We start from the raw sequence: 288,358 nt of genomic DNA on the forward strand, positions 1-288,358 counted from the left end.
CCAACTTTTACAGAGACTTTATTGCAAATTTCGCGCAAATCACGCTCCCCCTAACAGAACTATTAAAAACCAAAGATAAAGGGGACCAGGCAAAGAAACCCTCCTCCAGAATACAATGGACATCCGATTGCCAAACAGCCTTTGAATGCCTAAAAGGCCAGTTCGTTACAGAACCCGTCCTCTCCCACCCCAACGAAAACTGTCCTTTCGTAGTGCAGGTCGACGCCAGCGATACGGCCATTGGAGCAGTATTGTTGCAGAAGGGGGAGGATGAAAGGCTGCGGCCTTGTGCATTCCTTTCAAGGAAGTTCTCTGAGGCTGAGAGAAATTGGAATGTATGGGAGAAGGAAGCCTTCGCTGTCAAAGCAGCCCTCACTAACTGGCGACATTGGCTAGAAGGGGCGAGGCACCCTTTCGAGGTTTGGACTGATCATAAAAATCTGGAGGCCCTTCGAAGCCCTCGCAGACTAAATGCCAAACAATTACGATGGGCAGAATTCTTTTCCAAATTCAATTTCACTTTGAATTACCTCCCGGGCAAAACTAACTTTCTTGCAGACGCCCTATCGCGCATGCCCCAACACAAAGGCAAAAGGGAGGAGACTATAGACACAGTCTTCTCACCTACGCAATTGGGAGGCGTGGTGACTACCCGCAGCCGAGCAAGCCAGCCCCTCCCGCACAGCCAAGAGTGGAAAACGAAACTTAAAGCTGAGGTGGAAAAGGAGGGGGGTAAAGCACCCAAAACTAAACTGCTTCAATCCCCACAAGGGGATTGGCTAGCCGGAACCAAATTCTATGTCCCGGACAGCCTCCGACGGGAGGTCTTGCAGCGATGTCACGATGCCCCCACGGCCGGTCATTATGGATACCTAAAAACGTTACATTTAATACAACGGCAATTCTGGTGGCCGGGCATGCGCAAGGACATTTCTCAATATGTTGGTTCCTGCCCCATTTGCCTCAGCGCCAAAACTCGTAAAGGGAAACCTCCGGGTCTCCTACAACCGTTAGAAACACCTAACAGACCTTGGGAAATAATATCCATGGACTTTATCACTGATTTGCCCAATTCAAAAGGACATAATTGCATTTTAGTAGTGGTAGATCTGTTCTCCAAACAAGCACATTTTATTCCATGTACTGCTGTACCCACCGCTCGAAAATTGGCGGATTTATTCTTGAAACACATCGTAAAATTACATTCTTTTCCGTCCAAGGTGATTTCGGATCGCGGCGGACAGTTCGTTGCCAACTTCTGGCGGGAGCTTTTACAAATGTTGAATATAGAACAAGGAATCAGCTCAAGCCACCACCCACAAACCGACGGACAATCCGAAAAAACTAATCAGATCTTAGAGCAGTTCCTTCGTTGCTACATTAATTTCCAGCAAGATAATTGGGTGGACCTTCTCCCTCTAGCTGAGTTCTCATACAACAACAGTGTACATGCTTCCACTGGGGAGGCTCCTTTCAAGGTTGTATATGGAGCTCACTTCAACCCTTTCCCGTTGGACGCTCCCCCTCTTCATTCCCCTAATTCGCCGGATGTATCCTCCTGGTGGGGGGAGGCCGCTCACCAATGGACTCTTATAAAACGACACCTCGAGAAAGCCAAGCAGGATTACAAAAAATACGCAGATCGCCATCGTGCGGCCGATTGGGATTTACATCCTGGAGATCATGTCTACATTTCTACCAAGAATTTGAAACTGGCCCAAACCAGCCGCAAACTGGCATTGAAGTTCCTCGGACCTTTTCCTGTGCGCAAAGTAATCAACAAAGTGACTGTTGCCGTAAATTTACCCAAAAATTTGCGCCATGTTCATGATACATTCCATGTCAGTCTCTTAAAAAGAGCTCCAACCGACGACCAATGGCACGTCAAAGCTCCACCCATCCCAACTCTAATAGACGACCAAGTACACTATGAAGTACAACAAATTCTGGACTCTAAATTCAAACGTAACCAGCTTTTTTACCTCATTAGGTGGAAGGACTTTGATTCTGGTTATGATGAGTGGGTGAACTCTGTACATGTTCATGCTCCTAGATTAACCAAAGCTTTTCATACTCGCTACCCATACAAACCAGGGGGGGATTTGTTTTAAGGGGGGCAGAATGTCAGGTCCAGTGTATATGCAAACTGTACTGACTCCATTTTCTAATGCTTCTAGTGCTTAAGTGCTTTCCCCACAGGTGCACCGGTTCCCAGGCCGACTTCTCACCATGCGAGATTGTTTTGTCTAACACCGTTCCACCAAGGATTGGCCTTGAGAGAGAGAGCAACTTTCCCGAGACTGAAAGATGTTGTTTTGAGAACTATGGGGGGAGGCTGGTGCAGCTGGGAACTGTTACTTTGTACCTCGTGCTTTGCTCTTCATTGGTAACAATGATCTTGTACCATCCTGAGTCTCCTATTCAGGACAGTGGACTATAATGAACCAATTCTACAGTAAAGTTTCCTTATTCAAACAATGGACTCTTGTTTGCTTGTAAAGGGGAACCTGTGAGAAGGACATTATTTAGCCACAGTCTGACAATCAACACATTGCTTCCACACCTGGCAGTCACTCCAGACTGGCTTTTATAGCCAGGCGTGGTTTTCAGCCAGCTGCTGGGGCTCCATCCTGATGCTACTCATTGTCGCTCTCCAGCAGCTGGCGTCGGCTCAGGAGGTGAGCACTGAGCCGTCTCTCCTGCAGGTCCAGTCTTCGGCGTTGTCTGCGGCATTATTTGGGCATGGGCAAACCTGGGGGGGTGGAGGCCCCTGGCTGTGCTGCACCTGTAGCCTGGGATGTCCCTGGCTGAGCTTCCCCTATGGTATTGGGGCCAGAGGATGCTGGTGTCTCAGCTGCTGGCTGTAAACTCTGATCGACCAGCAGCTGTTGCTCCTGATTGCTGGCTTCTGCTGAGTCAGGGCTAGGGCTGGTTACACAGAACTCCTCTTCTCCTGAGGAGTCCTGGCTGGCTACATGAGGTTCCTCTCCTCCTGAGGAGACCTCGCCCTCAGACTGGGCCATGACAACTAAGTCCCCTGCAAATTTGGTGGAATTTGCTTGTAAAATGCCATCCCAGCCCCCCTAGATTGCTCCTCTAGATAGCTCCCCCATTTTTCTCCATAGGGAATAATGGAGATTGGAGGTGGCTGGGGGGCACCTTCTTTGGTATGTGCCCTGTAAATTTTGTAGATTTCTTTTGCAAAATTCCACCCCCTGGATACCCCCCATAGATTTGCATATAGGGAATAATGGAGATTGTCAGTGACTGGGGGCACCTTCCTTGGGGGGTGATAAAATGGCCCCCTGAAGCCCAGTTTTCATAAAACTTTGGGGATCATTAGAGGATCATTAGGAGTAGGTCTTCAGAAAATTTGGTACAATTCCGTCCCAAAATGCCCCCCCGACCCCTGGAAAGCCCCAAATCATGTTTCCCATTGGAAACAATGGCTGAATGCAGAAGGAGAATGTGCACCATGGGATACCATCCCTCATCTCCACCCAAGCTGACCAAAATCAACGCTCTGCACTGGTGACTCACTGATTATGCCCATAGACACTCGCAAATGCAGCTACACGATGTCACAGGACACGTGCTCAGCTTGAGGAAAAGTCGACACGGACACATTGGAGCACATGTACTTCTAAAAACTCGCATAAACTCACGTAAGTCATCTTGTGTAGTTTGGCCCTGGTTCTCAATTACTGAACACTAGTACAACCCTACAGCTTAGATGGCGGGGGAAAGGCTTTTTAACAGATAGCATTCCTGTGGTAAAAGGACTACAGCAGGACGGCCTCTTGGCTCAAATACTGTTTGCAGTCTACTTAAATGATCTGAGTCCTTTCTTGTCAAAAGTGAATGTAATGGCTCCATCGTTGGGCGGCGGGCATCATCAAATTAATATAATGCTTTATGCTGATGATATCTTATTGAATCACAAAAGATGGTGGAGACTACAAACCCGAGATCACTCACAAAATACAACAATACCACAAGAGCAAAGTAACTAACTGGTTGTTCCTATAGCAACTGGGCCAAAACCAACCACAATTATAGAGGGATCTGCCTTAATAATACATAAGCAATCAAGCGAGGGGAAATTATCGTTAATTGATTCTCACTTATCTTTGGAAGAGGATGTTACTTTGTCTAAACCTGCTGTTTATGGATCTAATGTTGTTTATTGATCCAGATGCAAATAAGATTACTTGTGACAATGACATATCCTCCTACGAAATATGATTGTCTTCAAAACAGTGCCACCTTCATAATGGTGTCTTTTTTTAATTGCTGAAATTACTCCTGCTTTGTTGCTCTTTTGGTTTTAATGCTGATATTGATCTTTGCATGTTGGTTATCTTAAATTCTTCTATGATAGTTTTTAATTGCACTAGAAGCCATTTTGCATATTAGGAAATGTGGGGTAAAATACTTTAAATAGTAATTTACATTCAGTTAGGACTAAGTCCCCATTACTCAGTGGTAATTATTTCTGAATCGACACTTTCAGAAAAACATTGACCATGAAGGTGGACATGTTCTCCTGGAGAAAATGGGTGCTTTGGAGGGTAGTAGACTCTACAGCATTAGACCATGCTGAGGTATCTCCCCCACCCCAAACCCCTGCCTTCACAGGAATCTCCAGGAATTTTCTACCCCACAGCTATCAGATAGATAAGGCTGGGACAGAGCAGCCAGTTGAAGGACATACTACTAACTTCCATGGCAGAGAGGGAGTCAAGCCTGGGTCTTTCAGGTCCTAGTCCAACCATTATGCCTCACCAGGTCTCAAACTGGAGGAAGGGGGAAGCTAAGGATGAGAAAAAATGGGTTGGTGAAGGGGCTTCTTGGCTGAGGTTAGACACAAAGAAGGAACAGCTTGATTCATAACTCCCAGGGCAACCCTGTGCAGTTATTCCAATGTAAACCCATCCATTCCAGTGGGCTTAAACTGGAACAAGTCTACATAGGGTTGTATTGTCTGTTTCTTACTTATCCCATTACACACCACCTCTCAGAGGATATGGTTTCCAGTAAAACTTGCAGTGACATCCATAAAGGAGCACTGAGTGACTACAAAGAGATTTAATTGGCATATATTGAAGCACTGCTGGGTGAAAGGATATTCCCACCAGTAGTTCAGAAGTCATGTGTTTGGAGGGCAGATCTTCAGGCTAGTTTGCACATACCTGCACATAGTTTAGAACATAATTTGGTGCCAAGAGTCCAGTGGTATATTAAGGACTACCAACATTTATTCCAACATACACATCTGAAGAAATGAGCTTGGATGCAGGAAAGTATATGCTAAGAGTAAATACTGGTATTTTTAAAGGTGCCATTGGACTCTTGTTTAATTTTGCTAATATTGATGTATTGTCGAAGGCTTTCACGGCCGGAGAACGATGGTTGTTGTGGGTTTTCCGGGCTGTATTGCTGTGGTCTTGGCATTGTAGTTCCTGACGTTTCGCCAGCAGCTGTGGCTGGCATCTTCAGAGGTGCAGCACCAAAAGACTGAGATCTCTCTCTGTCTTTTGGTGCTACACCTCTGAAGATGCCAGCCACAGCTGCTGGCGAAACGTCAGGAACTACAATGCCAAGACCACGGCAATACAGCCCGGAAAACCCACAACAACCATTGCTAATATTTATTTACATTCTTGATATAGACTAGCATAGCTACCCAACTGGAAATGTGCAGCTGCAAGATCCTTTGCTGATAAAGTCTCTTTTGTGGTGTCTGCTTATGCAGCCCGGTTCCAGATGAAAGGGAGTGTCTCTAGCAACAGCATCATAAAACCACTTGACAGTCCTGGCTTTCCTGGCTGAAGTTAAATGGTTATGCAGGCTTAGAGACTGGTCTGCACAGCAGAACCACAGAAGTCGTCTCTGGCATTGCACACGTTTAAACCCTTTCAGCAAAGCAAGCTTAAGTACAGATAACTATATTGAACCTTGGCCATCCTACAGAAATGTGTCTGTTGCAATCTGTATAACTGGAATAGCAGTACATTTGATGTAAGTAGCATAATCCTATGCATACATACGGGAAACAAAAATTCAGTTTAACTCACTCTTTAGTAACTGTATATTAGATTGCATCCTTGTAAGACTAGAGCTGATTTTGTGCGCCCAGAATTGTGAGAAATTAAATTTTACCAACATTTTGAGATCTAGATATTGAATTTTAAACTCAAAACGTTGTGCGTAACTAAAATAAAATGAATTTATGGAATTTTGGTTCCTGCTGGGCATGTCAAATGACTCTGAACTGATCTCTCGCTGTAATCCCAGGAGATGTCCAGGCGCTATCTGGAGGCTGGCAACTAACCGCGGCACAAATCAAGCTCCTGGAATGCCGTTGCTGACTTACTGCCTTTCCTCTGAGGAAAGCGTGAGGCTGGCGCTCCTCCTTGCTACTTCTCGGCCAATAGGAAGCGGCGTGGGCGCCCCCCACCCCCGCAAGGCCAGAGAAATAATGGCGGCTGCCGCGACGACGATGACAGGAGTGGGACTGCGGCGTCTGCTGGCTGCGGGTTCGAGACTGAGGAGGCGGAGATTGTGAGTGACGCGCGGGCAAAAGGCTGAGCGCGCCCCCGCTTGCACGCGCCCAGCTTCGTCTCCCGCTGGAGCTGGAAAGGGGGAAGGAGGGGAGCCATGCCGAGCTTCCCTCACCCCCTTCCAGCCCCCAGCAGGCATTGCATTGCTGGTTGCCAGCCCCCCTCACGTTTCCAAATACCACGCGCGCGCACAAAGGTGTGGCCCGCACCAGTCCGTATGAAGGGCACACAAATCGAGGTCAAATTATAAACAAGAGCCTTGTTAGTCCGAGTAGACTTTTATAAACTTTTATGGACCAGAGACCACTTTGGCTGCCTCCATCATTGTCGGATATTGTCCTATCGTCGTAGTATAGCAGTTGTTGATAACTGGATTGTCTTGTCTGCAAAGGAAAATCCAGTTGTGAATAGGGTTCCTAACAGGTGTGGAGAAAAATACTCTGCCCCTTTAATAGAGGCTTAAAGTGTGAAACTGGGCAGTTCAGGCTTTTCCTGACATAACATCCTATCAGGTCTCGATTAAAGAGACCAACGTTTTTTGTTTTCCAAGCAGTTGGCGACCCTAGTTGCCATAATTTTAAATGACTATGCAGTTAAAGTTCTCTATTAAAGGGGCAAAATGTTCAAGCTGTTAAGGTAAATAACCTTACCTGGTAATGAGCATCCGATTAAGCCTCCATTAAAAGGAGAGAAGGTTTTTTTCTCCAAGCAGTTGGCAACCATAGTTGCAATAGCACAACTTCAGATGCTGTGTGGAGGCAGCATTTCTCAGATGCGTGTAATGGGTCTTCATTAAGAAGTTGTGTAGGACTGCTACTTGCATTTAATGATGCAGGCTGTAGTCCCCATATATTTATGCTAGAATGAATCTTTACATTTCCATAAGGCTTCTGTTTATTTTTGCAGCAACAAACTAACATGACTACTTCTGGAATTATTAACAGCTTATGAGTTAATGCTTATAACTACAACTGTCACGTATTTAAAGAAAGTTAAGGGCCTAATGCTATGCATGTTTATTCAGCAGCAAGTCCCTTGACTCCAGTAGTGTTGACTCCAATATGAAAGTGCAACCTGAAATAAAGATTCTTAGAAGCGGCTCTCATCTTGACAGTGAGGTTTACAGTGAAATCAGAATAGTGATTAAGGAGGAGTATGTCCTTAACTGTTAAAAGAAGAGGCTGTCCAAAATATTTTATATTCACCAGTTCAAAACGCAACTATGCCCATTTCTTCCATCAAATAAAATTTATGCTACTGATTAATTGATTGAAACTTTAGTTGCTCAAAGTTCTGTTTAAACCACCTAATCTATGCAGCCCTTTTATAGTCTTTTTCTTTTTCACAGTTGTGATGAAAATCCCCCACCCACACACACACACTTAATGCATAGATCCAGAGGAGTTAGCCGTGTTAGTCTGTAGTAGCAAAATCAAAAAGAGTCCAGTAGCACCTTTAAGACTAACCAATTTTATTGTTAGTCTTAAAGGTGCTACTGGACTCTTTTTGATTTTGACACTTAATGCATGTGTGTGTATTATGTGGGGATTCTAATTCACATTAGCAAACATGTTAAATGGGGTTCATACCTTCCTCTGGTTCTAAGTGTTCCATGAAAACCAGCGACTTCAAGTTGAATTCTTCAAGTACATTACCATACATAGCTGCTTAGAACAGAAATTGTGCTCTAGTTCTATGGTTCTCATAAGTTTATGGTAAACTTTGTTTTGTATGATGTAGTGACATTCTGTGGGCAAAGCTATACTCAAGGCTTGAAGTGTTTCTTTACTTCCGTCATCCCTACAAAGGGCTTATGACAATGAATCAATGGTGAAAAGGAAAAAGGTTTAAGTGCTCTTTCCTTTACCTCCCCAATGACCAAGAAGTTACAATTAGTGCCTGTCTAAGAAGTGGAAAGCAGTGCTGTTTTTTCATATATTGGACACTGGAGGGTGCTAATGTGATGAAAGCTGGAATAGATCGCAGCAGTGTTTGTTTTCTTTGTTAATCAGTAAAATGTTCCTCTGTGGCAATATTTTTGCTAGCACAAGCCTTGGACAAAAAACATTAACATCCAATGAAAACAGGGTTTTATTTGGAAAAAGCTGATAGTTGAAAATGTTTGAAACATCTCTATGAAGATCAAGTGATTTTCTTTTCCCATGTTTCAAATTATTATTAAGTTCCATATTATACATTTGCTAAAAAGTCACTCGTTACAATTAAATCAATCGTACTACTTCTTGCTTTTAGGACTTATAGAGGATTTTGCTCCAAAATGCCGTTCTTCATCATGTTCTTGTAAAACAGCTAAAACTGTCTAAAAGAATATATTGAATCCCTTGCTGTATTGGCTGATTGAAGGTCTTTTTATGTTAATTTTATTACCATGAAAAGTGATGGTTATTATAGACTACTAGCTTGATACCCATGCTTCACTACGGTATTTAACTACTTTAAATCCAGTTATAATACTTACGGGTATGTAACATTTTTTGGTTTGTGGGAGGGGGTTGAGTTGGCTTTGTAGTATAATAGCATAGTACCTGAGCTTCACAAAGGTGTTTGAATAAAGCGAAGCTCCTTGATGTTGAAAACCAATGAAGTGAATTTCAAAATGTAACATTTATTGAAGAAATTTTAGAAGGAAAAGATTGTAGTGCAATAAATAAAGTAAAAAATACGTACAAGCGGGATTTTTTCTATTGAAGGACCTCTTTGTAGACCACATTGGTGGTTTTCCCCTCAGGTGCTAGGATCACCAGGCTGCTGGGTGAGCTCACTCTGGAGCAGGCCACATAGAACTGCCCATGTGAGAAGCAGTCCTCCCTCAAGTCAATTCCTGTCACCTTCAGTGTCTGACCCTGGGACTTGATGATTGTCATAGCAAAGCAGACCTTGAGGGGGAACTACAGTCTCTTGAACTCAAAGAGGTTCTCTGATGGTATGGTATGTGTGGTATGAACACCGACTCCCTCTGAGCACTACTGGTGAACAATGTGGCCTTGATGACATTCCTGTGGAGGGCTTTTACTCGCAGTCTGGTGCCATTGCAGAATTTTGGGTGGGTTGAGGTTCCAGAGCAGCATCACTGGAGCCCCCACTTTGAGGAGAAGCTTGTGGGCTGGAAAGCTAGGAGGGCTGAGCGTGTTGAGGAACTCCGTGGGTTAGTGGACCGCGTCATCCATTTGTACCACTGAGTCCACAGATCTGTACTCCATTTCTGCCCCTTCGAGGGAGTTGTGTTTCATTAATGATGGCAGCCTTGTCATTCTTGGGGGTCAGAATGGTATGCTTGCACAGCCAGTCCATGGACTTCTCCATGATAGTGGTGATATCAGGGTATATTGTGGCTGTTAGGTCTGCTGGGGTTGTCACTACTGTGCCCAGGCCTGCAGGGATGATCACCTTTCCCTTGGACTCAGGATACTCTCAGTCACCTATTTTTAGTAGGAGTTCAGAGAATTCCCCAGCAGACATGTCGCCTTTCAAGTGGACCCTCATGTTCTTTCTTAGTGAAAGTTTCCTGATGAGGGGCCACGGATATGATGCCTTGACATACATGGTAACCTCGTCAGCTCAAGTTCCCCTTGGGACTACTGGAAGAGTCTGCCAGAAGTCACCAGCCAGCAACACAGTGACTCCCCGCATCACTCTCTTGTTGCTCCTGACATCTTTGAGGGTTATGCTCAGTGCCTCAAAACACCCCTTGTGCACCATGGTGCTCTCATCCCAAACAATGAGCTTACAGTTCTGCAGCACTTGGACCATGTTGCTTTGTTTTGAGATCCTGAACAGGAATGTTTCTGCATGGATGAGGTTAAAAGGCAGCTTCAAGGTAGCGAAGGATCATAGGCCATACCTGAGTGAGCCTTGATCTTCCATGGAAGTGAGCACCTCTCTAATCTGCCACTCTGTGCTCCTCAGGGTGATCTTGCTGGTACTTGGCCACTGCTGCTCAGTACACCACAAGAGTACGATGTGCATATTTCTTTGCTGCATCTCTAAGTTGCTTCCTCCTTTTAGTGTGGGTGTATCTTGCACAACATCTGCCAGGAGGCTTCTTGGGAGCAGTAAGAGGTGATAGCTGTGTGAGGTGGAGTTGGACTGAGGGAGGGGTGGTGTGGTGGGCACTTTGGCAGGTTCATGTGAGAGGTTTGCATTGAAATGGCCCCTAGAAAGGTTGTACACCATCTCCCCACGAACGTTTAAAAACTCAGTTGCCATACTGACTTTTATATAAAATCCCCATTCAGGAGTCTTGTACTGTCTTTCTTCAACTGTCTGTTGTTTCCTTGACCTGATTTTTACCTCAGAACACAGAATTCCACAGCTGACCCATCAGAGAGAGGGGGGTGCAAGCAGGCAGGCCTCACAGTAGGGTTGCCTGGTCCAGGTTGGGAAATTCCTAGAGATTTGGAGGGTGGAGCTTGGATAGAGTGGGGTTTGGGGAGGGGAGGGGTCCTCAGAATGGTATAATAGCATAGAGTCCACTCTCCAAAGCAGCCATTTTCTCCAGTGGAACTGATCTCTGTCACCTGGAGATCAGTTGTAATTCCAGAAAATCTCCAGCCACCACCTGAAGGCTGGCAAGCCTACACCACAGCGAGATTGGCAACCCTAGTGAACTTTTAGGGGAAGACTGTGAGGTGCATTTTACCTCAGGACACATTCCATGACTCTCTTAGCAACTGCATACTGTTTAGAATGTTGGGCTGAGCCCCAGTCAGGCCACATATGCAAATGACTTTGAAAGCTAGCCCAATCAGGGAAGAATGGCCAAGTTGTCAATGGGGTGGGGTGGGGAGCAGGCAACTGCTTGCCAGCCACACAGGGAAGCTGTATCCCTATGGGAAAACACATTTTACCCCTTTTTACCCCTTAGGGGGTGAATTTCTTAAAATCCCTTCTTAGTGAGCCTCCCCAAATTCTCCCCAAATTTCACATTTCTAGGTCCAGGGGTTTGGGCTGGTCATTGATTAGTCAGTCAGGACACTTGTCTTTATATATGTAGGTTGGTATTGTATGAATGTTAGCAAGTCCCAATATGTCCTATTCAAAGTTTCTTCAAAACTAGAAATGTTTGTTGATGTTTTCAAACTGTGGTTCTTTTCTTAGTGAAATTCTTTAGCAGAACTGAATTCTTATAAATGGGGGGGGGAGGGGAGAGGCTTTTTTTTGAATTTTTTTTATTTTTTGTTACTTACATTAACTAACAATACAAAAGGAAAGAAGGGGGGCAGGGGAAGGAAAGAAAAAAAAACAGCAACATATAACAACACTACACTACAAATAATGCTATCCCTTCATACTGCCATTATTAAAAAATTAAAACTTTGTAAAATATTGATGGAGTGGTTGACCTTGCAAAATACAGATTACAATCCAAATTAAGTCTTCCTCCCCCCCCCTGGGCCTCGGACGCAGTTCTCTCTGAGCAGCTGCAACCGCAGTGCTCGTTCCCTCCCCCCCCCTTCAGACTTCAAATCCTTTTCTTCTTGCTTGGTGTCTTGCTGAAATTCTTGGTTTTTGTCCTCAAAATCCCTTAGTTGATCTTCTGATGTTATCTTGTAAGCTTGATCTTTGTAACTAAACCAGATACCTTCTGGAAATAGCCATTTATACTTTATTCCACGTTCCCTCAGAAGAGCTGCAAACCTTTTATACTTAAATCTCCTTTTCCGAACTAGGAATGGAACGTCCTTCAGTATCTTAACCTTATTACCCAGAAAGTCCAGATCCGCATTGTATGAGTTATATAGGATAGTGTCTCGGATCCTCTTAGATGAAAAATCGATGATGATCTCGCGAGGCAGCTGACGCTTCGTTGCATATTTTGAAGAAGCCTGACGGACTTCCAAAATGGTGCTTTTTACCTCTTCTTTAGTTGCCCTCGCGGATGTCGCCAATAGTTCCGAGGCCAGATCCCTTAAATCCTCATTTTCCTCCTCTTTCACGTTCTGGAGGCGCAAAATTGTCTGTGTTCGTTCCACTTGTAGCCCGATCAGCTGGTTCTCCACCAGCTTTAACTCTTTGTTCGTTGCCCTCACGAGTGACGCATTTTCCCGAGCAGACTTCTCTGCCCCCCCCCCCGCTGCTTCCTTAATGGTTTTCACTTCGCTCTCAATTAAGCCCACCCTTTGATCTGTTTCATTCAGCTTGTCAACAAAGGGCTTTATGGCTTCGATAACCGACCTCTTCACCAAGTCCTCGAGCGACTCTCCTTTCCCCTGCAGGGCAGCCGAGATTGACTTGCCCAAAGCGGGACTCTGCTTTTTCGCCACCATTTTAGGGGGGGGGGGACCGCCAACCGAGTTCTGAAACTCAGCGAGGGGGGAGAAACCCGAGCCTTCTTAGCTTCAGATCCCACCATTCCTTCGCGTGCGCTTGTAGTAACAGAAGGGATTCGCTTACTTACAGGCTTCCGCCTAGTTCTGTTCTTTGCCGTTTTCCATGGCCCGGCAGCACTCGAGGTGCCACGCACGTCTGCCAGCCTCCATAGGAACAAACGGGCAATTTACCCCCTGCATCGATTTCAGGGGGCTCTTCCCGTCGCGTTCCGGACCCTGTCTCCCTCACTGGGAGTCCTGGGGGCTAATCTTCGCAGATCAGCCGCCCGGTCAGGCTGCTCGGGCGCTTCCTCCCGGACCTGTGGAGAGGAGCGTCCGACATGGCCGAGAAAACGAAACCGAATCCCAGTTAGCAAGTCCCAATATGTCCTATTCAAAGTTTCTTCAAAACTAGAAATGTTTGTTGATGTTTTCAAACTGTGGTTCTTTTCTTAGTGAAATTCTTTAGCAGAACTGAATTCTTATAAATGGGGGGGAGGGGAGAGGCTTGTCTGCAAGCCACTGTGGACAGTCTAGGAACTGGGAGACCAGGTTTGAATCCCCACTCCGCCACGGAAGTTTGCCATGAATATGAGCCAGTCATATACAACAGGGTTGTCTTGAGGATAAATGGAGTAAAGGAAAATGATGTTAGCTGCTTTGAGACCCTATTGGGGAGAAAAGTGGGGTATAAATGAAGTAAAGTTAAGTCAGTTGTTTCCTTGCTGTCTTTAGGGAGTGCTGAAAGGTTTGGACTGGTTTTTGTGCAGCTAAATTGGGAAGTGCTGGTTGGAGAGGATGAATCTGAAAGAAGAGTAATGAGGGAAAAGTTCTGGTGGAGCAAAGATGCTCTTTGGAACTGTGCTGGTGACTCCATTTCTCCTAATCTGCTGTCTGGACTGGCAGGTATTAGGCCAGGGGTGAGCACTGTTGCATGTAGATGATAGTATCAGGTGTGCTGGTTCATTCTCTATATTGCTTTATTTGTTTGCAGTCAATGACCATTAAGAGCCATTAACATATATTTACAACAGTCCCAAATAAAATGAAAACCACATAAAATTCCAGCATATAAAATGTGAGATATAATAAATACATAATACAATTTAAAATACATGTTAAGATAATTAAAATAGTTGAGATTATGCCAAAAGGAAGGAAGAAGTAGATCTCTATGTATGACCTTCTTGCTTGGTGTGGAATTTTATCACACGAACACAAAACTTGGCTATTAGCCTAGAGAAAGTTGAGTTTTCATCTATTAAAAGTTTCTCCAAGCAAGCCTTATCCGCAAAAATTGTTGGTCTATCAAGGAGGGGAAAAATAGTCTTATCTCGTGGTTCTTTATAGAAAGGGCAATGGAAAAAGACATGTTCTTTCCAACAATTCCACTTCCCCTAAAGTGCAGGGACAAAATCTTTCTGATGTGCTGATTCACACAACCTCACATTCAAATGGCAAATTTGTGTTTTATGGGTTGGCAGATCTGGCAAAATTTCCTAGTTTACACCACAGGTTTAAAACTACTTTAATTCACACACACTCTAGGGAATGATAGGAACTGCAATTCAGAGTCTGGGACCTACAGTTGTCTGATAGAGAACCCTGACTGAAGGACAATTCCCAGGAGGACTCTTTGGGAGAAGGCAAGACAGTTAAACTGGGACCAATGAAAACAAGAGGCTTGAACTTCTCTAACAAGCTGAGAGTCTTTGCTGAGATCCAAAATGCTGCTCCATTGAACCTCCCATGTTTTATCTTTCTCACAATGAATCTGATGTTCTGCTCCTGATTTATTTGATTTTCATCATTTTACACCCGAAGTTCTTTCTTTGGTGCCTCCTCATGTCTTAAAAATTGAGCAGCATCCTGTCTTAATTTTTACATCATTGCTTGCCATACTGTGTCAATATCTGTTTTCTTTTTTAAAATTTGTGTTATGAATAAGTCTTGATCAATTCTAGGATCATAGAATAAGATATATGTCAAAATTCATTGCAGAATGGAGTTCTATGTGCTATTCGTCTTCCAGACAAGGATAATAGAACCAAGGGAAGTCTTTTTGTGTATAAAGGCAAGAAAAACTGTCTTCTTGAACTGTGGTCTAAATCTGTATTACTTTGTTATCATGATATGGGAACGACTTTTGAACTCTTTCTTTCTTCTTGTTTCCGTTTCTAGACATTTGGTAGTGCTATCCTATGCAGAGTTTCTCTAGTCTAAGCCCACTGAAATCAACTGGCTTTGACTGGAAAAACCTTGCATAGGATTGCATTGCAGATATACTGTAATCAAAGAAGAGCTCAGCTGGTTATTATACAACTAAATTTTCTTTCTTTCATTCCATTTTTAAAAAGTGACATTACAAAATGACCAGCCATTTTGAAGTCTGTTCCTCAAATGAAAAGGAAGTCATGAAACTCTGAAGAATTTGGGACACGCCAAGTCGATTTTCTAAAATTTAATGTACTCATTGTACTTAACAGAGACATTTTATATCAAGCTTTCAGGTGACCTAATTTCCCCAGTACTGTACATTTAGCTTTATACATCTGCACCTAATTTGTAAAAAGGACTTAATGAGAAACTTCAAACAGTTTAAACGTCAATTACAAAGAGGGTAAGGTTTTAAAGTTCCAGTAATCTGTCCATATTGGTCATTGAAACATGAGCCTGGCTGGATGTAATTCAAGACAGATGTCATTCCAAAGCCTTGAAAATAAGGTCCTTATATATGGTCAGTGCTAACAAGCTGTCATGCTAGGTTGTAGCTACACTTAGATTGCTGTTGAAGAATACAATTATTGCTTTCTTCTGGTAAGGACTCAGTAGCAGGAAAAGTGTTTGATAAACTCTCTACTCCTCAGAATATCAGCTTGTTTTAAAAGAGTACCTAAGCGGAACAGTGTGTCCTAGGAACAGCTTTACTCTAAGTACTATTCCAATCCCTGATAGCTAATTTTAAGACCTATTGCAGCTGCAGAGAAGTTAGAACTGAGAGCATTGGCCACTATGTTGTTTTGAACAGATCCAACATGGCATACAAATGAAGATGTTATGGCTTGGATCCAGCAAAGCACAAGTGGAAATATAAAACAGACTTAGGGCCATTCCATTTTCACGAGTTCTTGTGCAACACCTAACACTTTCCTCCCTATATATTACAGCATCCAGAAATTGGTGGTACAAGATCTTGCACAAGCAGAAATGCAAGTGAGGATACAATAACTTTGACTTAGTGCAACGACTGCCACAGCCTTTTTCTTGAATTTCAGCTTGTGCAAGGGCTCTAATATTACACATTATTATTCCATTGGTGGGTGGCATTAGATAAAATAGGCAAATGGAAACCAAAAGTCTCTTAGACTGTTTTAAAGCAAAGCATTAACAAGTAATCTACAAGGCTGTGTGAAGAATAATCAAGATCTTTCTGTACAGGTATCTGTCTTCCGACTGAAGAGAATTCAGAATTTTATTACAGGAGAAAACCTTGTATCCTAGCCAAGGATCACTCAGTCTTGTAAGAACTTTATCAAGTTATTCTTGAAAAGATTAAATAAACAAGAATCACAACTTTACAAAAATATTAGCATATGTAAATAAGATAATTAAAAAAGAATACATGTCATCCCTTCTCCTACCTAGCCTGTATTTAAAGATAAAACGCAATGTCTAAAATTACCAAGCCTTTTTAGAAATGCTAACCCAATATTTGGGGTATTTGGGGTTTTTAAGGTGTGTCTGTCTTATATAGATACAATTACATGAGCCTCACGTGACTTTATTAAACCATCTATTTTCTCTAAAGGCATGATGTAAGATACCTCGGAATAACTGTTGCAAATTCTGTACTGTTTGTTCTGGGATTTATTCTGGACAGAAAGCCATTGATTTATGTTATCGTTCTGTAGCTGTAGGTTTGCTGGAACAGTGAAAAAATGGATGTTTGCAATTTTACTCAAGAACTAAACGCAAACTCTTCTTAACCCTATTGTGTTAAAGCATCGTAAATAGTGTGCTGAATTCCAACCCCATGTGTGTCAGCATTGCTATGACAGATACAATTAGTACCTCTAAATGTGATGTTGCATCACATAAAGTGCCATGCAAACAGGCAAGGGGAAAGATAGGGATGGAATTTTTCAGTTAACACAAGCTAGCGCGGCTAAGACCACTTCAGGCAGTACTGAGGGGCTGTGAGAAGAAAATAGTTGGATGTGTTATGGCTAACATCTGAAGTGGTCACTTATACATATTTCCAATAGGATACATGTGTGCCATATGTCTACCTAGCATAATGCACGTTTTTCTGAATCGCTTGTTGTGCATCCTTTATTTGGTGCTGCTGAGTAATGTCTGAAGCTGTCCTTAATGTTTGGTATCAGAATGGGGAATGCAGTTGAAGCATAGTATGAAGGCCTGTCTATTTGACTTCTACAGAATGCCTAGGGACGTGTCAAGGTGGATACTGCATGTGTGATAACAGCCGTGCATATCTTCAAGATGGGAACCCTTGTGATTTTGGTTCAGAAAAGCCACTGTGGTGGTCCCTTGATATTCATCACATTCTATGTAGTTTCTTAAGAGAACTCACATAGAATGTGATGAAATAAATGAATGAAACCTTCCTTCTTTCCTTCCTTCCTTCCTTTCACTGTGTCGAGGGAGAGCAATTCATTAGAGCCTAAGAAGAGCCCTGCTGGACTAGACTAATGGTCTATCAAATTCAGCATCATGTTTTACACGGTTGCCAACTGGTTGCCCTGGAGGGCTAATAACAGGGTATTGCGGCTTTGTCTCCCAACACTAGCACTCAGAGGCTTTACTGCCTATGAATACAGAAGTTCCCTTTAGTCATCATGACTGATAGCCATTTCTGTGCTCCAGGAATCTGTGTATTAAAGCCAGCCACGATCGCAGTCATCACTAAATCCACTGGCAGTGAATTCCGCAAATGAAGTGAATCTATTGCCCCTGAACTTCATTGGGTTTTCCCAAGTTCTCCATCCCCATGCATAATTTTATAAACCTTTGTCATCTCACGCTATTTGTCTTTTATCTATTTGGAAAGCTCCCAGATTCTTTAGTCTGTCCTCAGAAGAAAGATGCTTCAACCTCTTGTCATTGTTGCCCTCCTTAGTTATTCACGAAAGTGAAAAAGATAACTGTGTCATCTTAAGTTGTGCTATCTGTAGCACTGGAAAAAAATAATACAGCAGTTTAGAAAGTTCTGCACTGTTATTTTGTTGCTGTAGTTACTAACCCTGTAATAGGAAAATTGGTTGTGTGTTATGTGTCATCGTCAAGTCGCTTCAGACTTATGGTGACCCTATGAAAGAAAGACCTCCAGAACATCCTATCATTAACAGACTTGTTCAAATCTTGCAAACTGGAGGACGTGCATTCTTTTATTGAGTCAAGCCATCTCATTTTGAGTCTTCCTCTTTTCCTACTGCCTTCAACTTTTCCTTATATTATTGACTTTTCCAGAAAGTCTTGTCTTCCCTTGATGTGACCGAAGTACGATAGCCTCAGTTTTGTCATTTTGGCTTCTAGGGAGAATTCAGGCTTAATTTGATCTAGTACCCACTTATTTATCTTATTGCTGTCCATGGTATTTGTAAAACTCTCCTCCAGCGCCATATTCCAAATGAATCAATTTTCTTTCTGTCAGCTTTCTTCACTGTCCAACTTTCACATCCAGACACAATAATGGGAAATACCATAGTATGGATTATCTTGATCTTATATATATATTTATATACCGCCCAGAGCCCCTGGGATGGGCGGTATATAAATTGAATAAATAAATAAATAAATCTTGGTCACCAGAGAGACATCCTTATCCTTAAGGATTTTTTCTAGTTCCCTTATGGCTGCTCTTCCAAGTCTCAATCTTCTTCTGATTTCTTTATTGCCCTTTTGGTTGATGATTGAGCCAAGGAATAGAAAATCTTTAACAATTTCAATTTCTTCATTGTCAACCTTAAAATTCTTCAGTACTCATTACTTCTGTCTTCTTGACATTCAGCTGTAATCCTGCTTTGGCACTTTCTTCTTCTTTAACCTTCTTTAGGAGTCATTTCAAGTCTTCACTATTTTCTGCCAGTAACGTGGTGTTATTTGCATATCCCAAATTGTTTATGTTCCTTCCACCAGTTTTCACTTCACCTTCTTCTAGATCTAATCCAGCTTTCCTTATGATATGTTCTGCATATAGGTTGAACAGGTAGGGAGATAATATACATCTTGTCTGACACCTTTGTCAATTGGAAACCATTCTGTTTCCTCATATTCTGTCCTGACAGCAGCCTCTTGTCCAGAGTACAAGATGTGCAGCAAAACCATCAGATGTTGTGGCACACTCATTTTTTTAAGACTCTCCATAGGTTTTGATGATCCACACAGTCAAAAGCTGTAATCTATAAAACACAGGCTGATTTTCTTCTGAAATTCCCTGGTATTCTCCATTAGCCTTCGTAAAGTTGCAATGTGATCTCTAGTGCCTCTTCCTTTTCTCAATCCAGCTTGAACATCTGGCATTTCTCATTCCATGTATGGTAACAGTCTATGCTGTAAAATTTTGATCATCCCTTTGTTTGCGTGGGAAATTAACTTGATGATCCGATAGTTGCTGCGCTCTTTGGCATCCCGTTTTTCAGAACTGGAATGTAGACTGAACATTTCCAGTCTGTGGGCCATTGTTTTGTTTTCTATATTTGTTGACATATTCTTTCTAAGATTTCAGGTTCTTTGTCAAAACATTCTTTTTTGAGGGAATCTGTCATCCTTCCATCTCTTTTGCATAGTTCTTCAGTGTATTGGTTCCATCTTTCCTTTATTTTGTCTTGATCAGATAGTGTATTTCTGTGTTGATTGTTCAGCATCCCTAGCTGTGGTTTGAATTTCTCTTTGATTTCCTGGATCTTGTGGAACAGATCTCGTTCTTCCTTTTTTATTGTCATCTTCTATTTCTTTGCACTGGTTGTCATAATAGATTTCTTTGTCTCTGCATGCATGTCACTGAAAAGCTGCGTTTAGAGTTCTGATACTATTTTTGTCACCTTTTGCTTTTGCTTCTCATCTGTCTTTAGCAATTTTAAGAGATTCATCAGTCATTCATCTAGGCTTCTCCTTTCTTTTGGCTACAGGAATAGTCTTTGCATATTCTTCCTTGATAATATCTCTAGTTTCAGACCACAGTTCTTCTGGTTCACAATCAATTATACTTAGTAATGCAAATCTGTTCTTTGCATGGTCTTTAAATTCTTCAGGAATGTTATTGAGATTATATTTTGGCACTATGACACTATATTAGAATTTCTCTTCAGCTTTATTCTGATACTAACAATTCATAGGAAAATAGGAAAATAGAAAACTTAAAATATTGACATTTTCCCTCTCAATATACTTATGCAGTTTTGGGATGATTTTAGCAGTCGTTTTATAGCTGGTGATTACTAGCAATAACAACTTAAAAACATAGTCTGTTCAGCAACGTTTGAAGCCCTGACGGACTCAGCTTCAGATGCTGAGATTGCCAGACAGTAAGAGTATGATTGACATGTTTCTCCCCCCACCCATGTGGCTAGCCCGAAATGGCAGTTGGGGATGGAATGTTGAGGGGGCTGACAGTTGGAGAGAAAACTGCAGAGTGAAAGAGAGTTGGAGCCTGGCTTTTGACCAGAGAGGGTCAGCCAGAGAATCCTCTGTGAGAGGAAGTAATGTTTATGAAGCACTTTTAGTCTTTGGACTAAAGTGGGTAAAAACCAGCACTAACTCCTGCTTAGACTTGAGAGATATGGGGATTTTAGTGGGCCAAGGAAGTGGGTAGAAAGGAGTCTCCCCTTCAGCACCAGGAAAAGGGCTATAGCTCATAACTATAACGCCTGCCCAGAATCTAGTAAGGGTTTGACTCAATGGAGCACCCTAAGGTCTGGAGAGGAGGGAAAGTCATGCTGTGTTTGTGTGTAAAAAGTGAAACATTTGTGAAGCAGTGCCAACCCCTCAAAGAAACCAAGTGTTTTGTGCCTCACACCAGTGAAGTTGCTGTACAAAAACCTTTGTTACTTCAGTTCAAACACTTCATTCAGTTCAAACACCTGCCTACCTGCCTTTTAACTTCACCTACTGTAAATAAACCTTCTGTTACATTTTGAACCTCCCCAAGCCTTGTGTTCCAGTTTCTGTTTAAGGGAAGTGCTAACCCCTGGTCTGTCCCCTACTAAGACTTGGCTGGGTAACCATTCCATTTTTAATATTCCTTAAGGGTGGGATAAGAAAGAAAGTTGAAGCTACACATCAAGCACACTACCAGAGGCTTCTCAGCCCAGTATACAGCTTCATAGGCTTAAAGAGAAGAAGTTTTACCTCAGGGTAGGGGAAGGTCAGCCCAAGCCTGAGTTTGACGTGGGTTTGTGGCACCCTCCTCCAGCTTCAGAGCCAGTGGTGTATAGTGGTTAGAGTACCAGACTAGAATCAGGGGGGGGCATGATTGCTCTCTTTAAATATTTGAAAGGCTGTCATTTGGAGGAGGGCAAAGAGCTGTTCCAGTTGGCAGCAGAGGGTAGGATGCGAAGCAATGGGCTAAAACTACATGCACAAAGGTACCAGCTGGATATTAGGAAAAACTTTTGAACTACAGAGCAGTTCAAAAGTGGAATCAGCTGCCTAGGGAGGTGGTGAGCTCCCCCTCACTGGCAGTTTTCAAGAAGAGGCTGGATGAATACTTGTCAGAGATGCTTTAGGCTGATCCTGCACTGGGCAGGGGGTTGGACTAGATGGTCTGTATGGCCCCTTCCAACTCTATGATTCCATGATTCTATGAATCCTTATTCTGCCATGGAAACTTGCTGGGCAGACTTGGGACAGTCACATGCTCTTAGCCTAAGGTACCTCTCAAGGTGATTGTTGTAAGGATAAAATGGAGGAAGAGGGGTGAGCAATGTTATACATTGCTTTGGGTTAGGGTTGCCAGCTCCAAGTTGGGAAGTTCCTGGAGATCTGGGGGATGAAACCTGGAGAAAGTGGGGTTTGGGGAGGGAAACACCTTGGCATAGGATAATTCTATAGAGTCCACCCCCCAAAGTAGCCATTTTCTCCAGGGGAACTGATCTCTGTGGCCTGGAGACCAATTGTAATTCTGGGAGATCTCCAGCCACTACCTGGAGGCTGGCAACCCTACTTTGGGTCCCCATTGGGGAGAAAATGGGGTATAAATATCTAAATAGATAATAATATGAAATAAGTAGCTCTTGTTCCAGGAGAATCGCTGCTTGTGTGTGTGGGGGGGAGGGGCGCTCCTCAGGCTGAAGGAAGGCTTCCAGTGTTGCTGAGCAAAGGGGAAGGATTTGGGCCAGTATGCCTCTGTTTCCAGCATACCCTGCTTTGTGATCCATCCCCAAATGTTTGTGGCCAATGTCTGAACAAAACAAGCAGAGACAGATAGGGTTGCCAACCTTCGTGGGTCCTGGAAATCTCCTGCAATTATAATAAATATCCAGACTACAGAGGTCAGTTCTCTTGGAGAAAATGGCTGCTTTGGAGGGTGAAGTCTATGGCATTATAGCTGTCCGGAGCAGGCTCCTCCTGCCCCGGACTGGGCGCGCACGCCGGCCTCCCTGCCGCCCGCGGAGCTCCCCCCCCACCTGCGAAGCTCCCCTCCCCACCCACGGAACTCCCCTCCCCAATCCCGCGCACCCCCCACACCCCCCCCACACCCCTCGGGGGCCCCCTACCTGCGGGGAGCATGGACGGGGCGCACGGCGAGCCGGGCCGAAACAAGGAAGCGCTCACCCGCGCCGCCGCCCCTGTCAGCAGAGCCGCACGGGCCGGCATGGACGGCCGCCGCGCCGAGGGAAGCCGCTCCGACGAGGGGAAGGGCTGCGGCCCAGGAAACGCCGAGGCGGCCGCCCGCACCGTCCGGGTCGGAGGCGCAGGAGTGGGCCTGGCCGGCAGCGGGGCGAGGGGGCGGGACGGAGAGCCAGCCACGCCATCCCCTGACTGGCTGGACGGCTCCTGGGAGGGCTCGCCGGTGTGAGCCACGGGCAGGGATTGGCGCAGGGCCAGCACCGGCGAGCCATCAACGGGGAAGAGGAGACAGCTGGCGGGACAAGGAAGAAGTGAGGAGGGAGGATGATGGACGGGCACGGTGACCAAAGGGAAGGGGGGGGAAACCGAGGGAGAGCAGAGGGTGGAGGTGGCACGCACAGGGATTGGTGACGGGTCCAGAGGCGGGGAGGAGAGCCGCTATAAAGGGGGAGGTCCCGATGACGCGGAGGAGGAGTAGCTGACTGAGAGGTGGCACAGAGAGAGGGAAGGAGAAGTTCTCGGAGACAGCTAGCTGGAGACAGAGGCTGCTGGAGCAGCCACGGTCCCAGCCCAGTCTGAGGCAGAGGGAACTCACCCCTCCCCCTGGAGGCAAAGGAAGGGACGGCGGAGCACGAGGAGGGCGCGGTTGGGGGCGGGGCGGGGCCTCACAAACTGGTGGAGAAAGCAGGCACCGGCGGACCCGTGAGGCACCCGCTTCCGCACCTACCCACCCCCGCAGGCTGGAGCAGCTCCCGTACCCTTATACGCCCGGCAGTGCTGCAGAAGCCGAGCGGAGAGACACCCCCGGCCAGCCCTGCCATGGATCTCACCCAGTTCGGGCAGTGGCTCACGGAGCATCAGGGCCAGCTGCTGAAGGAGGTGGCCCAGCAGCAGCTGGATGCCCAGGCCGCTCTCGCCCGCCAGCAGCAAGACGCTCAGGCGGCCCTGATCCGGGGACTCCAACAGACCCTGGCCCAGGCAGGGGCCGGTGCCGGCGGGGGCGGGGGAGGCGCCAACCCCCGCCCGCCCTTTCACCTGGCCAAGTTAGGGCCAGAAGACGACGTAGATGCCTTTTTGGAGGCCTTTGAACGCACGGCGGAGGCGGCAGGCTGGCCGCAGGCCCAGTGGGCCTTCATCATTGGCCCTTACTTGACCGGAGAGGCCCAAGCCGCCCTGAAGGCCCTCCCCAAGGCCGAGAGTGCCGACTACGTCAAACTCAAAGAGGCGGTCCTCGACCGCTATGAGATAACGCCGGAAACCTACCGCCAGAGGTTTCGGGCCATCACCTTCCAAAAGTCAGACCGCCCCCGCACGCTGGTAACCGCCCTCCAAGATACGGCGTACCGATGGCTAAGGCCCACCACAGACGAGGGGCGGAGGATTGTGGACCAGGTGGTCCTCGAGCAGCTGCTGCAGGTGATTCCCGCCCGAGCCAGAAACTGGGTGGCCTACAATAAGCCCGGCACCCTGAAGGAGGCCACCACCCTCTGGGAAAACGTGATGGCCGTGGAGGCTCGAGACCCCCCGAAGGCAGAAGCTCGTCTGGGTGGCGAAGGGGGCCAAGGTCCCGGCGGGAGGGGTGGCCGGGCCCGGTCCGGGCCTCGCCCACCCACCCCGCTCAACGCCGGTCGGCCAGCCGCCGGGCCTCCCCAGGGACCTCGGTGGACCTTCCCTCCGCCCACCACCCCACCTACCAAGCCGGCCGGAGCGAGCCGGGACCCCAGCGACAAGGGGCCCTGCTTCACCTGTGGGCAGCGCGGACACTGGAAGAGGGAGTGCCCCCTTATGGAGTGCGACTTGGGTTGGGACACCGCCCTGCCAACCACCGCCCGGTCCTCTAGGCCGCCACCCATGCTGATCTTGGTGTCACTGGCCGGGAGGCGATTGACCGCCTTGCTTGATAGCGGGAGTTCGGTGTCTATGGTCAGGACCCATCTCCTGCCGCCCGACCTGCCCGTAGTCCGCCAAGCCACCATTGCCTGCGTGCATCACCACGTCGAGGAGTGCCCAGTGGTCCAGGTGCCCGTGACCTACCGTGGCCAAACCCTTGAGACGCACTTGGCTCGAGTGAACGCCCTGCCCTACCCCGTCCTCTTGGGGAGGGACGCCCCCCACTTCCGGCTAGCCATGCGGACCGCCCTTCCCCCGGAGCCGGTGGACGGCGATGAGACACTGGCCGGAGCGTCGGTGAGCGACCCATCGGAACCAGACGAGGGAGAGGGGGCAGAAGGGGCCTCGATGCAGCTACTCCAGGGATGGAATAGGGAGCCACGGTTTGCCACTGCCCAGACGGAAGACCCCTCGTTGGAGAGCTTGCGACGGGCGACCGCAGTAAGTAACGGGCGAGTCTTAGATCCCCGCCGAGCCAACCGGTGGCCACGGGTCATCCAGGAGGGGGGCCGTTGGTATCGCCTGGTGAAGGAGAGAGGCAGAGAGATCCGTCAACTCCTAGTCCCCACCGCCTTCCGACCGGAGGTCTTGAAGGCCGCCCACGACCACCCGTGGGCCGGGCACCAGGGAGCCCGGGGCACGACCGCCCGGATCGAGGCCCACTTCTTCTGGCCAGGCTTAGTTAAGGAGGCCAAGCGCTATTGCCAAGCCTGCCCCCTGTGCCAGCGGCTGGTCGGCCGCCGTCCCGCCAGGGCCCCCTTGGCTCCCCTGCCGGTCATCGAGGAACCCTTCTCCCGGGTGGCCATGGACTTCGTAGGACCTTTACCCCGCACCCCCCGCGGGGCACGCTACCTCCTGGTCCTGATGGACTATGCCACACGGTACCCGGAGGCCGTCCCTCTCCGCGACATGAAGGCCCCAGGGGTAGCCCGGGCGCTGGTAAGGTTCTTTGCACAGGTGGGGCTACCCAGGGAACTGCTGTCGGATTGTGGGAAACCCTTCACGGCCCAGATCACCCGACCGCCTCGGAGGCCCGCCCGGTCCCCACATACGTGCAGGAGCTCCGAGCGCGCCTCAAGGCCTGTCGGGCCGAGGCCCGGCAGAGGCTCCAGGCAGCCCAACAATCCCAGAAGGCTTATTACGACCGGGGAACAGCGGCCCGAAGGTTCCAGGTCGGAGAAAAGGTCTTGGTCCACCACCGAGTCATGGGGCCGGGCCCGGGGGACCCCTGGCGAGGTCCCTATCGCATTACCAAGGTTCGGGGGCCTTGGTCCTACGAGGTCCAGTGCGGCGCGACGCCCCGGCAGCGGAAACGCCTCCATGTTAATGACTTGAAAGCCTGGCACGAGGCAGAGCCCCTTCAGTGCAACCTGTCCCCCGAACCTCTCGAGCTCCCAGCCGGGGAGCTGCCTTGGACCCCAGCCGGACCCCCGGATGAGGAACCGGTCCTTGACCCCGCGCTCACGGGGGACCAGCGGGCCCAAGTGCGGCAGGTGCTCCAGGAGAACCCGGGCCTTTTCTCTCGGCAGCTGGGGCAGACCACGGTGATCACCCATTCCATCTCCACCCCGCCAGGGCAGGTGGCCCGTGCGCCCTGGAGGCCACTACCTCTGAAGCGCTGGGAAATCGTGGCCCGGGAGGTAGACGACATGCTCCGCCTCGGGGTGATAGAGCCGTCCCGCAGCGCCTGGCGGAGTCCTATTGTGCTAGTGGGCAAGCCAGATGGCTCTGTCCGCTTCTGCGTGGACTACCGCCAGGTCAATGCGATCGCAAGTTTTGACGCCTACCCTATGCCGCGGGCCGACGTGCTGGTAGATCACCTGGGAACCGCCCAGTACCTATCTGCCCTGGACCTCACAAAGGGGTACTGGCAGATCCCCATGGTTCCAGAAGACCGGGAGAAGACAGCCTTCGCCACCCCACAGGGGTTATTCCAGTTCCGAGTCATGCCATTCGGTCTCCATGGGGCCGCGGCGACCTTCCAGCGGCTCGTCGACCACGTGTTGGCCCATTGCCAGGGATTCGCCCGTGCCTATATTGACGACATCATCATATTCAGCCCCGATTGGTCGTCCCACCTCCGGCACCTGGACACGGTGTTGAAGGCGTTGGCGGCAGCAGGCTTGCGAGCCAACCCGAGCAAGAGCCGGATCGGGTTCCGGGAGCTCACCTACCTCGGGTACCAAGTGGGGCATGGGGTGCTCCGCCCAGTGCCCGACAAGGTGACCACGCTAGAACAAAGCCCGCGACCCCGGACCAAGCACCAGATGAGGCGCTTCCTGGGGCTGGTTGGCTACTACAGCAAATTCATCCCCCATTTTGCCAGCCAAGCCAGCCCCCTTTCCGACTGCCTGCGGAAGGACCAGCCCTCCACAATCCAATGGCGCCCCGAACGAGTACAAGCCTTCGAGGCTCTGCGCAAAGCCTTGTCCGCGGCCCCCGTCCTCAGGAACCCCGACTTCAACCGACCCTTCCTCGTCCAAACGGACGCATCGGACGTGGGGCTTGGAGCGGTCCTGTCCCAAGAAGTAGAGGGCCAAGAACATCCAGTGTTGTTCATCAGTAGGAAGCTGCAACCAGCCGAGGTCAAATACGCCACGGTGGAGAAGGAGGCCCTGGCGGTGAAGTGGGCCGTGGGGGCCCTCCAATTCTACCTCTCCAACAACCCCTTCACCCTGGTCACGGACCACGCCCCCCTGCTCTGGATGGCCCGCATGAAGGACCATAACCCACGGATCCTCAGATGGTATCTCTCTCTGCTCCCTTTCAGCTTCCAACTACGGCACCGGCCAGGGCGTCTCCATCTGAATGCGGATTACATGTCACGGGTCCACGAGGAGACAGCGGACCAGGAGGCGCCCAACCCCAGGGAGGGGGTGTGTCCGGAGCAGGCTCCTCCTGCCCCGGACTGGGCGCGCACGCCGGCCTCCCTGCCGCCCGCGGAGCTCCCCCCCCACCTGCGAAGCTCCCCTCCCCACCCACGGAACTCCCCTCCCCAATCCCGCGCACCCCCCACACCCCCCCCACACCCCTCGGGGACCCCCTACCTGCGGGGAGCATGGACGGGGCGCACGGCGAGCCGGGCCGAAACAAGGAAGCGCTCACCCGCGCCGCCGCCCCTGTCAGCAGAGCCGCACGGGCCGGCATGGACGGCCGCCGCGCCGAGGGAAGCCGCTCCGACGAGGGGAAGGGCTGCGGCCCAGGAAACGCCGAGGCGGCCGCCCGCACCGTCCGGGTCGGAGGCGCAGGAGTGGGCCTGGCCGGCAGCGGGGCGAGGGGGCGGGACGGAGAGCCAGCCACGCCATCCCCTGACTGGCTGGACGGCTCCTGGGAGGGCTCGCCGGTGTGAGCCACGGGCAGGGATTGGCGCAGGGCCAGCACCGGCGAGCCATCAACGGGGAAGAGGAGACAGCTGGCGGGACAAGGAAGAAGTGAGGAGGGAGGATGATGGACGGGCACGGTGACCAAAGGGAAGGGGGGGGAAACCGAGGGAGAGCAGAGGGTGGAGGTGGCACGCACAGGGATTGGTGACGGGTCCAGAGGCGGGGAGGAGAGCCGCTATAAAGGGGGAGGTCCCGATGACGCGGAGGAGGAGTAGCTGACTGAGAGGTGGCACAGAGAGAGGGAAGGAGAAGTTCTCGGAGACAGCTAGCTGGAGACAGAGGCTGCTGGAGCAGCCACGGTCCCAGCCCAGTCTGAGGCAGAGGGAACTCACCCCTCCCCCTGGAGGCAAAGGAAGGGACGGCGGAGCACGAGGAGGGCGCGGTTGGGGGCGGGGCGGGGCCTCACAATAGCCTTCCGAGCTCTCTCCTGTGCCAAAACCACACCCTCCCCAGGCTCCAACCCCAAAACTCCAGGAATTTTCAAACCTAGCATTGGCAACCCTAGAGGTATATGAGTCATGGCCAGGTGCTGAAGATGTGAATTCTGAAAAGTACAACCAATGTGTGGGCAAGGAGAATACTTGGTCTCTCTGAAGAACCAGTAAATCATAGGCTTTCATTGTAGGTCTCAAGACTAATTTAATTTGGAGATCAAAGAAAATGTAAATGAAAATAATAAACAAATGAAAAGTACAAATAGATTGAAGTAAGGCAGACTTGCAATTTGGAACTCTGTTAACTCTGGCACATGTGGAGCTCACGTAACCTAGACAAGATAAAGGCATCTATATAATATAATTGAAATGTTAAATGTATCACAAGCAGGACTTTTTTTCAGCTGGAACGCAGTGGAACAGAGTTCTGGCACCTCTTGAAAATGGTCACATGGCTGGTGGCCCCGCCCCCTGATCTCCAGACAGAGGGGAGGTTAGATTGCCCTCCGCACTGCTTCAGCCATGCGACCATTTTTGCCGAGGGTGATATAGACTTTAAAAAACTCCCCCCTTGTTCCAGCTGACCCATTATGGTCCTGGGAGCATGCGCGCTTTGCGTGTGTGCATGTGGTACCAGGGACACCACCTCCCACCAGGAGTTGCCCCCTGTGCTGGAAACCCACTGAGTTCTACCACCTCTTTTCCCAGAAAAAAAGCCCTGATCACAATACCGTTTTTATATAACACAATGCCCACCCCTCTTGGCCAATCACAGGGACTGTCCTATGCCTATAGAAAGGTGCTATGTTTTAGCACCTGCACATAATATCTTTCAAGATTTATGCAGCATTAGGCAAATTCATACCCTTCAGTTTGGTTGTACCAATACTTATGCCAGGACGATGGTTCAAAATGTTTTGTGGATTGCTGGTGGAAATGCCAGCGTAGTTCTTGAGAACAGGAATACCAGCATTTTGTGTTTTCTCTGAATGGGATGGCATACTGGCGCTTGACAGCATTTTACGCTTGGGTGCTTTTTGGATGTTGTTTTGTAAAGCGTTTAAAACATATGTGTGTGGCAGAACTAGCTAATGAGACAGACTGGAGAATGCACATTTCCTGTTAATTCCTATGTCTCGTACTTAAATATGTAGAGGATCAGGAAAAGGCCCCTAATTTACTTGAAGTTCCTGAATGTGTAGGATTGTTGTTGTTGGTCTATAATTAAAAAAAATCAAGCTCTGTTGTAAAATGTTTTTTAAAAAAACATTTAGCCCTGTTTCTTGATTTGGGGCTGAAGCAAGTGCTGCTTGGCACATCCACAGCCAAGACGAAACTATGCAAGAACCAAATTAGCAATTTTACTTAAAATTTACTGGTTTCCCCTTCATTGGCTAGCCTCTAGTAACTTTTTTTTTTTTTGGCAGAAAAAGTCCAAAGCTCATTAGCAGTGTTTTTGGCCTGTCGCGAGTCATTAAATTTGGAAGTAATTTGTAGCATACGAAGGTTGCAGTCCACAAATCCTTTACCCCAGAACAGTCTTACAGATTGCATGGGATTTCCTCCGACTACCCCATAAGATATTGTTTGAATGATGCAACCAAAATGGTGTGGGTTTTTTTTTTCATCCTTCAAAGTGATGAATATTACTTAGTGCAATTATGGTACAATCCTACGCAGAGTTACTCCAGTCTAAACTCATTGAAATCAATGGACATAGACTGGAGTAACTTTGCTTAGGATTGCTTTGTTAGTTTAGTTGACATCATCATGCAGTTCCTGTTGAATAGTGAAAAGTTGGCTGATTTTTGTTTGGGGCTAGTGCATGTGAAGTCAGAAAGAAAAAGGTGACTTGTTTGTTTATTTTTGTGCAGAAATGGCCTGTAGTTTTGTTTGCTCTGAGTTCTTGGTCTGATATTTTTTTTCATTCGGGAGGAATTCTCCATCTGATTTCCTTCCCTTGCGTTGGGGGCTAGAGACTTTATTTTGAGAGCTCTATTAATTGTTCAAGAAACGGGTGGGAAAATATCCTCGCACCTGGAAAACACAGAGGGGCAAAGCTTAAGACATCCTTTCCCTAGTGGTTCTTCACCTGCAAGCTTGTCCTGGGATGGCAATAAAAATTCTGTGGACCTTGTTTTATGTGAGACCATTAAGCAACATGAGAATTTCGAACTAGCTGCCCTTCGTTCTTTGGGACACCGAAAGGTGCCATTTACAAGCTCAAAGCGCCTGCAGGAAAGCAAAATAGGCTTGTAAACTAAATTCTACACCCTGGACGGTTCCCGGCCTATAATGGACGCCACAGACCTAGATTATCAACACTGCAAAGGTGGATTATGGGTTCTTAAAGGGAAACTGAAAAACATCTGCCTGCAGAGAGTGGACAAAAAGACCTATTATTACAAGTCTTTGGCATTGGTGTGGCTATCTCTTGTATAAAGATGAAACATATATAGTCTTGACAGTATAGTTACCAACAGGTTAAAAGGCTAAATTTAAGTTCCTTAGTTTGCATACCCAGTGTCTGAATGAGGAAGGTTTTACCATCATTTATTACTCCTGGAATCCTTCTCAGTGTAGCTAATGATTTATTCTTATTTTACTGATCATTGCAAGTTCCTTGTGAGCTAAGCTAGGGTGGGGAATAGTAACTTGTCTAAACTGACAGGTTTGTGATCCATTGGGGATATGAATGTAGGACTCAGCTCTCAGTCCATGGCCCGTCTGAAGGGCCCTGTTCTGGAACTCCTGAAGTACGCAAGCAGCGGTGGGATTATTTATGTGAGCAAAATTACTTGAGCCATAACCGTTGTCTAAATTCCAGCCTCAGACTGCCGTGCTTATTCCCAGTTGCCATATGAAGCCCTGTTGGTGACACCGGAGTTCCGTCTGGGAGTGACTGGCCTCCCAACTACTATCCCAGCAAAAGGACTGAATGAATTATTGTGGTGAAACTACCCGAGGAGGAATATTAAGGAACAGAAACTGGCAACACACAACCTGTGAGTTGCTGAGATTGTTTTGTAAGGCCCAGGGGATCCATTTATAACCTTAAGTCTCCCAGCTTTTGTGTTAAAGAAGTATATCATTTTAGCCTTTAGATTTCTTCTGGTTGCAAAAATCAGCTTGACCATACAATGGTCATGTACATTTTTGTAAAGATAATCTAAAATATTGGTCTCTAATCATAAAATGCACATACTGTTTTTTAATAATCTGACTCTAGGGGTTTTTCCCACATCTGGGTCTAGCAATCCTAGAAGAGAATGTAACAGAATAAGTATGTTTTGTGACATTCATAATTTTAATGCAATTGATATGCATATTTTAGAAACAGCATGGAAATGAAACATACAAATCAGCTACAGCTATCTGGTTTGTAACGTTGCAGAAACTGCACAAATATAACCTTGCACTGACCGAAAGCATGCAAACTTTCTTCAGCATAGATTGCAGGAAAAATGAGAACAGGTGCTTGTTGATCTTTCAGTCATGCAGTTCTAGGCTGGGATGCTTGGCACGCCCAAGTGGAATTATGCCTCACTAAATCCACTGGAATCAATGGATTTAGAAGTGTATAACTCCATGTAGAATGGCACCGTAAGATACTTAGTGGAGAGTAAACATAAACAATAAAATTGTTGTGATGGAGGGGGAAAGCGTTTACAGGATGGAGTTTACAGGATGGAGGGGGAAAGCATCTACACTAGGACTTCTGTTTGTGAGACTCATAATCTTCCAAGCACTGGTGAGGAGAATCTCCACAACGTCAAAGATCTAACAGACCTTCTGGAAGCATTTTTCAGTGTCCTTCATGTGATTAGGATTGGGGCTATTCAAGACAAATGTATAATTTTATTTTTTTATCCTTTCAAGAGTTATGGATAGACTATATTTGATCCTCACAACAGCTCTGTGATAAGTTCCTCGGGTTGAGAGAGAGAATAATTGCCCCCAACAGCATGGCTAAATGGGGATTTGAACTCGGAGATTTCCTAGTCAAAGTCTGATATTCTAACCGCTACATCTCTTGTTCTCTTCCATCCTTGATTTTGATTTTTATGTCACGTTCTTTCTGAATTCACAGAAAGATTATACATCATGACTATAACTTGTGTGGTTTGGTAAGTGTTCTGCTGGAGGTTGCTTTGCCTAAGACAAGGATTCTTTAAAGGATTTAGGAGGTCAAGGAAGCCCATGGAGACAATACACTTTTGCAACAAGAATTAATAAACAAACAATAATCCGTAGTATATGCAAAGACAATAGCTTCTTACAGCAATGGGCACATCCCTGTGCCTGGTTCCATGCAACTTCCTGGTCTCTAGTAACCTCCCCTCCTCCCTACTACTTCTTTCTCTTCCTTTTTGTATACTCTCTTCAGCCTGATAGAGGCTGTGTCCCAGGACTACTGACCCCTGGCAGTTTGGGGGTTAATGCCTACATCTGGATCTCTTAACCCTTTATTTGGAAGGCTGAGTGACGGGCAAAGGCAATCCTGCAATGGCTTGCAGTTATGGAGCCACCTGACAACACCATCCCCTAATCCCCTTCAGGGGTTTTTCTGTGATGGCACTACACTGAGGTCTGGTGTAATGCAGAAGCTAGGGAGTGGAAAGCCTACGGGTTGGATCTCAATGGAAATTTTGGTCAGTGTAGGAGGAGGGATTGTCAACAATTTGCACCTCATGTTATTCCACAGGAACAGCTAAAGCAAGCAGGTAGGGGGAGGCAGGAAAGTTACATTGATGGAAATCATTGTTGGGCTCCAATCCCATCTTTAGATTCCACTTCTGCCTTGGATGTCTTATGTTCTGTTTAGCAAACAGCCATATCCCAGCCTCCGTTCAACTAAACAAGTCTGTTCAAAGTGCTTTACCATCCTTCCCCGTATATTTAATTAATAATTAAAACAAGGCTGAAAAGACTAGCTATTCTTCCCAGTTTCTAGACAGGTTTAAAAATAGTTTGGGTCTGCCACTGTATTCATGGCTGAGTAAGGCTCTGAACAGTCTCAAATCTTTTTTAAAGCTTAATTAAATAGTTACTTTTAAAATTTGTCTTTCGGTGACTTTATTGTCTAAAAGTCACTTGCTGATAACAAACCTCGCCACTTGATGGCAGTATGGTTGTGTGTTCATATAATCAAGTTGCTGCAGAGTAACAGCTGTCTCCCTAACTCAGGATGCCTGGGGCACAGAGCGCTGTTTCTAAATAAAGACTGGAAATACTCTTCACTGTTACGCTCAAAATGATGCTTTGTGTATATTTTCATAATCAGCTTCTTGATGTCCAGGTATCCTCCTTGCATCTGCAGGATATCCGAATTAAAGTTGCTGCCTGCCTCTTTCCTCTCAAGAACTTAAGAGGCGCCTTGCTGGAACAGACCAGCGGTCCATCTAGACTAGTCCAGCATCCCTGCTTCACAGAGTCCGTTGATGGGCCAACAAACAGGGCACAGAGGCCGAGGCCTTTCTTTGATATTGCCTCCCAGCACGGGTATCTCTAGGTTTACTGCCTGTGAATGTGGAGTTTCCCTTTACTCATCTGGGCTAGTAGCCATTGATGGACCTATCCTCTATGGATCCTTTTAAAGCAGTGTATGATCGTGGCTGTCCCTACTTCCGTAGACATGAATTTCACAAATTAATTACTAATTGAGTAAAGAAAGATCCAGAGAAGTTAGCCGTGTTAGTCCGTAGTTGCAAAATAGTAGAATCCAGTAGCACCTTTAAGACTAACCGACTTTAATGTAGCATGAGCTTTCAAGAACCCTGTGGTTCTCGAAAGCTCATGCTACAGTAAAGTTGGTTAGTCTTAAAGGTGCTACTGGACTCTTTACTATGGAGTAAAGAAATACTTCCTTTTGTCCATCATCACCTATCAATCTAACTGGAGCCCCCAGAGTACTGGAGAGGGAGAAAAAGTTCTCTCCACTCACTTTCTCCACGCCATACACACTTATAAACCTCCCCAGTTCTTTTTTTTTTTTGCCTAGTCAGGGTTTGGGGATGGCATTGTGTTTTCGGGATAACGGTGCTTCTTGTTTCTGTCCATTCCACCACCACCACCCCCGCCCCGCTCCTGGTCCCTTCAACCAGAAATTAATTTCTGGGGTAGTTATCGGAATGATTAAAATAATTGCACCGTTTATTATGCCCATATGTAAAAACTCAATCCCCAATCATAAAACTGGTAAAAAAGTAAGAGCTTCTTCAAAGTGCTACAAACAGTGGATTTTATCCAGTGGACTGTGAGAAGCTCAAAGCTCATAGAATGGGGCTTTCCTCTCTCCTGCTATGGCCCCCTGAGCTCTCTGAAATTCTGCTCCTCAGGGTCAAGGGACCATCACAAGCAAGACAAAGTAGGGGCAAAGGGGTTTTCCCCCCCACAGGAGAGAGAAACTAGAGAAAGTTGCTCTGTTGATGGAATGACAGGAGAACACAAGCCAGGAATCCTATCTAGCCCTTAAACCAAACAGGGTGGCAAAATTAAAACAGAAATAAAACTAGGATCAAGATGCCAGTAAAACACTATTCCAGGGATTCAGTGTTGGGAGGAAAAGAAACTTGACATAAATCTTACAGAACCTTTTGAAACATTCTATATATTGGGCAAATCCACACGCCCTTGGCACGTCCCGGCATTGCGCTAAATGTTCGCTAAACACCCGGAAGTATAGCGTCTTTCTAGCGCGATCGATAGAAGGAATGGGGGACTGTTGCTGCATGAATCCTCTCCACTCGAACAGGCAGGGTTTCGAATGGTAAATGTATTGAACAGGGTGTCTTAATTTTTCCACCCATGCTTCAGTTCTCACAGCGTACAGCCTGGGGATTTCTGCTCATCAAGTCGACTCCTCTGAACCACTTGGATGAAAACAAAGGATTAACAATGCTGGAGTTTCTCCCCTCTGAGGCTATGGCATTGTAACTGCTTGATAAAACCAGACTAAGGTCCAGTTTAAACATGACTTTGTAAGCCTTTCACTAATGGAAATCGTCTTGGTACATGCGCTGCCTGTAGTGTTTACATGAATGAGATACGTCTGGAACAGGCAACTTGCTGGTCAAAGAGTCTTTATTTCAACATAAATACCTAAGCATGCTTCTGTGATGTGCAAGTTAGAGGCCATTTATTTTGCGGCATAGTTTATGCGTGGTGGATAATTTCAAAGAAACAACATGACTTTGATTTCCCACAGTTACATCTATGTACATTAATTACATAGTGAGAGCTGTATTTTTTTCCCTCTTAAATATTTATATTGTATTGCTGTTTTAACTGTTTTAAAGTGTGCATTTTAATGTAACATTTTTATTGAATGTAATCCGCCCTGAGCCTGCCTGTGTGGGGAGGGCGGAATAAAAATTGAATATAAGAATAACTGAAAATAAATAAATTATCCCTTCATCTGCAGCTTTTAAAATTCTTTTGCTTCAAAAATATCTAATTATCTAGTTGTACCGTAGCACCTACATAATGCATTTTTAATGCAAAAGTGCTGATCAATTTTTTACCTCCCATTGCATGGTTTGTTCTGTGCTGTGTTATTCTGACAATAATTTTTGGGGTCAGTGAAAAATGCAGGCTGCAGTTAAGGAGCTTGTTTTAGACTCTGGTGCTCCTTGGTAGTTGTGGGGGGAAAGCCAGCTTCCATCCCAGCCCCTCCCTTCTCTTCCTCTGTTAATGCAAGCAATGTAGGAAACCTTCCTACATGCTGTAATATGTCCAGAAACACCACTGAGCTACCGATGTCCCGTCATCTTTCACGAAAAATTGAGTGTGGGTTTGAAGTCGACAAGTGATGAAAGTAGCCCTGAGGTTGTCAATTAAGAAGGCAAGGCCTGGAATTGATAAGTTATGGGGCAGTTCCTCCCCCTTCTTCCCTTTTTAAGGTCTTGTAAGATCTTTATTGCTCAGGATATTAAAAAAAAAAGCCATGTTGATCTGTTTTCCAAAATGTATCCCACAAAGAAGCATTTGCTTAAATCACTATTGTTTGACTGGAGGTTTCTTAGTAGAATGGGCTTGGGGGAAGAAAAAAAAAACTACAACCCAAATCATAGGGAGGGAAAGCAAGTGAAAAAAGCAAGTGAATTGAAAACAGAGCAAAACCACTTCTGCATTTTCCTAAAATATTAGCGTTTTTGAAAGCTGATTTCTGATCCTTATGTGATAGATGTTTATGCAGTATTTGCATGCAAATGTGAATTTTAATTGCTAACACAGAATGATTTCTTTACCCAGATGGCAGCAATTTTATGTTTATCTAGAATTTTGTCTCAAAATTGACTCAGTTTGATTATTCAAGTCAGCATATAGATTAGATCTTCAGGAAGAAGTATGAAGACTGGAATATACTGGCTCTGTGCCCTCATATTCCAGTGTTCAGCACTTCAAAAACAACATAAGGTCACTTGGGAACACAAAATGCACACTTTAAACCATCTTTCAGAAACCTGGAACTGGATTCTATTGTACACTTATCCTCATGTCATACAGTATTATCCTACTCTACTCAACTGGTATGTACCACCACTATGATTGTACTGGTGTGTTGCCAGCAATTTTTTGAAAGATAAAACTGGAGTAACTCTGCAAAAGATTTCAGTGTTAGAGATCTTGTTTCAAAACCTTGTGCGTATTCCATGCCCCGCTTAAATCAATGCAAGATTCCTGCTGCGGACTAAACTAGAGGATACATCTGCCACGAGTTGGGTGTTCCCCAATCTGACTTGTGGACAGAAGTTATGTTGGGGAACTAATGTTCCCAAATGTGCTGGGGCCTGATTCTGCTTAGGAGTGAGGCATGTAGGGGGGTGGAAGGGCTTCAGTTTTCCCTTCCGTGCCATTTTCCAGAGCGGAAATAGCCACGGGAGGTCCTGTTTGCTCTGCTGTGAGGATCCAGCTGCACTGATGGCAGCATGTAGCTCTCCCCATTAGGGCAAGTAAAACCCCTATGGCCATCCTGGCTTCCGAACACAACAGGGAAGGGAAAGCTGAAGCTGTACTCCCCTCCCCCGACATTATGCTCCTGAGTATAGTGTGAGAAGACTCCCCTCAAGTGGACCCCCTCAAGGCTTAATAAGGACATTGGATTCTTCTTCTGTACTACAGATGCTGATTTTCTTCTTCTCACACTTCAACTCTATCAAGGTAGTATTATCTTATACCCCTACTTTACATACCCCTCCCACTTTTTAGCTGGATAAAACCCTACATACTTCCAATTCTAAATGTATCTGAAAAAAGGAACTTTGACTGCCAAAAGCTCATACCCTGGAAGTCTAGTTGGTCTTTAAGGTGCTACTGGACCTGAATCTTACTTTTCCCTTATGGAAAGCTTCCATACATCAGGGAAAGGCAGGGGGAGCTTTTGGAGGGAGGGAGGGAGGGAGGGAGAGTGTGAAGCATGCCCAACCTGAAGTAGTAAATTACTATTATTCATATTTATATCCCACCAGCCTCCTCTTCAAGGCAGTTTACCTGGGTTTCCTAAGTAGTTTCCCATCCAGAACTAACCAAACACATACCTGCTTACAATGCGGTGGCAACACTGTTTGCCTTCAGACAGTGGAATGGATTTTGCCAATCATTTCTGCTGCATAAAGGCACTTCTTTTAGAAGATCTTCCTTAGCTCCCCCTGCCTGCAGAAACCTAGTTGCCAAGTAAGATCCTCTTCTGAAGCCCTTCTTTCTATATCTCCCCTTGCAGGGATAAGCTAGAATGCTTGATGGTGGTGACTAGAGACAAAGCCTTTTCAGTGGTGGTGCCTTGCCTTTGGAATGTCCTCCTCTGTGAGACTTCACCTACTTTACTCTCTATTAGGCGCTATATTAAAACTTTCCTTTTTATCCATGATTTTAATGAAGGGGGCTTAAAAACTTTCTTTTGTTTTATGGTCTGCTTCTGGCTTGAGAATGATTTTTAGGTGTTTTAGACCATTTTAGGCTGCTCAATACTGTTATTCCCTTGCTGTTTTAATAACGTCGGCTTATTTTTAGAGATCTTTAGAATGGCTGTGTTTTTAATGGTTGTGCTTCACCAGTTTTGTGTTATTATCTTAGTTGTAAGCCACCTCGAGTAGGTTTCTGGATACATTTTCAAAATAACAAAGTATCTGCAAAATACTGCTCTAGGAGTAACCTCAGGAACAGCATGAGGGGAAACGGGGGTCTATAGTGGGAGGGGAAATTGGTAAAAAAAAAAAATCCCTCCTCCCTTCCGTTAGCAGAAATGAACAGTGGGATCCAATACCCATGGGCTGACAATGCAGGAGGAATTAAAATTAGCAAATTTGAGAACCTAAGTTATATTCTTAACCTACACATAGTTGGGGGGGGGAAACAAATGACTTGCTTCCCAGTAATGATATTTAGGACCAAAATCTTGCAATATTTTTTATCTGTTACTCATTTAGAGTTTATAAACAACAATAGCCCCTGATTTTTCTCCTGTACAGCAATTTAGGTTAACTTTTCTCCGTGCTAGTAATTTTTTTTAATGATCATATTGATTACTTTGCAGTAAACCTTTTATGAGCCTGCTGTCTTTGGCAAAGCTCATTGATTCCATTTTTTCTCATAGTAAACAGACCATTTTTATTACTAGCATCTATGGAATCTTCAGTACAGGGTATTTAAAGAGCTGGTTTTATTAAAAAAATTAATTTGGAAATATCCAGGGATGCCAACAGGCCCGGAGAAAAATATTCTGTCTCTTTAATAGTGTTTTATTGTGTGAAAATGGACAGCTGAACCTTTATTTATTTATTTATTTAAAATATTTATATGCCACCTTTCCACTCAAATCAAGTCCCCAAGGTGACACACATCAGGCATGAAACATTTCAAACATTAAAACACTATTTAAAATGTATATATGAATATTTAACCATTATTTTCATGCATGGAGGTAAATCTCTCACCTGATAAAATAAAGTCCCATTAAGCTTTTGCTAGAGGCACAGGACATTTGTTTCTCAAGGAAACAGACAAACCTAGAAATATCCTATTTGATAGTGTTGTTTAACTGTCTTTTAAATAGAGAAGGTTTGCAATCGATCTTTTTCCTTTCTAACGACCAGGGCTTTTTTTCAGGGGGAACATAGGGGAATGGAGTTCCGGAACCTCTTGAAATTGGTCACATGGCTGGTGGCCCCACCCCCTGATCTCCAGACAGAGGGGAGTTTAGATTGACCTACGTGCCGCTGAGCAGCACGTAGGTCAATCTAAACTCCCCTCTGTCTGGAGATCAGAGGGCGGGGCCACCGGCCATGTGACCATTTTCGCCGAGGGCAACCCACTGACTTCCACCACCTCTTTTCCCAGAAAAAAAGCCCTGCTAATGATCATACATCATCTTCCAGGAGTCTGATGAGATCGTATACTGTGGAGTGTTTACATTTTTGAATCCATAATGATGCTTTTCTTTCTAACAAATTAACACAGCAGTTAGAATCTTATTTTTAGACAACTGGAAAACAATTACACGTTTATATAGGCTGGAATCCTGCTGTCCTGAAATTCAGTGAATTTTGCTGCTAAATATAATGTTTATATTATGAAGTTTGCCTGTACAGTGGAAGTTGTATTTTATGTATAAATGAAACTCCAAATAGGGTTGACAGGTCCCTTTAGCCTCACAGCGGGAGAGTGGGAGACCTGGCACTTGGGGATCTTCTTGTGTGCATGTGAAGTGTGCACATGCTCCTACCGGCACAATGACATCCCTATCCAGAAGTGACGCCATTGCGCCTGGAGGCAGGTATGCTTCCACACTTCACAGGGGCCAAATCGACAAGCTAGAAGGTCTGTAGTCTGATATATAATATCCTTTCATAAGGATTCTAACATCAAGAGAACTATTTTTTCCTTATTTTGTGTAAGCTTTACTGTCACTGTTGTGTCATGGAACATATAGAGATCTTATTTTAAAACTAGGCAGTGACTGCGGGTAAAGCTCATTTACTTATCTTGAATGAAATCTCTTAAGGCATCACTTTAAAACCTTCAGAACTGTTGAGTGAGGAGTAGAAAGCCCAGTATCTGGGTAAAAGCTGGAAGACTAGTCTCTGTCTCTCTTTAAAATCTACACAACAAGAAGTCTTTAAGGAACCACAAGACGGTTTGTTTTGACTGGTCTGTGTTAAGTGATACCAACGGAAGAAAGTCTTACAAATGCACATACAGTTTAACATCCCAGGACCTATCTAAAGTTATTCATTTTTATAACATCTGAAGAAAGAAAAAAATGCACCAAACCAAAGAACGGGGTGAGGGGGAGAAGAGAGAAATCCTCAAGCAACTGATGATGACAAGCAGCAGGCAAACCTTTTGGCTGGTGGTAAAATGAAGACGTCAACCCTTCGAGGTCAAGATTGGAGTCCAGCAGCATATTAGAGACCAACTAGATTTCCAGGGTGTGAGCTTTCAAGATGGAGGGCTCCCTTTGAGTTCAGTGGGGCTTTTGCTTCCATGCAAGGAGCGGTAAGTGGTGATTTAGGATAATGCTCCAGGCTACTGAACTCAATAGGAGGTGCTCCAATTAGGCATGCCTGGGGATAGAGTGGCACGGCTTCCTCCAACCCACAGCAGGAATAGTTAGTCCTATTACAGACTGAATAGGACTTGCCTTGAAAATACCAGCACCTTTCTGCCAATGCCTGCTTGGAAGTACTGAATTTAGCTATGCTCCTCAATGAGTATGCATTCTTCAGACTACAAAGCCCCATGCTGAATGCTGCTGGCATCCCTGACCACAACTGTTGCTAGAAAGAAATCTCAAGAGAGCTGTTTGGTACCTGCTGTGTTCCTGGTTTGCTAGATTTGGAAGGGATCTGGGATGTGGCTGCCTGGGGGCTTCTGCAACCCTGAATCCTTCTCAAGGAGCACATTTATAAATCAACATAATGAGACTCCACCCGGTACTCCCTTCTCTCTGAGCTTCCCTGAGCTATTGCTTGGGACTCTGTCTGCCTGCTTGCATTTACACCCTGTTTTATCCTGGGGATCAGTCTCTCCCCCCCCACCTCCACTCCAATCTCAGCCCAGCAAAATCCTGACTGTGATCGGGGAGAAGAGGGCTGTAAATCAGGCAGGCGCTTTTAGTGAGGAGGGAAGCAGCTCCTCAGCCAAGCAGGAACAATTGGGGGGGCAATAAAATGCCGCTGCTGGGACAGCAATTATTGTAACTTGGAGAAAATTGCTTGTGGGGTGAAGAGTAGGGATAATGGGAGAGAACGTAGAGAGAATTAGAAGGAGGGAGATTAAGGCATACTAGGGTGGTTGATGGGCCCATGTTAGCCTCAACCTCATTGCAGCTATAGAGTGCTTTCTTTAAAAAAAAAACACTGTGAAAAAACAAAAGGCTAACAAAAAATATAATCGCCGTGAAAACTAACGAGGAAACAATCAAAGGGATCTTAATAAAACCACTTAATCAGCTTCGCTGACCCAAGGCTGTATATATAGCAAAAGTACAAACTCACATTTATTGCATAGATCAATTGCATAGATCAGTTAATGGTAACAGAATTTCACATATTCATCTATGCTCAGACAAGTTATTCCAAGACGTATACAGAATGCAAAAATCCAGTTTTTCAAACTCCAATTTACATTCAAAGAATCCCTGAACAATAAAGTGCTGGTGCTTATCAGTCTTTCACAAAAAGGTATATTGAATGAATAGATACAATCAATTATTCAGGCGAATACGCTGGGAATATGCTTTCACAAATGCATAACAGATGATTGTATCCTAAAGAGTCCAAGTAGGTCCACTATCCTTTTGAAATAAGTCTCTTCAATTGTGACCAGATGTGTAATCAGGAGCGTTTCAATCCCAGTTTCAAAATATCTTCTTCTCTGTAGACACAAACTCTATAATATATACAATAAAAGATGTCAACCCCTAGGACCCAAAATGAACAAATTCATGAACCACAGGATTCATCTACTTACAACAGAGAAGAAGATATTTTGAAACGGGGACTGAAATGCTCCGGTTTATTTAAGACCCCCTTTAATTGTTTCCTCGTTAATTTTCATGGCGATTGTATTTTTTGTTAGCTTTTTCCTATGATTCTCACTTGCTTTGCTGAAAAACAAAATGCGGCAAAGACAAATTCTGGAAGCCACCTCTCCTGTTTGCTTAGTGGTCCCTGCACCTTCTAGTGGCTGCTGGCAAAACTGCACCCAAAATACAAACAAATGCGTTGACTGAATACATGATTTATCCAGCTTCCGGAACCCTTGAAAGCTGATGGGGCCCCGGGAATTTTGTCCTCCTTGATCCCATCTTTCAGCCTCCCTGGCACTTAGGCATATACACTTTCCATAGGCACCTTATTGACTGGAGTGCCATCTTTTTTTCTCCCTTAGGCAAAAGAAAACAAGACATGATATAAAATGGAAACTACTTCTTACTATATCATTTGCTTGTAGAATGAATGGATCTGCTAGTCTGGCTCACAGAGCATATTCCAAAGTTCTCAGAGACTATATCTGAAAAACATTTTGGAACTGGTAATAATTGAAGCTTAGGAAACACTTCTGGAGGAACATGGTTAAGGGGCATTCTCTACGTTCCTGAGAGAAATCATTCTTGAGGATTTCATCTCTATTTTAACCTGACTACCTCAGTATATTTGCATCTCCTCAGTCATGAGGAGATACATCCTGTGGAAATGAATACAAATTCTGAGAATTTTACCAGCATCATCATGTTTTTGTGGAATTAGGGAAATGAAAATTCAGTAGAGTACGGTTAGCGGTATTCACCCAGGCAATATTCTTTGGGCTCAGAAACAACACAAAATACGTATGTTGTGCGTATTTTGAAGTTTATTATAACATATCGTGAGATCTGCTTATATAACTCATTTACATTTCTGGTAGTCACTTTTAAATAATGACTGGCATTAAGGCACGTGCAAATACTAGAAACTATATTGTCATTATTAGTTGTTGGGGAACGTATTGAATGGCCAGTGCTCTTCCCCAAAACCAGGCTAAAAGGGGAAAATATACTGCTTCTCCTCTCTGCCAGTTTGCTTTATTCATGGGGAAAGTGGTGGCTGTATATATTTCACTATAGCATTCTTTGGGCAATCCTAAGAACACTTCCCCAGGAGTAACCCCCATAAAATATAACTACAGAGCAATCATAAGCAGGTCTATTTAGGGCTATTCAATGGGGCTTACTCACGGGAAAGTGTTCTTAGGATTACACCATGTTTCCTAGTGGACCAAGAATCTACACAGCATAGTGAGACTTCCTGCTCTACTCACTGCCACTCAGCTACGTGGCAGGAAAAAAGAGGTGGGGGGTGAGTCAGTTACACCATAGAGTTTAAGGCGAACCTAGAGTGTTGCCCCTATGTGATGATGTCACTGCAAATTCATGCCAGAATTAGGGAGGAGGTCTCAGATGATCTGCTAATGAATTAGGGACCATAGCTATCACCCATAGACTTCACCACTATGTTGCCTTACGTACTATCTGTTGCTTTAAATATGTGCTCCTATGCCAGCTCTAGAATTCTTTATGTTCTGTTTCAGCATTTCTTCCTTCACCCTTCCAAACAGCACCCCTCTGCTGTTAACGGCTTTGACAGATGACCAGTTGAGCTTGAGACATGAGAACCCTGGAGAGTAAAACAGATTGCTTTATTTAACAAGATGGGCAATCACCAAACAGGTAGGGTTGCCTAATGGGATCTGGAATAATCCTGGACCCTGGGGACAGGGGAGGCACTTACCTTTTTTTTAACACATGCAGCATCCACATGCACTCTCCTACTCTGGCACAATGATGTCACTAACGGAAGTGATGTCATTGTACCAATCTCACTTCTGGGCTCCCGGGCTGGCTGGCCACTCCTGGGCAGTGCAGCACTGCTACAGGAGGCCAGCCAGGCACCCGATCTGGCTGGCTACACCCACTAGTGCCATGCAGGAATTTGGGCACCGAGGCTGGCTGGCCACTTCCTCGGGCTGGTAGCAGTGTGTGCAGATGCAGGAGGCTGGCTGTGTGCCTGGGCTGGGTGATGGAGCTGCTGGGGGGAGGGGCCAGGTGTCCAGTATTTGAGGTATGTTTCCCCAAGAACCCCCCCCCCAATAATGGACTGTCCAGGTGAAAACTAGACACTTGGCAACCCTTGGGGGGGGACTCTTGTGAGCAACATTTTTAACAGGGGTACCTTTCAACATACAGGGCAAGATTAATGCATGAAGGAGGAGAGAAAATAATAAAGTGTTCTAATGTGGCTACCTGACTGGTCCCTATTGTACCTAGAGAAGAACACCTTCTCCTTTCAGGAGGGCTTCTCATGGCCTGGCCTCCTTGGAGATGATTGGTCTTCCTTTTCCCCATTTCCTCCCATTCTGATCTTAAAGCTGGGAAAATCTTGGGAATTGCAGGTCTGCAGGTGAATTTGCATCCATGCCTACTGGAAAATCTTACATATTAATAGCCAAGTTGTCTTGATCTGAGGATACTTAAATCTGGAGACTGATGCCATGAAGGGACAGGACAGATCTTCCTACACACCTGAAAAATTCCCCAGATTTGCAGAAAAGTTTGAAATCTAAAAAAATACATTGGGGAGTTTTTAAAAATCCAAAATGATAAAAAGAGCATCTGTAGCTTTAACCAGATGCCCTCAATGGCTGTTGCTAGGTAACCATAAAAGTTTAGCCAGTGTTCCAGACTTTGTTTCTGTCAGCAAAAAGCATAGGATGGGGCAGGGCCCTTTCCAGGACTGACAGAAGTCACTGGGGCCACACCCAGAAGCAACCACCAGATGACTTGATACCACAAAATTTGCATGACACTTCCAGGACTGGCTGTTTGTTACTGTTCAACAGCACTTCTTCTCACACAAAAGCCAGTGTAGTTATTAGAGTAGAATCTGGGAGACCCAGATTAAAATCATCACTTTACATTAAAAACTCACTGGGTGAGTTTGATCCAGTCACACACACTCAGCCTAACCTTCCTCAAGGTTGTTGTGAGGGATAATATGAAGGCAAGGAGAATGATGTAAGCTGCATTGGGTCCCCATTGTGGATAAAGGCATTATATAAATGAAGTAAATTAATAAATACAGATGAAGGTGGAGGGGCAGATAAAAAGTAAGTTGTTTAGTGGGTTAGAAGGGGAGAAGGACATAGGGAAATCCAGCATATGGAGTTTGCCAGGAGGAGGGAAAGAGGAAACAGTGTGGGGAAAGTGATACAGGGAAGACTGAAGTATCCCCCCTACATAGGGCTGCCAGCCTCCAGGTGGTAGCTGGAGATCTCCCCGAATTACAACTATTCTCCAGGCAACAGAAATCAGTTGCCCTGGAGAAAATATCTGCTTTGAAGGGTTAACTCGATGGCATTATACTCCATTGATGCTCCTCCCTTCCCCAAACCCCACCATTTCCAGGCTCGGCCCCAAATCTCCAGGAATTTTCTAACCTGGACATGGCAACCCTACCCCCACACAAGTCCTCACAGGTTTTCCACGATTGAACTAGGCCTGGCTCAGCTGGCTCTATTTATTTTACAAAATTTATACCCTGCCTTTCTGCCTTCATAAGGGCCGCTAAAGTCGCTAACAAATCATATGTAATAAAATCATATCTTAAATCCCATTAAAACACAAAAATAATTAAACCAGAGCTAAAATGCATACAAAATATACAATTGCTGGTGGCGGGCAAACTCCTGGGGTTTTGCCACTGGCACACACCTCAGGAGCATGCACCATGCGCGCGCTCCCACCCCTTGCGCTGGCCGCGGGAGCATCCCGGTGCTCTGATTCGGCCCCAAACCAGCCAAATTGGAGTGTGGGAGCACTCCCGCAGCCAGCGCAACTTACAGAAGTGACGTCATCATGCCGCTGGAGGGTAAGTTCCAGGCCCCTATCCTCCCACTGAGAGGATAGAGGGACCTGGCAACCCTATATACAATTGAAATATTAGGCAGGAAGGAGGGGTCACTGAGGAAATGCCAAATGAAACAAAATAGTCTTTACTTGCTGGTGGAAGGTAGCAACGAAAGGGGACAAAGTTGCAGGGCTTTGGTGCCACAATCAAGAAGGCCCTCTCTTGGGTTGCCCACCCCCTGCCATTCTCAGAAGGCATGGATGCCTGAAGCAGAGCCTCTGAAAATGACGTTGTGGCTGTATAGTTCATAATGGAGTGGGCAGTCCTTCAGGTATGCTGGTCCCAAATAACCTAGGGATTTAAAGATCAGTGCCAGCAGACTGAATAGTTTCCAGAAACAGAATGGGGAGCCAGTGTAGATGGGCCAAGTCTGGAGTGATATGAACTCTGCAACCCGCTTCAGTCAACATTCTGGCTGCAGCATTCTGCACCAATTAAAGTATCTGAACACTTTAGGGCTGCCAGGCCTTCCAGTGGGTGGCTAGAAGTAGCAGCGACAATAAAACTAAAATGAAAAACGAAGCCTTGTCTACTTACAGGAAGTTCTTATCATAGAGTGCGGGCAATTCCTAGAGTGATTCAGAGGTAACAAAGGGTAGCTTTAGGAAATGCTCTGTGGTAAAGCTGGAAGTTCTTACCATAGTTTCCAGGTAGCTCTAGGAATTGCCAGAACTTTATGATAAGAACTTTCTATACATAGATGATGCCTTATTTTTCTTTTTAATTTTTCTCCTGGGATGCTTCCCCCCACCCCTACAACCTTCCTGCTAGTTGCTAGGCAGTGCCAGTCAAACCTGGTAAAAGGCCACCTGCTTATCCAGCTGTAGGCCTGGGTCCAAGAGCACCCTGACTTGTTCGTTCAAGGGGTGTGTAACCTCATCCAGAATGGGTAAGACATTAAATCCTGGGTCAGACCTTCCGCTCACTAGTAGCACTTCTGTTAGAATTAATCTTCAATTTATTAGCTTTCATTCACTTCAAAAGTACCTCTAGCACCAGTTCAGGGTTTCTACAGCCTCCCTGTAGAAGCATAGAGGGCAGTATGGGACCTTGTGGGGCCCCAAAGACCAAGGGACAGAGTAGAAATCCCCCAGCACCACTTTCTGAAAACCACCACAAAAATCGTGCATCTTAGTCCCAACCCCAGATGGCAGTTCAGGTAGGGTTGCCAGGTGCCCAGTTTTTGCTGGGACAGTCTGGTATTTTAGGGGGAAACGGTTCCCGAAATACAGGACACCTAGCCAAGGCCCAGTCCCTCCTCTTCCCCCATTGGTTGCCAGGTTCGGCTGCCCAGCCTCCTGCAATTGCTCGGTGCTGCCACTGGGCTGGGAAAGTAGCCCGCCACTCCAGGCACTTGGGAAGCCTCCTACAATGGTGCAATGGTGCCCAGGAGTGGCCAGGCACCTGGGCAACCTCCTGCGATGCCACCCAGGAGCAGCCAACCAGCCCAAACTAGGTGGGGGTGGCCTTCTGCTACCCAAGAGCAGCCAGACAGCCTGGCCAGAAATGGTGGTGGGGTTGTCAGGATGACCTCATTTCCTACAGTGACATCATCACATTGCCCAGGAGCACACATGCGAGCCCAAAAGGTAGGTCTCCCCCACTTCTCCCAGGGATCTGTTATTAGGGTGGACCCCATCTGGTAACCCTAGGTCCAGGAAGACACTTTGATCGATGGTACTGAAAGCTGCTGAGAGGTCCAGGAGAATCAATAGTGTTGCACTCCCTCTGTTCATCTCCCAGCACCAGTCATCAACCAGGGCTAGGGTGGAGTACCAATAAGAAAGTGGCCACAGTGGTACCTCCTATTTCTGCTTTGAAGAAGGCATGAACACCAGGAACATTAAAATATTCATTGTGGGTATGACAGACACAGAAGCAGAAGAATTGATGCTCCATCTTCTCTTTGAATGTTCACAGTCTAACTGTAAATCGTGTATTACCTAGGTTGCAGAAAACTTAATATTTTTAATGTTTAAAACATTTTTAAAGAAAACTACTTGGAGGAGGGGAGACGAAAATTCTACCAGACCCTACCCTGCTATACCTAGTACAAAGCAAGTCAGCCTCAGTTTATGAGGAGCATCTTGCTTGCCTAATGTGCCTGTTTTAGCTTTGCTACACATATTGGAGTATGTAAATTTCATCCACACTTAACAACGTAAAGATTCTGCATGTGGGATTGAAATCTGTGCTCTTGGGATTTGGATTTCTTCGTGTGTGTGTGTGTGTGTGTGTGTGTGTGTGTGTGTGTGTGTGTGTGTGTGTGTGTGTGTGTGTGTGTGTGTGTGTGTGTGTGTGTGTGTGTGTGTGTGTGTGTTTCTTTCAAGACTTGTTTCTTGGACAGTTCTGACCATATTGTTCACTATGTCACCTTCAAGTGTTTTTCCCCCTTTTTTTTTTAAAAAAAAAGTGTATGGGCAATATTTCTTGTCTTGTTGCCTAATAATAATAAAATACTTTTTAAAAAAGAGGTCTTCAAAAAAAAAGTCTGCTAGTGACTGCAGAGTGTGCCAGATTTTAATTACAGTTGGCATTTCTGAGTGTATTGCTGGCATTGGAGACAATCTTACTGAAAAAAGGCATAAATTTTGACACTGGCAATATGGGAGCTCAGCATAAGAGACTGTAAGCCGAGTGGTGTTCTGCTTTAATGTACTGATTAAAATATTCAGTGTTAAGTGTAAAACTGTGCTAATCTCAGTCTTGAATTGTGTAATGATTCAGATTGTTAGAAAGCAGCATATGTAATAGCTTCCACTAAGCATTTTCAAGGAGAGAAAAATAGGATGCTGTATTGCAAGAAATATGGTTGGCATCTACCAGGTTTTCCATTAAGTTCCAGGTCACAGACAAATAAAGGAAGCATGTTAGGGGAGGGGGGAAACCCCCCTTTTAAAAAATAATTAGGGAGATGTCTGTTTTGTTCACCAGATGGAAAATCAGTAGTTGTGGGTGGTCTGTACTGGATGGGGCATCTCGCAATTGGCAGAACTATGTCTTTAACTTTTAAATTCCTGGGACAAAATGGAAAAGTAATTGACTGTTGAAAATGCTCCCTTTCTGGATACTTATCAGTCCCTTTACATATGAAGGTTGGTGAGTTTCTGTCATTTCTTATATGAGCGCACTGGCTTTTCTTTTATTCATGCCTGGCTTTTGTTTTTGGTAATCCTTATAAGGCACTTTGTCTTAAGAGTTTGAAATGCATAGTTTTATAAATGAACACACACATCAAGCATACTTGGAACAGCTTCAGAACTCTCCTCCAGTGGGTTGTACATGTGGTTTTCATATTATTGCCAGTCTTTTTAGTGTCTCAAACATTTTGTAAGCCATGAGTTTAAAAAGGCATTTCAGTGAAAACCAGTATTTTAGCAGCATCATTCCTTATGATGAGTGAAAGAACAAAACCTTCCAATACATTTTTTAAAGATATTAATGTGCAAGTTCAGCTTCATGGTGTGTTAATGATTATTTTTAGAAAATGTTTTAGAGAATATGTAAGTGTTTTTATGGTAGCTTTTAAAATCTGGTTGTTGATACTGGAATTCTTTTAATTAACAGCTTTTACTTTATATATAGTCGCACATTTTTGTAAACATTACAAAATTTGTTGTCTTTTTAAAAAGTGATTGATGCCCAAGCAAATGTATTCTAGCTGCTTATTATAAATGCTCTAACATCTTTACAAAATTAATATTACACACAGGTTACTTAACTCCCACCAAAAGTCAAGGGGATTTAAGTAGCCCAACTGGGTGCAGGATTGCAGCATATATAATTAAAGGATGCCAAGATTAGTGGTTTACAGTAAACATAATAACATGAAAGAGAGGAGACATAGGTGATATCTATATTTGCTCTGGTTTAGGCTCCAAGCTGCGATGGATTGTTTTCAAACTTGCACACTTTTTTGTTGCTCATCCATTGTTTCCCCAAGATTTTCCCATTCTTTCTGAAACCAACTTTGGATCATCATCTTGATTTGTTCCAAGTAAAATTTACATCCTTACTCCACTGAGCATTTCTGAGAAGAAGGAAACCCTGAGCTTACTTTGGCCCTAGGTGTTGTTGGAGAGGGATCTGAGCCCAAATCCCCAACTCCATGTCAAAAGGGAACTGAGAGCTCATTATTACTTCATCCCAAGCAACCATTGTAGGGAATGCAGGTGCATGCATTTTGACTGAGTTTCAGAATCTGATTTGCCTTCTTCAGCCAACATAAATAAGGCCCTGTTCTCACCTGTGTGGTGCCCTCTAGCCACCCTGGGAAACATGTGGGGTAGTAAGTGGGGTATAAATATTATAAATGGAAAAAAAATTCTGTTGGGGATATTACTAGGGCTCCCAACACTGCCTTGGCAAATGTTGGAAGATTTGGGTGGTGGTGCCTAGGGAGGGCGAAGTATGGGAAGGATGTGATGTTATTTCCGGGCAATGCTCTAGGCTGTCTCCCCCTAGTTTCTAGAAGAAATTCCTAGAGCATCAGTATGTGGAAGCAGTTTTTTTCTCTTGCTGCTCAGTTTCTCAGTGGAGGGTAAATGGGAGGCCTAGCTACTACCCTTTGGCATAGGGGAAGAACACAAGTTGTATCCCCAACCGTGGTAGTGTTTTCAGTAGAAGAGGCGATGGTGGAGTCATTTTGATTCTTCAGTGTTTTCTTGGAAGGACAGGGTAACTCTCCTATGCTGCCTTCCTTCCCATTTGGTCCCTTATGTTCCTGCACACGGAACTATGTAATGATTGCAAGAGTTCCATGGAAGCTAAATGTATATTTGAGACCTATATTTTGTTCTGTATAAAACTTGATTTCTACTCCTTTTCAGCCTCCCCCCCCTAAGTACTTACAGAGCCCTTGTTTGCCAGTCTATTGTTTCATTTTGGACCAGATATGTGGGGCTCCTGACCAGCATAGACGGGCAGTACTGTACTGGGTGAGAGCATGAGATGTAATCTGCAATGTGCCCTGTTCAAATATCACCTGAGCTATGATCGTACAAGGTGAAGGATGGCCAGTGTCCCCCCCCCCCAGCTCCTGAAATAGAAGAAGAATAATCCTGACTGGAAGGAGTTGTTGTAAGGATTGATGGGATAATTAATGTGAAATGTTTTGAATACTCAGAAAGTAGTATTACTATTTATTTTGCCCTGTAAATTAATACTGTCGCTATGGATTCTATTTGTCAATCACTTGCATTAAAAGAAAATAATTGTGTTTTGCCACATGGAAGTATTTATGATTAATTCTGTTTGTGTTTCTGGGATTATATACATATATATCATAACACACATGAAATGTTCTTCTAGTTTAAAAACCCTTAAACCCTGGTTTTAAAATCCATCATTACCCCCTATATCTTGATTTTAGAATTGTAGCAAAGCAGCATTTAACTTTTATGGTTGTTCACAAGTTTTAGTTTGCTATACTATAGGTCTTATTTTTAAGTAAAAATGTTTTTGAGATAGAAGGCCCTTGCAGCTATCAGATAGAAGAAGGTTTTGTATGGAAACTGTCTTCCTAAGAAGAAGAAGAAAAAAAAAACATAATTGAAACCATATTTTGCCATGCCCCTGCCACTTGGTTTAAAGAAAACATGCAGACTTTCTGAGGAAAAGTTACACAGTTATGACTCATTTGGGGGTTGCTTCTGGTCCTCTGAAGGCTTCTTTTATTAATGTGTAAACCCAATATATAATTTTCTTTAGCTTTTTCCAAATTACTAATACAGCATTTCAGTTTTCCTGAAGTAAGCCTTCAGATTGTGGAGACCAAAAAAAGAAAAAAAAAAGGATCCAGCTCATACAGGGACATGTTCAGTTCTTTCCAGGCATAAAACAAGCTAAGCTGTACTTTACTGAGTAAAGGCAGCAATTACTTAATGGTTACATATTCTCCTGTCCATCCCCCTTTCCAACTTCCATCCCCCCTCCCAATACCACAGATGCTTCTCAGTCTGTCCACTTTTCTTCTGGGCACAGCATACGGATTTTTTCAAAATACAATTCAATTTTTTGATGTGTGTGTTGTACTATTAAAAGCATAATTAAGACTCTCATGACAATTTACTATCATTACAAGACAATGGTGTGTTGGAACCACCGAGGACTGTGAAAATGTTGCTTAACTGCTTCCTCAATGCAATAAAAATTATTGTGTATTTGTGTTTGTGAGCTACTACTACTGCTTTACAACCTGTAACAATAGTAGAAAATGTTAAAGTTAAGGATGAAATAAAGTTTTATTGGAAGGTTATGCCCCTCCCTTTGGGGGTGGCTAAGAGATGGTTATTAGTTATCAAATCAAATGCACAATGTACTAATTTTATAAATACAACCCTTTTAGGAAGCCAGTTAACTATGTTACCATCACCTCCCACTTTTATCTCATTTGCAAAATGTGAAGTAAATAAAGACTTTTGTAAATCTCTTACTGACTACCTAATAGATAACACATTATTCATAGAATAGACACATTTTTTTGTTCCAATTTACAAATCAGGTCTGTTTAGGTAATTTAATATAAGTTTAGATATGTGGATTACACACACAAACAGATCATTTTCAAAACATTTGCAGAAATCTGTTAAATGGAAAAAATAATGTTCTTACTGGCAATTAAAAAAAAAATTAGATTGCATCTCTCAAAGTCTACCATATGATTATGGGTTAATAAAGCACATTGTGATTTCCCATTTGGGAGAGCATGAAATGGAGGGAGGAGAGAAAATGTCACACTTTACTAAAAGTTAATTGTGAATAAAGGATGACTGCTATATTTAATATCTGCAGTATTATCAAGTAGGCAGTGACTTCCATGTGTGAATGAGCCATTATTGAACAAGCACCACAGAAAGAACGTTGACATCAGATAGAGGCTGCTTCCCCATGTCCTTATGAGACAGCCTGCCAATGGAATTCTATAGGGTTATCTCACTCATTACACACTTCATTGTTTCTCATGCGCGGGACAGTCATGATGATGATCCCGGATTTTAAGTTTTTTTGTGAGACCTATTTTGGTCTATGTTTATTTTTGATGCAGGTTTTCTGTGTGATTATCCTACCATATCAATGCACGCAGAGGCTTTTTTGTGCTTCAGAAGAGCCCTCCCACAAATCTCCAATCTCTTCTCTCACCATTATCCCTTTAAACATCACACATGCATCTGGCTCGCATGCATGATCATATAATCCCCCCCCTTTTAAAAACTTTTTAAACAGTCCTTGAACTATTACAATATCTATGTATACAATGGGAATCATACTACAGTGCTTGCTACATTGGATAACTCAGCATTCAGACTATCAGTCTAGGAACAGCATTGAGAACAGAATGCCATTTCTGATTTTATTTTAAACTAGCAATAAGACCCATTGTTTGGGGAAATATAACAGCCCCTAGCAGTACTTCCCCCCCCCCCGGTGTCAGGCAAGGGGGGGATTGGGGAAGAGACGGGGGGCTCCATCCTCCTCCAGCTCCTTGGCTGCCGCTTGGCTTGTGTGCAGCCCTCCAGAGGCCTCGCAGCGGCAGTGGGAAGCCCTGACCCACTGGCCACTGCGGGACTTTGGGAAGAAAAAATTGGAACATGTGGAAGTGGCCAAAATATGTAAATTAAGATGGCTTGAACCTTTGGCTGAAAGTTATAAAGAATTGTGAAATCAAATGATGTAACTGAACTGTAAGTGAATTAGCGAGCCCACTGAAATCAATATGATGTGGGTCAAGATTAAGTATTGTTCCAGCAGGATACAATACAGACCGGTGTTCAAAAGCTTACTTGCTCTGAAATTAATGGTACTTGATTCTAGTAAACATGCATGGTTTTGGAGACTCAGAGCAGCTTCACGCATTAGCTAAACCAGGGTTCTGGCAGTTCAGTTAAATAGAGAGTGTGAATTAGAGATATGCCTCTCTGGTACTCTCCTGTGGTTTTGGAGTAAGAGTTGCCAAGCTTCATCTTGGTTGCAGATTCTTCCACAAGAGAGACCTCAAGTAATGACTTCATATGTTGGTGAAAACTTTAAAAGTATTGCTCATTTAAGGTCAGAAATGACATGCAACATTCTCTCCGCCCCTGTGCAGTGTTGTTTTTTCCTTCTCTATGATTACCCTGTTATCCAGTTACTTCTCATAACAACAGGACAGAGAACTTTATGTTATAAAAAGGTACTGAAGAGAACTGAACACAGTATTTATCTGAAAGGAACACAGTCCTGAATTTAAGGCAATCTCCTTACAAAAATACAAAAAACTTGCTAAATGTAACTGTAACTTGTACATGAATTTATTTATTTTATTTACTTTATTTATACCCAACCTTTCTCCCCAGTGGGGATCCAAGATAGTTTACAAAATTCTCCTCTCCTTCATTTTATCTCCTGTAAGGTAAGTTAAGCTGAATGTGTATGACTGGCCCAAAGTCACCCAGCAAGCTTCCATGGCAGCTTGGTAGGGTTGCCAGGTCCCCTGGAGCCCAAACTGGGAGTTTGCCAGGTCCCTTTACTCCCCTGGCGGGAGATTGGGAGCCTGGCACTCACCTTGCTGCTCAGGGGTTTTTCTTTTTCGTGTGCGCGTTCCCAACGTATGTGATGGCGTCACTTCCGGAAGTGATGTCATCATGTGGGGGCCAAAGGCCAGCTGGGAGCGCTCCCACACTCACCAAGGGCCGGATTGGGCCCTGTGGGGCATGATCCCCCCCCAAACGGGCCCACTGTGGGTGCAGGAGTGTGTGGTGCGGCTAAGGGCGCAAGCTGCGGCTCGAGGCATGCGGTGCAGCTCGGGGGTGCACACCACCACTTGGAGGGAACACACTGCCATTGGGGGGGGCGCACCCCGGAGGAGCACCCCCCTGCCAACCAAGTAAGTGGGCGTGGGGGCGGAAGGGAGCAGGGGATCCCCCACCCTCGGCGGGGGAATGGTAACCCTACAGCTTGGGGATTTGAACTTAGTTCTCCTAGAGTCTCTACACAAGACATCTTACATGGGGACGCTCAAGTGACTTACTTTCTGTGTGGTCTTATAGTCAAGTGTCCTCTGTCTTCCTAGCAGTGCATGTGTATCCATGATGGGAGAACAAGTGTAAGAACTTTCATTTGAGCATACCTGTGTAAGATAACTTGTGTAGAGAGACTCCCAGATCCTTGTCTCAACAATTTAACCACTACACATGCTGCCTGTCATCCTGAATTTAAGATGACCTGTGTAGAAAGCATGCCCTGTAATCTACATATGTAATATTGGCCTGATTGTGCTTTTTAACCCATTGTTTCTCTATCTCTAGTCCATTTTATCTTTTCCCCATAGGGTTCGCTGACATGATTTTATCTCAAAAGGACTGTTGTTTTTTCCCATATGTCCCCATGCACCAGTTATAATCCTCAAGCTGGCTTTACCCTTGGTTAAAGTAGCCTTGCCTGGCATCCTTTACTGTCCTTGGTAGATAGTTCAAAGGGTGGCAGGCTGTCAGCTAAGACAGTTTCCATCTTGTCTTTGTTTATTTTAGCATTACAGGCAAGCAAGCCCTTCTGGACAGAGGCCCAGGGCTTTTTTCATGCCCAATATGATAGCTTATTGGGTGGGGAGCCCTCTCAGTCCTTGGTTGGTTGCTGGATACATAAGTATTTTTGACCAAAACTGCCAGGAAGGAAAAGGGAGGAAATGACCAATCAAGGACTTTCTAAGATTAAGAAATTTCATGGCTACTAAAGCCTAAATGGTAAACGAACTAGTGTACTGTTTCTGTAAAGCCTCCATCCCCAACACACACTAGTTCAGAATCAGGCTATACAATACAAAAAATCCACAGGTTTATTTCATTCAGGACATTTAGCTCTGTGCCTTCAAACCCAGAAGGCAGCCATTTTCTGTTAGTAAGAGGGGAAAGTCCTTTGGGTACATGTCTCACAATGAAAGGTTGATGCTGTAGAATGAAGGGGGAAGGTTCGCTCAGTGTGAGGGATAAATACTGTTTTTCATCTTTTTTTGCTGGCTCTAGAAGAAAAAGGGTGATTCCAGTTGTTGAACATAATATATGTGGAAGAAAAAATGCTGCTCCTCCCCACATATAGGGCTTTTTTCAGCTGGAATGCGGTAGAACAGAGTTCCGGAACCTCTTGAAAATGGTCACATGGCCGGTGGCCCCGCCCCCTGATCTCCAGACAGAGGGGAGTTTAGATTGCCCTCCGCGCTGTGGCGCGGAGGGCAATCTAAACTCCCCTCTGTCTGGCAATCAGGGGGCGGGGTTACCAACCATGTGACCATTTTCTCCAAGGGCAAACCCACAAACTCCCACAAGTACCTGTAAGCTCCCACCCTGATGTCCAGTGATCTGAGCAATTGAAGAAAGAAGGGTGGGGGAAATGACGTTGCACAACATGATAACATCACTTCTGGGTGAAGAAGATGTCACTGACTTGTGATGCTCGGGGAATTCCCCTGATCTCTGTGTTTTTTACCATAGAGATTGGGAAGGGGGATTCCCAGAGTGTGGCACAACATGGTCAAATCATTTCCAAGAGTATCATCATCATGCATGTGATGTTCCCATGGGTAGCCAGTGCAGGGCTAGCAAGTAGCAACCCTACTTCCTTACTTTACAATACAGAAAAAGTCCCTGAGCTAAAGGTTTGGTGAGCTCTAGATCCTCCTTTGTCTCTTAAACCTTACTCTTCTGACAAGGTGTGCTGAGTGGTGTGTCTTAGGAGAAGGAGGGCATGTGGTAACCCTACCACTGTTGTAAACAGTTGCAAAAGGAAAAGTTGCATTAAGTTGGCCTCTGCATAGGGATATGCAACTGAAGAAATATTTCTAGAACATCTTCTAAATGCCGGTCTCCTGGAGTGTTACAAGGGGAAGAGGATTGAGAGAAAAAAGAATTAATGGGATCTGTCTCTTGTTGATTCAGGCTCCTGTTTATTTTCCTGCTCTCTGCCCCACCAGCCCCAATGGGTCCCAGCCACCCTTTCGAAGATTATGTAGGTGTTGCAATGAAATTGGTTTTTAGTGTTAAAATATGATGTGTTTCAAATACATTCCTGCATGTACGTGGCCACCACCTTCTGTGAACATATAAATATGTTAGGAAAACTTAAAGGCTCTATGGTCTGGTCCGCCTGTTCAGGGAATAAGAGGAAGTGTTTATCTTTGAATTCCAGATGGGAAGGGGCTTGTGACCATTTGGCAATGATAGAAAGGCATTCTACTTATGCTAAGTAGCACTTTTTTCCTTGCATGTTGCTGTAGTTGAACTGTGACAGTGAAACAGGTTCTGGTGTAGGGATCCCAGGTCCCCCAATGGGAGCGGGGGATCCAAACACCCCCCCACTCGGCTGGCATGGGGAGGAAGACAGGGGAATGGGCCTCCCAAACGCACCCCAGGGCAGCACAACAATGTCACTTCTGGGAGTGATGTCTTTGCACCGCCATGGGAGTGCTTCCATGGACCGCAGCAGGATCCCACCCCTGTATGATGACATCACTTCCCAGAGGAAGCATCATCCCGCAAGTGCACTTCATGCACATGCAAAGACATTCAACAAGTTGAGTGCCAGGTGCCCCCCCCCCCCAATCGGGATCTGGCAGCTCTATTCTGGCATTAACCTGCCAGTGAACCATGGATTGAATTAAGCCATGGAGTTCAGAGGTACAGCATGCATGTATAGCTAATTCGTAAAGGATGTATTCAAATATATCTTGTACCTGTAGAAAAAAGCAATGTGAAAATCAGCCCTCAATCACTTGAACACACAATTTAGGTAAGGGAGTGCATGTGTTAGAATTGGGTACTCAGCTTTAAGACTTTAGGGTTGGATCCAGTGCAAATGGAAAGAAATATCTGGTTTACAGTATATGGAGGAGCATTAAGGAGTATTTGGAGAATCATTATCTTTCCACAAGAATATTTGAAGAATATCTAGCCATTGTCTCTTCCCCTCTTTCCATGACCCAATGACACTAAAAAATATCATCTTCCAGCACTTGTAAGGAATTTAATGTAACTGTTTTTGCATTCCTGCACTGTTTTGCCATATAAATAGTTTGTGTTTTAATAACAACAAAAACATTCAATTTATATACCACCCTTCAGGACAACTTAATGCCCACTCAGAGCGGTTTACAACGTATGCTATAATTGTCCCCACAGCAATCACCCTGTGTGAGGTGAGTGGGGCTGAGAGAGCTCCGAGAAGCTGTGACTGACCCAAGGTCACCCAGCTGGCTTCAAGTGGAGGAGTGGGGAATCAAACCCGGTTCTGCAGAATAGAGTCCTGCGCTCTTAACCACTACACCAAACTGGCTGTTTTGTTTCTTTTGGTTCATGTGGGGGTTTTGAATATTTGTTACAGCAGTTTAAAATGCAGACCTCTGATGTGAGAAGGAGAGTGATAGTAATTAAAGAAGGTTACTATAAAAAATGCTGGTTAGACAAACATGATCCTTATTCAAAGGAAAGCAGACCAAGAGTGAGAAAGTTGTTTAGTCCAAAACGTGGTGGTTAGGCTATTGTGCTGGACATAGAGACTGTACGATTGCTGTGCCTGAAAAATCTGCACTGGCTGCCTGTTCCTTTCCGAGAAGAGTTAAGACTAGTGCTTGCTGCTGCTTGCGATTAAGGCCCCCTTCCTGAGCTCTGCTTTCAGTGCCCCACTTGCAGAGGTGAACTGGGTGCCAATCAGAGGAGATGGGGCTTTTCGGAATGCCTTCCCTCTTGAGGCTTGCCCTGGTACCTACATCACAGTCCTTCAGGCAGCAGGCCCAAACATTTCTTTTTACCTAGGCTTTTACTGAGGGATTCCTTCATTGTAAACTGTGGTCTGCTTCTCACCTGAGGACTTTTTTATGACTATCATTTTAGGCTAGTGAGTTGTTACTGTTGTTGTTATTAAAATCTGCCTTTCTCACTGGGACTGAAGGCGAATGACAAATATGATTTTTAAAACCTATCAAGTCAACCAGTAAGCAGGTTTACAAAATATAAGAACATTTGACTCTAATCGCAATATTCCTAGTAAGACAAGATAATTAATGTTTTTATGCCCCTCGCTTATTATGGCTTTAGTACTGATAATTCTTAGGTTGCTGTTTTATCATTTTATTGTATTGTCTGCACTTTGTGACTGGCCTTGAGCAGATGACTGGAGAGGCAGCATATACATTTTCTAAATTAAATAATTTTTTTTGACTGCAACAAACATGCAAAGGGTAGGACAGGTCTTGATTATGAACCATTGGGTGGACACTGTTGTTTCCTGTCTGAAGCAAGATGCATATCATGAAGTGTTAAAAAGGAATTCACAACTCAGCTCTTATGGCAATGGTCTTTTCGTCCTTAGGGAAACTTGCCTCACACTTCACTAAATCATGAGAGAAGCCCCAATATAAAATTTACTTTGGCAGGCTTTCCAAACATGTGGAGAACTTCAGTCCTGGTTTTCAGATAGTGGCTTGGGACACACTGCTGAGCCTGCCAGCAACATCAGTATATTCGGCCAATTCCACATAAAGAACTGAGTGGAATGTTGTACAGAACCGACAGGACTAATTAGTCCACCACTAAGTCCAGATTGTTTATGGAGAGCAAAATGTTTTGTCAAGTCTTTGGAATGAGTTTCAGATCATACCCACAGATAATTTAGCAAAAAATTGTGTAATATTACGTGACTCGACATAAACACAGTCAACGAAAATTATAATGTGCTAGCCTTGCAGAGAATATGTTGAAGGAAGTTATTATATCAGCAATACTTAATTTTAATTTTGACAAGAATCTTTGCAGTTTTCAGAAGGGTTTGTCTGCTGCAGCGAAAAGCTTATGCCACAGTAAATTCGTTATATCTTTAAGGGGCAGTTCTTGGAATTAGTTCCTAAGAAATGCCTAAAAGGAATTTACAGATGCTGCCTAAAATGAAAGACTCAGATATGTGGGACAATTACTGAAGATTGAATGCATTTTAGAACTGAAATGATTCATAGATATTTAATAATAATATTTTGACTTTGGACTTATTCATAAATAGTTTTTCTTTAAAAAGCATTGTATTCGTGGTGGTGTGCATGGCCGTCCACTAGGTGGCAGTGACACCTTTCCATAAAAGCAGAGTTGGCAACCTAGACAGGAGATTGCTGCTAGAGATTTCCTAGTAAAATCTTTGATGCTTTTGATCGCTGATAATACCTGCATACTAGTGGTTTTATATATACATATAGTGCCTGTAAAAGACAAAATATTTTTGCATCCATAAGAGAGAGATTTGTTGCATTTGAAAATCAGCTGATCTTAGCAAAGGGGCACTGTTTCTGCTGATATTAGCACATTAGCAAAATGCAGTGGTAATGCATGTGCTTCCCCCTGTTTTAAGTTTATATTACAGTAAGTCCAAAATGCGAAGATTCAGTGCTGACAGTCATGAGTGAACATCTCAAACCAAAAACTCGTCTTTGTAAACATGAACAGTGTTCTTATTGGAATTCTCTGTTCCGTCTTCATCTTTTTGACCATTCACTGGATGCATGAAGGACTGTCAGTATTCCCTTGTATAATTTACCTAAACATATTATTCTTTCTCATCCAAGTGTCACAGAAATACTTGCCTCCTTTTTTTGCTTCCATATGCCTTCCAACTTTCATTTACGTGAGCATATCACCCTCTACAGTAATAGAGTGATGTTCACTGTAAAAAGTCCTTCCATCACAAAACACTTCCTCAAATAAAAGTACAACTAATTTTACAAACCCTGCCCCCCCCCAAGGTTGTGGTGTTCTAATTCTTCGGAGTATATATGTGTGTAACAAAAATTTTCAAATTTGTTTTTGAATACATTTGACTTGTCAGACAAGAAACAAATTGTGACATTAACAGTACAGTACTTAGATGTTTTTCAGATTGTTGTATTATTCTTATGCAACTACATTTCAGAAATGAGTAGCATAGAGTCAAACAGAGCATTCCATGTGTTTAAATACAGAGCTATCTCAGTCATATATAGCCAGGATGGGGTTGCATTCATTTTTAACAGCAAAAGGATATGTGGGCTAGTGCTGCAGAGTCCATTATTTCATTTCTGACTTTCTCATTACTTATTTCCTGAGCTGAACTCCAGTATTTGAAGTGACCTTGGCTGGACTTGGGAAAGAGGCTGTAAGCAGCCGGTGTGGTGTTGTGGGGCAGAGCAGGCTCAATACGTCTTACCTGAATGCCTTCTTTACCTCTAAGCCTGTCGTTCTAGATGATTGCGGAAGTTCCAAGTGGCTGACTTGGCCAGTCAGTTTAATAACTCTGTAAGAGAATTGTTTCCCAAAGTTCATGGATGTAAGAAGCCCAGTTATGTATACTGTATTTAATTCAGTATTGTATTTTACTAAGGAAACCTAATAGCAAGGTTTCAGCCTCCAGCTCCATGAGGATAAATTTAATGCAGGTATTGTGTTTTTGCTTCCCAGTGAAATGCTCAGCGCATTCGTATTAGCCCACTTCATCCTTGTGCTTCTTAGCTGCGATAATAGCCTTGCGAGTCCTGCTTGCAAAGGTTAACCTGTGCATTGCATAAGGGTAACAGATGGAAATTTTGGTGTTCTGCCACTGCATACACATGCATACATGCTCATTCCAAAGGGGAAAAGGATCTTGCATTTCTGTGTTTAAACCTTTGATCTTCTTTCACATCTGAGGGGGAAAGTAGCCCTTTTCGCGGGAGACACATGGCCATGCATCTGTAAAAACACAGCTGTCTATAGCAAAACAACAAAACCTGGTTAGAGAAAAGAGAGAATGGTTTTGCTGTGTCAGTTTAGCTACTCAGGTTGAAATTCTTTACAAATATTTTCTTAGATGGATCTTTTCAAAACTCTTTGGATTTTCACCAGTGTTTACTTAAGCCTTTCTCCACCTTACCTCCCACCCCTGTGGTCAGGTTTTGAAGTCTATGGAAATGATTGACAACAGTGGACATGTGATGTCTTGGTTGTTTTAAAGTGGCCACTGGATAATAGAATTAATCAGGCCATCCTCAGCAGCGTTATGTTTCTTTTAAGTCCATTGAAGTCAGTAGGTTTAGAAGGGTATAACTCTGCTTAGGACTGCACTGTAAGCCTACCTAGAGCAATCAAGTGAAGGCATGTGTATGGTTGTCAGAGAGCGGGGTCAGACTTATTTCTGTTTTTTAATGTATCCTTGGAGAATTTTCAGTATTTTTCCATAGATGTGTCAGTTCTCTCTCTTGTGATCTTGTGTGTCTTGTATGTTAGGTACGTAACACATTCAGAAAAGTTTTCATCCAGCTTTAATCTACTTTTGGATGATGAACCTTTTTTACTGCATGACTATAGTTTAGCGGTAGAACTCTTGATTTGCATGAAGAAGACCCCTGGCTTTTGGGTGGTTGGGCTGTTTGTGACATCTTCTGCTAGTCAGAGCAGCAGTTTAAATGGCCCGACTCAGTATGTACAACTTTATAGATTCACATGAGAAATTTCATCGTCTGCCTTTCCCTGCATACATGGCCAAATTCACTGTACAGCTCATAATTTCAAGGAGGTCTTTTTCTGGTCGACACTGCCAACTTGATTTTTCATAAAACTGCCGCATTTCTAGGAACATCTCTATACCTAATCACCTTTGCTCATAGCTGCTATTTTCTGTCCTGCCACTTTCTGTGATTAGATTATGCACTTCTGTGGTACATTCTGTGATATAATAAGTCAAGTAGGCCCTGTCCAAGGGAACCTCAGATAGTAGGTCTCAAAAGGAATATAGCCTTACCCTCTTGTCAGTATTCCTTAGGAAAAGATGTATCTTTGTCATTAGAAGTCTTTATTTATCAATCACCTTATAAAGTCAGTAGATATGAACTGTCCAGAGAACAGACTGTTTCAGGTATCTGACAAAGGAAGCTTAACTCTTGAAAGCTTATACCTGAAACACTCTCTTGGTCTTTAAGATGCACCTGGACTCAGACCTTGCTCTTCCAGAGACCAGATTTATTCTTATGCTTAGTGTTCTTAAATGTGATTTATTCATTGACATATTGATTTGATAATAAAGTGGTTTCAGTGTAAGCTACTCCACAGTCTTGTTCCTGACTTTGTGGTAGATATGCCTTGTGGCCCTTAGGAAGCCACGTACTGACATCTCTGCTCTCCAATTATCCATCTTTAATATGAAGGAACTGTTTCTTTGCCTTGTAGAGCTGCTGAGAATATATTTTTACATGTTGCATTGCAATCTGCAGATGGAAGCTAGCTAAGTGGAAAGCATTCTGGTATTGAATAGAGCCAGCCAGAATTGTATAATGTGCACAAACCACAGGGTGGGAAATGAAAATGGAGACAGCAGAAGGCTGTTCATTGTAATTTTCTGTGCCATAGATATTTTTCATTTTCTTCAGAGGGAAACAAATTGGAAAGGGAGCTGCGAGTGTGTGAACGCCTCCCCCTCTATGGATGGCCTCCTACTTTCCTTCAGTAATAATGACAGCTTCATTAGCAAGCTGACAAAAAGAATGAGAGGATTTTAATAATAATAATAATAATATTTAAAAAATGGCAACAGTGGGATCACAACTCTGTCTTTGCATCTGGCACAAAATTTTGTCTTTGAAGTGGCTGCTTTCTCTCCTCACCCCTCCAGGACGGAAGGAGGAAAAACAACAACTGTAAAGATCTAAAGCAACTGAGGAATGCTGGAGCTGACGGCTTTCCTCTCACGCTCCCCTCCCCCCTTTGGAGCACGGAGATGAGAAGCCTCGAGGAGCTTTGTGGTACACAGGGAGAAGGCGATGAAATGGCGCTCTCTCCTCACGGCCAGTGGGTGGTGGTATTGACACAGAAACAAGGAAGGGGAGAACTGTCAATTTGCTGGGGTGAATTTGAGGGTAGGGAGAAAAACTTTCAGGAAATGCCCATTGCATTTTTTCCCTGAAACAGTGGGTGTCAGCCTCTGTTTATAATACCGTGGAAATATCTTAGAATGGTTGTAAATTCTGATGGATTTTTCCCCCAGGTAAAATGAATGAAGCTTGTCATTTTGATATTGTGTCAGCCTAAATTTCCATTCAAGGACAAAGAAATTATATCCTCATTTTTTGTTTTTTTGTTCTTTTCATTTGAATTCGCAGTGTTTTTATGGCTAGAAAGAGAAAATAAAGATCCCCCCCCCTCTTTTGGCATTTCAAAAAAATATGGTCAGTTCTGTAAGTGCTAATGTAAATAAACATGTAAAGCAGAATTTTTTCCTGTGTGTTTATGTGAACAGACATACACCTAAAGCATGTTTATTCCATTAATAAAATATTTCCATGTTGCTTGAACGGGCTAGTATATCTTATAAGTATTTACCTTTAGTTCAAACAGTGTAGTATTTCCATTTTTTTATGAATGTCCATAAGTTGTTTATGTACAGTCAAATATATTTGGCATAAACCGTACATTCAAGTCTTGATTGCATTGGGAGAGTTAACCCATTAAAATAAACAGTATTTAGAAAGTGCTTAACTGTAGCGGGATCACGCTCATTGTTGGTTCTCCAATAAAGTAGCTGCTAGACCGTGCAATCCTTTGCAGAGTTACTCCAAGCTAACTGATCTATTTTAAGTGGGCTTAGACCCAAATAACTCTACATTAGATTGCACTATTTCCTTTCCCCCCCCTCACTCTTCAGCCACCAGTACTCTTGTAAATGTATGTCCCTCTTCTAGTATTTTCCACAGAAATTTGCAACTTTTGAAATAAATCCAGTGAGGGCTTTTCCCCCTTCTGAACTCATTGAGATGCTCAAGCATGTTAAAAAACAAGAAAAGTCTTCTGTTTCACTGCATATGTTAAAAGCACAGCTTGATTTTCCCCCAGTATTTGTTAGTCACATCCTGCCGGTCCACTGTTTTGTTGTTTGGTGACCGAGGAATGTTAATTTATTTGAAATGAAGAGGGTTAGTGTTGCCATTATTATTATTTTTTAAATAATAAAACATCGGCACTTCTATTAAACATCTTAGTTACCTGGTCACTCAGCAATCCTTTAATGGAGCAAGCCATTATGAATATAGATACTCAGCAAACTACTATTGATGTCACATGGCAATGAACCTATCAATCCTTTTCAATATGTAGCAGATGAAATTTAGAGAACTTTTTACTGTATTTCATTGGTTAGCTTGCATTTGCATCCTTTGCCACCCCCTCCCCCTGTTAGTTTTTGGAGAATGGCTACAGGTCATTCAGTTTCACTTATTTCTTTATAAACTTTTTTGTGAATGCCAAAAAAGATAAGCCGATTGTACTAGATATTCAGCGATGGGAAGTGGGAGGCGATTCCATTATTTTCAGAGAGTGAGGTTTTGAGACCAACAGAAACACACAGACTTCTCAAAAGCAAAGTGAGAACGAAATTTATTTGAGAAGCTGTACCGGCTGTCCTAGAATTCACAGATTCAAAATGATTTTATGAAAGAAAGGATAACAGAGGACAAACTTATGAGGTTGTTATGGCAACTGAACGACTTAGGCTGGTATGTGTGTATCTTCACCATAAGATTGTTAGAAACCAGTAAACAGCCACTGCATTGTAGTCAGGGAAAATAAATTGAATAGTGGTACTCCTATGTTCTTCTGAATTCTTCGTTTATGATTAGTGCAGCAAATCCTACTTTTGCTTGTGAATTATTTTACTGGTGATATTATGTGCCAGCAATTTTTCTCCCTGTTGTTTGAATTTTAGTGCAATAATATTTTATTCTTTATAGTTCTGTAGTTTTGTCCTGAAGTCTCAAAAATACAGTCCTGCAGTTTAATAACTTAGTGTCTCTTAACAATTCGAGCCTACTATGACAAGTAATTCTTGTCAAAGGCCGTTGACTTCAGTGGGTTTAGATTTGAGCAGCTCTGCCTAAGACTGAACTGTTAGACAAACATATTTCCCCCCCACAGAAACATCAAGGTCGGATCACAGTAAAAAGAGCTGAAGAAATCCAGGGAACATAATTTTGGAAATGAAATAGCAAATGAACCTCTTCTGCTTTATTTTCTGTTATGCTATGTAAGATCCTAAACCCTTTTGAGAGTAGTTCCCATGAATTTCAACAGCACTTGCATGCAATGTATTTAATTAGCTTTAGGGTGCTTGTTTTCAGTCAGTCACATTTAAATTAATAGGACTGTTGTTTTCCATGCATATCTTGCGCTGAAATATAAATGTACTAAAATAAATTATGTGACTGCCATGAATACGGACATATATGCAGAACTGTAAGGTTCTTTAGGAACAACAATACACCACCATATCCAGTAAGGATAAACCTTCAAAATTTAGTTTTCCTTACATAATTCTAGTTGTAACATACTTCTGTTATTCATGTTGCAAGTTCTGGAATGTGCCTAAGAACCAGTCTCTGATGTGCATGCAAACATATATAACCTTAATTTTAACAGCCAGATTAAATGACAGTGTTTATTTTTAAAAAAGTTATCAAGTACAGATTTATAAACCTATTTCTCATTTAATTAAAACGGCCAAAAGTATGTGGCAATCCTTAACACATATTTTGAGACCATAGGTTTCAAGAAAAAATTAAATTAATTTCTATCTTCTCTAGCATTGCTTTTTAAATTTTTGGATTTTTCTACTTTGATCTACCTTCTCCTTCCTCAGTTGATGCAGTTTTGTTTTGTAAACTAGTAGAGTATCAAAGATTTCTGGAAAACAATGATTTAAAATAAATTTAAAAACTAATAAAAATGTAAATGTTAACTTTTTTTTTGAAGAAATAGCACTTATTTCTTTGAAGTTTCGTTTTTTCCTCCTATTTTACTGCATAAAATTGCTAGACATTATTTAATTGGACATGAGAGTATAATGCCGGAATTTCCGTTATGTGATGGATTAATTGTTTTCCTAATACTTAAAAGGCTGAGATCCAAACATTTTCCCATTCTGTTGCAAAATTAACTGCAATAAATCTGTCAGACTCAATTTATTCATTTAAAGCATTCCACAGTGATTAATTCTGCACATTTGTGTGTATGAGAGAGAAAAATACACAGAGAGGGGAAGTGGGTAGGCGAAAGAGAAAGGTGTGTGCGTGTGCACAGAAGGGACAGATCAGGTCTACATTATTTTGTGGATTTGTTTGGGGTTGCTTTTTATATAAGCTATAGAAATTTAAAACATAAACTAAGTATGGGCTAAATAACATATGTGGGTAGGTGAGTCAGAGAAATGGGACTACTAAATATGCCTACACCTTCATGTAGGAAAAGTAAATCTCATCTTTATAAATCAATAGGAGCACAGATTCTTTTGTGCTTTTACGCTTACTATATTTTACTTTCTGGTGGGTCTTCCATGAGTTTGTTGATGTTTTCAAGGTTCCTAAACAATGTCGTATGTGTTAACAGTCTTATTAACAATGTTAAAATGGAATTAACAGCTTGTGGATACCTCTAGAGAGTACAATAGCATGTCAGCCTTCACTGCTCCCTTATAAATTGTGTCCTGCTGTTTTTCTTTTGTTTCATGTCCAATCAGCAAACTAAACTTCTGTTGAGGCAGCCAGCAATTCAAGTGTTTCTGCTCCATGTGAGGGGTGGAGCTAATGTGGAATTTATCATTCAGCCAATCCAGATGCAGTCTGAGAAGAATGACCCCTGCGCATTCTGAAGAGGGGCTTTCTTGCCCTCCTTGGCTCTCTGACCTCTGACTTGGCATTTTGTCCGTTCTAAAAGGCTTTTTCCTATGTTGTAGTTTACTTTTGTAGTTCTTTCAATGGACGGACAAAAGGTTTTGTTTGTTTTTAAGATGTATTTTTGTTTAAATTTCTATTAATCTTCACAATTTTAGAAAGCCTACTCCCCTGAAATGATATTGAGTGTGGATAGATAAAGAGCTCTGATTAAAACGTAGAACGTATTTGGAAAAGAAAAGCTTCTCCTCACCCCGGCCCCTGTGTTCTTTGCATTTAACAAGGTGTTAGAGGGCATAATCCCACTGGTCTCTTATACAGAGCTCCCACTTATTTCAGTAGGGATTATGCCAGAGAAACTGCCAGTGGATTGTGCCCAAAGGTATCTTATGCTCTAGCATTTTAACTTTTCATATTTGGGACCTGATTAAGGTCTTCGTTTTAAAATCCGTCTCTCTCTTCCAGGTTTATTGTTGAGAAATGCCACCTGTCAAAGCCAAAGCAGTTTACATTTTATTAAGCTTGTACTGGCAAGATCTGAGACGGATTAGATTCAAAATATGGAATGATTAAAGCAAGATGATGATTAAGCATCTTGTATTTTTTTTAAAAGAAATTACTGCTACTGGACCCGATTCCTTATAAAAACTTGCAGAGCTATATATATATATATCAATAACTGGGACTCCTGCAACTTTATTTAAGAATTGTGAAAGAGGTTTCTAATTGCCAGTAGGGTCATGTAGCATGTAGAAAATGCCTTTCCCATCATAAAGCTCAAGCAAGCTCTAAAATGCAAACGTGCAGCTGGGGTGAAGGAACCCGTCTCTTGCAAAAGTAAACTTCAGAGAGTTGTCTGACAGTTCTACCTTCTTCCTGTTTGTCTGTTCACTATAGTATATTCTGGATTCTTACAGAAGCTTTATGAAAATGATTCCTTTATTTTCAGTCAACCAGTTGGGTTTGATGTATGCTCCTCAGTCAAAGATTATATTTTAATTACCAAAGGAGAATCCATTCTTCTATATTAATCTTTCCCCCTTCTGTCCTGTCCTTGTTAAAATGGTTGTGTCTGTTCCTTGTTCTTCCCTCTTGTAATGGGATTTTCTCCAATCCATTCTGTTGCATCCCCTCACAAGATGCATCATAGCGCCCAAAACGTCTGCTCCCCTGTACCACCAGCAGCGTTTATTGCTCTTGTGGTAGGGGGTTCTAGACGTTTTCCTTGTTAGTCACCCAAATTAAATTCATGGTCACCACTGCTGACTGTATTCCTGGACCCTTGATTGGTGCCCCTGCCTTCATTTGCAGAAATTTGACAAAATACATGGAAATGGTTGTCCAAGAAAAGCAGTAAGGTGACCAATGTGTGCGAATCAGAATAGATATGGAGCAAGTATGAGCCATACTGTTTTGTTGATGCCTAATGCTGGATGTCAGTATGAAGCTGCATCTAATGGAAAAGCAGTCCTGAACTGAATTTCTGATACAATTAGGTAGGTTTGGATAAAATGGAAGAAGGGTTGGGAAATGTGTGAGAGGAGCGGGCACCCTTTCAGACAAATGATTCTGGTGTTGCAGGAAATTTAGTTCATGTTACAGCTTGCAGTGTGTAGAAATAATAGTCTGTTTTATCTCAGATGCAGAGTTTTCAGAGGCCGTTTCCACACGTCTTACCTTTTGCCGGAACACAGCATGTTCTTGCGTGAAATCACGTGATAACAGCATCTTCCTGGCGCGATTTCGTGCAGGAAGACACTGTGTTCCTGCAAAAGGTAAGCCGTGTGGAAACGGCCTCAGTTTGAGGTACTGTTCATCCTCCGAATTGTGGCAGCTTTCCCCCAAGCATGCACATGTTATTGTTTGTCAACCATGTGCATATTGTTTTGTTACTGGGTTTTCTGCATCTTTAATGGAACCGCCATGTTTTCTTTCATTGTGGGTTTCTGGTGGTTTCTCCCCCTGCATTTTATGGCATACGAATTTGAAGTGTTTCTGAAGAAATGTCCTACTCCTCTCAATCTCTGCTCGCTTCTTCCCCTGAAGCTCTTTCCCTTCCTTCTTCACATTTTCGTTCAGCCTCAGAAGCTGGCTTGCAATAGTAGCTGAATGCAATTGTGCATGTGCAAAGGGGGAAAAAATTAAGGAAGACAGGCACTTCTAGTTTATGATGACAAAAGTACCCAACCTCCCATCCAAAACTGCTTTTTTTTGCAGGGGGGACTGTTTGGAAGATTTCCGGCAACCTCACAACCAAAAGTAACCACTTAGTTATGGGTACTGCATGTGGAGAAAGAGTTGTGGAGGGGGTGGGGGCTCAACAAAATGCAGACCTAAAGCGGGGAAAAGGAAGGAACAATGGGCTGTGCGGAAATGTCCACTATCTACTTAGCTTATCAGTGAACTGAATTCACTCCAGCCCTTTGACAATCTAATGACTGACCACAGTGCCCTGGGGTCAGCTGTAGCAAGCATTGCATTTACTACTCAACCAGGGTAGATTTGCACTCACTGAATTAACAGCCAGCACTTCTCCAGATCATTGGTTTTTAGCACTATAATAGTGCAGCCTTGAGCAAAGTTATTCCCATGTAAGCCCATTGATTTCAGTGGGTTTTAACTGCATAGGATTGCACTGTAAACATATTACCGTTATTGGGTAATCAGTTGTTTCCCAGGATCCAATCATCTTCCCTCCACATTATACTTCCTTTGAAGAGGTATTGCAACCTCTTGAAGTGTCACATTTGGAACGAGTGGGTGCAGGGGTTTGAAGAACATGATTTCATCCTTCACCTTGTGCTGTTATTTTGTGGGATGTATTTACATGTTTGTCATGGACATTTATGAGACAGTGCTACTAATGATGTCACAACAAGCATCAGCTAAGGACATAACTGCTCCCTCCCTCTCCCAGGTACATACCATTTTAGAACATTTAGTACTTTAAGGGATTTTTTACATGTAAGACAAAGTGCAGAAGAAACATAGCGCAATTCGATGCAGACTTACTCCTGTCTAAGCCTGTTGATTTCAGTGGGCTTAGTCTGCAGTAAGTCTGCACTGGTAGACTTGTAAATTAGCAAGGCTGAATCCCACTTTGAAAAACATTTGTTCTCTTTTCTTAAGAGACCTTTGTTAATATGCTTGGGAGCTGTATAGTTTGCTTCCTTTGCTATCGCAGGGCAAAAGCTGGGTATCTGACTCCTGTAAGCTTGTATCATCCAGTATTAGTTTAAGAAATATTTTTTTAAATAAGCAAAATGTTTGAAAAAGCTGCCCCTTTCCTTATCATTGCCTTATTATTTCAAAGACTTTTAGAGAGAAAAAAATCCATCCTCTTGGTTCCATAGCAACTTTGCCTGCTGCCACCCGCCTCCCTTCAAACTATAACATAGAGGTGCAGTTTTGTGTTATATTGCTGGTGCTTTGGGATCCTCAGAAACTAAAGTCCAGTTTCTACGTTAATTTTTATTAAGAGTTGGTGGCATATAAATGTATGAAATACAAGTAAATATAATGTCAGGAAGTCGAATTGCACTTGGTTCGTAAGGAATAAGATCACACACGTGTGTTGTAGCAGCTACAAAACTGTGGTGGTGAGAGAGAACGTGCAATCTGGTTGCACCTTTTCAAATGACACCATTTCCTTTCCTTTCATAGCAGATGAGCCCACGAATGCTGTGCGCCTGTAACGTTCTAGCTGCCGTATGTGATGTTTAGGTTAATGCAGACACAGAAGCTGCATGATAGCTGAAATGCCATGAGTATTTGTCTGCCGTGCACCTGGCTTTGTGTAGGATAGGAGAATGCCTTATACTGAGTCAGTTCCTTGGCCTGTCTAGTTCAGTACCATCTGCTGTGCCTGGCAAGAGCTCTCCAGCATCTCAGTCAAAGAAGGGTCTTGCCCAAATGGATCCTTAGCAAAATTCGAGTCCAGTTGCACCATTTCCAGGGCATAAGCTGGTTATCGGAGTCTGGGTATCTGGAAATCTTGTTGGTTTTTAAGATGGTGCTGGATTCCAGTCCTGCCCTTCTACTGCACACCAACCCACCTGAAACTATCTTTGAGGTGTTAGTTATTGGCTGAATCTGGGACTTCCTGTAGGCATGGAATGTGCTCTGCCACTAACATTTGGTCCCTCCCCTCTCTGTTCCTCAAGCTAAGGATTGTTGTACCCGTACATGCTAATAAGTCTTCAAGAGCAAAAATATAATAACTGAACTGAGACATGATTATTGGGATAGACTTAATTTTTCTATCATAAGAAGGGTTATCAGGATAGAATTTCCCAGTCAAGTTGTACAGATACTCTCCTATTTTAAGGTCTGTTCCACCTAAGAATATCTTTTATTAAGAACAGTATAAAATAAGTTTCAAGATATTGAAAGCGGATTTTTGGTTGGAAGAAAGCAACCTGGCTCCTAGCCTTATGGGATGAGTAATGAGGTTGCAGGAATCTGATTTTCATTTTTTTTTAAAGTTGACATAAATTGGTTGAATAAATTCCACCAATTTATTCAGATGTATTTAATCTAATTTAGTGAGCTTAATTGTGTTGTTAGAATTTAATGTAGTACACTTTCCTTAACTTTTATTCTTGAGATTTATACTAAGACTAGTGCTCCAGTTTAGACTTGTTACTTTTCAGTGTGGAAAGAGACATGGAGCTGCCACTGATATGTTTCTCTTTCTCCCAAGTAACATCTAGCTCAGCACCACATGTGACGGGGCATCGTTGTGCTATGCATTTCCGATCCCTGAAAGCCAATTAAGTGAAGGGACATGTGTGTGGAAATACACAGTTAAATAATGTGACATCACACGGATAAGAGCAAAGAAAGAAAAAGAAATGGACTGGTGGAAGCACGTATCTCTCGGTGTATCTGTTTCCTCTCATTGTTAAGCTAATTACTGTGGGTTTTTAGAAAGTATTTTTTACAAACAGAAAATCTGTAAAAATTCAAATGAATTTAAGGGGACTGTCAATGAAGAAATGAGTTTCCTCCTCCTATCTCACTCAAAAATGGCTAAAAGTGTCTGATTGATTCATTTTTAGATAAAACAGATGGGATTCTCAGATCATGCACCGTTAAGCCTTTCTTTGGAATTTGTGCCACTGTGACCAGAGAGCCCAGATGGTGCTTAAATCTGTTGTTTTTTTTTAACAACCCTACTTTTTTGATTTTATACCCAAACACATTGAGCAATTCTTAGTCATTAATTACAGATTGAGTTCTGTCTGTTGGTGCAGTAGCTTACCAGAACACGCTTCAAAGAGAAGAAGCCATGTAAGAAAAGACTGGGAAAGTGAACCCAAGCCAACGAGAAGATGCTTTGCCTAATTTTCTCTCAGGGCTCTTTCAACTTTGTAGACTAAATAGGAACAAAGATGGTCTTAGCTGAACCAGAAAAAAAAGCTCATGGGTGGTATTTTCATACAGACTTTCTTTTTTAAAAACGGAAATGTATTTATTTTTGTTTATTTTACTTCATTTATACTCCATTCCAAAGCAGCTTATATCATTGTCTCCTCCTCCATTTTATCCTCACAATAACCCTGTGAGGTAGATTAGGCTGAGTGTGTGTACCTGGCCCAAGGTCACTCAGCACATTTCCATGGCAGAGAGGGGAATTGAATCTGGGTTGTCCAGGTCCTAGTACGTCACTCTGACCACTACACCATACTGTCTATCATCCAAGCCTTAACAGCGGTTTGAGTGAGAGAAGGAAACAGACAGGATTAATGCTTACATTTACATTTAAAAAATATTTTATCAGTCATTTCCTGTCCCTGCACAAACTAGGCTCAGCTTCATTAGAATCTGTTTAATAGTTTGTGTTCCAAGTTATGAGGACAGGGTATGTCCAGCACCTTGAAGAATAAATCCCAAATAGCACACATCTTTTATCCATGCTTCCAAAACATTTCACAAAGATGGAACTCACGTAAGTGCAAACTAGTATATGCCTGAGGATGTATTCGTTCATGGGAAATTCTGCAAACCTCGTATGTGAGATATTTTTGAGTTTGCTTGTATTTGTTCAATTACCATTGCCTCTCTTCCTCCCCTCTCTCCATTGTTAGTTACCTTTTGCCTCGATCTTCCCACACTGTCAAGCATAGCTCCTTGAAAGAAAGAGAGAGAGGTTTTTGTGGCTACTTCTATTACTTTGTAAAATACCATTTATGTCAGTGATGCTTTAAAAATACGTATTATTGATAATACACTGGTATTCTTACTGCTTGCAGCAATATGGTTTCCAATGTTACACGCTGTTGGGATTGTTCAGTACATTGTATGCCTGTTTATATTACCTATTAGCAGGGCTTTTTTCTGGGAAAAGAGATGTTGGAACTCGGGACCGCACAACGACGTCACTTTGGGTCAGCTGGAACAAGGGGGGAGTTTTTTAAAGTTTAAATCGCCCTTGGTGAAAATAGTCACATGGCCAGTGGCCCTGCCCCCTGATCTCCAGACAGAGGGGAGTTTAGATTGCCCTCCGTGCCACTGTGCGGAGGGCAATCTAAAATCCCCTCTGTCTGGAGACCAGGGGGCAGGGCCACCGGCCATGTGACCATTTTCAAGAGGTGCCAGAACTCTGTTCCACCGCGTTCCCGCTGAAAAAAAAGCCCTGCCTATTAGTACCCATAAAGGAAGAGGGGTAATTTCCCCAGTGAAGTAGCAACCAAATTAGCTTTTGCTGTCCATAACTGTTGCATTAGGTTTATTAGTATAACTCCATCTTTGATTGGAGAAGCAGAAATCTGGTACTGGGTCTGCATTCATGCACTGCATGATTCCTTCCCATCACTGGTGTTTTTTGCATGGTCAATTCAGCGTTTCAGAATCTATTCAGCAACCCATATTCTTTCAAGTTCTGCACCTGCAAGGGAGTCATGGGAAGCAGAAACGGTTTTTGTCCATCTTTTCCCCATTTTTTTCACCTGCACACATTCCGCAATTTTTTTAAAGCTGCTGCCCAGTCACTGCTGGCGTGTGTTCTGTCCATGAGGAATCAAAAACTCCCGTTCTGCTTCTCTTCCCCCGCCCCCTTCCTTTCACCGGGAGTTGATTGGTCTGTCTGCTAGCAACCACTCCCCTCCTCCTCAGTTCTCTGAACAACAAAAAAAGAATGAATGAAAAAGAGCATCAAGGGAGACATACCATTTTGGACATTTTACAAAATTTCTTTAAACTCATTGCATAATCAATAACTCTTCCGTAATACCCATATCTTTACTAAGTATATATCTTTGACTTTAGATATCCACATTTTTTCCATATTTCAGCCTATTATTTATTGTCTGCCTTACAAATCTAATTTTCGAATCCGCAAATCATTAACTCTGACTTCACTTTTACATACAGAAAATCCATGAAAGGTTTCCGGGTCTTCCCAAAGTTGGCTGTCGTTTTATCCCTTAGCAACTCCGTTAGTTTTGCCATTTCCGCAATCTCCAACATTTTCATTAACCAGTTATCTACTGTTGGAAGTTTATTCAATTTCCAATATTGTGCGTAGACTAATCTTGCAGCTGTGGTCATATATCTAATCAAAATTCCAAATGCACTTTCTATTGAATTATCCACTAAGCTCAATAGGCACATCTCTGGCTTTAATTGTAAGTTACTCTTTAATATTTTTGCTTTGTTAAGTATATTTGTTTCCAATACTTTTTAGCAATGGGGCAGGTCCACCACATGTGGTAGAAGGAACCCTCATTTTTTTTGGCATTTCCAACATTTAATTGACACCCCATTAAATATCTTAGCTAATTTTTGTGAGGTCATGTACCACCTGTACATCATTTTATAAAAATTCTCTTTCAGATTGTAACATAATGTAAATTTTAGACCATAATTCCACATTTTCTCCCACTGCTCCATATGGATATTATATCCAAAAATTTTGGCCCATTTAATCATGCAATCCTTCACTTGTTCTTCTTCCAGTTCCATTTTTAACACAAATTTATACATTCTAGATATTAAGTGATCTTCTTTTGTACATAACTCTTTTTCAAATGTACTAGTTGTTTCTTCCATGCCATACATTTTAAGGTCATTTTTAAACCTTTCTAATAGTAGCATATACACAAACCACTGACAATCCAGGCCTTTCTCTTTCAGTTCCTCTCTGGAGTGCATTTTTATCCCCCCTTGTGAGAAATTACATAAATCATAATATGTTAACCATTTATCTTTATGTAATATTTCTCTTCTAAATAGTGTCTCATGTGGTGAAAGCCACAGTGGTGTTTTTATTGTTATTCTTGCCTTAAACATTCCAGATTCGTATCAGGGCTTGGCATATAATATGATTCTTAAAGTCTACATTTACTTTGATTTTATCGTACCACAGGTAGCCATGCCACCCATACCTTAAATCATGTCCCTCTAATTCCAAGAGTCTCCTATTCTTTAATGTTATCCAGTCCTTTAACCAAACTAAACAGGCAGCTGCATAATATAATTTTAGATCTGGCACCCCCAGTCTACCTCTTTCCTTTGCATCTTGCAAAGCCTTTTGTTTAATACGTGCCATATAAACTTCATGATCTCTTTTTGCCAAAGCTCTGTTTATCAGAGCTTAAAATTGGAATTGTCTGAAACAAAAAAAGCAGTCTTGGCAAAACATTCATTTTAATAACGGAAATTCTTCCTAACAATGATAGTTGTAATTTCTCCCATCTTTCTAGGATAAGACAGCTGCTCCATTCACCTCCTTCCTCCTGGGTATACACACCCTCTCTTATTTTTTTTTAAAGCCAGGAACAAGTGCTAATGTTGCTGCTTATTCCCTGGTGGCTTTAAAAGCCAGGAAAGGGTTAAATAGCTGCTTTTCCCTTCCTCCCTTGGTGGTATGAGCACACCCTCATTTTTTTTCAAAAGCAGGAATGAGTAGTAACATTATTGCTCATTCCTCCTGGCTTTAGAAACCAGGAAAGGATTAAATGGCTGCTTTTTCCTCCCTCCCAGCATGTTTCAGGCTCCTACTAATGTCAAAGAGGAAAAAACCCCAAGCGTTTTGTGTTTTTGTGAAACAAAGTGGCAGGGAAGCTGCCAGAAGGGAATGAAGCAGCAGCATTTTAACCTTTTCCTGGCTTGGCTTTAAAAAAATAAATGAGAGTGGAACAAGCAGGAAAAGTACATGTTTTCCCCCTGAACTACATCACCATTTGCCTCTATACAGGGATGGGGGATGGGTTCCAACATTGCAATGTTACCACACTTGCGAATTTTTTTTTTAAAAAAATGACATCAGCCCCCACAAAATGCAGCTCCAAACAGACACATTTCAACTCATCAGCAGATCATCACTTGGGATGCAGAACTCATGTGGAGGAAAAGCTGAGGAGGTCAAGGTGCTGTAGGAAAGAAAAGGGAGTAAAATTGCCTCTTCTGTGTCTTCTGCAATCACCACTTCACTAATGGAAGAGAGGAGTGGGCAATTGTACATCCTTCCCCCTTCTCACTGCAATGCCCCATCCTTCATGGTTTTCCTCCACACGGGTCCCACAACAACCTTAGAAATTACCTTTTTGTGGACAGGAAGGGACAGCCAGAACAGATAAGAATACAGGGAAAATTTGTGTGAAGGGAGAGGTGGCTGTGGCAATGGTACCTTTTGGGACTTCCCATTGAAGTTGATGGGTGGGATCCTCCTGATCCTCTTGTAAAATTTGCTTCTGACCTAGGGTGGGAATTGACCCTCTGATGAGAGTGTGATCTATGTTAGCCAATACAAAAAAACTGCTTTTATGTGGGGGAAATCTCAATGAAGGATAGTCATGAAGAGACACAGCTGTGACTGTTCCTTCTATGCTGCCACAATAATGTGAAAGAAAGTGTTGTGTGAAAAGAAGTAGCTGTGGAGGGGCTGCGGCTCAGTGGAAGGGCCTCTGCTTTCCCCACAGAAGGTCCTAGCTTCAGTCCCTAGCATCTCCAGGTTAGAAAAGGACTGGGTAGTATGTTATGTGCAAGATCTCTACCTGAGACCCTGGAGAGCTGCTGCCAGTCTGAGCAGACAATGAGTGATTCCACACACGTTGGATAATGCACTTTCAATCCTCTTTATAGATCATTTGAAACGGATTTTTTTGTGTGCGGAACAAAAAATTCACCTCAAACGATTGATAAAGTGCATTGAAAGTGCATTATCCAACGTGTGCGGAATCAGCCAATATTGAACTTTTTAAAAAAAGTTTGTGCTAAACAAACAAAAAGAATTTAAAAAACCAAAAACAATACTGGCAACAAAAACAGTATTGGCAAATCTATACATAGGCTTCTATAAAAGGTTTCCAGATACCTAAGAATAAGTCCATTGCCATCTATATGCAATATGTTCAGATGTTAAGTTTATAAAGTCCTCATTCCAGTGATTTATGGGAAGTGGACTTTTGTCTTTTCAGTGTTGTATAGGTTGGCAGGCCACCTTGATCTCCCAGCGGGAGATTGGGCCTGGCTCTTACCTGGAGAGGGTGTGTGTGTGTGCACGCCGAGCGTGCACACGCGCGCTCCTGCAAGCATGATGACGTCAGTGACATCACCATGCAGCCTGTTTGGGCACGGATCGGGGTCGTTGTGGGCCCCTGTGGAGCACAGGAGCGTTCCTGTGCTCCGCAGGGCCCCACAACAGGCCCAATCTGCACCCAAACGGGCCCAATCTGCGCACATTTTGGTGCGGATTTGGTCAGTTTCGCCATGGATCGGGCCTGTTTTAGGCCCCTGTGGAGCGCGGGAGCATTCCTGCGCTCCACAGGGGCCCACAACGGGCCCAATCCATGACAAAACGGGCCCGATCCGCGCCAAAACGGACCCAATCCATGCCAAAATGGGCAAGGATTGGGCCTGTTTGGGCATGGATCGGGCCCGTTGTGGGCCCCTGTGGAGCGCAGGAACGCTCCCGCACTCCACAGGGGCCCCGATCCAGGCCAAAACAGGACTGATCCTGGTGGTTGCTGTGCACGGGGGCGCCCCGCCCCTCAGGGGGGGCGCGCATGGAAGGTGCGCCCCCTGCTGGCCAGGTAGGGAGGGGCAGGGGTGGCAGGGTGGGGGTGGGGATCCCCCGTCCCCACCAGGGGTCTGGCAGCCCTAGTGTTGTAGCACAAGTCTTTTTGCGACTGTAAGGGCACAGACAGTCCATTTCTGTTGATCACGGATTAGGTTTCAAGAGACAGAACAATAATCTAAAAGTGCATTAACATCCTCAAAAATAAATGAGCATTCTTATACAAAATTAATAGGAGTAATGAATTTCTCCCCAAAGGTCCAAATAACTGGACATGTATAAAGTATCCTTTAAGTTACATTGCCATCAATTGGACGCTGTACTTTAGTAAAAAGGCATTGTGATGTCCAGTATACCCTAAACATTTACAGAAACATAATTTTTGCTGAGTAATTTGCAGGTTAAGATCCATAGCAGCAACATGTATAAAGCTGAAAGTCTTATCCCATTGCATTGACAGAATTGTACAATCTAGTTCACTATTCCATTCATCTCTGAGACTCTGTATATCATATTTATTGACTGACCACCTATTTATAGACAGATATTGTAGGTTTCACTTTCTGTGTTGATTCAATAAGAGTTTCTGAAAGGGGGAGAACTTGAGGGACCAATAGTCTGATTCAGTTGAAGGCAGCTTCATATGTCTTCATGTGTGCGGTGGAATCTGTTGATTAAATCATTTGTGGTATCCTAAACAAATTCGCACCTTCCCAAGCCCATTGGTTTTAGTGAATGTAGAATGGTGTAACTCTGTTTAGCATTGCAGCATTGGTCATTTATCATTTCACCTTGCTTTACTTTTAGGACCTAAAATCCCCATACTTCTAAAAGCAGGTTTGGTATGACACAAAAGACCCCTCAGTGACCCCTTCAGTCCCAGTGCAGATGATGGCAGCTTGCTGGTAAGCCATGAAGATTACTAAGAGTAATTAAACAGTTGCAGTGTAAACCGTCCCGGAAAGGGTGCAGTGCTGACATGCTCTAAATTTCCAATAGTTTAGACCGGTGATTCCTTGAATTTTATGTTTTTAGGGAAGTCTGGAAACAGTTCCCTTTAACACAATTTTAGTGTGGTATAAAATATTATGTCCTTCTACTTTTCTTCGAGTGATGGTCTTTGTTTCTTTTTTTTAATGCCACCCACACCTCCATCCCTGATGTTTCTCTCTTCAGGATGCTGTGATAATCTGTGAAAGAAAACAATTTTATCATGAGATGGTTTTTAAGCCTTTCCATAATGAGTTTCCAAGTGTTTTTTGGCTATAGATATTAAAGCTTATGTATTTGCAATTTCTTTGGCAAACTGCCTTTAGCAGAGAGGATATAGTGTTTCTTGGTACTTTGCCCAAAGTAATTTTACAAAAAGACTGTGACTGTATTTTAGTATATGTCATTTGTTTGAGACTAGTCATTGTAACAGCATTTGATCACATTCACTTTATGAATGTTTATCATGTTTTCATGCTACATCTCTATTCTAACCTCATAGGATAATTTCACTGGCTACTGTTTTACTTCTGCATAAAATATTTTATAACCCTTTTTGTACAGTAGCCATCAGGTTTCAATCACCACTGCTCCACAGAGAGGGGGAAAAGTTGGATGAAGAACTATCAGAATCTTTAACTACATAACTTTTTATTTCAGGTCAACTTCCCATAAAAGATATTAAATGTATTTTGCGGTTTGTTCTGCACATTAGTAATTTTAGTAGTGTTTACAGTGTTTTTGGAAAAGTGTATGAAACTGAGAAGTTAATTCACTTAAGATGTTTTATGTTTGGAGTAGTTTTCCATTGTAAATGTGTTGCTGGCATTTTACACGCTACATTGACTTTAAAAAAAACCCTACCACTCTGTTACAGTACTAAAATATATGACAAACGATAAAACACTTTAAAATTGTATTCATATACTTTTTTCATAACTCTTCAGACTCAGAGGACTTAGCCTGTATATGTATAATCAGTGCTAACTATGTGATAAATATACTCGCTAATTAGATAATAAATATAAAAGTATCAATTAATAACCCCATCTTTGTCCCCTATCTCAGCTGGTATTTCTCAGCTGGTTCACGTATATTGGGTCTATGTAGGTATATTGTGTCACACTGTATACCTATTTTGATATATATATATAAACCAGGGGTCAGCTGGAGGAACTCATTAGCTTAACTCATTAGCATAACTCATTAGTATATGCCACGCCCCTTGACATCACCTATCCTGGCTGTTTTGGACCCGATCCTGGCCATTCAGGCCCGAAATTGGGCCCAAAATGGCAAAAAGGGGCTGAAAATGGCTGAAAAGGGGCCCAAAATGGTCAGGATCAGGCCACTGCTGAGCAGGAGAGTGATCCACTACCTGTCAGAGGCCTGATCCGGGCCATTTTGGCCCCAATCCCAGCCGAAGCATGCCCCAAATGGCTGAGAGTCAGGTGGGCAGGGCCACCTGACATGCGACCTCTTTGGGGAACTGCTAGAACTGCGTTCCTGTGTGTTCTCCCTCAAAATGAGCCCTGTATATAATGTTTTTATCCTGCAGTTTGTTCAAGAACCTTATGGTTGCACAGTGCACACAGATTGTTAGATCAATTTTATCCTTGTAATAACCAGGTGAGGTTAGGTTTAGCCAATGAGTGACTAGTTTAGGGACACCCACTGAGCTTCATGGATGAGTATAGATTCAAGTACTTTATTACTACACTACATTTACCCTTTCTCTGTCTCTTTGTATTGCCTGCAGAACTCGACAAATACTTCCCAAATGTATTTTAATTCCTAAAGTATTTCTGAAGTTCTCATTTTGAAAAGTTTAATTAAGAGGAAAACTTTGACATATTGTTGAGAAGATTAGATTGCATCTTCCAAAGGTGAGATAAAAGACAATTTAATTCTAATCTAATTCACACCAATTAAAATATGCAAAAGAATTTGCACCAGTCAATTGTTAATTATGCATCACTTTACCTTTCCTGTGACAAAAAAAGCAAATTGTGTTCCATTTTGTTTATGATGTTTAGAAGTAATTACCCACAAATAATTTGGGGGAGGGGGTGGCAAGCTTCCAAAGTCATCCTTGGAGGAAGAGAAATTGGGTTTGGAGGATGCGCATCACAGGTTCCACTTCCCGTGTCCAGCTTTCCTCTCTGATTCCTTTGAGCAGTTAAAGGACAGTACCCTTTACTGTGTGTGAAGTTAGACTCTGAGGTCATACTCCAAGGACTTGTTCATGGTTACTCGTTTTGTCAGCTTTTATCACTAAGCCTTTTCACACCTACAATATTTTCCTTTTACCTGCTACAGAGGTGAGTATAGAAGGTGCTTTTTGCAGCTAGATTTCTCACTTACTGGCTAACCAAAATTTGCATTTGCTTACAGGATGGTTATGAAGTTGGTAGGGTTGTCCCCATGGGGTCTGAAGATCTTCCAAAATTACAGCTGATCTCTAGACTACAGAGATACGTCTCCCTGGAGAAAATGGCTGCTTTGGAGCATGGACCCTACGGCATTATATCCCACCAAGGTCCCTCCTCTCTCCAACCCACACCATCCCCATTCCCAAATTTCCAGGAATTTCCTAACCCAGAGTTGGCAACCCTAGCCCCTATTTTTTTTTTTACCGGTAAGATTCGAGTAAGAATTTGACACATAGACACACACACACGTTTTCTGGCATATCAACACCTTCTCAGGTAGATAGTATGTGGATTTTGGCCATGAGGCCAAAAAGCTGCCTACTACTGACTTACAAACATCAGCCAGAGTCTGTTCATATCCCCCATGCTTTTCAGTCTCTATACTAAGACTTCAGGCCAAATCATTTGTAGTTTGGGGGCTGGCTGTCATCAGTATGCTGATGATACTCAACTTCATATATCCTTATCCAAATTTGGTGATGTGGTAGAGGTGCTGATGCTGAATTGATGCCTGGCTGCTATGGTTAGTTAGCTAGGAGTGACCAAATTGAAACTAAACCGAGAAAAGACAGAGGTAATGCTGACTAAGAAGGAAGAGGTCTTGAAGGACATTTTGCTTCCAGCTTTCAGTGGGGTTCAGCTGAGAGCCTTGGGATTATACTGGATCCAGTGCTACTGCTGGAGAAGCAAATGAATGCAGCTGCAAAAAAACATCTTCTTCCAACTCAGTCTAGCCTGGCAGATACCCTCCCATCCTGATAAAGACAATCTAGCCACCAGGATCCATATCATAGTAACATCAAGACTAGAGTACTGTAATGCAGTCTACATAGGTCTCATCTCAAAGTCAGTTCTGTGATTTCCGTTGATACAGAATGCCACAGCTCGGTTATTGTCCGGGAGCCGGATGGAGCATACACCTGACTCGCATTCTGCATTCAGTCTTTTCCTTGCCCATCAGTTACATACAAAGCCCTTCATGGGCTGGTCACTCATACTTGCAGTACCACCTCTCTCCATATGCTCCGCCATGACAGCTTTGTTCATATGAGCAGGCCTTGTGCAGGTGCCAGTCTGCAAATGAGTAAAATCAATAGCTGCCCATACCTGTGCATTCTCTGTTGTGGCCCCCACCTTATTGAATGGGCTGCCTGTTGAAGTAGAGTTGGCAGGTCTCCTTAACCTTCCAGCAAAGGGGAGAGGGAAGACCTGGCTCTTACCTTTTTTCTTCCCTCCTTTTTTCTTTACACATGTGAGCTGTGCATGCGTGGCCCTGTGGCTACATGGTAATGTCACTTCCAGTGATATCACAATGTGGGGTGGGGGGGGCACCTGTTTCACAGCAGGCCAATTTGGGTCTCAAATAGGCCCAATTCAGCCTGTTTGGGGCCCAAATCAGCCTGTGGTAAAGCACAGAATGTTCCTGGGGCAGTGCAATGATGTCTGTGACATAGTCACGCCGCCCCGGGAGCAAGCCTGGGAGGCCCGTTCCCATGCTTTCCTCCCCCACCAGCCAGGGAAATGGAGGCGTGGGGCGGAGGGTGAAAGCAGGGGATCCCCCACCCCTACCAGGGGAATGGGATCCCTATGCTGAAGTCAGAAAGGGCCTGCTCCCCTCCCCCATTCCTTGCTTTCTGCAAACTATGCAAAACTGAATTGTTCAAGAGGGCTTTTTGCACAGGAAATAGGGTTGTACAGTAATAAGAATGATTCAGAAAGAAGTTTAGGGTAAAGTGTTAGGGACTGTTGACAATACTGCTGTCTATAGCCCATACCATCTGTTGCTGTAAGTAGATTTCTATTATGTAATTTTTGCATTATTTTATGTCATGTTGGTTCCAGATTTCTGAAAGTTAAGCCCTATTGCATTGTTTATTTGCATTAACTATTGTATGCCCCATCCTGTTGTTTGTATTGAATTACTCTGGGTAATCCACCTAGAGTGCAAGCAAGAAAGGTGGATTATAAATAACCGAAATAAATAAAATAAAAAATATTGTACTTCACTAGAAATCTTCAGGTGGCACTGCAAGACAATTTTATTTGCCAGTGCTTTTAATGCTGTATAGATGTGCAGGTATTTTATGGGGAAGAGGTATTGGGGTTTTTATTTTGTATATTTTAATTGTAATTTGTAAGCTGCCTTGAACCACAAGGAGAGTAAGGATATAAACAAACAAACAAATTCCTTCGTAAAATCAGTGAACATTTGGCCCTGGAACAAACTGGTAATAGCCCTTTCTGCCTCTACTCATATTATATATACTAATGAAAATATTTCTATGATGCCTTTCCCACCAACCGTGCAAACTGAACAACTAGGAAAATGAGAGGGGTGAAAGGGAATAGAAAGTGCATTATACTGTTTTACTGTTTGGCATATACTGTTTTTAATGCTTACTGTCTAATTTTTAAAATGTTTTTAATTGTGTAATCTGCTTTGAGGCTCAGTGAATAAGGTGGAAGCAAATAAAGCTCTGACTGAACCAAATCAGTGGTAAGGAGAGTCAGAAAAGATGTGGTGGAAGATCTAGACTAGAGGATAGAAGAGGAATATATGTGGTTAGGCGTGGGGAGTAGGAATGGTGCAGAGAGTCTGTTGTGGAGCTGGGAGTAGGATGCAAAGATAAAGGGAAAGGAATGGCAGAATTGTGGGGAGGGAGAGATAAAAGGGAAAATAAAAAATATTTAGGGAGGGGATTAAGGGGTAGCAAAGCCCTAAAGCAGAAAAGGATTGTTTTCATTTGTTCCCCATCAACTCTAAAATTCATATTCTTTGTGGCCTTTATAGAGCTAAATTATGAGGGTCCCCCACTTAGGTCGAATCCACATTACTCATTTTAAGTTGCATGTTCCCCGCATTCCCCACGCAATCCTGAGTGCTGGTCACATTACCTCATTAAACAGACGCATTTCATTCGCATTTCTCCTGAATATGTGGTCACAGGTTTTCAACGGGAGTTTCACGGTGGCCGTAAACGGGCCAATGCGCAATTTACACGTTTTTTTTAAAAACCACCCCCCTTCCTGTCTCTCCAGCCGTTCCGAGAGTTCCTATTGGCTGATTCAACTTGCAAGTGCTCCGTAGTCTGCAAAAGACTGTTTTTGACTTCATAGCATTGGATTTATTGATTATGCTGTTTCTGAATCAAATCTGGTAGTTTGAAAAATCATTTTGGGGTGAATCCATCCTCAGAACAGACTCGCAAAACTTCCTTTTTAACTGTTTTTTATTTTTTTTATTTTATATTACTGTAATATCGAAATTACGAAATATCGAAATAATGACACTCCAAGGAAGTGAAACTTCAGTAAAATTCAGGCACTGAACTGTCCTGCATAGGAAATGCCCACGAAAGCTTCCCACATGCTTCCAAATTTCCAAAAAAGAAACGGGAGAGAGCCATCAGTGCTGTCAGTGGGGGAAAGAGAGGCATCATTATCTTCAATGATGTTTCTTTATAAGGCAAGATCGAAATAACGGAAAAGTGTGCTCAAAAAAATTTTAAAAAATGGGCGGGAAAAAAGGTCCTGCCCAAAAAAGCGGTTTTCGAGCAGCCGTGTGACCGGAGGGACGCGCGAGAAAGACGGATTGGAAGCAGGAATGTGAATGAAGAGGAAAAAATCACAGATTGGAGGCAAACGGAAGATATCCGATAAACATGCGGGTAATGGGTGAATGTGGATTCGACCTTAGTCTAAAATGACATAAATAGACCAATTCATAGTAATGGGTTTGCATGATGTTTTCGTCTGGATCAATGGGAATCAATAATTTGTACCTCTTACCACTCTCCACTCAGAGTTGGGCCCAGCCCAGATTGGCCCTGGCTTAGTAGAACACCTAGGACTGTTGCCATATATCATGTGAAACAGCCCTCTGTACTGGGTTTGAAAAATTACCAATAAGGCTTTTAAAATTAGATTGCAACCCTAATAGCCCAGACTAGTCTGATCTTGGCTGAATCCACACGACCCGGCGTTGCACTAAACTTTTGCTAAACTTCTGGAAGTAGAGCGTCTTTCTAGCGCAATTTCTGACTTGTGGCAAGATAAGTCAGAAATCGCGCTAGAAAGACGCTATACTTCCGGTAGTTTAGCACAGTGCCAGGACGTGTGGATTCAGCCCTTGTCAGAGCTCATAAGCAGAGGCGGCCATGGTCAACACTTGGATGAGGGACCAGCAACAAAGACTGGGACTGCTATGCAGAGAGAGGCAATGGCAAACCACCTCTGCACATCTCCTGTCTTGAAAACTCCATGGAACTTCATGGAGTCACCATGAGTCAGTTGCCCACTTACCTTTAAAATCCATGTAATAGATCTGCTTTGGATTTCGTTTGGTTTTGCTTTCTGCTTTACTTGAATTCCTACAAAGAGAACCTTATGATTCATTCAGCAATTCCACAGTAGTATGAATGTCCCTGGCATTGATCATTTTCAAAGCACTGTGTTGGTAGCCAGATGAATGATGTTGCAAACAGTCTGTTAACCATGAAGCCTTGTATACCTGCAAATACATTTTTATTATATGCTTTTAACAATCAAGTGGAAAAATGCCCACACTGAGCAGGCACAAACACTTCTGTACACAGCAATCTTCCTGCCCTGATGAAAGCTAGAGCAACAGATCTTTTTGGAAGCCCTTTGGGCATTCAAGTTTTTAATGTCCAAATGGTGTAGTAAATACAGCTGTTTGTAGATTTGAAGATGTAAATAAAGCTACTCTGGCTTCAAAACTTTCTAACTGTTTAAAATAAGTGACAACAAACCAATAATTTTTTGAGCACTGACACATTTTATTAATAGTTGGAAACGCTGCGTGTGGGATTGTATGAAAATTAAACTCTGTTTTTATTGCTTGTGCATCAGTTCTGAGCCGGCGTTTTAAAGACAGGAATGCTCAATTTTAATGTTTTTGTATTTATGCCTAAAACGTTCCGCTGCTGTAGCTTCAGCTGAAAACAGCACTATTATATTGTGGGTTTTGCTGTCTGCTGTTTTCTTCGGTGATGCCAGTTTGAAACTGATTTGCCAGTGAGAGGTTTTCAATGTGGCAGTGCCCACAAAAACGCAAAATAGGGAGCTTCTCTATTGATTTTTTTTCAGTTGACTTGTTTTTTTGCTGTGACTTTGCTTTTCATTATTTTTACACTTAAATGTTCCAAGAATATATTGTTATGAGCATGAAAGATGTGTAATACATACATCTAGTGCCAGAATGAAACATTGGGGGATTCTCCTAAGGTTGTTGAATTTATGAACATTCTTGGAATGGCAGTAGGGTTGCCAGCTCCAAGTTGGAAAATTCCTGGAGATCTGGGGTGTGAAACCTGGAGAAACCTGGATAAAGTGGGGTTTGGGGAGAGAAAGGACCTTGGCATGGCATAATTCCATAGAGTCCACCCCCAAAAGTAGCCATTTTCTCCAGGTGAACTGATCTCTGTGGCATGGAGACCAGTTGTAATTCCAGGACATCTCCAGCCACTACCTGGAGGCTGACAACCCTAAATGGCAGCCATGGAGAACGGCAGCAGAAATCAGTCATAAAATGGCTGCCATGAGGGCTGGGTCCAATCACAAAACACTGCAATGTTCCACAAAATGTTAGGCAGTTTCAAGCCAAGCATTCTCCTGTGATGGAGGAAGCTGTTTCCAAACGGATCCTTCCTACAGACTCCTAGGGTTTTCTCCTAGGGTTTTCTGACCTCCTACTTTAAAGAAGTAGAGGAAAGCCAAAGCTAGAAACAAGATAATTCTTTGGTGCTTTATTTAACTTTGCTCAAAAATCTTGCAATATCATATTTGGAGGGAGCTGTTCTTTATGGTTCTTCATTATGCTATACATGCATATCCATTTTGTGTCCTTATTGTTGCTTTGTACAAAGCATCTGTACTGTGCTTAACCAAGGAAATCAGCCAGTAGGGTGTTCATTAGCATGCATAATATACATTTGGTCAATCATTTTTCAAAAGCAGTTGCAATCCTGTACACATAATCTGTGCTCCTCAGTGAATTCTTTTAGTTCTTCAACCTTTCCTTGACCCTCTTATGGAAGCAAACAATTATTCTGAAGTGTCAAAGTGATGCATGGAGATTTAGCTGTGTGATGCCCATTAAAGTCAGTAGGAGCCATGTAGGTAAAGACCAATACAACCCACAAAACATATTCCTGGTGTGGTGGAAAGTAGGGATGTAATTTTCCAGACATAGTAGTGGAATTTGTAAGATTTTAGTTGGCATTATATGTGTGTGTGTATATATTAGTATTCATTTTGTCTTCTCTGCATATTAATAGAATATACTTCCCTGTAAAGGCAGTCTAGTTTCATAGAAAAAGTAATTCATTTTATCAATCTGTAATCAAATGTAAATAACATTTGTTTTAAACACGGTGATTCTGTGGTTGGAACCAGAAGTTGTGGGAGATGCATGTCTAGTTATCAAAGCCATGGCATCTCTGCCTTCTCTTTCCGCTAGTCTATTTCACATACTGTTCCTTGTGGGAACAGGGAAATCTTAAGTGCAGTCATGTTTTGCAGTGCATTTTGTATTGCTAGCTGTTACCTCAGGGGAAAAGAAAGACGAGGAGGATGCATTCAGTAGTGGCAGCCCCACAACTTCTGGAACATCTGGTTCTAGCCTCATTTTATATGTTCTTGTACTTTGGCAGTAACACCTAACAAACAAGTGTCACTGCCAAAGTCACATCAGGACTAAAGAACACGTGTAGTTCAGTGTGCTTCCTTTTAAAATGCTCAGAAGAAGTAGCTTGACATTTGACTGGTCTCTGGGTATTTTTAAAGGGGCATATGCAGAATGTTATTAATATTACATTTATTAACTTCCTTTATACCCTGCCTTTATCTGCAGTGGGTACCCAAAGCAGCTTACAGCTCTCTCTTTTCCTCCATTATCCTCACAACAGCCCTGTGCTGTAAGCTGGACTGAATGTGTGTGACTGGCCCAAGGTCACCCAGCAAGCTTCCATGGCAGGTCCTATTTTGAAACACTAACCACTATATAACATTGGCTTTTTAAAACACATGTATGCTGCTCCAGCTTGATGAGAAGAAAATGCATACAATGCATGAAATCAGAGCTGGCTTTCTAAGGAGCAGAAGGTCTTGCATACATACAAGGGCTCAATATGAGCTTAGGCTAGCAAGAGATGCTAAAAATAACAAAGAAGCGTTATTTGCTTATGTTCAAAGTAAGAAAAAGAGCAAGGTCATGGTAGGCCTATTGCAGGGACAGGAAAGTAACATTGTAACAAGCGATGAAGAGAGGGCAGAACTGCTCAATTCCTATTTTTCCTTAGTCTTCTCCTGCGAGGGAAATGGTGCTCAACATGGCAATAACAGAACACATGATGGAGGAAAGGAGTTACAGCCTGCGAGTGGCATAGGGGTTGTACATAAACACCTAGTTTCTTTAAATGAAACTAAATCCTCAGGGCCAGATGAATTGCACCCAAGGGTTCTAAAAGAACTAGCAGATGTAATGTCTGAGCCTCTGTCCATCATTTTTGAGAATTCTTGGAGAACAGGTTGTAAGCAGTAGGCCTGGCCTCCGCCATCTTTAATAGCTATTTAATTTAGCTACCTGTGATATAAAATCACAAGGCCCCTGAATTATATGCAGTTGGGCTTGCAAACAGGGGAATTCCAGCTAACAGTTGTTGAGTCCCGCCCGGGAGACCTAGGCATGAATGGAATGCTGCATGTAAATGCAGAGTGACTAGCAGTAATTAAGTTACAGTCCTCTCAGCTCTGAATGGAATCCAGAGCAACAAAGGTCTCACAGTGTCTCCCCACTTAGCACATTCCTTTCCCTCCTTCTGTGATAAGATCCCCAGCCCATGACTAAGGAGAAATCAATTAGCATTCATAAGTTCTCATAATTCATTCCTGGGAAAGGTCCATTCCACAGCTAAATTAATCAATTTAGCTCTGGTGGACTCCATTAACAAACTGCCCCTTTTGTGCAGTTCCAGGAGAGACTTTGCATTCCCTTTTACACAACCCAGCAGCGTGCAGTCAAAGTAATCAAACCTTTGTTATCCCCAGGAACTCACAGTTGGAGTCTTTGTTCCAACGACTGGGTAGACTTTCCCACCTTAGGGCACATTTTACCCTATAAGAATAGTGCCCTTGCCCCATTCAAATCAAATAGTACACATTTATTGGATCCGAAGTGCTGCTCCCTTGAGGTTACCCTGAGCCTCTTTGTTAGTCTGGTGTTTTTCAGGACTGGAAACCATGCCCCTTATTTTACATCAGGACCACACAGCATAGCATCCAGACAAGAATAAAAGAACATGAAAGACACTGCAGACTTGGACAACCTGAAAAATCAGCAGTGGCTGAACATAGCCTAACTCAACCAGGACACAGTATCTTATTCCAGGACACTAAAATACTGGACAACACATCCAACTACTTTGTCAGATAGCACAGGGGAGCCACTGAAATTCATAAGCATAAGTACAATTTCAAGAGGAAAGAAAAGAGTTTAAGAATGAATAGGGCATGGTTTCACAGCTGCTGGCGAAACATCAGGAACTACAATGCCAAGACCACAGCCATACAGCCCAGAAAATCTACAACTAGCTTTTGATAAGGTCCCACATAATATCCTTGTTGACAAGTGGGTAAAACGTGGTTTGGATCCTATTACTGTTAGGTGAATCTGTAATTGATTGACAGATCACATCCAAAGAGTGCTTATTAATGGTTCTTCGTCCTCTTGGAGAAGAGTGACAAGTGGAGTGCCTCAAGGATCGGTCCTGGGAACTATTCTGTTAAATATTTTTATAAATGATTTGGATGAAGGAATAGAAGGACTGCTTATTAAATTTGCAGATGATACTAAATTGGGAGGGGTAGCAAATATGGTAGAAGATGGGAGTCAGGATACAGGATGATCTTGACAGGCTGGAAAAAGGGGCTAAAATAAACAAAAAGGCAAATGCAATTTTAGGCTGTATCAACAGAAGTATAGTGTCCCGATCACGTGAGGTGATAGTATCACTCTACTCTGCTCTGGTTAGACCTCACCTAAGGAATTGTGTTCAGTTTTGGGCATCACAACTAAAGAAGAATATAGACAAGCTGGACTGAGTCCAGAGGAAGGCAACAAAGACGGTAAAAGGTCTGGAGACCAGGTCCTATGAGGAAAGGGTGAAGGAGCTTGGTATGTTTAGCCTGGAGAGGAGATGACTGAGAGGTGATATGATAACAATCTTCAAGAACTTTTCAAATATTTTTCAAAATGGAAATAAGTAAAGCAATCCTCAACATTACAGACAAACTATTCTGAACTCTTAGTCTAAAACCTTGGCCATTGCTTTGAAGAGACTATAAAGAAAAAACAATTACAGTCATACCTATCATCTCTGTCAATATGATTCTGTGGGTAACTGTTCATTTCCTGTTCTTATAATGTATTGCAAAAAGAAACACCTTTAAAAGTAGTGGCTAGAATAGCTAAAATAATGGCAAGAATATGCAATATGGACTTCAGTTCAAATCTCCACTTAGTTATGCTGTTGACTGGGGCAGCCTTGGGTGAGGAATGTTCTTTCAGCTTGGGCTGATGTTAAATAAAATAAATCTTTAAAATATGTATATTTTATTGTCATAAAAATCAAGGTGGCTCATGGAGCATGAATCTTACATGCTATTCAGGGCAAGACTTCCCATGGAATGTACAGTACAATATTAAAGGCTCTTATCCATCCAGAGCATGCATGATATTCTTAAATAGTATATAGCAATTGAAAATGCCATTTTGATGATTCATCTAATGACTGGTAATTTCTTTATAGCACTAGCATAATAACTGCAGTAGCTTTTCAATTTGTACTAAAAAGACCATTAGGGGAAACTCACAGCTGTACAGCAGAAGTACAGAATTATTTCAGTTAGACTTAAGAACATGCCGGACTATAAACCTTCTTCTTTTAACTGAACAGAATCAAATGTTCCTTCTTCTTGTGCTTGAGACTAACGTAAACGCCTCTTGAAGCAGTTTGGGGAGGGGGAGAAGAGCCCATGGGTGACTTGTTGTGTGCAAATACGTATTAAATGCTTCTCTCCTGTGGGCATCTAGGTATATCAGCTCCTTGATTTGCTGTGCTAGGCATAAAGCGCCTCTTCAGATTTCTAATGAACTTTTCCACCAGGCTACTAAGCCCATGAACAATGCAAATGGAATTGCCCCCTGATGGTGAGGAATGGGGCCCAGGTGGCCCTTTAAAGGTGATAATTAGGAAATACGGCATATCTGAGCAGCTAGAGAAGGAGAAATTTGTTAAAGACAGTCAATCTGTCTGAAGCATTCATCTTTCTTTCGTTGCATATGTAAGCTTTTAAATTTGCTTTAAAAGAGATATACATATTTTTAATAGAAGACCAGAAACCACCAATTTCTATACTCTGGTTTGCTTTACTTCTAATTTCTTCCTTGTTTATAACATCTCCTTAATGTCTAGTATTGTAATAAGCACCTATGTTTATGGCAATCTGCTAGGCCATATTTACTTGTTTTGCATTAAATGCTTGAGTTGAATGTTTGAATGTCAACCATTTTAGTCCCACAGCCATCCATGGTAGGGTTGTCAAGTCTCTTGTGGGGGGGGGGGTGTTAAAGCAGGCACACGCACACTTCCATGCTTCCCCATTCCTCTAGAAAATAACGTTATTTTCTGGCACAACAGGGGAGTGGCGGGTTGCATTGAAGCCCAATTCATTAAAAACCGCCTGTTAGAATTCTACCACCATAAGGTGGCTGAAATTATATGTTGAACAGAAAATAACAACCCCTTGCTAGTACTTTTCTGAGAAGCTCACTGAATGACCTTGGGCCAGTCACAAACTCCCAGCCTAACCGACCTCACAGGGTTTGATGGGTGGTTTATGATGGCCTTGATGGTTTATGATGGCCTTGACCATGCACCGTCCAGCCTGCTGTGCTATGCATCTTTTATGGCCCAGGTGTTGTGAAGGTGGTTGTTGGAGTCTGCTTACTGTGACTTCTAAACCAAGGACGCATTCTGCATTCCAGTGGTTACTTCTAAGAGTCCAATTTGAAGTGTCTTTGCTATACATGATTACCTCTGTGGTAAATGGATGTACCACTCCCCTTTAGGGTTGCCAGACCCCCTTACCTCCAAAGAGGGGCAAGGGGTTGCATTGCAGGCATGGGGCCTGATCTGTAATTATTACGTGAGCATGTGCTCTGGAGCATGTGCTCTGGATGTGCTCTGGATGATGCCACTTCCGGTCAAAAATTGGAAGCAATGGGGTCTCAGCAGGGGCAAAATTGGCCCCAAACATAACATTTTCACTATGTTTGGGGCTGATTTGGTCCCTCTGAGACCCTGTAACTTCTAGTTTTGAACCAGAAGTATGTCATCATTGCCTCCAGAGCTCGCACATACCATTTCACTGCATACTCTGGTGCCTCCCCGCTCTTTTCCCACCACTGGCTGGTTGATCAGGGCAGGGGAGTGAACTGTGGAGGCAGGGATCCATCCAGGACCCTAACCTTAGCTAAGGTTGCCAGGTGTTCGGTTTCCCCCCGGACAATCTGTTTCTTTGTCAGACTGTCTGGAGGAAACAAAGTTGACACTTGCACTCATCCACTCACTTTCCTGGCCTGCTGCTGCTCAGCACATGCCCCCTCTACCCGACGACCTGGCCCACTTGCCTGCCCAGCCTGCTGAGCAGCATGCAACTGGAGAGTGGCCAGTCAGCCAGCCAACTGCTGTCTTGCACTCCAGCAATGATGTCACTTCTGTGACATCATCATGCTGGTCCGGGAGCTCTTGTGCTTTGCGTGTGCACAAAGGAAAAAAAGGGTAAGTATCAGCCCCCATCTGATTTGGGCAGGGGGAGCCATCTGGCAACCCTAGCCTCAGCTGGCAAAAGTGTAAGATTTTTTACATTTTGTGTATTGTATTAAAGGTCCTCAAGAAGTATTTAACTATGTTAATACAGGGGTTCCCAACATGATTCCCGAGGGTGCCATAGTGCCTGCCAACACCTTCCTTGGTGCCTCCAAAGTGTTTTCATAAAGTGTGTGGGGCCAAAGGGGGACTTTTGTCCAGCGGAGTTGTTGGAGATCTGATTGGTTGTGCAGATTAAAATAATATTATTTTTGTGGCAGCTGCCACTACAGTGTTGGTTCTACTCTTACTTTCACTCCTATTTCTGATTGTATGTTTCCAAATTACTCCTCTTGTCCCCACACTTGATCTTCGTGTGTGTGTATGTCTGTCTGTCCATCCACTCACCTCTTGTGGTAGCCATTTTGTGACTGGCTGCACCCCCTGCGGCAGCCATTTTGCAGTTGCACTCACCACCCTGTGTCATAATTCCGTAGGTGCTCACAGGCTCAAAAAGGTTGGGGATGCCTGGGATAATATATATTGTAAAGTGTAATTTGTTCTTCATACTGCATAAATACTTAGCTTAAAGTAGTGAAGGAGGCTTTGCAATTTACGGGTGGGTTATATTTTTTTGTAGTTTACATAAGGTAGCTATGTCAGAGGATATAGAGTAAAAACCTAGAAAGCCTCTGTGGGGCTTAAGTTGTTGAACAGCTGAGAAATATAACCCAGTCTTGGAGGAATTGGTAGCTGATCCCAAAGGTTAAGATGCATACATGACTTCCAAGTTCAACATGAACTCCTAGAAATGCTGTCTAGTCTGGTTAAAAATGTGTGACTTAGATTGTATACCTTTCTCCTTGTGCAGCACGGTCCTCTACTGCAAAGCATCAGAGAAATGCACTCTACAGTGAAGGGCAAAGCAGAGGCAAAGTATAGGGTGCAAGCTCATGAGATAACAGTAGCACCACTGTTCTCAGTAATAAGAAACACAACATAGGATATTTCAAAGTTAGAGCAGAGGAGTGAAATTTACTATGACTGCATTGGCCCTGGTAAAAATGCAAGTACTTGTTTGTTCCAAAGCTTCAGCTGAGATGCAGTTCATATTCAGCTTTCTTTGTCTGTGAACTTGGGTGAATTTCCAAGAGCTGAACTCTCTCAAAGTGGGAGACCTGTTTGCTGAGATGTATGCTGCAAGTCTTTCTCTCACTTTTACCAGCCAGTTTCTTAACCTGAAGCAAATGACCTGGGCCGATTCCAGACGACTAACCTGAAGGCGCTGCATGCCGCCATGTTCCGGATCTCGACGGGGAAAACGCGAAATATCGTCGCAACGAAACACAACGAAATATTGGCGCAACGTCGCACCAAACTCGTGCGAGAAAATGCGATATTTCGCATTTTCCCCCTCGCGATCCGGAACATGGCGGCATGCAGCGCCTTCAGGTTAGTCGTCTGGAATCGGCCCTTGTATCACTATCAGGCATAAATTACTTAACTCAAAAAGGTTTCGTAGAATAGTCTGCATTTCCTGCACCTTTTGAAAATGCTTCTTTCTAATGCTCTGCAGATGAAATGATTTCGGCCAGAGAAGTATGACTTTCTCATCTCCTCCCTCCCCCTGTAGCCCAAAATCCTCTGTCATAGATTTTCCATGGATCTATTAAGGAAAGACTTTGTTCTAGATGCAAGCCATGATCTTTCAGTTCTATATATAGATCTTAACACTTGATGTTGAACATATTTGTCATTTTTTTGTCAAGCTGGGAGTTTTCAGAATTCACAAACTTTAACAACATTTGATTTATATAACACCCTTTGGGCAAACTTAATGCCACACTCAGAGCAGTTTACAAAGTGTGTTATTTATCCTCACGACAATCACCCTATGAAGTGGGTGGGGCTGAGAGAGCTCTGAGAGAGCTGTGACTGACCCAAGGTCACCCAGCTGGCTTCAAGCGGAGGAGTGAGGAATCAAATCCTGCTTTCCGGATTAGAATCCTTAACCACTACACCAAACTGGCTACAGATAGATGTATAGCTATGATTTTAGGGCTTTAAAACAAAGAACATGACTAGACACACCTGCATTCCATCACACATTTGTGCACCTACAAGGCAAATTTATTATTCCAAAATTGTGTTCATATTTAACTACACACCTCCCTTCTTTCACCCCCACAATATTTCAATTTAAAACACTCTAAAATTGTGTTCATATTTAATGTTATGTACATAAAACTTGTGTTCATATTTAATGTTAACTGCATTCCTAATTAACTCCTGATTCACCTGGTGTTCGATGAAAGTTTTTTCTGTGGGTGCAAAGACTTCTGCCCCCAGGCTGAGACTTTCTTTCCTCTCTCCTTTCACTGCAGCTCCAAATGCATTTGGGGCTGCAGCCGAAGGGGAGGCAAGAAAGTCACACAGGTAGAATGTGAATAGATCCAAGCCATAGTCTGAGCCATATAACACTGTTTTTATACAGTTAATTCATTTAATGATTAATTAAAGGATGGGGGGGTCAGCATTTAGAACAACAGCAGCCTGAAGTGAATTACTAGAACCGATGGCTATTTGCTTGTTTAAAAACAGGGCTTCTCTATACTGAGATAGCATATCAGACTAACCTGCACGCAACTATTCATGAGGCTACACGGTTCAGATTAATACTAACTATTCTGCAAATCTTGCGAATCACTGAGTCAGAACCTCAGAAGAACCCAAATGTGACCCAACCTCTTTCATTTATGTTCGTGGCGTTTGGTGCAGGGAGACGAGATAACTCCTCTGTTTGGATCGCGTTTTAACTGCAAATTGTGAAGAGTTTCTTCAAATTTGAAAACTTTTTTGAACATTCAGAATTGAATTGCAAACAACATTCAATTTCTATACCGCCCTTCAGGACAACTTAATGCCACACTCAGAACGGTTTACAACGTGTGTTGTTGTTATCCTCACGATAATCACCCTGTGAGGTGAGTGGGGCTGAGAGAGCTCTGAGAAGCTGTGACTGGCCCAAGGTCACCCAGCTGGCTTCAAGCAGAGGAGTGGGGAATCAAACCTGGCTCTCCAGATTAGAGCCCTGCTGCTCTTATCCACTGTATCAAACTGGCTTCCACATGGATATTATCAACTACTTTCCCATTTCTATGTGGACATTAGAAAAAAAAAACAGTAAAATAAAAAGAAATGTTTCATTCCTGCTGGGGTAGGGAAGGCTGTATGGCTTGTTTTATTTTGCCTGGCTCACTTGGTGTTTGATTATGGGACCACTGAGGTACAGTTACAATACTTCATGTGTACAGATGTTCATGGAACTTTCCCTCTAGCTTTTCCCCTTCACCATCCATCTGCCCAACATACTGGATAGGGAAAAAAATATTAACTTACAAAAAAGTTTTGTTGGTTGTCTTTGTCTTGCTAGGTGAAGGCAAACTGCATGGCTTGTTTTTTCAAGTATCCCATTCTCAGTCTCGGCCATTTGGCTGCCTGCTCCCTCCCATGAGAGGGAGCAAACCAGTAATTGTAAATCAACAGCAGCTACCCAGCCTGCCACTATTCTGTGGGCTACCACTGTACAGATACAACGCAACTTGAAATGTTCTTAATTCTGAATTCTGAGCAAATAATTTATGTTGCTCATATGAGGTGTTTGATTTGACAGCAAGCAGGTATTGCAAAGAGATGAAGTTTTATTTTTTCGAATGCATGTTTTGCAGACTTTGAATAATTCCTGCTTAGGTGTACTGTGTTCCATTAAAATCTTGTGGGGCTGTTTGGGAAGGAAGCCACAGTTCTGTACTGCACATCATATTGGCAGACACTACATTTGTGCATTATCAGTTGGAACACTGTGCTATTTAATACAGTAAGTGAGGCAGAAAATGTCAAGCCTCAAGAATCTCAGTGGTCTGTTTTTATGGTTTGAATTTTCATTATGTGAAAAGTCTTGGGTATATTAAGGAGAATATATTATACAGTATATTAAGGAGAGCCAATATGATGTAGTGAATAGTGTCGGACAAGGATCGGGGAGAATCAAGTTTGTATTCCCACTCTGCCCTGGAAACTTTCTGTGTGACCTTAGACCAGCTGCACACTTTCAGCCTAACGTACCTCACAAGGTTGTTTGAGGATAAAATGGAGGAGAATGGGATTATGTAAACCACCTTGGGTCCCCTCTGAGAAGAAAGGTGGGATATAAATGAAGTAAATAAGTAAATAACCTATGGAGACCAGTTCTTTCTTTCTCACACTCATGGGAAAATCTGTGTGCTGAGGAATTTTTTTTACTTAGTTTTCAAAGCTATAGCTAGGATCAAAATGCTGCAGACGAGAGAGGATAAGTTTTCTGACTTCCCTCCCCTGTGGCACACCTCCAAATACCCTCAAGCTATCCCTGAGGATTCCCTGTCTCCCAGGATCATTATTTTAGGGCTGCAGAGAAAAGCCAGGAACTTGCACTCTGTGGACCAAATGCTTCCTTTCATTCAGAGAAATTTTAGGAAGGATCCAACCCTGTAAGCCCAGCAACTTCCCAATAAACTTTAATTTGTATTCAGGGCTTACCTCTTCATGTTTTTGTAGCCTCTCTTCATAAATGTGTTAAGAAGCATTCTCCCAAGTTTCTTGTCCAGAGAAGGCTTTTTTTTTTTTACCCTGTCACGGCTTCTGGAAGGGCCTTTCTTAGACTCCAATTGGAAAACTGGGTTTGGTTCCCCACTCCTCCCCTTGAAGCCAGCTGGGTGACCTTGGGTCAGTCACAGCTTCTCAGAGCTCTCGCAGCCCCACCCACCTCACAGGGTGATTGTCCTGAGGATAATATTAATAACACACTTTGTAAACCACTCTGAGTGGGCGTTAAGTTGTCCTGAAGGGCGGTATATAAATCAAATGCTATTGTTGTTGTTGTTATTATTTGTGCTTTTTGTTGTTTTAATCAGTGCAAGTAAAATAAGAATAAGTAAAATAAGAAAAACTTTGAGGAATTCAACCCCCCAGTTTTTGTTTTCTCTCTCCCTCTCTCTTGCTTTCGCACCCACACAGATATGCACGCACACGTACACACAACTTTTCTGTTGCATACTGTTTTGAATTTGTTTCCTGTTTTGTTATTTTTATTTATTTAATTTCCCTCAACAATATATAATCAAAACCAGTCTTTCTAGACCAAAGTTTACTTTTAAAACATCAAGTGTAATTTTTTTTTAAAGTTGGCATCCAGAACAGTCCCATCCATTACAACAAATTTACACTGCAAGTAATTTAGCAGTATTTTAGATTTGCACAGCTTGAAGAACAAGACAGAATTGGACAGAGACTTTCTCAGAATCAATAGGATTATTAGTGTCTATTCACTATGTTTATTATAATAGGTTGGGAATGGTTAGACTGTCTAACAGCTGCTTGCAATTTTGTGCTGATATTTATTTGGTATATTTAAAACTCTGTCTGAAACTATAAGCACAAAGGTCTTCTAAAGAATTAATATAAACTTTACTTGTAAAAAAACAAGTTTTATAGTGCAATTTCTTCAGAACAGATCTTTTTGTTTTAATAGGGTAGATGCTACTTAAAACCAAATCACATTTTTCTTCTGTATTAGGTTGGAGTGAAGTGGTGGGAATGAAAATACATTCTTTCACTTGCATAATAAGGTCCATTGCTGTTATTTTAGTTAATGTTGTTCTTTTTTTGAATATGTCGCTCAGTTCTTCTCTGTGTTAGAAATGGCACTGGAGAGTGTATAACATTCGAAAGAAACAACAACTTTATTGAACAGGCAGGGCTGAAATAAAGGCAGTCGGGGCATGAAAGAGCTGAGGTAAAATTTGTTGGTAGAACAGAATACTCTTTAAGTAACAGGCAAAATATTTTTCTTGCAGATTAATTTCTCTGTTCTTTCTCCTTAATATTGAGAGGTGTTTTGTTTAGTACTTTGGTTACAGCAACAATGTTTCTTCATAGTGTTTCCTTTTACAACTCAGGTTTCCTGACATTTGTTCAAAACTGTTTTCTCTTTACAACAGATCCAGGATCCTCCTCAGAGCCAACCCCCCTTTAGACACTGGGCAGGAATTAATCTTTTCCTAAAAAGAAATAATCTTTCTTCACTTGGCTTGAATGGGAGTCTCCACGTACTATCCAATCACTCTTGCGAAAAACACACACCCAGTTCTATCATAGCTGTGTAAATGGGTTTCAGCTTGAGTGGCTTTTACACTTGGAATTCTTAACTAGAATTCTCCCTCAAGACAAGAATGTTTTAGTTAGGGCAAATGATTTCTTTTTCCTCACTCCAGAGGGGAACCTGTCTGACCTTCCCTGTCAGACTCTCACACACATTCTTTTTGAACCCAAATCCTGTCAGCAAACAACTGTCATCATAAGGGCTGGTTCTTCTGACTGGCCAGTCAGAGAGAGGAGGGAGCTGCCTGTCCATCAAGTTCTCATTCCAGGCAATTATTAACTCCTTCCTGTCCAGCTCTCTCTACACTTAAGAAACCTTTAAAGTGCATTCTGTCACACAAGGCTTGACTACATCTTGTTTATGGACTTGCATCTGATGAGGAGAACTTGACTCTTGAAAGCCTATACCTTAGAAATCTTGTTTGTCTTTAAGGTGCTACTGGAGTTGAACCTTGCTGTTGTTTACAGTTTTTTCTTAAAAGTGGCTCTTCCTTTCTTCAGCCTTGAATAGGCCAGCCCAAATGAAGAGATGAGTTGCTTATGATTAAAATGAGTTACAAAAAGGTTGATCTTAGGGTTGCCAGGTCCCCTGGGGTTCAACCTGGGGGATGGAGAAGCTCAGCAGGAGTACTTACCTTGCACATTGGGGGCCAATTTTTACCACATAGATTCCATGCTTCCACATCTCACCAGCAACGACGGAGGAGCTGTTCCCTGCCTTTTCCTCCAACCAGCCAGGACAGAGGTAGTGGGGGGGGCAGAGTCTGGGAGCGGGGGATCCTTCCACACAGTTCATTCAATGTCCAGAAAAAATTACATTTTGAAAATGGTGTCTGTTGGAGCATGGTCAGAGCAGTATCATGTCATGCCTTTAGAGAGCACAAATCAGAAGTTTCAGTAAAGTCATGTATTGGCCTATGTAATAGTATCTGTATAAGGTAACTATACCCTATAACCTCTGAAACTCTAAGATTGGGAATTCAGTGAAATGTAACCTTTTTTTCTTGAAGTCAACTTAAAGAATAGGAATGACATGTACAATTATTGTGAGCTGGGAGCTGACCCTGTGGGTCCCAAGGGGCATTCAGATACTCCAACCAGACAAGCCATGTTTACATGCTGCCAACAGGGGGTAGCAGGCTTGGTCTCACAGCTCACCAGCTTAAAAGATGCGCTAATAGGTGAGGAGATCGAGAGTTTGAATTGAGAGAACTCAAGATTTCCAGGAGTGATGCCCTCCTCACTGGCTTCCAGGAAGGGGTGAAGATAGGCTGTCAGGCAGAAAAGAGGTCATCTACAGCAGTTCTTACCCATGGTCATCATGAGTCAGAGGAAGGCACACTACTATAAGGAGATGGAGGGAGAAGGATCGGGGAACAAAAAGCCTTTTGTGCATCGCCTGATGAACCAGTGGCCAGTAGCTACTAAGCAAAGTTGGAAGCCTTCTTCCAACTTAAGGTGCCTTCTTCCAACTTAAGTTGCTTTCCGTCCAATGTAAGAGCTACAAAATGGCGGAAGGCACCTTAGGCTGGAAGAATTTTTCCAGCCTAAGGTAGGAAACTACCTGACATCTGGGGTAAAAGCTCCCATTTACTGTCTGTGTGGGAAATCTGTAATTAATTAAAGATTAAATCTTAAAGATTAATCTTTAATTAATTTTCCTTAAATGAGTTAAATGGAACAGTGATTACCGATCCCCACTATGCTGTTCTTGAGGGTCTGTAGACCCCCCACCAAGAACAAAATTTCAGGGGGGTTTATTGGGAAGCAAGAGAAGGGGGAAACCAGTGACACTTCTTAGGAAAACTTAAATGCCCTTAAGTTTTCTAAATTGCATGGCTGGACTTGTTTATACAATTAGCAGGATCCTAGAAAAAATTCCTGGACTGTACTTCTTAAGCACACACATTGGATGCTTAAATTCCAAAGGAAGAATTACATTTATATACTAACCTAGCATGCTAAGAAGGAAGGATCAGCCCAGAGTTTTCCCTCATATACTACTATTCTGTGACCAGGGAGATTTTTTTCCCCATAGGATCACGCACCATTTCACCTCTTGCGCCTGGAATGGTTCTGTCCAGTCAAAGCTTGATTCTGTTTGTTGCATAAACTGGTTTTGAGGCTTAGGATTTTCCTGCTTCTATAGCATTTCACAAAAATGTAACACATCCCATGCCTTGACTAATGCAGAAGCTTCAAAGAAGATTATTTCCAGAACCTAAGAAATCCAGACCAGCTTCCTTCTGATAATAGCTCTAGTCAAGCCTTTGACACAGTGTGGTAACGATTTCTAACATCTATTTAGTTTGGATTTAGAGACAGCACCAACTTACACCAAGGTCTATTACTTGCAAGGTCTATTACTTGCAAGCATTGTGTGGGAGGTTTAAAAACCGATTATTTTAAGAACTGTACAAGCCTGAAATGGCATTTTTATTATCGCTTTAAAAGAAAATCCTTTACGCAGACAACAGTAGTGAATTCTAACATCTTTTCCCCTTCCAGTTTGGTTTTAGAATCAGACCCAACCTACGCTCAATTGGCTTCCTTTGATGCTACAGTATTGACAGAGGGGAGGGACAGATGGAACAAAAGTTCTAATTGCCCAAATTTACAATAGGTTCTCAGCAGCAGCTGCCTCAAAAGAAATGTTAATGTGGCACAAAGGTAAATGGAAGGAAGCTAAATCCAACTTAGGGACAATTCAGAATTTACACTGAGTTATTTTTAAACTCCTTCCTGTACATTGTGAGCCCTGCATTTTGGTATTAGTAGGGTTTTCTTTTTGTCTTGAGTGTTAGTCATCAACCCTAACATCTGACTGACAGTATCCTTGAAATAAAATCGTAATGCATAGGGAAGGTGGAAAAGACAGAAATGCTTCCCCTTGCTTTGGTTCAACTTTCCTTAAAATCATCATGATGCAGACAACTGATATTTCATTTGCATGCGTCTTATTATATTACTTCCTCTGGAAAGTTTGTTGTTGTTGTTAATTATTATTATGAATTATTACTCTTTTCCTGGCAATAAGGATGGATATATCAGCAATGGTAACAGATGGCAGCTGTGTTTCCCATGTTTCAGCCATGTAGCCAGGCCAAAGGGTCACCTGCCAAGCATCCATACCGTCATCGATCCAGCAGCATCAGAGTGGAAGTGTTCACTTATCACATTAATTTTTGCCCAAGATTTTTTCCCCCAGTACCATGTACAGACATCATTTCTCTTCTGTGCACGATCATCTTTCCCGTGTCCCTTTTTATAACTGCAACTCCCAGGCTTGATGTAATTAGTTAAGAGCATGCTATAAAATTAAAATTGCTTTTCGAGGAACACGTGCCCCCCCATTTCATGCTGTGAGGATCTCCCTTTAATTAAACACATTTTAAGGCTTTAAAAAAAAATCTCCCACATATGCACTGAACATTATTACTTCTTATGATAATCAATGCAACTGGGGATTGTCATTTCAGTTCTTCATACTGATTTTATTTACAAGTAATTCTTTTGATTCCAGGTTTATGTGAGAGAGGGCAGTGCACATAATAAGCTTGTTACATTTCACAAAAATTGCTAGCCGCAAGAGAATAGATCAAAAGTCAAAGTGTTTGCAATTAAAGAGCGAGGGAACCCACCATCCATAACCACAGAACTAGTCTAGTGCTGGTACCAAAGACTGAACAGGTCCAGGGTCAGAAATAACACAGATATCAATAACTAACTGTGTCTTTCCACCATGCAGACACACAACGTAATATACACACATACCTTCTTCACACACTGTGGTGTAGATATCATCGGGTTTATTATTAAAGCGAGAAAGTCATTTACAGTGCCACCCTAAGCAGAATTACACCATTCTAAGTCCATTAACTTCAGTGGATTTAGAAGAGTGTAACTCTGTTTAGGATTGCACTGTCAGTCACTTAGTTTAATGAATTAAACTGATTTTTAAAAAAGCTCATCCTATTTTACTGGGAAGTAGATTACCAACAGTTTTAAAATTCTGGCATGCAGAACAATAGTCAAGATATTTTCCCCTCTTTCACACACAGGTACAAATGCCGTTCCTTAAATGCTGCTTGCTGTGCCTTTTTAAAAAATCGTCAGGGTGGGTAGTATGTCAGACTAGACCAGACACCAGCTTTACTTACTCTAGGCAATGACAGAGAGGTCCCTGTTTCTACCCAATGGAAGGGGGCAGGAGTCCTGCTGCAGGACCACTCTGCATGGGGAATAAACAAATATGTATTCACATATAATATAAAGTGCACACAGGCTCTGAGTGGGGGGGGGGAGTTCTCTATTTTATCCAGCAAACACATTAGCTTATTTGTTTATTTTATTTATTATTTTATCGACGTTATTTATAATCCAGGCAGATTACACAGTGCAAGTCAATATGATAAATGGCTGGGAATCCAATGAACAGTGTAATGGGGAGTGGAGGGTTGAATGGCAGATACTTGACGGGGGGGGGGGGGGAAGAAATCTGATACAGAGCTGAAACAATGCTGAAACAAAACCTAAGTTTGTTGATTTACTTTTAGTAGTTTGCTTTATGGAAATTAGAACAAATCAATGAGCATAAGCATAACAGGAGAGAAGATTAACAGCGATGTTACCATTATTTATATTGTGCCATTGGTGTATGTGGCATTTCACTAGGGTTGCCGATTCTGGCCTGGGAAAGTCCTGGAGATACTGGATCGGTGCCTGCGGAAGTGGGGAATTTGGGGAAAGGTTTCACTGAGAATGTATGGTATGCCATCGAGCTTGCCCTCTAAAGCTGCCGTTTTCTCAGGAGGAGCTGATCTCTGTAGCATGGACATCTGTAATTCCAGGAAAATTCTAGGCCCCCCTGGAGGTTGGCAACCCCATGTTTCATACAGTAACATAAATATAAAAGTCTCTCACTTTCACATTTACTATCAAAATTATCATGGTAAGGAAAACAACAGAGAAGAGAAGATAGGAAGAGGCAAGATTATTATAATCAGATGATGAACTTGCACAAGTAGGTTGCTCCACAGAGGGCTGCCCGGCCCCCTGCCTCCAGCCTCTGCTCCCACTGCCACTCTCCTGGCCAGGGGAGGGGAGAAAGGTAAGCAGAAGCAGGCTGCACACAGCCTCCACAGGCCCAATGACGCTATTTCCAGTTCAAACGAAGCTACCACTTCTCAGCAGGGCCAGTTCTCTTAGAATCGGCCTGAAACAGCAAAAACACTGTGTTTGGGGGCCTGCTGAGATTCAGTAGCTTATGATTTAAACTGGAAGTAGGGTTGCTGGGGGTCCCAGGGGCCCAAGGGGGGATGCAAGGGGCTGGGGGCCAGTCAGTTTTCACTTTTAGCTCACTTGCACCATGACTCCGCATTGGAAGATGAGCACGATGGAGGAGGGAGAATGACTCCTCCTTGCTGCTCATTTTGGAAGGAGTTGCAGTGCATGCACACTGAAAGTGAAAACTGCCTCCAAAGGAGCAGTTTCACTCAGCTCTGTTTCAGCATGCGCATGGATTTCTCTGCGAACGGGGACCATATGCATGCGCTCCTCCTTACCCCCACGCATTCCCCCCACCGGCCAGGTGAGCAGGGCTGGGGGTTAGCAGGTGGGGGGTCCCCTGCCCCGGGGGTGTGTGGCAAGCCTAACTGGAAGTAACATCTTCAGGCCTGCAGAGCCTGCATGCAGCACATTCCAGCCTGCATCTGCTCACTGGGAGAGGAGAATCTGCATTCCCCACCCCAGCTTTTTAGGTAGGGAGACCTGGCAACCCTACTTCCGCAGTGTTACTATATAGCCTGAGATGGAAATAATTCATTCAGTTGTTATTTAAAAGTGGGATCCAATAGGGTTGCCAGCCTCCAGGTGGTGGCTGGAGATCTCCCAGAATTACAACTGATCTCCAGGCAACAGAGATCAGTTCCCCTGGAGAAAATGGCTCCTTGAGAGGATAGACTTTATATCATTATACCATTTTGCGGACCCTCCCCAATCTGCCCTCCCCAAAAATCTCCAAGAATTTCCCAACCTGAACCTGGCAACCCTAGGACCCAGTGATGTGTGAACAGAAAATGTACTTAGTGTAATTCTCCTTGCATAAGCAGCTATGCAATGGCTGTAGCAACACTTGTTTTAATATTTTTAACGTGATAACTATTGGAATAGAAGTGACTCCACGCACCTGGACACTAGGGGGTGCTATTTTCCCCTTTACATTAGAAGCTGTGTATGTGTGTGATGCTTCTCTTTGTCTGCTCTGAAAGCAACTGTTCCTTCTGTTTCTGTGCATTTGTTCTCTCTCTCATCCTGGTGTTGCAAGAGCTCTCTGAAAGCTTACAAGAGGAACACCAGTTCTCCCACTCACGGGCAGCTGGATTTGCTGGCCACTTGTAATAGAAAAGAGTCCAGTAGCACCTTTAAGACTAACCAACTTTACAGTAGCATAAGCTTTCGAGAATCGCAGTTCTCTTCTTCAGATGCATCTGAAGAAGAGAATTGTGATTCTCAAAAGCTTATGCTACAGCAAGGTTGATTAATCTTAAAGGTGCTACTGGGCTCTTTTCTATTTTTGCTACTACAGACTAACACGGCTAACTCCTCTGGACTTGTAATAGAGAATACTGTTATTTAGATTAGGTTTCTAGTCCTCCTCTGCTGTTACAAAAATGCAAGTTCATGTGAATCAGCTTCAATTAAAGCAAGTTTTATCTGTTGCAGTATACTGGCTTGAAGAGTGTTTCCATGTGATTCCATGCTTTCCTGACTGTAACTCTGCATTAACTAACTAATATCCCCAGTAACAACAATGTGCATATGGAACAATGGAATGCAAAATGGAAGGTTCACGTGATTTCATTTAACTTGGTGTTGTATCAGAAGAAAAGTGGGAAAGACAGTGGCTTTCACTTAGGACAAGCAGGCAGACAGGAGTAATTTTAGTGTTTGTATTTGCACACATGGAAGTCTTTAGTGAGATGCCAATTCCTTCCATTTTGCTGTTGCACTGTCCTGCTGTTTTGCCATCCTTTTTGAGTGAGTCTTAACTTACAGTAGAAAGTTAGTTATAGTACTGGCCTGTCTAGGCTGGTTGGACAAAGCAGTATTGATGTTACTCTGGGGTGTTATGCTTTTACATTTTAAAACCACTTGCCTGATTAATTAGTTCCTGCCTCTTAACTTGCAGCGCTTACAGTGTTCTGAACTCAATCTTTAATTATCTGGGCTTGTTCTCAGAGGTAGAGAAAGACTTTATTACTGATTTTCTTTTTGTAGCCAAACGCTTGTTAATTTTGTAGTTGTGCAGTTGCAATAAGAAAAAATGAATGAGCAATTTGTTTTGGTTGCATAGAGAAAAGCAATAATAAACATTTCCACACATAAGACCTGGGTCCAGTAGCACCTTAAAGACCAACTAAATTTCCAAGATAAGAACTTTCAAGAATCAAAGCTCCCTTTGTTGAAAGCGCATACGTTGGAAATCCAGTTTGTCTTTAAGGTGCTGTTGGAGAAGGATCTTGCTCTTTGACTGCAGATCAACACAGCTACCCACCTGAAACTTTCACACATAGCACACTAATAAGTAGGAATCATTTTTAAAATGCTGTGGCCACTGTGAGTGAACAGAAAATACCTAAGTAGATAAGGGAAACGGTTTTAAACCAGGAGAAACTAATGGGGCAGTTGCAAAGATAAGCAGAACATTTGCTTGAATTGGTCTTACATCCAGGGCTTTTTTTCTGGGAAGAGAGGTGGTGGAACTCAGTGGTGGAACTCAAGACCGCACAATGATGTCACTTTGGGTCAGCTGGAACAAGGGGGGAGTTTTTTTAAAGTTTAAATTCCCCTCAGAGAAAATGGTCACATGGCCAGTGACCGAGCAGCACGGAGGGCAATTTAAACTCCCCTTTGTCTGGAGATCAGGGGGTGGGGCCACCGGCCATGTGACCATTTCTAAGAGGTGCCGGAACTCTGTTCCATTGCGTTCCTGCTGAAAAAAAGCCCTGCTTACATCCAAATAAACATGTAATAGTATCTTTCCCATGGGACTGGTATTGTTAGATTGCTGTTGGGAATATAGCACTATCATAAGTACTCTGGAGAACTGGTTTTAATTATGCTTGGTTGTGGAAGATTGAACTGAGCAAACACGTGTGGAAGAAACCATATGAAGATTCATGTAGACCAGCGGTTCTCAGACTTTTTGGGACCATCACCATAAACTCATCCCGAGTGTCCTCTACCCTATTAAAAATATTCAGAAAGCAGTTTTTGCACAACCCACTAAGGAAGATAATAATCACATTTAAATAGTAACAATTAATTGTATATTTATTAAAAATCCAATTAAAACTTTTTTATTTTAATTAAGTCAACAAAATTGATGAACTTGATCCCGTGATGCCAGCTTTCCAAAGTCCGATAGCCATTTAGCAAGAATCATAGATAACTACGTTTAATAACTACTTCACTGTTCAGAAAATTCTTAATGCAATGGATGGAGCTTGATGAAGTGATACCAGTTTCCCAATGTCTGGTTTCCACATTTCAGCACTATCCAGAGACAGAAACTTGAAGCAAGGAAGGTGTTTAGGTGCTGGATTGGTCAATCATAAACAATGCGCTCAGAGGGGCCCACCTCCAGTGCCCTGGTGCTACACCCTTGCCTCTTAGCTCCCCCAGGTAATCCTACTCCCCCCCCCCCCCGCCCGGGAGCAGTAGCACCCCCTTTGGGAAACTCTGATATAGACTGATGCTGCAAGTAAATATTAGTAATTTTAGTTAGGGAAAGCTAGGACTTCCCTAAAATTATAAAATTGAGCTTCAACCCTCAGGACATCATCACAAAATTGAATGGGAGCTGTTAATATCACATGCTTGACATGGCTTTTGCACACCACGTTTTGAACAATGTCACTAAATCACAGTTCAAGGGCTGTAGATATGAAAAGTCAGAGGTTAAATGATTTGGGAATAAGATGTCATTTCATGGAAGTGAAATTAATCTTGTGAGGCTTGTTGTACTCTTGGGAATTTCTTTTCATTTGGAGGTTCAGAGTTTAGCAATTTTATTAACTGAGGAAAGGGGAAATAAATATCGTTCACTTCTCTTTCCATCCTAATTGTGAAATTTATTGTGTGTTGTGTTTTAGGAATTTTAAATCGACAAGCTGTGAAAGGCAATGGAAGTAAAATAAAATTGCAGTTTCCCACCTCTCTTTTACTTCCGTAGGTGTTACTTTAAAACATTGTATGGCTAGTTGAAAAGATTAATTGTTGCTTACAACTAGACAGATGATAAATTTTATAAATTATATTATTACTGGGTATCAACACAAAAGCTTTGTATCCCAAGTGTGTCACCTTTTTAGGTTGGTGTTTTTTGGTGTTGTTTGGGGTTTTTTTTTTTGGTGTTGACAAGTCTCACATTTTACAGCACACCAGCAGAACGTGTTGACATATATTCAAATCACGGATTAAATGTTTAGAAACATGCCACTCAGAAAATAATATTTATGGTTTTTGAAACCAGCTTTCTAGGAGCCTTTGCACTTATGCCTTGATCAGGCAGTAGAAGTAGAAGAAATTCATGTCTCTAACTAACACAGTGCCTTTTTACATGGTGCTATTTTAACAACATGACTTATAGGCAATCTATTAAAATTCACTCAGCTTCTCCTATTTTTTTTAACCTTTTCAAATCAGTGTGAAAATGAAATTGCAACCACCCCCCCCCCCACCTTCTGCTGGCCCTTTCTCTCAAACAGGGTGGCAGGAGGGAAATTGGGGCGGGGGGGCAGTGATAGGTGTCATCTGGACGCCGTTACTTCACTTCCGGTGTAACCTTGATGTCATTGTGTTGGGCGATGTGTTCACATTTGCCCAAAACTCTCTGGTTAAACCATAGAGTTTTGGGTGAATGCTAGATGATGGCACACTGGAAGTGATGTCACCACATCATGAGCCTCTCCCAAACATGAGTTTCCCACCTGTTGCTAGTTTTAGTCTGGCAACCCTAACTGATGACGTGCTGTCCCCTAGAACTAATAGGAGCCACAGTAATAAATACAAAACGTAATCTATTGTTGTATTTATAATGTTTACCTCAAAAGTTGGACATTTGCTCACGTTCATGATTTAACTTAAGATGTTTGATTGAATGATGAATTCATTTCAACAGATTAGCGATGGAGATTTCAACATACTTGCTGGCACTAAATTTAGATTTCAATTAAAGCCACATGAATTGCACACAAAAAAAAAGTCCCTATTCTGGAAATATGAAAAAACTGATTTAAAATTTATTTGTTTTTTGACATTAAACAACAGTATGAGACTTCTTCATGGAAGCTAAGAAGCAGCCAGTGCAAATATGCAAGCACTTTGTGGATATCTCTCCTTCCTCCTCCAGCTAGTAAACAAGCCACAATATTCTGTAGCAGTTAAAGCTTTAAAAACAACTTGAAGGGTATTGTCGATTAAAGTTTATATAATCTAAATAAGAGGTTATCAGTACATCCTTATCTGAGAGAATGTATCATAGTTTATCAAATAAGCTTAGTAATAAGCAATCCTTGGTACTACTGTCCCCTGCAAATGAACACTGTGTGGGTCATTGTGTCAGGTTATATCCCTGCTCATTCACCTGAAACAGGAAGCACCACAGACTCACATTCCCTGACCTGCTAACCATCAATCATCTGTATTCTTGATTAATTCAACTTTTATTGGTCCTTCTGCAATTCATAAGAGCAATTGTTTCAGGTAAGTGACCAACAGTGTAGGCCTAAGCATAGTTATACCCTTCTAGGCCCATTGACTTCAGAGACCTTAGACGAGAGTCATATCGAGGTAGTCTTCTGTATACTAATGATTAGAGATGGGCACGAACCCAAAAAAAACCAGAAAAAAGGCTGTCATTTCACAGAACCTGCGCTGGAACTGGCGCAGGGTCTGTGGAATGACAGCTTCTTTCTCCTGCTGCTCTTGCAACAGGAGAAAAAAGCTGTCATTTCACAGACCCCGCACCGGTTCCAGCACGGGGTCTGTGAACTGACAGCTTCTTTCTTCTGCTGCCCGGGCTGTCAGTTTTACAGACCCTGCACTGTTCCAGTGCAGGGTCTGTGAAACTGACAAACTGACAGCCTGGGCAGCAGGAGAAAGAGGCTGTCAGTTTCACAGACCCCGCACCTGTTTTAGCCCATTGGCTGAACCCAGCGAAGGGTCTGTGAAACTGACAGCCCCTTTCTCCTGCTCAGGGGCCGTCAGTTTCCCAGACCCTGCGCTGTGTTCAGCCGATGGGCTGAAACTGGCACGGGGTCTATGAAACTCTGAACCCGGCCATGGAACGGCTGGAAAAATTTCTTTGTTCCGTAAACGTGTGTTCCCACAGAACGCATGTTTTGGTGCAAACAAACCAGCCATTCTGTACAGAATTTTGTTCCATGGTTTATTTTGTGCCCATCTCTACTAATGATAGAACACTCCCGAGATTTTGTAGAGCAGCAGTCCAATACTGCCTTCTGATAATGATCAGCTCGATAAAGATGATACCTCAGCCAAAGGGTGTTTTGGCACCCCTATCACTAACCATCTGGTCAGTAGGTAAGCCTACACATATTTGTGTGCAAAAACTACTGCTGCTCTGCTCAGATCTCTGGAACAGATCATAACTTGTTAAAGGAACATTATAGAATTATAATGGTAGATCTTTGGGTATGTGAAATTTCTAACCTATCAAAATATAATTTGATACTCATGTTATGTGATGTTGTATGCAGTTTTATAGAACTTGGACTTTCTTGGCTTCTCTTAAGGGAAGGGGGTAACCAAAATATATATTCTGCCAAGGTCTCTGTTCTTGCTGTCCAGCACCAAGGCCAGCCTTAAAGGAGTCTCTGGGGATGCTTCTCTCAGAGCCCCAAAGAGTGGACGCACCAACACCTCCCGCCAGCACCATGAACTCCTACCTGGCTGCAGCGAGGGGCATAGGGAGGCCAGGCATGGAAAGAGTGCCGGCAGAAGCAGCCCAATCAAGCTGTGATCTCAGGAACCTTGGGGATGGTGGGCCCATGGCAACAGCACCCAGGATGTCCCCCCAAACTGGCATTGGCTGGGCAAGTGGCCGCCCAGACCGGGAGTTGGCAGCCCTGGCACACAGGTGGAACAAGCTTGCAGTGAGGATGCAGGGGTGTCAGCAGAAGCCCAGGGCTGTCCCAACATGCCCCAGCTCCTGGCCAGGTGTGGCTACCTAGGACAATCTGTGCTGCAGCACAACTACTAGAGGAGGAGGGGGGAATTTGTGAGGGAATAAAACCGAGGAGTCCAGAGCAAGCTGAGGAGGATTGGATAGCGGCTGGCAAGGTGCTCAGGGCCAGGGTCTGTGCAAGAGAGGAGGGGAGCCCAGGTGACTCTACAACCCGCTCTGCTCTCTTTCTGAGGCTTGAGACATCCCTGGCAAGCCTGGGATGGGAAAGCGATCAGAGAGGCAGCGGCAGAGCCTCACACTTGCTTACAAGTGTCACAAATTAGATCTGTTGTACCAATATTATCTGAAATATAGTTCATTGTAAACAACTTTTATCTTGGAAAGTCAACATGTCTGTCTGGAAGGGGAGTCCTCACTGCATAGTTTTGCTACATAATTTGTGAAGCAGTGTAAGTCACTTGTAACATCTGCACAAATAATGCTTGGGAAACAGATACTACATGGCTATAGTTTGACAGACTCTAAATACTCCAAAGCAACTGTGACTGACCCATCTTGTTTTGTCTTAAACTATGCTTATCTTGGGAAAAGCCAAGAACTGACAGGGTCATATTTTAAACAGCCAAGTGATTTTAGACTGTGTTTTTGTTTTAGTTACTATGATGTAGAACAGAATTCACTAACTAACTAGGGTAAGCTAGCTGTCAGAAGACTGAGATTCTGAGCATACTTCTTGGAAGCATGTTCCATCAGAACCAACCAGAAATTGGTTGGGTGAGTACTTAATCCAGCGAAAAATAATAGAAGATTTAGGGTTGGATCCAGCACAAAATTTCCTGTTGCATGAGCAGAAACTCAAGGAAATGACTATGGTAGCCACTTGTGCCAAGTCAAACTTACTACATCCCAGTTTGCTTTTCTGTTTGCACAGGATATTGTGCAACAAATTTCTAGGCACTATAATAATTATGGAGGGAAACACTAGATACTGCTCAAAGATCTTGTGTAAGCAGAACTGCAGTAAGTCTGTTTAGGTATCTGCTTGCACATTAGAGGAACCAAGGCTGAGAGAGCAAGCCTAAGCAGGTCTACTCAGAAGTAAGTCCCATGTTATTCAATGAGGTTTACAATTCCAGGAAAGTGTCTTCAAGGTCGCAGCTTTCAACTGTTTTCTTTTTTTTTTAAACCGATTTTTCACATTACATGCTGCTCCACATAACAATTACATCAAGGGACTGTGTGATACTATTACACATGCTTTGTTGTTTATAGTATACGGATAATGCTTTTCTACTTATATGGAAGAGAAGAAATCTGATGTGGTTCTGTCAAAGGGTTCTATGTTTTTGTAAGTTAATTGATTCCTTAGATGTTTGTTGGGGGAAGTTTTCATTCTCAAACCCAAAAGCGCCACAGGGAGAGGAGAAAGCATAAATTTTTAAAAAATAAGGTATAGTATTTCTATAATAGAATGATGCCATGTATTACCAAAAAGCAAGCTATATTCTTGCAGATTTTTTGCTTCCTTGTTTGCCAAAACAAAGTATTTAAATAATAATTTCCTGGTTCTGAAAGAGGAAAAGAGGAGACAGTGGCCAGTATTCATAGGGCAACTTTTTGCAAAAAGAAAAGAAAAGGTTTTTGTGCAGAATCTCCCTTTTGTAACTGGTTGCTCCTGCTGAAATTTTATCTTTTACAGAAATCTAATCTATCTTTTACAAAAATACTTGAACTCTGACTGTGAAGTAGACTCGGGAGGGTGTGTGTGTGTGTGTGTATCACACAATGATTTTCATGCTTCAAATGCAGTCTCTCAGTCCTAGTCTGGCTCTATAAGCAGTACACCATTCTGGCTGTCCAGTGGATTATGCCCAGCCTGAATAAATATGTCAAGAGGTAAAATAAGCATCCTTCTCTGGTTATGTGTTCTGTTTGAGAAATTACAAGAAATGAAGCAGAGAGCTCAGGCAAAGGTTGTCTGCTGAGACCTCGCTCCTGTAGAGGAATTTTAGATGTAGGACTGTCTCTGGTCAGAGTAATTTGTTCTTGCCTGGCAGTGAGTTTCTGGATTTTAACCAGGTCTGTAATTGCTTCCGAGAAAAAGGTAAGGGGTAGAAAGAATCCTTGTGAAAGTTGCCATGACCTTACGAAGCAAAGCCCTGCGTGAGTGATGAATGTCTTTTTGCCGAAGTTCAGCTGCCAAAGGCCTGCATTTAATTCTTGCTTCTGTGGGTAACAATGGGCATGATAAAGAATAGCTCTTCAAATTGTTCTGGAGATCATGCTGAACTTTCGGATACTAGCAAAATAATAGAAAATAAATGGGCCTTTTTCTGAAGCTGTTGGAAATTTATATTTTCGCTAAATAGTTTTTTTAAACTACTGCATGTGGATTATTATACTTACATGGTTTATGTCATATACTGTACATATGGTTTTATTTTATGAAGTTTTCCTCTATTTTACTAGTCAGAGTGAGGAAAACAAGGACTTGAGGAAGTAGGAGGTTCAAATCAGGAAAAATATATCAAATGGGAAAACAATAATAACAATAAAATAATTTGTGTAAGTTTTCAGTTTTATTATTTGTACCCATTTTCACTAAAACGTTTTCCCAAGCTTCCTCTGACCTACTCTTCTGTCTTCCTATTTCTTTACTTTTTTCCAAATATTAAATGACCTGCAACTTTTATATTCTGTTCTCTCATCTCTGTTTTCTGTTCAGACAGTGGAGGTCTTGGTTTCTTCTCACTTTAATAAATCGAGCATACAGTATGTCTGAGTTTCCTGTTCATCTTCCATGTTCTTCTGTTACTATTTTGGTTTTTTAATCTGCTATTAGTTATTTATTTACTTGATTTATACCCCACCTCCCCCTACTCTGTGGGGATTCAAAACAATTTATATCATTCTCTTCTATTTTATCCTCACAACAACTCTGTGAGGTAGGTTAGACTGGTTGTGTGTAAGTGGCCTATGGCCACCCATAGGCTTGTCAACCTCCAGGTGATGGCTTGTGATCTCCCGGAATCACAACTGATCTCCAGGCCACAGAAATCAGTTTCCCTGGAGAAAATGGCTGCTTTGGAGGGTGGACTCTGGCATTATAACCTGCTGAGGTCTCCTTTCCCCAAACCCCACCCTCTCCAGGCTCCACACGTAAAATCTTCAAATATTTTCTCACTAGGCAACCTTGGCCAACCTAGTTACCAAGCAAGCTTCCGTAGCAAAGTGGGGATTTGAACCTGGGTCTTCAAGATCCTAGTCTGAAATGCTAATCATGGAGTTACAGCTGAAAATCCCCATGTTGTATACAGCATCCTCATACAGACTTCTCTTTCTCTTACTTTGTGTCAGGGCTTTTTTTCAGAGGGAATGCAGGGGAACGAGTTCCGGCACCTCTTGAAAATACTCGGCAATAGTGCTTGAAAATAATATTAGTTAGTCTTAAAGGTGCTACTGGACTCTTTTCGATTTTGCTACTACAGACTAACACGGCTAATTCCTCTGGATCTATGAAAATAATATGATTTCAAAGAATCCTGTGTATTTCTTCCTCATTTTCCTCTTTAGAGTTCTGCCACCTCTTTTCCCAGAAAAAAACCCCTGCTTTGTGTCCTTACATCATAAAGTTATGTGGCTCTTGTCTCCACCAGCGAACGATAGAGGGGAAACAAACACACAATGCATGTTGTGATATCATAACACTAGCTAAGTTCTGGTACAGAGGGGCAGAAATCAGCACAGGAATGCTGTTTATGGTTTCAGCCTTTAGTCCCCCACCACATCCATTGGGCTAAATCTGATCTGAATCCCCACAGACGTCTATTTATTTATATGCCACCTCTTCTGAAGTAAAACATGATGAGATCTTAAACACTATAAAATCTTTTTAATTAAAAAAACCTCTTAAGTTAGCAATTAAAAATCCAGCCATAGGATAAAACGTTGGTCATTTCCACACACGTTGAATAATGCACTTCCAATGCACTTTCACAATCCTTTTGAAGTGGATTTTTTGTTCCACACATGGAAAATCAGTTTCAAATGTTCACTAAAGAGTATTGAAAGTGGATTATCCAACGTGTGTGGAAGCAGCCATTTAGCAGCTTAAAATGATCATCATTAAATAGTTCTCAGGCTGGAAGCATACCATAAGAACCATTTTAAAATATCATAATCAGCTTAAAATCCTGTATTAAAAGAAATGTTTTGGCTTTGTGCTTAAAAAGAGTCTAGGGTAAGCACCAGGCAAACCTCGAGGGGGAGGGCACTTCACAGGCAAGATGCCACCACTTAAAAAGCTTTGCCCCTAGATGCCACCTACCTCTCCTCTGCATGCGAAGGCGCAGGGAGTAGGGCTTGTGAGGAGAAATTTAACTGGTGAGCTGGACAGCATGGGAGGAGGCAGTCCTTTATGTACTCTGGCCCCAAGCCATTTAGGGCCTTGCGGGTAAGAACCAGCACTTTGAATTACACCCCAAAACAGCCAGTGCAGATGTGATCCCTGTATCTAGCCCCCCCCCACACACACACACCTCCAGTAGCCTAGTTGCCATGTTTTGGACCAGCTGAAGTTTCCATACAGTTTACAACAGCATATATAGTGTGTAACTGTAATCTCATTTGAATGTGATCGGAGCATGGATCACCATGGCCAGATTACTCTCTTTGAGGAACGGGAAGTGACAAAGGCTGTTTTCACACATCTTACTGGCTCCGGTACATCGTGCAAAGCTCCCGCAAGGACAATGTGTTCCTGGCGCGATTTCCTGGTTCTCATGCGAAATCACATCAGGAATGCGCTGTCCTTGCAGGAGCTTTGCGCAACGTACCGGAGCCGGTAAGACATGTGAAAACAGCCAAAGTTTTGCCATGTAAATGGTTTGTGGTTTTTCCTCCCTGCTGGTTAATGTGGGTTTTAAAATATATGTTTACTGTGGTTAGAAGTGCAGTCCTCTGATGTGAGAAGGAGTCTAGATAGGTGAGTAAAGAGTCCTGTGATTGGACAGTAGCTGTACCCTAGAGGGCGGAGCGAACTGCTGTTTTTGGTTAGAGAACTGAGAGGAAGAGTTGAGTCAGCCAGGGGATTCTGTCTAGTTCAGTCAGAAGTCTGAGTGTTCTCTTTGTAGATGAACACAGCCTAAGTGGCAACAGAGGAAAAGTCTAGTTCAGTCAGGCAATCCATGTGGAAGCCTGAGAGCATCTGTGTCTATATGGGTAAGAGGAGATAATTATTCTGTGAGTGAAGAACTGTTTGGAAAACTAAGTCTTTGTGACTGGGTCTGTGAATATACCTTTAAGAAAATACAACTATTTTGAAATTACTGCGCTTATGAACCTGTTCAGAAACCAATACGCTCATCCAGCCTCTACAACAATCATGCAAAATCTCTTCTTAAAGAACCATAGTTTTCTCTCGTGGCACCCCAGCACAGTTTAGTACAGGCTAAACTCAGTTTACCTTCAATCAGAGCCCGATTGCACCTGGCTCTATTTAGATTCTGGAAAAGGCAAAGGAATCTTTCTATCAGTCCACTTTTAACGCAAAACGCAGTGCTGCTGCACTCAGATGCTGCCTGCCTAGTTGGCTTTACTAATATCCGTCATTGCTACTCCTTAGCAGACAATCCTCAGGGTATTCCCTTGCCTGGTTATAACATTATGTTTCTGTCCAGCATGGCATCAACCTGAAATATTCATCATGTCTTTGAGGTTGATGCCCTGCTGGACAAAAAAGTAATCTCTTGCTCTAGAGTCTCTCCCTAGTTCAAACTTTTTACAAAGGACCATGGCAGACCTTCTTATTTGTCCAACATTACTTTTCCCAATTTCAGAATGGCCCTAATGTTGGTGAGGTTTCAGACTATACCCTCTGCTATTCTGGATGGTCATCATTACTCTCAAATACCAGCTCTTGCGTGTCTGTGCATCTGTGGAGCCTGGCTCCAGAAGATCTTCCACATTATATTCTGTTTTGCCCTCTGTACTCATAGCCCAGATACGAAATCCTTGGTGACATTCTAAAAAAATGCAATTTTTTTTCCTGTGGAGGGAATGCTAACTTTCCTCCTTTCTGTGTCTCTTATAGGACGGCACAATTTGCCTTGTCAGCCAAGAAAATATGGGCTGATGCTGTGTCTAAAGCCTGTTGTGATGTCGCAGGTTATTTTTTTTCTCCCACTGCCATTTGGCATGGTAGGTGGACCTGGAAAGTCTACTGATGTACCAGCCAAAGGGTGAGACTCTGCTTAGAAAGATATCGTACTCCAATTACTTAGATCTGTATATTAATGTCGGGTTTCTCTTCTTTCTTCCTGCTCTTTATGTAATCTTGCCTCATGATCCTATGCACGTTCATTCAAAGTAGGTCTCATTTTACTGAGTAAGTTTTACTACCAAGTAAATAAGATTGTTTAATCTCAGTTTACATCTTGTTGATGTAGTATCATTTAGGTGGAAGTTGTGGAGGAGTACAGCATAACCTCATATATGCCACTCTGTGGTGCTTGGAGGAAAGATGGGAGTTAAAAGATAAAACTTCCAGTTGCAAGCATGGCTGTATGTTTTACCTACTTCTAATTCAATAGTAGTGTTTGAAATAAATTCAGTATTATGTTGGATTCATTAACAGGTAGGTTTTTAAAAAAAAAAGAAATGCTCATTTATTTTGCCTCAAACCCTCTAGAACTAGAGACCACTTAAAACTATTTTAGTCTTTTGTTTGCTAGCTTCCTCACTGGAGCCATCTGTGGTGTGATCTTCTAGTAGAATTGCCAGGTTCCCCAAAGGCCAAATTGGCCCAAGTGATGTCATGCCACGCTGGGAGCACACTGTGGAAGGCCCGTCCTAGGGTTGCCAGCCTCCAGGTGGTGGCTGGAGATCTCCCGGAATTATGACCGATTTCCAGGTAACAGAAATCAATTCCCCTGGAGAAAATGACTGCTTTGGAGGATAAACTGTATGGCATTACACATTACTGAGACTCCTCCCTTCCCTAAACCATGCCCTCTCCACCCCCCCAAATCTCCAGGAATTTCCCAACCTGGAGTTGGCAATCCTAGCCCGTCCCCACACCTGTTCCCCTACCGGATGGGTGAGTGGTGGCAGGAGGAGGTGGCTGGGAGCGAGGGATCTCCTGCCCCTACTGGTGGAACAGCAATTCTATCTTCTGGTGGATTGCTCAGTGGCATCCACATGGCTGTAGTTCTGAAGTTTTACAGGCATTCACTTGAGCCATGAAGATTCTTCATATAAGCCATCTAGCAATTAGGCATAGTCTACGTGGCCGCAAGATGGTTGCTCTCATTCTCCTATGAAGAGATTTAAGTTGACTATTTCTAATACTAGGAGTTCCTCATCTTTTATGGTATACTGGCATATCTACTAGATATTTACTGGTTAGAGGAAGGAAATGAAACCCAGTTACTGTTATCCTGTTCTTTCTTTTAGGAAATTTGTATTTAAAGCTGACAATAGGGAACTCTTACTTTGGTACTATATTTTACCATTTTGTATGCTTTTTCAACTTTTTAATTTATTTATAGTTTTGATGAAGGCATCAAGCTATCGCATGGCTTATCTTATATTGAACTTTAAAGTACTTTTGTTTTGGTTGCTGGTTTTAACTTGGATCTAGAGGAGTTAGCTGTGTTAGTCTGTTGTTGCAAAATAGTAAAGATTCCAGTAGCACCTTTAAGACTAACATAGCATAAGCTTTGAGAACCACAGCTCTCTTCATCAGATGCAGCTGATGAAGAGAGCTGTGGTTCTCAAAAGTTTATGCTACAATAAAGTTGGTTAGTCTTAAAGGTGCTACTGGAATCTTTACTATTTTGATTTTAACTTGAACCACTAGTACTATTTGTATAGCTTTACTTTTACATGATAAAATACCATACGAACAGGGCTTTTTTTCAGTGGGATCTCCCAGGATCTGAGATCTGGCACCTCTGAAAAAAGATCATGTGACTGGTGGTCCTGCCCCCAGCACCCAAAGACCCATGGGCTGTCTCCCCAGGTGGTGTTTCTCCCAGGCCACCTGCTTCCGCAGCCTCTTCCCTGGCCTTTCCCTTCCTCCCTTCCTCCCTCTCTCCTTCTTTCCTTGCTTCCTTCTTTCTTTCCATGTTAGTCTGTAGTTGCAAAATAGTAAAGAGTCCAGTAGCACCTTTAAGACTAACTGACTGTATTGAGGCATAAGCTTTTGAGAACCACTTGCATAAGTGGGTGGCATCAGAATATTGATGGAACCCAATACCAATGCCTCAGACAATTTAATTCAAAAGTCTTTTAATCAAATGGATTCTGATTTTGGAAAAGGCGTGACTTAACTTGCAATTTACTGCTCACAAAGTAGATTTCTGGCTCACAACACTACACTGCTTAGAGGGAACATTGCTGCCAGGTAAGGGGCGGGGAGGCGAGCGGGCTCAGATTGAGGGAGCGCTCCTGGGGGGTGGCAACGCACTGAGTGAGGTCACTGCTGGGGAGCGAGGTCACTTCCTGGAAGTGATGTCACTTCTCAGAAGTGACATCATCAGGTGTTTCTGGCAGCGTGCGCACTTTGCACGCACATGTGTGATAATAAAGAGATCTACTACTTCTTTTCCCAGAAAAAACACCCTGCATACGAAGTATTGGTAACTAAACAATAGACTCCTGAAAGATCAATTAATATGAAAATTAATGTTTATGGTATGCCTTAATGTTTATGGTATGGCATATTTAGTTTACTCAATGAGTTTTCATAGTGTGCTAAACATCATTTTTTTATTTATTGCAAATTAATACAGCAAAAAGTCAATAAACTTAGCTTGAACCGCTAAAGTTATGCCAGATGTCACAGCTGTCCTTTCAGACATTTTTACAGCAAGTGAAGTTCATTGTTTAGCTGAATGGCTTAAAGAGCCACAGGAATCCTCTTCCTCAACAGGTTATGCTCTTGGACTGTTTCACTCTACCGCTATTGAAATGCAAGATGTTACAGAATTCGTATGCCAGTTTCAGTCAAGATTAATAGAGTTGCATTGCCAAACAATATCCCATCCTTTTATACAAATGTTGGTCTCGTATACGGGCCAACAAACTGCATTGTAATGAAACAAGGGTCTTAATGACTAGTGCCATCTTGGTGCTTCTTGGTTCCAACTGGACCAGTCTCCCGTGTTGTCAGCCTACATCCAGATGGTCCTGCTGTATGTTGAGTATTATGTTGGGTGGAATTACACATTCAAACAGAGTTGAGAGAAAGTACCTCAGTCCAGCAAGGGGGATACAGATAGACAGGTAGTGGAGATGTATATCAGGATCACACCCTCGTTGTTGGGCTCCATGGGCCCCATGTTGTACATTGCCATATGAGATTGCTAGCTGCTGTGCAGAGTTGGAGCAGGGTCAAGATGTGTGTATCATACATCTTTGTTATACTTTACTGCAGAAATGAGTTTTACAATTCACCATTTATTTATTTATGCATTTATTTACCGACCTACGTACTTTATTTATACCCCACCTTTCTCCCCAGTGAGGACCCAAGGTGGCTTACCTAATTCTCCTTTCCTCCAACCCTGTGAGCTAGGTTAGCTGAAAGTGTGTGACTGGCCCAAGATCATCCAGCAAACTTGCATGGCAGAGTGGGGGATTCAAACCTGGTTCACCCAGAACATAGTCCAACACTCTAAGCACTGCAATGAAGCTAGCTCTCTTTAGGCTGAGGGTGTGTGCATCCTGCTGATTGTGCAGTATTTGTTTGAAAAATAGGTTATTGCATTATACTGCATTGCTGCACCATATAAAAGGGACATGAAGGATGATCCACACAGCCATCTTTTGCTCATGAGATACAAGTTGGGCAGCGGGAGGGTTTTATTGCTCCAGTTTGTTGCATGAAATACTTATGCAAATTGTTCACTGCGCCATCATATCCTAGCAGCAGAAAAGAGCAAGAGTCTAGTAGCTCCTGTAAGACTAACAAAATTAGTTCTAAAGAAGTGAACGGTAACTCACAAAATCTCATACCCTGCCACAGGGCTTTTTTTCTGGGAAAAGAGATGGTGGAACTCAGTGGGCTGCCCTTGGCGAAAATGGTCACATGGCTGGTGGCCCCGCCCCCTGATCTCCAGACAGAGGGGAGTTTAGATTGCCCTACACACTGCTCCAGCGGCGCGGAGGACAATCTAAACTCCCCTCTGTCTGGAGATGGGGGGGGCGGGGCCACCAGCCATGTGACCATTTTCAAGAGGTTCCGGAACTCCATTCCACCGTGTTCCAGCTGAAAAAAAGCCCTGCCCTGCCACAAATTTTGTTAGTCTTATAGGTGCTACTGAACTCTTGCTCTTTTCTGTTGCTACAGACAAACACGGCTACCCATCTTCATCATATCCTATTCCACTGAGCTACTTTCAGTAGGGTAAGCAGTTGCATGGTGAATTGGAATCTGAGAAACATAACTATTAATAGGACAACCATGTTAGTGAAAAACAAAATAACCACCACGTTCCACTGACATATTTGCTTAGGGCATAGCTAGGGAACTTAGGAACCAAGCTACATGAATCACTTGGGGCAGATCTTGCTGTATTTACTGCTCAAGCCTGCATGTGGGATATTGCATGTCTGGATGATCCCTTAAACAAAAAAGCTAGCATGTTATGAGATGTTTAGGCTAGAAGTATGTGCAGACATCCAAATGGTAGGTGAGCTGTACTGTGTGATTCTGTTGAATGTGTGCGTGTGCTCTGATTTGGATGGTGGGAAGTATTGTTTGAGCACTCTGGGCTGCTGTGGTTAGGACATGTTTCATTTGGTCTCCCTGTGTTTCCCAAGGGTAAAAGAATGACTTTTGAAGCCTGCATTTCTGTCTCCCAGTAACTAATACTGAGATGGTTGCAGTGGGAGTAGAAAAAAAAATCTGCCTCTTCCCTTGGAGGTAGTTCATTGGGCTTAGTATTGTCCAGCTAGGACTACTGAGGCTGCTGAGCGGACGAAGAAAAAGACAACAATGTCTTTTATGAATTTAATCCCTGTGCCTTCTGATCAGTCAGGTAGGTCTCCATTGATCGAGCAATGCAAGGTAATATCTTCCATGGAATCCAGCTGCCTGGTTTGTCATTGGTGTCCAAATGATGACCAATACCGTTTTGGATATAGATTTAATTTATTCATTAAGGCAAGCATTTCCAGATTTGTATTCTTTAAAAAAGTTTTATAATCAGCCAAGACAGTTATCACTACTTGATTAGGTAATTCCAGATATGTAGCTGTGTTAATCTACACAGCAAAATAAAACAGGAGCCCAGTGGCACCTTAAGGTCCAGTATCTGATGACTCACAAAAAGCTTATGCTAGAATAAATTTTATTAGCCTTTAAGGTGCTACTGGACTCTTGCATTATTTTATTTGCACATATGTAAATTTTTGTATGTTTAGTTTTAAAGCCTGATATCTATACCAGGCATGTATATTTTGTAAGCCTCTAATAGAGCCAAGCTACAAGTGACGCCTTATACAGGTTGGACACTTGTCAGCTTCCCTCAAATTTTGATGGGAAATGTAGGCGTCCTGGTTTTACAGCTTGGCTCTCCATTACAGCTGCAAGACCAGGATGCCTACATTTCCCATCAAAACTTGAGGGAAGCTGACAAGTGTCCAACCTGTGTCAAGCGTCACTTGTAGCTTGGCTCTAAGGCAAATGCAACCTGCCCCAGATTATGGCCACCATGTATGCAACCCCCTTCCCCAGATTATGGGTACCATGTGTTTTTTTTAACTGTCCTTCCCCTCTGTTTTTGTTCCCAGACAGGCAGCAAAAATCCCACATCCCAGGCTTCTGGCCTGCGTTCAGTTTGGTGGGTCATCATGAGTTGTGCAGGCTGGATCTGTACAGAAGTGACTGCAACAACCTGGAGTAAGGGAGGCTGGGTGGGTGCAAAATTTATGGTTCTCAGCAAACATAACAGCAGGAACTTCAGAGTGAACAAAGGAAGGAAGTCTAGGGTATCTTTGAAAGGATAAAGAAGTGGGAGGATAATGGAGTCATTTAACCGCTTCACATAGCTTGGTGTGTGAAGGTGGATTGATGAGTCCTTCTTGTAACATTTTTGCTGGTGGTTTAATACACAGCATCATTACCACGAGAAAAGACTAAAGAGCTGCAGAGGACAGGACCCCGAGCTCAAGTCCCCCCCCCTTCTGCTTTTAAGAAAGCGCTTCTTTGATGAGATATAGCTGCAGGCCGTCGTTTTACATTTTATGTCAGCTACCTTTTGTCAGAGATTCATTATTGATGCTGTACTCTCTGTTTTAATTCACACTTCTTTGCTAATCAATTACAGCGTTGATCCATTAATCAGGTATCCTGACAGGGTCAATAACTGCTCTTCAGTTTTGTCCAGCCTCTGCACATTATCCAGCAAGTAGCAACGGTCAGGAGATTAGTTTAGAGCACTCGTGTTTTCAGAGGCTGGTGGCTACCTGGAGGAGTCAACAACATCTAATGAGTTTGGGCCTGATTATTGTGTTCTTCAGTTTTGTGTCAAAAATCTGAGCTGTTTGCAGGAAGCAACATGGCTGCCGTTGCTTGTTTATTCTTCCATCCTCTTTCTTTCTGTAGATGCATTTTCTAGGCTGTGCCTATTCAAGTATATAATTTATAACAGATTCAGACATGGCAAATTATCTGAGGAATTAAAGCTTTTCATTTGAGTAAGCGGTGTAGATAACCAAGGGGGCAACATTTAATTGGACAGTTACAGTTTTGGTAGTTAAGTTGCCATCCATAATGATGGTAACAGGTTTCAATTATCCTTTTTATGACAGATGTACCAACATTTAATTGTTTCTCGTCAAGTGTGTAGAGAAAAGGCACTTCTGTAGATTTTTCCATTCTTCCACTTGTCACTTAGCTGTCTACACTATTGTGTGAGCTTTTTTCTCTTATCCTTTTTGTGGCAATGAGTTGTGTCATTCCCTCATGATCAGCACTTTTGTTGTCTTTGTTTTTTCCTGCACCTCAGAAGTTCATCTTTTCTTTCATCTCCTTCCCATTCATGCATGAGGGAACGGTTGTGCTCTGTTGTGGGGATGTTCCGCTGGATTTCAAACAGTAGGGTTTCCTTTTATTCTCTTCTAAGTAGTACAATGGGGCTGAATGTCTGTTGCAGAATGCACACACTAATATGCCAGGTTATTTGGTTTTTAAGAAGTCAATAAAAATGGTACATTTAGTTGCGGTGTTTGGCTTGCTTTTTTACTGTTTGCCTTTCCCATCTTTGGTTATAAATCTGTTTGTTTGTTTCTGATTATAAAATATAATCCTTCAAATTAAATCCAAGCATGGAATCAACAAACACTTAGGGGAGAAAAAAAACCACATTACTGGCAATGGAATATTTTCACACTAGCTGATTTGGCAACGTCTGCATCATTCCTGATAAGGAAGTGAAAACTCCCGCCAGCTCTAATTAATGGGAACTATTAACAGGAAGGGAGTTGGAGAGAAAGATGCGCTCATGAGTGGTTTTGGCAAAAAAAAAAAAAAACTTGGCTACTTTGGAGACTTTTTCAAGGTTCTCCATTTAGGAAAAAAGACAACTTGAAAGGATTTGTTTTTGCATGGTAGATTACTTCTGTAGAAGTGTATTTCCTAAACATCCATTAAAAAGCCATCATAAGAGCAAAGAACTCAAGAGATGTAAGAGTCATAGAGATGGGTTGGGTGACACTTTGTTCTAATATTCGGGAACCATCTTCAAAATCCTTACTAATGAGGTCATAAAGGGAAAAAAAATTGAACAAGTGGTACTTGTGTACCTCTCTGGGATGTGTCATTGAGGTCACTTGCCACTTGGTTATCCCATTTGAAAAGGGATTGGAATAGTTCAATCAAGCATTGCACTAAGAGAGAGACTTTGATTAATTCCTTCTCTTCTCCATTGTGTTGCAGATAATTTTGGTAAATTTGGGAGACTTTCTTTTTAGTCAATGTTGGGGGCTTAAAGTTCTTTATGTGTCATGCTGAGTATTAGCATTTATTAGGCCTTTTGGGCTCTAGTAAAAAGAAGTGTAGGCAGTGGACAGCCCTCAGATAATCTCTGACAAGCGAGGCCATGCTTTCAACATTATTGCTATCTTGGGTCATACGAAGAGAAGGCTTCTTTTGCAAGGTTGGTCTTCAGAACAAATACTGCATTAAAAAGGAGAAGGCCCAGGAATAAACAGTAAGTGGGGGGGGGGATTAAATAAATAGTAAGAGTAAAAGACTAAATAAACAGTAAACAGAAAAAAGATTAACGGCAGGTTGTATTTGGGAAGCTACACTTGGCGTTTTACTTAGATGTTTACCATTTGAAGAGCATTATGTCTGCTTTGTGAGGCCATGCGACAAAGGAAAGGAAAAGTTAAGCTTATAATCTTAGCTTTTTTGCTACTTAGAGGGCACAGTAATGTTACGGTTGAGTGTCATATTCAAATTCAGCTTTTATTTTTATTAACATATGTAGTGTAGTATTTTAAGTAACTTAATTCCCCCCCCCCCATTTTAAACATAACAGAAGTGTATTTGCAGTGTGTCAACTTGCCCAGTAAAACCAGGAGTTTCCTAAAAATACCAATTTATAAATGTATATAGGTGTCATTTCAGATCAGAAAGATGCCTTTGAGGCATTTAAATAATTAATGATTTATCTTGCTTTGTACCCCCCCCCCTTTCCCCTCTTGTTTTGAAATGTGCATGCTAGTTACCAGGGAGACCTGAGCCCTATTGGTTGTACACGTATTTAGGTACTCTTTAAAAAGTAGATTTTTGACCTGATAGACCGTAACGGCTCCCAGGGTGCCACTGTGGTCATTGTATAAATTGGCTTTAGTTTTCAGTTTACTCACTTGATATACCGTAACGGCTCTTAGACCCATAATGGTCTACTGCATTAATCCAGAGGCTGCGCATGCGTATGCAACTCTTGTACCTAAAAGAAGAAGAAACACTCAAAGGGATTTTTGTTGTTGTTGGAGAAAGTAGGATACATGCTCAAAATTCCTTCTTTTCCAGTTGAATTAAGCAATTTTCCTTATCAATGGCTTGCCAACATGCCATGTTTTTTTTAAAAAAACCTAATGAACTTTTAAATTCATTATTAACAAATGTTAACTGAAACTATTGCATGAGGGGGAAAAGAGCAAGTAACTTGTCAAATGGCATGGTTACTAGACGCTTTCATCAAGATTTCCGTTGTGTAAGGAAGAAGATGGTGAAGAAAGTTCAGGAGGAAAATTGCAAGAGTCAAGGCCCAATGCTAAATCAATACATACTAGGGGATCCAGTGTCCAGAATAATCTCTTCAGTTGTCAGTGGGAAGGATGGGATGGAAAACTGCATTAGAAATGTCAACTTAAATCTGAGACTGAACATACATATACATTATTCACAGTGTCTTATATTAAGATAGATCATTTGCCCATCTATTTCAGCATTGTCTGCAGTGACTAGAAGTAACTCTCTAAGGTCTCAGGCAAAAGATCCTTCCCAACACCTGTTTCTTGAGATTCTTTTAGAAATGCCGGGACCTTGAGAACTTAGAAACATAGAGCTGGAAGGGACCTCAAGGGTCTTCTAGTCCAGCCCCCTGCACAACGCAGGAAATTCACAGCTGTCCCCCCTGCTCACCTCCCTCAGTGACCTCCACTCTGTGCCCAGAAGAAGGCAAAACACCTCCAGGATCCCTGGCCAATCGGACCTGGTGGAAAATCCCTTCCTAACTCCCAAGTGGCTTCTGGTAGTCTACTAGAGTGGCATCCATCTTCCAAGGATGTGTTTGACCATTGAGCCACAACACCACCCCTGAAACATTTACAGGTCTGAAGGGTGAAACCAAGTGCCAGTTCAAACTAAGACTTGGACAATTTGGATAAGGGACAATCTGTATAATAGTAGTGCTTATGTTGGGCCACAGCAAAGTAAACATGATTAACAGTGAAATACCAAGCATAGTTTTTCCAGTCTAAGCCCAATGGAATCAATGGACTTAGACTGGAGTAATTCTGTTTAGGATTATACTATGAATCTCTTAAACTGTGGTGCACCAATATGTAGAGAGAATGTCCACTGCATCTTCATTGATGATTTGTGTGTGATTATGATTCTATTGAATATATAATAACTTTATATATAATTTAAATATAATTGGAAAGTAATAGAATTTTTTTCTTACATACTGCTAAAGCCTTAATGCCATACATCTGAAGAAAAGATGAAAAACAAAAATGTACAATTCTCCTCAGTTAAGAATGAAAAAGGAAAGGGGTTAGATTCTCATGGTCCTTTAAACTGTTTTTAAAAGCAGAATTCAAGGATTGAAGACAATGAAGGGAGTGTTATGTTTAAAATTTCTTGTAAAAATTGTGGGGAAGAGAGTAAATCTCTTCAGTAAATGTAGTTCATACTTTAGTTTTTAACCTTCTTCGTATTGCAAGCCTTTGAACTACCCTTCCATCACGCAGCAAAATTCTGTCAGCTAAAGAGATGAATTGATTGTCACATTTTTAAAAAGCTTTGTCCCTAGAGTGATGATATGGTAAGATCAGGTCTCTGTAGTGCCTTTAGTTTTTTAATGTATTTGTTACATTTGTTTCTTGACCCCTCATCCAACGACCTCAGAGAAGTTCCTTGGGAGTACAACCATTTTACATGGAATTAATTTCGAATGGTTCTCCAACCCTTTACCCATTCATCATACTGGCTTTCATATTGGCATCACTTCAGTTGTTTGTTTGTAGCATGAGCCCATAAAAAAATCACAACCATGAATGTTCCTTTGTAAATAATATTTTAGAAGCACAGTGGTGTTTGGAATTGTCAAGACATATGCATCCTCATTTCATAATCAATGCTCAGTTGTTTTCCATGTAAATGGCAAGGATGTTGTCAAAATCTTCTGCCTTGTACAAGAGTCCTTAATCAGAGCATTCATTTCTGTAGAGCAAGTAAATGTTACATTGGTAAACTACAGTACGTCTCGTGCTTCCATTCCATTTCCAGTGCCATAGCACAAGCATTTCTCTTTCATTTAGCTCCCTTCTTATTTCTACTCAACAATCCATAGCATAGTTTCCTTAAGCCAGGGTTTTTAAATAAGTTTTGCTTTTGCTCAGCCATCTGTTCCTCAGTTAATTGTATAATTTCTCTGATCTCTATGCAACCCACAGTATTGTTGAAACGGGTTATCTAAAGTGCTGCAACTTAAAATACCTTTCTCTCTCACCCCTCGGTGACTGCAAATATTTCATTGGCATAGTCAACAGAGATGATGACAGCAAGTTTACCTCAGCTGTAATTATTTAGCATGTACTTTTTAAAAAGTTTACCTCAGCGTAGCGGTGGTTCCCGTGCCTCAGACTATAAACATGCAAGATGATCTTGAACATTGCTAGGGCACACTGAATTTTTGGCATGAAATTGGTAACATAGGCAAATGTATGAGATCGATAGATGAAAAGGTCTTTTACGGAGCAGTGGGAAATATTTTAAAGTTAATTTTTTTTCTTTATGTAAAATAAAAGGGAGCGGAGTGGCATCTGACCTCACAGGAGAGTTGGTGCAGTTTAAGCATTAGATGTTGGACTAAGATATGGGGAAAGGTTGAAAACCTCACAATATTGTGAAGATCACTGAGTAACCAGTTAACCTAACCTGCCTTACAGGGTTGTTGTGATGATAAAAATGAGAAACAGTTAATTGTATTTGACACTCCAAGCTCTTTGGAGGAAGGGTGGTATAAAAACGTACTAGGCAGATAGTTTGGCTTGCTCACAACTGGGTATCCTTTGTGCACAAGTCTCTGATCCTGTTGTCATCAAATAGTTGGAGTATAGGTGGACATTTATTTAGTTCTCCAGATAAAACACCACTACTATCAAATAAATCAAATAATTGTATGCGTATCTGAGTTACTTAATAGAGAAGGAAACGCCCAAGTGACCACACCTCAATTCTGCACTGTGTTTTGTGTGATATTCTCAAACCTTGTGCGCGTTAACTAGGGAGTCAAAAGGCAGATGGCTAGCAAGGTGATCTTAATACGGAGAGGTTCTTAAGCACACGGACAACATGATCACGGATATGTCGAATACTTTTGAATGAGTGCAAGCTTATTTTCCATTTTAGAATGCCTTATGCTAAAGCTACAAAGGACATCATGATTTACTGCCTTTTATTTGACCTCTGTCTTTAAAATACCCCCTTTCTGCATCCTTCGTTATAAATATGGTTGTGATCTCTGCTCTTGCCTGCACAGTCTTCCTATTTCTCTTATCTTAGATTGTAAAAAAACAGAAAGTTAGGTTGTCTGATATATTGTCGAAGCCTTTCACGGCCAGAGAACGATGATTGTTGTGGATTTTCCGGGCTGTATAGCCATGGTCATGGCATTGTAGTTCCTGACGTTTCGCCAGCAGCTGTGGCTGCCATCTTCAGAGGTGTAGCACCAAAAGACAGAGATCTCTCGGTGTTAGGTTGTCTGCATTTGCATTTATAGATATCTATTTTACAGTTGGTTTTAGGAGTAGAACTATCTTGCATGGATTCTCATATGTCAATGACATTAAAATAATAGCTTTTGGGTTTATCTTCTTGTTTGTGTCATATATCAGAATGCATATGATGCATTCTGCATATGGTTTTGGGGGAAGAGGGTTAAGGAATCAGCCCATAAATGTTAAAATTCAGTCTAGTAACATTTACCTTTTAAATAAATATTTATTATCGGCATCTGACTTTCACGTTTCCTTTCGGAGTTGCTAGTTTATTTGATAACCATTTGATATTGAGGGCGATAATGCTGAGGAGGACACCAAATGCTATAAACTGGTCAATGAACAGGAGATCTGTACAAGTTAAACATACTGTCCTCAACTGATCTTCCCTCTCCTGGTGGATAATTCAATAAGGAAAGGAGGCCTTTGAGGTAGTGCTGTGTCAGTGGCATCCTAACAACAACAACAACATTCGATTTATATACCGCCCTTCAGGACAACTTAACGCCCACGCAGAGCAGTTTACAAAGTATGTTATTATTATCCCCACAACAATCTCCCTGTGAGGTGACTAGCCCAAGGTCACCCAGCTGGCTTCAAGTGGAGGAGTGGGGAATCAAACCTGGCTCTCCAGATTAGAGTCCCACACTCTTAACCACTACACCAAACTGGCTGTCCTGGGGCATTTTGGAGTACCTGCTGGAAGCATGAGTGATGGGCAGTGTGGCATAACTGGACAAAATTGCCAATCTGAGGACGAACTTTCACAAGAGGTGAAGAGCTCTGCCAAGGCATATACTTTTTTAAAGGGGGGGGGGTTGTGGGAAGCTGAAAACGATACAGTTGGCAAGCTTCTCCAGGATGTGCAGAACAGGGGATTGATGGTAGAGGGGAAAAGATCAAAGTGCCTTCAGATTTCCTCCCCTCCTGGATTGAGACCCCAAGGGGGTAGGTTGGACCAGGGCCAGTGTACAGGTGTGTAACCCAGGCATCAGGATAGAGCTTGGGCATGCCTTGCTTATTCACAAAACACCTGTAGACTAGTCATTGTGCATCCATATAAAGATCTAGATAATGATTTATGATGTCCTTCAAATAATATATTCTGCACAATCCAAGTGTAATTCAGTATTCAAAGGAGTGGATAACGTGTCATCCATTGACTAAAAAACTGTTTCAAGTGGATAGCTGTGTTGGTCTGCAGTAGAAGAGCAAGATTCGAGTCCAGTAGCACCTTAAAGACCAACAAGATTTCCAGGGTATAAGCTTTCAAAAGTCAAGCTCCCATTGTCCATATTTTGTTGGTCTGAAGGATATGATCCAATGGGGTTTTTCCCATTAATCATCACCATCACTAGGTATGTGGGCTACTAGTTCATCAAAAGGAAATGGAAAAACAAACAAACCATTTCTCTGGAGGAAACAGATGCTCCATGACCAGATATCTGCAGGCACTCAACTTTAGTCAGGTTTTTAAAATAAAAAAAAATTGCCTTTTCTGAAAAGTAAATTTACATAAAATATAGAAATAAAATAATGTGGGGATGATGCGAAGTCAGTGGGCTGACAGCACTGAGATATTGAACGGTTAGTGATCCAGAGATAAGTTGACTAATTCCATAATTCAATAGAGGCATCAAAGCAGTGTGAGAGATTCCTGCCCTTGCTATGAACAACAAAAATCATTCTAAATTAAGATCATGCAAAGTGTGTGAAGTACATCTATACAGAGTCTGGCAAATAATTCATGAGAGTGTTCAAGATCTTGTGGTGATTGACAGCTGGATCACTGAAGACAAAGAAACTGATGACAAAGAAATATTTTCTGCTGAGCAGATTGGTAAAAATTGGTAGGATTTCTTTATTGAATAACTTGTTAAAAGGAGGTGTACCTTAGCTGAACTACAAAAAATAATTTGTGTCTATTCAAGTATGCCAACCAAGAGCAGCAGTAAAAATGCTGCCCTGAAGACAGATATTCATCTTTTTCCAAAGCTTTTCCTGGTGATTCCGAATCATGACATGGATATTGAACAACTTCAGTAATGAAGAAGAATGTATGTGCCGAGGTCGGAACTGGGCCGATTCCAGACGACTAACCTGAAGGCGCTGCATGCCGCCATGTTCTGGATCGCGACAGGGAAAACGCGAAATATCGCGTTTTCTCGCACGAGTTTGGTGCGACGTTGCACCAAACTCGTGCAAGAAAATGCGATATTTCGCGTTTTCCCCATTGCGATCCGGAACATGGCGGCATGCAGCGCCTTCAGGTTAGTCGTCTGGAATCGGCCCTGCTTTTAAATTTGACATACAACCAGAAGCAGCAAAATATTAATAACTCATGGAGTAGCACTTGCTTATACTTTGAAACTGTTTATCTCAGGTAATTCAAAACTATCACTTTAGTACTCCATTGTCCTCAAAGATATTGTAAAAATGTCTCCTTGATGAACTGACCAAGATAGATCACTAAACTCAGACTATTAAAGGATGTGGGAATGGAGCAAAGAGAGGTACTGGGGTCCAGCACTTCCTTAGTTATTGTGACAAGCAGGGCTTTTTTTCTGGGAAAAGAGGTGGTGGAACTCAGTGGGTTGCCCTCAGAGAAAATGGTCACATGGCTGGTGGCCCCGCCCCCTGATGTCCAAACAGAGGGAAGTTTAGATTGCCCTCTGCACCACCGAGCAGCGGTGAGGGCAATCTAAACTCCCCTCTGTCTGGAGATCAGGGGGCGGGGCCACCAGCCATGTGACCATTTTCAAGAGGTTCCGGAACTCGTTCCACCACGTTCCTGCTGAAAAAAAGCCCTGATGACAAGTTTCATGAACTATTTTGGCTTTTAGAGACCTTGTTATAAATTGTATATGTTTAGATAGTGACTGCTTCTGAATGTTTGTGCCCATGGTTGCAAGAGTATACAAATTTCATTGGCTTAGATCTTGTGCGATGCAAGCAAAAAGGGAGGTTAGGATCCAAACGGCTGTTTGGAACCACTCGCCCAGCTCATGAAGAAATATACAGCATAACAATTGCTTCACCTGAGGGACATGGTAAAAAAATGGTTTAAAATATTGCAGTATTGACAGTGGATACCAATAAAGTTTTCTTGTCAAATAACTTATGTCAGAGATTGGTCTATATAAATGGTGGATAATTCCTGGAATGGATAAAAAGCAAAGAAATATTTATCTACATAAGCAGGGACCCGGAAAAAATTGCAGGGAGAGAGCATTCTATTCTTCGCACTTTTGTTTTCTCCCCTCTCTTCCTCGCCCCTTCTTTCCCAGTAAGTATTTCTGTGGGCCAAACTAGATGTTTGCATTTTTAAAGAGTTGAGTCAGGGTTTGCTGTACCCAGTGTGGAGCTCCCAGTCATTCCCTGTACCTGTTGTGTGGTTGCAGGGAACTCAAGAGTTTGGAACCCGGATCCAACTTTTAAAAAAAGCAAACGTGTAGTTTGGTTCTGTCTCTTTCTCCCTTCCACATCCCTTTTCTCTCATCCCTTTTCACACACGCGCTCTCTGTTTCTTCCTCCCCACCCAGTCCGTATGTTTCAACATGGCCCGAGTCCACAAATTTAATTATCTGCAGATGGGGCCCCACTGGGAATTAGATCTATTGACGTGATATTGCCAAACTGTAGAAAGAGGCAAGTGTGAAGGTTTAGTAGGATTCTTTGCCTTATGACAATGTTTCAACATTCAGTGGAAAAGAAAGACATGAAATGGACATCAGTTGGGCTACAATAGCATTTGCATCACTGTCAAAACCACAAAGTTCAATTTGTGAAGACAAATTGCAATTTGTCCATTTTTTAGCATTTTGTTATCCATTTGTATAGTTACAGGAGTGACCTTGGCAGTAGGGTTGAAGCTAAACAGGAACCCTGTGTGTGTATCGTTGCATTCCAAAGGCTGCCTCCAAGAAGTATAGCATTAAAAGTGGGTTACCAGGTCCCCCAGGGTCCAATCTGGGAGGCAGCGACCTGGGGGCAGGGGACAGCAGGGTTCATACCTCCCACGCATGCACAAAGCACACACTTGCTCTCATCTTCCCCCATCACACCAGAAATGATGTCATTTTCTGGTGTGATGGAGGACCTACAGGTAGCACTGAAGCTAGATTCTTTAAAAATTGCCCATTTGGAGGTGGTTATTAAATGATTGGGCTTCACCCACACAAACCACACAAACTGCTGTCTGCCTTCTAAGGTGGCTATGTTTGAAGACAGACCAGTATCTTCGATCTATGTGTTGCCCATTAATTGGGATAGGGAACATACTTGGATTATCAGTCATGGCATCTCAAACGGTCACCACTTACAGAAATAAGAACATTAATAAGTGATCTGCTGGATCAAACCTGTGGTCCATCCAGTCCAGCATCCTGTTTCACACAGTAGCCAACAAGTTACCCTGGAAGGCCAACGAATAGGCTATGGACACAGCAACATGAAATATTAAATGTGTTTGCAAAAAAAACCCCAAACCAGCTGTTTAGCAATCAAAACTAAGTTATTGATTTGCAAAGAATGCAAAGGCATTACATAAACAAACAAACAAACAAACAAATAAATAGTGATTTTAATGTAATTTAATATATATTAAATTGTGATTCTAATGCAGGAAATTCCCTTTTATGTATACCTTTAGTATCTTTGCAGTTACGATTCACTTTATAAATATTATTGTCTTCTAGTTATTTTTGCAAGTTGAATCTAACTATATATTATGTAGCTTATTTACTGTTTGTGTAGAAATGTAACAGATATTACGTCAAAACTTTCGGTTTCTGTTTTACTCAGAATATATTGTTGTTGTTTGTTGACAAGCGAATCCTTCAGCCTCAGAAAACCGCAGAAAAGAAACTATGGGGGCAATTCTAAGCAATTCTGTTCAGAAGGCCCATTTTGTTCAAAGGGGCTTCCTCCCAGGAAAGTGTTTTTAGGATTTAGTTTGCAGCCTATATGCAGTTTCACAGATGTTATGGAGAACTAGGAGTAAAAACAAAAGCCTCTGTTTTTATATAACCACTTTAATGGAATCTGCATTTTCCAAGATGAATTCACATCTGAACTGACTGTATAACTCATGGGTGCAAACCTGTGGAAGGGAGAGCCAGTTTGGTGTAGTGGTTAAGAGTGCGGGACTCTAATCTGGAGAACTGGGTTTGATTCCTCACTCCTCCACTTGAAGCCAGCAGGGTGACCTTGGGTCAGTCACAGCTCCTCAGAGCTCTCTCAGCCCCACCCACCTCACAGGGTGTTTTGTTGTGGGGATAATAATGACATACTTTGTAAACCGCTCTGAGTGGGTGTTAAGTCATCCTGAAGGGCGGTATATAAATTGAATGTTGTTATTATTATTATTATATTATTATTATTTATCACAATATGCAGTTTTCTGTAATTTCATATTTAATATAGGGAACTGCAATTATCAACTACTTCCACCTTACAGCAGTTTTTATTGCTCATAGTAAAAAAGCTAGTTTCTGGCTTTTTATTTTTGTATCTAAGTCAAGCTTATCGCTGTCTTTTTCACAATTGACTTTCTCTCCATAACTCTCTGGAGCTTTATGCTTGCCCACCATTTACCTTGACAGAGTTTGGGGTATCCTTAGTATTCTGTCCTATGTTAAAATTCTTCATGCTAGTTTTATCCTTAGGGCTTTTTTAAAAAAAAATCTCTATTCAGTTCCATTTTGAGAGAATGAAACTGTTCTGTCCCATCTTGATTTTTCTGATCTGTCTCTTCTTTATAGATGATCCTCATCCTCATTCAGCTGATGGGAAAATATTGTTAACTCACCTTTCTTTAACATCCACAAACCCCCCCACCCCCAGTTTTTCATTTCAGTAGTGATGAAATCACAAGCATTTTCCCCTGTCATCCTGTCTCATTATCGTGGGATTTTTTTTTTTTGCTTATTCTAATTCACCTAATATGACACACTTTTGGTTGTTGTGGGTTTTCCGGGCTGTATTGCCGTGGTCTTGGCATTGTAGTTCCTGACGTTTTGCCAGCAGCTGTGGCTGGCATCTTCAGAGGTGTAGCGCCAAAAGACAAGGTGCTACACCTCTGAAGATGCCAGCCACAGCTGCTGGCGAAACGTCAGGAACTACAATGCCAAGACCACGGCAATACAGCCCTGAAAACCCACAACAACCATCGTTCTCCGGCCGTGAAAGCCTTCGACAATACAATGACACACTTTTGTTTTAACTTTAACAGTAGCATATTTCTTTCTTCTCTTTTTTCTTGATTTCTTAAATTTATTTTTAAATAGGATAAACTAAGAATAGAATGGGTAAAAGGGCATGTAAATTATAAGTATAGGCCAGGTGCAATTAAAGAAAATCACATGTAGGGATGTACAGTATCATGTATCATTCCAGTATCTACCATCTGTGTTTATGTATGGACACATATGGACACCCATCCCATCCCATCCCTTTCCAGAATAACCAAGATCAGAACTTAGGACAAAGCTGTATAGTTAGGCTTGGTTCTTCTCCATTGATGGAGTAACCCTGGCCAGTGAACAGGTCTAGCCACCTAATGCCAATAATTTCCCTTTACTTTTCTTCCATATAAGGGAGTGTGGTGGTGGAAAGTTCCCTCAGGTCATAGAGGACTTGTGGCAACTTCTGGGGGGTTCATGGCAAGAGACTAACAGGTCTGCCATTGCCTGTCTCTGCAACCCTCGTCTTTGTTGGAGGTCTCCCATCCAATTATTAACTAAGACCGACCCTGCTTAGCTTCTGAGATCTGATGAGATCAAGCTCACCTGGAAGCATAAGTGCAAAGAACCTTTGGATGTGAATTACCACTGTGGTTCTTTGGATCTTACCCATTGGCTGGCAGTAAATCTTATCAAAATGTGAGGACTTACTTCTGGGTAGCATGTTTGGGAGTAAGGGTCTCAGATGTGTAGCTAATATAAACCAAATTGTGTACTAAAATTTCTATTCTCTGTCTTGATGCCCTTTCTTTGTATCCAGTCTTACCCTTTCTGCTTTAAATTAATGGCAAAAAAAGCTTAAACCTTTGAAGAGTGTCTTTATGCTCTCTGCAGAGGTTGGATTATTTTTAACACTTTCTTGGTAGGGAATGGCAAATCAGCCATATCACTGTGACACACCTAGAATAAGAGAAGCTTAGCTTTATAAATCTTGTTTATTTTTTCAATTAAGAAAAAAAGAAGGAATTCAGATATGGTGTGAGATGCTGATGTAGAACTTTTGCCCACAGATTTTTTTCAAAAATAAGAGAAGATCTGGGAAAGTGAGCCCCGCTGGGAGTATCACAATTTTAGGTTCTTAACATTTAGGGCCAATTTCAATTGATTTTACTGTGTCACAGTGCCACCCAAATGGATGTGGATAAGTTAATGGCACCTGTGAAAGGCAGATAAGAAACTCCTACTGTGTGCCTAATATGGAGATGAACATTTGATATGTTGTCATACAAAAATGGCTGTCAGAAGCAAGTCAGCTTTTGTAGCTGTTTAATTTTATTTTTAAAATAATCTCTTGAAGACAGAAATATGTATTTACTTGTTTGTTTGTTTTTAAAACTGCATTTATTTTGATAGTTGCAGATTAGATTGAGCCCAAGCTATATTTGCATTTGTGCTTTGTTGTGCAGGGTGCTGTACAACCCCAGGAACAAGACAAAATTACAGGCTTTTATGTGGCTGAATGATGAAAGTTCTAGTCTGATTTTGCCATGGACTGAGGCAGTGTAGCACAGTATCTACAAAATGCAGTTGTCAGCGAACAAGTCCCTGATTGAAATCTTGCTGTGATTCATGAGCTGCCTTTTGGCAAACCTCTGGTTCTCTCAGCTTTCCTTATCTGTTATCACTAATACCGACCTACCTTACAGGGTTGTTAACAATGAATACCAAAATAATGCACGGGGAGACCTTTGCGGGACTGTTCTAAGAAGCACTGATTAACATATGATGATGTCATTGTTTATTACCATGACGGTACCACTGGGATTCTCAGGACTTTATTGCCCTCTTCAAATCCTTGCTGTTCTAGTAAACAGATATTTAGAAGGGGTCATTTGTATTGCTGCATTATTGTCTTTCTGGCATTGCAAAGTGTATGCTCCAGTACAGAGGTTTTTATCAGGGTACCCACTTTGCTACTGCTGTAAACTTAGCCAAAGCATCCATCTTCATAAACATCTTTTGGGACTCTATTAATTCAAGACCACTAGTGCTGCAGTTGTCTTCATTACTGTGCCTGTAATTATTATGAAAAGAGTTCTGCAAATAGTCAGTGAAGTATGAAATGTGTAATAAACTCCTGGGATATTGTATCATCCTTTTTCCTAGTTAATGCGACTTGCATATGATTTTCCATTTGTATAATTAAAAGCCCTGGAAATTAATTGCAATGAGGGACTGACTCTTGGGATTGAACGAACGGGGGATGGTTCTTCTCTTTTTTTATTGCTAATTGAGAATTTAGTTGCCTCTGGGACTTGTTAAGATACTGTTATACTGTACTTTAGACTCATTAGATTTAAAAATGATATTATATTAAAAATGTGTGGATATTGGTTAATCATGACTTTCCTTGTTTCATGCTTTCGGTATTCAAGATTTATTAAATGGACTCTTTCATTTAATTTATTTTTTTTAAAAAAAGATTTTTAGCAGAAAATAGCTTTTCAAATGAATCTGGCATGATATAGCAGTACGGTTGCTTTATGGCTGTAGGCACATGCCTTGCTGGATCACAACAAAGTCTATCTCTTCCAGTATTTTCTTTCCAACAGTGATCAGACAGATGCCTCTGGAAGCTCACTAGTGAAGTGTGAGGGTGGTGGCCATCCCCTGTTTATTCCCACCATCTGGTTATTGGAGCCACTCTGCCTTGGAATGTGGAGGTTGCATTTAGTGAATGTGGCTAATAGTTGTTGATTAGATCTAAATCTGCATGGATTTAGTCAGGTTAAGAACACTGGGAAGCAAACGGCCCATATTTCAGAATTCAGAGAGCAAACACAAATGACATTGACAGCAAATTTGTATTTATTCCGATTGGTACGTCGGTGACTTAGCAAAAGCTTATCACCCCAATAAAAAGAAGATAATATAACTTATAGTCTAGAATCCCCCAGCATTTACCCAGATATCTTTGTCTGTCCAGACTTACTTGGAAGCCATCTTTTCTACTGCTGGAGAGTTCCAGGTTTTAGAATTCATTGCCTCCATTTGTATGGTAATTGGTCTGATGATGTTTAGAAGGCTTATGTGTTCGTTTGCTTGAAATGTTTCTATGCCACCTCCACCCCCCACTTAGGGTCCCCAAGGCAGCAAACAATAAAAACCATTAAAACAAGCTTTTGAACATACATAATATAAAACAAAACAACAATTAAGCAAAACACAAACAATTATACACCTAAAGAGGAACAAAGGGGAACAAACAAATCTCTCTGGAGAGGAAATTCCATCGTTTTGGTACCACTACCCTTAGATGGTGATGGCACACAAAGAAAGGCCCCCGAAGGTTACTGCAGTGATTGGTAGATTCATATTGGAGGGATGCTAGTCATATTGGGGGATGCTAGTCCTTAAGGTATGTTTGTCCCAACTCATAAGGGCTTTAAATGGCTGGTTCCACAAACGTTGGATAATGCACTTTCAATGCACTTTATCAATCGTTTGAGGTGGATTTTTTGTTCTGCACAAAAAAAAATCTGTTCCAAATGATCTATAAAGAGGATTGGAAGTGCATTATCCAATGTGTGCGGAATCACTCAGTGTCAATACCAGCACCTTGAATTGGGTGTAGAAGCTGATTGGGAGCCACTGTAGGTGGAACTGGAATGATATGGGCCGTACAACCCATTCCAGTTAGCATTCTCACTGGAATGCAAATCATTTTTGAGTATATTGAATATGTTCAAATAGATACAACAGCAGTTACCCACGTGGTGAAACTGGCTGGGGTATACCCATTATTCAGTGTTCAAATACAATTAGAATTTCGAGTGGGTGAGAAGAAGGGTCACACAATTATGAAGTGATTTCTTTCACATGCCATTAATTCTAGTTTTATTATATACTTACCAATGAGAAAATGTTATTGTGGTATAGATTAGTTAAATAACTTTCTTGCTTATGTTAATGCATGTCTGTTCAAAGGTTTTGCCCCAAATACAAAGCAAAAAGAAATTGTATTGTATATTTATTTGTAACAATGCAGTCCTATGCATACTCATTGGGCTTAGTTGAACTTTACTTGTAGGTTAGTATATAGTCTGACAGTGCTATCCTATGCAGCATTACACCAGTATAAGCCTATCGAAACCAGTGGACTTAGACTATAATAACTCTGCCTAAGATTGCACTGTACATTTTATTGATCTTCGATTCTGCCTACTTAGACCTGTTCCATTGAAACCAAGGGCACATATTACCATTTCCATGTGATGAGACGTGAGCCAATTTTACTTTCCCAACAAAAGTAGCTTGTCTCACTCTTCTGTATAAAACTAATTCTTTCTTCCAGCACTCCTAAATATAAGCAGGCTTTAGGAATTGCTATTCATTAAATGACAGATTAGGTAAAGAGAAAGAGATCCAGAAGGGTTAAGGGCATTTCAGTGGACAGGCTAAAATTTCTGAAATTGAATTGAGGCCTCTGATTTTCAGTTCTCAGCTACAAATTAAAAGTTACTCTTGATCAGGGCTTTTTTTTCTGGGAAAAGAGGTGGTGGAACTCAGTGGGTTGCCCTTGGCGAAAATGGTCACATGGCTGGTGGCCCCGCCCCCTGATCTCCAGACAGAAGGGAGTTTAGATTGCCCTCCGCGAGCGGTGCAGAAGGCAATCTAAACTCCCCTCTGTCTGGAGATCAGGGGGCGGGGCCACCAGCCATGTGACTATTTTCAAGAGGTTCCGGAACTCCGTTCCACTGCGTTCCCGCTGAGAAAAAGCCCTGGTCTTGATGCTTGCAAGAGCTCTTAGATTTTGTGAACCAAAGAGTCAGTATTGAGGTAATTTACTTGATTCCTTAAAGAAAGGTCACAGGGGTTAGGGATGGTGGGAGGAGTAGGATTAGTTAACCATTTAACCTATCATGGCACTTTATCATTTTATGGTTTACAAGTCTGTTGCTTCAGGCTTTGTCAGTTTATTTTGTGTTTAGTTCTAGCATCAACTGGAAAGATTTTGTCTTTTTATTTCTGTTTATTTCAATTTATTTTACTGTGACATCAAGAGAAAAAGCAACAACAATGTAACTGTAGAATTCTGCACTTGGACTTAAGTTTTTTTTTTTGATATCTGTGGGCTTTACTGACCAGTAAATATACTGAGGAAATTGATGAACAGCTACAAAAAATTCACAGAGATGTCTGACAAAGCCTTTGATATGTAATAATTTTACAATACACGCTCTCCTGATTTGTTATTCACTCTTCTTTTTTTAAAGGTAACCAATGATTTGTACTGCATACTTCCCATGCGTGCCTCTTCCCAGCTTGAAATAACCTCCTCGCTTTAGCAGCTGTTTGCAGAGGGCCATTTGGAACCTTCCATCTCTCCCCCTTCCCCATCAGTTTGATCCAGCAGGCAACTTTTCATAATGTGACTTATTGTATGTTCTTGCACTTCTTAATTTTGTTTCGTTTTAGGCAGTTGGAAATGGAGACACTGTCCTTAGTACTGATTTTGTTTGCTGAGCTCTCGGACCTTGTATTTGTTGTCCTTCTTTTTTCTGTTTACAGAAGATCCAACAAAAATGGCACCTCATACAGATGACATATGAACGGAAGCAGTTTTTTAAAGTCTGTTTTTGAAATTGTGATTTTAAACCCCCCTCAGAGCCTGACTACTATTATCCCATTGTAAGAATCTGCACTGGATTTTGAGATGGGCAAAGTATCTTCCCCCAGTCACGTTATGGGAACTGGCTTGTTTGTGTAAGAAAAAAAGGGGGAAAGCCATATGTGAAGATGTATGTTTGATACATTGATCAACATGTTTTTAGGTTTTTATTTCAATAAGTATAATTTTTTCAATAAGGAGGGCTGCTGTAGTATAGTGGTTAAGTAGCTGGGTTGTGAATCATCACGCTGTTAGTTTGACTCCCACTGCTGCCATGAGCTCAGTTGGTGACGTTGGGCAAGCCACTCCTCTCAGCCCCAGCTCCCCAGCTGTATTGTGGGGATAATAATAATGTTAACTTTGTTCACTGCTCTGAGTGAGGCATTAATCTGTCTAGAAGAGCTGTATATAAGTGCAGTTATTTAAATTTTGATGAATTTTGGAGTTCACTCTTGTCAAACATCTGGTTGTCAAATATGTTGCTTCATTAGTCGGCAATCTCACCTAGGCATTTACTTTAAAACTAAGACTTGCAAGTGAATAGTAGAAGGGTTAAAGTAATTTTTTTTAAAATAAAAACTGCCAAAGATCACATCCCCCAGACTCCTTTGAATTTTAGTTTCTTTACAAATAATACACTCTCAGCAATTGCATATCCAGATTAAAATTGTTAAAGATGACTGACCTTGATTTTACATATTTTTGTATTTAAAACGGCAAGGATTTGGGTCTTTTAAAAAAACACCTCAGCTTTGCTTTTCGTTTTTTTCTCTTTCTCTTGATATTTTTATTTCCCTTTCACATGGCCATTGTCACTTCAAATGTTAGCGGTCCCTCCTCTTTTCTTTTGCTTTACAATACACACTAGGAGAGAAGGGCTGTCTCTCCCTGTCTTTGCATATTCCTTCTCTTGATCTGTGAATATTGTCATCATTGACCAAATTTAAAACACTGCAGCATTCAGGGTCCCTGCTGTGCCGTTTTACATATTTGGACTTGGGAAGTGCCCCCAGCAGTAACTACCTGCATTTCTTTTAATTACACAATATAGCTGCATTTACTTTGGATTCTTTTTGACTGACGCTGTAAGGCAATTGTAACCATGGATGATGGGATTAAGTGCCTCTTGAAGTGACTTTAGCTTCTTGGGGAACAAAGGGAAAGGAGAGAACACTTAGCCCACTTTTGAGTAAGCAGCTCTCACTCTCTTCTCCCCCCACCCCAACCAATGTATAAAGAAATACAATTAACAAACATTATCCCCAGAGGTAAATTGAAATGTACAACCAGACAAGTGCTGCTCTTGACTGCAATTAGACATATATGATCTGAGCTATTTTAGCCATTCATTAGTGTTAATTCTTTGAAAAACAAGCCATTAGAACAAATAATGAAAATGTTAGGCCGATGATTAGCTAGTGACAATCTATATAGTCTACCATTGTATCAATAAGAGACTGAAAAGTAACTTTGAATAGGCAAGTTCTTGCATTGGCTTAGCTGTGCATGCTCTCAAGACCTGTTGGCATTTATTACCATTTAAATCTGCAAACGTATGTGTTTTTGTGCAGATGCATGTTTGTAAGGCATCTTGGAAGACCCTTTGGAAGGAGAGAAATGATGACATACAAATATTTTAAATAAACAAGGACTCGTTGTGGAGGGGAGTGAATGGAGAAGGATGTAAATCCCTAAGAGATTCTTTGAATGATGGCCAAAATATCTCTCTAGGATATACATTATGGTGAAGTACTGCCAGTAATCCCAATTGTTCTGTTAGTAATCCCAATCAAGCAATTGGTGCACACGCTCACAAGCTACATTTAGACTTCACAATAAAACATGGTTTGCTGAAATTCCAGTTTATCGTGGTGCACAGATGTAAGTTGCCCAACAAACTGTGGTTTGTTAGTGAGTGCTAAACCAGAGTTTTTATCTAGCTTGCTAACTGTGGTTAGTTCTGTTACTTTTTGTAATGTCCAAATTCAGAAATCTCAGTTTCTTTACTAACATTGCCCTTATTAGTCTCCTGGATACAGAAGTGTGGCCAGCTATTTATAGAGCTTTCTCAGAGCACTCTCTTCCACTTGACTTCACCCAAGGTGTCCCCATCTCTAATAATGACTTGCTATATACGATTGTGTACCTGCTATATACGATTGTGTACCCACCTTCCTCTTTGGGATGAAAATATAAGAAAGTGCAGGCCATAATAATAAATCATGTTTTACTAAGTTTGCCAGCTGAAATAAAAATATGTAGTCAAAAGCAGTTTCCCCAACTTTGAGTCTCTCTCACTATGCTAGGAAAAGATGTGAGAGAGTGACTGATCTTGCCATACTTGTATATTTCTTTTCAAAAGAGCCAGTTTGGTGTAGTGGTTAAGAGCGTGGGACTCTAATCTGGAGAACCGGGTTTGATTCCCCACTCCTCCACTTGAATCCAGCTGGGTGACCTTGGGCTAGTCACAGCTTCTCGGAACTCTCTCAGCCCCACCCACCTCACAGGGTATTTGTTGTTGTGAGGATAATAATAACATACTTTGTAAACCGCTCTAATTGGGTGCTAAGTCGTCCTGAAGGGTGGTATAAAAATTGAATGTTGTTGTTGTTGTTAACATTTTCATTTTATCTTTAAAAAAGAGTTGGAGGTATGGTAAAAGACAGGGAGAAAAGTGGAGTGAGGGCAGTAAAAACCTACTGCATTTCGTTTCAGAATAAAACAGTTTACAAAAAGCAGTAAAGTGACTACACAGCATGTTCCCCTTTGGGGATCTCAGGATCCAGTCCTCAGCCATCTGCCATCCTTGCAACCCCTCCCCAGAGGCTCCTTCAGGCCTCAGATAAGGAAGAGCAGGGCTGGGTTCCATCACCCAGAGCCTCTGGCACTTTCCTGGCAGGATGCTTGGGTGTCCGCTTTCTCTCGATCTCTTGCTCCAGCCCCTCTGACACAGCGCCTCCAGGTCCCCTCTCCAGCCTGAATGTGGAGCCCCTTTTTATCTCAAGCCCCACCCCCACCCCTAGGGCTTGGGCTTGGGCTTGGGCTTGGGCCAATCCCAGGGTTAGTGGGTGCATGACCCATCCCTTTTTTGACCTGCCCCTACTCTCTATGCACCACGAGGCAGTCAGTGCTTTAGGTTGGGAGAGACCTGGGCCCAGCCCCCTCCAGTCCTAGTGTCCCTGCATCCTGTCTGGGGGCTCGGACAAGTGGGGCATGAGGCATGGGCACATCCAGTGCCTTGATCTCCTTGATCCAGTGCCTTGATCTCCTGGCTGGCTCCAGTTTGGCCTTCCAGGATCCCGGTCACCACATGGAGGGCCCACGCTGCCTCATGAATGATCTGGCAATGTGACTGCCTTGTGCAGAGGGCATTTGCAGGTGGTTCTGAGGGAAATGGCTGGCCTTAGCTGCCCATTTGCTGACCGCTTGCTGGCCTCTGGACCCAACAGCAGTGATGGCAGCGGCTGGTGAGATGGGGATGATGATGTGGCAGCTGGGGACAGGGAGTCTGAAGCTCATGGCCGGGTTCCCCTCGGACATGGAAAAGAGAAAGGGAGGAGCGGCTGATGATCAGCATTGCCTGAAAATCTCCAGGAAGTCTTGGCTTACCCTAAGCTATCCTACTCTTTGCCTGCCTGTTTATTGCACCCAACTAATAGTGAGAGGGTTGTATTTGTGGTGAGGGTTTGCCAGTAGCCAGGCCTGAATGTGGAGCAACCAGGCTGCTCAGGACATCATCTGGGGATTTGGCTTTGAGGTGGTAATTAGAAAGAGCTGTAGACCATGGCTGATATCGCACACGTTGGATAATGCACTTTCAATGCACTTTATCAATCGTTTGAGGTGGATTTTTTGTTCTGCACACAAAAAAATCCGTTCCAAATGATCTATAAAGAGGATTGGAAGTGCATTATCCAACGTATGCAGAATCACTCCAACTGTGGTTTACAAGCTGTGTTTTTTCTTTTATTTATATTGTGTGTATTAAGAGGCTCTGTGCAACAAACGTCTTTTCCAACAAAGCTCCATTTATTGTGATAGAGCTGTGTGATGATGACAAAACTTTTTCATGCTCTGATTCATGTATTATAGGTAACATGTATAGCAGATTTTATGCACTCATTTATGTGGACTCCAAGTGTAATGCAGGGATAGCCAAGCTGGGTCATGGGAGATTATGGCACGACTGAACAGGAGCAGTATGGGTTGTGGGCCTGGCTAAGACAGGCATCCCTGACTGCTACTGCTGTTCCATAGTACAGTAACTAAAAGCTTAACCATATCAAAGCACTGGAGGCAGTTCTAGAATGGTACTCTCCTACTTTGTCCTTGGCTTGAGGGTTCCTTTTCCCAAAAGATCAGCCATCGCTGTTTTAATGTTATTAAGAAATCTAGTTAGATCTGTGACAGTCATGCTACCAAAGCTATCAATTACTGGTGTAATGGGTTGGATCTAGTGCAAGGATCATGTGAGGTCAGTGCAGGTCTCTTTGATATTCTTGGTTCTCCCCTCCTCTCAACAGGTTGAGAGGCTTCAATGGACATGGGAGAGGCAAAGTCAATTCCTTCTGTCTCTTCTGTCTGCAGAGCTTTACTGACACAAGAGGCAGAAGGAAACAACTGTGTCCCCTTCCCCTTTCTGACTGCAGCCTTCTGACCTACATAGATTTTATTCCACATGACTCTTTTGACCTCCAGGAATAAATTTTCCTGTGTTCAGAAATGCAGATGGATGTTGAAGGGTATAACTCTGTTAGAGGTGTCTCACTCTCCCTGTTTCCATTGTAGACTATGTGTTAATACCCATTTTAACATTTAATTTACATAGGCAACCAACTATCCTGGAGTGAGCTTTGAGTTCGTTTGGTGAACTTATATAGTAAAATGAGCACCCCATGTCTACTGAGAAATGGTGGGGCTGAATCCTACAGATATATTCCGTGGACAATGGTGTTTTCCTTCAGGACGAAGTCCTTCCACTAGAACCCACATTGCACTAAAGGAAGGCACCACTGTTGGTGGGAAAGTCCTGCTGGATCCAACTCTATATGAAAAACCTAAAAAATATTAATCATTGCTTTATTTAAACAAAGTAACACAGGGCTGTAGACCATAAGTGAATACCAGGTAATATATGCTGCAGTGATCAACATGTTCTCACACATATAATATCTAAATTATGATCAACATTGATATAACCAAAAGCCGACCAGCAAGCTAAAGCTTTTACGTGTGTAGTTTATCTTCCTATTTTTTTACTGCCTGACAAAATCTGTTTTTCACACATCTGAGGGAACCTGTATAGAAATGTCTCCTGCAGTTATTCATGTTACTGTTCTTCAGATGACAAAAATCCATCTCCTTCCCAATGCAATACAATTGCTAGCGTATTTCACTTGGCTGTAGGAAGTCCAGATTCAAATCCCTGCATAGGGGGTGGGGGGTGAAGGGGGACCAATGATATGTTACATTGGATACTTGCAATTGTTCTCCTAACAAATTTTGTTTTGAAGAAATGCAACTTGGGTGGGGGAGGGGAGGAAGTTTAAATTTGACCGCAGCAGAAGCGCTATGGGGAGGCAGTTCTTAACCCTTTCCTTGTGGGCTGGTTTTGCAGCCTATTTCACAGGGTTGTTTTGAGAATAAAATACCACATGAAACACCTCAGAGGAAAAAATAATCATTTCTTGGCAGTAATTAAACAGCAGCAAAGATTCTTGGGAGCTTTTAAAGAAGAATTTTAAGAAGTAGTACTGATGGGGGCCTAATGGAAATCTCATCTCTTTACAGAGGGAATTATCTCCTGCCTGTTGCCGTTCTCAAGCCTGATTATCACTTGACACAGTCGCGTAGCTACATTCCCAGGAGAGCTGTTCTCTATGTGCCTGCCGATGATGAGAGAAAGATTCAAAAAATTCCATCTCTCCACGTAGATTGTGCAGTGCTGGACTGTGAAGATGGAGTTGCTCTAAATAGAAAGGTAAGTAGTACGTTGTTCACTGAGATAGGCGTGGTGGCAATGGTGATGCCTGTTACACTATGTTAACTTAAAATGGGATGCAGACTAAGTCATTTTGCTTAAACACTTGCCAGTTCACCTCACATTCCTCTCTGTGGTTATGAGAGGGGAGCTGATTATTTGGATATGTCCAAGCACGTTGGAATGAATTCAATTTGCACAAGCACATTTTTGCATATGATGTCATCGGTTTCTCCCAGTCAATATCCTCTGCTGAGACTGCCTCCAGTTTTAAAAGGCATACAGTAAAAAGAAAAAAAGTGTAATAGTTTTAGGTGAAGATTTCCTACTGGGTGTTTCTGCATACTGTGAATGTCTACCCATGAACCCAGCTAGTATTATGATTGGGGGTGTGCATTCCATGTTTAGGATTTAGGGAAAAGGCTGGATTTTTGCCGATATGACAAAATTCAGCTTTCCCAGATCACGTTAGAGAATCCCAGATCTGATCCAGGTACCTGGAATGAAACCCTGAATAAATTTGGGTAAATCCAAGTTAATTCAGGAAATGCAGCTTGGCTGTTTCCTTGCAAAGAAACAACATTTCTTGCCTTTTTTAGAGAGAGGGGAGAAGGAAGAGGGAGGGAGCATGAGGCAGAAGCAGGAGGAAGGGGGAATGGGGGTGGGAGGGAGGGAGGGGACAGTGAGTGGCCAGTCCATGCAGGAGTTATCCTTGTCTGCCTGGCTGCTGTGAGTGACCCTGGTTTAGTTGGGCTAAGTTGCAACAGTGTCTCGTTTCAGTTTGTTTTGGGTGGAATTCTTGGTTTTTATGTGATTCTCTGGATTGATGTTGGTCCCCTTGATTCGCTTTACTTCTTCTTGCTTCAGTTTGGTTTGGGTGGAATTTGCTGCTTTGACATGATTCTCTGGTTTGATGTTAGTCCCTTTGCTTCACTTTGCTTCTTGGGGTTCTGTCCATTCCCTTGCTTCGGCTTTGCTCCTGTGTGTTTCTGCCTGAGATCCTGCTTGGAAATGTTTCGCCCATAGGAAGCAATGGAAAGTGACTGGGCAGCTTGTCCAGGGGGCACGTGTTTTGGGAGTGTGTTCCTGCAGTGGGAGTTGGCTTTGACTTTTTTCCCATAAGAAAGAATGGAGTGGCTGGGACACCTTGGTCAGGGGCCCATAGAACTGGACCCTGGGATCCAATTTTCCTGAAACTTGGGAAGCCTTTAGAGGACAATTAGGAGTAGGTTCCCTGCAAATTTGGTGATTTGCTTGAAAAATGACCCCCCACACACACACACCCCAGATAGCCCCTGGATAGTTTTCCCCTTAGAGAATAATGGTTGAATAAACCCAGATTTCTGATTTTGGGGATATCGGGGGGGGGGTGTTAGGATCCCTGAATCCTGGATCCAGATTTTCCAGAGGGTTTTTTGTGCATACCTCTAATTATGATCAGTTTTTATGATGACTTCTTGAATAGATGCCACTGACTACATAGCTGCACAAACCAGGCAAATGTTATTTATCCAGTGTAGGTCATGTAAAAGATGCATGTGATTGCACAAGAGTGAAAAGAGAAAGACTTACACATGATCCTGTGCTTCATGCAAGTTGGTCAATGTAATTACCCAGAGCATAACCCTGGAAGATCTTACTTCTTAAGTGTCAGTAAATGGGATGATTCAGTTGTTGGACTGGGCATAAGCAGCCTCAAGCTGCAACAATCAAGTGGCCACAGATACAAAAACTTGTGGGGAATTCACTGGGAACATCAAGGTGATTCAATCAGGAGCTCACATCTCGTGTAATCACAAGATAAATTTGACAAGTTTGCTTGGCAATGACTGCACTGAAACTATACCCAGAGACCTATACATGTCCTGGCACAGCCTGTGTTTCGTCCGGTTTCAAACACTCTTGGGAGATCACAGTACAGGAGAAAGACACTGAAGACCTCTTCAGCCAGGTGGCCATTGATGTACAGTGATTTTCCCAGCGACCTACACAAATGGTACCGTGTGCAGGCAAAGCTTTATTATTCCACCACTCTTCTCCCTTTCCCACTGCTCCTTGGGATCTTCGCCTACTTCAGATTAGCCCTTATACTGAGCTAATATGTGAACTCAGTACAGAATGAGTAAGACATTGGGTGAATGCGTGATATACCTTGTGGCCAAGTTAACAGGGGAATAATACAATTTCTGAGATTTTATGAAATTTTATGAACCTGTCCGCTGTCTGCAATTCACGAGTTGGATCCAAAGTACTACAAGCAAAACAAAGCCTCTGGGACAGGATTCTTGCATCCCTGAGAAGGAATTGTGCTATGCCTGAACAGGCAGCTGTTTTCTCCAACCCAAGCCCAGAGCCCATATCAGCCAAACTCTGTTTTTTGTGTGGTGAAGAAGCAAAGAAACCCCTTCCCCTTGGCCATACACATATCACATGTAGTGAACGTTTCCACAGCTCAGTGGTAAAATAGAACGTTTGCATAAGATATTTAGTATGTGGTACCTTGGTTGTCTCCTTTGGAGACTTTGGAAAGCTGTTGTTAGTCAGAAGAGATGCTATATTAACTGATTTGACTAGTACAAGGCAGTTTCAAATGCCCATATGCCATGGGCACACCAAATGAATGGCCAAGCACAAAAACACCCAGCTAGTCCGATCTTCCAACATTTTCTGAGGAGTGAGCCAAACCAGATGGCTGTGTGATTAGGCATTAACATGGAGCACCACCTCACCTGTGACACTGTATGCATGATTGAGGTCAGCAGTGTCACTCCCTCAAAGATCAGCACCAGTGTACCAAATACATATACTGACAGGTAGAACATCTTTGCTATCAAAGCGAACAGCCTGGTTGTTGCCTTCCACATGCACTGAGCCTGTGGATTATACTGAGTCCAGCATTGCTGATGAAGAAACAAGTTAATAAATCTGCAAAAAAACACTTTCTTCCAACTCAGTGCAACCCCCTACCTTGACACAGCCAATCTGGCAACCTGGATCCACACCACCGTAACATCGAGACGAGACTATTGTCATACTCTCTACACAGGTCTCCCCTCAAATTCAATTCATTAAAACTTCAGTTGGTGCAGAATGGTGCAGATTTATTATTATTGGGAGCTGGGCAGTCATTCCATTGGCTTCCCATCAATTACTGGGCTCAGTTCAAGGTATTGACTATCACATACAAAGACTTGCACAGCCTTGGCCCCTCATATCTGCAAAAATGCCTCTTTCTCTATGCTCTTCCATGGCAGCTTTGCTAATCTGAACAGGGTCTTCTGCAGGTGCCATCCTGCAGTTGGGCAAATTCAACAGCTGCCCATCCATGTGCATTCTCTGTTGTAGTCCTCACCTTATGGAGTAGCCTGCCTAATGAGGTTAGGAGAGTTCCCCACTCCCCTGGCTTTCCACATTGAAGATTCAGGTCTTTTTTTACCCAAGTAGGAGGCCTGTACTGTAAGAATATGTTTCAGAAAGATGCTTTGCTAAAGACTGTGGACTATACTACTGTGTACAGTACATAGTCTGTTGATGTAAGTGTGATCCTGCTATGTAATTTCTGCATTGCTTAATGTGTCACATTAATGCTTAGGCTTTATTTCAGCTCCATTTCCAGATTTTTGCTTGTTTTCAGGTTTCTCCCATGCTTGTACCTGTTGGATATCTCATCCTGTTGATCGTGTTTGACCCGCAGTGTGTACTCTGCCTTGAATCTCAGTCTGAAAGGCCGACTATAAATAAATAGACCCACTTGTGTAAACAGTGGCCTCAATTCTTGCTCAGAACCATGATTTATTCCATCATCAATGGTCAGCTGCTTGTCCATTTGGCAATCAAACACCGAATTTGAGCTTCTCATGCATAAAAGGTTTTGAGGTTTGGTGTTGCTTCCTTCGTCTTTTATATAAAAGCAAATTCTAATTATACAAATAATATTTTGGTCGATGTTCCTCTGATTGCCAAGTCCTGTCAGGGCTTAGGCATGTCTTTTTATTATACGTGTATAATAGCCATGTGAAAAATTTCTTTTTTCTCATGCAGCCTAAATGAGAATCAATTAGCTCATGACCTAAATCTATTTTTTTTTACTTCATTTTTACCCTACCTTTTCCCCCAACGGGTACTCAAAGTCCTCTTCTCCATTCCCCCCTCACAACAACTCTGAGAGGTAGGTTAGGTTGAGAGTGTGAGACTGGCCCAAGAGCACCCAGCAAGCTTCCATGGTAAAGCAGGGTTACCCAGGCTGTCGTTTGTCACTCTATTCACCGTATTTAACTGTTCCTGTAAGAACAGATGTCCGTGGGATCTTCATGGTTAAAAGTAGAACCATCAGCATGTACACTGCTTTGGCTCTTGCTTTCCACCGTTCCCTCACCTGGAGCCCTCTAATTTTTCCGTTTTTATGACTGATTCAAAGGAACTGAACAAGCGTGGTGTGTAGGAGATGAAATCATAAAATAGATCAATTGTGATACATGTAAAACTTGCAGGCTAGCTTATTGAAAGCTTTTTTCAGCATCAGTAGGAAAAAGCTGTGGTGGGCTTCATAAATCTCTGGCTACTTCAATTTAAAACCAACAGTTTTCCTGTATTATGTGATGATAATCTGTTTATAACAAAGCTAAATGGTTGGGATTTGTCTATGTATCAGGTATTTCTCTGGGCTCATAGTGGGAATTTGAACGAGCTCTTCACAACGAGAAACACCGATAACTGGAGTATTTTACAAGGTCTTTGCTTTATTTATTATAAATTAGTGCAGAGGCTAATTGTACTCCTCCTACAGGGAGAAAGCTAACTGAGGAGAAGATAGAGAATGATTAAACATTCACAAGCTCATGCCAGGGTAACATCTCTTCAAATGACACAGAAAATTGGAATGGGAATGTCACTTTCCCAGGTGCCTTGCCATTATTAAAAGACTCTGCAGCTTGGAGAAATTTCTTCAGTCAGATTTGAGCAGTCCAAGAGTCACTCTGGTAAAGCATAGGCAAGCTGAACTCTACAGACAAACTCTGCGAGACTTTTTTTTTATCCATGAACAGTTCTGATGACTATAGGTTTTCATAAAGGTTGTAAAGTGCTTTTGGCCCCTTTATTAATCCCTGTATGGCCCTAGAAAGCCCGACACTCCTCCTTAGTGGTAATGCTGACCATAAATGTTTAGGAGTGAGCTTTTTTGTTTGCTTGCTTGTTTTGTTCTCATTGTTTTAGTCAGCAAGGTCGCTGCTGACATCTTCCTCATGTGAGAATTTGTGGATTTTTATGGAAAGATCAGAATAAGAGCCATTTTCATCATAATGAAATTAGGAAAAATTTGATTCCCCCCCACCCCCAGTCATGTTGAACAGATATCTTTCTATGACTATTCAGTAATGGCCAGTTATTTTTCAGTGGGGCTCAATTTGAAATATGCAATGGGGTGGCATCTTAAACTGCTTGGTTCATATTGGATTCTGTGTGAAAATGAAAAAAATTTATTTAGTATATTTTCATCCATGGAGGTCAGGGTAGCATACAGTTCCTCCATTTTTACCCTTACAACAGCACTGTGCGGTAAGTTTGGTTGAGAGAGTATGACTGGCCCAATGTGACCCAGCAAGCTTCCATGGCAGAGTAGGGATTTGAACTTGGATCTCCCACTACACCAAACTGGCTGTCAGCACCTATATTAATATCCATACGTTAGAGCTATGTTAGACCCTGCTGTTGGCATAAAGATCGTAAGAAACAGGCCCAATCACTTTGTGATCTAGACTGCTGAACGCAGTCCACCAGTCATGGGCTGTGGCCTGCCAGTTGTTTAAGAACATAAAAAATATTGTTGTTCTGCAGTAGTATAGCAGGATTTGGTATCTGAAGAAATAATAACATAACAATAACATTTGATTTATATACCGCCCTTCAGGATGACTTAACAGTACACCCACTCAGAATGGTTTACAAAGTATGTTATTATTATCCCCACAACAAAACACCCTGTGAGGTGGGTGGGGCTGAGAGAGCTCTGGAAGAGCTGTGACTGACCCAAGGTCACCCAGCTGGCTTCCAGTGGAGGAGTGGGGAATCAAACCCTGCTCTCCAAATTAGAGTCCCGCGCTCTTAACCACTACACCAAACTGGCTCTGAAAGGAGTTTTGACTCTCGAAAGCTCATACCCTGAAAATCTTGTTGGTCTTCAAGGTGCCACTGGACCCAAAACTTGCTGTTCTTCTGGATCCGTTCCACCATATGCAACCAGGTGTCCTTGAAGGGCCATAAACAGGGGCATAAAGGCCAAAACTATATCTTGTTCCAGTCCTCCAGTAATTAGTCTTCAGAATGCCTCTGTAATGGAAGTTGCTTTTAGCCATGCCGGTTAATAGCCATTGCTGGACCTATCCCCCATGAGTTAGTCAAACTTCCTTTAAAAACCATCTAAACTAGTGGTCATTACTACATCATGCAGCAGTGAATTCCACAAGTTAAAGTTTTCAGTCCCAGGAATATAGTGGCATGTCTCCTTCCCAATAGTCTTGGAAAACAGAGAAGCGGAGAAGTGGTGCAATATTGACTGCAATATTTATCTAATTTATTAAAATATTTATTTCCTTTCACTATATGCAATTTCAACCTAGGTGGCTAGCAGGCTGCATTTGGCTTAGCAAAGTGGTATCACAAGTTATGCAGGCTTCTCTTAAAGCAGACCTAACATGAGATATTTTTAAAGCCCCTAATAACTAGTCACATACTTCAGCAAAAGCGCCCTTGTGTTGGTGGAGGGGAACAGTTTTTGTTCACTCCTCCTTTCATTGCAGTGTGTGTAAAGTGCCATCAAGTCACAGCCAACTTATGGCAACCCCACAGGCTTTTCAAGGCAACAGATAAACAGAGGTGGTTTGCCATTGCCTGCTTCTGTGTAATGACCATAGACTTCCTTGGTGGTCTCCCAAGCACTAACGGGCCATCCCTGCTTAGTTTCTGAGATCTGACAAGATGAGTCTAGACTGGGCCACCCACTGCAGACCTCTGTTCTATCTTGAGGGTCTCCAGACCCTTAGGACTCTCGGCTACAGTGAGATGAGGGGAAGTTTCATTCCACAAACTTCACTCTTCTCGTGGTTCACTGAATACAATGCAATCTCTTTTAAATGATTTTGAACATGAGAGAATGTTGTGCCCTGATAACTTTTGGAGTTAAGTTCTTGACAAAACTGACCAGTCAGCACTTCTCTGCTGACTGGTTCCTTTTATTGTTAGGAGAGGCTTGGTCCATGGTAAGCAGAACTGCTGTGACCCACAAAAATGACAGAAGAGGAAGGTGTAGCTAGGCTAGAAGTTAAGGGCTCCCTGCAGCTCCTGCCTCACGCAGCTGTCAAAGGCCAGGAATGGGTTAATGAGTAGGATTCCAGGTTCCTTGAATTGCCCGACCTTCTGGTTGGTTTTCTGCAGAAGGACTATTTCCCTTGCTCTCCGGGCTCGGAGGGAGCTGTTTCTGTGGTGTTGGAGCAGGAAGAGCTTCCATGATCCAGCTTCTAGCAAGTTATGCACTGGTCCTTAACATGTATGCCTGGAGCTCATACAGGCTTGAACTAAAGAAGCCCGACAGAGATGCAAGGGGTGGGAAGCAGCCATCATTGCTACAGCGCCTGCTCATCTTCTCCCTCTAGAAGCATCCCAGAGCAGTTCTTGGCTGGGCCAGGCAGGGGCTCCTTTCTTCCAGGCTCAAGATGGAGCAAGGGAAGGCTTGACTTGTTATCACATCCATCTTCTTTCTTGCCCCAGTTTTATATTTCAAAAGGATAAAGCTGGGTTCCTTTTAGACTTCATAGACCTACCTTGCTGTGGCTAGGATTTGCTCTGTTTCATTTCCTGTTGATTCCTAAAAGGTTCCCTGACAGTAGTAGAGTTCTCTGGCTGAGCTGTGTGCCCCTAAATTGCCTTTCAGACATGATACCACTGCCTGCCCGCTATGAATGTACAAATTGGACTGGTTCTCAGATGTTGTACTGCTTGCTTTGAACCAAACCAGTTGGCAATAAACTCAGAGAATGATCAAACAAAACTACCCCTAAGAGAGGGAAGTAATAACAGTCTTCCTTTTCCTGTTGTTGAGATCTTCTTCTGTTGAAAATGAATTGGTTTATCACATTTTAGCAGAAGGTGAATACTGCAATACTCTGAGTTTTGAGCTAAATTGGTATTTTCCTTTTCTGAACCATCAGAGAGGAAAATTGCACTTGGTACCAGATTTCATATGGGAAAAATCACATGCCAAGTTTCCCTCAAAAGTTACAGTGTCTAGTCTGTTACGTTCAGACATACACCTAGACATGCATATGCATTGTTTATTCAGCACTACAAGAAAATGCATGTGGTGATCTGGTCCTTTGCTCGGGAGGTCAAGCTATGAGGTTGACAAACATAATAAGCTTTGGTAATATACTCTTATGTAGAATAGCTTCTACCTCTTTAGAGGTCTATGATTTTGGGTGCGATTTTGTTCAGTGTTTAAATTATATTTCCCATAATTTTAAAAGAAAAAATAGCTCTATTGTTTGGCAGGAGGGCACAAGAGTATCAGTTCCAGTAATCAGTCAGCCTCCTAATTGTGAATACCCTGACTGTTGACCATTTCCCACTTCATCCATTATATCTTTGTGATGACTCCTTTCTTTTGCATCAAGAAAAGCTTTTGCAAAGGGGTTTTACCTAATTTTTAGAGCCATTGTCTCCTCATATTGATAAGTTGTCGCAGCTGTAAATGGAAAGAGTAACTGAAGATCCTCTGCTGAGGGCCCCCAATAAAGAAGTTGGCATTTCTTTATTTCTCCAGATCTTTGTGTTGGCATGTATTTGGCTCATGCATCACTGTACTAAACCCAGAGGCTCCCCCAAAGGAGATAATGCTACTATGCTACAAGAAAAAAATCTCCCACTCACTCTGTTGATCACATATTATTTTTCAGTGTTCAAAGTACAATGTGCTTCTTCTGGGACGCCACTGGTAAAGGCTCTGCCCAACAAACTGCTAGCTTGTTTCGCTTGTGGAGCTTTTTCAAGGGCAATTATCTACAAGCCAAATAAAGACTTAATAACAATCTTGTATCAAGTTTAAATCATAACGACTGCAGTTTGTTGGGCAGAGCCTTCACTGGTGGCGTCCCACAGATCGAAATCTGCTCGGATACCTGAGGTCACAAGGCACTGTTATCATATTTATTGATTTTTGAAGGACTCTTTTCACTGAATTAGACCGTGGGAGCTACGAGAAGAACTCGGAAGGTGAACCTTATATTGGATAAGCAATAGATAACTTTGATCAGAATTAGCAAGGAACGACCATTGAAATTGACACGGATTGTACTGATGATTTATCTTAAGCTATTATGCTTTAGGACAGGGGTGGGCAAATTGCGGCCGGTGGGCCACATGCGGCCCACTACAGAGTTTTTTGTGGCCCGCCAAGACAGTCAGAAAAATCCGCCTTGAACCAAGATTTCCTTCCCGTGCATGACCAAAGATTCGCTCACTCCTGATTTAAAAAAATCTCACTCCTGATTTCAAAAAAATTGTAGAAAAGTGTGATAGGGTACATTTGTCTCATTAAACTGATTCTAAAATTAAATGTGCTTGCAGCTATAGATGATATGAAATTAGCACAATAAATAAATTGAATAAAACTACCACTATTTTATTTAATTTATATTTATTGATTTTTATGATACAATTTATACCTTTTCTGAAATGCAAAGTTAACTAATGAATGCAATCATTTTAAAAGGTGCGGCCCTCCGCTAACCTCCGCTACCACAAAGTGGCCCCTGAGCCAAAACAATTGCCCACCCCTGCTTTAGGAAATGTATTGATGTTATTTATGTAAGTTGTATTTAAGCTATTTATTGTATGCATTTTGTACTATTTATTAGAAGCACATTGTACTTTGAACACTGAAAAATAATACATGATAAATAGAGTGAGTGGAAGATTTTTTTCTTGCAGCTTCATGTATCACTGTGCCAGTCACACCAAGCCTTCCTTCCTTTGTACCTGCTATTTGTTTTTCATTTTCTATCATTGCATCAGTAGTTGTCCCACTATCTTTTAAAGACAAATAGTGCTTTGGGTACTAGTCACTGTAGGCAAGTGGATAAGGTCTTGGTCTTCTGAGCCCTGGGATCTTAGAATGAACTGTGTGATTGTTGCTCAGAAAGCCTGAAAACAGAACTTGGTCTCAGATGCAGGTCTTTGTCTGCAGAGTGGGGACAGAGAAGATAATAACAGGATAATTAGAGTTCTCCTCCGTTCATTTAAATTGGACAGTTGTAGGGGCTGGCAGTCTAGAAAAAGGCAGAGAAACCAGGATAACAGTATGTGGTGATAGATGGGTTCTTAGACCAGGTGAAACCTTAATGATTCCTGGTGTTTATACTGACACTAAAGCTTGACCTAGTAGCTGTAATACTACTTCCTGTCATCTCTAGTGGTAATGCTGTGGTCATTCCATCCTTTAGTAAACGATGCAGTGGTGGTGCAGAGATTAAACTGCCTGTTGCCATAATCTGTGCTTTGGGAACCATGGTACCATGTTGATACCATCTAAATACCTCGTAGGTGTTTCTATTTCCATTTTGCTGGCTTTGTTCCATTGAACTATTAAAGCAGTTTGAATGTCTCACAGCCTAAAAAACTACAATAGATAAATATGAGTTATCATTATAATTCGTATTGCACTTTATACAAAATTACTTCGCAGTTCTGATCTCATTTATTATAATTGTTATTAAGTTATTCCTTTAATGTTATTTATTTTCATCAGGTCATGGGCCAGCAAGAGAAAACAGGTGGCTCATCAGAAAAAGGCCCATTTTATATACATGAAATATTCCTGCTTAGACAAATACACACTTTAAATAGGAACAGTGCAAGTATGTATAGAATAACTTGGCAAGATTAATTTGAATGGCAAAAATGAGCTCAAATAGAAGTGGTACATCTATTTAGTAAGGTAGAGGGATACAACTACAGAGCACAGGGGTTCCATGGTTTGAAGGTAGAACTAAGAAACCTTCATGTGCCCAAGGAGAACGGTCACATAGTCCCTGGGGCCAGCATGCCTGTTGTACCATAACCATGCCAACCATATACCACTGGAATGGAGTAGCCCCCTGCATCTCTCAGTGTGAAATCTTGCTTCTGAGACCCATTCTGACCTCATAGAGGTCAGAGTTTATAGGATCCCCTGTCCTCTGGTGGGGACAGGGGATCCCTCGCTCCTACCTTCTGCCTCCTGCCACCACTCTCCCAGCCGGGGGGGGGGGGGGGGCGGCAGGAGAACGGGCTCCTGGGTGTGCTCCTGGGGCAGTGTGATGACATCACTCCCAGGACTGATGTCATTGCACTGCCCTGAGAACATTCCCATGCTTCTCGGCTGGCAAATTTTGGCCCTAAATCGGCCCTGTTTGGGGCCCAAATCAGCATGGTGAGAAGCGCACACGCCTTCCTTCACCTGCACGATGATGAGTGACGTCGTGCAGGTGCGGGAGGGTGCGCGCACAAAAAGCACACAAGGAGCACCCCAAAAAGAAAGTGTGTGCCGAGTCACTTCCCTTCCTGCTGGGAGGGTGGGGAGACCTGGCCATTCTAAAGTCCATGGTCAGTCAGTTGTGGCCATGGCTGGTGTTTTATTAACATGTTGGAAGATGTTCTTGTTCTTTCCCAAAGAGCAGAATGTGTCAGGAAGAAGCATGCAAGGGTTGAGCAGATGGGAGTCTGTTGGGTCTCATGAATACATACTGGTTACAGGATTCAATGGTGGGGGCAATTTAATTGGATACCTTTATAAAATGTATGAATTATAAAAGAGGGGGAAAGCATAATATCACCACTGTGGCCAATTGTTATATACAGGAAATGCAACTCATTATCATTTACCTTTTTATAATGTGAAAGGGAGAATCAATGCACATAAACATGGATTAATCTGTTTAAATAAACGTACAACGTAACCCTTGCAATATGTAAACAACATTAGTGAGACCTTAGAGATGATGCAGTGATTGGACTCAAGATACCCCATTTACCCTACTGAACAGTTTCCTTTATCACTTCAAAGGAATGTTATATATTTACAGCAGTAGCCAAACGTTAAGCATAGCTAGACAGAATTTGTACTTCAGCTGTTTAGTTAATGCCTGTAGGGTTTAAATTAGATTTTATAGCTGTTAGTAGAATCTGTTTTGTAGCTAACAAGTGAGATTTTTCAAATCCTGGAAACCATAATCCTATTATAAAACAGGCAGCTGACTGAACATTATATAGGAAGCAAGTCTTTATGGATTAATAGTTTTTTAAAAAATGAATAATGTAAAATGAATGGTTATAAGATGATTTGTTGCTTTGCCCAAAAGTTTAAAAAAGGGCCATGTAACCAGATAAAAGGCAAAATTTCCCAATTTGGAAGTATCCTGGAAAAAAAATAGCGGGCAGTGAGTCTTGACATATGCAATCCAAAGCAAAGAGATCATTGATGCTAATTACCATGTAAAATCTCACACACTAATTTTTGAAATGTTTGCAATTAATACTATGTTACTGGGTAAAGGTAAAGGTAGTCCCCTGTGCAAGCACTGAGTCATTACTGACCCATGGGGGGACATCGCATCACGACGTTTTCTTGGCAGACTTTTTGCGTGGTGGTTTGCCATTGCCTTCCCCAGTCATCTATACCCCTAGGAAACTGTGTACTCATTTTGCTGACCTCGGAAGGATGGAAGGCTGAGTCAACCTTGAACCAGCCTTCTGAACCCGGCTTCCGCCAGGATCGAACTCAGGTCATGAGCAGAGCTTGGACTGCAGTACTGCCGCTTACCACTCTGCGCCACGGTATATTAATTTAAGGCATAATATTATGAGATCTGAATAAAATCTGATCATTCTGAAAGCCAGTGTAGTGTAGTGGCTAGAGTGATGGGTTTGGATCTGGGTGACCCAGGTTCAATTCCCTGATCTGCCATGGAAGCTCACTGGGTGACTTTGGGACAGTCACATACTTAACCTGCCTATCTAACCTACCTCACAGGGTTCTTGTGAGAATAAAATGGAAGTGAGGGGAATGATGGAAAGTGCTTTGGGTCTCCATAAAAGCAGAATATAAATTTATTTTATCCAATTTATACCCCACCCTATGAACAGGCTCAGGGCAGCTAACAACATGCATTATACAATTAAAACTATATGAAAAAAAACAATATAAAACAACTAGTGCCATGATCAACTCAGGCTATAATAAATATCTTTAAAACCATGTACATAGCTGCGGCACAGCCCAGGGCGGCTGCCAGCGGAGCATGGGATGTGGCAAACTGGAAGGGGACAATTCGCTGGCTCTCAACCAAAGGCCCAGCAGAACATTTCCATTTTGCACGCCCTGCAGAATTGTAGCAGGTCCCACAGGGCCGATATCTCAGTTGGGAGCATATTCTAAAAAGGCCTTGGCCCTAGTCAAAGCCAAACAAATGTCCTGTGGGCCAGGGACCACCAGGAGTTGCTTATCTGCAGAGCTCAAGGCCCTGCGGGGGACATAGTGGGAGAGGTGGACCTGCAGGTACGCAGGTCCCAGTCTGTAAAGGGCTTTGAACACTAAAACCAACGCTTTGAACTGAATCCAGAACTGAACTGGAAGCCGGTGCAGCTGGCACAGCACAGGATGGATATGTGCCTGAAATAGCGTTCTGATAAGGACGCCTGCCACCACATTCTGAAGCAGTTGTAACTTCCGGGTCAAGCTCAAAGGCAGCCCAGCATAAAGCGAGTTACAGTAACCTAACCTGGAGGTGACCATCTCATGGATTACTGAAGTCAGATCCTGGGATGAGAGAGAGGCTGCCAATTGCTTGACCTGCCGAAGATGGAAAAGGGCAGATCTGGCAATGGCCGTGACCTGGGTCTCTGTAGAAAGCATGGCATCCAGGGACATGCCCAGGCTCTTCAACATCAGCGACAGCTGTAACGGCAAGCTGTCAAGAGTTGGGAGCTGGAGCTTCACATCCATCGCCCCACAACCCAGGTACAGAACCTCCATCTTCAGAGAATTCAGGTTCAAGAGACTCTGACATAAATGATGTAAATAAATAACTAAATAAATGATTGATAGTGTGACAATCTGACTGCAAGCTACTCCACTGAATATGGCTTGTTAAGAGTGCATCAAACCAGTATCTGAAGTCAGGATCTAATTTATTAACCACAGTAATTTAGTCTTAACTATGTGTGATGAGGGTGACGGCACAGCACTCATGCCCTCCTTCTCCCTCTGGGTTACTTCCTTTGTAATCAGGCCTCTCCGGGACTGCATACCAGAAAGAGAAGCTGCCCCAATGTCCTTCTCCCTGGCCTCTGGTTTCTGGGGCTTTAATAGCTCCTGGCAGCCCTCTCAAGCTCACCTCCTGTTTTCCCTTCCCTCAAGACAGGCTCATCTTTGGTGCAGGAGGTGTATCTTTGGGGAGGGATGTGGTTGCCAGGCCTCCTGCCAGCGTACCTTGTAGCCTGCCGCTGCTCTGAGTAGCAGTAGGAGAATTTTTTGAAAAACACCAGCATTGCATGAGTCATGATGTCACTTCTGGGGAAAAACCAGAAGTGATGTCACAGTGCTCTAGGAATTGCTGGAAACTATATTGTTTTACCACAGAGTTTCTGGTGATTCCTACAGAGACATTATGGCACATGTGATGCTGGTGCCCCTCCCATGTCCCCATGCGCCCAAGCTCCCATCACTTGCCAGGCATAGCCTCACATCCCTAGTGAGGAACATGTCTCTTGTCACCCCTAATAGCCTATAGCCAGTTCTTCCAGGTTTGGCCTCCTCAAGCCACCATTGGGCTGTGGGGCCATGGCTGTGACAATCTGTTGATTGTGGGACTGGGCCTGCTAGCTGGAGCTGTAATCCCATCCTCTAGCTGGCCTGCATTAGTGTGGCTGTAGCTTTTGCCAGGAGCCTTGTTTATCTTAGAGCTGGGCCAAAGAGATGCAGCCCCATCAACTAATAGTGGTTGCTGCTGGGCCTGGAGTTGGAGGAGGGAGTGCCCACTTATGGAGACTATGGTTGTCTATGATATATGAATGCAGATGCCCTTCCTCTATCCTGGTTTATTCCTGGCTTGTTCCATGGTGTTGCCTTCTCATACTACAGCATTTGTTGGAGCAATCTGTGGTTTCACGTGAAGAGAGTTATGAACAGCCTCTTGCATGAAGCAGAGTCGGTTGAAATTAAATCCCACAAAGACGGAGGTCGTGTATGTGAGTCTGGGGGCCATGAGCACGGGACTCTAGCTCCCTGCTCTTGATGGAGCACCACTTGCACCAATTTCGAGAGTTAGGAGCCTGGGGGTGATCCTGGATGCCTCCCTGACTATGGAGGCACAGGTTGCAGTGGCTGCCCGGTCTTCATTTTTCTATCTAAGCCAGGCCCGGCAGCTTGTCCCCTACCTATCAATCCATGACTTAACTGCAGTGATCCAAGCAACAGTCAGACTAGTGCAACTCGCTCTACGCAGGGCTTCCCCTGGGCCTGATCCAGAGGCTACAGCTGGTCCAAAATGCAGCTGCGCAAGTAATTGCAAGGGTCCCAATTAGGGAACATATAACACCTGTACTACACCAGCTGCACTGGTTACCAGTTGAGTACCGGGTCCGGTTCAAGGTTTGGGTGTTGACCTATAAAGCCCTATGCGGACTGGGCCCAGCATATCTGCAGGACCGCCTCTCCCCATATGTTCCCCAGAGGATGCTTCTTTCAACAAATAAACAATGGTTGGTGATCCCTGGCCCAAGAGAGGCCCGCCTGGCCTCAACCAGAGCTAGGGCCTTTTCAGTCCTGGCACCAACCTGGTGGAACTCTCTGTCTGAGGAAACCAGGGCCTAGCGGGATTTGTTATCTTTCTGCTGGGCCTGTAAGACAGAGATATTCTGCCAGGCATATGGTGGAGGCTAGGTTGGGCCCCCACTGGCCACACTAAAGATCTGTCCACCACCCCACATATAAGCCAGGGCTTGAAAAGCAGTATTTTATCATCGCTATCTGAAGAGAAGCTGTATTGTATAAAGTAAAGTTGTTTTAATGTTATTTGTATACTGTTTTATCTGTTTTTAACTGTATTTATGTAAATTGAAATGTTGTACTCCGCCCTGAGCCTGCCTGGCGGGGAGGGCGGACTAAAAATCTAATCTAATCTAATCTAATAAATAAATAAATAAATAAATAAATAAATAAATAAATAAATAAATAAATAAATAAATAAATAAATAAATAAATGTTTACATGATCGTATGAAGTTGCTTTACACTTTTAGATGCCTTTAATAACCTCATATTAGAATGATATGTCAAAAGTGAGGTGAAAATGGTCTTAGTTTTGAAAACCTGGTCACAATTTGTGAAAGGTAGCATCATTTTTGCTTTAAGTTGGTATCCCACCCACTTCCTTGTTTCTTGAAAAGCTTGCTATTTTTGCTGTTGTTGGTGTTCTATGCCCATGGTTTATTTTTGAGATGGCCCCTGTTTTGTGGAATCCCTCACCAATCAGAAATACATAAAATGTCCACATAAATGTTGTTTTGTTGGGTCGGTACGATGGTCGTGTTTTCACTTTCCAGGCTATATTGGAATGGGATGCTGACTTTATTGCGTTTTAACTGATGGCTTATTAGATTGTTTAGATCTGAGTATTAGCATATCCTACTTAGGGCTTTGGAAAGGTGTGATACAAATTTTAAAATAAATATGTAAATATGCGATGGTATATATCTACAGTGTCATGAATTACTTTCCTGATGCACAAGACAATATGTTTGGTATCCTAGGCACGCATCATGGTACCATGTGGCATCGTCTGCATTGCGTTACTGGAGTAGAGAAGATGGTAGCAGACAGAGGAGTAGAGGGAGCATGGAGAAGAGGACGGCCTTGTGCCAGCACCCTTTGCTCTCCATCTTCCTCCAGCTATAGGGTCCCTACTCTCACCTTGGCAGAGCCTCACGAGATCTTTTTTTTTTGGAAGCCTCAAGGGACCCCTCAGCCATGTGACCATTTCAGCCTCATTCTCTTTTACTCTGAAGTAATGCATCAAACATTTTAACCATTACATTATTCCCCATGGGCTTGGCATCCCAAATGGGTGCTTGGGTAACATGTCTGGCGAACTGGCTCTGCGCTTTTCCTGCAGCCCCTATCTCAGTCTTTCTCTTTTTCTTTCTCTCTGATATTTAATTTGTTGGATTTTGAATCCTGGGAACATTTTTAAAGTCTTAAATTGCAGGGGAAGTATGATTCTGTGGTTGTAGCTTCTACCTCGTTTTACATGGCATTGTAAAAATAAATAAAAGCTATACATTAACATGAGCCCCATTGCGAGCCCCGTGGTGCAGAGTGGTAAACTGCAGTACTGCAGCCCAAGCTCTGCTCACGACCCGAGTTCGATCCTGACGGAAGCCTGGTTCAGGTAACCAGCTCAAGGTTGACTCAGCCTTCCATCCTTCCGAGGTTGGTAAAATGAGTACCCAGTTTCCTGGGGGTAAAGTTTAGATGACTAGGGAAGGCAATGGCAAACCACCCCGTAAAGAGTCTGCCAATAAAATGTCGTGATGCGACGTCCCCCCATGGGTCAGTAATGTCTCAGTGCTTGCACAGGGGACTACCTTTACCTATACATTAACACAGCCTTTCTCTTAAAAGAGATTATTTCACTCTGATGGTATGGTTTAACTTATTTTATCCACATCAGCCATTTGGGTACCAAAATGTGGTTTTACTAATCCTACTTATTCCCTTTCTTTCTTCCTTTTGCTAGGCACAGTGCTTCAAACCTATGTCACAGTACTGAAATTTGTTTAATAAGATTTCCAGTTCAGCATAATAAAATATGATTCATCTTGCAGAATCCAGAATCCCTTTCCTTGACAAGGTAATTTTTAAAGGGAGATTGGAGTTCAGTTTTTCAATGCAGTCTAATCTGCTTGTTGTAATCTCATATTCGTGTTTTTGTTTTTTTTTAATTTGGGGTTTCTCCCACTGCTGAGGTCATTAATCCCAGGATCTATGAAGGTGGCAGGGAGAACATTTTCAGGCAAGGAAGGATAAGGGATTATATTTTGCATTACTAGAAAATGGGCTAAAATTGTTATTTCAAAAGGCAACCAGTGACTTTTGTAGCAGCAGTCAGTGACCCCGAAAAATGCAATCCAGGACCAATTAAAATCCATGGGAGCAGTGCTATTGCCTTCAATAGGATTTGAGTTGCACCCAAAGTATCTTGAGAAGAAAATATACCAACTACCTACAATTAACTCCTTCATTTCCAAGGGTAATTGGTTACTAGCTAATACACTTATATGGAAAGCATGCCAGAACTGGCACTGAGTGCACTGAAAAATGTCCTTATGCCAAGACCCCGACTTCACATTTTATAGCTGGAATGCTATATGGCTCCATTTTCTGTGTGCCTAACAGATCTGGCAGAGTCTGAACATGATTATTTTTCCTCCCAGCCCCATGGTGAATTTTTGCTGTTCCCTCATCTGTTCAGTTGCCGAAACTGTAGCTACTTGCTGCTATACAAATGGAGGCTGTAATTTCTTCTTCTTCTCTCACCCGTCCCCACAAACCATTTGTGCAACTGTGTGTGGCTTGAGGGCCACTATTTCTGCAAAAGCATCTTGCACAGAAATTAAGAAATATTTGTCTTAGTGGAAAACTCCTTCTCGACCCATCCTATGCATACACATGTTGCGTTCTTCACTAGAATTTGCATGTGGGCTGGGAGAAAAGTTCTCAAAACAACACAATGCAACAAGGTAATGCCCATGTTCCTTTTCATTGTAATAAAAATGCTGCCCCACCTCCGTGTCTGTATGATCCACAAGTGGAGCAGACATGTCCACTTTGGCCCTCTGTTGCTCCTCACTACATAAGTGGAAGGGAATTCATACAAAGATTTGGGGTTTGGCAACAGGGGGAATTGGTTTCTGGAGAGGAAAACATAAAAAAAAATCTGTGTCTGTAAATGCAAAATTGCAGGTAGTTGATTAGTATTAGTATTTATGGACATGGTTGTAGGGAGCAGAAAGAGTATGAAGAAAAACAGTGACGTGTGGTGATATTGTTGTAACTATATATGTGAGTGTTATCCTGCCGCCGCTGCCCCCTCCCAACTATTGGAAAGCCATGCCTACCCGGAGATTTTCTGATTTCGGAACCAATAGCAGGTATTGCCTTGATGATTACCAGGCTCTAATCATATAAACTCAGTTTCCTTAATAAGAGAAATATGAGATTTTGAGGGAGGGAAAACAGCCACAAAAAGCTGTACCAGAGAGTTAAATCCAGTATTCCATTGTGCAATCCTAGCGAAGTGTTTTTCTAAAGCTGTGGAAAACAAGGCTTGTTTCCACAGGGCTAGGAACAACCAGTTTTTCCAGTGATTAAACTAGTTGCAAGGATCTCTTTTTACCTCCCCCCGCCCAATATCCTGGGAATCATAGGACCAGCATGGACAAAGGCCGTGGAAACAGATGAAGATAATCCAGTGTAACTGAGGGCCAAGCTACACATGACGAATGACACTTGAACAGCAAGTGTATTTCTCCCTGTTCACTTGCCCTCCACTCAATCCACTTGCCGTTCAAGTGTCATTCGTCATGTGTAGCTTGGCCCTGAGTGGGAAAACCTGGCTCAATTCAACCTCTAAGATACCTCGCATGCAGTGGTGGAAAAGTAATTCAATAAATGTATCAAATAAATATATAAGAATACGGTGTATAGAGGCTTGGATATAAAAAAACACAGGTTCAACTTGGCTTTTCCTCCCATACCTCCTTCCTAGCTACAGATCTCACGTCCCTTGACAAAAAAACCCTCCTCCTGGTTGTTTTCCACATGGGAACAGACTTGTGAAGTTTCCCCTGCTGTGAGACCTAATACAGCTCAAGTGAAATAGGGCTTCCACACAGCAGGTTTCCCCAGTAATTGTTTTTAACCATCAATTAAATAGCATTATATTGATATGATGTTATATGTATTGCAGTCTGCGGCCTTTGAATTCTCAGCTTTCATTGTTGAAAAAAGCAAATGTCTACCCTTTTCCTTGTGGAGATATGCCTTTTTCTTTATAGCTCTGCAATGAAAAGGGCCAGAGACTTACTTCTTAAAATACATGAGAGCTAAGAATTCAGGGAAGTTTATGCACATATTGATATAACAGTATATTGATACAACACCATTAGATCACCAATTTTTTAAAAAAGCAAAAAATCCCCCATTGACAGGAAGAGGAAGTGGTTTTCATGGAGAAAATGGCTGCAGTGTGAACAGGTCTGAGAAAATCTGGATGTTTCTAGCCAGTCAGCAGCCACCCCGGCTTTGCTGTGATCAGTCCCAAAACATCAGAGCAAAGCAGTTTTGGGAAACATGGGAGAAAAGCTAGAGAAAGCTTTGGGAAGTACATAAATGCACCATGATGCTATTGGGAAGCAGTTAGGAAAAAAAATCCCAACAGCATCAAAGTCAAGGCAAATAACCCCAGTGGAAACAGTCCTGAAGAATTAGGAGTCCTTTTGGAATGGTTGTGAAGCATTGGGGAGTGCTTTCCACTCATGCTTGGCCATTTTTAATCCAAGTGTAGCAGCTACAAAACCTCCAAAAAAATCCTAGTCAATTAGTGATAAGTAAATAGGGTTGTCGTTCCCCCACCCAGGGCGGGGGATCCCCTGATCTCACTCCCCCCCCTGCACTCACTTACCTGGCTGGCGGGGGGCATGTTCCCTGGGGTGCCCCCGCATAGGGGCCACGCTCCTGCGCTGCGAGAGCAGGCAGTGGCACTGCTCCTGTCTGCTCTCACCACCGCGGCCCACTCTCATTTGGCACACAGGGGCCGCCGTGGCAAGAGCAGGAAGCAGCGGTAGGGAGAGTGGGCAGTGGCAGCAAAAATAGGCCATTCTCGCCACCGCCCATTCTCACAGCCTCAACCCCTGTGCACCGAATGAGAGCTGGCCATGGTCGTGCAAGCAAGAGCCGCCTGTGCCGGCTGGGACAAGGGCCGACCCGTGGCACCCTTTGACCCGACGTGATGACGTCACTCCTGGAAGTGACATCATCATGTGTGCCAGGAGCACGCACGTGAAGAAGAATGTGGGGTGAGTAGTGGCTACCAATCCCCCTCCAGGAGATTCCAGGGTCCCAAGGATCTTCTGTCGAGGGACTCCAGGTCCCTGGCAACTTTATAAGTAAAAGTCTGTCCATTACAAGGCCCACTCCTATGCATGTTTATTTAGATGCCTCACTGTGTTTAATTGGCTTATTCTAAAAAAGTGAGTGAAAAGCGTAATTCCTGGACAGTTCATTATTATAGGAATAAATAATTCAGCTTTCTTATTTGGTTATCAGCCTTGTAAATCAAGACCAAAATACACCATTACAAAATACCTTTATAATAGAACAGAATGCAGTCAGTTGCCTAAAAGACTTTAAACAACATTACAACTTTTGTTTCTCCTAAAAGGATCAATTTAAAACTGTCAGTTAGAAAGGGTACAACGTTTTAGATATAACATTTGTTCAACTCATTTAATGTCTTCTCCTGAACCCATTGTTAACAAGCTTATACCTGATTTTTGAGGCTGCCAGGTGCAAGATATAGTCACTGCCATTGCAACTTTGTGGTCCCAATCACCTAACAGGAAAAGGTTATCAAAGGCATAGGCTGAAAAAAACAAACTTTTCAAGATTGGCTTAAAGAATTTTCATCTCATTTCATTATAAATGAAACATAACCAGAAATGTGGCTTTGGCAGTGTGGGCTTTCCACACACGTTTCGTTAGCTTTACAAATGCTTAAATTATATGAAAGATTTCCATTTGTTCTGGTGCCTTTTCTAGAATGTTCACACCAGTGACAGTTTTAAGATATTTCCCTTAGATTTTCTCTTCATCTAGAAAAGCTTTAAAGTGTCACTGTAGTTTATTCTGTAATTTCAGGCGTAGATGTGAAGAAATACACATTTGTTTATAGGATATTTTTTTAAGGTAGAGAAAACTCTAAAGTAATCATGGATAATTTTCTTTTGGCAAATAAAAACTGTTAATAGTTGGAAAGTTATGTTTTTAGTGTAGATGGTTAATAAAGTACGCCTCTTCCTGCCAAAACCATGCCATCCAATTATCAACATTTCTCCCCAGTTTCTCTCTCTTTCGCACTCACTCGGCATGAGCTTTCTCACAGAACTGGAATCACTTCTGGCTGTTTTGTTCATAGACTCTGTCAAAAAATATTTTCTGCATCTCTAATTTCATTAAGACATGCTTGACTGAAATTGTCAACATCACCTAGAAAGCAGAGCTTATTTTGAAATATTCTTCATTTCTCACTGCTACAGTTGAACAACCCAAAAGAAAGCATCTAAGAATTATAACTTTGATCATGATGAGTATGTGAGGAAAGGGTTCTCATAACTTTAGTATTATTTTAGTTAACAATTTCTGCGGTGTCAGACATTCGGCTTGTTTTCTCAGTATAATATTCTGAGACTGCCAACTTCCAATCTCCCAAGGTTTTAACTGTTATGAAAGGATGGACAAACAGATTTCTGGTGATTAAATTAAAGTAGCTTCATTGAAAGTTGCCTGCTCTGCAGAATAAAAGGTAGAGAATTCCAAACATTTTATACAAACGTTTCTTTGAGTTTTTCAAGTTATACCCAGTTTAGGTTCAAACAGATTTATTTTAGTCAAACTTACAACAAATGCAATGATTTCTACATTCAAATTAAACCAGTTTTCGTTGAACTGAAATCAATTGTAGATTGTATATGTAAGGTAATTCAACTCATAACCATATGGCAAATGGATACTGAATACAGATATATTTATTTATTTATTTAAAATATTGATATGCTGTCTTTCCACCCAAACAGGGTCCCCAAGGGATTAGAACATTTAAAACATTAAAACAATATTTAAAATGTATATATAAATATTTAACAGTAAAATAAAAACAAACAGACACAACCAGGAAGGAGAGCCAATAAGAGTTTACTGAGAGTGTGCCAAATGAAACAGAAAACTCTTCACCTTCTGACAGGAGACAATGACAGAGGGAGACAGATGAATCTCTTTGGGGAGGGATTTCCAGAGTTTCAGTGCGACCCTCAAGAAGGCTGTTTTTTGGGTTGCCGCCTGCCTAGCCTCTACTAGCAGGGGCACATGAAGCAAAGATGACTGGAGTGGACATATACATACAATTCAAATGTGTGAGTTACATATAGTGTGTTACATAATCCCCCCTCCAAATTACTTACAGTTCTGACGCCTTGACTAAAACATGTTTATCTTTTTGGAAAAAATATGAGCTGTGGTGGGCTGGGCTGAATTGGTATATAAACAGCTATTGCTCACACAAGCTCCAGTCCTCCAATCATTTGGACAACAGCAGGTCCCGTTAGGAAAATAAGGGCTGGATAATTTTGCATGTAACTCACTTGAGGGTTCATCATCAGTCAGTGACTCCCAAATGAATCTGGACATTGCCTCCACTTAAAATATTCTGTTGTGCTGTGGATTGGTATGGAAGCTCTCATAGTATTTAACTAACAATCAGGACTCTCTTCGAGGGGGAAGGCGCAGGAACACAGTTCCAGCAGTTCCCCAAAGAGGTCACATGTCAGGTGGCCCCGCCCACCAGACTCTCAGCCATTTTGGGCCCATTTTGTCCTTGAATGGGGCTGAAACGGCCCGGATCAGTCCTCTGACGGGTGGTGGATCACTCTCCTGCTCAGCAGTGGCCCAATCCTGACCATTTTGAGCTCCTGTTCGGCCATTTATAGCCCCTTTTGCCATTTTGGGCCCAATTTCGGTCCTGAATGGACAGGATTGGGTCCAAAACAGCCAAGATAGGTGATGTCTGGGAGTGTGGCATATGCCAATCAGTTACGCCAATGACACATTTCCGGTGATGGCAAGGGCGTGGTATATGCTAATGAGTTACGCTAATGAGTTCCTCCAGCTCTTTTTTTACAAAATGACCCCTGCTTACAATGAGACTTTCACTTAAGTAAGAATGCTATCACTTGATACTAGTCTTTGAATGGTAGACATGCAGGTCTGAACTCATGGTAAATGTTCTGGAGACTGCTTGAACATTTACTCATAGGGTGTCTAATCATGCTGTGTACAAAGTGTTTGGAGTTTGCTGGACCAATGGATATGAGACATGCTTCTTGGGACATAACTGCTGTTTCCTGGAATGTGAGTAACTCAGAATGCGCTCATGTCAGTCTTCGGGCCAGTTTTAATTTATAGATCACTGAGATACCAAAATGTATGGTTTTCAAAGGGGTTTCTCCATGACAACTGTGGCAATATTTACCTTTAAGATTCTCCGTGTTAATATGACACTCATTCACTGTGATTATGACCAGTCAAAGAAGGCATGTTTCAGTGATCAAGATACTAGCTTCAGAGAACTTGGGGAAGTAAATTAGGAGAATGTATATGGCATGTCTACACCCAGTTCAACTAACTGGGTGTAGTTCAACTAACGTTAATGCCTGGATGGTACTTAAATTAGTTGCATCTAAATTGTTCTTTTGCTTTCAATGGGACAAACGCAACTAACTTAAATTGGACTTGGGACCCTAGGATATTTACATCTTGTAATAAGGCTCATTTTTGCCCTCCCTACACATTACACACTTCACATGTACACAGATTAAATGTACTCATGCCTATGTTTAACTATATACGCAACCTTGCATTCCCTATCACCCCTCTTCTACTCCCCACATTTCCATTAAAATACTAATGTTACTAATGAACTAAATAACTCCACTGCATATTCAGACAAAGAATAGAATTACAAACAGTAGCTTTTTGGTAGGCATCGGTGTCCCTTCTGCAGTCCATGCTGACCTGAATGGGACATTTCTCTAAGCAGGAGGGGTCATCAATCAGTCCATCAAGCTTTGATGCTGCTCAATTTTTACTCAGCTCTCAGATGCAACCAGGACTGGTCCCATAGTGATTTGATTGAAAGAGATGGAACCCTGTTGAAGCTTTCAGTCAACTGGTCCTTGAGTTGGTAGCTGCAATTCCACTTTCTACCTTCATGCAGCTGCGGCATCTAGCAAGCTACCCAGGTGGTATAGAAAATAAGGTACATTAATGCTGCTGCCAAAGTTCCCAGTTTAAGACCTTCTAGTGCCATATGCACAGCCGCTATATTTCATCAAAAGTATAACTGTTAGATGGTGTCCTATCAGATCAGCAGCTTCTACTTTACTCTTCGTGCAGTTGGTACCCTCCGCTGCTATCCCTCAAGAGTTTTCTCTGTTATCGCTCCAATTCTGATCCTTTTAAAAGACCCATTCCTCCCAGCCTTTTGAAAAGCTTTTCCCTGTAGTTTGTATGGGACTGATTTGTTTTTATGAAGGACTCTGTAGTTTATATTTGTTGTGGGCTACTGTTGTAGCCTCTTATTTTATATAGTTTTATCCGTTGTTAAATGGGATTGTAGTGTGGGCTTTATTTTGTACCTTGAGCTTTGGAAAAGCAGAATTTTACACTAAATACATTCCTATAATTGTTCAGGAATATATATGCTAACAGTAATGTTCAGTGATCTTAAGAATCCATCCAACACTTGAATGACTTAAATCATTTATTGCTTCTAAAAATATAATGTAGTCCAATGAAGCAAGTTGATCCTTTTTATAATGGCCCTAATTATCCAGGATAAATTTGGTTCAGCAGACATAGCCAGGAAATCAGGATTGTTGGATGATTATTGCGGGATGAATCATTGATTAAATGTGCTTTCTCTACTGTTTGTTATAAGTAACTGAGTTAGAAACGATTTTACCTTTCATGTCACAGAATACATTTATATTGCACTTCTGAAAGAGTTCAGAAAAATTAGTTTTCATTTTTTGTTCCGGCAGCGTAAACATTGGAAAACAATGCACACACTAACAGTGCAATCCTAACCAGAGTTACTCCAGTCAAAGCCCATTGAAATCAATGGACTAGACTGGAATAACTGAATAGGATCCGGAGGAGTTAGCCGTGTTAGTCTGTAGTAGCAAAATCGAAAAGAGTCCAGTAGCACCTTTAAGACTAACCAACTTTACTGTAGCATAAGCTTTCGAGAATCACAGTTCTCTTCATCAGATGACGCATCTGATGAAGAGAACTGTGATTCTCGAAAACTTATGCTACAGTAAAGTTGGTTAGTCTTAAAGGTGCTACTGGACTCTTCGATTTTACTGTTTAGGATTACACTGCTAGTCCTGATGTCCCAGAGATCTAGAGAACTGAGGTTTTACTGTAGCTGTATTTTCATTTCTACTAAATCAGAACCAATATTCAAGGGCAAAAGAATTTCCTAAAAATTTCAAACCACCTCTAGTGTCCATGACTTTATAGTACCTGTTATAAAAGTGCCCCTTTGTGGAGCTAAAGTCTGGAAAACATGTCAGAGTTGTCGCTTGTCTCGATGAAAACCAATAAAGAAAATTACTAGTTTATTAGTTGTCTTTCTGAGATTGAATTTTTCACCAAATAAATTGTTTCCTGGTCTTGATGCTTGACCAAAAGGGTGCTGCATGTGTGAAGATCTCAGCGTGCCTTTTGCCATTTCCATTCTCCTGTGAGAGTCCTAACTGGTTCTTGATGAGGACAGGTTATTGTGTCAATGACATGGAACCTTGACAGTGGGGTCCAGAAGACTGGAAGATGCCTCTTCTGTGACTCAAGGGCCTATATGAAGGCCATTAACCTCCCAACCAAGAAGAATAAGGCAGAAGAACCTGTCTGTCCTTTTCAGTCCCTTCCACTAATCAGCCAGAGGGCTAGTTGTTGAATGCAACATGGCACCTCTCCCTCAAGGACTGACTCAGTGTGTTGTTTCCATTGTTCCTGTAAGCCCAGCCAACCCAGGGAACAAGAGCCTGAGACTGGAAATCAAATTATGGTTTTCTGCATGACTGTGCAGGATGTTCTACCAGCAGGGCATTTTATAAATATTATATAGAGAGGGTTTTCCTGACATTGACTAATTTCCCCTTACCCGCCCCCCAGTCTTGTCAGACGCATGGGTACACAAGGAATCTGTTTCTGCATTATTAGAAACCTGGATGTGAATTTTGAGGTTCTGTCTGTCTTGTTGCAGTGAATGCCTCACCTGTGTGATTCAGTCATTCTTTTCAGCTGCCAGGGGAGCAAGCACCGCAAGAGCAGGCGCAAGGATAATCCTTTCTCATTATGGTGTTTAGCGTCGGCTGCTGTGAAGAGTAGACAGGCTTCTTCTCGATACACCATTTAAGAAAAATCTTTTCTTTTCTTTTTACAAAGAATTGTCTTTTTCTCGTGATCATTCCTTTCTTTTCTCCCCTTGACAACAAACTGATATCTAGAGAGCGTGCCCTGCTCTATTAATTAAAAGCGAGGACGATATGGTGCAAATGTGCTGCAGCTGAGAGAGGGAGTATCCCAGAATACCAATGCAACCACCATCTCCATGGGGTAACAAAACAAATATAAGGTTATGTTGAACCATGCGGACAGGCTTATGCAAAAGCTGGAACAACAGGATCTCAATATGTGTGCTTTTTATTCTTGCTGCAGTAGCTGGACAATTGCGTTCTAAAGGCAGAATTACACCTTATTTTCAACAACCCAATATTTACAAAGGCAGCAGGAGAAAGCATTGGAAGGTGGGTTTCAGGGGAGAATCAATCGGCAGCAAGGAGATGATTAACCCTTTTCTACCCATTCACCATTTGTGCCCTAAAAATGGCTCCCCTTGCCCCATGTTTGCCTTTGTTGGGTAGACTTGAGGTTTAGAACTTGTGTTTGTTGAAGAAACACGTCAATTGACATGGATGCATTCAGGATGTGTGTTGACTCCATGTTATCTTACAGTACAATTCAAGGGACTGGCATTTAATGTATAAATACCTCAAAAGTTACCTTCTTTCCTTTATACCATCAAAACATTAAAATACAAAAAACCCCATTAAAATACAATGAAGAGCGTCTTTATCATTTTATCATCAATATGCCAAGTTGGAACAACAAGGGCAAGCAGAGAGGTGTCCACGTTGGTTGCCCATCAGTTCTGGAGCTTCCTTTCCTTAGATGATCTTCAGAATCTGAGGAACAATTGGCACATGCAGTAAACACAAACTTCATTGGGGGAAACACTAACTCAGCTTGTGTTTAATGTGCCCAGGATCTGCCCGTATTAACTAAACACACCTGGGAAGACGTGTGGAACCAGCAGTAAGACAGCACCTCCCAAGTAGGTATTTAAAGTGAATGAAGTGGAAAGGAGAGATTGAGGACACTCCTTCTGCTTACGTGCATGCAGGGTTTTTTTTTCAGTGGGAACGCAGTGGAATGGAGTTCCAGCACCTCTTGAAAATGGTCACATGGTTGACCATGTGACCATTTTTGCTGAGGGCAATTTAAACTTTGAAAAAACTCCCCCCTTGTTCCAGCTGACCCAAAGTGATGTCATTGTGCGGTCCTGAGTTCCACCACCTCTTTTCCCAGAAAAAAAAGCCCTGCGTGCATGTACGGGGAGCCAGTTTGCGCCACCCACCACTGTTTTAAAAGTAAGCTTCAGATCACACATTAAACAGAGCCCTGGGATTTCCCATTATCAAATTTGCATTTAGTACATATATAAAGAACCCCTGAGCCTCTCTTCTTTCCAGAAGAGTAATAATAGCCAAGATTAAGCTGGTGAAAAATCCAAAAGTATGTGCTTTGTTTTATTTTTAACAGTTTTTATGTAGATGGAGACCTTGGAATAAAGATTTGACTAGTAATAACTATATATTTTCTAGAAGTGAATTGTCTCTCCTTCCTTTTAAACTATGTCGTTCTGGCATGTACTTTCCACTCATGGAGTATAGCCAGGAGCCAGGAGCTGGGTTTTGTATGCACATGGACATTTTTAATATAAACTGGAGCCTCCATATATACATTCACACACACCCCTCCATATTCTTGGGACAGGTTCATCATGTGCAAATCTATGTCATACAGACATAGGTTCCGGTTCATTCACACCTAGACTCTGTGAGTAGTATAGTACACAAAGAATATGTATGAATTCACATTTTGTGTGAGGCTTTTTAAACAATACTAACAACGTTATTTATAGTCTGCCTTTCTTACTGAGATTTAAGGTGGATTACACAGCGTAAATCAACGTGATCAACGGCTGCCTGGGGCATTTGATAAACAATACAATAGGGTGTAGATTGCAAAAATTTGAAAACAAGTCAAAATCTGATACAGAGCTGATACAGTGCCGAACATAACATAACCAATATGATGTGACATAATAAATGACATGGAAACTACTCAGTGGGAAGTTACTCACAGCAACAGATGGTATACAGTAGTACAGTCTACTTTCCCTGTCTCTCTCTGCCTCTGAACCATTTCCTTACAGTATTAGCAAAACATAGACTCCAACTACTATAGACCCTCACCATTCATATGGGGTATCCATTCCTGGGAGTCATGTGAATGGTGAAATCTACAAATACTGGGAGGCAGGGTCTGCTGCCTCTAGGGTGGACTGAGAGGCCAAAGCACCCATGGGAAGGGCCCTCTCCTTCCTCTCTCCATACCCCCTTCATGCAATGGTGTGGGTGAGCTGTACTCTTCTCTTTCAGTCTTCGTTTTTGTCAACTATTCCTTTTTGGACCCCACATTCACAATGGTCTATTTTCTTAGTTAAAGGTATATTACAGCAAATTCTTATGTATTTATGGCATTCTATTGAAGAAGATGGAAGCCCGCAGTTACATACTTGAACTGTGTCATGTGTAACTGAGTGATTGGTTAACAATAGTCAACGTAGATTTGTGAGCAGTGATTCAGTGAGTGAAAGGAAACAATGTCCTGGAAAGATATATACAATCTGATGTATTTATTTGCTTCAATTATATTCTGCTGTTCTCCTTTGTGAGGATTAAACGGAGGCCAGGAGAACTACATAAGCTGCTTGCTTCCGTTCCGAGTCATAATAACATCACACAGAATGAGGAGAGAGAATTCTGAACAGTACCATTTCCAATGTATGTTTGAATGCTCCCCCATGTAGTAATTTCTCTTTGTATAGTAAACTAACATGTCTAGAAGAAACATTAGCTTGGCATGCTAGTTTGCTTTACACCAATAGCTTTTTACATGGGAGCATTCAAAGTATGAGTTTCCACTTGAAGAATTATAGTCCAGAATTCTTCCAGCGCATTTAATAGTCCATGCTCATTAACATCTGGCCTTAGAAATTCTGGAGCAAACCAGGAAGAAGGGAAATGAAGAATACAAAACTAGAAGCTCTGTAAACATTTCTAGGAAAGAAACATGGGCATTCTGATTGGGTGACAGAGCCAGACGCCATATCCAAATGGATTCCCTGCAGAACCACCCACCTGAGTTGCAGGTGTTCATGACTGAAGGAGGTACTAATCAAAAGATTCTGTTTTGTATGTGAAAATACATTCCCTTTTATTCTCTTTTGGATGCCATGTTTTTTTTAAAACAAAACAGTATTGCTTATTACCTGAGACTGTGGTCTGAATAATTCTAAAAGGAAACCAGTTATTTTCAAAAGAATAACACTTCTACATTTCAGTTCCAAGATGTTGTCAGTAGGGAGTTAGGAATCTTTCATTGTCTGTGTTGGGCTCTGACTTCAGGCAGCACAGACTGGGAATCTGATAGGATGAAGTATAATATAAAGAGAAAAAAGGGAATTTAAAATGTGAAAAGAAAGGCCAAGTTTTTACACCCATATCTTTATGGAGAAATAAAATCTTTTTCCTATATCAGTCTGTCTGTCTTACTCATCTCCATCCAATTACAATGCAAACACAATAACCTGGTTGACGCCTGCAGAGCTGCCAGGCTTTGGTATCTGATCCAAAAATTAGCTTTGTGCATATGCTAAATTAAAGATTGGCAGTAGCAACAGCACAAATCCCATATTGGCAGCAGTTTGCAAATCCCATATTGGCACACTTCTCAATATAGAAGAAAGAAAGGAAGCAATACAGAGGGCAGAAAGCCCAAGGGATACATTCTCAAACATCAGCGTCTGCAGCATTAGAAACTGTATGTATGAAAAATCCAAACTTTGCTTAAAACTGAAAGTCTTTATCTGTCACAAACAAACAGGTACACAAATGAACTGTCTCATTCTTCTTGCATGTGTGTGTGTGTGTCCCATTTATTCTTAGTAATCTAAACTTAGCTCTAGCATAGGGTCCAGTAGCTTTAACCTATTCCCATAACTGGTATTCTATTTAGCCAAGGAAACCAGATTCTTCTTTTCTTTGGACTCATGCAAATCAAGATTCACAATGTAGAAATCCTCAGAAAATTGCTTCTTCGCAACTAATGTATATACTTTGAAAAATTGGATCCAAATTTTTTGGAATAGTGCCTTTCATTCGTTTCAGTTAAAAAGTGATGGTCTTGGCTATGTAATGCCACACTCAAATATCTTAAATCTGTCTTGCTTTTATTTTAACTAGTTGTTATCTTTAGGTAACTTACATTTCAAAAGAGTCTCGTTTTTAGAAATTAGTTATTAGTGCTTGGCTCCAATGAAGGATTTCTGCAAACAAAACAAGGGACGATTTTTATTGAGTCCATTGCAGACCTCCAACTCATGCTGTCCTGTTCCCCAGGAGCAGCATTCTGTGGTGCATTTGGGGTTGCAAGAGAAAATAGAGAAGACCTACCATGCTAATAAAAATATCTTCTGTCAATAGAAACCCATTTCCATTGCTGGATGCAAGCCTAGGTAATAGGAAACTTCTGTTGCTGCTGAGAAGAGATCTGAAACCTGTGATATCTCACATATTAGTGAAGTTTCTTTATTTTTTCCCCCTTGAAATAAATTACAACAATAGAAATACCATTGGCAATGGACTGAGATGGAAATAATAATGTTAGTATGAAAGGCATGTTGATGAGTTAAAATATTGAAGATGACTAACAAAAAGGCTGATGAAATTTTCACCTCAATGAAACGTTTGATACAAGCCTGTAATTTCTCTGCAATGAAGAGTGAAGTTAAGCAGAAAGGTTAGGTGTGATGCAAGAGTGAAGGGATGAATTACAGTGTGTGATCTCTTTTAGGCAGCACATCGGGTTTAATGTTGCACACACTGATTCTCTGGTCCCATGCAATGTGTTGGTATTAAGTGCTCATATACCTTGTACCTAACATCCATATCCAAGGAGATTAGGATGGTATAGATGGTTCTCCCGTCACCATTTCAGCTTGCAGCAACCCATCATGCATGACATACTTACCTAATTTCAGTTGCACTCCTACATCTATGGAAGTGAACAGCAACTCACATTGATTGTAATGTAGTAGGATTGCCATAACAGGCTCTCATTACTTGATTCCAACCATGATAACTTGCAGCTGAATGCATGAACTGCCTGCATGGAAAATTGTTGTGTAAAGAATTGACTGTAACTGACTTGGGTAGCTCTATCTGTTGTATTTAAGTGGTGATGACTCATTAATCATGTGTTCCAGTCAATAAATACTGGATGTGCATGTATAAAGCAGCTCTACAATATTATTAGGAGAGTAAACCAGAATGGTGGCTATGAAAACTCCAGTGCATCTGTTTTGAAAAAGTGGCATAAATTATCTTAAATTGTCATATTTTGTCCTAGAACCGCCTTTCCCTGGGTTCTGAATTTGATCTGTTAAGTAGTTCTGTATGGATCTGTTTTAGACTTATTGTTGCCTCAGTAGGTTGATTCACTCCTGTTTTTCCTAGTGTTGGTTGGCATTGCTGGCTGCACATTTATGTCTTCTCAGCTACTCTTCCTGTTCCCAGATCCTGTGACAACAGGCAATATGGCACTCGTCTAATGGAAACACATCACCATATGAAGTGAATGTGGTTATATGCTATTTAAGAAGACTATGTTTTGCAGCAGAGTGGTTTGTTGTATGACTTTAGCCCTTTGTATGTGTTATGATTGCACATACCAAGAGTGGGAGTACATGCTACCCATGATGCTCCCAATATACACTGTTGCCATTTTGTGTGGAGAAGGCAATGCATGGTCTTTTCTGCACATGACACAAAACTCTTTCATAATCAATATATTAGGAATTTAGAATGGAATTGCTAGTTTTGCTCTAATTGGACCTTGTTATGGTAAGAACTCTGCCATTTATCCCTGTATCTGTAAACACTTTAGTCACAGAAGAGTCATCCTATTCTCAACTATAGCGGATCATTTTTAAGAAAAAGCTGCTATAGTCCCCCAATTTTTTTCATTGTCTAAATCATGCAGCAGCAAAACTGTAGTAGTTTCTACTGTATTCCATAAAAATATTTCTGGTCTTCTGTAATAAATTCAATTGTGGAGAGCTAAGAGAAATCCGCCTGCAAACAGTCCAAATTGGAATAATATCACCCCCACATAAGACCATAACAGTGGCAGATGGACAGAGGAAGAAAGTGTATATAGTCATATTTCCTGCCATTATAGCATAGACCCTTTCAGATTGCACCGAGCAACTCGCCATCTGCAAATTTTAGTCTTTCAATTTCTGTTGAGGCACTGGTTCAAGATTAATGATTTATTCTTTTTCTCCCAAAATCCTAAATGCTGTATTTTACCTTTTTTTAACAAAAAATAGATCAAAAATCTGCCAAATGAATCTTTCTTCCAGTCCCATCTTCAGCTCCCCTTCTGCAAATCTCTAGAAAATCTCCCAATCTGGCAACAGCTGAACAAGTAAAATATCTGCTGCTCACTAGCCTGTGCATCTTTGTGCATGTTCTTTCCCCATATCTTTATTATTTAATTTGTCTTTGTCTAGAAGACTGGAAATTTGAAGGGAGGGCAGGATGTGATGCTAAGAACTGTTTTTCTAGCACTTCTTAAAGCCAAGATCTTTCTTGGGTCCTATATTTAAAATCACAACAAAAATAATACTTGCTTTGGCTTCATTTTGGAATTCCAAACAAACATGACCATGTAGTTATACTAGATGGCTGCCCAGGACACTAGGCTTTAAGGGCCACCAAATTACTGTAAATTGCACTGAATTTCTTTTCTGTGTGTTTTAAACAAATCAATATTTATGTCTTATTTTTTCATATCGGGGGGGGGGGCAAAGTCATAGGTCACCTAGGATGCCTGAAACTCTTTGAACCAGACACAGGTCTTTTTGGTCAAGGGGGGGGGGCTTCCTTCTTCAGCAACAGAAAAGCTGCCAGAATTCAACTTTAAAGAGACTGACCTTCCCTTGGAATTATGTTTGTTTCCTTGTTGGATTTGATTTGTATTCTACACCACTTCATCCCAAAGGTTCTGAGTGACGTCCAGAAATATTTAGAATTTGCATTAAAGAAAAAAGGCTAAAGAAATGGTCTCCTCCTTGCTGGTTTCTTCTTGGCAAGGAGAGGATGCAGCCACCCAGCAGTCCTTCATCTTCTGATCACTGATTGAGACCAAAGAATCCTTCCCATTGCATATCTGCAGTCACAGAGCAACAGACCATGGTCAAATTCACATTACTCATTCTAAGTCGCATGTTCCCCACATTCCCCACGCAATCCCGAGTGCCGGTCACATTACCTCATTAAACAGACGCATTTCATTCGCATTTCTCCCGAATATGTGGTCACAGGTTTTCAACGAGAGTTTCACGGTGGCCGTGAACGGGCCAATGCGCAATTTACGCGGTTTTTTTAAAAACCACCCCCCCTTCCTGTCTCTCCGGCCGTTCCGAGAGTTCCTATTGGCTGATTCAACTTGCAAGTGCTCCATAGTCTGCAAAAGACTGTTTTTGACTTCATAGCATTGGATTTATTGATTATGCTGTTTCTGAATCAAATCTGGTAGTTTGAAAAATCATTTTGGGGTGAATCCATCCTCAGAACGGACTCGCGAAACTTCCTTTTTAACTGTTTTTTATTTTTTTTATATTACTGTAATATCGAAATTACGAAATATCGAAATAATGACACTCCAAAGAAGTGAAACTTCAGTAAAATTCAGGCACTGAACTGTCCTGCATAGGAAATGCCCACGAAAGCTTCCCACATGCTTCCAAATTTCCAAAAAAGAAACGGGAGAGAGCCATCAGTGCTGTCAGTGGGGGAAAGAGAGGCATCATTATCTTCAATGATGTTTCTTTATAAGGCAAGATCGAAATAACGGAAAAGTGCGCTCAAAAAAATAAAAAAAAATGGGCGGGGAAAAAAGGTCCCGCCCCCAAAAGCGGTTTTCGAGCGGCCGTGTGACCGGAGGGACGCGCGAGAAAGTTGGATTGGAAGCAGGAATGTGAACGAAGAGGAAAAAATTGCGGATTGGAGGCAAACGGAAGATATCCGATAAACATGCGGGTAATGGGTGAATGTGGATTTGACCCATTTCAGTGGAGTGATGTTTGTGAAGGGAACCAAGTGATTGGTCTGTTTGCCAATGTCCTTGCCTTGCGTCAGAGGGCCTCCCTTCCAGCAGGTCTTCTTTGGCACCTAATGTCCTTCTCTTGCATGGTTGTTTCTTTTGTGATTAATACCAGTGTTTTGCGAGCCTCACAAAAGACTGAGACTTGGAGTCAAACAATAGATTATCTGTGACATGAGTCAGGTAGTTTCCCTGACCAAACTGTGTCCTTTTTGCAGACAAACATGATGTTGAGGAACTAGCATTCCCAAGCAGACCAGAGTCCGATTCAGCTTAGGCATGTGACGTGGGGAAGGAGGAGCTTCAGCCAAAACAGCCCCCAGAGGGCATACTTGTATCACTTTAAGGTTCCACATGCACTGATTTCAGCACATGGAGCCTCACAGCAGGGCAAATATACCCCCTCCCCCCACAGCTGTTTTGGCTTGGATAAATGTAGATGGAAGAAAACATTCCAAGTAAATAGTGCCAACGTCTCCTACAGAAGCAAGGCTGAGTCCAAGAGAACCCTGGGATTCTCATTGCATGGTCAAACAGGGACAATCTGACCCCATCTAAATCCAGCAAATCATTCCCTTTCTCAGGGCTTTTTTTCAGCTGGAACGCTGAAACTGCTTGAAAATGGAACCGCTTGAAAATGGTTCCTCCGAAATAGAACCGCCGGAACCGCTTGAAAATGGTCACATGGCTGGTGGCCCCGCCCCCTGATCTCCAGACAGAGGGGAGTTTAGATTGCCCTCCGCGCCGCTGGAGCAGCGTGCAGGGCAATCTAAACTCGCCTCTGATCAGGGGGCTGGGCCACCAGCCATGTGACCATTTTCTCCGAGGGCAACCCACTGAGTTCCACCACCTCTTTTCCCAGAAAAAAAGCCCTGCCCTTTCTGAACGTCTTCTTCCTGCCTCACCTGGGTATGTTTGGCTTCAATTTCAGGTTGTTTCACACACACTAGTGCCTTCTAGACAGGACTGTTTTAATGTGCTCTGAAAAATTCTTGCAGACTTCCATCTGGTCCCAAATGGGGTTGCTCATTTGTTGACATGGACAAGTCACTGTGCATTATTTTTAGCTTCCATCCAATGTTACAGTTTGTTTCCGAGCTCAGTTCAAAATGATGATTTTGACTTTTCAAGCCCTAAATGGTTTGGGATCAGGTTATATCAAGAACCAGCTTTTCCTGCATTAGCTCACCAAAACACTTAGGTCAGCTGGAGACCTGGAAACAGTTTCCAAACAGTTGACGTTGAGTTGTGATTGCTATTGCTCTCCTAATTTGTCTCTTGATACTATTTATTGATAGTTTGGACAATTTATTTTATTTTATGTTATGATATTAAGGTTGGATCTTAGGGCAAATGGCTTTCATGCTTATATCCCCAAAATAGGATATGCATTTATATGCCGGACAAACACTATGCGTGGTGGGGAGACAGGGCCCCCACATTAATATTTTCTTAAACAAGGAGCTGAGGTAGAGAATACCCAACAGCTGCCTTAGTTGCATTGAGAAACTATGTGTTCCCTATGGAAAGCAGAGAAGGCCGCTGCCATGGCATAACTTAGGAAGATGTGATCAGTATGCATATTGTTGTCTTGACTGATCTGCTGTCTTAGTTCAGAGGAATTTGTGTGTTGTCCGTTGCCGTGTTGCAGCAAATAAAGGAACAACTCGCATATTGAAGCATTATAGCCTGTAGAGGCAACAAGAGAAGGACAAGTCAAGAGACAGTGGAAACAGAGCTGAGCCCTGCTGTAGTGCGAAGCAGTTTGCTTACATTAGCAGATTCATACAGTGCAGTCCTAATCAGTGGCCTTAGAAGGGTGTAACTCTGCTTAAGACTGGACTGCTAGAAACCTTCAAGCCTTTTGAAGATGCTTCTCAAGTGCTAATCTTCAAACATTTATGTGTATATGTTTCAATGACTGAAAAGTCTTAGAAAGACATGAGAATTCCAGTACTCGGCTTCCAAAAGTCCAGCTGACTCAATATATGCGACTTTGTAAAGAATGTTCCCCCAGGAAGCTTTGAGAGTTGTTATTCAAAATCCTGTTCTTAAAATATGCGTGTTGAACATCTGAGAAGCAATTCACCTGAGCTAGGAAACATCAGGATGTTTGTTGTTCTTGTGCGTTATCTAAACTAGCTCTTGAAAAAGATCTTGTGAAAGAAGGTTAAGTGACCACACTGAGCCCCAACAATTCTTGGAAACTTTAGATTTTGAGCCCTCATCCATGTATTCTGAACTATATAGTAATATAGTTAATTGTGATCGTGGATTGGATCCTATGACTCTTCTAAGTCATCCTTCAAGGAAGAAAGGCTTCCTCTGATGGAGAAATGTTGCAGGCAGACATGGTGGAAGGGAAACATAGGATGTAATCGGTTGTTGCTCCCTTGTGGTTATTTGAAATTCAAGCATCATTTGATAATTTGCATTGTTGAAAGAATTATAAACTGATGTGCGGGGCTACCAATAATCACTACAGAACCCAGACAAAGATTTTCTCTGTCTGCCCTCATATCACCCAGGTCCATCCCAAATATATAAATATAAATAATGATTCATCTAGCTCCATGGAGCCCAAGCATGATTGTATCCCCCCTTGGATTTCCCCACTGTATTGTCCACACTCAGAAGCCCTGCTCATTTGTGGCTGTGAATGCACAGTGAAAGAAGCCATCTGAATTTTCATAGCCAGGGTAATTTAGTAGCCAGAGTGTTGTGTTTGGATCTGGAAAATGTGTGTTACAATCTTGCTTGGCGGCAAAGTTTGCAGGGTGGACTTAAGTGAATCATCCTCTCTAAACATTTACAGGATTGTTGTGTTAATAAAGGTTGTTTGATCATTCAATTTATAAAACATTAGTTACTTCTCTATAAAGCCCAAACTAAACAGAGCGATGGGTTTTTGAATGAACAATTTGCCGTCATGGGTGTTTTCCAAGCGGGGTGTTGCCTGTTCAGCTCAAATCCGTTTGGGTTTATTTTTGGTTATCATGCGTTTCAGCCCCACTTTTGCAATGAGAAGTTTGAGGCTCTCTGAGGAAGCTGTTTTTCAGTTAGTGGTACCAAAACCACACAGAACACAATCCTCTCTCTAAACTCAAGTCTAAAACAACGGGGTTTGGTGTTTTACAGAACTCAAAGGATTCTTAGGGAAGGTATTAAGGTGAGAGTGTTGGTTGCACACACACAGACTGTTCTTTTCAAGGTGGGGGGTTGGGGAAACAAGGCTCTAGGGCTGTATTTTTGCTCTTAACCAAAAAACACATCAGCCATTAGTCACCTCCCTCTAAACCATTGACCCACCAAGTTTTTCATCATTTACACTACACACGCACACAATGGACCCCAAAGAAGTTGAGTGTCAGCCGGCACTTAATATGGCAGGAAGCTGGCTGGCAAAGTGGTAGCAGAGCAGCGGCAGGGTGGCGCCCAAGCAGGAGAGCGCTCCAGCAAGTGCAGCGCAGCAACATTTTTAAAAAAATCCTGCTTTATGTTCACTTTTTTCTTTTTTTATAGTGCCAATAAATTATTACCTTTACATCCTGCTGTTACCTGTTGCTGTCACGATTCCTTGTGCTTTACAGTTCTGTTCCCATGATGAAGAGTGAATCTGAATCCTTTTGACACTTAACCTTCCACTGTAAAACAAAGTGTTCTCACATTAATCTTCTGCATTGTCAAATTTCAGGCAGGCAGGCAGGCAGGCAGGCAGGCAGGCAGGCAGGCAGACAGAATGATTGTTTAAATCCCTACCCCAAACAGACATATGTTTTTTCCGTATTTTTTCCTTTTTGTTGTGGGTGCAGGCCGGATTGTTTTTGAAAGGGCGAAGTAGGCCAATGACTTGCAGGGGGCTTAACTTAAGGTTGATGTTGAGAATGTAGGGTTTTTTAAAAATAATGTTTTGGTGGATGCTGGATGGAAGGGGGAGCATTACATTAGGATGAAAAATCTGAAGATAGGTGGGAACTGTGAAGTAGTCAAGTTTCATTGGGGTACACGCTTGCTATTTTACTCAGAAAAGAGAGAGCCCTAAGAAACTATGGAAGCAATCCTAAACAGGTCCACTCAAATATAAGTCCCATGTTATTCAATAGTGTTTACTCCCTGGGAAGTGTCTTTCGGATCGCAACCTACAATTGAAGTCTTCCAGGGCAGGCTTTTATCACCCCACCCAGTGTCACTTTTCCTCACAGCAACTAACCATCCAAGTGGTCTGATATGGTTGGGGAAAACAGGCCAGTGCCCTGGTAGCTCCGCAAAAAAAACCCCAAGGTACACCTTCCCCCTTTCCTCCAATGGAATTAATTACACAAATGTTTCTGAGGCAGATAGGCAAGAAGGGGATAGTGCTGCTCCCTTTGCAAGAACCTGACTGGCAGGGAGACAATATCATTGCCCAGGTAGTGCTGCAAAAAAAAAACACGATGCCCTCAAGCATACATTCCCCCTTCTCTCCAACAGAGTTAATTAGTTAGTATAACATATGGGCTCTTTCCCCTTGGGATCTCATTGGTAGAATGTTAAGAAAACAAGATGCTGCTGGACCAGTGCCTGCCTGCCTGCTGCTGTTGCTGCTGTTGGTAAGAATCAAAATGAAACACATGAACTTTTTGGTGGGAAGGTGTCATTATAACTTGATTTTCCAAATTTGGTTCATTATTCTGGAAGCCACTTTAACTAAACAGAGATTTCTGTGTGAATTTCTGGCTTGTTTGTTTCATTCTGCACAACCTTAGTATGGTATCTCTGTGGACTTCGCCTTGATTTCTCCTTGTGGTGCTTACAATAGAAGCAAGCCCAACATGAGAGCCAGTATGGTGTAGTGGTTAGAGGGGATTAGGACTTGGAGGGGGGTGACCAAGGAAGACCAGGGCCACTATGCAAAGGCAAGCAATAGCTACGCATCTCTGTTGGTCCCTTGCTTTGAAAATCCCAGCAAGAGTTTTCACTTTCCACTACCACCATTACAAGTAGTTCATGAATGCAAACACCATAGGGAAAGGCCTTATACAGGAAGCTATTAGACCATATAAAAATTTGTTTGATGAATTCTTAAAATGTAACAAGCCCTGCTGCCCTCACTTTGAGTTCAAGAACTCTCGCGCGAAATTGCGCCAGGAAGACGCTGTCATTCCGGGAGCTCAGAGCAATGTTCCATGGCCGGTAAGCAGTGTGAAAAAGGCCATCGTCTCTCTCAGCTTAGCCTATCTCGTAGGGCTTTTGTGAGAACGAAATGGAGAAGAGGAGAATGATATACACTACACGGAGCTCCTTGGAGAAGGGTGGGATAAACATGTACTATTTTTTTTTAAAAAAAAATTCATTGACTCAGATGAAGTATTGTGAGAAAGGCGTTTATTTCTAAAGGCTGTGACAAGTGATGTAGAGGAGAGGAAAGAGCCTGGATGAGATACTTACGACTTTGTGGGAATCAAAATCCAGAAAAGAGCTAGAAAAGATGGGGGGGGTCTCCTTCATACGTTGGAAGTATAAGCTTGGATCTCATGGAATATTTCTGTGTACTGAAGGGGTTCTCATCAGTAGAGTGAACCTTCCTTATTTCCCCTGTCTCACTGCATCCCAAAATACACCCTGAAATGCTAGCTCTGCAGAAACTTGACAGCTGTGGGAATTAGAAGGAATTGCCCTTCTCTTCCATTTGTGGAAATCTCTAGGATTTCCACAAAACAGGACTAAAACAGCAATGATGACCATATAGAATTCATTTCCAGTATTTTGTTAGCTTGTTCTTGAAGGCCAACAGCAAACTGGGGTGGTCTGTTCTATACATGTTTATAAAACAATGAAAATACCTGTGCAATGGAGATCTTAAAGCTTAATAACCAGTGGAAAGAGACCAGCGAACCCATGGCCTCAAACAAGGGCAACTTTCTATGGTCATTCTTGTCAGGTCTTTTAATCCCTGTTTCTCCTGCAATTAAAAAGGGCTACAGATTTCATTTTGGAGCATCAATTTTGCAAACTGTTTTAGTGTTCATGTGTCACTACCACAGTGGTGCCAGCTTGCACCTGGCATCAGTATAAACAAAGCTTTGGCAAGGGTTTTTTTCCTTTGGGATGGAGACATCTGATTTTCAAGCTGAAAACATGTCAGTGTTGTGAGACACTCCAAATATCCTGCTTTTTTTTTTTTACCATTATAGTAAATTAACCCGCCTAGCATAGTGTTAAATGCTTTGCAAACACCGACTGGAGGCAAGGGGGGAAATGGCAAAAACAAACAAAAACACTTCAACAAATTGTTTGCTCAGCCCTCGTTGAAAGCAAAATAGCAGAAGCTAAATATGGATGGGGGGCTTCCTGGAACTACAAAAGACAGAAGGGCAGGAGGGAAATGAGGCGTTTTTTGGGCCTCTGCCTGTTTTCAGGGAATGCAGTGTGTGAAAAGGACCCACAAATTGCAATGGGGGAATATTGACTGAATTAAACTCAACAGAAAATGAAACCGAGCCCTTCCAAGTTGAGTTTCAACAGTAGCAAGCAGCTGAAAATGTAAATGGACTGAAGAAGCAGACATCGTAACTGCTGCATACAGCATAATTAAAAAGTCTGGATCCTCAAAACTGTTAGACCAGCAGCAAGCATGTCAACCTGCTGGATCAGCAGCGCAGAAAACATCAAATAAATGGAGCTGAACTGAGCGCTCAGCTCACATGCACAGCAACTGCGTGGGGGCGGGGGATGCAGTTGGAATAGATTGCAACTCTGCTGGATAGAAGATGTTTCCCTCTCTTCCAGCCCTGTCCTGTTCTGCAGCAGTCTAAAAATGCTGTAAGGGAAGTAGATGAAAAGCATATACTGAAACCTCAGCTAGGTGTACTTCATAGCACCACTATTGCAGTGTGGAAACATATTGGCAATAGGGATAGAACACAGGGGCCTGAAGTCTTAAGCTTTGGTGTGTGTGTGTGTGTGTGTGTGTGTGTGTTTTTAAAGCCAGTTTAAAGTGATGTCTTCAAGCTGTGTGGGAACGTCTGATGACATTCCTGGATTAAGGCAGACACACCGTCATATAAAAGGAGAAGTTTCAGTGGAATCTTCAGCTGGAATCTTTAGCCCAACAGCACTATTTTCATGATACACAGTTTTGCACAATATACAAGTTGCATGCTGGACTTAGATGCCACTTGTCCCTTCCATAAGCTGACCATCTTATTTTATAATAATTTCTGATAACAGCACCAGCTCTACTCGGCACTCTTCTAGGTTGCTTTCCCCCCATTTCATACTAAACCACAATCAGAACTGGGAGAGGAAAAGCTAGGTTTGTACTCAATAGGGAGAAGCCACTTCCATACTGTTTGTTATGTCTGCCTCCACCATCAGAAGTCAAGAACGGTCTTGATCAAGATCGTGCAGCAGTAAGGAATAGAGTTTCAAGGATTTACATTGGCCATCGTCACACGGGCCCTTATTTCGTCAGTTTTGCACTAGAAATCGTTTCTTCTGTTATCGTTATTATAACGGATTCTCCCATCTTTTGACGACTGCTTGCGTTTCCAGTCAGTCACATTAAAAGGGAAAAGTGCAATTCGACAGTCAGTCAAAGTGCCTCCTGAAACGGGGCCCTAAAAATCCCGCCCCCTTTAAAAAAAATTTTTTTTCGCATATTTGCGTTATATCACTCTTCTATTATAATGTTGTGCTGGGCCAACCCACCCATGGCAGAATAGTGCTATAGCGTTATAGCGCTATAAGGCTGACGTTTTTTAAAAAAAAATTACTTTGAGGCTTAATTGCAGGTCGCACTGGGGCTTGTGGGAGTGTAGGGCAGGAGAATCAGTGTTAGGTGAGACAGATGATCAGGGACAGCGAGTGTTTTGGTGTTGCAAAGCGTTCATAGTCGATCCAGGACATTCACATGGAAGTGGATAAAGACGACATAAAGAGTCACAAAGCGTGAATTGGGGAGAATGGCGAAATCTCAAGAGAGCTGGAATAAGGTGAGAATTCAGCGGGAGATGGCGCTAGTTTGGCGCTAAATTTATGGCCGTGTGACGACTGCCATTGTTTGTTAATCTCCCACTTGATTAACAGAAGCTGAGCATTGTATCTGAAATAAACAAAAGAACACAAAATTACTTGATTTGCATAATTTTATACAAGTTTGAGAATTCTGATCCCCTCCCCGATCAGACTTGAACCACCTAAAAATGGTTATGAAGCTTCTACTGAAATGAATGTTAATAGTTGCAAGACAGCGGATCACATTTCCTGTTGTATAGTGGCTAATGTGTCGGACTAAGTATTGGGAGACCCACATTCAAATCCTCACTCATCTATGGAAGTTTAGTGGGTGACCTTGGGCCAGTCACATGCTTTCAGCCTAACCTACATCACAGGGTTGTTGTCAGGGCAGGTGTCAGCATAAGGTGAGGTGGGGCAGCTGCCAGGCCCTGTGGCTTCTGGGTGCCCGCTGCTGCTGACTCCCTGCTCTTGCATCTCCTCTGCACTCATACCCTTCCATTGCATGGTTGTGAGTGCTTTGTTACATCTGCTCCCAGCTGCATATGCTGCCTAGCACTGCCGGAGAAGGGCAAGTAGGTGGGCCACAAAACAACAGCATTCCTGGTGGCCATGGCAGTGGCACTCCTAGCTGCACCCACCACCCAGTACCATTGGAGAAAGGGCATGCAGGCAGTATGGACAGCTGCGACTGGGTGTGGTGGGAGAGCTTGCAAGTGGGCAAAGGAAGGATGCACAGAAGGTGGCATGTGGGTGGAAGGGCAAGAAGGGGAGCCCAAGGCCCCCTAAAACCTTGAACCGGCCCTCATTGCTGTGAGGAGAAAAAGAACGCGAGGAGAAGGATATATTATAAACCACTTTGGCTCACCTCTTTGGAGGAAGATGGAGTATAAATGAAGTAAAATAAACAGCCGCATAATCTGTGACCATCCGAACTGTCTGTTGATGGATCATCATGGGATCCAAGCCAACATTTTGAAACTGAAAAGAAGGTTTTGTTGACACTTGAACAAAGCAAAGACTGGTTTTCATAAAAGTGGAGGATCAAGTGAAAAACAGCCAAAAAAAGGCCAACAGTATTTACATTTCTGAAACATGATGTAGTAGAAAGGAAACAAAATAAAAGAGCATGGCTCACTTTGCCCTGAACGTACATTTTAAAATACTAAATAGTGTTGGAAAGGGTAATACAGAGAACAGGGAGTAGCTATGCTTGTCATTGAAAATGAATGAAGGTAGCAAGAAAATTGAATAAAACCATGTCACTACTTTCAAACTAATAAGATTCATGATGTCCTACAAAAAACAAACAAGTATTCAGAATCCACCCACCCCGAAAATGTTTTTAGCAGAAGTTAACCTGATTTTCAAGATTATCCAAGATTTGCAGACCTCTTTGGAAGGTAACAGCTTGAATAAGAAACGAGGGAAGAAAAAGATATTAGAGATTCTGATTTAAGGTATATTTTATTGACCCCCTTTCTTCTTCTATTATTAAGTACCCTTAAATTTCAGAGCACTCAGCAGTATTGAGAGCAAGAAGATCATAATGTTCTCGTTTGAGCGATCTTGGAGCCCATTCCCTTTTGAAGGTAAAACACCTTTGGAAGTTTATTTAGTGTAATGTCTAATGTGCCATGGCATACAAAATGAATGACTAGGGAAAGGTGCAAGGTTAGGCGTTTAGATGATAGTGGACCAGCTGTTATGATTTTGCAGGGTATTATCTGTAGAATGGAAACCAAGTTCTTCAAACTTAGCTGAAACCCCTTGCTGGGTTGTTTCTGAGGCTACCAGTTATGCTGGGTTGGCTAGAGTGCGCCTTAGAACAAAATAAATGGGAGAAAACTACAATGAATACATAGGTAATAGTTTTAATGCATGGGCTTCAATCTAGAATTGACCTCACTGTGTTCCTTGCAAAATTTTAAAATAAAAGTTAGGGAGAAAGTCCAACTAATGGCTAAGCCAATATTTGGTTAATCAATATATTTGTGCACCATTTTAATTGTGAAGTCAAGAGACAGCTAGGCTCACTCTATAACTGCAAGATACATTGTGAATTTTTTGTATTATGTTTGCTTCACTGTTAAGGTCATCTGTCTTCTGTCATGGTACACCCCAGTACTACAGACATGGTATAGAGACCTAACAACATTAGCAACAGACTAACATATCTGAGTATTGCTGTATCAAGAGCGCGGTTTAAAACTAACTAATAGAAGGGGACCACCTTTATGAACCTATGGTGTTGAGGATAGTAAAATTAGATAACAAAAAATCACCACAATTAAATATTATTCAATTTCGGAATGACTAATTTTCAGAATGCTCTGTTGAAAATTACTGATACAGAACACTGATGCATGTTAAGAAATGCCCTCCACCTAAGAATTCACCCCAATATTTCAGTCATTTCAGGCCTGTCCAGGCAACCAGTGAGAGATAAGGGGTGGGGGAGAGATGTGGGGGCAGCCACCAGCTGTGAAGTGATGTCACTTCCAGGGAAAACCCAGAAGTGATGTAACACCATTCTAGGAAGTACCAGAAACTCTATAGTAAAACTAATGGCCACTCATTTTTTTTAGGGCTTACATATGTTAATGGCTCTGGCGAAAGTAGGTTTACCTTCTCACACCTTGCTACAATGACACACCTAAAAGGAACAGACTGCTAAGAGCCAAATGGCTAGACACTAAACCCTTCCTCTTGTAGCAAGAAAGGCTGAATGACCTCAAAGGGGATGGACTTTCCCAAAGGGTGGTTCTATGGACACAGAGAAGAAGCTTTCTTACTCTTCCATGTGGAACAACTCTTTGGAAAGGCACAAGCCATGAAGGACTAAATCTTAACCTAGGGACTCCATCTTGTCTATATGGCAAGGACTGATGAGGAGAAGTCCACTGCATCTTCAAGAAATACTAGCCTGTCTTGTTTAGAATAAATGTACATTAGTGTCAAGTGTATGGAAAGAGGTTTGTGTGTTTTCACCTTTTCTTTGTATCCTTCAGCTTGAACAGATCATGCTTATTCTTTTTATTTATTTATTACATTTTCTTATATTTTGAATGCTCTGAGCCTGATCTCTGGAAACAAACCACACCTATTTGGTCTTGCTGTTTGAAGCGCAGTTCTGAGGAGTATCAGCAAGTTAGTTCACTATCCCTGGTGCATGAAATTGTGAGGTTGCAATAGAGTGCCCTGTGCTGGCTAGGAGAAACAAAGTGGGAGGTGTGGCAACTAGGCGGAGCTCTAAACAGCAGGTACTGAATGATAGATGTGTGGTTCTGTTCAGCAGGAGATACTCTCAGAGTCACTGGTGGCAGTGGTTGTTTCCCAATTTGTTTCAGTAACCCTAGGGAGCAACGGAAAGGTGCGGCATCACCAAGTGGAGACTTGGGATAGTTGCAGAGTTCCAACCTTCCGGGAACTGACCTGAAGCAACAAGACGTTCGTTCTTTCACACAGGACTTAAAGAAAAAAATATATTTTTCAAGGGGACAACAAAGAAGTACTTTCAGAAGAGAATAATGAATACATAGTGTATTGAGCTATATTTTTTGTCAGCTGCATCTGGTTCACCAACTCTTTCTTAGATTTAGCTAATTTGGCGATGCTGACCCATGCTTTTGTGACTTCAAGGTTGGATTACTGTAATTCAGCATCTTGGTTATTGTCAACGACTAGCTAATAGGAACATATCTTCCTCATCTTAAAACAACTATATTTGCTGCCAGGTTTTTCTGAGTCCAATTCAAGATGTTAGTTATACCTTTAAAGCCCTTCATGGCCTATGACCCACATATCTCTTCCCAAATGTCCCCATGTGCAAAATACAGTCTTCAGCTGCCACATACTGGCTGTTTTCCTACTTAAGATGGCCCATGTACCAGCAACATCGCTTCTGCTGAATAAGCTTTCTGAGGAGGTGAGGGGAATGCTGTCCTTAGAAATCTAAAGGAGGTGTTGCGAGGCCATTTTATTAGGATTTTTAATGGGGTATGAAGTGCGGGCTTCTTTTGAGGAGAAGAGTATCTGTGGGTTTTATTCTATTGGTTTTAAATTGTAATGTTTTGACTGTGACATGTAAACCTCCCAGAGCCACAAAGAAAGATGGGATATAAATATTTAGACAGACAGACAGACAGATATGCTCAATCTATATGTTTAATGAAGTATAACATAAAATGCTTTCCTTGGCACCTCAAAACCATCAGTCGAATAATAGTTTATAGAATACATGCTTTTCACTGTCAGAAGAGTCAACTACTAACACTGTCATTTTTAGTGGGAAAGTAACTTAATCCAGACAAGTAACAATCCAAACAAGTACTGGAAGTGTTTTGTCAAGTAATAAATGATAGAATGATATGGAATCCACGAACTGAACTATTAAATATGATATTTCCATTATAAGAAAGTAAATGTCTTTCTTCAGAATCTGTTACTAGCAGCATGGATTGTTATGACAGGATACTGGGAGAAGAAGAAAGACATTTACTTTCTGTATTGGAATTACTACAAAAGGTTCATGGTTGCTGAGATAGATAAATAAAATGATCTTGCTAGAAAAAGAAACTGATTAAAAATATGGACAGACTTTGTAGATGAGACATTACTGATTATTTATTGATTACTGGAATGCAAATTCTCTGTGTTGCACAAATAGAAGACTAAAAGACGTGCTTTCTCTTCCTCTTGCCCCCCTTCTCTCTGATAGAAACTTAATTTTAAATGGTACTAAACTTTAAGGATGCTCGAACATAACATTTTCACTAGGCCAATGAAAGTAGGAGGAACCTGTCCTATAATGTCACAATTTGAACATCATCTAACAATAGTGAACCGCTGTTCCTGGACTATGCTACTACAAAGTGTGGGGGTTGTATATGGACATGAATGACACGTATATGGACATGATTGTTGATCTAGTGTGCATATGCAGCCTTCCACATATGTAGCTAATGCAAGTCTAGATGCGTAACTCCATCTGTTTCACAGATGCAAATCATTTTAGACCCATAGCCTATAGTGGCGGCAGCTCCCTTGCTGGCGTCACCATAAGTTAGTTGTGACTTAATAGCTTGTATGTACATACGTAAGAGTGTTTTAGTGTTCAGAACATGGGGATTATAGTCCTACCCACATGGTTAACAGTGAAATGGACAGGTCAGAGTGGAAGAAGACACAAGGGTTTGATAAAGCCACACTGACAATGAGGTAGGGAAAGGTTAACTGGTAGCTGTACTTCAGCATCCTTGGGGAATGGCAGAGGTAATTATAGGACAATAAGAAGGATAACACTTCTCGTGTGCTTGACACAATAGATTGACGTCTCACTTAAAAATTTTCCAACAATAACCTGCTGTTAGAGATGGAAGTCAGTTTTGTTCACGCTTGTACATTTTTCACTGACATTGCTGAACTGCAAAATGAGGAAGTTGCTATAAATTACTAGAATTACTTATACAAATAAAAAGCAGGAACATGTAAATAACTTAGCTAGGGCTTTGCTTTTCAGTACTTTCATTTCTATTGCAGCCATAGTATAAAGACACACTGAAGAACTTGTTCTAATATGCTTGTCGTAACCTCTTGTACTTTGTTTTGTACTTGCCTTGTCCTAAGGGATTTTTTTTGGTGAGAGTGGGTATTAGGACTGGGCTGGACAGCAATACTTCCTAAATTAAAAATAATGTATGACGATATGTTACCCTCAAAAACTGTGCTATCCTCAGAAAACACACTGTCATTTTATACATTAGAAAGAAAGAAAGAAAGAAAGAAAGAAAGAAAGAAAGAAAGAAAGAAAGAAAGAAAGAAAGGAAGGAAGGAAGGAAGGAAGGAAGGAAGGAAGGAAGGAAGGAAGAAAGAAAGAAAGAAAGAAAGAAAGAAAGAAAGAAAGAAAAGAAAGGATTTTTTTCCCTGTAGCAGCAAGAGATATCACAGAGGAGCAAAGCTGTGGATATTCTCTAAGAGCTCATTCAAACAGAAAATGCCCTGTGGGTTTAGAGCGCAGCCTCCTCATCCTTGTGTGAAGTTCCTCACTCAAAGATCTGATGGATGGGACTTCCCTGGTTAAATTTTAAAGGCTTCCACAGATTTTGCCCCAATAAAGCAGCCCATAAGACGCACTATTTGAATCAAGCATTTGAGAGTCCTTGTGGCTGGGTTCTTCTAGGTGTTGTTGATGCCACTGCAAAGTGATCACATCTTGTCAGCGTCCGTTCATTCAGACTGGCCAGGAAAATTAATGAACATTCCATTTACCCATCGTATGCTAAGCTGCCAAACAAACAAAGAGGTTTTTTCCTGCAGTGTGGATGGAAACAAGGAGGTCTCATTGGACCACTGATATTTTCTTAGTTAGCTTCTCTTTCATTAGTGTATACAGAGAAGATCCCGCTGTCTTGTATAGTGGGTGGAGAAGAGAATGTGCAGCTGTTCCCTTAACCCCCAGACCCAACACATTTGAGCAAGAGCATTTGTAGACTGGGTAGTCATGGTGTCCAGGTGTCATTATTGTATTCATTGCTACGTTTCTTTCCAGAGTCCTGGGCCGTTTTCGCACTTCCTAAATTTTCTGCTAATTTTGCGCTATGATTCCGTTAGTTGTGATCCCTCTATCATGAAACACCATTCACATTGCCTTGACTTGTGCTGCTTCATTGCGCTTCCAGAAGTTCACATTCTGCAGAAAAAGCGCAATTCTGGGTAGTGGATGAGCTCGCGTCACAGTTGAGGAAAGCACCTTCCTGCCCATTTTGCCTTTTTGTTTTTAACAGGAACCAAGATTCTGTTGGGCATGACCAGGGCTTTTTTTCAGCGGGAACGCAATGGAATGGAGTTCCGGAACCTCTTGAAAATGGTCACATGGCTGGTGGCCCCGCCCCCTGATCTCCAGACAGAGGGGAGTTTTGTGCGGAAAGCAATCTAAACTCCTCTCTGTCTGGAGATCAGGGGGCGGGGCCACCAGCCATGTGACCATTTTCTCTGCGGGCAACCCACTGAGTTCCACCACCTCTTTTCCCAGAAAAAAAGCCCTGGGCATGACTGTTGCCAGGAACCCTTAAAGGCTTGTGAGATTCCTAGTTGTGGCCAGGAAAATCTCTTCCTAGTATGCAGAAAATGAAATAGGAGTAAGGATTGAGTAGGTAGTCTCTGGAGAAGCATTTCTAAGCGTTCTCATGCAGGTGAAAAAAGTGCTAAGGAAACGTTACACAGCGAATAAACAGGAAATCTGCGTTGTCGAAGAAAGCGCAATGATTACGGGAGGATGATGGGCTTTCATGGGTTGCTTATGAGGATGTGTGTACAGCTTTGAGTATAGCGGAACAATTGCAGTATTATGGCACTACACTAAGGACGTGTGAAAATGACCCTGGGTTCTACTACCTCTTACCTTCTGCAGGCTCCGGATTGCCAACAGGTTCTCTCTTTCACTCCCTGCTAAATGATAGGGGACTGAAGGTATAACCTAAACCTCTCCCTGGGCATCCTCAGCCTGTTGGGTTGCTACCCTTTGGCCCTTTAACTCTACACACTGCAGACATGAGTACTGTACTATACACAGGAAAGAGAACACATTGAAAGAGTCACAGAAAATTATAATAGCAAGTATTTTGAGGGCAATCAAGAAACTGCGAGCTATGACTCTATTTAAAAAAAAATTAAAAAATTGTTCAGATTCCAGTAAGATTCTGATAACCACATTAGTTTGCTTACATACAAAGTTAGCCAAATACAGACAGGCAAACACTACAGACAGAGGAAGTGTGGAGAAACACTATTTTTAAAGGTAAGATCTGTCAGAAGGCGATATAGGGAGGGGTTCTGGTTCAGTGGTAGAGAAGCTGCTTGGGATGCAAAAGGCCCACAGCTTCTCCAGTTAAAAGGACAAGGTAGCAGGTGATGTGAAAGACCTCGACTGGAGACCCGCTGCCAGTCTGAGAAGACAAGACTGCCCTTGAGGGAACAGCGCTCTGTCTCTGTCTAAGGCAGATTCGTGTGCTTGTATTATAATTGAGCAGTCACAAAACAAAATTTTTCAGCATAATCTTGTGTGCTACCAGAGAACTACACATATATTTTTTATTTCCAGAATTCATTTCTCCAGGGAGTGCTGCATGCTACAAAGAGTATGGGACTGCTGCTGCAAACCTCAGCCCTGTGTTATTCCCCTTTCCAAAGTCAACATAGTTCATGTCCTGACATGATTACAATCTTTTCCCCTTTCCCACTCTGCTGTTTTTTATCTCCTGCATGCCATTGTTGCTCTCAGTACTGTGTCTGATTCTTTTAAAAGAAAAAAACTACATAACGAATGAAAAAATGTATGAAAAGAATTCCTCTTGGTGATTAAAACAACAGGAATAAGAAAGGAGGTTATTCTCCATACTAAGAGGGAAATTGTTTTAATCTGATGACAATTTTATTAAATTTACAAGGTCCAACTATTTACCTAGTGCTGCTGAGCAAAGCACAGGGCTCACTCATGAAAGTTTTTCATCAGAAAAAGGAAAAGATAAAAAGAAAAATGAGGATTTGTGGCTTTTCCCCCCTTTTCACTAAGGCGTATTTCCAGATTCAGCACTGAATATTTCCTCTTCTGAATATTCGTTCAGAACATATAACAAGCAGCTTTTGCAAACTAATACAAACTTCAGGAAACAAAACTGATAAACACTTTTTTTTTTGCATTGATTCCCCCCGCCCTGGCTTCTTTGACAGTAATGGTGATTATCTCTTCTGGTCGTGTTCTCAGTTGGAAATCTGAAACAAAAATGCCCTGATCATTTAGACACTGGCATGTCTGGGAAGGGGCGTCAGACGGAAAAAGAAGTTCAAGTTCTTCCCTCTTGGCACAAACAAATCATGCCAGAGTAATGACCCTTCTTAGGAAATCTGTGGGTTAATTTTGACAAAGGAAACTGAAATCCAGGGGATGGTGGCACTCCATATAGACAAGAGACAAAAGCGCCAACAATGTCAGTCTGCATAAACAAACCACTACAGGGGCCTAACATTAAATCATAATTGCATGTTTTATCATGTCAGTTCTGTCACAAAACAGCTAACTCTGACTGTTTCTACAGTAATTAATTTTCTACTGCCATGTGAAATGTATGAAGTTACCCTTAGCGATCAAGCAGAAGCTACAATCTCCTTGCCACTGTACCAAATCAGATTTTTTTTTTAAAAAAAATAATGAATTGAAATTTACTATAATTAACCAGGCGTGGGATGGTGCTTTGTTCAACAATTTGAGCTTAGGATCCCAATTCAGTTAGACACTAAAATATGTTACTTTATTATTTTTAGGCACTTCGGATGTGTGATGTGCTTTATGATCCTTAACACATTTATCCTGCAAAAAGCCATGTGATACAGATTAAAAAACAACAACAGCCATATATTTATTTACACAGGCACGTTTTTTTCTGTAGAATTCAGGATTTCTGTACACAACAATGGAAACTAAAGGGACTTTTGAATGTATGCCAGTACCTCAATTACTGAGGTTATTGAGAGAGAAGCACTGCTTAAATATTTCAATAAAGCCTATTTTTTTACTAGAGAGGTAGAGTATACATGTTTTAAATAAATTAAATAAACACAACTTGGATAAATTAGGACATCATAGCAAACAAACATGTTTGTTTGTTCTGGCTGTATTAACTACTATGATGTGGGAGGAATAGTATGTGTTGGACTAGCATATCTAAAAGGAGAAAATACATCCTCTCCTTTTGTTCCAAATCCAGAAAAATAATGATGAATAGAGACATCTTTCTCAAGCCATTTTCTTATGAATGTTGTGGGTTTTAGTCCACTTTTCAGTTCTAGGGATCTCTTTTCCTTTTTATTCAAAGGTTTCTTCCAGCATTATAACTTTTATTAAGCATGCTAATTCAGATATTTAATGCTGTTATTTAAGGTGTTTGTTTAGGGTATTTATACTTGGTAGTTTTATAAAATAAGTCTAAGGGTCTCCATCTTAGTTGTCACTTTCTTCCTCCAGTCTCGTATTCTGTCTGTCTTATCCTATCCGACAGTAGAATTGAGACCACTCTAATCCCTAGAAGTTTGGAACTAATGAACTAACTGCTGAGCTGCTGCCACGGAGCTTGGTCCCAAGCTATACTGTACTTCACACTCGATTTATTCTCCAGATGGCGAGTCTCTGCAGCCCCGCTGCGAGGGACCACCTCTTCCACTGGAGTGTAAAAGTGGACGGATGTTGTTTTCTTTGCAGATTTGATAATTCAGAGCTAGCAACTTGTGAAGATGATTAGTTATTAGCTTTAATGGATGCCAGTTGAACAAACTGCACGCATATTCTCTTCTTTAATTTCAGTGTCTGTTCGTTGTGGTGATGCTTGATTTATTACCAGTGCCTATGTCGGCAAAATCGTTGTCTTCCCACCATTTGGAAACGGAAATCACAGTGCTCCCAAGCGTCTCATCAATTCGGAGTTAGATATTAAAATGGAGGTATTAATACGATTATTGGCATCAGTTTACATATTTAAGCACCCCTTAGAACAGATTACAAATAAACATTCTATCTCATTAATCTATAGCAGTACTTTCATTAGAGTTTATGTCTCGCTTTTTGTCTACCTCCACGTTCATTCCGTGCCAAGTCAATATGGAATCTAGACGCTAATTTTCACAGGCTCGTCCCAATTAATTTAAATGGCAGTGATATGACCTGCTGAATGAACCATTTTGAATATTTATCAGACAAACTACAGTTCTAACTTTTAAATAATACTTTAAGTATGTTGAAAGGAGTTCTGGATTCTCTATGGAGTTTGAAGCATGCATATTTGGTGGGGAAATACTCTTATGATATATTGAAACAAACACGGACTGGTTTAATTCAGATCTGAAACTTTTGTATGCTTAATATACAGCTAGTGACCTGTTGCAGGAAGATCTGCCAGACTTAGTATAGAAGGAAAAAAGATAATTGCTTGTTTGCATATATACATTTAAATTAAATATATGATAATTTTACATTCATTGACTAGTATTTGAGTAAAAACAGTAAGACAGCAAGATGATATAAAACTGACCAAATATAAATATAAGCAGGGCTTTTTTTCAGGGGGAACGCGGGGGAACGGAGTTCCGGAACCTCTTGAAAATGGTCACATGGCTGGTGGCCCCGCCCCCTGATCTCCAGACAGAGGGGAGTTGAGATTGCCCTCTGCGCCGCTTGGCGGTGCAGAGGGCAATCTCAACTCCCCTCTGTCTGGAGATCAGGGGGCGGGGCCACCAGCCGTGTGACCATTTTCTCTGAGGGCAAACCACTGAGTTCCGCCACCTCTTTTCCCAGAAAAAAAGCCCTGAATATGGTACAGTTTCTATGCTCTTTATATCTCTCTCTTATCATTCCTATAACCAACCCACCAGACCGCATTTGGGGGGCTATCGTGCCTGACAATACTAAGATAGGGTCAGTGTTCAAACTCAGCCTAAAGCAGCTTCATATGTTTAATGTGACTGGTTCAGGGTATCTTTTTCGTCATGAGCCAATGTGGTACAGCGTTTAGAATTAATCATGAGTTTTATGGCATTTATGGCGTTTTGCCATAAAACTCCCTAAGAGTCTTTGGACCTGTCACTGTTTCTCAACCTAACCTACCCCTCAACATGTTTATGAGGATAAAGTGATAAGGGATGATAACCTCCACCCTGAGCTACTAAATTGAAAGGGTGGTATAAATATAAAATAATCATTGCAATGTTAGGTACTTCTCTGGGAATTTTCTAGGGATTCCTTTCTCACATCCAGATCCTAACCATATTTTTAAAGAATGAATTCCACTTATTTTGTAGAACATATTTCCAGGTGCTTATAATATTTGTCTCATGGAAGGGAAAGCAGCATGGTATAGCCTGATCTCATCCAATCTCAGAAGATAAACGGGGTCAGCATTTGGCAACCATCAAGGAAGACTCTGCAGAGGAAGGCAATGGCAAACCATCTCTGCTTCTCATTTGCCTTGAAAGCCCCTTGCTGGGGTTGCCATAAGTAGATTGTGACTTGATGGCACACCTGCACGCACACACACACATGTGAGCACACAATCTTTGTCTCACTTTACAACTATCATCTCATCCCAAAACTTTGCAAGGCCTCGGTTTGCATGCAGATCTCTCAGGTCTTATGGGCTTTCCCAGTGTCAGAAGCTGCTCTGCACACTGTGAAGATGTTGCCACCACTGTACTAAATGAGGAGAAGCCTTGTATGCACATAGGGGAGCATGATATGTGCAATGGAGGTCCTTTTCTTACCTAAGGATTGGAGCATAGATAGGTACAAGAGCTCATTCTGATTTTTTCTTAGCAAGAAAGATCGAGTGTAGAAGTGGGCACGAACTGAGAAAATACCAATCCATGCGATTCGTGGTTCATCGCATTTCATGAAGCACAAACTTTGCCCTGGTTCATGAACCAGTTCATTTGGTTTGTGAAAACGTCACTTCCAGGGCAGCAGAAGGTCACTTCCGGGGCTGCAGAAAGCCCATCCCCCGTTGCTCTGAAAACTGATTGATCAACGCCAGGCTGTCTGTATTGACAAACTGAAAAATGAACCAAACAAACTGGCCTAAAGTTCGTGGTGGTTCGTCAGAAATGGGTTCTGACGAACTGCTGGTTCGCAAACCACGAACCAGGCCAGTTCGTGACAAATTTTGGTTCGTATTTCAGTTCATGCCCACATCTTGTCAAGTGTAGATATATTGTGTAAAATATTTCCTAAGTTTCCCAAGTCTAAGTTTCCCAAAATAAATATTTTTGCAAGCCATCACTGTTTTCATAGGCTAGAAGCAACTCCTTTATTGGAAGGAGGTAGTTATGCTTGATGTGATCAGTTACAGAACCTCCTCCTAAGAGGTGAAGAATGCTCTATTCTAGGTTACAAAGAAGCAGTTCAAGGAACGTATTCTCTCTTCTTCTCCAGATTTTTTTCCCATTTAAATAAAGAGTACATATTTCTGGGTTTCATGGGGAGCTGAAGAACGTTTAAAATTTGTTAATGTTCGAATGTGGCTGGAATGCATGGAATGGTTTTTTTTCATTTTGTTATTGTCCCACTTAAATACTTCATCAGCTTTTCTCAGGTTTGTTCTTTAATTGTCCCACTGAAATGAAATGTAACTGATTGATCTGTGAGCAAAGAGGAGAAAATCAGAAAGAATGCAGAATCCAAACCTTGTGTCTAAGCATATTTGGAATGTGATAGCCTATGAATATGGTTTAAAAACTAATCATATTTTATGAAACACAAGAAAGAGTCTTCATTGCATAAAGCATTGTAGTGTGATTTTTGTTACTGTTGCTAAGGAATGTTCTTTTTCTTAAAACGGGTAAAGCTAAATTGTAGTGGTTCTAAGAAAATTGATTCTCCACCCAACAGATGGCCAGAATGTCTTATCTCTCACAGTAACACATTTTTCTATTGAAATATGGAGCGGGGGAAATAACATGGTTGTTGGTTGGTTATTTTGAGCTTTGTAACGGAGGATGGACATATTTGGTTTATGAAAATTTATCGCAGCAGCACAGAGGCAGTAAACCTCTATCTAGACTAGACTACTTTAGACTCGTATGGGGCTTCCATGATTCCTCTAAATTTTTTTAGAATATTACAGGAATGTCATGTTTGATCAAGTTAATAGGTTCGATTAATTAATTAAACTCTTTTGATCAACTAAAAGGTTGCCCCTGATTATTTTGAATGCCATTACCATCTCAGAAGAGGCATTCTCTCCTCTGTGGGAAAGGAGGGGGAATGCCACTTCTATGATGGGGAAGTGTTAAGATAATGTCTGCTATGACATGCCTGCATAATCTAATAATCAAACAGGCAAAATGTTCTTCAAAACTCATATACAAATTTATGCAGACATAATTAATTAATGTGAGAAAGTGACAATCAGCGTCTTCATGACTAACACTCCCATCGTAAGCAGAAGTAAACCATTAAGTCCTTTGGAGTTATATTCATTGAAAGCAGTAGCCTTGAAGAGTGTAACTGCTTAGTATGGCATTATGAAACTCATGATTAATTGACAAGGATTCCTTTAATTGGTGACAGCTTTGACATACTAATCTTTTAATACATGGGGAACATTTTCATACGGAGGATCTTGGGGGCTGTCTGAAGCCCAAGTGTGAATTTACCACATCTATCTGACCGAGGCCTGATTGTTTTACATGTACCAAGAAAAGCATTCCCTGCCCTTGTGGACAGAGGAGATTTTGGGAAACTGCTTGAAGATCCTCTAGAAGGGTGCATGTGTAAATGCCAGTATTTTAAAATTCTGTGTTGTACTGTCATTTTGGAACTCATTGTGTCATTAGTGAACAAAACAACAGGAATTCTTTTCTGGTTTTTTGTTGTTGTTTTGTTGTTTTGTTTTTACCAAGCAGAATAGTGTAAATTTGATGCTGTCGTGCTCTGCAGTAGTTTGGTGGATGGGTTGCCCCATCTGAAGTGCGTGGCTATTCTCCTGCCAAATAAGATGCCCCCTTCAGTGCAACTGTGATCTCACAATACAATTCTGAGAGCCAAAAAGGGGGCTACTCACATGTCACATAACCAGGTGTTTGTTTAAAGGAATCCAAACTTGAAGATTTCAAACCGATGCCCTCATACAGCCCCAGTATGCCATAATATACAACATTGCTATGTCTGTATGCAAGAGCTTTTACCTTTCTCTATCCATCTGATAGGCACATATTAAAGACAACATTTTGGAATACACAGGCGGTAATTTCCAAGCTGGTGATTGTTTTGGATGTCATTAACTTTCTGTCTCTTTCACAGTTGCTGGAGAGGCGCCATTGCTTTCTTCTAGCTGAACTTATCCTAATTATTGGTCTCGTAAATCAGTATATCATATTAAATTAGTTTTGGAAAACTTTCCCTGATCAGTTCTGACAACTGTAAGCTACTGTTTCCTCACACTGTTTAATTCAAGTGTATATTTTTATCCATCTGTTTTAAATCAAAAGTTTTGTATTGTCTCACTGATTTGGGTTTTGTTCTAGATGTTGTCTTTGGTGATTTTCCTCCCATAATATGCTTGTTCCCATAATATATTTTTGGGTCAAATGCCTATATATAGTTAAAATTGCTAGCCCCTCACCTCTCCCCCTTAAAAACATTCATCAGCCAGAAGCTTTAAAGTTTTATTACTACTATAAAAACTCTTCACAAATGAAACTGCTTTTGATAAGTGTTCATTTTGACAATGAGAATTTGTTAAGGGCTGTTGCCAAGTTGAAGGAATTTGTTTTGAAACTGAAATTGGCAGAAAATAGAGACTCCAAGTGCTTGTTTATGTTCTGTCTGTGTTTCTATTTTTTTCAGCCCCATAAAAATATTTCATTTTCAGAAAACTACTTTTTCTGTAAAGAAAATAGAAATTATTAATAGATATTTGCTTTACTTCTACATTCTCACATAAAATGTGTCAACCTGAGAAGGTGTGTTTGGGTTTTTCAATTGCCTTAAGAATGCTGGTCATATGCAAATTCTTAATTATTTTGGATTACTGAGTGTTCTTTCTACCCATGAGCTTTCCTGCTCTTTATTCATCCTTTAATGTAAAAGTTAACAGATTTAAAAGAAGAAAATGCTCTTCAGTCCATATATGACAAAGATAGGATGCATTGTCTCTCATAATAATATGCAAATAAATACCAACAGCAATATGGCTGCTTATGTGAAAATATTGGATTGAACATCATATTATTTTTGAAAACTGTTCAACTTGAAAACAACCCATTTGGTGAATAAACTAGACTTTGTAGTCATATAAATGTGAACATATTCTTTTCAACATCGTTACACTATCTGTACCTCATTATATCTTTAAAATGAATGTTGAAGAAATAAAGCTTTATCAAAATTACAACACAATGATTAAGTTTTTTAGCTTCATTTTTAAAGGTAAGATGTCTCCATGGTTCTTTAGTTGGTTTTAAATTATTAATATGTTTGTATTTACATGGAGAGCTAGATTTCTCTTTTTTTAAAAAAATCTTTAGGCAGAAGCACGGATAACAACAGTGAAAACACTTGAAGGGCTGGAGTTTGGACAGACTGAGAAGTGTGTAAGGATTAATTCAGTGTCCAGTGATCTAGCGGAAGAAGATATGAAAGTCATTTTGGAGTCCAACATTCTTCCTACAAGTCTGATGCTACCTAAAATTGAAAATGTAGAAGAAATAAGATGGGTGAGCATATAAGGAATTGCCATTATCTCAGTTTTAGATGAAGGCCTTTGTCTAATTTCAAAAGAGGCTTTGGGACTAGTGAGTCAAATTCAAAATTGGCTTCAAAACTATTTTTCAAAGCACAGTAGTCCCAGGAGAACAGTTATGGATTAGAACTGCATGCAGAACATATGCCAAGTATTTTTAATTTTACAAAAATCACTCTCTTAGGTACTGTTTTAATAAACTATGACCTCATTAAGGCAAACTAAAAATGGTTAAGATTTTACCTCCTTTTCCATTATAGTAAAAGTTGACTGACTTGCACTTAAATACTTCAGCGTATGTGGGAGTTTTTAGAAACACTGGCTAGATGGACAAAACATTTTAGCAACATATGAAAAATTATGGTGGGGTGGAGAAGTAAAGGTCACTCCTTAGGGCAACTAGAAGAACAAACAGGAAGCTTTTAACTAGTGTTTTTAATTAGCACAGATATTATTTCCTGTCCAGTTCTCTATTTCTTCCTTTTTAATTGCTGACAGGTGTGTTTGTGTTTCATGACTGACTTTTCAGCCAATAAAAACTTGAAATGTAAATGGTTGGCATGTCAAATTACTTAAGAAAACTTTGAAATAGGCCTAATTATGCTATAATTGTTTTAATTGTTGGGGAGGGACACGTTTTAACTTGTGATACCACTATTTCTGGAAAATGCCACTAAAATAGTAAAGATTCATTCTGATGTTTCATTGTTTGAAGAAGGCTGAGTGCAGAGAGAGACTGTCTATAAGGTTGGGGGGGGGAGTGCTCTCAGGTCTGCATGTAGAGAAATAAATCTGATAGCATGTAACCCATGGTCACGTTTAACTCCAGTCAACCTTTGTGCAGAGAATACTACTAAATTAAAAAACTAAACTACTACAATTTTATGTATCTGGACCTTAGTTTTTCTATCCTTAAAGGAGGGTATGTTTTTTCCACTAACGATTAATTTAACTGGAGTTGATCATTATCCAAAGCTGGCTGGTTATATAGAAAAACAATGAAGAGTCCTGTGGCATCTTAAGGGCTAACAAATTTATTATGCTAGCAGCTTGTGGAAGGTAAGATTCTCTGGATTCTTTGTTGGTTTTTCTACAGCAAACTAACACAGTTACTCTTCTGAATATTCATGTTATGTCGCAGCAAATGCTTTGGCATTAACAAATATGGTTTACCTTGTTATGAGCTTCAAGCTTTTTTGCCATTCTTTGGACATATGAAAAGGACACCACAGCCTTCTCCTCTCTTATTTTAATTTTTTAACATTTTTTATCTTCTGAAAATGAATTACAACACCCCTCTGTATTTATTCCTCTCAAACTTTTCCATCCCAAGGACACACCACATTCAGTTATGCTATCAACTTTCGTTTTAAGGTTGGCTAGCATAAGGGAAGGTTTTTGGGGGCTTTTTATTTTTCCTTCCTTCATTTTTATTTATGTGAAGCATAAAACCTGGAGACTGAGGCACAACTAAAAGATGGACTTACTTGTTTTCTTTTGTATGAGAATCTCCTGCTTTCCTTTTGTCCCTAGTATGGGTACTTGTTTGACTGGCATGGCTTATTGGACTATAACAAGCATAACTCTCCCTCCTTTGTCATGGGACAATTCTCCCACAAATCCTGAACAGTGGGCATTCTTCCCTACACACTATCGGGTGTGCACTGGAATTGAAAGAATTGCTAAGGCCTGCTACTTCATCCCCTCCCCAATCTTTGTTTTTTACCCCCTCCTCTTTTTTTTCCACCCCCTCTCACTGAAATGAACACTTTACCAGGCCGGAAACATTTAATCGTCTCCTTTTGAAAAAAATTAATTGAAACTTCTCCACTAGTTGCCTTTTGTATTTGGTGCTAATAACCATTTTTTTTCCTTTTTTAAAAAATCAAATAAAGAAAGGGGAAAACAATATTGATGAAAAGCTTCCTATTTTACCTTCCCAATGAAATGCATTGAAATAAAGCTCAAGATAAAATAAACACATGGGTGGCGTTTTTAGTTTTTAAAGGGCTTAGCACACAAAGGAGTTGTTTAAAATTTCATTTCAGGTCATATCTAGTTTATACCAGCTAACTTGTTAAAATGATCTAGAGTTGGAGAATGATGTGGTGGAATTGTTTTATTATTGTTAATATTAATCAGGACTTACTTAAGTGTTGCTCTTCAGGGGCTTTGCACTGCATTCTTGGTGCATTTAAAATGCAGATTTTTCTTTTTAATTCCTTATATTCTGTGGCTAACTATCATATGATTTGACAGGCAGTGTGGCAGCAATGGTGATGATGACACACATACGAAAAAGGGAGGGTGCCCTTTTTTTCCTTACAGAAAGGCGTGATTTATTTTGGACGAATGTAAAGTTACTGCAAATTGGTTGGAAGCTTTTTAAAGATTTCAGTGATTAGATTTCCTTTTCTTTTGGGGAGGGGTAAGTTGGGGGGGGGACTAAAACGGGAAATAACACCTCTAATCCAGCTTCTGGAAAATAGGCTGCCAGCTTTTAAAATGAGTTTCCTTTCTATTAGTCAGAATATTATGCTAAGCCTTAAGCGTTAGTTTTTTATGTTGCCATAGCAGCCTTATTCCTGCAGGGTTGTGACCTGTGATGATTACAGTACAAAGCTTATAGGGTCTTGAAGCCCCCTTTGAAGATGAAAAGTCTTTGATGGTTTATATTTATGCAAATCTCTTAGATATGATTTACCCAACTGAGACTGAATGGAGAGATGATTAAAATTCTCTTTTCCTTTGATAGCCATTAATGGTTAAATATTCCTTAAATATAAAATTGGTGTATGGGTTTCCCCCCCTTTCTTTATTGACTAAAATTTCTTTTAACATACCTGTGAAATGTTTATCTCCCAACACATTACTAGATCTAGACAGACATAATAGATTAACGATATACAGAGGTGGTTTCCTTCACCCCCCCCCTTCCCTTTTGAAAGAGGCTGAAAAAAAATCTGTGCATGGGCTTTTGTATATTTCCAGATGATAGATTTTGGAATTTGGGCTACCCCACCGGCAGCTCAGAGCTAGCTGTGAACTGGTCTCATGGAAAAAATTGGAAAGCTTTGGTCTTCAAAGAATTAAACTTCCTTTTTAAGGCCCTTCCTAGGTAAGCTAAAAATTATGAAGAAAAGACTCCCAGAACAAAGGGTAATGGTGCCGAAATGAATAATGTGGGTGCCACTTTGGAAGAACATTCACAGCCATGTCAGTGTCAGACATGAAACAAAACAGAATGTCAGGTATATCAATACTTCTTTGTTTTTAAGAGCCTGCTGATTTGCATTTAACTAAGTCAGGGTGATAGGTGTTAGGCAAATATTTTTGCAACTAAACCTTTCCACTTCAAAATATACTGTAACATCAGCATTCTAAATGATAGGCCTTCATGAACAGGGCTTTTCCAGCGCTTGGTGGGTTTTTTTCTTTTTCATTAGTGTTCAGGCTTTGTTTATTCTGTTTGTTTGCATTTCACACCAATGCAAAGTTTAGATAGACATACTGTTCTATAGATATTTGAGGGAGGACAAATTCTGATCGTTTTCCCCCTCCTCCTCTCCATTCACTCTGTTTTTAGTTTACAGAAAAATTTGCAAGCCACACAAAAGGTCGAACACTTGTAGAACCAATGCATTTTATCCCTTTTGTGGAGACAGCAATGGGGCTGCTCAATTTTAAGGTAAGAATCATTAATGTAGTTTAGCTAACACTTTTGCATGAAGTAGTGAATTTTTCGATAATAAGCAAGTGACTGAAAAAATAAGGTTTATTTCTTAGTTTATATAAAAACATTCATTATCCAAAATTCTAACTGAAATACCAGTTTCCTCTACCACAGACAATCCCATATAACAATTCTCTACTAATACCAGTTTTGAGGGGATTTCTAATAAAAAAACGTGTCTCCCTTGAGCCCTAAAGAAATATACATGATATTTAATATCGTAGCATTAGCAACTAACCTTATAATGAATAAATACTAATAGATGTGTAGATATGCTTACTTGTATGTGTAACATTTTGAGAAAGCACTTGTTTCATATTGATGTTCCAATAACTTTTTAAAATTATGTTCCATGGTGGCAGCAATTAAAAAAAAAGAAGAACTATGATTTCCTATTACCCAGTATAGGAACAAAACAGCATTAAGGTGTTGGAACTCTCTTCCATCTGCCCTGTAAAAATGTTATTTCTGCCCCCCCCCCACCTCAGCCAGCCTTACAACGTGGCTTGATGTTGATCAGATGCATGCAAATGGCTTCCTACTCTTGGCATCCAGCCTGTATGTTTCTGTGGAGAAAAGATATTAACAATGATGAAATTGAAACAAGAGTGCTGGCATAGGCTATGCCAAGGTTTCTCAGAAAAGTTTTCTGTCATTAGAAAGAACTGCTCGGCAGCGCTCATGGCTACCATGTTGATACGTGTTCTTTTCCAACATGTCTCAACTATATTTTTTCAATTGTACTGGATTGGTAATGATATACATGTTTCGTGTGTTAGTTTGGTCCTCTTTTTGCTGTACTTTCCCCCTTAAATTACAGAGGAGGAAGAAGATTAGTAAACAATGGGAAAAAATCTCAGCCAATGTTCCCTAAGCAAGGTGACCCATAATAAATCACAATGCAACATACTACATAGGTAGTATTTACACTTCTCATTACAGTATATTAAACAAAAGCAAGTCAAAGGAACTGCAGCTTTGAGATTAAGCAGAAGTTTTGCAGTTTATACTGCGTGGTACTAATTTCTAGCCACATATGGCATATTTCAGTTTCCCACCAGAATTATATTTAAAGCGCACACACCCTGTGATTATACAATATTTGTTATAATATTGGAATGAAGCTCCAAGGAATCATTTGCTTTTTCCATAGTTCTCTGTGCTACTTGTTGCATTTTACAGTAGTTGTATGAGTTTTAGTTAAAGATAACAGACTATAAATTTTAAAAACACCACATTAAAGACTCCTCCTTCAGTGCAGTCAAGGCAACGTATCTTGTGTCTATAACAAGTTAAATCAAATGTTTGCAGAGATATTAAGTATTCCCAAGGAAGTATACAGAAACTGTAAGTAGGATGACTTTTTTTAAAAAAGTGCTGTTTACTGCTACAGTCATTCTAAACTATTGGAACGTTAGAAAGGGGGGTGGGATATTCTGTGCTTTAACCACTGTGGTTATATTTGTATCCAAGGTATTGTTTTTAGTGTGTGTGTGATTTTATTTTTACAGAGCGTTGAAAGGGAATCCTGACCATCCAACCCCACCCCTTGCGCAATGGAGATATAATTTTAGCTGTAAGATTAGCATCTTTCTGATAATAAATATGATTTAGCCCAACCTTCTGCTTGTATTCATGTATGTGTTTTGTTTAAAGGCAGTTTGTGAAGAAGCACTGAGAAGGGGACCCCAGGTTGGCCTTCGTTTGGATGCAGTAGTCTTCGGAGGAGAAGATTTCCGTGCTAGCATAGGTGTGTCCTGGGGGAGGGAGTGGTAAATAAACGTATTAACCAAACCCAGCTAACAGTCCTACAGAGCTACTCAGGCTTAAACCCATTTGAAGTCCATCAAATTATGTACAGCGACATTTGTGCAGGATTGTGGACTTTAATTTTAAAAATGAAACCCACAGTTAGTATTCACCTCTCTCGATTGTATTAACAAGCCTGCCAAAGCTTCTTTGTGTTGTCTCCCATAATTCCTGTTCATATGTAATGAGGGTTATTGCTCTCTTGAAATCTAGTATCTATTACAGTTGTCATTTTACAAAAATAATCTATTAATTGGTCTCTAGCTAACAATGAAACATAATTGTTGACATTAGTCAGATATTTTGAAATACAATTCCAATGATCATATCTGTGTGAACATTTTTACAGAAGCAGTCTTCAAATATGTTGAGGTGGGTGTTTTAATGTACAGAGAATACCAGTGTTAATATCTGAAAATAGCTTATGCTTACTTATCATTTGAGTTTGATTTTACTGCATGCATATTAATGATACTTTCCCTTGGAACACCAGTACTTCTCTTGGCCTTTCTGTCTACAGCTGCTATTACAATTTCTTCAAAACCACAAACAAGACAAAATATTCCTTCTGTATTATTCACCTCTGGCTAAATAACTTCCTCTTGATCTGATTCATCTCCATAGTTTTTTGACTGCACTTCAGAACCCAATAATCCAAGTGGGTAGGGGGTGGTATGAGGATCAAGTAACAACATCTTGATTAGTTTTTATAAGATAGTAACCCAAGTTGAAATGGTGATGTTCCTTTGAGAAGAAATGCGTTAGAGAGTATTTTTTTAGACCCAGATTTTACAGACTTTTTCTAAAGCATTATTCCTGAATAGTCCTATGGTAATAAATGGATTAAATTGTGTATCACTGACAGTTTAACTATATAAATAACATTACTTTTTTAGTAAGTGGTTTGTTTTCCATTGCAAGAGTAATAGACAACAGCAAATGGTTACTAAAAATAGATCCATGCCATCTTTCCTACTGAAGAAAAGCTCACACATCCTTATGTGCTTCGGACATAGGATTTTTACAAAGTTCTACCCTATGTTTCAGAAACTGGGATGGAAATGACATTATTTTTTTTGCAAAAGTAGTCTTAAAGTTTTGTTTACAGCAACGATACTTGACAGTTGTTGCAATGAAGAGAGAAAACTTTTCCATTTTTTGTCCTAGTTCTTTTTGGGAACAAAGTTAATGTTAGATACATTTTCATGGCAAAGTTTTTAAAGCAAAGTTAAACTTACGTCATGATTTTATCTTATGCTTTCTCTTCAGGATCGACAAGTAGTAAAGAAGCCCTTGATATTATTTATGCCAGGCAAAAAATTATCGTCATAGCAAAGGCTTTTGGCTTGCAGGCTGTAGACCTTGTGTATATTGACTTCCAAGATGAAGAGGGGCTCCGGAAGCAATCAAGAGAGGGCGCCTTAATGGGTTTTACTGGTAAGGCTTTTGAATAATGTTTAAAAGATATCTCCTTAATCATAAAACAGATGTGCTGTATAACACTCTATCTCACGTTCTTAAGCTAACTGGCGAAGTAGCAGAAAAGCCCAAAGACTATAAAATATTTCACTATTACTTTTGCCTGTAAAACAGCATGCAGAAGATTCCAAGTGCAAAATTGGGCCTTGAAAGTTCTTTGAACAAGTCACACCCAAGTGTGTTACTTTTTTATTATAAGCGAAAGTAAAGTATAAACTATGGTTGCAGTATGTGTGTCCTCCCACTTGTATATTTCTCAGGAGAAGTAATATTTGACTGAAAACCTTCACACAGTTCCATGCTCATTCAACGGGTCCATGGATGTACAGTTATCCATATGATTAGTTGCATTTGGCAATCTAGTATATAAAGAGGCTTGTAAAAATTTCAAGAAAGCTTTTTGTGCATTTGAAAATTAGTAAAAAAAATTGGCAATAAATGGAGAAAATCACAATGGTTTGCATTTCTTCTTATAAAGGGCTGGGGGGGCAATATGCTAATGAGGGTATGATAGTTATTTTTGTGTCAGTCTTTTACTTTAAGTTCCTTTTCCATAGTCTGGCTCGTTTCCCAGTAATTGCCTGTTCACCTGATGACACCTATGGGTACTGGCAAGACAGCCCAGCCAGCAGGCTTCTTGCAACTGATCCCTGTAACACAGACGGTTAGCTCACGAATGGTGCACTACATCATGTGGGCGCCCCTATGAGGCGCTGTACATAACAAAGATTGCAACTTTGTGATAAAAATCAACGACTTGACACACACGCAACAACAGTAGCAACATTTCAATGATACATCTCATTTAAGTTAGATATAAGACATTTGTACAGATAAGCAAGTTTTGAAAAAAATATGCTTTGAAGTTCTTAATTTAATAAGAAGCATGTTTTTTTTAAAAGGGAGAGGAGTCTGAAATCTGATCATTACAGTACCTGTTAGTTTGAGAAAAAAGCTGTTTGGAAAGCACCAGTTCATTAGACTATCATAATTGCAATGAAACAAAAGACAGTGTTATTCTCATCCAATTATTTGGACCACTTTTCAGCAAAAAAGAAATTGTTTACCTGTAAAAATTTTAAGTTCTCTATTTCCTATGCACAACCGGTATTCAAAGGTTTATTACATTCCTGCTAAGGTTGATGGCCACAATTCAAATAACCGTGTGTTCAAGGAGCCCATGGTTATTTGGATTGTGTCTCCCATACACCTCTAATACCCCCTAAATAAAGGGGGTTCCAGACCAGTACCTCATAAGATGTGAAGGGTGGCTGCCAGAAGTAAATGACTTCATGTGCACACCTGGAAACATTTTGTACTTGTCTCTCTGGATTCCTAACAAAAGGTCTCTTTCACTATTACCACCTGAACTTGCTAAAGATGATTAAAACTACTTCATTCTGGATTATTTAAAGTGCTATTATTTATATTTTCAAAATCACTCCTGTCATCATGGTTTGATTCTGGGTGGACATCACTATGAATTAAGTTTACTATGACACAGTGTTGGAAGTTACACTCTTGGTAATCTATAGTCACCTGTTATATCTCAAAGTCACAAAATTCAGTTTAGATACTCTTAACTAATGGTGTTATTTAGCAAAGCTATTTGCTTTGTGATCGTAGAGTTAGCACAGTTAAAATGAGTTAAAAGGGTGGGTTTCACTCACTTTCAATTAATATTTAAGGGAGTCATATAATCCTATAGTATATTAATCCTATACTAAGGCATATTTTTAATTGATGAATAAAATGAATAAAAAAATTATTAACCTGGAATGTACTGACAATAACTGAAGTAGATATGAATTGCCACTCAACTTTGTAAACACTATTTGAAGAGGAGGGTCCTATGTTTTATCACTCCTTAATAATCTTGATTAAAGCGCATTAAAGTGCTGAGCCCGTTTGCTGGGATGGCAGGGTATAAATATGATCTATAAATATGATATATAAATAAATATGATATTATCGGTTTTTACCTAACAGAGCTACAGTGGCTTATGTTTATAAAAGTTATGAACACTTTTCAACATAAATTGCTAGGGTCTCCATGTGATAACCATTGCTCCACATAATAGCTGCCATATAACTCTGTACAAATCTAGTTCATTTTATCACATCAAACTTTTCTTTACCAGCATTTTGTCATGACTTGGCAAAACTTAACACCATCTCTGTGGTGAGCCTGTTGCACACAAATAGGTCACTAAGAGATAAGAGCCAATTTATTAAACTGGTAACTGTATGGCAGCCACTCTAAGAGATCTGCTATAGAGTAAGACAGAAATTTAAACAAGCTAACAAATAAAATCACTAAATGACCACCATCCCTAAAGCAAGTGATCTGGAATCAAATCAGATAAACTGTTTTGCTTCTATTCTATGAATTCCCTGTGTATGCATAATGAATTTAAGTATACAATGTCTTGGTGGATTGTACCCTTAAGAGTTATCACTACTTTTATTGGGTGGCACTCTGCTGAATGAGCAAAGACAATTAGTTGGACCGCTTGAGAAGCAGATTTTTCCAGCCTCCATCTTCTTCGACCCTATGTGATGCTTGGAAAGATGCTCCTGATGGTCAGGAGATCTCTGGGAACAATTTGAGACACAGCGCAGGAGGTTGCAACTTAGGGGGAAATCCACAGAAATTGCATATCCCCTTTGCAGGAGATTAGAAGTACTCTCACAAGGGCACTTTGTCATCCAACCCAGTAAGCTCTGATCTATCAGGTGGAATAGCTGTGTTGGCTAGTAGGTACAGATAATTTCCAGCAGGGCTTTTTTTCTGGGAAAAGAGGTGGTGGAACTCAGTGGGTTGCCCTCAGAGAAAATGGTCACATGGCTGGTGGCCCCGCCCCCTGATCTCCAGACAGAGGGGTGTTTAGATTGCCCTCTGCGCCGCATGGCGTGGGGCAGGGCCACCAGCCACGTGACCGTCTTCAAGAGGTTCCGGAACTCTGTTCCCCCGCGTTCCCCCTGAAAAAAAGCCCTGATTTCCAGCCATTGGATCTCAAGAGGCCAGTTATATTTGGCAGTCAAGGCCACTGATGGTAATTAACCATCCATTTAAAAATAAAAATGAAATGTATAGAAGACACATGTTAAATACGAACTTTTACACTTGCCCTTTCCTTTATCCCAGATAATGTTCAAATCTAAAAAATTATGGGTGCAATCCTATGTAAAGTCAAGTCTGCGAAGAAAGAAGTGGGCTTGAACATGTCTAGTTCTGCATAGCATCAGGCTGTATCTTGATATTCAGTATTAATTCCAGGTGAGGAATTACTGTTACAATAAATAAAATGTTAAAAGAACACTTTGTAATTTATGCTCATGTGTCTGTTGTCATGAAAGTCATTGGCATCCAGCTAAAACTGGCCATTCCTATGAAAAGGGACATCTTCAGTTGGCAACCCCTCCAAAAGATTACTTTAACCAAATATTTTCTGAAAACACAGTTAATAGCTGGTTGGTTGGTTGGTTAAATATAAAAATCTACAGCAAAGATTCTTACTATATATGGCACAAGAACTGCCAGATGTTCAAGCTGGATTCAGAAAAGGAAGAGGCACCAGAGATCACATTGCAAATTTACGATGGCTAATAGAACATACCAGGGAATTTCAGAAGAAAATCAGCCTGTGTTTTATATATTACAGCAAAGCTTTGACTGTGTGGACCATGAAAAGCTATGAGTATTAAAAGAAATGGGCGTGCCACAACATCTGATTGTTTTGATGCGCAACCTGTACTCTGGGCAAGAGGCTACAGTCAGGACAGAATATGGGGAAACAAAATGGTTTCCAATTGGCAAGGAAATCAGTCAAGGATGCATATTATCTCCCTACCTGTTCAACCTCTATGCAGAGTATATCATATGCTGGATTAGATATAGAAGAAGGTAGAGTGAAAATTGGTGGAAGGAACGTTAACAATTTGAGATATGCAGATGTCTCCACGTTACTGGCAGAAAATAGTGAAGACTTAAAATGGCTACTGATGAAGGTTAAAGGAGAAAGTGCCAAAGCAGGACTACAGCTGAACATCAAGAAGACAAAAGTAATGACTACTGAGGAATTACACAATTTTAAAGTTAACAATGAGGAAATTGAAGTTGTTCAAGATTTTCTATACCTTGGCTCAACCATCAACCAAAAGGGAGACTGCAATGAAGAAATCAGAAGAAGATTAAGACTTGGAAGAGCAGCTGTGAGGGAGCTAGATAAGATCCTTAAAGATAAAGATGTCTCTCTGGGAACCAATATCAAGATAATCCAAACTGTATGGATGTGAAAGTTGGACAGTGTAGAAAGCTGACAGAAAGAAAATTGATTCATTTGAAATGTGGTGCCGGAGGAGAGTTTTGTGGATACCATGGACAGCCAAAAAGACAAATAAGTGGGTACTAGATCAAATAAAGCCTGAATTCTCCCTAGAAGCTAAAATGACAAAGCTGAGGCTATCGTACTTTGGTCACATCATGAGAAGACAAGATTCTCTGGAAAAGTCAATAATGCTAGGAAAATTGGAAGGCAGTAGGAAAAGAGGAAGACCTAAAACAAGATGGCTTGACTCAATAAAAGAAGCCAAGCCACCAGTTTGCAGGATCTGAGCAAGTCTGTTAATGATAGGACGTTTTGGAGGTCTTTCATTCATAGGGTTGGCATAAGTCGGAGGCGACTTGGAGCCACATAACACACACAGTCCACTCTTCCTGCAAGCAGGCTCAGGGCGGATCACATCAGTTTAAAAGACATCAAATAAAACAGATAAAACTGGTAGCATAAAAAGCAGATATATATTACAGATTCACCCTCAGCAGCACACATTGCACAGTCCCGTATACAGTCATTTTGGGCCCGTGAGGGCCGCAGGCAATCATCAGATGAGAACATCTGTGGCAATTCCTGTGACAAACTAAGCTAAATTTAGAACTTAATACAACTCTGTGCACGTCGCTGTAATAGTACTCATCTGAGATGTGGTTCCTGATGCAAAATTACCCCAACATCCCCTGAAAAGTAACTAATGTGTGTATCTTCATTATAAATATACTATTAATATTAAGGACTCACATGGTTCCTGTAGGTTGACCCGAGGCATATTTTGACTGGCCTCATGTTTTTTTGTTGGAACACTGAGTATTCCGTCTTTCACTATTTGTAATAGGAACAGCAAGTCTAGATGTTATTTGAAAGCGCTAGCCAGCTGATGCATAAATATGTTTTGTGCTTCCACTGTTTGCACCACCAGAGTAATTTCCAAAGGAGAAGTCATGCAAGGGAAACACTCTGATGTGCAACAGATTGCAACTTTCTCCTCAGAATAAGGGTGAAAGTACAAAATGCATTTTAAAAAACCATAAAGTACAATGTATTTGTCCATAGAGTTGTCTGCACTTCTCATATGTGAAGCTGCTCAAAGAGCTAGTTCAGATATTGCCATAGGGGTCTGACAACTGCTCTCTTGGGCTTCTTTCTACACCCTTTGGTAATATGTGGATGACATTTTGCATGGGAAGGAGCCATTTTGTTGGCCCTGGCCATAAAATTTCTTCTGCCTATATGCTACCAGATCAGCCACAGAAGAAGCTATGATGGAAAAACATATAAGTAGTGTATAAATCTGAAATAATGTATAAATCTGTTTCCTCATTTTTATTCTGACATCTAAAAATGCAGTTGGACAGAAAAGTGCTACAAGAAATAAAAACAAAAAATTATGTATAAAAAGGCTGAACTGTAGTATGATTTCAACTCCTGATTTCTAGCCCATATGTCACTGTTTTCAAGGAATTAACCCTCAAATGTTAAAAACTTGACCAGAATTTTCAGAATAAAAATACTATAGAATAAATGCAACATGTCTGAATTTCATAGACATTTGCAAAACTCATGTACATTCAAAGGGTTATCAAATTATGTCAATCATAAACAGTCAAATATACTAATTATTACAGCCCAGTTAGCATCAATTATTTCCAATATTTTTTCATTCATTAATAGTCCACCTTTCTCACAATGACTTAAGGGAGATTTCAACTCTGTTTCCATGTTGAATAAGACTCACCCCCATTCCACTAAAAAAAAAATTGTTAATGAAAGTATCTAATCAGATAGCAACTTGCCCTAGTCCTTAACTTGCCTGTCTTTTAAGGGAGCACGCCTAAGCAGATCTACTCAGAAGTAAGTCTCATGTTATTTACGTGGGCTTGCTTCCTAGAAAATGTCCCTAGAATTTACACCTAAGTCTTTTAACATATATAGCTTAGGTGTTTTCAGTCATCATTTTAAGAATGCAGGCTTTTTAAAAAACTTTTACGGCAACTTTGGTTTTACACTGCTGTGTAACCCATGGGTTTTGCATCAGGAGGACTCTATCTATATAAATGTCCATCAGGTATAATAATGTTTATGTACATAAAAACAGTAAACCTTTAACAGCTGTCTTAGTCATTATAGCTACGCTGGTGCAACCTGCTGAGAAGCAAGATATAAATATGAAACACTAGGTTTTTCTTCTCTTTTTACAGCCTTTTATAGAAGACCAAAATGACACCATCATAGAGTTACATAAAAGACTTGACAGGTATTGATTTAAAGCATGATATATCAAGTGGTAGCGCAAAAAGGATTTCATGGTCATAAATTTTAATACCGTCCAATTCGGCGGCCTCTCTGTAACTTGTCAATAACAACAGTTTTGTTTAATATATTTCCCTTGTTTTCAAACAATGTCAGAGTCCATTATACAGTTGTTTGGATACATAAGGTGTAACAAAAGGCAACCTAGGGTCCATAAATCAAATGGTGTATTTTTTTGTTGACGTCATAGCTTTTTTGTTGACACACAGTAAATGGCATTTTTTAAATATATCCTGATTTTCATCACAGTGAAACAGCTGCCTTTATAACACACAATTAAAATCAATTATTTTGAGATTTTCTCCTCACAGTGCAAACTTTTCTCTTGAAAATTTCTTCTGTAGGTCTTGTACTAAATTGCACATATAAAAATAAACTTCCCAAAGTGCTTTATTACAAGTAAAAGAATGAAAATAAATTAACTTGTAGTGTGATAATTTCACATTAAAATATTTCTTAGTTTTAAAGGGGCATCTAATAGAACATCCTAAAGTACATTACAATTCTTCAATTTAATTATCTTTTTTTAACAAACAAATCTTTGTAGGATTTTTAATATGAGTATTTCAATTAGTATAAATGGTCATATAATTAAAAATAAAATATAATAAAGCATCTGGTGGTATATTTTTTATAAAAGTATGACATTGCTGCGGGGGGAGTGCCTCTGTTGTATACAGTGGGTTTTGATTTGGGGGGGGGGAATCAAGAATTAAAGTTTGGAACAAGATTTCCAAAAACAAACCCCACACGTTTTCTTACAGAACAAATTATGAGAATCTGTTTTTCATTATTGTTGTTGTTGTTGTTGTTATTTGTTATCCACAGCAATTGTCTGTCTTTATTTGACCTTGTGATTTTACATCGTATGCATCTATGTATATTGGAATCCTGAGGTATGGAAAGGTGGCACAGACAGATTTGAAATAAATGAATGTGTATATCTTTATTTGTTGCAGATCATTGGGGGAGGGGGATTTCAAACCAATTTAAAATGAACACACTTCCAAAACCTTATGGGACCTTCATAATATGAAGTATCTACTCATTCACAATGCACCACCTTTATGTTTAAGTAGAAACGTCTGAAATATTTTTTGCACTGAAAAAAGGTTGGGCTTGATGCTGCCTGCCTTTGCGTTTTATTTTCACATGAACTAGCTCATTGTAATCTTCACTGACCTTGCCTTCTCCCCATCTCTTAAGAGTGTGGCAGATAGGTATTAAGTTAATATAAGCCCAGTAAAATAAATAAGACTTGAGCAAAGAAAAGTATTATCCTCTACATTTTCATCTTGCAATAAGCATCTATGTTTCTATCAAATTCTGCTTTCGTTTGTTATCCTCTTCTCAAAGGCCGTGCCATGAAACCTGCAAAAAGATTGAACACAACTCACTTTCACAAACCCCATTAAAATTAACAGGAGGTGTGCAATAGCATTACTTTTAAGAAGGTGAGGAAGGAGGACACAAACATTCCTCTTTAAAATGAGACCTTCCTTCTACCCTCTCTCTAGCCACCAAAAATCAAGCAAAATTTCAACAAAAATCTTATCTGTTTATATGAACTTTCCCACTCTCTTCCTTGCTAAATGCATTGTTGGTTTGATATCCAATTACTTGGTTTGGATATTTTTCAATTTTTATTATTATTATTTTACATTGAGCATAAAATATTAGGAGAGATTGGAAAGTGTGTTATAATGTCTGCCTTGCATAAGTGAAGCTAAAAAAAATAAAATAAAATATTTGAAATTTTCTTATATCTGTTCTGCATCTTGTTAAGAAAGCTTTGATGATTTTTTTTTTATTTTGGTTTCTCAGTAAGCAATAGTTGATGTCATGGTGTATCATGAATAAAAGTAGACTTCTTTAATAGATGAATTTGCTATCCATTCCTATAACTTTTATTCTGACTTTTCTAATGGCATAGTAGAGGACAATTAGACAACTTACAGTTGTTTAAAGCATCTTTGTGGGGGGAAATTCATACAGTACATTTAAAAAAAAATTATATGCTCCTATAGGAGATTGGAATGAGAGGATTTTTTGGGTTAATTTTTTTTAAAAAACAGGAATAAAATCTGCCCCCTCCCATTCTGAAATAACTTCCTTTAAAAAAAAGTATCCTAAAGAGAGCCTTGTTTTAACAGTTTTTATTTTTAGTAGAATGGGAATTATGGTCCTTCTGAAATTCTTATCTGTATCAATTATGGCATGTTTGATATATCCAATCAATAAGTATTGAAATATGTATGTTTACATGTATAGCACCTGCTGCTCCACTGAATTTTATTTAATGTGAGCTTATTTTGGAGATCAGAAGTGAATAAAACATTATCAAATGTAAAGAAATAAAACACTGAATCTTTTAAAAAGTTTTCAATTGGTAAGTTATGTGTTTTGATTTAGCTGTTTGAAGAGGAGGCTGGGCTCATTGTACAGTTTTTAAAAAAATAAAAGTGAATTTAGGGAGGAATAAAACTTAGCCCTTAAAAACAAAAGTCTGTGCAATATTTAGGAGCCTCCAGTGATTGGAGCATTTTGTTGGAACATCTGTTTGTGAATGCTTGACTCTGGGGTTATTAATCGTCTTTGTAGGTAAGCAGGTGATTCATCCTAAGCAAATTGCCGTTGTCCAGGAAGAGTTCGCACCCAGTCCTGAAAAAATAAAGTGGGCACAGGAACTGATTTCTGCTTTTGATGAACATCAGCGCATAGGAAAGGTAAATTCTGATGAATATCAGTGCATAGGAAATGTAAATTTGAAACAGTAGCTGTGTCACATAGAAAGGAACTTGAAATGTACATGGTAGAAACTATTAACATACTGAAAGGTTAAGTAATATTTATGTATCATCTAGAATATGATGTTTAAGATTTATACCAAATACAGTAGATTGTGTTCTTTGGGGAAAGCCGTTTTTCATATAAAATGCTATCAGGTATTCACTAAAAGGGCATTTCAAGTGGGTGTTGATATTTTTTTTGTCCCTGTCCTTTAAATAAATGTAGATTGTGTATATCAGGGCATCCAGTTAATTCAACTAATAGTGTTTATCTTGCTAAAATGTTTTACAAAGAGAAAATAGAAGAAATTAAATAAATCCCATGTGTTTTAGTTTTCGTTGTTTAAACAGCAAATATTAATTGTTGGGTTTGGGGGTTCAAACTTATCCATACTTAGGGGTAAAGTATTTGACTCTATACTGAGTAGGGCTTCTGTTCTTTGGAAAGGGGAGAGTGTATTTTGTGTATTAGAACTTATTTTTGGACTAGAGGTTTTTTTGGATAGAAAATAGAGCAAATTAGTGTTTGGATATGATTGTTCCTAATTTAGTGCATCATTGAGTCTCATGTTTCCTGCTCTGTGGGTTTCTGATATGTAAACATTGCGGCAGAGGAGTACAATCTGTCTTCACTTGGTGCCAGTAACACTTAAATTAGGGGTCGCCTGAAGGAAAATTTTATGCTAGCTGCAGCATTGTCGGCTAATTATCTTAAAGGTTATTTGCTGTAATGTAGTTTGCCACTTTTTTCGGTGGGGAGGGGAGAAAAAGTTGCAATTAACTGTGCTTATTTGAGTTGTGAGCCAAATCTGAAATGGTTATCAAGCCAGTAAAGTTCGGGTGTCCAGAAGTGCAGCAGAGAATGTGTGATTCTTTCAATGTAATTTACACAAAACTGAGTTGCCAGAAAAAAAAACGTCTTAGCACCATTGAGCACACAAACACACACCAGAGTTATGCAGATGCACTTCTTGCTGTCCCTCACAAATTCCATTAACACTTGATTGATATGTGAAAACATATTGTGAAGATTTCCTATGTTTGTTATCAACTTACCAGCTGACCCATTGACACAATATGATCATAACAGAAAGAAAGCTTGTGCTTCCTAATAAGACATTTGCTTAGTATCTGATTGTTGTTTTTTCAGGATATACTGAAATATAATCATCACCTGCAGTTTTGTCTTAAATCATAGCTTACTGCGTAATGTGACATTGAAAACCAACCCGGATGCTTAAGATTTTCTCTAATTAAACTATCAGTCTGCCAATACAATGCTAAGCAGAATTAGGTCCTTCTAGGTCTGTTGATGTCAATGGGTTTAGAAGGGTACAACTCTACTTAGGAGTGCACTGTAAATCTTTTTTTGTTATGATCCCTTTATTTACATAGGCTTAGTGCTTATTGTGAATGATATCCAAGTAGAAAACACACTAACAGCTTCCCCTCCTCCTCCATACACCTGTTAGCAAGCATATCTCAGTGCCCATCTGCGTGTGTACAGTGCCAATGGAGTGTACATATGGCCGCTAATATATTCCAGGGAGTTATGAAGAATACAGAAAGACAATGTTGGGAACACTAAACTAGGCAGAATATTTATGTTTACAGCATTTGCATTGTTAGGCCATTCAAGTTTTAAGTGTCAAAGTCTTTCCAATTTATAGCTTATATCTTAGCAGATTCCCATCTGGGCACTGAAGTGTTGCTTTCCTAAGTTGTGTAAAGAAATTTTAACAAATCTAGAAATTCCCCTTAATTGTTGCTTTCTTAATGCTGCAACTGCTTGATGGTTATTTCTGAACAAATGACTTGCCTTTGGGGTAGGTAGCAGAGAATCTACATCTATCTATCGGTTTTGCCCACTTCCTTTGATTGTAATTAATGGAAATATGTAGGTTCTTTGTGACCTACTGTTAACTCCAAGTATTTATAAATATGACACTGGCCATTCACTGTAGGATTAAATCTTGACCTCATCAAAGTGAGCGAGAGCTTTGCCATTGCAAAGGTCTGGTTTCTCCAAGTGAGGTTAAATAGGATGCCGTCTAATCAGTGTTTCCTGAAACTGTCTTATCAGAATTTGCAACAACAAAAAAAAAGACATTTGAAGTCCCTGGCTAAGCTTTACTTCTTCGTTTTTAAAACAGTTGCCCCTCTTGACAACAGACTTGTGTGGCATGTCCAAAAATAACTCCAGTATTCTCGAATTGTATAAATCAAAAAGCAAGATAGACATATTTTAATGATAAAACCAGTCAAATGAAAAAATTGAGAAAAGTATTCATCTTTTAAGAATTGTACCTTTGAAAGCCTATTAAGCTCCACAGAGGGTTTAATTTTGCTTAGGTTTGCAGTGCTAGTCCTGAAAATGCTGCTGTTCCTTATAGGATGACAAAATAAATACTAAATTGCCACAGACGTTGCTGTTGCCATCTCTTTTCCCTTCAGTTCTCCTGTTAAATGGCACGTTTTGTTTCAATGAAGCCAAATATAACTTGAGATTCATACTGTTAAGTTCTATGTGCTATTTGTGTGAGTACACGTTATTAATGAAAACTGAAGGCCTGGAAAGAACTAAATGTGCAGGATTAGAGTAACTAGTTTGCTGTCTAATAAATTGCTGGTCTTGAGCCTCTGGAACCACAGTTCGTTGTTCACTGGATGCCCTCAGTCAATAAGAGTTGATATTAACATGCATCAATCATCTCTCACAATTTCTCAAACTTTGGAAGATAGAGGATGGCCTTCCGTGAGGGAACCAAACTATGTTCAGAATGAAATCGAATTGTTACTGATTTTATTTCAGTAGTATCACACACTCCTGAAAATCAAATGGTAATACTGTTGTTTTCTGGTAGCAACTTCAGATTTCAGGTTGAACTCATTAACGAAAAATTTTAAATTGTTTTAATGGTGAAAAAACAGTTATTACACAACGCTTAAAGGAATAGAATGGATAACTGGATACTGACTCAGCCACATGACATTTGTACTGCAATGTATTTATGTCAGTATTGTATTGTTAGTGCCTAATTTAAATATTACATACTCTGTTATCATCTCTGTTCACACAATATACAAAGCACAACAAAAGATATATTTAAATTATGTTTTGTCATCTTAGTTTAGTTCTCCCATTTGCTCTGTGAAAAAAAATCTGTCCTTAAGGATGTCTTTACTAAAAAATATCATTCCTGTTATTAAATTGTAAATTAGATTCTTAATAAAGGATAGAGCAACTGCTCTGACCAAAGCACAATTAAAAACCATTAGCGTACTGTAGATGCAGCCCAATCACGTAGTATGATAAATCCAATAGGACTTACTCTCAAGTAACTATGCATAGTTTTGCAATCTTTACAAAAATATAAATTATGCACATTTTATTTTCAGTTTGAATCACTTTAATTACTTGAATAGTTTTATCATTATTTTACTATTTATTATTTATATAGTTTATATTAGTTTGCACTCTCACAGTTGGAAGTAATTTTAAATCCTCATTTGAGTGAATTTTCAGTCCTTTTCAGCAGAGGATAGTTAAGCAAAGTGTTCACAGCACAACCCTAAACAGAGTCACAACAACTTTTTAAGTCCATGGTCCTTTAGGGTGTAAATCTGTTTAGGATTGCACTGTGATTTGCCGAACTCAGCTAAGGGGATCTGTGTAAGTAAGGTTTGTTACGTGCATAGGACTAGCTGGACTGAGGATCACCTACACTCCAAATGAGGATGCAATCCATCCACACTGTATTGCTTTCAGTCCAATGTGTATTCTAGTGTTTCTTTGAATGTGCATCCCCATTCATGTACTTGCACAACTGGTCACATGCTAGCACCTTATTTTTAAGCCATTTGTGTTGGGTTAGATTCATGACACTTAGGTAAGAATTGAGTTTGGTGAATGGAGAAGAGCATAAGCATTCCAAAATAAACAACAGAAAATATCTTAAGGGGTTAGAAGCAAGATAGCCCACCTAGCTTTGGGATGATTAGGTTTGTATACTTGTGCTGTATCTTGAACTGGGAAATGCAGGATTCTATTTTGGGTAAAAGTGACAAAGTTAGCCCAGTAAAGGTTTTGACCACGCTTCAATTATTATCCCATTGTGTCCTTAATAAAGACAGGCTGGGTGTTTTCAGTCATTCCATAGGCCTGCCTAATGAATTCAGTTTCCTGGGATTCTCAGCTCTTATTAAAAACAAATATGTTTCTAGGTATGCCTTCAGCCTGGACACTGTCTGGTGAATCTCGGTGGGCAAGATTTCATAGCTGTGCACAGTGCCCCTTGATGAACAGAAAACAAAATAAACCTTGTGAAATTGTTACAACAAGCTGGAAGCCCATGCAGAATGACAGGAAAGGAAATTTGGAAACCTCCCCGCCCCCTAAAGACTATAAGCTCTCAGGGGCTTGTATATTATAAATTCCCCTCCCCTTTTTCCCTTTCAACTGATTCTCAATGAGGGATGTACAAAATATGCCCTTTTTATTTCTGTTTTTTGTATGTTGTTGAAACGTTGTTTTAACAGCTGCTGTTCCCAATTTATCTTTCTTTTGCACCATTTTATGCCCTCTGTGTCCTGCATGTCCTATATATATATAGATAGATATAGATACACACACACACACACACACACACACACACTCCAAACTAATAAGAAAATGTTGCTTGAATTGAATGGAAAAATTTGAGTATGAGGAAACAGAAAATGGAGGGGAAACAGAAGGACAAAACAAAGAAACAAAGCTAAAACAAGATTGTTGTTTTGAGTCAACATGATGGGGCTGCAAATTTGGTAGCAGCCCTACTCTCCTGCATTTTGTTCCTCTTCGAGCACCAGCAGGGGGTGTTTGGGGGGTGTCTTTTCCTTTTGGTTAATATTTGCAGAAGCCCTTATGTTGTCTGTGACTGGCATGGTTATTTGTTTTCATGATTGGTATGAAATACCCACACACACACACACACACACACACATGTGAAAGTGAGAAGTGAAAAATAGATCAAGAGGCCCTGAAATGCAAGGGAGATTGTGTTTATTTGGATAACACTTGAATTTTACACAAAAATGTCACACTTTTTTCTTGTTGCATGTCATGGGCTCTTGACTCCGTTGTTTAAAACTTATTTCTCTATTCTGTATATATCTGTATCCATTGTAACCAATCTACCCACTGAGAATCCATCTCATGCTCCTGATAAAGGGCTTTACAGTGTAATCCAAGCCAAGTTACTCCAGTCTAAGCCCATTGACTTCTTAGGCTTGCCAAGTTACTCACTGAAAGCTTATGCTAAAATGAACATTTATTCGTTTTTATGGTGCCATAAGACTAGTTAGTTTTTCTAAAACGGACCAACATGGCTAACCCTCTAGAAAGTACCTAATTATGCCTATTTCTTTGTCCAGCCTTTCTCCTAGAATTATATATGATCTAAAGTAATCTAAAAAAAAAATTTTTAGTTCAAGGATGTGAATCCTACCCACTTTTGATACCAGAGTTTTCTTCACGGAAAAATTCAGTCCAAAGTGTCTTGTGGCACTTTATTATGGCATAAGGCTTCATGGGCCAGATCTCACTTTGTTTCAGTGCTGAATATGTAGAACCCTATACATATATATGTAGGACCCATATACATATATTCATCAGATTAATATATTTTGTAACGTGTGCATGGTACTTTACATGTATTTGTAACTGCACGTACTTGAACTTGGTAGATAACTGCTGCTGTGACCATAGTATGATATTTCCAGATTAATCTGAAAACGGGTGGCCTACCTGCCAGCAAAATCTGAGTGTACGCAGAAGTACAAGATAATGCAAAGGACAGGTGGATGTAGTGCAGTGGTTATAGTCTCAGATTAGGATCTGGGAGATGTAACCTCTAAATCCCTAGTCTGACATGGGAGCTTGCTTGGTGACCTTGGGCCTATCATATACTCTCAACCTAATCCATCTCACAAGGTTGTTCTGAGGTAAAATGGAGGAGAGGAGAACAATATATGCCGCTTTTAGTCCTCATTGGGGATAAAGGCAGGGTATAAATGAAGTTAAATAAATAACTAAAGAAAGTTTTGCTTCCCAAGCCTTAATTGTGTCCATGACAAAACTGTGGAAGTATATATTCTAAAAGCTGTGTTTACTATAGACTGACTTGCAGTACGTTTTTGTTAATGGCTATAGTCCAACACAAATTAAGGTGCTCTTAAACTCATTTAAATCAATGGGCTTACTCTTTGTTGATTTGTAAAAGCTGCAGTATGCAAAATAATAATCTATACTATTTGTGCCTCGTGGCAAACTAATGGAATAAATGAAAAAAGCAGATCTTTGTTGATTTTTTTCTCCCTGTATTATCCTCAGAGGTTCAGAGGTTACCCAACTGTTTTCTTGAACAGTAAATTGGAGCCATTAAAATTAAATTACTAGAAGTACATCATTAAATTACATAATTAAAACATAAATTTTAAGAAGTGTTCCATTTGTGAGTTCAGAAGTAGAATGTGCATTAGATAAAATTAAGTCATTTCTATCCATTCTTTACCAGCTTCCTGAATGCTTTAAAAATCCAAGCAAAAGAAAAGGGGAAAGAGAGAGAATGTTTTTATAATGAGTCTTAAAAGCTAGATAACAATTTACTTTCAATCATGCAATTTTTTTTATAGAATTGCTGCCTGAAGTGGTATATGTACTTTTATTGTTGAACAGGTAGATTGTTTTCTCTGTACACTATAATAATACAAGAACTAGCGTGGTTAGCGTGTTGTAGTAGAATTGAGAAGACAGGTTCCAATCCATGTTTGCCATGGAACTTATTGCCAGTAAATCCAGCCTTCCTCACAGAATTATTACAATAAAATGAATAAAGAACCATGCAGACTGCCCTGAGCACCTTGGAAGAAGGGTGGGAGGGAAAGGAAGTAAATATTTTGTGAAGAAGTAGAATTTTTTTGGCATACAGTGTTGACAGCTATTTTGATACTTGCTTTCTGAAGCAACCTCCATTTCTAGAGATTCCTAGGAGGTGGAATAATTGGAAAGAATCAGGAGAAACCTACTCAAATTATGCAGAAATAATAATGACAAGGTGGTTTGTAACAGTGTTTTGTACTGCAATCCTAAGCAAGGTTACAGCTTTCTTAGCTCATTGAATTCAACTGACATGGTAATACACTGTGAATCTCTTATATTTCAACAGGAACTTATTGCTATCCCTGGCTGGGCTTCAGAGGATTCAATTTGGCATAACCAAAAAATTTAATGCACCCAGCACATTTTTGTGGTTCTCTAACTCCATGTCTGCCTGCCTGCCTGTCTGTCTGCCTGCATTTGCATTATTAATAGTCCACCTTTCTCAGTGAGACTCAAGGTGGATTACATCAATACGATCAGCTCCTGGGACATTCAATAAACAATACAATAGGGTATGGATTTCAGAAATTTGGAAACAAGCAGAAATCTGATACAGAGCTGAAACAATGCTAAAACAGAACACAAGAAATGTAACATGACATTAAATTATGTGGAAGCTAGTAGGAGCATACTTGCAGCAACAGATAGTATACAGTGGTATAGTCTGTAGTCCCTATCCCTTTACCAAAACATCTCTCTTAACCATTTCCTTACAACACAGTCCTATTACCTCTGTAAAAAAAAAGCCCTCTTGAATAATTCAGTTTTTCATAGTTTTTGGAAAGCCAGGAGAGTGGAAGTATTCCTGACGTCTTCAGACAAGCCATTCCCTAAAGTGGGGGCACCACAGAGATTGCAAGTGTATGGGCAGCTGTGGCTTCAAGTGGAAAAGTGGGAATCAAACCTGGTTCTCCAGATGAGAGGCCCATCGCTCCTAACCACTACACCAAATCTTGCTCTTCTACTACAGACAACAAAGCTGCCCACCTGAATCTATAATAAATGGGTCTGATACTCATCAGCTTGGGTGGTTTCAAAGTTATACTGAACTTTTTTCAAGAGCCTGTCCTTAAGAAGCATATATATTTTATGTCTGTCCCACTCCCCCCCATCACAGAACTCAGGGTGGTATATATGGGTAAAGATTCCCAGACAGGATGTCTCATCCTTGTACTAACCAGCTCTACACATGCTTCGCTTCAGCATAGTTACTGTATGCTGCATTTTAGATCATATCCTAGGGTACAAGCACAATTTGTGACACAGAACTAATGAAACCATATGATAAGTTACCCATAAACTCCTTGTAGGAGGATCCAATCTTTAATTCAAGAGAATGTGTCACCAATAGTTGCCAATCAAGCTTGCCTGGAATTAAGTGCTTCCTTACATCATGATAGTAAAATGGAAAGGGAGGGGGGCAACTCCAAACACCTATTTCTCTTGCAGACTCTACACAGGCAGTTTTCCTGTGTGTGAGCAGGTGTGACATCTTCTCCACATGAGCCCACAATCATGTCGGGAAATGTTAGGGTAAACGTAAATATGGCATTCATGTTTTACAGCCACTACCCACTGTCCCTCAAAACATGCAGATATCTATGATTATCCAGAGAAATGAGGTGGAGGAATCTCAAAAGATCAAAAACAAATCACAATTACTACTTAATCCACTAATGTATATGGGTGCCAAGATTGTCCCTTCCTGCATTTTGAGCTGCTCATCCAGGCCATCTTACATTCCCCTAAATGATCCACAGGTCCCTTCCAAGCTGAGGAGAAACCATGACTGCTGGAATACGGAAGAAATTAGCTGTGTGAGTCATCCTGACAGGAGGCATTAAAAGTCATAGCAGGTTCTCAAATTTTTGCTTTTCCTTCGAAGAGAAAAAAAAGGGTATAAACACACAGTAGCACAGTTGATGCTGTTGTGATCTAGGAATGTGTGCTCAGCTGTTTCCACTACGTACCATCTGGAAGTAAACTAAAATGGGAGTAGGGTACAGAAAGGAAGAGACTCTCTCTCCTATATCCTGCCTGTCCCTTTCTCTGATCACAATGAAGTAACTCCCATGACCTATTAAGTCTTGGTTGAAAAGGAAATACTTTTCAGAATGAAAAAGTCTAAGTAATTGAAACAATCCCAGGAGTAACAATCTTCTTGGGATTCTGCATTGTAGAATTCTTAGTCTTAAGGTTTGACCTGACTCTGCCTTCAGTCCATTTGGGCCACGGCATCCTAAACACAGACCAAACGTATATAATATGCAGCTTAACCCTAAACAATGTTTCCCTAATGTTGTTTCTCTTTCTCCCTTTCCTCCAGCCAGTTTCTCTATATGTATAAAAAGCAAGCAACAGTGCAATAAGTATCTAAACTTCACTTCGCTCATGGAGGCAGACGGAGCTACTGAGTATATGATAGGATATGGATTTGGCTTGCCACAGGCAAGCACAACAACATACCTTCCAAAACGTAAAGATCTGGGAGGGGGGGGTTCTCCATGTTCACAGGTATAATGGCGCTCAGCTGCCTTTTTTCTTTCTCCAAAGCAGGGTGTAACAAAAGAACTAATGTTCCGGCCAGATGGCCTTCTTCAGGGCATACTGAGAGCACTCAAAGGAGAGCAATGCAGCCTAAATATAATTTCGGCTAATTAAGTGGCAGCAATCCTATATTTTCACTTTGCTGTGTTTGAGATCGATTTGTTAGTATTAAGCAGCAGTTCCTGCTAAATGTTTTGTCTGCATGAGTTTGTGGTTCAGAAGCTAGTGGGCACACAGGCTTCAAGCTAGTGGGCACACATCTCTTCTATCAGTACCTAAGTATTGTCAACCCCAGCCTAGCTGCTGAATATCTTCTGAAGCAAATACCCTATTATCAGCCAACTGTGATTTAGTAGCTTGAATTCTGAGCCCTATAGCCTATAAAATAGGGCTCTAACAATAAATTTTAGGAGAAGGAGGTCATTCTGCATTACTGTCCTAATTTGAAATGTCTGTAGCATAAGAGCAATTGTGTACATTACATTTTTCATCTATGCTGCCGTCATAAGCCATGTGGTGCGCAGGTTTAAAACACAGCTCTAGTATGGTACATGCCACAAGGAAGTCCCAGTTTCAGCATTTCAGAAAATTGGTGCCTTCTGCAGGTGTGCTGGACTATAACCATATTAGGCTGGAAGGAATGATGTGACAGTAAATACTTTTAATGAATATGTAATATATTAAAGTAAGTATCATGTGAAATAAATTAACTTCTTAGCAGAAACTAATTTTAACTTCTTTGGAATGGAAGATACTATTGTTGGTAATAAATGTTAATTCAAATTCTCTCTGAAAATAAGCATTTTTCATGTTTTAAAAACTTACTTAGAAAATCAATTTTAACCTGGGCCACGTTTTGAACTGAGGGAAGGCTGAAATGCCAGCAAAACCAGTTCTACCCACTGGCTCCTTCCCTTGCAAGCCAAGGCACTAAGAGCTCCTTAACCCCCTGCTCGACAGTGTAATCTGCTACTGGGGCTTTGGGGGCTCCCTCCCCAAATACATCTCTTCTGCATGCCACCTGGAGGCCTCTGTCTTAGCTCACACATGAGCGTGAGAAGCTGGGTGCAGTAAGAGAAAAACCCCTGTTGCTGTTCACAGTGGAGAGTTAAAGAACACTATGTTTTGATTCATGTGGCAGATGGATGGTAAGTGAGGTTGCCCTTAAATGTAGAGGTGTGCTGAGTAATTGTCACATGAAAAGTCATTAGGTCCTGAATTAAACCTCTGGGGCATTCGTTGCCTAGCTCTGTTTTAAGATTATCATTCTGTTTTATTCACTCACAACATTTTAAAGGCAGCTATTCCCCCTTGCCCCGCAGCTGTTTAAATCTGTTCCTTTTAACCCAATAAAGTCAGATTCTGTACACAATAGATGAGTTTTTAAACTCACATGTGGTGGATATGGTGTTAATAGTTTTTGCCTAAATATAGAAAAGAGAAAGACTTCACCTACCCAGCCCTCATAAAATTCTGGTCTCACCAAGGCCACCAATGGGTATGAACCAGCTCAGGGTTTCGAATGTGTTGAGCTCGGAAAACCAATTGACACTAATATGTGGGTCTGTAAAGAAGAGAAAACATTGCAAGTCCATAAACGGAGTCTCTTCTCCTTAGTCTTAAGCAATTCACAGATGAAACCACATTGAACAGGAACATGGGGATGTATCTGGTTGCTTCTACAAATTCACAAATTAAATTAAAATCCAGATATGCCAGAGGTTAGCGTATTAGACTAGGACCTGGGAGGCCCAGGTTGAAATCCCCACTTAACTGTGAAGTTCACTGTGTGACCCTTAGATGCTCTAGCCTAGCTGAAAGGATTGTTACGATGGTTCTTCCCCATTTTATCATGTATGCTACTTTGAATAATTTGGAAGAAGAGTGGGATAAAAATGTACTAGAAGCATGCTTTGCTGTTTTTTCATGGAAAATATTTGCAAGTGTCTAGGGGGAGGGGTTGAAAAAAAGAATTGCAGGATACATGAGAAAAGCTTTTGCCACAATTAAGGTTTTAGTTTTATTAAAAAACAACTGTTTTTATTAAAAAGAGTACTAAATATTTGTGTACTGCTTTTCCACAAATACGTGCCCAAGACAGTTAACAATATTTAATTCAACAAGTTTGGTGTAGTGGTTAAGAGCGGCAGGACAAACCGGCTTTGATTCTCCACTCTTCCGCTTGAAGCCAGCTGGGTGACCCTGGGTCAGTCACAGCTTCTCTGAGCTCTCTCAACCCCACCTAACTCACAAGGTGTTTTGTTGTGGGGATAATAATAGCATACTTTGAGTGATTCCGCACACATTGGATAATGCACTTCCAATCCTCTTTATAGATCATTTGGAACTGATTTTTTTGTGTGCAAAACAAAGAATCCACCTCAAACTGTTGATAAAGTGCATTGAAAGTGCATTATCCAATGTGTGCGGAATCAGCCGTTGTTAACCACTCTGAGTGGATGTTAAATTGTTCTGAAGGGTTGTATATAAATCGAATGTTATTATTATTAATAATAAAAACAGTCTATAAACAATAAAGGTTAAGGTGTGCCATCAAGTCATAACCAACTCATGGTGACCCCATGAAGTTCTACCTCATGGGGTTTCCAAGAGACTAGCCAAGGTGGTTTGCCACTGCCTTCCTCTGCATAGCAGACCCAGTCTTCCTTGGAGGTCTCCTATCCCACTAGTGACCCTGCTTAGCTTCTGAGCTTTGATAAGATCAAACAATATAAACAATAGCCAGCAATAAAATCTAATACAAACCAAACCAGATCAACTAAGACTTGGATCATAAGCCTTGCTTCCTGTCATGCTGTCTGTTTCTGATATAGATATATGGAAGTTGAGATCACATGGCTAACACCTGTGCTAAAGTGGAACTGTAATAGATATGCGAACAGCTGCCTGTAGCCAATGCCAAGACAAACATTTCAGTATTAGGTGAAGGTTTCAAACGGAATCAAAAGTTTATTGGCCCAAAGACTGCCTGTTAATATTTTGAGATTTCAAGTTAAAATCAGTGGTGGTTCTCGAAAACTCCTATTTTTGCTTATCTGAGTTAGTGATTTTCAGTCCTGGGGAATGTTGGATTCCTTATAAAGCTCTCCTGAGAGACAGAGAACTGTGGTGATGAATCTTTCCAAACCATGCACCACCAGGGGAGAATGTCAGGTTTGTTCTAGGGAGCACACTCGGTTTACTCAAGACAAACCTGAGTCCCAAATATCCTAGTTAGCATTCCACATGAATTGACTGTATGGCCAGAATCTTTTACAATACATTGTGGTTCTCTGGAAGATACGTAGAAAGAGTTCTTGAAAACAAAAATCTTGAATATCTGTGGTCTGGAGACCAATTCTTGTGTTATCTTGCTACGATTACTGCTCTAGTAACATGGGAAGTGATGAGATCGCATGGGAGGAACGTACTATGCCACATAATTACTCTTGCCTGAAATTTCTGGATTTTGCTAAATTGAATTGTTCAAGCATTTCTTCAAGCTGTATGTTGCATATTTCAGTGATTATAGGGGTAATCTGCAGGGAAGCAAAAATGCGATTAGATTCTTGAATCCTGACAGCTGGTAACCTGCCCAATTATCTATTGCTGCCATATTTTGAAACACTCAAATATTTAATAAATAAAAAGGATGCATCGTGATGATTGTAAACTGATGGAAATTGATGCTGTTCATCTGACGAGTTCAACCCGCAAGATCTATGAAGGTTTATTCAGCTTCTTAACTACATAGCTATTATCTTTTTTCTGTGTATAATAATGTATTACTGATATTTAAAAAGAGAAATAACAACAACGATATTTGATTTATATACCACCCTTCAGGACAACCTGAAATGATGGGGGGAAGCCTAGAAATATATAATTTTAAATGTCACCAATAAAGTATTAAAAGCAAAAAAATATTAATTTGTAAGTAGTTAAATACATTTCAGAATATTTCGCATGAGGTTACCTTTTAGAGGAATAGAAACATTAATGCTGGACTGGACTGATGATTACATTATGACACTACATAGCTTCATAAACAAGAGGGTTGAATCTGGGGGTGCTGTCCTTCAGCATTTCTTGGAAATCCATGATACTCTTTGACTGCAACCCATTCATTTCCCTATCAATGTGAAAGGTTTTTGATCCCTAGATCCCATGTGTTCATCTCAGCTATGGATCTTAAAGATTTTATTCACAGTTATACAGTAGCTTTATAAAACAGGATTTGCTCATTTTCCAACTGTGGAAAACCTGGGGGACAGGGGGCAGTTATAAACACTACTAGTAAATCCTAACCCTGTCACTTCTTGTAGAAGAGGACTGAACCACAGATAACCTGTCTCACTCACATGGACCCATAATATGAATTTGGTTTCATCTATTCAAATGATGCAGGATTATAGATGAGATGATGGCCAACAGATAACTTGTTGGGAAGGGAAACAACAAGGGATAACTTGGGGGAAACAACAAAGTTGAGGACCAGTCTGGGAATTTGACCAGGTACCTAACAGTGGAATTGTACACAGAGTTTCTCCTTTCTAAGCCCATTCAGTGGACTTGGAGTGGTCTAAAACAGCACAAGGTAGCCCTAGTGCTATTGTACAAGTTGCAAATCTGTAATGTTGATCCATCAAGTCTCCTGCAATGCTGATCACAGATGTGTAGACAAGACAGGGCCTTGTCCTGCCCCTGGAACTCAGCACCAGAGCTCCTTGCTCTGGCTTGATCTCGAACTCGGACATATTTTTGATTCATTTTGTGGATAAATACTGCTCAGCTGTGGTTCTAGCTAGTTCTGAGTTCTGCCGCAGAGGAAAACATTCCCTGGGGATCGTGCTATTGTACTATTAAAGAGCACTTTGACAAGTGGTAACTACAGGTGTTTTGTCTCAGGAGGGAAAGCAATTGCTACTATAACTTGGCGCTAGCATGAGTTAGAAATCATCTTCTCTAATTGCAAGCTGCTGTTCCCGTTCACCCATCTCGGCTCCCTGTCTCCTAGGGAGTATGAAGGAAATGCTCCTCATCCTCGTAGCATAGACCCAATGCTGTACAGTTGGCTCACCCTCCTTTTTTTCAAACAAAGGGCAGAATGGCTCTACTGCCTCCTCTTTCCCCCTCCCCTGCCCTCCCCCCAGCTAATGTGTCTCAGCTTGTGGGTCATTTCTGGCTCTGTCTGGTTTCGGGCTAGGAGTTAAATATACAGTCTTTTTCTGTGCAGGGTGGTTTTTGTCTCTCTTTCACATGCATACAGCTTTTGTTTTTTGTTTTTTTTTACATTTGACTCGTATTGTTGAGCCTTTTGGCTCTTTCTAAAGCTTGTACAAGAAGACTCAGTTTGATTCATGTGGGGGATCCTAATGATTCTTGTCTTTCAGCAAAGCATTAAAACCAAGCCAAGCCTGCAATTTTCCTTTCCCAAAGTCCCCTTTCAAGAAGTTGATATTCTCTGTTTTTGCAGGGTGCCTTCGCTTTCCGCGGCAGCATGATAGACATGCCATTACTGAAGCAGGCCCGGAACATTGTTACGCTTGCCACAGCCATCAAGAAAAAATGATCTTCTAAATGAACTTCCCCCTAGGGAGGCTCCAGGAGCTGTTTAAAGAAGAATTATATAATACTTGAAGAAAAAATGCAACAGTTCACACTTCAGCAGAACTCTATTTACATGTCCTGCAATTTGCCATGTATTTTCTTGTTCACTTTCAGGAGGAGACCTTGTCACAGACCATAGTGGTAAGCTATAACCCCCCCCCCTTTCCCAACTACTGCAGAGCGGCAAGTTCACAGAGTGTGGGGTTTTTTTGTATCATAAAAGCATATGGATCTGTTTGGAGGGGGAGGTTGCTACTATGTCATATCCATTTAAGAAATGGGCCCATTAAGAATCAATAAATGGGGAGGGGGAATATAAAGTCTAGTTCCATTTTTCAATTGTGCAAGTGTTCGTAGGAAGCAGAATCCCCAATGGCAATGGGTGGTTTTACTTCTTAAAAGGTGTCTAGAAGGCTGTTGGCAGGTGCAGTTAGACCTGCTACCATTCCCCCTTCTACACAACTAAGTAGGAAACAGAAATGCTTTGGCAAGGTACATGAAGAGAGAACCAAATCTTCAATAGACTCTAACTTTGAAGCAACAAAAATCCTTTTCCCACACCCAGTCCTTGAGGTTCCTCCTGTACCTTTAAGAATTGCAAAAGGGAGTGATGATACACCAGGTTTGTCATCTCTTCTCACTGTAAGACATAGGTAGGAAAGGCCATTCCTGGTCACTCCATGCTTTCCGCACACCTTTTAAAGGTAGGACAACCCCTCAGTGTCTAGACTGGGCCACCCTTCCCAGCAGTAACTCCTTTAAATCTTAAAATGTGTTTGCCTTTTGTTCTAGATTAATTAATCCAAAATAACCATCACCCCTTGGTTCTGACCTGACAGACGTTAATGGATTAGATTCACCATTCATGCTCTTAGAGTGCAAACTCAACACCACTTAATGTGGATTAGTCACCCCTTAAGAAGTCTTCAGCCAATCTTTTGTACTTATAATCAGGGAGGATTTAGAGTTATCTCTAATGTTACTTTTCAAGAGGAGTTGATCATGGTAACTCACATGCCCGTTTCAGTGTTGCTGAAGCTAAATGCTTTTTATTCCTAAACACAACTCACAAGCTTCTATGTGATTGACAAACACTAAAACCCTGTAGCGTTGCTTTGTAACAACAAGCATCCGCTATCAGTTTTAAAAAGCACTCTTACCATACTGCGAAAGTTAATTCAAACTACTGTTCTAGTTCATTCTTTCCCCCTACATTGCTGCTGCTGGCCTCACATAAGGCAAGAGGAGTGGAATTATTTAAACTCAAGAGATCCAGTGTTCCGCAGATTCCACCATGCTTTGAGAAAGAAGTTATTTTACATACGGCTTTCAAATACTTTAGTCGCCTATCTCCAGTGCCCTGAAACCATGGATGACAAGGTGTGAACTCACCCTTCAGAAGAGTAATTTTCTATCATTTCCACGCAAAGTTATTGGTACAGGTTGATTCTAAACTATGTGAACAGAGAACTATGGCTGCTGATCGATGTTGAATAATTAATCCAGAATGTGATCTTGTGTACATGTATAGCAAAAATGAATAAAAACTTGTAAAGACCCATGAAGCTGCCTTTCTCCCAGCTGATCCATCTATTCCAGTCTACTCTCACTGGGAGTGGCTCTCACAAGATACACCAGCTGCACTGCTCTTTAACTGGAGGTGCCATGGAATGAATGTAGAGCACCTGTGTGCAAAGCAGTTGCTCTGTTCTGGCCCTCTCCTTCGCTAATACACCTTTGCTATTTGGATTGGATCTTGTCTAGCATCCTGCCTCCCAACATACACCAGCCAGCTGCTAGGGGAAACTTACAGGTCTGATCTGATGTAACCTCCTGTTTATGGAGGCAGTCTTTTGCTTGAAAAAAAGTTGCAAATAGTTACAAAGGTCCACACAAAATCCAGAAACTAAATCCATGTAATACTAATAGGGCTGACCAAAATGATAGAAATCGTGCAAGCTTTTGAGTTCATCGGAAACCTGCATCAGATACAAATTTTTTAAAAGTTGAGGAGGAAAAAGTCAGACGTGGTAGCTCTGGTGGTGTTAGATGCTCACAGATGAGCATCAATTGCTATAGGTGTTAGATTCCAGCACTTGCATTCTAGGGAAAAGTTGTAGTAAACCGTGGAGGCACATCTCGACTGAGATAAGTCAAGCAACATCCAAAGTCTTTGGCTTGTCCGTTGATAGATCTGCTTTTTAGTAAACCCATCTGCCTTTGTCCTGCCCACCGTGGTCATCATAGGTACAAAGGGGAAAGTAAAACCTGTTAGCGGTAGGCAGGCACCCGTTTATGGCTGTGCTCCTGGACACCCTAAACGGGCAGCAACGCCCAGTGGACCGAGCAGAGTGATCCCTGCGGGGAAGGGCGCCTCGCCCTCCAGCACCGACGCTTCCTGACTTGTCGGGGCGCGCTCCCACCCGCGGCTGAACGGGATCGCGCCTGGCTGCTGCGGGGCCGTCCAGGCTTAGCCGGGCTGGTTGGGAGAGGTTAACCCGGCTTGTCGGGAGGGTAAATAAACAGAACGAGCCGCCTTTGTGCTCTATTCAGGCCAGGCGCGGGACCGGCTTGCGGCTGCCCGGGACGCCCAAGGCCGCGGCGGGCGCCAACAGGCAGCCGGGCAGTTTCTCGTCCTCATTAAATCATCGCCTTTTGTGCGGGGCCGCCACGAGCGGCGCTCCAGGAACGCCGAGCGGGCAACCGGCCCGGCCGGGCCTCCTCCTCGCCTGGCCTCCGCGCCGCAGCGAGGGGGCCCGGGCCGGCCGCGCTGCTTGCTCAGGAGGACGGGAGGCCGGCCCGGGAGCCGCGCCGGTGCCCCACACGCGGCCTGGCCGCGACCGGGCCTTGCCTCGGGGCGGGCCTCGACCCCGGCAGCCTTCCAGGCCCGAGGCGGGGCGGCCCCTGCCTGGGGGCTCCGCGGGGCTGCCTGGCCGGCAAGGATGCCGGGCGCGAAGGACGCGGGCGAGGCCAGCCTCGGGGGCGGGGAGAGAAGCCCGGCTGCTCCGAGGAGGCCCCCTTGGCTGCGGGGCGGGGACAGCCTCTCCTTCCCGGGCTCCGGCGCCCTGGGTTGCGCGGGCGCCCCGCTGCCACGGCCCCATCTCCCGCCCCTGAGGGAGAAGAGGGCGGGGAGCGTCTCCTGAAGGGGGCTCTCAGCTGGGATGCCTCCCTAGCTGACGAAGGCGGCTCTGACCCTCCCTGGAAATCTTGTCTCTAAGGCGCCTCTGCACTCCGTCTTGTCTTTGGCTGATTCCCAACACGTTATGCACTTCCAATCCTCTTTATAGATCATTTGGAATGGATTTTTCGTGTGCGGAACAAAAAGTCCTTCTCAGACGATTGATAAAGTGCATTGAAAGTGTGCGGAATCAGCCTTTGAGAGAGTCGGAACATTCCCCCGCTGCTAATCCGGGGCATCCCTTTCACACACGCTTGCAGCCCGACCTTATGCTGGCTTACTCTTGAAGTCCCGTTTAAGAAGCAGCCTTCACATGACGAACACTGACTGTGGGATATCTCCTGCTAGATCCCCCAAAGAGTGCAAAGAATGAGGCTCGATGGAGGAATTTGCCGGGGTCGTTTTCACACACAGCTCAACAAACCCGGGTTTACCAGCGTTGCCGTGCCTCTCTGGAAAGTGCTTGGGGCCCCCTTCCAAACACCAGGCTTGTCACGTCCCCGTTCTAAAGCGTGGAGGCCCCAACAGTCCCCGAGCGGAGCTTCTTGGGCGCCCTTCGAGGTGGGCTGCGGTAGAACAGCAGGACTTGAGCCCGGCGGCGCCTGAGGGCAAAGCTACAAGTGAGGAATGACACTTGAACGGCAAGTGTATTTCTCCCTGTTCACTTGCCCTCCACTCAATCCACTTGCCGTTCAAGTGTCATTCCTCACTTGTAGCTTGGCCCTAAGAGAGCTGCGAGATTTCCAGGGTTTGGGCTTTTGAGATTCGGAGCCCCCCCCCCCAAGCTTTCACCCTAAAAATGTTGTTGGTCTCCAAGGTGCCGCTGGACAAAAATTCTTCGGCGCTCTGAGACTTTCTGCAACGTTTGCTGGACCCGGCCCTTCCTGGCCACCAGTCGCCGCCTGAGCCTGCAGCCCTCCTTTGGGCCTTGGCCTTTGATATTATGCCATTCTAGGCAAGGGCAGAGAGAGGGAGGGAGGGAAGGGCCTGATGCTTCTGCCGCCGCTGCCCCTAAACTACCAATAGGAGAAGCGCCCCGGAGCTCTGCCTGGGGCTCCGTGGCCGCGCATCCCTGCCCACGCCGCCCGCCGACTGTTCGGCCGGGAGGGCTGCAGCTCCTCGCCGGCCTCCAAAATGTGGGCTGGCGGTCCTAAAGTAGGGGCGGGGGTTTCAACCGGATTTTACTAGCGTCTTCTTAAAAGTGGTCCAGGCCCACTGGGCATCTGTTGGGCCGCCGCTCTGAAGAAGATTTTGAGGGCCGCTTCATTTAACTGGGCTTAGTCAGAAGTTTCCTCTCGGCGGCGGGCTTAGTTAAGGCTCCCGGCGGTCCCCTTTTGCAGACCTGGGGGACTGACGGCCCTGGGGCTTGCGGAGGCCGATCTCTGCCCTCGTGGTACAGTTTATGCCCTCGGGTCAGGCTTCTGTGGTTGGAGATTAAACAACAAAAATACTTGCACGTGGAGCCAGTGTGGCGTAGTGGTTAGAGCCTGGGAGACGCAGGCTCAAATCCTTACTCTGCTCTGGACGCTGCCGGGGCCAGTCACACACAAACAGCCTGTTCTCCCTCATGGGGTTGAGAAAATAAAATGAAGGAGCAGAGAACGATGCCAGCTGCTTTGGGTCCCCCGCTGGGGAGAAAGGCGAGGTATAAATGAGGTAAAAAATAAATTGGGCCTGTCAGGGAGAAGGGCCGATTAAAAGTCCTTTCCACACGCAGACTGACTCTTGGTCTCTCGAGGTCCGTCTTGTCTATTTTGCCTGGCTGGGGCTCGCCAGGGGCTTCCACGCGCCCTCCTGACTGGGTCCTTGAAACCGGACACGCTGGGGACCGAACCCGGGACTGCCTGCAGTCGCTCTCCCACTGAGCCACGCCCCCTCCCAATTCGTAGCCAGCTCGCCCCTCCCTGGCCTGCGCTCTTTTCATCCTTGTGCCATTATTCTTAGCCCCTCCTGGATATGTTGTTGTTTGAGGGGGGGTCCCACTTAATTCTAGGTTGGTTCCTTGGACTCAGCTTTCATTGAGGTCGGTGAGGTTGGCTTCCAAGTCAGTGTGGTGCGTAGCAGTTAAAATTGCAATCCTTCCAAACGACTAAGCCCCAAATGACTGAAAGAAGATTTACTTCTGAGTAGACCAGCTCAGGCTTGCTCCCGAAGTGTTGGCCTAGGATTGTAGACAATGGGGCCAATGACATTTTCTGGGTGACTTTGGACCACTCAGGCTCCCTCAGCCCGGCCTACCTCACAGGGTCGTTGTTGATGATAAAAATGGGTAAGGGGGGAGCCCGAGGCTCCTGGAGGACGAGCGGGAGAAAAAGGCACTAAATACACCCCGCGGCGTGTTGTGATGGGCTGGGGCTGGATTCCCTAGGCCCGCTAGTTCTGGTCAAGGGACAGGAAAGCGGATCTCTGTGCGCACCCCTCACCCCATTACCCTCAATAGGGCAGGGGGGGGGAGGTGTTGTGTCCTCCTAATCCCTCGCCCGGAGGGAGGTGCCGACCAGAATTGTTTTATGGGCGACTTAATGACACCCGGGGATAGCCCTCGTTTAATCGCCGGGCACTTGGAGGGGGGGGCAGGAATGAGAGTCGCTCGGAATTTGGGAGGGGTCATTCTTGAGGCAGGGGGCCTCCTGGGGAGATCCGTACCCCCAGCTGCCAGCACCACTTCTAGGGGTGGAGGAGAATTGACCAGCCCCGTTCTTCCAGGCCGGGGGTGGGGGGAGATCCTACTTACTGAGGCGTCTTGCATGGGGGGGAGGAATGCTAAACCGGCCCTTTTTAGATGCGGATCCGTCATCATCAGTCCAGCCTGGAGGTTACGGGACTTTTCATGCCTTCATAATATGCGGGAGAGTTTAGTAAATAAAAGCCGAGAGAAACTTGATACCGAGGTGGGAGTGGGGAGCGTAAAAGTTAAAGTGCAGATTGGGGGATAAACCCGACTCGAGTCAGCGGTAGAATCAGCTGAGAAAACGCGCATAAAACTGGGCTGCTCTTCACTCTCGATTCCTGCGGGAGAGGTTAGCTTGAAATGAACAGGAAAGCGTTTAACTGGGCCTGGATCGTGTCCTAAACTAGCTTGCGACAGGAAGGTTTTACTGGCTTTGACTACAATAATATATTTCTGATTTTCTCTCTTTTTTCTTTCCGAAGTCCTTTTTTCCCGTTATTTTTTTCTATATGGAAAATTTTCCTCAGTTTACTATTTTAAAAAAAGATTTAAGGGACCTAAACACCAAAATTTAAAAAACGCTTTCTGTCACTTGGCGCTGGGAATTCATTCAGAGCAAGGGGTGGAGGCGCAGGGTCGATTCGTTTGCAGAGCACTGATCGGAACCGGCCGCTCATGAGCTGTCAAAAGTTTCCGAAGAGGCGGGAGGAGGGGCGCGAGTCGAAGTTTGGAATCAGGAAACAACGATCGCCGCGGCTTTTCTTCCAGAATTTGCCCCAACGGCGCAACGAATGCCTTCCGTGCCTTTTCCAGCCGCCTGTTTTGGTGCGAAGTTTTGGAACGAATTCAGCGTCGGGCGAGCCGTCTGAAAGGGCGCAGGGCGGGATGTGCTCGCCGAGGTTGCCTTGGCCGTCGGTGCGTTTCCTTGGAAGTCGGTCCCCGGGATCGCGCGTGGATCCGAGCTTTTCTGGGCCTTCTGCAGCTCGCCGGGGAAAGCTGCGCCCGCCGGAGTCCGGGTTACCGAAAAGCCCAGGGCCCTGAAGCGGGGCGGGACCGACCTTCCTGGGGCTGCGGCCCCTGGAAGAATGCGGGTCCGAGTCCCTGACCCTGCTGGGTAAAAGGCGGCCGAACGAGATGAACGTGAAGCTGGGCAGAGAACGCGACGTATGTTATTTTGTGCGCGTCAACGGCGTATTTTTAACCGTGCGCGTTTCTGTTTTGTAAGCCGCCGTGGGCACTATGGAAAGGCGTGATGTTAACATTTATATGAATAAATAGACACAAATAATAAATAAATAAATGTAGCCGGACGAGATCTATAGATGCGTCTTTAGAAGAAAGACAACCGGCCATCTGGATTCTCTGGGCGGTGGCTCAGCCGGCCACAATCCCCTCTCCCTCCATTCTTAAACGGGGGCGGATTTTCGGCGCTCTCCCCCTCCGTAAGCCTCTGACCCAGCCGGGCAGTCCTAGGCGGGCTTACTCGGAAGCAAGCCCCGCTCTATACAGACATATTCGTAGGACTGCAGTGTGAATGCTCAGGTGGGACGGATCCTTCCCCTCTTGTCTCGATTTGGCAGGTGGACTTCGAGAAAGGAACTCACCTCTTCTAGGCAACTCAACCCGGCTGCAAACGCCGGAGCGATCCAGCAGTAGCCGAGCACTTGCCAGGCTGAAATTCCACGGAGACTTACTCGGGGGTAAACCCCATAGAATTCCCGGAGGCTTACTTCCGAGTAAGCTCCCGGGCCGGATCCCCGTGATTTCTGTCCTAGAGCTCAGCCTTGGTTCAGTACGTGTTTGTGCCGCGCTAACCTGGCGGTGGCTTTGCAGTGCCGGCTCAGCTCCCGCCTACTGAAACCCTTTTGCTTCCTTTTATTGTTTACACGCCAAGAAAACGAAACGTGAGCCGTGCCCCAGAGGTGCGCTGGCCCTTCTCTGGAGTTGCGGGTCTCATCGCTTGCCTTCGCATTCTTTCTTTGGCTGCCGCTTTTCCTGTTTCCTCTTCAAGCAAAGAAAGGGAAAAGAAAAATCTTGGACGGACCCCTCGAATCGGGCTGCTTTTCAGTCCCGCCGGTTTCAAAGCGTTTGCTGAAAGCTGCGGCTGAAAAGCGCCTCCGTTTGGCTGACAGGTGCCCGAAGGCTTCCCTGAAGCGGGCAAAAGTCCGGGAGCCTTTGTTTCCCATCGCGGGCGCAGAGAAGCTGGGCGGCACCGAGCCGCTTCCACACGCACCCAGCAATCACCGGATGGGAAACGCGGGCCAGAAAGAGGCTTCTTCTGGGATTCGGCGATTCACACGAGACTTGACCTACCAATCGCACGACACGTGTGTGTTAAAATGCAGATCAGAAAGTGACTAATGAGCGTTAGTGATGTAAAGGGAAGCCTCGCCAGTGGTGGCTGGAGGACTTTAGTAAAGATTTTCCACTGAACTGGAATCGGAATCGGATCGCGTAAAGACAAACCGAAAGGAACCAGTCCTGTTTAAGTCTGTGTATCTGTGCGTGTCTGGAGGTACAAAGTGCCTGCCGAGCGCCCCTCTTAGGAGCATTAGGTTCAAACGCAGAAGGAAAATGGAGCCTCAGCCCTTCTCAGGGCTTGAATTATAACGGGGGGAGGCAGGGGCGGAGCTTAACGAAAGCCCAAAACTCTGCTGCTGATTCATGATGTTAGCCCCTCCCCCTGAGTCTCCTGAGCTGCTCCCCCAGGTATGTTCTAGCCAGGAGTTGTGCAACTTTCCCCCCACAGAGAACGTAGGGAGGCATTTATTAGCAGTCCTAACCCTCTTTCTCTTTGTCTTCCTGATGCTTGGAAGAGAGGGTCAATATCAACCTTGCCGTTGCTGGTCTCAACCAGTAGAGAATTCCCAGGGAAGAAGAACCAACTGAACCCACAGGCCGTTTGCACAAGGCAGCAGGACTGCCCAGAGGAGGCTCCTGCCACTGATCAAACTACCGGCAAGGACAAAACAACCATCGCTGGGGGCTTGCCTTGTTTCGAGCTGCAACCTGTCCTCTTGTTTCCCCCATTAACTCCAGAAGGGAATTCTCAGATCAGCTTGGCCTAACCATCTCTTTCTGGGACAGAAGTTCTGGTTCTTCCCTCCTCCAAGAGGACCTCCAGTCCAAATTGACAGAGCCCAGTTCTCCTTTGTGTGGTTCTCCATGGCCAGGGAGCTGGACTCTTCCGACTGGTTCCCACTTATTCCCCATGTGTCTTGCTCCCCTTGGATATGGCCCCAGGTGCGAGGAAGTTAGGACTTGTCTGGAAAGTTCCCTCGGCCGGTATATATTGATTCCAAGGGGCAGGGAGGCAGACAGTTGGCTACGGGGGTGGGGTTCCTCTCTGGGGAGACTGAATAGCAAATAAGCCCTGCTTCCCCAGCCTTTTGAAACAATAGCCAGGAGGCAACAGGGCAGGCACCTCCTAACCCCCTTTAATTTGAACTCTGGCCCTTCTTTCAGCAAGGTCTATTTCCTTTTTTCCCCTGTGGCAGGCAAGGGAAAAGATTTTTCATCCTGCTCTACACTAATTGGAACTCACCATCCTGCTCACCGTTGCTTGTCCTCTATCCAGCCTGAATCCCATATTAAGATGAGAAAACAAACAAACAAACTGCCATGTGGAGATTCCCACAGAAACACTGTAAGGGCAGGTGGTGAGCTATAAATCAGGAATGCCTTCTTTCAAACACGACTTGAGCCACCAGCATAAGGGCATCATGCACACCTGTCATACATGGAACAGCCACACACACACACACATGCAATATGTAATACAAAGAACATATGCTGTAGCATAGTGGTTAAGTGGCTGGGCTATGAATCAGCACTCTGCTCATTTGACTCCCACTACTGCCCTGAGCTCTGCAGGTGGCCTTGGGCAAGCCACTCCTCTCAGCCCCAGTTCCCCAGCTGTATTGTGGGGATAATAATAACATGGACTTTGTTCACTGCTCTGAGTACGGCACTAATCTGTCCAGAAGGGTGATATATGTCAGGGCTTGCCGTCGCTGCCGCTGGGCATGGCACTGGGCGGTCTGCTCCTGACATCACAGGGGGGCCAGGGAATCTGCAGGACCCTGCTCTGTGGAAGGAGGGGCGGTATACCTCACCCAGACTCCCTCTCAGTCCACTCGCTGGCCTGCTCAACCTGGCCTGCTTACCCTCTGCGCCCTCCTTCATCGTCTCCTTCCAGGACTCTCCTCCAAGCCTCCACCCTTGCATCTTACTGCTCTCACTCCACATCATCACTCCTCACTCACACCCACCACCACAGGGCTCTTCCCAGCCAGCTTTTATAGGGCTTCCTCCTACTGCCCCACCCCTCTTCCAGCCTGGCCTTTGGCTGCACCAAGCAGTTGCAGCTGGGGTAGCTGATCTGGCCCCACTGACCAGCACCAGCTGTGCCTTGTTCTCTGGCTGCCCAGCCTCCCTGCCTTGGCTGATTGCTGAAGGCATGTCCAGCTGCAGTCCCCTGGCTAGCAGCCCGGCCTCCCTGGCTGAGCTGATGGCTGAAGGTGGGTCCAGCTGTGGCTCCTTGGCTGGTTGCCCAGGGCTTCCTGCAGAGTGCCTCCAATAGCCCCACCTGGAGTGGCTTGGCTTTTGGCAACTCCTGGGCCAGGCTACTATTTTCTAGCTGGGGCGTGGCTTTGGGTTGTTGGGGCTGCTGCTGCTTCTCCTCCTCAGGTAAGGTCTTTGGGTGGGTGACTGCTGAGCTTCCAATCCCTCTGCCCTTGCCCCCTTCCGCCTTGCCTAGCCCCCTTTCCCTCCCTAGGGGAGTGGGACTCGCTGGCCTCTCTCTGTCTCCCCCTGCCTCCTGAGGCCCTGGGCTTTTGCCCCTTGCCCCTGGCACCGGCAGGTTCTGGCTCCATTTGCCTGTGGGAGGGGTTGACCTGCTGTCCCCCAGCTGCCCCCTCTGCCTGCCAGTCAGACCGGTTGACCTGCTGTCAGCTGGCTGACCAGTTGACCTGCTGTCAGCTGGCTGACCAGTTGACCTGCTGTCTGCTGGCTGCCCCCTCTGTTTGCCCATCAGCCCAGCTGACCTGCTGTTCCCTCCTACCAAGTTTGGGGGCTGGGACCCAGACCCCGGACAATATATACGCGCACTGCTGCTGTTGTTGTTAATGATGATGATTGATGATGATGATGATATTGATGTTGGCCTGGGTCAATAGCAGTCAATATTACTGAGTTTATGTGTATAATATCAGTGAGAAAGGTGGAGTATAAATAAAGGATGAAAGAAAGGAAAGAAGACAACAAGAAAGGAAGGAAGACAAAGATGTAGGAGCCATCCAAAAGTACTAAAGGAATAGCTGGATACAATGGTTTTCTCCTGCTACCTTCTTCTGGCTTCCTCCAATAGATGTTCCCTCTACAAGAGCCAACACTAAAGAAAAACTAATGCCGTACACTATAAAAGAGGCCTTGAACAACTGAGAAATGAATGTGCTGCTCCATTGGAGAGATGTTTCCTGAACCTTTGGTGATATTCCTTTGGGATCAGCTGGTCAATGGGAAAAGAAATGTCACTAGGCTGATGTCTGGACATGAGACAACCTAAGCAGCTCTTTGGTTCCTGGCCTAAGGTTACTGTTATCCTACTACGGAAGTGGGAAGACCCCATGCACACTTGGCATTGTAGTTCCTGACGTTTCGCCAGCAGCTGTGGCTGGCATCTTCAGAGGTGTAGCACCAAAAGACAGAGATCTCTCACACTGTGACACTGAGAGATCTCTGACTTTTGGTGCTACACCTCTGAAGATGCCAGCCACAGCTGCTGGCGAAACGTCAGGAACTACAATGCCAAGACCACGGCAATACAGCCCGGAAAACCCACAACAACCATCGTTCTCCGGCCGTGAAAGCCTTCGACAATTCATCTGAGCAAGCCTACCTCCCAGCCTCCACCATTAGTGGACCATAGTCTCTCTTCTGCCCAGGCTTGTTCTACCGGGTACATGAGATACAATGCTCAGTTACTTCTTGGAGATGCCTCGAGTCACTTGATCCTCATTATGCACTAGTTTCTCTGCATCAATTATTTTCAAACTAATTATGTTGCTTCAGAAAAACTGGGCAAATTTTTCCTCTGGGTTGCATAGAAGAGAGGAAAAGGAGATATGAAATGATGCAAAACTATCAGTTAAAGGGAAAGCTTTAGCCCCGAGTAAGGCTAAATTATTACGATGGTATTTATTTTCTTTTTAAAAAAGTAATTTACACGTTTGTGTCTCATTTATATTCCAAAGAAGCTGAACGATAAATACATCAATTTACAAAAAATGTCTTCCACATGAACTACCTATAATTTTAAAATTAAACTTATATTGTTTATTTCTTTGTATATTTCAAGCATTTAATTCAATATTAAATACTAAATACATTCCAAGTAATATCTCCATTGGATTATTCTGATTAAAATAGGCATTCTGGTGTATTACAAAATGGTTCTAACTAACAAAGCAGTTTGTAATGGTATCTGCTCATTCCCTACTCCCTATTCCACAAATTGAAACAAATGTGTATACCAAGTTCTTTTTTGGGCAACCTTCTATACACAGACCTCTCCTATCTTCCAGTCTCCTTGTTGTATCAACTCCTGTTGTTATTAATAGATTATTATATGTCTCTTAATGTTCCATGTATTTTTCATGGGGAAACTGGTAATAGATAAGAAGATACAAAGTTGGTAGATCTCTCTTCTAGGGTTTTTCATTATTAGCCATTCAAAACTCAAACTAGAGGTACCATGTTATTTTTATAGTAATAATAACTGATCCAACTGGAAAATTAACAACTAGTAATATTTGGATCCTGTCCATTATTCTGAAGTCCGGTTTAGAGTTCAAGAAGATCAGAGGGAAGGGATATGCCACTGACACCAATCAGCAACCAGAGAGCATTTTCCATGCCACATTCTCTTGATGTGCATTGCATTGAATGCTGGAAACCCTTTTAAGCTCATTGACTTCAGTGGAAAGGTGTAGGTCTGCTTCGGAGTGCAGTGGTAGTAACACAGAGAGGCAAACAGACCAGGCCAAACCAGTGAAAACACAAGACAGCAGTGAGGAGGATCTGAGATCCTTCAAAGCAGCCACAAGGGGAGGGGATTGGGATTGGGATCATCATGGGATTTAACCTCCTATGCCTGCACACATCCACTGTTTCCCCAGGAGAAGTTTCCTTCCTGCTGCTATTAGACCCGGCGAAGATAAAAAGACAGGCAACATCAGGTTCAGATTTAAGGGGGGGGGGAAGCGAGGGGTGTTCTAATCTTAAACAAGTCTAAAGGATGAAGCCAAGGGGTGCCAGACCCTGCTTCCTCCACCCCCCCAATCGTCGCTTGCTGTGCTTTAATAAACAGCCGCCTAGCGGCATCTCAAAAGATGGTACCTTTGCCGTGTATCTTTTGCTTTGCAGTGTACCTTTTAGGTTTTTCTCACAGCCCAACTCACTTTGGGTGTTGCAGCCTGGTAGGCAGAAAAAGGGTTTCAAGAAATGTAAGGCAGCAGGACAAGGAAGTGGATCTGGCTGGGTTTAGCTGCCCTCACCTGCACACACCGTTGTAGATCCTCATCCCCATTTTCAATGTGAATCCACCTGTTCATTATTATATATTATTTAGGTGCTCCTGCTGTTCTGGGTTTCCTAAAGTCTGCCCATAAATGAGGTTTTGAATTGCCTGGCAAAGCGGAATCCTGTCTCTTTTCTGCCTGAGATTTGGTGGTGGTGGTGGTGGTGGTGGTGGTGGTGGTGAGTCCTTGGGATGAGGAGGGAAATCTCCTAGAAATGTATCCGTCTTGTATGGAGGAAGAAAGTTATAGCTGGAAACAAGTTTCCCTTAAAACCAATGGAAATTAATAACAAAGGAAGTAGTAAAGAAAATAAACAAAAATAGTAAAATCTGTTTAAAACAAATTTAGTTCACTCTTTCTTAATTATCTTACATATTCCAGCAATTCCATCACATATGTTTTAACATTAATTATTGGAGATATAAATTTACATCATTTTTTTAATAGTCTGATAGTAAATTTGTCTAATTTGGCTGGGGTAAGGTATCGGATAAGGAGGTCTTGGTAATGGGTTGGATTCAAAGTGCCCGTCCGCCAGTAGAAGCATTTTTCATTCCGTTTGCGGAAGGACTTCTTCCGTTAGTGGAAAACTCCTCAGGGGAATGGAATATTCCTCTGTCAGTGGAAGGGCATTCTTTAAATCCAAACGCAAGTTGAAATAGCATGCTTTCCCTCATTTCTAAGAATAACTTCTTGGTTTCAGCCTGTTATTTCCTGTCAACATTCTTGAGTCCGTTTCATTTTAGCTGTCTCTCTCTTCCACCGCCTGCTGTAGCAATATTCCATAGGATGGTATTTTGCTAGACACCCCTTTGTTTCCACAATTAGCAAGGCTTTGCCTTTGTCTCTGCACAGCATAGCTCAGGCTGTGCCTCTGCGGTTCCTCCAACTTGTTCATATGACACAAGTTTGGTCAGCCTAACATTTAGAGCCTTCAGGTAACTGAAGTCAGCAAAGGGGTTATTTGGCCAATGATATCAGAAGAATATTTCCATGCACTTAAGACACTCGAAGCCCTGACCTGGATAGCCCAGACAAGCCCTATCTCATCACATCTCAGAAGCTAAGCATGGTTGGCCTTGATTAGTAATTGGATGGGAGACCACCACCAAAGACCAGGGTTGCAGAGGCAGGCAATGGCAAACCACCTCTGTTAGTCTCCTGCCATGAAAACCCCTCCAGGGGTCGCCATACATCAGCTATGACTTGAGGGCACTCTCCACCAAGATACTCTAAATTGAAAAAAAGGAAGTAATTGATCAACACTGCTTTGAAGAGTGCCAAAGACATAACTAGACAAGTTCGTGATAAGAAATGAGGTGTTGAAACAGCCCTGGAAGAAACTGAACCAGCAGTGCTTTAAGAACTCCGTATCAGACCTGGGCCACAGCAACAATGACAATGAGTGTAGGCTTGCCCAATATTCCATAGGATGGTATTTTGCTAGACACCCCTTTGTTTCAACAATTAGCAAGGCCAATGGGCCAGGGGCAAGCAGGGCGGCCCCCCATGGCACTGCTTCTGGCCTCTAGACTCAACCTCTTCCTGGCTGCCTGTGGCCCTCTGGGAACTTTCCTGGTATGTTAAAAGGGCTGGCCTGCCCCTCGCTCTTGTCTAAAGAAAAGGCCTTGTCCAAGGGATGACACTACACGGTTGTGGCTAGAGGAGAAAGGTGGCTACCAGATCCACAGTGTACCTCTGTACACTGCTGAATCAATAGAGAGGGATCAGAGAGACTGATTCAGTGCATTCCCTTTACCTAGCCTGGGACGGGACTGCACTTTCTGAGCATCTCTCCTCTGAAGAACCAGATGTTGATGTATTGCTCCGCTTTGTAGCATGTGTGCCAGCAGCCTCTGTCTTTCTGTGTGTATCTGTCTTGAGTGTCATGGTGGCAGATCAAAGGCTGCCATGTCCCCGCAGAGCCCAAGAACAATCCTGCCGCTTTTGTTGGCTGTTGCTAGGAGCCCAGAAAACTAAAGGAAAGTGTTGGGAGCATGTTAATCAGACTCGTTACAGTACAACAATAACGTCTCTCCCGCGACGCCCCCCCCACTTCCAAAATGCAGAAGGGGGCATTTAGAAAGACTGGTAGGCTGTCTCCAGCCAGTCAGCACCAGGAACCAACCCTCCATTTTCTAAGGTAATACAACCATACCCAATCTTACTCTGGACAGACTAACCTACAGTAACTATTACTCCCCACTTTGATACCCTCACTCATTGACATGGGTTAGAATGTGCACTGAGTCTTAAAACATACATTTAGTTGTGGGGATGGGGGTCCCTTTTACCCCAATTAAAGCACTGAATGGGAGCATGGATAATGCCAGTTAACATGCATCAGAAATTACTTACTTACTTACTTACTTACTTACTTACTTACTTACTTACTTACTTACTTACTTACTTACTTACTTACTTACTGTCCACCTTTTCCACTGAGACTCAAGGCAGATTACAGAGCATGAGTCACTCCAATCAATGGCTCGAACATTCCATAACAATGCAATAGGCTATGAATTGCAGAAATATGGATACATGTTTATGACCTGAATATGCATCGCTGTGCTCTGTTAATGGGGAAACTTCTTAAATATGTGCAGAAAGACGTGGTTACAATCTCCTGTGTCCCCCTGCAGCAAAGATCTTCGTTCTACCTGCAGTTCTGAATTCCCTCTTCTTTCCCTTCACATGGCCTGAGAATAAAGCACTTTCCTGCAATCTATTCAGAGTTTGATTTTCTCCCGCCAGGGAAAAATGGAGGAGGTCCCAATGCAAGCAGTTTTTCCCGGGAGGCTCAGGAAAACCAATACATTTAAGTACCTTTTTTTCCTCTCCTTCTGATGAACTCCCAAAAGATGCCACAGTACAAAAACAGTTTTTACTCATAGCTGAGGCACATGTACCACATCCCCAATGGAGATCATATACATATACATGTACATGTACATGAACATGAACATGTACATATAGGTCTATCTATTATCTATCACATATTTATCACACTTATTCTCCAAGGGTATCCAGTTCATATACATAATTTTCCCTTCCTCCACTTTATCTTGCAACCGATCTGTGAATTAGGCTACGCTGTGACGGAATGACTGGTCTAAGGTTATCCTGTGAACTGCAGAGCAGAATGGGGCTTAATGGCAGGGGCAAATTAGCCAGTAAGTTCACTAGTGGATGAATGGCCTGGAGGCCACCCTGGGCCCAAGAGAGGGGAGGGCCTTGTGCCATGTGAGGTAAGCGAAAGCTTCAATGAACTGGAGGCCCCGCACCCATAGAGGGTAGAAAGGAGCCTTCCTGCCTTCACCCCTCTGGTGGGTGAGCCTGTGGGGAGTTATTCAGGGCTATTTTTGCCTCCCAGTCCACTCCTGATGGAAGCTAGGTCTCCTGGGTCCTAGTCCATCCACCAGCACTGAGCAGAGTGTTTGTCTGTAGCTTCTCTACTGATTTCAGTGAGATTTGCCCAGAAGATCTGCTGCCCCAGGGCTTGACGATTTGAGGGCTAGTATGGTGTAATGGTTAGAGTATTGGTCTAGGGTCTCAGAGACCCAGGCCCAAATCCTTACTCTGGCGTGGAAACATGTTGAGTGGTCACATATTTTCAGCCTAACCTATCTCACAGGGTTGTTCGTTGTGTGTATAAAATGGAGGAAGGAAGAATGAGGTAAGTCACTTTGGATCCCCAGTAGGGAGAAAAGTAGTAAGCAAGTTAACAAACAAACAACTAAACAAACAAACAAAAACAAATAAGGTGCCCTATATTAATTAGTAGGAGGAGATGCCATTTCCATCCCAGGCATCCCATCCCAATTTTCTCTGCAAATGGGTAAAAGTATTCCATGCAGTGCATTAGGAGGTCCCTTCCTTGACCTCTACTGGTCTCCATGAGATCCAAGCCTGGCACAGGTAGAGAGCTAGGGGGATATAGAAGGGAATGGGTGGCAGTCTTCCCCCATACCATTTCTTTCCTTATTAATACCCCCCACCATATTCCCTCAATACCCCTCTTGCCCCCCTCTGCTTTTCAAGTTGTTTCCCCCTACCATTCCTCGATAGGGTGCTTTGCGGCACAGACTGCCTATCCATCCTTGCCAATGAAAAATGGGTGGGACAGGCAGTTTCAAGAGTGTCAGAAGTAGCCATGCTGAGCTGGCCCGGCTGCCAGGCAAACCTGGGTAATGTCTAGAGTGCCAGATTTTGAAGGCTGCCAAAAAGGTGATAGCTCCTCCTCTAGGGGCTTGAAGGGAACCTTGGTGTTCACTGGCCTCTAGCATCTCTGCACTGTTCATGCTGGTCTTCTGTAGCTTCCATGATAGAACATGGAAGGCTTTTGAAGAGCTTATCTGCTTTCATTTTCACATTGGTTATTTTGAATACCCAATAAGAAGGACATTCATTCTAGACTTCTCTGACTTTTTTTTAAAGAAGTGCCCTGACCTGGATAGCCCAGGTGAGCCTGATCTCATCAGATCTCAGAAACAAACCAGGGTCAGCCTTGGTTAGCATTTGGATGGGAGACCTCTAATGAAGACCAGGGTCACAGAGACAGGCAATGGCAAATCGCCTCTGTTAATCTCTTGCCATGAAAACCCCACCAGGGGTCACCATAAGTTAGCTATGACTTAAGGGCACTCTCCACCACCAATGGGTAGCCAAAGACACACACCCGAAAAACTTTGGGTGGGTCCTGTAGCTGCATACCAGAAGCAGCTGGCAGAGGAACAAGGGCAGGAGGAAGGAAGCGTGCATGGGTGTGAGAGAGCGAGTGAGAGAGAGAATGCCCATCTGCCTGGTTTATGAATCCACTCTGCTAATCATCTTGTTGTGATTTGGGTCACTTTCTTGAATTATCTGCATGCATTCATTGACTGGACCACAGCATGGCTCACTTTCTTGAGCGATGTGCTCTGCTTAGGTTTTGAATGATCTGCTATGGATTATCTTCTTGAACTATTGACACTTGGCTTCTGAGTTCCTCATAAGTAAAAATGGATTTCTTTCAGAATGTGTTCTAAAAATGCTGATTTCTTTGCTAATATCCTGCGTTGTCTCCTGTTTGTTATATATGTGACTGAACATATACATTGTGGGGCTGTCACTTATTTGTTTATACGACCTTGCTTTGTGCGTGTGGAAAAACAGCAGTCTGGATTGTTGTAATCCCTGGGCCAAACTAGATATTACAGCATCCACTGGTCCAATCTGTAGACACTGACACCATTTTACAGAAGAATTCGGCTGTTTAAAAATGCAGCGTGGGTGTTTCAGCACTTGAAAAAGCAAAGAAGGGAGAAACAAGATTTCCTCATCCAGCCGCACTGCAGGTCTGACCAAATTCAGGTCCTCACAGCATTTTTAAATACCTGAATTCTTCTCTGAAATGGCTCTGGTGTCCATGGGTCAGAACGATGGGTCGGAACATTTAGTTTAGCCTCATGCTGACCTGCCATCATGTTTGAGTGTATTGCCTGGTGTGAGTTGTAAGCACATGGAATAGCTGGTTTTAGAGGAACAGAGCATTTTGTCTTGGCTATGCCTTTGACCCCCACCCCCTTGGCTCCTCCCCTTGACCCCACTGGTCCCTGCCTTTTGACACTTCTGAACCTTCCCCTGGATGGGTGGATCTTGAGCTAGGCCCCACCCCTGTCAGATCTGTGGTTTCAAGAGCTGACAGTCTTAAGAACACTATTAACACTTAAGAACGCTGTTAGTAGGAACTGCTCTTGGAAACAAATTACTATGCTATGCTAATATTTGATCGTTGCTGTGCAAAGCAATAGTCCTGTTACCAGAGCAAGCAGGAAATGGAGCCTCTCTCTAGTACTGAATCAGCCATCTTGGAAGATTTATCATCTCCAGCGCGATGAGTTCTTAAAGCCCCTTCCTAATGCCGGAATTAAGTTGGACTTCGTTTCTCTGAAATGGTTTTCTGTGCAACTTTATCTACCTAGAAAAAGAGATAATTGGAATTTATTCAGACTGAAGCTGAAGATTGCTTAAATCTAAAATGAGTATCAGAACAAATCAGACTACAAACCAATTCACATTGAATTTACAGTAGTAAATATTTGAACTGGGATTTTTTACAGTCAGACTTCTTTTTCCCCAGTCTACAACCACTTAGCAAAACTGCCTCACATTCTTAGTGTGTACATTTGGGAAGACTTTCTTTAATAGAGAGATGACAAAGGTGCTTATTGAATTAATTTTGCTTAGAGTGGCAAAGAGCACTTTTCCTACTGGAGAATTGTATTTGGGGTTATATTTTTGATCTACATCTGCGTTACCAGTTTGCTGAGAAGGGACACCTCTGGGATCCCTCTGACAACTGGAGAGAGCCCTAGCAGGGACTCTCAGTCCATTCCTTCTCCACCACTTTTTAGAACCCGGAGCTTTGCCATAAAACATCCAGAGTTGGTTCCCGCATTCCCTGCAAACCCACTGCCACTGGAAATGTTGAAAATGTAAGCAAGCAATCCTAAGCAGGTCTACTCAGAACCCTGCTGAGGTCATTTTAGGGGGCTTACTGCCAGGAAAAATGTTCTTCGAATTGTGTCATAAGAGATAATAATAAATTATGTATTAATAAGAGCCTCTTTTTTTCAGTATACAGCTTACAAGGCATGATGTATTTAAATGCTCAGCAACTGCTAGTATTTAAATGCTCAGCAACTCTTGTTAAGGTTGGGGGGGGGGTTCAAATGTCTGAAGTAGAAGACCAAACTAGATATTATGGAAGCCACAGGTCCGACCCACAACAACAACAAAATTCAATTTATATACTGTCCTTCGGGACAACTTAACGCCCACTCAGCAGTTTACAAAGTATGTTATTATTATCCCCACAACAATCACCCTGTGAAGTGGGTGGAGCTGAGAGAACTCTGGAAGAGCTGTGACTGAGCCAAGGTCACCCAGTTGGCTTCAAGCAAAGAAGTGGGGAATCAAACCCGGTTCTCCAGATTAGAGTCCTGCTGCTCTTAACTACTACATCAAACTGGCTGCTGCTGCCATTTTAGGGAAGAATTTGGCCATGTGAAAAAATGCCATGAGGCATTTGGCCATTTAAAAAATGCCCAATCCTGATCAGGCCCATGGCGCAGGGAGACCAGGTGATCTTGTTTCCCACCCTGGGCTTTATCAAGTCCTGAAATAGCTGCTGTTTTGGCACTTGAAAAGGCACAGGTTGGGGGGAGTGGATAAGAATGCCTGGTCCGTCCCCCTGTGCTGTGCCTCTTGGTATGTTTTGAATGGCCAAATCCTTCTCTAAAATGGCAGCCGCCGCCATAGGTCAGAGCTGTGGCTGCTGTAAAGTATGTCTCTTATGGATGTGTACCCCAAAATGTTTGCATTTTCAGCTTGTCTCCACTACTAGTTATACACATCCACTTCCACATGCTCATATACAACAATACATAATAGGTTGGATATTCAGTACGGTAAGATATAATCATTGCTATAGGATCGAATGTGAATTGTAAATATATTATATTTACGAATGTATGAATGTATAATAATTTAGAAAACGTATACTGAATGTAATAATTGTTTATAGATACTTATCGTTGTAAAAATTATTTGTATCCTTGAGATTTTGAAAACAATAAACAGAATTTGAGGGGGGGGAGAAAATAAAATTATATATAGCTCCTTCCTGCCCATTTGCAGGCAGATGGTAAAAAGCAGCCCTCTTTCACAGGCAATTAAAATTTTTGCTTGCTGAACAGGTACTGGGAGGCATTTGGTAGCTCAAGGAAGAGAACAGGCCCAAGTAATTATTATAATTAATTAATAAATAGAGGTGGGTGCCTGGATGAAAAGCAAGACAGAATGTTGGTATCTTTTGTGTGTGTGAAGTGCTGTCAAGTCACAACAGACTTATGGCGACCCCACCAAGGGCAATTTTAAAGCAAATGAGAATCAGAGCTGTTTTGCCATTGCCTTCCTCTGCAGAGTTTTCCTTGGTGGTCTCCTGTCCAAATACTGACCCTGCTTAACTTCCAAGGTGTGGCAAGATCGGGCTATTCCATGCTGCTTCCCTCTGGTCCAGTATCATTTACAGTTGTGTAAAAGAGGGATTTTCTGGAGGTACAACTTTACTTGCAGGAGTCAGAAAACCTGCGTAGCCTGAAATCCTTTCTTCTATGCAACCGTTAAAATTACAGTAACTCTTTCAAAATGCAGCAGCCCAATTGTTCTTGGGGCCCAAATGGTTTCTTCATATCAGGTCTACTTTGTAGGTTGAACTCTATGTTTTTTTTTACCTCTGTGTGCATTTTAGAGAGCTTTTTGGGGGTGGGAGAGGGGAAGCAGCCTCCAGGATTGTTTGATCAAGGAGGAAGATGGCATAAGGAGAGAAGGAAGCTTTAGACCTTGCCTCCCCTGCTGTTTTCTTGCTGAAAAAAACCCTGCCTCTAAGCTGTGTTTATTCTGCTCTGGAAAACTTGCAAGTGTTGGTTCCTCAGCAGAAGCAAAAGCAACTCAGGAATGGCTTTCTCCAGTGAGAAAAGGGCAGGAGGGAAAGAGACTCCCTCCCTTTTCCTCCCCGGCTGTTTTCCTCCTCAGATCAAACAATCCTTGATTTTTGCATCTACAAAAGAAAAAAAAAGGAGTTCAAAATAAAGGGGTGGGGGTGGGGGGAGGGAAATGTTTACTTGAACTCTGAGATATTTACATTGGCTACCTATTTCTTTCCAGGTTTAAATCAAGGCACTGGTTTTTACCCTAAAGGCCATTCACACAACCACAGGCCCGCATCCCTAAAGGAGCCACACCTCAAGTCCAGTTGCCACGGCAATTCCTTTTGACTGACCAGGCTTCGGAAACTGTCCAAAGGATTGCTGTGCAGTCTCAAGTGTCTTCCTCACCATCCCCTTCCACTTGAAACAACCTTCCTGGACAGGTCAGGATCCTGCTCAGCCACCTGATTTTTACAGGATTAATCTGAGGTGAAGCTATTCAGAAGAGCTTTCAAAGGCAGCTAGCATGGAAATAAACGGTTGTTGGTTTTGCTGGGTTGTGCTTTGGGTTAATGTCTTTGTATATATAATTACTGCATTAAAATAGTGGTTGTAGGTCTCTTTGAGAGAAATGCAGGACAGGAGAGCTTTAAACAAACAAGATTCCAGGCATGGCGTTATACCAATATGGGTAGAAGAGTATGCAAACCCTTTTTATTTTAGAGAAATAGCCATATTAATCTTTTGTGACAAAAACAAACACTAGTGCTGTGGCATCTTAAAAAGATCTTTCATAGACTAGAGTCCACTTTGCCAGATCAAGTGGGCTCTAATCTGCAAAGAAACATGCTAGAATAAAGATTCCATGAGATTCCTGCTTATTTCAGTTTCCTCTTATAACTGCATGAAGAACCAGGGCAAGTCACTCTTGCTTGGTTCTAGCTACCATTACAACTGTGCAAGTTCTTGACGGTAGAAGAATGATTTGAAGATTTACGGTGGGCTCTTTGCACCAGCACTGAATGCTTCCTCCTCATAAAGTAATTTTGGCTACTCTGAAAATATCTCCTGCACTGACCTCAGGCAGCTGTACATCAAAGGCGTTTTCTCCAAGCTCAGCTTTGTTAGCATCAGCGGTGTAAGTCACAGGAAGACTTCCTACTTCCTCCAGTGGTAATGGGAAACACTCTCTTTCACTTGTTGCTGAAGTGTTAAAAGTTTCTCTGCATGTCAGTTTCTGCACTTTTTTTACTGGCATGTTGGGTGGAGAGAAAGCAGCCTTTGGGTTTATGAGAGCGTGGCGTCTCTGTCTCACTTCTTTTTGTGCATGTGCCTTCCAGGTTTATTCTTTACATGTACAACTTAGAGACAAGGCCCGTTGGCTCCTTCCTGGTTTTCAATACCACCAGGCTGTCTTTCAAATATTTGTTCAGTGTGGAAAATGTTTTATAGGCATGAAAGAAGAATTTTCCTTGGGGGTTATACGAACCGAACGGAGTTGCTGCCTTTGGACCTTGAGATAGAAGAGATGGTTTGATGTTTGCTGAGTCGGAGGAGAAGAGGTCTTGAGGCTGCGGCCATAGAATGCGGCTCTAAAGTATCTGAGAGCACTTCATGGCTTGGAGGAGGACTTCTCTTAGGTGAATCTTTGCTATTGAACCTCTCTGTGCTTCAGCTGTTCTACAAGAGAGATAGCATGAGCCTCAAGACAAAGAGCTTGAAGGAGGGATGGAAAGAGGACTGCCTTTTATTTGTTTGTTTGCTTTGATACCTTTTTTTCTGGACATACTCCAATACCTTTAATCAGCAGTATGCCTATCATTTGCCATTACTAACTTAAGACTTCCAACACAACCTACTGCAAAGAGCACTTCAAAGGTTGCACAGTGGCCTACACAATCTTTTGGGCTCAGCACACTAATTGCAAGTAGCCTTTCCGTTGGAGTTTGCCATCTAAGACAAGCCTTGTGAATTCTGGGTGTGCAGCAGGCACACATCGAAAGCCTCCTCTCAGTGGCCCTAAAAAGCAAGGATGTTATTCATGATAAGTCTTCTGTAGTTCTGCTCCTGAGAACTGGATAAAAGTATGCAACTCCCGATCATAACCACGCTGGAAAATCCCAATGCTTTGCATTACCATCACTGGATATCCTTTACTGAGGTCTACCAAATGTTCTTTTAAAGGCTGAATTTCCCTTTTATCTTTTTGAAGTCTAGTATTGCATACAAGCATATGTGTATTCTTTTTACCACAATTATCCCCATATTAATCAGTAGGAGGGAAAAGATGTAATATAGATTTTCTACCAACATGTCCTGTGCAATAACTGCATGTTTAAATGGTTAGAGATACATAGTCACTGAAGTCCTCTCTGGTTACATGGTACCGTTGAATTTTTGTAGTAAAATACAGGTGACTCTTTTAAAATGCTTATTTGTGTCTCATATCCAGGCAGGAGAGAAAGTTGTATCTGCCAACATTCTTCCAGACTTTGACCATCCCGAGCAAAAATCACAGGCTCATAAATAAACAAAACCTTTCTCAATTAACTTGCAGCCAACACATTTGTTTTTTCTTTTTTAAAAAATCCATTATTTGATATGTAAAAAATTAGGTCAAATGTTTGCATCAGTGGACTTAGTCAAGAAAAGAGGTATAGTGGCTTACATAAGAACAGAATTAGAACCCAATTTAGTTCATTCAGCTGTTGACAGATACTTATTGATTGAGATTTCTATAGGAGGAAAGAAAATTTTATTAGTAATGATCTATGCACCAAACGACAAACTAGAAACATTTTATAATTTAATGAATGGAATTTTGACATCTTTGGATTACTCAGATATTTGTTTGATTGGAGATTTTAATGCCGTATATGATCAAGATTTAGGTAGAAAAATCTAATAAAAAAGAAAAAATCAAGAGGACTTTTACCGAGATCCTTTCTCAAATTGGCAGAAGAGTTTAAATTGATCGATATTTGGAGATTCCCACGGGAAGGGATTACACCTTCACTCTGACAGCCATAAGTCCTGGTCAAGAATTGATATGTGTTGGCTCTCCATAACGTTAGTACAGGAAGTTAAAGATATTGATATACTTCCAAGAACATTTGCAGATCATAATCCAATATTGCTTACAATAAATGAGGAGCCTAAGAAATTTAGATGGAGGTTAATGTTCAACTGTTGAAGAACAAGCAATTTCTGCAAGAGGCCAAAGAAGAAATGAAACATTATTTTCAACAAAATATAATCTCAGAAACACACATGAGAACCATCTGGGATGCAAGTAAAGCTTTCTTCAGATGATTAGCGATAAGATATGCGGCTAAGTGGAAGAGAGAAAGAAAACAAAAATATCAAGAAATTATAGATAACCTGGAGAAAAATGAGAGAGGCTTGAAAAGTGGTCCCTCAAATTTGAATTTAAAATCTAATATCAAGATATTACAAAATCAAAATAACTAACTGAAGAAATTGCCAAAAATGTTAAATTTGCCAAACAAAACTATTTTGAATATGCAAATAAACTGGGAAGATGGCTTGCCTATAAACTTAGAAAGGAAAGAGGAAAGAGATTAATATATGGACTATATGATGATAAGAAGGTAGAGAAGACACAAAAGGAAGACTCGAAGAAAATAGAGGAGCTTTTCTATAAACATTTATATGGAAAAGTGGAGATACCCATAGAAGATCAAAAACATTTTCTATACAAGCAAGACCTCCCCAAACTTTCAAAGGAAAATAAGAGAATTCTTAATGATCCTATAACAGTGATGGAAGTAACAGAGGCTATACATAAGCAGAATATGGGAAAAGCTCCTGGACCAGATGGATTACCAGCAGAATACTATAAAGAGATGGAAGATGTTATTCTATTACCTTGTAAAAATACAATTGCTACTGTGATTGAAGAAGGGATTATACCGGAATCATGGATGGAAGCCACTATTTCGCTGATTCATAAAGAAGGAACGGATGCAAAAGAAATTAAGAATTATCGACCTATATCTTTATTAAACTGTGACTATAAAATATTTTCTTCAATATTAGCTATGACGCTCAAAAAATACTACAGGAAATAATACATCAAGACCAAGCTGGATTTCTTCCTAAAAGACAATTAAGGAATAACATCAGAACTACTTTAAATTTATTGGAGTACTATGAAGCACATCCGGAAAAAGCAATTGCCATTATATTTTTGGATGCCGAAAAAGCCTTTGATAATGTTACTTGGCAATTCTTTATAAAGCAAATGAAAGAGATGGACTTTGGAGTAAATTTTGTAAGAGCAATATAAGCTATATATAAAAAACAAAAGGCTAAAATAATTATCAATAATGATTTCACGGAAACAATCTCAATAGAGATTGGCTGAGTTGGCAGTTGGTGGGAGGAGGGGCATGAGCAGCCTGCCAGCCACACAAGGAAGGTGTATCACTATGGGGAAACACATTTTACCCTTTTTTACCCTCTTAGGAAGCGAATTTCTTAAAATCCCTTCTTAGTGAGTCTTTAAATCATGTAAGCAATGTTCTCCTCAAATTTCGCATTTCTAGGTCCAGGGGTTTGGGCTGGGCATTGATGAGTCAGTCAGGACACTTGTCTTTATATATATAGATTGTTGGAAGCCACCTTGAGCCCACATGTGAGAAGGGCGAGGTATAAGTCAAATAAATAAATAAATAAATAAACAAACATTTGTGATAGGGTATGAGCTTTCATGAGCCACAGTTCATTTCTTCGGATCCAGCTAGAATGTGAGTCCATCTGTCCTTATATTTTGGAGAGTGGAGTGATTACAGAGGCCAAATTATAATATCCGGTGAATGACAATGGCAGGCAGAATTGAATAGGGTGGGGTATGCAGAGGGATAGTGGATGTGGAGAAATCAGCCTTGGTAATGAGACAGGAAACCTATGTCTCAATTTAGTCTTTTGGGGAAGAATAATTTCTTTTTGGAGAAGAATAATTCCTGCCCAGGCTTTTTTTGGTTCTGAGGAGGACCGTAGGTCTGGTGTAAAGGGGAAAGAGTGTTGTTTTGAAGTCAGAACACCTAAGCTGTAAAGTGAAATCTATGAAGGAACCTTTTTAATGGAACCTAAGTCTGAAGCTAACAACCTCTTACTTTTTAAGATCTGTGACTACTGAAACTCAGCTTTAGGAAGATCATTGTAATGCTCGTGAAGTATTCTGTTCTACAATGAAAATTTACTTCAGCTTTACTTTCCCTGCCTACCTATATACCAACCCTGACTATTTAATAAACTTGCCTTTTCTTTTTGAACTTTACTCAGCCTCTAGTGCCATTTCATCTAAAGAAGATGTGGGCTCTTGCTAATCCCCTACCAAATATTTAGGCTGGGATATAAGCTATAAATATGTATGTTGGGTAAAGTGTAGGGCAAACGGAATTTTAAATTATAACAAGGGACACGCTACTAGAGGCTGCCCAGACACAGCAAGCAATTTTGACCCTTTTTCGAGGGAAAATCTGCCTCACAGTTGGGAAGTGAGTAGGGCTTATGTTATATTCCCCTAGCAGCTTCTGTCCCTCAATCACCAATCCACCTTATGCTGTTCCATCCCATGTCTTCTTTACCATTCCCTTTTTACTTTTTTTGCTTCTCCGTCTCCAGCTTTACACTTCTTTCCTCCTATCTTTTAACCCCTTTTGTTCATCATTCCCTCCCCCCGCCCTGCTTTCTTCTGCATTGACAATAACTAGGGTTCAAAGCTTCAGCAATATTAGTAGGGGTTGCCTACCAACCTCCCAAACAGCCACTGAGGTCTAACATCATAGTGTGATCATTAGTGGCCTAATTTTCATAAAGAATCAGATTTTACTTCTACAATTTTTGTTTTTTAAAAAACCTCAAATGTATTTTTTTACATCTCATTTTCCTGCAAGCCTTGGGTTTTCCCTAGACTTACATACCCTCCCCCCCCTCATTTGTCCCTGGCTCCATTGTTTGGATTTTTTAATCCACACTCGAGGGCCCAGTTGAGAGTTAGATATAATGATATTTGTGCAAATGCATCTTGCATACAATCTTATATTACCAATGATAATATAGCTGCTGATATAACTGCAGGACCAAAGTGCAGAACAGCACTCTTAATACCTTTTTTATTAGCTTTTGTGATCGTTCATTTTGCATTTTATCAACCTTTTTAGTGCAATTTTAACATGTACTTGGATTTCCATTTGCAGTATTAAGCAGTATTTCAGTGTACAGGATACATATTAGGGAAATAATGGACAACTGTGCACTTTATACACACCAAAGGGAATGACCAAATACCCACAGACAGCAAAAGGGTCAAGAGCACATTTAAAAACCTCAGGCAACAGGTTGCAACCTCAAGCTCCAATTTATTCAGCAGGAGTAAAACAGGATTTGCCAATTGCTAAGCACCAATTTTCTCAACCAAAGGCAGAAATATATCAAATGTATATTCTATTTAAATCTCAAAGTAGTTAACGTAGCTGAAGGAAATTTCCATTACTCTTGAAAGCGGCACAATCTAATCAAGGTAAAGATTTTTTAAAAATCAGTGAAACACACTTTGAAATAGAATAGCAAAAGATGTACTATAAAGGAGAATCTCATTACGACAGAAGCTTGAAATAAATGGTCAATGGGGCAGATAATTTAAAAAATCATATTTAATGCATCATCTACCTCCTCTGCTCATCCAGCAATGAAAGGCAGAGGACATGCAACAAAAATAAGAGAAATATGCCCCTGCAGTTAACTTGAACACATGCACATTCATTTTTTCAGGATTGGGAACCACACATGCAGATTGGATGCGGTTCTACATCTGAATACTCATCATCTGTATTGTGATGTAAATGTAAGTGAGGGGTATCTAAATAGCTGGAGGATGGAACATTCATTTATATACCTCCATGTTGCAAAGAAGCTGGGAAGGTACGTCTATAGACTAACATCTGGCACGAGCATCTGGTGCAGCTGCCTTGCTCTGAGCACCTGTTATTGGATGGAGCTGCAACTCCAGCAGGATTTGGACTGATGTTCTTATTATGTCATTGAAGATGAATGGCAGTTTATGGCATGTTACCCAATGAGGTATATTGGATCGCTGCAAAACAGCTCTGGCAAATATGTTCCACCTCCCATTGAAATCAGTGGCAAAACTCCCATTGGTTTTAATAGGGATACATCCATATAGCTCAAATTCTGTCATGTTAGTGAGGTCTGTTTCAGAACAGATCTATACATTAAAGGGCCATGAGAAAATAACTGAAGCGGGAAAGATTGCATACCTTGAAGTAATCGGGAGCATGGCCTATAAATTCTGTTTAGTCAATAACAATTCCCACTGTTGATTTCCACTGCGCTTATTTTCCTCTTTGCTGCTAGCTAAAAATGTCAATGCTAGAAGTTCAGGTAAAACCTAACCATTTAGAAACCCTTTGGCTTCTAAAGAGTTATGCAGCCCCCCAATAAAACATGGTTAGTAGGGGGGGGAAGGATTTTCAAATAAGAATAATGTAAGGGGTGAGAAATTAGTTTTCTTAATGTCTTCGTAGGTTTCTCTTTGTACATCCAGTTCTACATAAATGCATGTTTGTTGCTTTTTTTCAGGAAATAGTTATCATGCACTAGATCAGTGTGGGGGAGAAAAGCAAGAGTGAAACCAACTAGTCTTATACCTGAAAAGTTGCAGGTGTAAAATGTGCAGCCTATCACTAGAAAAGCTGTTTCTGATGGAAGATGGTGCACAGGTCCTATTTATGTGACATGTTAGGTACCAAGCAAAAACTGCCCGGCCACAGATATTAGAGGCTTAGACAGTCCTGTGGATGAGGAAGTCCAGTGAAATGGGTTACAAAAGCAAATCCTTAGGAATGACAACTGCAGAAAAAAAACCAGAAGGCCATCTAGTTCAGTTCCATGCTTTAAGGCAAGCTCTTTTACACACAAATGGAAGTCTATTAGCTTTCATCCAAATCCAGCAAGAATGAACTTATTTGGTTATCTAACATGAAAGGAAGTGCCAAAGAAATACCAAGGGGAAGAATTAGCATCTCTCCTTCAGCTGCATAGCAGGTCTCCTAAACGTAGCAAGGGCAAGAAGAGCCCTTTGGCTGACTCCAAACCTCACATTCTTACTGATGTTCCTGACAAAGCGCTGAAGTCAGTAATAAGCGACCTAGAGGGTTTGCTCACGCTGAAATGCCCTTAACAGATGTCCAGACGACAATTATGATACTTGGAAGCTTTTTTGGAACCTAAGAACTATTTGCAAAACTAGTTCAACAAAGCCATCGTGAACTGATTGCAACTTGTAAAGTATAAGTGAATAGCCATTCCTAATAGTCAGTCATAGCCATTCATTAGCTACGTGGACAGAAATAACGACACTGTTACCACTGCATGTCCCATAACTAGTGCTTTACTGCCAGCCCCTTGGCACACTCCTTTCCTGCTCAGTAGAACAACATCCCACCTGCAGTTGCTTCATTTCACCTGTAATCCAGATTGTGCTCCACAGGCCTCTCCAGTGATTTCCCTTTTCACTATCTTCTCTATACTCCCCAAATATTATCCTTTGTAGTTTTTTTTTAAATTATCTGTCTTTCTGCCTTGCTCTCCCCATTTCTTTCTTCCACTCCCCCCCCCCCTCCCGGCTTTTAGGCTGTAGTGCCAACCCTGAATGTTGTCATAGTCAAAGACCTGCCAAAACACTTTGTACTTATATCCTCTGGCTGTGTTGTGTTTATAATACAAACGAAGCTGAAAGCCCACTCTACACGTTTCCTGCGCTACTGTTTTTGGCAGCGTATCATTGTGAAGTTGCTTTTCCAACATCTGGTAAAAAAATTGTTACCAGATGCAAAATATGTGGTTTCCCTCACATATAGCTCATATATAGCTAGAGCCAAATTTTTTCAAAAAAAAAACAAGCTCTCTCTTTTTTTGGAGCTACTGTTTAGGCTTCAAGGCTATTTCTCAAGGTAGATGGAAAGTCTGAAGCTACAGGGGGACTTGAGATCTGCCAACACAGGTGGGTGGGAGTGATTCAGAATTATTTTTGCAGCTTGGGAGGGAGCATGACAGCAAACATTAGCTTCCCCCCATCCCCTAATCTATCAGGAATGAAATGTTTTACAAGACTGTAGAAAGAGATCGGCTGCAAGGGGCCTATCATTCTCCAATATCCTGCTCCATCTTCCCTGACCTGAATTCTTGACGCCACCCCAGCTCTCACTTCAGGTCCATTCATTAGACATGCGAGAAATATGAGAATGAGGCAGAGGCAGAACACTCAACTGAGTTTGCCCAGCTCCACAAGCAACCCAAGCAGATGCACCGAGAGCCAAGCTACACGTGATGCCTGACACAGGTTGGACACTTGTCAGCTTACCTCAAGTTTTGATGGGAAATGTAGGCGTCCTGGTTTTACAGCTTGGCTCTCCAAGTAAGATGTTTGGGAGCTGCACCACTGAACCCCTTGTGATAACACAAGCAGCTGGGCTGCAACTGTCTCAAAATGCAGGCTGACCAAAAGTCTGTCAGCCTCTGCCGTATACAAGGGTTACTCTCCTATCATGTGGTGCGCCTGAGCAAGGTGGCAAAACATCTCAGTCTAGACTACTAAAGTAGTCCCCTTCTAGATCAGAGCAACTGAGCCCATACTTATGGACTAGGGATTGAAGTCAGCCTCCAAGGAGAGTTATTGGTAGCTACAGTCATTTTATAAGAAGCAGTGTGCATAATGGGAGATCTGGGAGTCCCAGATTTAACACCCACTTTCCCAAGGAAACTTGCTGGGCAACGCTGAGCCAGTGATAGGCTTTCATTCTAGCTACTCACAGAGTTGTTGTAATGGTAAAAAGGAGGAGAAGAGAATGATGTAAGCTGCATTGGGTCATAAATTAATGATAGATATAATTAATTATAAATATAATTAATTTATTGACTTTAATTTATCCAATGGGGACCCCAGGCAGCTGACATCATTGTCTCCTCATCCATTTCGTCCTCACAACAACAACCCTGTGAGGTAGGTTAGGCTGAGAGAGTGTGACTGGCCCAAGGTCACCTAGCAAGCTTCCATGGAAGAGCAGGGATTTGAATCTGGGTCTCCCACTGATACTCCGGCCACTGGCTCTGCCACCTATCATCCCTGCTACACAAGTGAAGCTTTATTTCCTACCATCTGGGTTTTCCCATACAAATTGGGTCTGACCATTAATTTTTTTCTTACAGTTTCTATCTAAGAACCAGTTAAAATTGCCACTCCTCCTTTGGAGAGCTGAGTCCTGGATCAGAGGTCTCTCTGGTAGTGCCATGCCACCACACCTGCTCTATAGGCAAGCTCCACCAGATTCTTAAGTAGCCCTGTCTCCCCCTCACAAGACATGTACAGTATTGGCAAAGATGCAGATGAGTTAGCTGTGTTAGTTTGTAGTAGCAAAATCAAAAAGAGTCCCGTAGCACCTTTAAGACTAACCAACTTTATTGTAGCATAAGCTTTCGAGAATCACAGTTCTCTTCGTCAGATGCATGGAGGGCAAGAAGAAACTGGTTAGATATATAGTTGGAGAGGGGACGGAGGAGTAGATGCAAACAGTAGCTTCTGATATGAAGATCAGTTTGCTTCTGTTAAGGAAGTTAGTTACTTCTGATAATGAGAAATTCATAGTCTCATTCAATCCCAGACTGACTGAGTCAAATTTACATATGAATTCCAATTCAGCAGCTTCCCGTTGGATTTTGTTTGAGCTGGGATGGGTTTGAGCTGGGAACTATAGGTGACAACCAGTGGTGTTCTGTTGTTAGTTCCTTTAGGTTTGTCCTGGAGCAGGCTGTTTCTGGGTACTAGTCTGGCCCTGTCGATTTGTTTCCTCACTTCATTTGGTGGGTACTGTAGTCCCAAAAATGCTTGTTGTAAATCTCTTAAGTGGGAGTCCTGATCAAGAGCATTGGAGCAGATACGATTGTAACATAAGGCTTGGCAGTAGACAATTGACTGAGTGGTATGTTTAGGGTGGTAGCTGGAGGCATGTAGATATGAGTATCGGTCTGTGCGTTTCCGGTATAAGGTGGTATTTATCCGTCCATTATGTAGTTGTACAGTGTATTCTCTGTGTAACCAGCATTCCTCCACGTTTGATAAACATAGCAGACTTGCTTCTTACACAGGACTCTGCGTCTGTCTCTTCTTCGGAATTGGCTAAGGAACATTCGAACCACTGATTGTGTGGAACATCTTCCTTATCTGAGACTCGTGATAAAACTGATTCTTCTAAAAATAAATTCCTTGTAGGATCCAATATTGGATTCTCTAAGCAGCATTGTCTGGTTGGCCCAGTTCCTATGAGGTTGTACATAGCTCAGATCTAACACAGTTATCATCCCATTCATGTTTGAATGATATCATAGAACATACAAAGACATGAAGCTGCCTTACAGAGTCTGTCAGGGCCGGTCTCATCTACTCTTACTGAAAGCAGCTCTCCAAGGGCTTCTGGTATCTTTCGTGTCACCTACTGCCTAACTGGAGATGCTGAGGATTGAACCTGAGACATTCTGCACGTCACTGAGTCACACACCATCCCCAATAGGACAGGAGTACCAACTGGAAGCCGTGGGCCACTTTCTCTTGGAATTCATCTCCCATCATTATGTTTGAACTTCAAGCTTTGTTTCAGTTGCGTGGAGGGGAATTAAAGGTTCTTCTCTTCTATTAGCTCCTTGATGGTTCTTCATGATACTTTGTAAAGACACCCAGAGAAAAGACAAAACACACTTCCAGTTGCTATTTTGGATTTTTGCAGCTCTCCTCCTCCTCCTCCTCCTCCTCCTCTTCCGCCATTTAGATGCTTAATGAAAACATCTGAAATGGATGCTCCGGAGCTCAGTTTACAATCCAGCCGTTTACACTTACTCCCGCCGCCATTACAGCCTTTAAGTTGTTCTTGAACAAGGAAATTTACAAGGACAATTCAGGGAAAGTAGGTTTTGCACATTTGATCTCGCAGGATACCTATAAGAGTAGCCAAACTAATTTAATTAACCAGAAACTAAAAATTCTGGATATTGATATAACATCTTTACAGACAAATGAGGCCCTAAGAGTTATAAAATTAGAACTAAAGGGTCTCGATTACAGCAGTACTCTCCAGAGAGCCAGACGTACATGTTTGGGCTTATCCCTGGGACTTTCACCCCCAGAGGCTATTCCATCTTATTGCTATTCTTTAAAGATTCCAGCTCAACGCAGAGCCTTCACATTGGCTAGACTTAACTCCTTCCCCTCTAAAGTGCTTTCTGGTCGTTTCTCTGGACTCCCTTATTCTGAACGAGTTTGTGACTGTAGACAAGGAAAGTTAGAGACCTTGGATCATATAATAGTTTTTTGCCCTAAGTGGAGTAAGGAAAGAGAGATTTATTATTCCTATTATGTTAAAAGAAAAGCTTCCCTTCCTTCCTTGGGCAATCTCAGTGTTATTGTCTGATAACTTTCCTGACAATCAAACCTCTGCTATAGTGGCTTCCTTTTTAGCCACGGTGATAAAGAAACAAGATTTTCATGAGTTTAGATAGTTTAAAGTGATAATGACGAGTTATGTCTATGTGAATTGGGTATGTTCAAGTGTACAGTTCATATTTTGTTGGTGTTTGTATGGCTTATGGCTTCGGCCGGAAAAGCAATAAACATATTATTATTACTTACTCCCGCCTGGAGCTGGGCAGGCTCCTATCAGAGTCTTCTTGAAGCAGTTGCTGGTGTGATTAATGCTTTATAGTTCAGCAACAGCATCTGCTCTGGAACATTCAAATGTCTGCATTTTCTGCCAGCTGAAAAGGCATTTCAGGGCTAATGGGCAGAATCCAAAGTGAGCCTGCCAGGCAAACAGCCTTAAGCTTGCATGGCCAGGAGGCTGGGTAGTCTATGCCACTTCCTTTTCAAATATGGTGGTTGTTGTCATTGCTGGAAATCATTAAAGAAAACAAAAGATGGCTGCATGTGACATTCTGAAGTGTGATGTAGCGCAATATTGATGCCAATGTGACATGCAAAAGCAGCAACTAGCTATGGACAAGAATGTCAGCAGCTGGCTTGAAGGGGCAACATTTCAGAGGATAAAATTCCACACTGTCATCTGTCACTCTTCAGAATGTATGAAAAATACCAGCGAGCCCTCAGTGGAACAGAGAAAAGGGCTGAGATGGCATCCCACAATTTAAGCATGCTGTATTGTGATTAATGGATACTGCTTTGGGCTCTTGTCTTGTTCTTTAAATGTGTCAAAGTGACAGCGTATTCCTCTGTCGAGGGTCTAAAATGGGGATGGCTAACAACTGTATTTTCAGGGGCCATGCTATTCTCCAGAGAGCGAGAAGTGTATTCTGCTCTACATATTGGCCCACTTGCATGTTGTCTGGCTTCAGAACATAGCAGGCACTGTCAAACACTGTTCATGGCTTCACCGTTCTAGAGCATATGAGCATGAGATTGTAAGGAAAGCTGGAGCCCTCATTATAATCTATCTTATTTAAGTTTATTTCATGATTTCAACACTTGTTTCTTTTCCCTGAAAGTTTAATTGTGGGCGTTTTCTCTAACTTTAAAATATGGTTGACCTCAGAGGAGTGAGGAAAAGTTACTGTGGGGCAGTTCCAGGTTGTGGGCCTCCATCATTCCTGTTTGGACATAGACATGCAGTTTTTAACCCACTGGGAAGGTGATGAAAGTTCTTAGAAGAGGAGGCATAAGAATGGTTAAGAAGGGGAAAGACAATTCTGTTCAGGACATTTCTTCATTTCAGCCCCTAACAGTGCAATCCTAGGCAAAGTTACTCCATTGATTTCAATGGGCTTAGGCTGGAGTAACTCAGTTTAGGGTTGCACTGTAAATTTACTTGCACAAGACTGTTTTTCTTCTGAAATGTATCAGCATATTTCAGTATGGCATTGTATATATATTTTAATTTACCTTGTTTTATGTACACACTTGAATTTCTCTCCCAGTCCACAGCACTTGCTAGAAGATCTGTGCGCAGAAACAGGTGTAATCATATACTGTTTAAATTGGGTAGAAGAAACCCAGTACTAGCCACCATTCATACCAGCTACAATACAAACTAACTGATGCCCCCAGATTAGCCAGCCTTAAGAATTCTACAGGTCTGTTTAAGGGCCTGCCATGTATGTAGCTGCTGCCCCAGGGAAGAATGATGGCAGCAGAGGAGTGAGAGGAGCTTCGCAGCTAGAGAAGTAACCTCTCAGGATTAGTTTACAGAGTCAAGCTGTAACATTTCACCACTTTTCCTCTCTTACCAGTTCCATCTTCTGGTGGGAGGTTGCATGATGGCCTGCTCATAGGGCCGGGAGTGAATGAAGGCATTTTGAAAAAATAATGTCAAGGAGGATAAGCTGTGCCATTCTGCTTAGTATGCTATTTTGCAATTGAACTAATTAAGCACACTTCTATGCTACCCCTCCAGAGTACAGCCACCCAAGGCAGTAAGTATTTTTTAAGAAATGGAGGAGGGGGAAGCCTTGAAGTATGCAGACACCCCCCTCACCAGCAGCCTGGTAGAATGGTTGAAGAAAAGCCTTGTCTCTTGGTTCTACTGATCATATAAATCAAATCTTACACAAATAGAATCATATATAGAATGCAACCCCAAAGCACTTCGTTCAAGCACCTCCCCCCCCCCCCCCGCCCTACGGAGGAAGCAAGCATGATGGGTGAATGCAACCAGCTTTTCTGCTAATAAAAAAGGGAATTTTCCTTGTTTTAATGACCCCTGTGCTAGAGATCGAGGGACCTGGATCCAAACCCTGTGGTTTGTATTCAGATAACATTTATTGGTGGCAGAATGGAACTTTCCTGCCTCCCCCTTTCCACTTCAGCGCCCATTGGGCTCCACAAAATAATGCTCATGGGAGACAAAGGATCCTGAGGAATGAAATAAGCGGGGTCTGTAGCAGAAAGTGGGAATTTGTGGAAATTGCCAGTTTAGCTTGGATCCATTCCCTTCCCCAACCCCCAATTGTATGCAAACTAGACTTGCCAATTTTGGATTGGGAAATTCCTGGTGGTGGAACCTTAGGAAGATGGGGTTTGGGGAGGGTTCTCGGCGTACTATAGTACCATAGAGCCCAACTCTCTAAAGCAGCCATTTTCTCTAAAGGAACTGATATCTGTAGTCTGGAGATCATTGTAATTTCAGAAGTTCCTCAGGCTCTATCTAGAGGTTGGCAACCCTAAACCCACATCAGACTGCACATCAAAAACAAGCACATTAATTGTTACATCTGCTGGTCTCCATAGTTGTTTGCTAAAGGCATCTCATATTAACTGGTAGCTTACCAAATGTTTCTTGGTCCTCTGGTCTGAAAACAACTAGATCAACTAAAAAGCCAGTTTGGTGCTGTAGTTAAGAGCGGCAGGACTCTAATCTGGAGAACCGGGTTTGATTCCCTACTCGACTGCTTGAAGTCAGCTGGGGGACCTTGGGCTAGTCACAGCTTCTCCGAGTTGTCTCAGCCCCACCCACCTCACAGGGTGATTGTCATGAGGATAATAATAACACAGTTTGTAAACTGCTCTGAGTGGGCGTTAGGTTGTCCTGAAGGGCGGTATATAAAATGTTACTATTAACCTTGATACCCACAAAAGTGGAGGCTACTTTCTTCATGTCACCAATAAAAGTTTCAGAGAACTAACCATCCATGAATTCTTGTTCGCCAACATTACTCCCAGAACTGCATGATGTCATTGCCAAAAAGCAGGTGACCCATTTAATAAAAAGAAATCATCTTATGTAGATGTACATGCAATAACTGCCCCACCTCCACCCCCGATTGCTTTTTTCTAAGTATAAAGTGTACACTAGAACGGAAACAAACAAATCTTTCAATACAGTCAAAATTCATCTTGGAATCTGAACAAGCGCTTTCTGCCTACAATTTATATCAGCTCTGTTTAGAAAACTAAGAACATAGCAGATGCCACCAAAAAGACATTGGCATCTTTTTTCTTCCTGATCAGGAAGAAGGGCCCGAGATATTTTAGAAGTGGGAACTTCTGGGGATTCTTTAATGTTTTAAGAGCAAGGATATGTTGATATTTGAGTTTGAGAACTGATTTTATTGGCACTGAAATTTTATCACCAAAAGGTGAGCATTGACACACAACACATGCTCAGGAAAAGATGGAACTCTACCTCATAACTGGGGGGGAAATCACTACTTAAATATCAAATGTGAAATCTGTGTTGAGATTTTCCAGATTTTTGGATGTCCATGTGGAAAACATCTGAAAAATAAATTTCAGATTGGAAATGTGCCCTTGCCTTGGTATTATTTTCTCTGCTGCAGCAAAGGGTTGATCATATCCAGCCAGTTTATTCACCTCCTCCTCCATTTAAATGCTTTCTCGTGTAAAATACTCATTGCCCTTAGCAAACTAGCAAAGGGCAATGAGTATTTTACACGAGAAAGCATTTAAACGTGTCCTCACTGGATTGGCAGTCTGAAGTTGCATGACCAGCAGGACTCTGTTGTGTGACGCCTGCCATGAGACAAAACTGTGCCTTACTCAGAGTCAGAAAAACTGGATCATCCCCACAACCTCTGAAATCACGTAGGGTTGGATCCTGGGATTCTTCTTCCTTCAACAAGGAATGGCTTCCTTCAACAAAGAGATTTCTCCATCAGAGGAAGTCTTTTTCCATTGCAGGAAGTCTCTCTCTGTTGAAGGAAGGCTTGGAAGAGTCTCATAGGAGACCACTTAGGGAAAAGGATTCAGTCATAAGGGTTGAATCCCATGCCCAGAAGTATGACTCCCCGTCCCCCTTCAGCTCTTGTCTCAGATAACCCTCTAAATGGACAAAGGGATGCCAAGCAGCGGTGTGACAAGGGAGGCGATGGGAATCTGCAGCATGGGCAGAATCTGCAAAAAACCACCTATCTTTTGAGTGTGCAGATCTCTTGCAAGGGTATCCAGTCTATGACACTTAAAAGCCCAATCCACTGTAAAACTGAGAAAGAAATATACTGGAGGCACAAAACGATGATGTATTAGGATAATCTTGAAGTCAGCAAAAGAGGTTGCACAATTATTTTTTTGCACAGGGAAATTGCATTTCCTTACTTCAAGTGGACACCTGTAATGTTTATATATTTACTTACATACTTTATTTATAGCCCACCTATTTCGCTGAGACTCAAGGCGCATCACAGAATAAAAGACAATGTAGTCTTACAGCATAAGACATCCAATGTACAATGCAGTTGAACTAGTGCTACAGCATTAGTAGACAATTGCCTAGGCAAGGTATAGTGAGATTACGAAGGCAGAAAGCAATGCAGTAAAAGCAAGATGATACCTAGCATTATCGTTGCAGTGAGCTACAATCCTGTACGATTATTATAAAGGCGTCCTCCTGGACTGTCCCATTCTTCCACAGTTCTATGAAAATGCCCCCATGAATTTTTCTGTTTTTCACATTCTGAGGAATGATAGAAATATGGGAGGCTTCCTGGCCACTTTTTAAGTCCATTGACTTAAATTGCTTAGCTGGTTGATAAATAATAATAACTGGGCGACTTCCGGTTTGGGATTCATGGAGGTCTGAAGCAGCTCCATTTGCGGAGCTGACCGGACTGCCGTTTTAAGCGGCCGGCGGGGTGAAAATAGCCCGCGGCCGACTGCTCTCAGGCGGAGAGCAGGCAGAGAACGCTCGAGACCCTAGGGTGAGTTAGATCTCGGACGAGGGGGGGCTCTGCGCAACGGGTCCCCTCCCGATCCTTGAGGTCCCACCCCGCGACGGGTTGGCTACAACCTCTGCGGCAGTTTTGGGGCCAATTCGGCTGGCATAAGACCTACATACCCAAGCTTCGATTGGGGGAAGAAGTGGAGAGGAGAAGTTAAAATCGAAACAGTGATTACAACCCGAGAAAAGTGAATGAGAAGGTAAAGATCACTATCTTCCGATACGGGACAGATTGATAAAAACAGAGAGGAAAAAAAGTAGATTTTTAAACTGCAACAGATTAATGAAAAGGAGGGGAAGACTCGGCAAGAGTTGCATTTGAAAACAGGCTAAGTTTAAAGAAGTTATTAAAGAAATTGGACTATTGTTTTGAATACCTGTGGTTATGGAGCTGTGAGAAAAAGACACCATCGCGAGATCTGCTGTGGGAAGACGGGAGACAGGAAGTGCGTAACAACAATAGAGTGGCTGGAGAGAAGCGGCCCTTGCTGGAGGGCAGGAAGAAGGGAATCGCCATTTTTGAAAGGGGAAGGGTCGCGGCTTCAGCGGAAAAGGAAGTAGGCCATCTTGGATTATAAAATCATAGAGAGACCATAGAGAAAAGACGCCCGACATTTTGGACTCTTTAAAAACTAATTTATGCAAGAAGATCGGGACATTTGAAACAAAAAAGGTACTAAATTTAACGCCACGGAGTTAAGGAAGAGAGCGGACTCGTGGGAGCGAGCTAAAGCAAGCCCCACGATGTCGAAAAAAGAGTGGCAATCGGCAATAGAAAACCTGGACAAAAAACTTTTAGAGGTGATTAAAGAATTTAAAGACATGAAATTGGAGCTGATTAAAGAGGTTAAACAGACAGTAAAATCGGAGCTGTCAGAAGTAAAATCGGAGCTGTCAGAAGTGAAGAAAGGTATGGAAACAATACAAAATGAATTACAAGGAACGCAGCAGAGAGTTAAAACAGTAGAAGGAGCGATGGAGAACTTAGCAGACACGCAACAAACAGAGATGAGACTGATGAGGGGAAGGATGGCGGTTGCGGAAAGTAGACACATGGAGAAGCAGCTCAGATTTCGCGGTTTGCCGGAGATAGAAGGAAAGACAGCGCAAGAACAGATGACTGAGGTGTTAGCTGAATACCTGGGGAAGGAGGAGGAGGAAGTTGTGGCTATCCTCGATGTGGCATATCGCGTGAATTCGAGAATTGCAACCCAGAGGAAAGTACCAAGAGATGTGATTGTGCAATTTACAACACGAAACATGAAAGAGAAGATTGTGACTAAACAGTTTCAAGATCCATTGGAGATCGATGGCAAGACAATTATCATAATGAAGGAATTACCCAGATCAGTGTTACTAGATCGGAAAAAATATAAAGCGCTAATCCAGATGTTGAAGGACATGAAAATCAGGTACAGATGGGAGCTTCCAGAAGGTTTGTCCTTTGAATTTGGAGGTGCCAAAAAGCGCATTAGATCTGAGCGGGAGATGGAGCGATTTATAAGGGACAATGAAAAAGACTTACCAACAAGATTATGAGTATGGAGTGTAAAGTATTATCTTGGAATGTAAATGGACTAAACTCACCGAATAAGAGGAAAAATATTTTCCACTGGCTATTAAAACAAAAATGTGACATTGTTTGTTTGCAAGAGACTCATATTCGAAAGCAGGATGTAAACTATTTAAAATTGGGAAAATTGGGCAAGGATTTTGTAGCAGCCTCAAGCAAGAAAAAAAGAGGAGTGGTGTTGTATGTAAAAGAGGAGCTACAGCCAAAATTTGTAATGAAAGATGTGGAAGCCAGATTTGTAGCAGTGGAATGTACTTGGAATTTAAAGAGAGTGTTGGTAGTCGGAGTTTATGCACCTAACGGTGCAAAAGAAAGCTTCTTTGAGGATTTGAGGAAGCATTTAGATGATCTTTCATATGACCAGATAATTCTTGCTGGAGACTTTAATGGAGTGACAGACTTGGAATTAGACAAAAAGACAACAACGGCACAAAAGAAAAGAGGATTATTACCAAAGCTCTTTTTTGAGTTGATTCAACAAGAGACTCTCGAAGATGTATGGAGGAGAGAATATCCCAAAAGCAGACAGTTTACTTTTTATTCTGCAAGGCACTCTACATTATCAAGAATTGACATGATCTGGGCCTCAAAAGACTTAGCGTTATGGACTAAGGAAGTAGAAATAATGCCGATGGTAGGCTCAGATCACAACCCAATTATGTGGAAACTAGGGAAAAGGAGAAAAAGGAAAGCATGGAGAATAAATGAGGACTTGCTACAAGAAGGAGAGAACATGGAGATATTGAGAAGAGAGACAAAGTGCTTCATACAATATAACATGAACAAAGAAGTACCAACTGACAAAGTCTGGGATGCTTACAAGGCGGTTATAAGGGGCATACTAATGGACTTAAATGGTAGAGCAAGAAAGAAGAAAGAGGAGAAAAGACAAGAGATTGAGGAAAAAATAAAAGCCAAAGAAACACAGTTAAAAAAGAGACCAGGGAAAAAGAAAATATATCAGGAAATTAAAATACTCCAAGAACAGCTAACAGCAATGAGTAATAAAGAATTGGAGTGGAACCTTAAAAGACTGAATCAGAAAGCATTTGAAGGTGCAAATAAACCTGGGAAATACCTGGCATGGCAATTGAAGAAGAGAAGGGAAAGGAAAATAATAAATAAAATTTGTGAAGACAATAAAACGTATTTGGAACAGACTGCCATTAGTAGAGCCTTTTATAAATTCTACGCTAAGTTGTACAATAAGAAAGAAGTAAATAAAGAATCAATAGCGTCATATTTGGAGAAAACGAAACTTCCAGAAATCTCGGAAGCTTGGAGAAATAAATTGAATAGTGAAGTAACGGACGAGGAAATAAGTAAGGCAATACAATCTGCAAATCTAGGAAAGGCGCCAGGGCCAGATGGACTTACGGCTAAATTTTATAAGACAATGGCCAATGAACTGGCACCATTCCTAAAAGAGGTGATCAATGGAGTTTTAAGGGATCAAAGAATTCCAGACACCTGGAGTGAAGCGAATATATCATTGATCCCAAAAGAGGGCCAAGACTTGACTAACGTGAAAAATTACAGACCTATATCGTTACTTAATAATGACTATAAAATTTTTGCGAAGATATTGGCGGAGAGACTGAAGGGGTGGCTCTCGGAGGTTATAGAGGAGGAACAAGCAGGTTTTTTGCCAGACAGACAAATAAGAGACAATTTAAGGACAGTGATTAATGCTATTGAATATTATGACAAGCGTTGTGACAAAGAGGTTGGTTTCTTCTTTGTTGATGCTGAAAAGGCGTTTGACAATTTAAACTGGGACTTTATGTTTGCCACTATGGAAAAGCTACAATTGGGAGAAAGATTCATCAGAGCAATTAAGGAAATTTACAGAGACCAGACTGCAGCAATTGTGGTGAATGATGAAGCGACCAAGAAATTGACTATAAGTAAAGGAACAAGACAAGGTTGCCCGTTGTCTCCACTGTTGTTCATTTTAGTATTGGAGATCCTGATGATACAAATACGACAAGATGAAGAAATTCGAGGAATAAAAATAAAGGACTATTCATACAAGGTCAGAGCATTTGCGGATGATATAATGTTAATTGTAAAGGACCCATTGGAGAACATGCCAAAAGTGATAGATAAGATTAAGGAGTTTGGAGACTTGGCAGGTTTCTATATTAATAAAAAGAAGTCAAAGATACTATGCAAAAATATGACTAAGCAGAAACAACAATTATTAATGGAAATAACGGACTGTGAAGTAACAAGTAAGGTGAAATATCTGGGAATTGAACTGACTGCAAAGAATATAGATCTATTTAAAAACAATTATGAGAAACTATGGACTCAGATAGAGAGAGACTTGATTAAATGGAACAGGTTGAATCTGTCATGGTTGGGTAGGATTGCAGCAGTTAAGATGAATGTGTTACCAAGAGTAATGTTTTTGCTACAGACAATACCAATCATCAGAGACTCTAAACAATTTGAAAAATGGCAGAGGAAAATTTCAGATTTTGTGTGGGCAGGCAAGAAGCCTCGAGTGAAAATGAAAGTTTTACAAGACGCAAAAGAAAGAGGCGGAATGCAACTGCCCAACTTGAGACTTTACCATGATGCAATCTGCCTAGTGTGGCTGAAAGAGTGGATGACGCTAAAGAACAAGAAATTATTAGCCCTAGAGGGATATAAAAAAATATTCGGATGGCATGCATACCTATGGCATGATAAAGTAAAGGTGAACTCGATGTTCCTGCACCATTATATACGGAGAAGTTTATATACAATCTGGAAGAAGTACAGAATTTACCTACAAGAAGGAACTCCTTTGTGGGTAGTTCCATATGAGGTGATAGATCCGAGAGTTGTTGATAATGAGCAACAATGTTTAACTTATAAAGAAATAACTAGAACTGAAGCATCCAAACTTAGAATGAAGACGCAGGAGGAACTATCACCTTATTATGACTGGTTCCAGTACAGACAGATCAGAGACTTATATAATTCGGACTCTGTAAAGGGAGGTATACGAATAGAGAACTCGGAACTAGAGCAGACCCTTTTTAAAGAGGACAAGAAAAGAATATCTAAGGTATACCAAGTACTGTTGAAATGGTATACTGAGGATGAGACAGTAAAAACACAAATGGTGAAATGGGCTATAAATTTTAATAAAGAAATAACAATGGAGGCATGGGAATACTTGTGGAAGACTACAATGAAGACAACGACATGTACTAGCATTAAAGAGAACATTTACAAAATGATTTATCGTTGGTACATGACACCAAAGAAGATTGCGCTAGGGAATTTGAATACTTCTAATAAATGCTGGAAATGTAGGAAGCATGAGGGTTCCCTCTATCATATGTGGTGGTCGTGTGAGGTAGCTAGGCAGTACTGGGGGGAAATAATAAGAGAAATGAGTGAAATTTTACAATTTCAAATTAATAAGAACCCAGAACTCCTGCTACTAAACCTGGGTATGGAGGGAATTCCAGCCCATCATAGGACGCTGATATTTTATATGACAGCAGCAGCTAGACTTTTGTATGCGCAAAAATGGAAAGTACAAGAAGTGCCAACTATTGAAGATTGGATCTACAAATTGTTGTACATGGCAGAAATGGACAAGATGACAAGAAAACTGAGAAATCTGGACTCAGGGCAGTTTAACACAGACTGGGAGAAGCTGAAACAATATTTGGAGAAGAAATGGGAGGTGGGAGGAGAACTGTGGCAGTTTGAGAACTACTGAAGTACAATAAAATGTAGAGGGGGGTGACTTTACCGGGGGGGAGAAGAGACAAACGTGAACTTCTAAGCAGTTAGATTAATAGATTGATATATATACAGATATATACAGACTAATAAACAGAATATCGATAGAAAATAACTAACCATAAGGGCTAATTATAAGGACTGATTAACTAATAATATTTTCTTTTTGGTAAGATTGGTATAATGTACCAAACTGAATATGTTTATTTGAAGATATATATGAGTCAAATTGATTGATTATGTGATGATAGTTATATAGAATTATTATGGAAGGGAAATAGAAATATTAAAGTAATTATATATAACTAAAAGAATGAGTAACATATAGAGCATAAGTCAAATTGTTTGATTTAAACGAATGTATGATCTATATGGTTTATGATTTATAGAAATATTTGAAATCGGAATTATGGAAATTGGGATAAATTGTTTATCCAATATGGAAATAATGACTCATAGTTTGGGTATAGAGTATTAAAAATAGTTAAGAATGTATTGCTTAGAATAAATGGGAGATCATATATTTGTTAGATAGAGGAATTTAAAAGGAGTAAGGGAAAAGGGACAAAGGGTTGGAAAACTGTTGGAAGTCAACAAAAAAGGGGGGGAAAGGGAGGGGGTTAGAAATGGAAAATGGGAAAATTGATTGTAATGTATAAATAATTGATTCTAACCCAATAAAAACTTTTCTAAAAAAAAAAAGATAAATAATAATAACTGGGCTTATATACTGCTCTTCTAGACAGATTAGTGCCTCACCCAGAGCGGTGAACAAGTTAGTGTTATTATTATCCCCACAAGACAGCTGGGGAGCTGGGGCTGAGAGGAGTGGTTTACCCAAGGCCACCTACTGAGCTCATGGCAGTAGCGGGATTCAAACCAGTAGAGTGCTGATTCTCAGCCAAACCACTTAACCGCTGTGCTACAGCACAGTGAAAAGCAGCAGGTACAAGTAATTTGTTGGATCTCAATGTTTGGTGACAACAGCTAAAAATAATGACAAAAGTAACAAACTGATTAGATAACCCTCCCAACCTTCACATTCTGTTCTTGCTTGAAAAGTGCATTCAGTTGCTAGAGACCTCCCCTCACACCTCTGTGGAACAAACCCTATTCACCAAGCGCTGATTCTTATCCAGGTGATCCTATTCACTCAGAAACAGCGATTACCAAAGAAATTGTATCTCTTAAGAGAAATAGTTCAAAACACATAGCAGGAAACAATACACAGAGCAATATACACCCCAATATTGTGGAACCCTGTAACTATACATAAATAGTTCATAATCTCACAGTCTTGTCTGGTTTTTTTAACCCTCTCTTTGGCCTATGCTTTAGAGTTGCCAACTCTGGGTTGGGACATACCTGGAGATTTTGGGGTTGGAGCCTGGGAATGATAGGGTTTGGGGTTGGGAAGGAGTTCAGGGGGTATAATTCCATGCAGTCCACCCTCTAAAGCAGCCATTTTCTCCAGGGGAACTGATCTTTGTGCCCTGGAGATCAGTTGCAATTCTGGGAGGTTCCCCTGGACTCCCCTGGAGGTTGGCAACTCTAGTTTTTACTTTCCCAAATGCTGGCCCATTAATTTGTTAAGGGCCTCGATGCTGCTTAAATTTTCAGTGTGAGTTGTGAGGAATGTTATGACCAGCCATTCCTCCGCCCTTTTCCAGTCACTGCCAGGTGGTCTTCCCTGTCCCTCTTTGCACAATTAGCTAATGGTGATCTGTCAGTGGCATATACAGTAGAGGAATACAATAATGAGTTATTATTATGAATGAATGATTAGGCCTTTTCCCGTCCTCATGTCCCGTTCTCAGTCTCAGGCCTCAGGAAATTACTAGGCCTTCGCTACTAATGAGGAGGAAAAACTTTGGCCAAAAAGGCTGCAGGTCTCAGCCAAGCAGGACTTCAAAGCAATGAAGAACAGACGGTGGGCCTCTGCCTAGGAAAGGCCCGTTTCCTACAACACAGGCCTGGTAAGGATAATTTGTCTATCTGAATTCTGGGTTGGAGGCAAGGCACAAAAGAATATAAGGAGAATGAAGTTTCATTTTGGGAGAATCCAGACAGGGCATTCTTCTGTGAATCTGTAGATAGGCCTACACGGCTCAATGATACATGTGTCAAGTAACCACCATGTCGGGGGGAAAACAGAGTTTCTGTTACAGCTCTCTGAATGAAGTAAACATATCTTTATTTTCTGTTGTGTTTTGAAAAAATCACCTCCCTCTTCCTTCAAAGTCTGCTTTACACATTTTTTTAAACAGACTTTTAAATTTTTTCCCCTCTAGCTGATCAATTTTTTTCCCCATCTAGCTGATCAAAGACACCTCTATTGTTTTTTTTTAAACACTAACACTAACTTCTCCTTCAGCAACTAAGTCATTGTCCGCAAAGTTCAGGGAGGAACAGAGAAGTGACTGAACCAGCAATCAAGGCAGCTCAATAGGCTTGAAGGACATCGTGTGCATCTGCTCATAAAGGGATGTTTCTCTGCCAGGCTCCCTGGACCTTGCTGGGCCTTTTCAGAGACATTCCAGGAAGGAATCGTCCCTCGGACTCAGCCGTGAGGATAATATTGATGAATGCTGACAAAATAGCCTCCGTTCATTTTCTGTCATGTATCTTGGAGAATGGTTGCCAGATTCCCCCCATTCTTTAATAAATCTGATCCTGAGGATATTTGGACCACATTTGACCCATCTGCTGTTTGACAGCCGGCATGTTCCAAGGAAAAAAATTTACAGTCTTTGTTTTTTATGATGTAGTTTTGAAGAATAAAGGCCACAAATCTCGTTCTTTTTTTTTTTTTTTGCCCTGTTGTAAGGAGAACAGAGAACTGACCTGATACTGCTACTATCATTGCTACCACCACTACTATTACAGCTAATTACTACAGCTAGTAGATTCAGTGT

At 42.0% G+C, this 288,358-nt stretch overlaps 1 protein-coding gene across 1 annotated transcript; it reads left to right on the forward strand.

Annotated features, from left to right (window-relative positions):
* Positions 1 to 6,481: 6,481 nt before the first annotated feature.
* Positions 6,482 to 241,972, forward strand: CLYBL (citramalyl-CoA lyase). The gene is made up of 8 exons (XM_054973054.1): positions 6,482 to 6,564; positions 148,938 to 149,127; positions 208,693 to 208,881; positions 212,494 to 212,595; positions 214,297 to 214,390; positions 215,719 to 215,886; positions 225,180 to 225,304; positions 240,313 to 241,972. Exons 1-8 carry the CDS (start codon positions 6,482 to 6,484, stop codon positions 240,406 to 240,408), a joined length of 1,047 nt encoding a protein of 348 aa, XP_054829029.1. The 3' UTR covers positions 240,409 to 241,972.
* The last annotated feature ends 46,386 nt before the right edge of the window (positions 241,973 to 288,358 follow it).

This window comes from Eublepharis macularius, chromosome 3, assembly GCF_028583425.1.
Source record: "Eublepharis macularius isolate TG4126 chromosome 3, MPM_Emac_v1.0, whole genome shotgun sequence".
NCBI lineage: Eukaryota > Metazoa > Chordata > Lepidosauria > Squamata > Eublepharidae > Eublepharis > Eublepharis macularius.

Excerpts from the sequence above, each read along its gene's own strand:
- CLYBL (XM_054973054.1), top strand. The coding sequence starts at position 6,482 with ATGGCGGCTGCCGCGACGACGATGACAGGAGTGGGACTGCGGCGTCTG. Across the intron at positions 6,565-148,937 it reads AGACTGAGGAGGCGGAGATT|AGGGAATTATCTCCTGCCTG; the intron begins GTGAGTGACGCG and ends ATCTCTTTACAG. Across the intron at positions 214,391-215,718 it reads AGATTTCCGTGCTAGCATAG|GATCGACAAGTAGTAAAGAA; the intron begins GTGTGTCCTGGG and ends CTTTCTCTTCAG.